Source organism: Thalassophryne amazonica, chromosome 15, assembly GCF_902500255.1.
Source record: "Thalassophryne amazonica chromosome 15, fThaAma1.1, whole genome shotgun sequence".
Classification (NCBI taxonomy): domain Eukaryota; kingdom Metazoa; phylum Chordata; class Actinopteri; order Batrachoidiformes; family Batrachoididae; genus Thalassophryne; species Thalassophryne amazonica.
This window is the reverse complement of record NC_047117.1, coordinates 73,956,961-74,176,473: the sequence shown is the minus strand read 5'-3', so window position 1 is coordinate 74,176,473 and position 219,513 is coordinate 73,956,961. Positions and strand designations below refer to the sequence as shown.

At 40.8% G+C, this 219,513-nt stretch overlaps 7 protein-coding genes across 11 annotated transcripts in view; 3 read left to right on the top strand and 4 right to left on the bottom strand.

Annotated features, from left to right (window-relative positions):
- Positions 1-7,636: 7,636 nt before the first annotated feature.
- On the bottom strand, positions 7,637-70,098 carry si:ch211-89o9.6 (Krueppel-like factor 12). 2 transcript variants are annotated; one of them, XM_034189223.1, is made up of 8 exons: positions 69,633-70,098; positions 55,085-55,188; positions 38,765-38,882; positions 34,599-34,732; positions 23,121-23,220; positions 22,470-22,585; positions 15,140-15,524; positions 7,637-9,955 (listed from the first exon to the last, which is right to left on the bottom strand). In XM_034189223.1, the coding sequence occupies exons 1-8, from the start codon at positions 69,919-69,921 to the stop codon at positions 9,270-9,272; spliced, it is 1,932 nt and encodes a 643-aa protein (XP_034045114.1). In that variant the 5' UTR covers positions 69,922-70,098; the 3' UTR covers positions 7,637-9,269. The 2 variants fall into 2 exon arrangements, with proteins under 2 accessions (XP_034045114.1, XP_034045115.1); XM_034189224.1 differs by having other exon boundaries at positions 7,637-9,952.
- Positions 70,099-75,569: 5,471 nt separating this feature from the next.
- On the top strand, positions 75,570-119,357 carry ccdc135 (coiled-coil domain containing 135). The gene is made up of 18 exons (XM_034189213.1): positions 75,570-75,665; positions 77,478-77,608; positions 77,933-78,101; positions 83,243-83,368; positions 84,512-84,706; positions 88,314-88,472; positions 92,924-93,142; positions 102,302-102,421; positions 107,217-107,286; positions 107,451-107,579; positions 109,552-109,680; positions 110,101-110,324; positions 110,474-110,689; positions 110,802-110,912; positions 112,807-112,917; positions 113,541-113,729; positions 113,984-114,123; positions 119,064-119,357. Exons 2-18 carry the CDS (start codon positions 77,481-77,483, stop codon positions 119,206-119,208), a joined length of 2,580 nt encoding a protein of 859 aa, XP_034045104.1. The 5' UTR covers positions 75,570-75,665; positions 77,478-77,480; the 3' UTR covers positions 119,209-119,357.
- A 565-nt stretch (positions 119,358-119,922) lies between these two features.
- LOC117527067 (zinc finger protein 696-like) lies at positions 119,923-132,573 on the top strand. Its single transcript, XM_034189244.1, has 4 exons — positions 119,923-120,294; positions 129,421-129,497; positions 130,463-130,577; positions 130,871-132,573. The coding sequence occupies exons 1-4, from the start codon at positions 120,018-120,020 to the stop codon at positions 131,899-131,901; spliced, it is 1,500 nt and encodes a 499-aa protein (XP_034045135.1). The 5' UTR covers positions 119,923-120,017; the 3' UTR covers positions 131,902-132,573.
- A 9,907-nt stretch (positions 132,574-142,480) lies between these two features.
- LOC117527062 (zinc finger Y-chromosomal protein 2-like) lies at positions 142,481-151,288 on the bottom strand. Of its 2 annotated transcripts, none has more exons than XM_034189225.1 (4): positions 150,996-151,288; positions 145,760-145,866; positions 145,457-145,592; positions 142,481-144,516 (listed from the first exon to the last, which is right to left on the bottom strand). In XM_034189225.1, the coding sequence occupies exons 1-4, from the start codon at positions 151,210-151,212 to the stop codon at positions 143,123-143,125; spliced, it is 1,854 nt and encodes a 617-aa protein (XP_034045116.1). In that variant the 5' UTR covers positions 151,213-151,288; the 3' UTR covers positions 142,481-143,122. The 2 variants fall into 2 exon arrangements, with proteins under 2 accessions (XP_034045116.1, XP_034045117.1); XM_034189226.1 differs by having other exon boundaries at positions 142,481-144,518; positions 145,456-145,577.
- A 24,803-nt stretch (positions 151,289-176,091) lies between these two features.
- LOC117526630 (serine/threonine-protein kinase Nek2-like) lies at positions 176,092-178,615 on the top strand. Its single transcript, XM_034188683.1, has 6 exons — positions 176,092-176,184; positions 176,952-177,169; positions 177,284-177,521; positions 177,946-178,028; positions 178,114-178,240; positions 178,376-178,615. The coding sequence occupies exons 1-6, from the start codon at positions 176,092-176,094 to the stop codon at positions 178,613-178,615; spliced, it is 999 nt and encodes a 332-aa protein (XP_034044574.1).
- Positions 178,616-181,961: 3,346 nt separating this feature from the next.
- LOC117527065 (zinc finger protein 782-like) lies at positions 181,962-195,202 on the bottom strand. Of its 3 annotated transcripts, XM_034189242.1 has the most exons (5): positions 194,735-195,202; positions 190,717-190,847; positions 190,066-190,260; positions 183,367-183,427; positions 181,962-182,940 (listed from the first exon to the last, which is right to left on the bottom strand). In XM_034189242.1, the coding sequence occupies exons 1-5, from the start codon at positions 195,021-195,023 to the stop codon at positions 181,985-181,987; spliced, it is 1,632 nt and encodes a 543-aa protein (XP_034045133.1). In that variant the 5' UTR covers positions 195,024-195,202; the 3' UTR covers positions 181,962-181,984. The 3 variants fall into 3 exon arrangements, with proteins under 3 accessions (XP_034045133.1, XP_034045134.1, XP_034045132.1); XM_034189243.1 differs by lacking the exon at positions 190,066-190,260; XM_034189241.1 differs by lacking the exons at positions 181,962-182,940; positions 183,367-183,427 and having other exon boundaries at positions 185,096-190,260.
- Positions 195,203-196,503: 1,301 nt separating this feature from the next.
- Positions 196,504-219,513, bottom strand: part of LOC117527053 — a 44,501-nt gene continuing 21,491 nt past the window's right edge. The window contains exons 4-9 of the mRNA XM_034189201.1: positions 214,095-214,458; positions 210,951-211,022; positions 206,775-207,853; positions 204,975-205,804; positions 204,346-204,591; positions 196,504-198,192 (exon numbers count right to left, since the gene is read on the bottom strand). Coding sequence (XP_034045092.1) covers positions 197,939-198,192; positions 204,346-204,591; positions 204,975-205,804; positions 206,775-207,853; positions 210,951-211,022; positions 214,095-214,458 — 2,845 coding nt within the window. The 3' untranslated portion in view covers positions 196,504-197,938. The remainder of the gene's footprint in view (positions 198,193-204,345; positions 204,592-204,974; positions 205,805-206,774; positions 207,854-210,950; positions 211,023-214,094; positions 214,459-219,513) is intronic.

Here is a 219,513-nt window from a genome sequence, read left to right as displayed (position 1 = left end):
TAGCTTTAAAAATCACTGGTGTGTCACATGACAGTGTCTTCACTTTTTGCCATCCCAGAAACCTTAATCTGAGACATGTACTTTGACAGCCTCAGAACTAGAAGAAGCAGGAGTGTTTGGTCTGCGTTCTCCAGCCGTGGGTTTGAGGGAGATGCAGCCTTCCCAAGTCTCAACAGGCCCACATGAACACTACATTTTCCATTTAAAATCTTGTGTTCAGTCTCACTTTCTGACTTATAGAGTCCTTTTTGTGTTGCACCAAGTTTCCGTAAAACCAGAGTTATTGTTTCATCAATGTGGTGCGATGAACCAAGAACCTTTACGTCACTGACAGATGTTTTTTTGTCATTACTCTGTGTGTTTTATTATGACAGGGTGATTAAAAAATAGATCAAGTCCTTAAAAACTCTATCCAAAAACCTGGTCAGTTTGAGAAACAGGCCGTATGTTATATGGCTGGGGGGGCCTGGCTGCCGGTTTGTTTCTGTCTTTTGGTTTTCCTCCCAGGTGGCGTGCGTTTGGGACTGAGTGGCTGTGTTGCTGAGGCTGTCAGGACCTCACCCTGATCACCTGCGACTCGTCAGGACTCACAGCTGTGGTGCATCTGGATGGATTGGAACATGTTGGCATTTAAGACTGGAGTGCACAGTGTGTATTTGCCAGAGACTCGACCTTGTGACCAGACGGGTGAGATCGTCGTCTCGGGAGCCATCTCATCAACAGCGGATGCTGAGAACGTCCAGGTTTGATGCACAGTCTGTGAAAGAGGAGGGGGTGAGGTTTCATGCTCGTCAGCACACTTCCTGAGGTACGTTAGATTTTGTGACTAACATTTATACAGTCAGTAAATGTGGTGTCCCTCACACCTTATTGTATTGAGCTGTTTGTTAGTCATGTATCAGCTTTCACCGCAGTGGAGTTTTGTGAACTGGATGTTCCATGCCTGCAGGTTGGGAAGCTGATCAGTAATCAAGCCAGGAAGTGTTTGCTGTTTGTACACCTTTAAGTGTTCTGTGTGTAGAGTGTGGACTCACATAATGGTTCCTTCTTTCACAGACTCGGTTGTTGCGGCCACCTGGGGGGTGTCGGCGGGGTCCTTGGGTCCGAAACAGCTTCTGGCTCCGGACCGTTAGCGCTGCTGGGAGCGCACCACGCCAGGCCGCACCTTTTTGTTATTATATTATCACTGTTATGTATTAAATTCAGTTAGCCTTTGAACCGTGCTCTGCTTATTTCATACTGGGTCCTTCAAACGCTGGTCGGTTCTCCGAGCTGCGTCCGACACATAACACCGTATCCATAAAGCAACTCAAAGTCCTCTCAAAGAGCTCTGAACTTGGCCTATGTAAATTTTCCTGGCAAGGAATCTGAGCCAGCAGTAGTCTGAGAGCAAGTCTGAGCAAGGAGGGGACAAACTGCTATGTTTGTGAGGAGGCAGGGTTGACCCGGTTGCTAGGTATGACGCAGTCCTCTAAGAACTGTGATTGGTTGTCACAGAAATGGGAGCAGAAATAGAAAACAAATGCGCTCCGCCCTCCTAGTCATGAATGGACAGTGAAATCAACCGATCATATAACCTGAGCTGCGTTAAGATGTGTAATCGTGAGGATAACTTTATTATGATGATCAAACACAGCAAAATTAAATGAACTGTTACACAGCTTGAAAATGTTTGAACATACCTCAGTCACAGGCCAAATATCTATGCTATTAATAGCATGCATGCGTGCATGCATTTAGTATGTTCATTGGGCCTCATGTATCAATGTTGCGCATTTGTGGTGTAAATTTACGGTGTAAACTTGAAATACACCAAAGTCGCCGTGACATGTATCAAGCAGTGCGCACCTGCCCATTTCTGGCATACGCCTGACGTGATCTTGATAAATGCGGCGGGTGGAACGATCGTAATTATAATAAACACGCCCATAAATATTCAGACTCCTCTTCAGACACACCCTCATTTTACGACATGGAAGCCGGGAGACGGCAATGAAAAAGAACTCCACCAATCACGACGCGTGCCAATAGAGCGTCAAAAGCGGCTGTCGTATCAATTGCTTTGTAGTATATAATCAATAAAGTGTTACAGTGGTCCCTCATTAATCGCTGGAGTTACGTTCTAAAAAATAGCCCGTAATACGCAAAACTGCGACGTAGTCAGCGTTATTTTTTACAATTATTATAGACGTTTCAAAGCTGTAAAACCCCTCACTACACAGTTTGTACACTTTCTCAATCAGGCATGAACATTTTCTCACTTTTCTCTCGTGTGTAAACACTCTCAAAGTTCAAACCTTAGTAGGAAAATAATACCAAACTGTTTTCAGGCCCAAACATTTGTTTGAGAAATAAAAATAGAACGTTTTCCTATAAATAATTATGATGGCATTTAGAACTAACAAATTAATTTTAACGATCAACGAACGAGGTCGGACACATAAGAAATTATTTATAGTGACTGACCAGTATTTCACAGATCGCTCCTCTGCGTCCTGACAAACACAGTTATGAGTGGTTGTTGCCGCTCTTTTCTCTTCTGGGCACCAAGATTCTTATAAACAGATACACAGAACACTGTAAAAAAAAAAAAAAGGTATGCAAAATTGGACTAAATACTCCGAGACTCCGAGGCCACGACAGGTGAACGGCGTTATAGCGAGGGACCACTGTATTCTCTTTTCACATGTCAATAATTCTTGATGTGGATATTTGCTCGCTCAGTTAATAAGACACGCCTAATCTGTCAGATGTCTTTATTTTTTAAATGTATTTCTGTATTTATTTTATTGTGACAACCGAATGGAGACGACAAAACCTGGTTGCAGCACGGGCGAATTAAGGGAATGACGAAACTACAGTTATAAATTTCATAGTCTAAAACGATCACACCACATGAAGTTAAGCTCAGCGCTGCTCTGTCTCCAGGTTCGAAGTCTGGAGAAAAAGGCGAGCAGCGCTTTCTTTGCAGTAACGCTGTAGCCACGGATCGTGCTCCATAACAATCCCGCAAAAGCGGGATTTGTATTAATTATTATGTAGTATAATCAGGAAAGTGTTATTTATGTAACATATGCATTGATTTGTATAATGGCACTGTTTATCATGTTGATCATCTTCATTTTTATGTGGATTCTAGTGCTGGTTCATTTTGGTGTATAATTTACGCCACCTCTCGACCTGGTGTATATTTTCAGCGCAGCGTACGCCAATGACGACATTGATAAATGCCAAGTAGCGTAGCCGTTTTGGCGTACACCCCATATACGCTCAAATATCGCCGTACGCAACGTTGATACATGAGACCCATTGTGGCCCATTGTAATATAATTGTAAATATGCATGACAAGAAAGTGAAAACAATTTCCATTGTGGTCCATTTGAAATTAAATAACAAAATAGATGTAATAATAAAAGAACATAACAATATAATAGTATTACCAGTGTGTGTATAACAAGAACCTAAACAATTTATAAATACATTAAGACAGTAAATTAACATAAAATAATTACGTAGATCAAGCAGGTAGCGTGTTACTGACTCACTGTCATCCTGCATATGGAGAACATCTCTCCTTCCTCTGTCTTTTCACCCATCTTCTCTGCTTAAGACACTCTTGGGCTTCTTAAGTCCTCCTCCCTCCTTTTACCAGTTTGGCACCTTAGGAGCTCTCTTAAGGCTGAAGATGCTTTGCAGACAACTTTCATCTTGCGAAGGGAAAAGTGAAATTCTAAGAAATGTCTAAGAATTTGAGTAATTCTAAGATGTTTCTTATAGTAACGTCATTAGGAGCTATTTTTAGTCTCAGGCTGCTTCGTGGATACAGGCCCTGGAGTATAAGAGGTCAACATTTAGAAAGAGTGGAGAATAGTGCCACCTAAAGGAGAGCAGCTTCTGACTGTGTTATTTTGCTGTTATTCTGCCTCTGTTTCCCCAAATTTGTATTTGTGTCTTCAAAAAGGTAACTCATGATTTTTAAACAACTGTAGCAATTGGTTTTATCTGTTGTGCTGTATGTATAAATAACACTCATGTCATAGTAGGGCTCGGCCATATGATTCCACCCAAGTCACAATTATTGCAAAGTAGTGCTACATGTTGTTGTGATTATTCAGAGAAATATTGTGATTCTTGTGTATGATGGCAAGGTGGTAAATTTATGGTTTTTGTAATGCTCTGATCCATAAGCATTTGGTCAGTGACCAACTGTGTAATTTTGTCTCTGTGCAGTGCATCCGGAAAATATTCATGCTTCACTTTTTCCACATTTTATGTTACAGCCTTATTTCAAAATGGAGTAACTTCATTTTTTCCCCTCAAAGTTCTACTCACAACACCGCATAATGACAACATGAAAAGTTTTTTTTTTTCCTTGAAATTTTTTAAAAATAAAAACAATCATGCGTACATAAGTATTCACACCCTTTGCTCAGTACTTTGTTGATGCACCTTTGGCAGCAATTACAACCTCAAGTCTTCTTGAATATGATGCAACAAGCTTGGTGCCCCTACCTCTGGGCAGTTTTGTCCATTCCTCTTTGCAGCACCTTTCAAGCTCCATCAGGTTGGATGGGGAGCGTCGGTGCACAGACATTTTCAGATCTTTCCAGAGGTGTTCAGTCAGATTCAGGTCTGGGCTCTGGCTGGGCCATAGGCGGCAACCGGGCAACCGCCCCCCTCTGGGCTCGATGCAAAATGCTCAAATTTGGGCAGATGGGCTGGGAAATTTGGGCATGGCCCATGTTAAGGAAAATATGTTTGTCTAAAAAAAATTCCAAAGGCCATGAAAAAAAAATTGATGATGAAATTTAACTCGAAAGTGTGATGACCATCATCAGTGTAGGAGAACAGATGCAGAAGAGCACCCCTAGAGTATGATGTTTCCACCCCCATGCTTCACGGTTGGGATGGTTTTCTTGGGGTTATTCTCATCCTCTAAACATGGTAAGTGGAGTTGATTCCAGAAAGCTATATTCTGGTCTCATCTGACCACATGACCTTCTCCCATGCCTCCTCTGGATCATCCAGATGGTCACTGGTGAACTTCAAACAGGCCTGGACATGTGCTGGCTTGAGCAGGGGGGTCTTGCTGCCCTGCAGGATTTTAAACCATGACAGCATCATGTGTTACTAATGTAATCTTTGTGACTGGTCCCAGCTTTCAGGTCATTGACCAGGTCCTCCTGTGTAGTTCTAAGCTTTCTCAGAATCACCCTTACCCCACAAAGTGAGATCTTGCATGGAATCACAGACCGAGGGAGATTGACAGTCATCTTGTGTTTCTTCCACTTTCTAATAAATAATCATAACAGTTGTTGTCTTCTACCAAGATGCTTGTCTGTTGTCCTGTAGCCCATCCCAGCCTTGTGCGGATCTACAGTTTTGTCCCTGGTGTCCTCAGACAGCTCTTTGGTCTTGGCTATGGTGGACAGGTTGGAGTGTGATTGAGTGTGTGAACAGGTGTCTTTTATACTGGTAACAAGTTCAAACGGGTGCAATTAATACAGGTAAAGAGTGCAGAATAAGAGGGCTTCTTAAAGAAAAATTAACAGGTCTGTGTGAGCCAGAATTCTTGCTGGTTGGTAGGTGTTCAAATACTTATTTGCAGCAGTAACATACAAATACATTATTAAAAAATCATACATTGTGATTTCCGGATTTCTTTTTTAGATTATGTCTCTCACAGTGGACATGCACCTAAGATGAAAATTTCAGACGCCTCCATGATTTCTAAGTGGGAGAATTTGCAAAACTGCAGGGTGTTCAAATACTTATTTTCCTCACTGTATATATATATATATATAATGTATTGTAATGGTTTTAGGAGCCGCAAATTTCACAAACCCGCTGGGGGTTTCTGAAATTCAGGCAAATTTGGTGTCACCCCCCCCCCCCCAACTAGACCCCACCTCCTACGCCTATGGACTGGGCCACTCAAGGACATTCACAGAGTTGTCCTGAAGCCACTCCTTTGATATCTTGGTTGTGTGCTAGGGTCATTGTCCTGCTGAAAGATGAACTGTCACCCTAGTCTGAGGTCCAGAGCACTCTGGAGCAGGTTTTCATCCAGGATGTCTCAGAGGATTTCTGCAGAGATGGTTGTCCTTCTGGAAGGTTCTGTCTCCACAGAGGAATGCTGGAACTCTGACAGAGTGACCATCGTGTTCTTGGTCATCTCCGTGACTAAGGTGTTTCTCCAATCTTTCATTATTGACGGCGGCCAGCTCTAAGAAATGTACTGTTGGATCTGATCTTCTTCCATTTATGGATGATGGAGGCCACTGTGCTCACTGGGACCTTCAAAGCAGCAGAAATGTTTCTGTACCCTTCCCCAACTGAATCTACCCCAGGTGGACTCCAGTTAAGCTCTAGAAATATCTGAAGGATGATAGTTCTCAGTTTTGAGCTTCATGTACATGTGATTTCTTTTACTTTTTTACTAAAAAGTTTTATTTTTTTTATTTTTTACAAAAATCTAAAAAAAAAAAAAAAACTTTTTTACATTGTCATTATGGGGTATTTTGTGTAGAATTTTGAGGGGAAAAAAAATGAATTTCATCCATTATGGAATAAGGCTGTAACATAAAATGTGGAAAAAGTAAAGCTCTGTGAATATTTTCCAGATGCACTGTACACAACCAGAATGGAGTTGAAATGGAAAAAAAAACAAAAACAAACTAAGATGTGCTCATCATGTGGACTGTCAGCTTTAATTTAAGGCATTTAACAAAAATAGCAAATTAAGCATTAATCAATTACAGCCACTTTTAATTTATTTGATGTTTATCTAACCAGGTAAAATCAATTTGACAACCAGATCATCACTGAAAATAAGAACTGGTGATGTTTGGTAAATCTAGTAGTAGGCAGCTCTCAGAAACGGACAACAAAACAAAATAAAATGCGATATTGGCCTGAAGGTCTTGTGTCCCCCATTGCAAAAGTGTGTGTAGTCCCTTACCTTTTTGTGAGTGGGCAATATTTTCATGCAGCAATGTCATAATAATGACAATGTCAAAAGGCAACTTCCTTGTAGTAATCACTGTGGAGACGAGTTACCCAGTTTTTGTTGGGAAGACTACATTCAAAGAAAAATGACAACCAGGAAGAATTTGTGCATAAGTCATGATTTTATTGGTTTGTAAAAGTTGTAGGAAAGATGTGAAAATTGGAGTAAAATGGGCATGAATCGTACATTGCTGGAGTAGGAACCTGATCTTCAAGGGATGCATCCTTGGTGTAAATTAAATCCCTGGAAATTTATAGAGAGGTCAGTGTTCATCGTACACGGACATAATTTTCAGCCATATGACTTTCAAAATTAGGTCAAGGTCAATATTCACTTGTTGTTGCAAAATCCCTGCAATGTTTATTTGAAATATTTTTGCTACTCTGTTAATCTATAAGCAATTGGTGGTATTGTCTTATGATGCAGACATTTTCACTTTATCATTTACCAGGTGAGTGATCGACAAAAGTGAGAGGTGGGCATAGACCATTGTCTGCCTGGGTGGTTGCTATTCAGGACCCAGAGCCATCCCATGTTGTCATGGATACACAAACCTCCATTTTTTTGTGAACCAGTGTATTGTGATTGCATTTATTAGTGTTTGTCATAAACCACAACTGGACTGAAAAAAAGGCAAACATGTTTTATTGAATTAAAATTATCTTCTGTTACACAAAACATCTAAAAAGGATTCCAGAGAAATTACATGAGGGTTTGTTGTTACGGATGAATATAGATTTCAGTGCATCTAGATTTAAAAAATCCTGTCTGCAACGTGACAAAAACCTCATGTCAGATGTAATTACACTTGAAAAATTTTGCAGTCCCAAAGATACCTAACGTACTGTACAATAAATACAACACACACAACCTATTCACTCAGTAGTTTGTTTCTAGGTAAACACAAATGAATCATTAACCTCATCATATTATACATCATTTTGTTGCCTTTTTGGAGGCTTAGTGGTATTTTGCTGTTTGAAGGTTTTAATTTGACTGCTGGGATAGGCTCCAGCCCCCGTGAAAAATTTGGGTTAGTGTTGGACTGATCACTTGGACAGCTACATTAGGAGATAATCAATTAAACTGAGATTTGGGTTAATAAGAATATTGGCATCTACTACTATTAGCAAGAGGTTGATTGTCATGTCCCAAGGTTCTTTAAATAGAGCAATATCTCCACGTGGTGGATGTTTACCATTAATGCAGGTACCATGGAATTAATGCAGGTACAGTAGAATTTTGCTTTTAGAGGACGTTGCACCACTAAAGTGCTGACAATTTTAAAAGTGGGTTGTTTGTTATTTTGTTGCTATTTTGAACATATAGATATTTTTACCTCCAAGACAGATTAGACCATTAGACCATTCATTACTTCAAAAACTATTTTTTCCAAAAAGGAATTTCTCACAAATAAAGCAATTCATCAATATTTTTAAAAAAAGATTAGTAAATATCTAGGTAACCTACAAGCTTCCTTAAATAGTAATGCTATGTGTTTGGGTACAAGGAATTCACTAGTAACATAGGTCACCTCCATTTTAACATGTCTTATGATAGCGGTATCTTGACAGTGGACTGATAAAAATCAGTTTTGCTCAAATATGGGGTTGGTTCTTTATTTTCAGTGCAGGAGCCAAAAGGAGCGTGCAGCCTGAAGAAAGAAAAGTATCTTTGCATAAAGAAAATAATCTGATCATTGGAAAGTGTTTTGGCTTCTGTCAGGAGACAAACTGTTTGGAAAATTTCAAAATCCCTGGATGAATCTTTCAAAAAATATCTGATGTGCCAGAAAGTGCACGACTACATGATGGAGCAGCGGAATAGGGTTAGAAATTCTTAAGAATTTACAGTGCAGATGCTTGCTTTGTATTGTCCCAAATCGTATTTTGACAGATTAATTGGATTCTTTGTCTGTGAAAAGCAAACATTTGCATAATTACTCAAGTTTTTATATTAATAAAATCTAGGATAAAGCAAAATGTTTATTTTAAGCACATGAGATGTAGTTTCACAAAGGCAAACATCAATATTTAGATTCGCCTGGCCTAGTTACCAACATTTTATAGGTTTGCTAATTTACCAGGACTTTGAATGAAGTTTAATTTGTTGGCATTGTGAACCTGACTAAATCAGCACAACTGAGTTGATCCTCCAGACATATGAACGCTAACAATGTTTTAACATTACTGAAGTTGTAAAAAAGGTGACCTCATGCTTGAAGTTTCGTCCGGCCCCTACCACCACTGAAGGCGTCGTTCACCGATTAGCCCTGCCCAGCCCTCCTCTGGCTTGTGGCCCGCACACTGTGACAGACTGCTGATGTGTCCTTAGATTGCAGATCCAAGCGAAGCGTTTCCCACATTGTTCGCACTTGTACGGCTTTTCTCCAGTGTGTACCCTTTGGTGTTTTTTTAAGTTTCCGGCCTCCGAGAAGCATTTGCCACAGGTGGAGCAAGTAAAAGGCTTCTCACCTGTGTGGACGCGCTCATGAGCCTCCAGATTGGACAGGCCGGAAAAAGCTTTGCCACAGGTTTGGCACACATAGCTCCTCCTACGGCATTCACCGGGAGCCGTGTTGGCCTTGGATTTTTGAAGGCGAGCCAGAAGGTTTGCCCGTTGCTGTGCAACAATGGCCCCCCCGATGCTGCCCAAACCTCGCACGGGTAAAGCTGACTGGGAAACTGCAGTGGAAGTCATAGTACTACAGGCTGAAGTGTTACTAAAAGTACTTGTTATGTCAGCACTGTTATTATTACTCAGACTAGCTGCAGAAGTGGACAGTGTGGTTCGTGGAGGTTGCTGGGACTTGTGGTTGCCACTCTGATGCTGTTGTTGAAGCACTGATGAAGCTTGCACAGTTCTTCTCGTGGCAGATGTTCTGCTCCATGGAACCTGGGAAAACTGAGCCTGCATCCGCAGTGGGATTGACACAGGTGTGCCTGCTGAGGAAAAATTTGATTATAGCAAAACAGAAATCCAGTCAGACCCAATTTACAGGCCGTGCCTGATCCACCGGTCTTTGTTGCTGAATGTGCTTTTACAGAGAAGACACCCCGTTCTCCCATCAGAGGGCCAAGGGCTCGCCACGTGAAATTCTGCCTGAAGAAGGGTTGGGCCGATGCATGAGAATAGCCAATATCATGTACATCGGAATGCCGATTTCAATAAAATGTTTACTTTGATCACAAATAATAATAATAATAAAAATCATAAGTAACACCTGAATGTGTCCATTTTTGTCCTTTTCTCATTCATTCATTAAATGTATTCCATGCAATTTAATTTAATTTCAGGTGGACATTAAGCCAACTTTCTTCAAAGAATGGGATGGGCTGATGCTTAGCCCTGGGCCTTCTGATGGGCAAACAGGGTATACGAGGTCTATTAGAAAAGAAACCGACCGTTTTATTTTTTTAAAAAACTATATGGGTTTTATTCATATGTTTTTACGTCAGCCAAGCCTGAACCTTCGTGCGCATGCGTGAGTTTTTCCACGCCTGTCGGTGACGTCATTCGCCTGTGAGCACACCTTGTGGGAGGAGTGGTCCAGCCCCCTTGTCGGATTTTCATTGTCTGAGAAGTTGCTGAGAGACTGGCGCTGTGCTTCATCAAAATTTTTTCAGAAACTGTGAGGCACATCCGAGTGGATGAGAAGAGGTCGGCTGCGAGCCAACGCGCCAATCCGTCAGGCACGTCTTTCATTAAAAAAATCTCCTTTAACAGTGGAATGTCCGGATAAACTGCTGATTCCAACCTCTTCTGAAAGTTGTCTGTTCTCTCACGACGTCCTGGGTCAACAGAGGCTTAAATTTGGAGGTTTTCAGCTTGAAACAGGATGACGACATCGCCTCGGAGCGCTGCGCGATGTCCCGCTCTGTAGGAAGTCCTTACAGCGATAGAAACAATCCAAAATCTCTCATCAGCCGTTAAAATTTTCACCGGAAAACCAGCTTAATTTGTTGAATGGTGTCCACTCGGATGTGCCTCACAGTTTTTGAAAAAATTTTGATGAAGCACAGCGCCAGTCTCTCAGCAACTTCTCAGACAAAGGAATTCTGATGAAGGGGCTGGACCACTCCTTCCACAAGGCGTGCTCACAGGCGAATGACGTCACCGACAGGCGTGAAAAAACTCTTGCATGCCCACAAGGGTTCAAGCTTGGCTGATGTAATCACACGTGATTCAAATCCATATCGTTTTTTTTAAAAAATAAGGTTGGATACTTTTCTAATAGACCTCGTATTTCAAGATTCAATGGAAAAATAAACATGTATCCATGACTGCAGTTGGTAGCACATATAAATACTCGACTGTTTTAACACTGATTAAAACCAGTGGTGTGCACAGTTCTGCTAACCAGCTGACAAGTGAAGCTAGCTTTTCTTGAGATTAACTTTTCAGATAACTCTGAAAACCATTAGTGGACCAATTAGCTTTCACTAAATTTAGGCCCCATTAAAAAAACAAAAACAAAAAAAATTTTATCATCCTTCCCCACATGCCAAAATCATCCCGCATCAAATTTACTTATTTTTTGGGCAAATTTCATTAACGGTGGTACAGCTGGTACAAGAACTGGCACGTCCGTTAGGTGGTGGGTATGCTTTGGTTGAAGTTTCAGGTTAGAAGGCTGTGAATCCTTGAGAATGAAATTAACTGAGTGCCATAAACGTTTGTTAATTCAAATTACAAGGGGAAGTTTCATTACCCAACTTCAAAATTTTACTGTATTGTTTGTTCTCTGTTTCTAAGGGAAAAAAAAAAATCACCATCCCTCATCACTTTTTTCTGATGTCAAGGATAATAAAACTGTTTTGTTTTTTTTTGTTTTTTTTTTTATGGGGGCTTAGTTCAAACATTTGTTTTTGAATAAAGTTTAACAGTCAAAAACATTTGTAAACCTTAAAATCATACATGTTCATTTCTGTTGAGCCTTAAACACTAATTGAATATGTGAAATTACAAACCCTGCCAAAAATTATGGAATCACCAGCCTCGGAGGATGTTCATTCAGTTGTTTAATTTTGTAGAAAAAAAGCAGATCACAGACATGACACAAAACTAAAGTCATTTCAAATGGCAACTTTCTGGCTTTAAGAAACACTATAAGAAATCAGGAAAAAAAAATTGTGGCAGTCAGTAACGGTTACTTTTTTAGACCAAGCAGAGGGAAAAAAAAATATGGAATCACTCAATTCTGAGGAATAAATTATGGAATCACCCTGTAAATTTTCATCCCCAAAACTAACACCTGCATCAAATCAGATCTGCTCATTAGCCTTGGAGAGCTGTTACACCAAGTGGACTGACATGAATCATGGCTCCAACACGAAAGATGTCAATTGAAACAACGGAGAGGATTATCAAACTCTTAAAAGAGGGTAAATCATCACACAATGTTGCAAAAGATGGTTGTTCACAGTCAGCTGTGTCTAAACTCTGGATCAAATACAAACAACATGGGAAGATTGTTAAAGGCAAACATACTGGTAGACCAAGGAAGACATCAAAGCGTAAAGACAGAAAACATAAAGCAATATGTCTCAAAAATCGAAAATGCACAACAAAACAAATGAGGAACAAATGGGAGGAAACTGGAGTCAACGTCTGTGACCGAACTGTAAGAAACCACCTAAAGGAAATGGGATTTACATACAGAAAAGCTAAACGAAAGCCATCATTAACACCTAAACAGAAAAAAACAAGGTTACAATGGGCTAAGGAAAAGCAATCGTGGACTGTGGATGACTGGATGAAAGTCATATTCAGTGATGAATCTCGAATCTGCATTGGGCAAGGTGATGATGCTGGAAGTTTTGTTTGGTGCCTTTCCAATGAGATTTATAAAGATGACTGCCTGAAGACAACATGTAAATTTCCACAGTCATTGATGATATGGGGCTGCATGTCAGGTAAAGGCACTGGGGAGATGGCTGTCATTACATCATCAATAAATGCACAAGTTTACGTTGATATTTTGGACACTTTTCTTATCCCATCAATTGAAAGGATGTTTGGGGATGATGAAATCATTTTTCAAGATGATAATGCATCTTGCCACAGAGCAAAAACTGTGAAAACATTCCTTGCAAAAAGACACACAGGGTCAATGTCATGGCCTGCAAATAGTCTGGATCTTAATCCAATTGAAAATCTTTGGTGGAAGTTGAAGAAAATGGTCCATGACAAGGCTCCAACCTGCAAAGCTGATCTGGCAACAGCAATCAGAGAAAGTTCGAGCCAGATTGATGAAGAGTACTGTTTGTCACTCATTAAGTCCATGCCTCAGAGACTGCAAGCTGTTATAAAAGCCAGAGGTGGTGCAACAAAATACTAGTGATGTATTGAAGCGTTCTTTTGTTTTTCATGATTCCATAATTTTTTCCTCAGAATTGAGTGATTCCATATTTTTTCCCTCTGCTTGGTCTAAAAAAGTAACAGTTACTGACTGCCACAATTTTTTTTCCTGATTTCTTATAGTGTTTCTTAAAGCCAGAAAGTTGCCATTTGAAATGACTTTAGTTTTGTGTTATGTCTGTGATCTGCTTTTTTTTTCTACAAAATTAAACAACTGAATGAACATCCTCCGAGGCCGGTGATTCCATAATTTTTGTCAGGGGTTGTATATACATAATAAATTGGTTTGATAAAGGTCCAGGCTGCAGGCTGTAGGTAGCTTCAGCTAAATATTTTAGCGGTTTGTTGCTTTAGCATTGCCACAGGTAACTTTCCAGTTAGTGGATTAGCGGTTATTGGGGCTAACGTTTAGGTTAGCTGTGCCCACCAGTGACTGAAATGAGGTTTCTTTGCTAAGTGAAGGGGACAAAAATACAAAGTTCTGTTCACTTAAATTGAAATGCTTATGCAGAAAAAACAAGTTAACTGGACGTCCTTATTATCACAGCAAATATTAGCCGAGGAAGTTTGCACTTAGCTACTGGTACTTGTGGCAGGAGCGTTCCCAAAGCTTCCAGAGTCTATAATCACCAGTTCACTTTTCTGGTAACACACATTAGTCCTAACCACTGTGAGCTTTAGGGAACTGAGGAACACAGGATCCTGGGATCATAGGACTAGGGTTGCCACCTGTTCCTTAAAACACAGAATTGTCCTTTATTTGACAATTAATTGTTGCATCCTGTATTGTTCCATATTTTCATAAATGTCCCTCACACACTCATCAAAACTGAATAATGAACAAAATAAAAGTAGCGAGGACCTGATGCGAGGTACAGAGAACAGATTTCAGACTTTCACATCTGCAGCTCCGTGTGCCCACCTTTCTGGTCCTGCCACGGATTGCCTGATTGCCTGGCATGTCTACACCCGAAACTTCACCACATCCAAAGAAGCAAAAACATTTGCAAATATACAGATGTGAGTGGGAAGAGTCGAACCTCTGGCTTTACAGCGTTAGTGGCAATGGGTAATCTGCAAAAACTGATATCTAAAAAAGTAAAACAAATAAGAAATCTGTCTAGTTTTAAGGCACATTTTGATTATTCAGTGCCTAGACATTTTGCTAGTTTTGAGAATTCTAACCAAGTAAATATTTCTTACCCCACTAGCAGATTTGTTTTGCTTAATACAAGACAATTTGTGTAGATTTCAGATTGTCTTATTTTGAGAGGGACAGTTTTTTGCAGTGTACAAGGCAAACTGTAGGCAAACAAGAATTTTTATTTGTTATTTCCTCTTACAGTAAAAATGTCCTCAATTTAATGATTAAAATTATTGGTCTGTTTTCCTTAATATTTATGTTTGTTATTGCACACTTCAGTGACTGCACAGTTTATCATTAACAGGTGTGTGTTAATAAAGTACTTAAAGTTTTAAGTATGACTAAATGCTTTTTTCAAAAATAAATATACCACTCGTTGGGTGGTGGTAGTGACCCTGAGGAGCAGTGGCGGGCGTCCTTTATTTTCATTTCTGAAAGGTGACAACCTTACATAGGACCTTTATTATGATACCATTTTGTACCACAGGAACATAGGGCCCTGGAAACATAGGGAAGACCCCACTTGTGACTACAATCCACCCTAAAGTGAGAAGTTAAAAGAATTCTCAACTTTTTAAATCCTGATTTTAAAAATTAGGATGTATAATATGTTCCATTTTGTTACCTTGTGAACCAGCTGGCTGAATGTGAACACTGCCTTGGCCTGGAATGGAGGGGAAACTCTGGCTTCCACCCATCCTTACTCCGGAAGTACTTCCTCCTTCTGAGGGCTGAAGCACAATTTCTGGTTGTAGCTCACTCTCTACGACAATAACATCATCATGTTTGCCACCGTCTGAGTCCGCACAGGGATAAGAATATGAAGGGCCAGCGGAGGGGGATACAGAGTCTCCAGTGGGAGCCCAGCGATTAAAAAATGTCTCCAGTTCAAACAGTGAGCACTCTGAGCTGGATGGGTTGTTGGATCTTTGTAGATGTTGGGTCTTGGTATCTGGCACCCTCAACTGCACTGGGTCAACGCCACTGGACTCTTCTATAACAGGATTTGACTGGAAGAACGGGAAGAAGGAAAACAAACAGAAATAACTATTTTTGAAAGTTCTTTAGACACATAAATGCATCAAAATTGTGAGATTGTTAATAAAGAGTTCAGTCCTGTCATTCCAGATTATAACTACAATTTTATATGTTGGGTGAAGAGGCCAATGTTGGTATTCTAAATCTGACAGAAGAGTATATTATACATGCTTTCCAAACATGTTCTTTTCCTTTTCTCCATTTCATTCTGATTAACCATTAGGAAGAAGAGATAGAAAATCCTACATAGACCCAGAGGTCCAGCGGTACCAGTACTTATCCCTGGATACCATAGCATGAAATGGGTGAGAGTTGTTCACTCCACTAGACAGGATGCAAGTCCTTCACAGGGTACTTCAAATGCCAAGGCCAGTACCCATTTACTGCCGGGTGGACTGGGATAGTGCCAATGAATTGTCTTGTTCAAGGACAAGGACAGGTATTTTTTATTTTTGACCAGGAAATGAACCCATCTCTTAGTATTCAGAATAATAGTAGTGCTATGTGACTAAAAAGATTAATCCAGGTTTTGAGCAAATTTATTATTGTTACATGGGAAACAAGGTACCGGTGGATTCAGTAGATTCTCACAAATCCAACAAGACCAAGCATTCATGATATGCACACTCTTAAGGCTATGAAATTGGGCTATTAGTAAAAAAAAAGTAGAAAAGGGGGTGTTCACAATAATACGTAGTAGCATCTGCTGTTGACGCTACAAACTCAAAACTTTTATGTTCAAACTGCTTTTTTAGCAATCCTGTGAATCACTAAACTAGTATTTAGTTGTATAACCACAGTTTTTCATGATTTCTTCACATCTGCGAGGCATTAATTTTGTTGGTTTGGAACCAAGATTTTGCTCATTTACTAGTGTGCTTGGGGTCATTGTCTTGTTGAAACACCCATTTCAAGGGCATGACCTCTTCAAGTATTTTGACATATCCAAACTGATCCATGATACCTGGTATGCGATATATAGGCCCAACACCATAGTAGGAGAAACATGCCCATATCATGATGCTTGCACCACCATGCTTCACTGTCTTCACTGTGAACTGTGGCTTGAATTCAGAGTTTGGGGGTCGTCTCACAAACTGTCTGCGGCCCTTGGACCCAAAAAGAACAATTTTACTCTCATCAGTCCACAAAATACTCCTCCATTTCTCTTTAGGCCAGTTGACGTGTTCTTTGGCAAATTTTAACCTCTTCTGCACGTCTTTTATTTAACAGAGGGACTTCGCGGGGATTCTTGCAAATAAATTAGCTTCACACAGGTGTCTTCTAACTGTCACAGCACTTACAGGTAACTCCAGACTGTCTTTGACTCTTCCTGGAACTGATCAACGGGTGAGCCTTTGCCATTCTGGTTATTCTTCTATCCATTTTGATGGTTGTTTTTAGTTTTCTTCCACGCATCTCTGTTTTTTTTGTCTATTTTAAAGCATTGGAGATCATTGTAGATGAACAGCCTATAATTTTTTGCACCTGCGTATAAGTTTTCCCCTCTCCAATCAACTTTTTAATCAAACTACACTGTTCTTCTGAACAATGTCTTGAACATCCCATTTTCCTCAGGCTTTCAAAGAGAAAAGCATGTTCAACAGGTGCTGGCTTCATCCTTAAATAGGGGACACCTGATTCACACCTGTTTGTTCCACAAAATTGACGAACTCACTGACTGAATGCCACACTACTATTATTGTGAACACCCCCTTTTCTACTTTTTTTTTTACTAATAGCCCAATTTCATAGCCTTAAGAGTGTGCATATCATGAATGCTTGGTCTTGTTGGATTTGTGAGAATCTACTGAATCTACTGGTACCTTGTTTCTCATGTAACAATACGAAATCTACTCAAAACCTGGATTAATCTTTTTAGTCACATAGCACTACTATTATTCTGAACACTACTGTATGTGGCAGAGCAACTCTTTTATCACTGAGCTACATCAGGAAATAGATGCCAGGTCTTTCCTGGGTCAGGTCCATTAAGGTTTTGAAGCATGCATCACCTCACAGAACTGCTTTGGACCTCTACCGGCAACCACCCTGGCACACTTGCGATCCTGAAAATAGTCATTCATCTGCAACAACCTGGTGTTTAGTAGGAACCTGAGTTGGATCATGCTCAGTAAAACAGAGCACGGGCATAGCATCATGATGCATGTCAGTGACTTCCATCCCCAAATCAAGCTGAAAGATGCATACCTTAGAAAAAAAGGCCTACTATACTTTCTGAATGTTAAGATGTATTGCTTGTGCACACATATTTGTTGGACTATATAAACATATACAGTAGGGTCAGGGTGATGAATCATAATAGTCAGCTACAGCTAGTTTGGTCATTCACACTAGTTGCCAGCTATCAAAGCACAGGGTGCCATTGCAGAAATTTTCAGTGATGATGGCCATCAAGCAGTATCCTCAACAGCACAGCACTCTTAAGAAATATGTTGCATCTACTATAATAAATACTGTTTCCATATATTTCAAGTCAATTTGAAGTTTTTCTGCTTAATTTGACCTTTGACAGCTAATAGTCCCAATTAGTCAACTAGTGATTTTCATCCGTAGCACTAAAATGAATATACAGTAAAGAGAAAAATAGAATCACACAAAAGCCATATTTTATATATATATATATATATATATATATATACACACCACACCCAACTTTATGAAACTCAAGTATAGCAGTTGACTGTGTGACTCAGCTCAACTGTCATTTTTGAACTTTTTTTTGAGAACTTAATCCACCTACACGCAGGCAACAATTTAAAACTGTATGCATTCGTTCAATAGAAACTATTAAATGTAGTTTGTGAAATATTAGAAACTACAGTAAATACTCTATTGTAATATTGTGTCACAATTTTGCAATATCACTGCCCTACAGCAATGAATGAATGGGATGATTTATAATTAAATAAAACACAGTCACAAATTCAGTTTTAAACTTTTTTTTAATTATTCACATTGCAAATATTGAACATTAAGCATGATTATACAAAATTGTGACACAATGGGACAGTTAATTTGATTTTACAAACATTTTATTTCATTACAAAATGCTACAATGGCATATTATTTCACAGAATTATCACATAGCCTTTGCAAACATAAAATCTTCAGAGGGGAGGCGAAAAAACCCCCGAATAAAATAAAGAATATATCAGAGATCTCGCACTGTCAAAAACAATCTCAAAGTATTTTCACTGGAAGAACAGGATGAGTTACATAGCTTTTTATGTATTACTAGTAATTACTGTTAATTAGCTTATACATCAGAAAATGATGAAAGATTATCATCCTAATTTGTCAGTCAGCGTAACGTGCAAATGTATTGTTTTGTCTATATAGCGCAGAAGATAATGTTTACAGATGAATCCTTCAAATGGTGATGCAAGCACTGAATTCAGTACGAATGACATTACTCGTCAACTGAAGAATTACACAGCGGTCAAAATTTTAAAATGCTCCAATCATATTGAAAACTACACCACATTATTTGTCAGTTCATAAATATTCCAAAAAGGTATAGTTTGGACTGTCTGTGACTGAATGTTATGGAGTTATGTGGTTAAAACAACATGAATGGTGACAAAGGTCAGTTTCTGTTTAGGCAAAGGCTATATGCCCAACCATTGGGCAAATAAATATAATGTCCTACCTTATTCACCCAACCATTGGGCAGATAAGTCATACATTGAACGTTACATGCACAACCATTGATAATATAACCGCAGATAAATATAATGTCTTATCTTATTCGCCCAACCGTGATCGTGTATTTGACATGTTTGGTGCATCTAAACTACGTTTTTTACACCACTTTTTAAGGCTCTATTGCGGTGTATGTTTGACACATTTAATGGCGCCGTCTTTAATTACTGCGAAAACGCCGCAATGGATGAAAACAGACAAACTTTATAAACATTTTTAATGGAAGCCTGTTAACAACGACGAAACAGTTTTTGAACAAAATGCTGCTTGTTGGCTGCAAGATGGTGTTAGTTTGACACTGTTCCCTGGGTGTGATGAGCCAAACAGAACCGCTTTAGATCACAGCTCCTCCGCGGGCTGCAAACCCTCCCCTGCAGCTGGTGAGAAAATATCTGCCTTTTTTCCCCTCCCGCGTTGAAACCGGAAGTGAGCTTACAAGTGCGTTCACTGGTCGGTTGTGGTTGGGCGTATATGCTCGCGTATTTACTTTATTGACCCAACGTTGGGTGTATAGTCACTCTCTTCTGTTTATACAGGGGTCAAAAGTTAAAGTTGCTTCAATTTTGGTAAAAAGTGATACAAATCATTAGCTGAACCAATAGGATTAATAAATGGAATCGTTTTGACTGTGTTGGATGCTTGGTTTTCAAAGTACATGTCAAACAATGTCGACAGCCATTGGATTCCATGACATGTGACATATCTTACTCCGTAACGTGATAACTAAGCATGAAAGATGGTGCAATTTATCTATATATTAAAAGCCAAGTGGTCTCTGTGTACGTGCATGTGTGTAACTTCAATCATGGACAAACAGCAGCCAGTCGTTATTTTCTAAAGAGTAATGTCTAAGGAGTATTTGTGCTGAATTTGGTGCTTGCATCACCATTTGAAGGATTGTTGCAGTCACCTGCTGCACTAATAACTCCAAAGCCCAAACATATTGACTTTACAGTAATATAAAAAGAAAGAAAATGGCATAAAAAACTGGAAGTTAAAATGTTTGGCACTTTTGGTTTGATAAATGACAATAACGGTATTATAGTCATCAATTTTCCATGAACTGACAAGTCAATCAAATAAAAGGTTCATCTCTACAAAGATTTACATCACATTTAAACCTCAACATTTCATTACATATCTAACATACACTGTTCTGCTAAACAGTGAAAATACCACACTTTTTAATTGTTTTTGTTTGGGGTACCTCAAATAAAAAAAAACAAACTGTTAGTATATGGACAGTTTTCAATATATTTCAACAAAGCTTGTTAGATATACACCTGGTGTGATTTAGGATTTGACCCACATCTGTCATATCTAAGCATGATGTATGTACATACGGACGTACATTTCACTCAGTAGTTACTGCTGAAGCTTGCCGCCTGTGTTGGTCTTAACCATTAATGGACAAAAGGCCAACTGACAGAATGCATTTTGGTAATTCAATGTTTATAGCAACTTGACTATAATCTGGTTTAATATTAATGTTTGTCTTAATGTTAGGTTATCCCCATCTCCAGTTACCCTGGTAACATTAACCTGAGTACCAGTGCTGCCCTTTCACAATAAATCCCATCACTCTGTTATGAGTGAGGCTGCCACTACTCTGCTATAAAAAAGCGTGTATTGCGAAGTACATTTAAAAGAATCTGAGTTAATGTAAACTGCCAGACATACTGTCTTTATACTCATCAAAGACTAGCACATAATTAAAACAGCTGGCAAAAGTAATTCTGGTGAGTAGTTTATGTTGTAGGTTGTCTTGTACCGTTGGACGCACAGCCAAAGGTAACAAACACATTATATCCATTCCAATATCCTAATTTCCACTCAGTCACTCTGGTTTTTCAGTCATTTTGTTGGGCATTTGCTACTTTCACGATGAACTGTATAATGCTTTCTAGTGTCTCAGTTGACAACTCTCGTCACCCTGCTCCCTGCCACGTGAGCAGGGTATTTGTCGTCATACATGGTAAAAAAAATGGCTGCAGGGATGTTCACCAAAATTAGTGGGAATATTACTGGGTCCAGTATCTCCATTCACATTCAGAACAAATTGGTCAAAGGTCACAGTCAAGAAAAACAGTCCAAAAACACATTGACTATAATATCTCCATTAACACCGTGGCTACAGATTTGATCAAATGATATTATTAAAGTTACAGGATGATGTCCTCTGAACCTCTGTGGACATAAAAGTAATGGTATAAGGATTAGTAAATCATTTAAAGTCCAGTGGCCATTTTGTTTTTTATTTATTTTTTGCCTTTCCATTACTGGTGATGTTACTTTTTTTTTTTTTTACAAATATATGAATAAAAGTGGCCACTAGGACCTTCACATGTGTACTGGCAGCAAGATATGGTTGTCTTTTGATGTTGCCTTTAACATTTTAACAAGAGCTGCAGTTAAATGGCAAAAAATAAAAACAAAAACAAAATACCTCAATAATCAAACTGACTAGTTTATAGTTTTTGAGGTGACACCCCCCCAAAAAAAACAATTATGTGAAGCGCACCATGTTCCACTCGCTAGATTTGTGGGTGGTGTCTCTTTTGGTGTTTTTTAAGATTGCTGGGGTCAGAGAATCTCTCTGGACAAATGGAACACTGGTACGGTCTCTCCCCAGTGTGGATGTTCCGATGGATCTTGAGGTTCCAGAACTGAGAGAATTTTTTCCCACAGACTGTACAGCCATAAGGCCTCTCGCCAGTGTGAGTCCTGAGGTGGGATTCTAAATTTGCCGGTGAACCAAAGCCTTTGCCACAGAACTTACAGATACAACCCTTCTTCCTGGGGATTTTCATCTTTCCGCTGGCACTGGTGCAGCTGCCCTGATCCTGTCCTTCATCCGGAAGCTGTGTGGGTCCCTGCGTAGAACCTTTCACTGCCTGCATTTGACCTGAAAACTCAATGGGTGAGGACTCGTCTGACAGATCAATAACAGGGGGCTGCTGAAGCAATACAGGGGAGGAGACACACAATCCTCCAGAACTTTCAACAGCCAAACGTCGTCCTGCCGAACCCTCAACAGACAAGCCCCTCCTAGATCGGCTCGGCTCTGAGCCAATGATTGAGCCAGGGGGATACGAGAGAGGAGCGCAGTGAGAGGACGGCCCCGGGAGGTTTTCCTGGTGACAAATGTTATCCCCCCCACTAGTCCACAGTGAAGGACGACCATAGCTGACCTCTAAGAAGCCCCGGCTAGACTCCTGCAGGTCACACAGCTGATGGCTGGAATTTTGTGTCGTTTCATCAAAAGCAAGAGGTCCTTTGTAGTCATCGGTGCTCGACTCCACTAACCCTAGACAGAAAGATAAAGATGAAATGAGAGTCATTTTCTTCTTCAGTCTCTTACCCACGATGTATGTCTGGTTCCTCCAGGTCAGGTCTAAATTGTGCCACACATTGCTGTATCCACCGCATCGCAGAACCGCCTTGGGTCATGGATGGCAACCACCAGGCAGACAACAGATCCATCCCCACTTCTCCAAAGTACACATCTATCTGCTGCAGCCAGGTGAAGCGTGGTCATGCCCCTTGGCCTTCTCCACCAACTGTGTGCTGGCTCATGCACACACCCACTAACACACCACTCTTCACTGGATCAATCCAGCAGCGTGCAGGTGACTCAGATCTGAGGATCCCGCCAGCTGGAAAGCCGCGGCATATCGATAGCTACATTCAGGAAGTGGGGATGGTTCAGGTGTCCACATGGATGGTTGCTGATCAGAACACACGACGTGTGGCTCCAGCACATTCTCCCAGACCTGACCTCATTACACCATGAAGACTGATCCTAAGAAATTCCCAAACCTGCGCTCCTGCTCTGTACTTACCTTCCTGTATACTGAGACCTGTCTGACTCTGGGATCTTGGAACAGTCCCTGGTGCTGCCTCTTCCACCTTAACCAGCACCACGTCGGCCTCCTCTTCCTTCTGCAGACAGAGAGAAAACAAAAGGTATTATTGGATCAGAGCAATGTAACACAAAATCTAAACTCTACAATGCTGTTGGTAAAACAGCTCTTTAAAAGAGTCCATTACTGTGAAGAAACAAAAAAGAATTATTTTTGTTACAAAGAAGCCTTTGGATGTAAAATATCAATCTCTGGAGATTTTGGTCAGAAGAACCAGTTCAGCAACTTGCATTTAATAGTTTTAACTCTGCTTCCAGGCTGAATTCTTTGTACATGTGTAACGGTGCTGGTGTTCAGGCTGGTTTTTGTTGTTTGTTTTTTTAAAACAACTGGATGATCATTTTCATTTGAGAATAATGAGAAAAAAACATCAGGTAAATGTAGGTAGCATTTCCATGGATATTTTCTGTGGTAACGTCATTGCATGACCTAAAGTCCACTGAACCAATAACTTAGTTTAAGATGCACAGACAAGTGCACACTTATTTTCTTCACTCAGCTAGATTTTACGCGTCTCTGTGCCAAACGTCTACACTTTGACCTACTGACATTCTAAGAAGATTGCGCAGCAATGGCAGTTGGTTAATAACGCTTTTGTATGCACTTAACTGATTTACTAATAAAATGGACTCTTATTATTACCATCATCTGTGCCAGATCTAAAAAAAAAAAAGATTTAAATGAAACTTGCTGGAAAGGTCAGTCTTCAGTCAAAGAAAAACACACCTTAAACCTTTGGGTGGATGTGGGCACATCCATCCATTTTCTATGCTCAGGTACATCAGTTAGGGGTCACAAGGGGACTGAAGCCTATCCCAGCAGACACAGGGCGCAAGGCGGGGTACACCCTGGACAGAATGCTAGTGTTCAGGGTGCATAGTCCAGGTTTTAATCATTGCACGAAGTTCCCGATTGCTTTGATCCTTGGCCTTTGATCATTGATCCTGATTGATATGGTCCTGCTTACAGGCTAAAAGCAATCAGGATCAGATGATCCAATTACATTGCATCATGACGCAAGTTCAGCCATCAGGATTGAAGGTCAGAGATCAGAAACAAAAGTGAGCCATCACGTCAGAAATCTGATGAACAAGAGTATTTTCCAGACAGGGTGGTCCAAAGAAGTAGAGTAAGAACTGTAATTTGGTACAGTCTTCAATTAACGGGAACTGTGGCATCTTTGACAGAGGTATGTACTTTGTTTTCCCTGGTGCTTGTCATCTGTTGTGGTAGTTTCTCCTCCAATCAGTGTAACTAGGTTTGTACGTCTACACACAACTCAAACACTGACCTGAAAATTTATCATAAAGCCATCACTTTCTTGATACATGTAGACTTTGACTTCAGTCTGCATCCAAATTCTGAAATAAAAAAAAATAAAAAATCCACAACTTCCGACCAACCTGCAACAAATTTTCGAGAACAAATGGATTATCTATTATTCTGTGCTGTAGGACTAAACACAAGCATTTCTCTGAAAAAGAAATACAGTTGTATGCAAAAGTTTGGGAACCCCTGATAATTTTCAGGATTTTTCTTTATAAATCATTGGTTGTCTGTATCAGAAATTTCAGTTAAATATATCAGCAAAATATATATAGCAAATAAACACACTGATATCTGAGAAGAGACGAAGTTTCTAGTATTTACATAAAGTGGGCAATAATTTAAACAAAATTTGGCAGGTGCATAAATTTGGGCACCCTTGTCATTCTGATTTGAATACATTTAGCACTAATTATTGGAACACAAAACTGACAATCATTGACCCTTGACCTCCTTACACAGGTGAATTCAATCATGAGAAAGGGTATTTAAGGTAGCCATTTGCAAATGTTTCCCCTCTTTGCATCTCTTCTAATGAGTGACAACATGGGAGCCTCTAAACAACTCTCAAATGACCTGAAAACAAAGATTGTTCAACATCATGGTTTAGGGGAAGGATACAAAAGCTATCTCAGAGATTTCAGCTGTCAGTTTTCACTGTGAGGAACATAGTGAGGAAATGGAAGACTGCAGGCACAGTACTAGTTAAGGCCCGAAGTAGCAGACCAAGAAAAATCTCATAAGCTGAAGCGAAGAATGGTGAGAACAGTCATAGTCAACCCACAGACCTGCAACATGCTCTTGCAGCAGATAGTGTCTCTGTGCATCGTTCAACTATACAGCACACTTCGCACAAGGAGATGCTGCAATGCAGAGGAAACCTTTTCTGCGTACACGCCACAAACAGAGTTGCTTGAGGTATGCTAAAGCACATTTGAACAAGCCAGATTCATTTTGGAATAAGGTGCTGTGGACTGATGAAAGTAAAATTTAGTTATTTGGACATAAGGGGCGGTATGCATGGCTGAAAAAGAACACAGCATTGCTTGCTACCTACAGTAAAATTTGGAGGTGGTTCCATCATGCTTTGGCTGTGTGGCCAGTGCAGGTACTGGGAATCTTGTTAAAGTCGAGGGTCACATGGATTCCAGTCAATATCAGCACATTCATGAGAACAATATTCACGAATCAGTGACAAAGTTGAAGTTGCGCCGGGGCTGGATCTTTCAACAAGACGACGACCCTAAACACTGCTCAAAATCTACTAAGGCATTCATGCAGAGGAACAAGTACAATGTTCCGGAATGGCTTTCTCAGTGCCCAGACCTGAATATTATTGAAAATCTGTGGTGTGATTTTGAGTGGGCTGCCCGTGCTCGGAAACCAACAAACCTGAGATGTTTAGTAAAGGAGAATGGGCTAAAATACCTTCAACCAGAATCCAGACTCTCATTGGAAGCTATAGGAAGCCTGTAGAGACTGTTATTTCTGCAAAAGGAGGATCTACTAAATATTGATGTATTTTTTTCTGTTGGGGTGCCCAAATTTATGCACCTGCCTAATTTTTTTAAAGAATTATTGCACACTTTCTGTAAATCCTATAAACTTCATTTCACTTCTCAAATATCACTGTTTTTGTCTGCTATATGATGATATATTTAACTGAAATTTCTGATCCAGACAACCAATGATTTATAAAGGAAAAATCATGAAAATGATGTGGGGTGCCCAAGCTTTTGCATACAACTGTATCTTCAGGGAAGAGGGTTTGTATTTGAGAGCTCTTTAGGAGTCTACTGAAATGTCAGGCTACTTGCTGCTGCACAGATTTGTTTGTATCCTTTTGGTTTTTCCTCATTTTTTAAAAACATTTATCTGGTTTAAAATGGGCCTTAAAAACCATTCAAATACGGCTTGATAAGGTAATGTGTATTCATTTCTATCCACAGAAAATAAGATGACCAATTTTTGTTAGGTTGCAAGTGGGATAATCTAAAGATCTACTTTTTCTGTATACAAACACAGAACTCACTTTTCAAATAGTTACATAATACCATTATAGGAAACTGTTCAAAATCATTATTCCTCCCCTCAAGAAGGTGTACTAACAAAAACGGTATTGTTACATTTCTGTATTTATTGGTCTAGGCTCTCAAGTTGGGTTTTAAACTTCCTTGTCAAGACTAGATTTGTGCTCACACTTGAAATAAGTTGACTTTTGATTAACACTTCTCAACTGTACCTCATTGTCCTGTACAATATGTAAAAACAAATGGAAATCTCATACTTAATACTTTTGGAAACATTTCCTTTTGACTAAGTTGTAATATTATTATACATTCTATGAATTAAAAAGGCAGAATATTGATAGCACAAATCACATTAAGGTCATCCAGCAGTCACAGAACTATCCCAGTGGAGAGACACTGGATGTGTAACAATACTTGCTTGACAATATTATGAAGAAAGTCTACTATTCAACATGGCTTCATCATTTTATAAACAACAACAAAAAACAGTTTAATCTCTGTTGTAAACATGTCGCCGTTATGTCCTGCTGCAGTTCTTCATGGGGTCTTAATATTCCATTTCCAATTTGTTCAGTTTAAATAGCTTTAAGTGGGAATTTACATAGCACTGTGAAGAACTACAAGGCGTGAAGCCAATGGAACCAAGGACAGGTACTTCATGGTTCCAGTTACACATTTTAAAAAATGGGTACTCTAGCGTAATATTTATGGCACGGTTAAGTGCACTTGTTTCCAAAGTGGAAGGTTCCCAGCTCAAGGCCATCCCTGCCTGTTCTCCATATAATGTGGAGTTGCGTCAGGAAAGGCATCTGTTGCAAAACTTGTGCTAAATCACAGATCCACCTCGGATCTGGTGTGGCGACCCTGAGCGAAAGAACAAAGGAGAAGCTGAAGGGACTTAATTACATAAATTGGGCTGAAACACTGATGACTGTTACAGATAATCTGGTTGACCACAATGTATGCTGGAACTCTGTGTTCAGTCTGTACCAGCATTAAATAAAACATAAAAAATAAACACAACACTTTGCTTTTGCTCCCATTTTTCATGAGCTGAACTCAAAGATCTAAAACATTTTCTATATACACATAAGACTTATTTCTCTCAAATATTGTTCACAAATCTGTCTAAATCTGTGTTAGTGAGCACTTGTTTGCCGAGATAATCCATCCCACCTCACAGCTTTGGCATATCAAGATGCTGATTAGACAGCATGATTATTGCACAGGTGTGCCTTAGGCTGGCCACAACAAAAGGCCACTCTAAATTGTGCGATTTTGCTTTATTGGGGGGCGGTTAGAAAACCAGTCAACATCTGGTGTGACCACAATTTGCCTCACGCAGTGCAACACATCATCCATACAGAGTTGAACCGCAACCAGAAGTCATCGGATATGAGCATTTGCCCACTCAAGTCTGTTCCGATGACGAACTGCAGTCAGGTCGAGACTCTGATGAGGACAATGAGCATGACGATGAGCTTTCCTGAGACGGTTTCTGACAGGTTGTGCAGAAATTTTTTGTCTGTCCGGGTGGCTGGTCTCAGACAATCTTGGAGGTGAACATACTAGATGTGGAGGTCCTAGGCTGGTGTGGTTACACGTGGTCTGCAGTTGTGAGGCTGGTTGGATGTACTGCCAAATTCTCTGAAATGCCTTTGGAGATATGAACATTCAATTCATGGGCAATAGCTCTGGTGGACATTCCTGCAGTCAGCATGCAACTGCGTGCGTCCTCAAAACTTGTGACATCTGTGGCATTGTGCTGTGTGATAAAACTGTACATTTCAGAGTGGCCTTTTATTGCGGCCAGCCTAAGGCACACCTGTTCAATAATCATGCTGCCTAATCAGCATCTTGATATGCCACACCTGTGAGGTGGGACGGATTATCGTGGCAAAGGAGAAGTGCTCACTAACACAGATTTAGACACATTTGTGAACAATATTTCAGAGAAATAGGTCTTTTGTGTCTACACAATCTTTTAGATTTCAGCTCATGGAAAATGGGGCAAAAACAAAATGTTGCATTTATATTTTTGTTCAGCATGCGCGCACACGCACACACATGCTGACAGAGGTTTATAAGTGCCAGTGTTCTAACTACCAATATGAGAAACATTCACTGCTTAATTTATAAATAATTACATCATTAAAAATATATATGACTTGATAAAGTTGTTTCAGGAGTAGCTGGCTGCTAAATGTAGTTTGTTTCATAGAGCAGAAAGCTTCATACAATTCAGAGACCAAAGTGATTTATTAATCAAAGCAGTCCAAACATTGGGTTGTACTTTTTCAAATTCATTTATTTTCAAGTAATGAAAACATCAGACAAAAGCAAACACGATATGGTAGGATATAAACAAAATATAATTTGCCTTGAAAGCCTCATATTTTCCATTTTACTGAATTTTACTAAGCTTAAAATCAAATCCTTAAAATTACTTTTGTGAAATGTAAATAAATAAAAACACCTATATACAACCTAGGAGGCATTTGTCACTTGATTTTTTTTTTCCCAACAAAACTAGTTGAACTTACTCACTGACAAACAAGTTTAGCTTCGATTTGCTTGAGGCTTATAAAGAGATTTTATTTAACAGCTATGGAACAGTTTGCCCAAATACCAGGATCCAAATTCATCTGGCTTTTGTGAATATTTGACTATGTGTTGCCCTCATGCCAAAATGAAAATAAGCTACTTTTTCTCTGATATTTTAAAGGCCAATAGAAGATACAAATAATAAGCCACACCCCTGAAGTGAACACTGTTGTGATTAGCCTGGTCTCTACGCATCTGTGTTTGTACATATGTTAGCAAGATATCTGAAGTATTTGTGATCAGATGTTGACCCAATTTGACAAATAACGTACATTGAGCACATGAATGGAAAAGTGATCTAATTATGTTTATGGCTCGTCAATGATCGAGATCAGAGATGCTCACATATTTCTCTACATGCCTTTCAGGGGCCTGTACTACGAAGCGGGGTTAACTTACTCAGATGTAACCCAGGGTCAACCTCTTAAACCGGGGTTAACAAAACCTGGTTTTCTCAAGTGGTGTTAATCGGTACTACGACGCTGAATAAGATGTTGATTTGTTGAACCTGTGTTAACCTAAGTGGAGTTTGTGCGCGTTCACATAAAAGGGGCGGGTTGCAGCACACGTCACCATTTTTCAATGATGGCGCAGTCACCTTACTTTACCGAAGAAGAATGCACGATTATTATGCGGAGCTACGAGGAATTTAAATTAATGTTAAGGGGGAAATCGAACACATCGTCTGCCAATAAAGCAAGACAGGCTTGTTGGCAATGTATTGCTGATCGGGTAAATGCGTAAATACAATTCAATTGTTATCCAAATCTGTTACAGATGATTAACCTGTGGAATGTCTAATATGTGTAAAAAAAAAAAAAAAAGACCTTTCATTAATTACGCCCAGATGCAACATGATTCAGAAGTGAGCATAGGCCTACTAATAAATGTTAGGTTAATTTAATGTTTCCTAAATAGGCTACCTTGACTGTATGATTGCTATTCCTAATCCTGTCAATATTTCAGATGCAATAGCAGTGCCAAACGCACCTGGCAGCAGGTGAAGATGAAATATAAAAACATCCTTCAGAACGGTAGGTTTATATTCATAGCTTGATAAGCCCCACTTCGCCTAATTAATGGACATGCATTAGACCTATTTTGATATTAGTAATTACCCGCGATTGCATAAAACCCTTTTTTGATTTGCATTGCGGATAAATGGCCAGGGAAAACGACAAATGCATCCAACAGTTTAGATAGAGCAAGTACTACCTTGCGAATCATACGACATACAGTATTCTTGCTCAGATGTTCAGCATCACCGATGGAATACATAAATTGTCCACTGGCAAAATAGGCACAAGGCACATTAACTGCTCAATCGTAGGGGCATTGTTACACTGTAAAACCAGGGAATTCCTGTAAAACATACAGCAGCACAGTAGATAACATTACAGACATAATATGTATATGGATTTACAGTGAATGAACCACAGCTGACTCACATTAAAGGAACTGTTAAATCTACAAACAAGAGCTCTCTTTTTTTGTCCATTTAACTGCTGTATGTTTTACCGGAATTCCCTGGTAACCACAGCTGCCAGTGTTTTCCTGTGAAAACAACAGCCTTTTTTTTTTTTTTTTTAAACAGTGTACGATGGGTGGTGTTACAGACTTCTGGCCTGATCAGCTGACAAAGATAACGAATTCCCTCGGCTGAGAATCTATATCTTTCATAGAGAATATCGTCCGGATATGTCAGCGGATTCTGGCGGTCTTTAAAAACCCTCGCCCTGCGAAGAGAGCCCCTCACAATTTGTGCCCCAATATCAAACAGATCATCCAGGTGGGCTGGAATTGTCTTCGGAGTGATTGAAGGTGGATGGACGGTACTTATAAAGGGAGTGGTTAAGCAAAAACCTTTAGCTAACCTAGAACATAACCTGCTCGGAGCAGGTTTGGCGCACAGCATAAGTTGCCATGGCAGCGTACCTTGCTCAAAACCTATCCACCTTTCGTAGTACGGGTTAACCGGGAAGTTACTCCACACGTCATCAACTTACTCCCGAAGTTACCCTGATAAGCCAGTAACCCCGCTTCGTAGTACAGGCCCCAGATGTGAGTGTGCATCACTGCATTAACTGAGCATTTGATAATTTATAAGTATTTTTTTGTTTAACATAGTACTACAGATTCTAGTAAGACAAATGTATGATCACATTATGATACAGTCTAAAAAAAAAAAGACAGTGCTTAGGCATTAAATTAAAAAATATTCGTGCTTTTTGATGTAGAACATTTTTTGTTTGAGTTAACATGTTAGTTTAACAGGAAAACTGCACTACCCTAATAAAAAAGTATGGTTTAAACTGTTCCACAGACTGAAAAATTAGTGGTTTTTGTTGCCTGCTCATGTATTTTTATTTAGATTTTTTTTTTGTCATAAATTGTACATCTAAAGGACTTTCTAAAATTAAAGTATAAAATATTAAATTTCAGAGTCATCAGTGACTGAAGTGGAAACAAACGCTAACCTTCAGTGTGCCTCCCTGTCCCACAAACATTTGAAAAGTGAAAGGCTTAAAACTGGTGAAGTTGTAGGGCAAAGGGAGAGAATTGGAATTGTTGTTAAACTGAGGTGGTGTGGGTGAATTTAAGGGTTGGGGGCGGGGTGCTGTCATGCTGTGCTACCCTTGTAAATATATTACCGAGGTGCTTTGCGCACACATTGACCCATATTTCTGAGCTCTGTTTCCATGCACTTAAATCCATGTAACAACTTAAGTCTGAGAATCTCTTTCTCATATCTTCTGACCTGTAGACATAAATATTTGCATGTACATGATGGCTTCGCTGCTGAACAGGATTTCACTGAACATAACTTGCAGGGTATGTTATCAAAGCTCAGAAATATGGGTCTGAGCATACGCACAGCCACTAGGTGGCGCATGCTAATAGGTAGCACAGCTGGACAGAACAGGGTCTTGTGGTGGAGCAGCTCAGCAGGTATCAAAGTCAGTCAGTCCAAACCTTTGGCAGGATATCCTGAATGGGAGTGAGGTCATCTTTGAAGCCACTAATAACTTCCAGACCACAATACAATTTCAAACTTCATTTTCACATTTTAAGTTACTTAAAAACACATTTGAAATTTTAATCTTCATTTCTCACGTTTACTGCTTTCTAAATCTTAATCTTGTATAAAGTGTACATATGAAAGCACTAACAACTAAAAACTCTCAGCTCCCCACTTTGCAACAACAAACTAACCACTGCTGCCACAAACTTCACTCAGTGATCTCATCAGTGACATTACCTGCTGATGTGGTCGGTGGAAAGGGGAGATTTTTTTTTTGTGATTTTTACATCCTTTGTCCTTCACTGAACTGATTTTGGCCTGTTGCTTGGAACAGACTGAAATTCACAAGTTCTCATTCTCGTTCAAAAAGCCACTTCACCTTAGCATCTTGGTGTAGGCATTAGAGGTACAAATACTACATCACAAACCATTTTAAGAAAATTAACAAGAAAAACATTCTTCATCGATAGCCAATTATTACAGGGGGCGGGGGGAGAAGCTGTTCAACTAACTGGGTGATTTGTTTTCAGTGCTGCTGCTTTTTTGACAGAGGTTTGGCCGATTCTGTTTTACTGCTGCAGACAGGAAATGAAACATGTAAAACTGCTGCCAACAGCTCATGAATGTACTTCACAATAAAATATAAATATTAAAGCAGTAGTAACTCTTGACTGTAAAGGGATGAGAAGGCAGAGGTGCCAAGGTAACATTAGGATGATTAGCATCACTAAGGCTTTTAAAAGCAAGCCAAAATACACTGAGGAGTTTCCATTTGCTCTAACTTTCAGCTACCAGTGAAGGCAAATACTACTTTGTCCTTTCTCTAACCTTACCAAAAAACAGTACTGATAAGTATATAAAAAGTAAACTGGAAGTATACTTGAAACATACTTGCATGTACTACTTTTTGGTAAGGGTAACAATTTTGTTTGTCCAGTGCATAGGTACTGTTAGCACAGCTTGTGAACAAACGTATCTTGGGCAATGGCTGAAATACTACTGAATGAATACCTTGCACAAAAAGTAAAAGGTCTTTGATATGGTCAAAGGTCAGAACCCTTTCAATAATATTAGATTCCACTTGTTTATACATAAACTATCACAATTCTAAAGTAATGTGTAATAAATTTAATATATTACAATAACTAATAGAAACACCCAACAACACGTAGCAAATACTACTTGCCACCTCAAATACACAATTTTCTGGTGAAAACACAGACTGTTTGTGTGTTTCTTATACATCAATCCAAAAACTTAAGTCACTGCCTTACAATGAATCCAATATATAACAACTACTTTCACACTTTAGGTAAGTTAAGCAGTTCTACAATGAATATGAATGAAATTTTTGACCGTTGGGGTTTTACATAATTATTGTATGGCCTTGCCTTACAATATAAAGCGCCTTGGGGCAACTGTTTGTTGTGATTTGGCGCTATATAAAAAAAATTGATTGATTGATATAGAGTCAAAATGTCATTACTGTGCCAGCAGCTCCTGGATATTACATCAAAGACCAGGGTCTCCAAATCCTGCTCCTGGAGATCACCTGTCCTGCACACATCTCTCCCTGCTCAGCACAGAGCTAATTATCTGGATCTGGCATGTGCCAGGTCTGGATTGACTAAACACATTTGACTGATTAAAATCAGTTGTGGGAAAGATGGAAAACATGCAGGGCACCGCTCTGGAGGAGCACAGCTGGACAGATGTGACCAAAACTAAGAAGACAGGTCAGTTCCCTGGCCAGTTCTCCACTTGAACAGACATTTCTGGATGATGTTTTTGTTGATGCATCTTGAGATTCCTTAACCAGGCAAATCCCTTTCCACACAACTCACAGCTGTATGGTTTCTCCCTGGTGTGAACTCTCTGGTGCTTTCTCAGGTTGCCGGCCTCTGAGAACATCTTTCCACATGTGGAGCAGCTGAATGGTCTCTCTCCTGTGTGCACGCGTTGGTGGATCTCCACCTTCTTGGGCCGGTTAAAAGCTTTTCCACAGTAGCTGCAAACAAACAATCTTTCCTTGCTGCCAGTTGGGTGGGAAACTTTGCTGATAGTGCCAAAGGGCTGAGACAAGGAGAAGCCAGCGCTATCGCCACTGTAACGTCTCCATCCATTAATACTGGAAGTTGACGGGAAATCAGCTGCTGCCATCGAATACGAACAAGACGGCCTCCTTCCATCTGCTTCAGCTGCCATGGTATTGTCAATAAGTTCCTCCACAGAATTACTGCTTTTATCAGTGTCACAAAACATGGCAAACTGTGAGACATTGCTGTCACCATCAATTTGTTGGTGGCGGTTTATTATTTCGTGATGTTTTACAGGAAAGGAGGTGTGAAGCATCGAGTCTCTGCCCTCATCGCAGGCATTGAACTCAGACTTAAGTTGAGGAGAGGAGTCACTGACCTCCACTCCTCTGTTGCTGCTGGTGTGTCGCCTGGTGCTCGGCGCCTGGGTCTGGTTAGAAGAAGACTGGATATCCTGTTGTTCAAGGCTGGGTCTTTGTGTGCCAACTCCACGAGGTCCACACTCCACCACTCCTTCAATGTGGGGAAGAGAGACAAAAATGCACTACTTAGAATTTTTGGCTTATGGATGACAGCATGGCTGCAAGTAACTGTGTTGACAACAATAATGTGTTTAGGAAGTGAAAAATAAAATAATCCTCAAAATAAAACTGGTTATGTGGCACAAAATGGTCTGGAAAAGGCACAGTGGTTCTCTGCTGGATTACAAAGCCACTTAATGTCAGCTCAACAAAGCCACTTAATGTCAGCTCAACAAAACAGCTGATCGCCTCTCGCAAAGTGCGTGTGGCTTTTCAGTTACATGTCATTAGACAAACTTGTTTGTCAGTTTCTTTTATTTCCAAAGCTTAGGTTTCTTGGCAAACAAGGCCACTGCTGCTCATTATGTCATAGGTATTAAAGGCATTGCGCTGCGGTGGTTTGAATCATATTTGTCTAATAGATTACAGTTTGTTCATGTAAATGGGGAATCTTCTTCACAGACTAAAGTTAATTATGGAGTTCCACAAGGTTCTGTGCTAGGACCAATTTTATTCACTTTATACATGCTTCCCTTGGGCAGTATTATTAGACGGTATTGCTTAAATTTTCATTGTTACGCAGATGATACCCAGCTTTATCTATCCATGAAGCCAGAGGATACGCACCAATTAGCTAAACTGCAGGATTGTCTTACAGACATAAAGACATGGATGACCTCTAATTTCCTGCTTTTAAACTCAGATAAAACTGAAGTTATTGTACTTGGCCCCACAAATCTTAGAAGCATGGTGTCTAACCAGATCGTTACTCTGGATGGCATTTCCCTGATCTCTAGTAATACTGTGAGAAATCTTGGAGTTATTTTTGATCAGGATATGTCATTCAAAGCGCATATTAAACAAATATGTAGGACTGCCTTTTTGCATTTACGCAATATCTCTAAAATCAGAAAGGTCTTGTCTCAGAGTGATGCTGAACAACTAATTCATGCATTTGTTTCCTCTAGGCTGGACTATTGTAATTCATTATTATCAGGTTGTCCTAAAAGTTCCCTAAAAAGCCTTCAGTTGGTTCAGAATGCTGCAGCTAGAGTACTGACGGGGACTAGCAGGAGAGAGCATATCTCACCCGTGTTGGCCTCCCTTCATTGGCTTCCTGTTAATGCTAGAATAGAATTTAAAATTCTTCTTCTTACTTATAAGGTTTTGAATAATCAGGTCCCATCTTATCTTAGGGACCTCATAGTACCATATTACCCCATTAGAGCGCTTCGCTCTCAGACTGCGGGCTTACTTGTAGTTCCTAGGGTTTGTAAGAGTAGAATGGGAGGCAGAGCCTTCAGCTTTCAGGCTCCTCTCCTGTGGAACCAGCTCCCAATTCAGATCAGGGAGACAGATACCCTCTCTACTTTTAAGATTAGGCTTAAAACTTTCCTTTTCGCTAAGGCTTATAGTTAGGGCTGGATCGGGTGACCCTGGACCATCCCTTGGTTATGTTGCTTTAGACGTAGACTGTGTTTCATAATTATTGTATGGCCTTGCCTTGCAATGTGGAGCGCCTTGGGGCAACTGTTTGTTGTGATTTGGCGCTATACAAGAAAAAAGTTGATTGATTGATTATCACACATCACAACATTCTGTAGAATTACAGTGAACTAACAAGAGAGAGAGAGACAGAGAGAAATAATCACACATTTATCCCTACTTTACGTTGCGTTCATTAATACGTTACCTGAGACTTATGTTAATAAGCAATGAAAGTGGTGGTAAAACGTGACAAACATTTTCAGACTCCTGACACAAAACTATGATTTTTTTTTCCCAATGACAGTCGTGAAACCTGGCACAGATGTAGCCACGTGTTCCAATAACAAATTCCAACAGCTACTTCAGAGGTTATTAAAATAAAGTTCATCCAAAATTTTAGGGCACAGCCATTTTTTTGTGACTCAGGTGCTGTTCAACTCACTTTGCTTTTTTTTTGTGCTCGTCTGTGCAGTTGTTTGATGTATCAAGTAGTATAGTTTATACATAAATTGTTTATACATATTGGTTATGCATATCTTGAGATCTGCCAATACTGTCACTGGCCTGCAAAGCGCTTGTTAATCATACTGAAAAGCTAACAACAGGCCTCTGAACTTCATCATGTATGTACTAATTTTGGTAGCTTGCAGAATCAAGTGTAAAGGAAATACAGTTGTATGCAAACATTTGGGCACCTCTTACTTACTTTAACTGAAATTTCAGTTAAATATATCATATAGGAGATGAACACACTGATATTTGAGAAGTGAAATGAAGTTTCTAGTATTTACAGAAAGTGTTCAATATTTATTTAAACAAAAATAGGCAGGTGCATAAATTTGGGCACCCTTGTCATTTTATTGATTTGAATACATTTAGCACTAATTATTGGAACACAAAATTGGTTTGGTAAGCTCATTGACCCTTGACCTCCTTACACAGGTGAATCCAATCATGAGAAAGGGCATTTAAGGTGGCCATTTGCAAATGTTTCTCCTCTTTGCATCTTTTCTAATGAGTGGCAACATGGGAACCTCTAAACAACTATCAAATGACCTGAAAACAAAGACTGTTCAACATCATGGTTTAGGGGAAGGATACAAAAAGCTATCTCAGAGATTTCAGCTGTCAGTTTCCACTGTGAGGAACATAGTGAGGAAATGGAAGACCGCAGGCACAGTACTAGTTAAGGCCCGAAGTGGCAGGCTAAGAAAAATCTCAGATAAGATGAAGTGAAGGATGGTGAGAACAGTCATAGTCAACCCACAGACATGCTCCAAAGACCTACAACATGATCTTGCTGCAGATAGTGTCTCTGTGCACCGTTTAACTACACAGCGCATTTGGCACATGGAGATACTGTATGGAAGAGTAATGCGGAGGAAGCCTTTTCTGCATACACGCCACAAATGGAGTTGCTTGAGGTATGCTAAAGCACATTTGGATAAGCCAGCTTCATTTTGGAATAAGGTGCTATGGACTGATGAAACTAAAATTGAGATATTTGGACATAACAAGGGGTGGTATGCATGGCTGAAAAAACAAAAACAAACACCCCCCAAAAAAAAAAAAAAAAAAAAAAAAAAAAAAAAAAAACACCCACACACACAGCATTCCAAGAAAAATGCTTGCTACCTACAGTAAAATCTGGAGGTGCTTCCATCATGCTGTGGGGCTGTGTGGCCAGTGCAGGTACTGGGAATCTTGTTAAAGTTCAGGGTCACATAGATTCCAGTCAATATTAACAGATTCTCGAGAACAATGTTCATGAATCAGCGACAAAGTTGAAGCTGCGCTGGATCTTTCAACAAGACAACAACCCTAAACACTGCTCAAAATTTACTAAGGCATTCATGCAGAGGAACAAGTACAACGTTCTGGATTGGCCATCTCAGTCCCCAGACCTGTATATTATTGAAAATCTGTGGTGTGACTTTAAGCAGGCTGTTCATGCTCAGAAACCAACCAACATGAGATGTTTTATAAAGAAGAATGATTCAAAATACCTTCAACCAGAATCCAGACTCTCATTGGAAGCGTTTAGAGGCTGTTATTTCTGCAAAAGGAGGATCTACTAAATATTGATGTATTTTTTCTGTTGGGGTGCCCAAATTTATGCACCTGTCTAATTTTGTTTAAAGAATTATTGCACACTTTGTAAATCCTACAAACTTCATTTCACTTCTCAAATATCACTGTTTGTCTGCTATATGATATATTTAACTGAAATTGCTGATCCAAACAACCAATGATTTATAAAGGAAAATCATGGAAATCATCAGGGGTGCCCAGCTTTTACATATAACTGCATTTAAGACACTTTCACTTGAAATACAATGGCTGTTGTCACACTTCATCTACATTCCAGCATCTATGCTACCGTTATGAATCAGTGGAAACTATCAAACCACAAAAGCTCAGCTGCACACCAGCTTCACATTAGTGGAAGGAAGCTCTCAGTCCATCAGAAACAGCTTTAAACAGTTTTGAGAATGCAGACCTCAAAATCAACCGTATTTTATTGATGCAAACTTACCAGCATCTCCAATGACTGACACAGCTTCCTCTATTTGACGATCTTGTAACATGTTTCCCTCCATCTTCTCCTCTTTCACCAGGACTGGCTCAGGCTCCACCAGTTCCACATCTGGTGACTGCAAAAGAACACAGGTTATAATTTCTTATTCGTGCAGCTTCATCAACTGTCTGAGCACATCATCTGTACTAATTATCAGTTTTGAATGGCACGCTGGAACAGCTGAGGGCTTCATCCCAACCACCCGAGGAGGAGACTTATGAATCTGACCTATGACCCAGTAGAGTGTGTGTGTTTTTAAAATCCATTTTTTACTTTAGTTTTTTGAAGTGGCAAAGCTCACAGTATGAAAATACAATTATCTTCTGGTTTAATTTAGTTTGTTTTTGGCTGAGGGTGCTATAAAAGTGGTCAAAGATCAACTATTACTGCCATTTCTGCTACGTTTACATCCACCAAGACATAAAATCATAAGCATTTATTCCTCTGTCTGCTAGGGTTTACAGATCATTTGTACGCACGGACCATTCATAGACAAAAGACTATTCACAGACATACCAAGGACCATTCATAGACATGAAGAATCATTCATTATTTATTAAAACACAGCACTGTCACAGGTGATGATTGTGGACTGGTTTATGGCAGGTTATGCAGGGATATTCCATGGCAGCGCATTTAATCCATCGTAACTCTCTGAATACTAAACTGATTTTCACGTTTTTTCCTGCAAATGTCTTACATGTAGCTATGATACAGGGCAAATAGTTTGTTGTATTTTAATATTCAAACTGGGATTAACAATAATAGAATATTCTGACATAGCCTAGACTGTAGACAGGTATTTTGCAAACACTGTAAACACACACATACATATATATACATACATACACACACGCTAATATATGATAGAGAGGGCAGACAGTGGCAGTAAAGCCAACTATTTTAATAATTTGAAGAGACAATACGTATATGATTAGGCTATAAATAAATATTTATGCATAAACAACATTCTGACTAATGAATACATTATATTTCCATATAAAACATAATAGATATAAGTTATAACACAGGTGTGGTCTCTCAGAAGTATGACTTGACTTTGTTCAGTAAGTCTGTCTATGAATGGTCTCTTTTTTGGTCTATGAATGGTCCATGTCTATGAATCATCCGGTTACTGTTTGTTAGCAGGATTATGTCAAAATTACTGCATGGATTTTGATGAAATTTTCAACACAGACAGACAATAGAATCAGAACTCAAGAAAATTTGGGACATGATCCGGATTCTGGATCAAGATTTCACTTTATATAGGCTTTGAAGGATTACATCAAAGCTACTTCACAGATTCACACCAAATCTGCACTATGGGCAAATTAGGGCATGGAAGACTCCACTGAATGTTGGAGGTGTTTTCCGGATCCAGATTCTGGATCAAGATTTCAATTTGTACTTTTCACTTTGTCGGATTTTGAGGATTAGGTCAAAACTACTTAACAGATTTTCACCAAATGTTCACCACATATTGGTGTTAGGGATGCACTGATCCACATTTTTTTCTGATCCGATCCCGATACCTAAATTTGGATATCTGCCAATACCGATACTATTCCGATACCAGAGCTCTGTTTGCTTTAATATTATTATTATTATCATCATGACTGTTGATTTCATGAGGATATTTTGTATTCCCAGTTATACAGCTTCATGATGAAGTGTTTAGAGTAGTATTTTCTTAAAAAGAAGATCTGAAAGTTCAGTTACAATTTGCCAGAAGGTACATCTAAGATGGAAGCCTACATTTGATGTTTTGGTTAAAGAATCAAGTACTTTAATTTATAGAGTTTTATAAACTTCAAAGAGAAAAGACAGCACTCTCACTGTTTGCTTCTCTTCAATGGAGCGTTATTGACATGGAAAATATATTTTTACACTGTCAAAGCAAGTGTTACTTGCTTTGACAGCAACACTTCTCTCCCTCTGTCTCTCTCTCTCTCTCAATTCAACCAGTCCATGCTCCCCCAACCTCTCCCTCACCGCAGCCATCTCTCCTTCCCTCAGCACATCTCCCCCCAGACCTCATAGCAGCAGCCCCCCCAACCAACACAACCTCTTCCATACATCACTGTGGACCAGGTCAGAGGACAGCTGAGGAAGCTTCATCCAAGGGAAGCTGCAGACCCAGACAATGTGTGTCCCCAACTACTGCGCAACTGAAATGGGAGAACTGCTACAACATATATCTTCAACTTAAAAGACAGGTCTCACGTTTTTTTTTAACGTCCCAGTTAATCAGACAACATAAAAGTGCTCAGGTTTGTAAGTGTCTCCGCACATATGTGCTAATAATTAGTGATCTCTGATGTATTTTATTCCTTTCTCTCTCGGCGTTAGCAGGTGCAGTTCTGGAAAACGCCTCCGCATTTTTCAGTGTGTGACGTCCTAATTAGCGTTGGCATGTGTGCACTGCTGCTGCTCATTGCCCCTGTCAGCTTGCTGCGAAAAGGAATGTCTCCAAGACGGTTTTCCCCCTGGCAAAAGATTTTTTTATATTTTATTGATAACAACATTCATAATTAATCATGCACAAAGCTGAATCTGGAGCAGAGACTGTTATTGACAGGCTGCGCTTATGACTCATGGCCATGCAGGTGCACAGAAACTTTTACAGAGTTGCAGTTTTTACCGTGACTGCATCAAAATGAACAGCTTTCACTTAAAAATGAATCATCATAACACAACATCACACTTATGTAAACTCTGAAATGAATCTGTGCCTCCGTTATCAGCTACATTCCATTGAAGCTTACACTGGGACGCTTAGTTGCAACATCACTTGTCGGAAACAACCAAGTACTCACGAGTACTTTGTTTTTGGACACCTCCGTAGCTGTTTGCTGCGAATGCCATATACGCTGAAACTGATCATGGAAGTGCACAAAGCAATCCTGGTAGATCATTGGATGGTCACTAACAGCCTAAATCTAAATTGTTATGGTGTTGGTGTGACATGTCGCTTAACCTGCTGCTAGGGAGCGTGCCCACCCATTATGCATCATTCCAATTCCTAAGAAGAACCTGCACAGCAAGCTGAATGACTTCCTACCAGTGGCACTCACATTACACCTGATGCCTCAGCCTCCTCAAACCCCAGGTGCAACACGCCCAGGAATATCTGCAATTTGCATATTGGTGGTGTTGCGGAGGATGCCATCCTCTACCTGCTACACTGAGTCCACTTGCAACTGGACAAGAGAAGTGGCACAGTGAGGATTCTCTTCCTGGACTTCTTCAGCTACCGCACAGACAGGCCACAGTATGTCAGGCTGAGAATATCACGTCTGACACTATGTTCAGCAGCACCAGACCCCACCCCAGGGCACAGTGCTGGCCCCTCTTCTCTTCATCCTGTACACCTTGGACTTCTGCTACAACTCTAAGCTGTGTCACATCCAGACGTTCGCAGATGACACAGCCATCATTGGATGCATCAGGGATGACAGAGAGGAGTACAGGAGCTTCATGAGGGACTTTGCTGTCTGGTGCCACACAAACCATCTACAGCTCAACACATCAAAGACAAAGGAGCTGGTCATTGACTTTGGGAAGTCCAGACTAAGACCGTGACCAGTTCTGATCAAGGGAGCTGAGGTGGAGGCTGTGGATTCCTACAAGTACTTCGGGCTGTGGCTGGACAGCAAACTGGATTGGACAACCCACAACAACCACCTGTACAGGAAAGGACAGAGCAGGCTGTACTTCCTGAAGAGGCTGTGGTTGTTCAACATCAGCAGGAAACTCCTGTGGATGTTCTTCAAGTCAGCGTCTTTTACACTGTGCTGTGATTGGGGGAGGGGGGCACATCAAAGAAGGCCACATCCAGGTTGGACAAACTGATCAGGCGGGCTTGCTCCGTAGTTGGCATGAAGCTGGATTCTGGTGACGGTGGAAGAGAACCCTGGACAAACTGCCGGACATTATGGATAATGCCAAACACCCTCTGCACACCGTCATCAGCAACCAGAGGAACCTCTTCAGTCACAGACTACTCCTTCCCAAGTGCAGGACTAACAGACTGAAAAACTCCTTTGACCCTCAGACCAGCAGACTGTAGAACTTCTCACTCAGGGGAGGAGTAACAGGAAGACGGAGGACGGGAAGGAGAGGAACAGTAGTAGACAGTAGCAAGCATTATTTCTGGTATTTCTATTTGTATTTACATTTTGCAAATTGTTTTTACTTTCACTTTTGATACTCTGTGTGCTTCTTTTCCTGTGTGCTGCTAACCAATGATGCTGGAACCTCAATTTCCCTGAGGGAGTCTTCCCAAGGGATTAATACATTTCTGGCTAATCCAACTTTGTCATCATTATCAGATTGCTCATCATAAGAATGTCAACAGCCATGGTGGTGGTTGTTGCTTTCTGTACAAGAATGCACATCAAACCCGATGTCACACACGGACAATTCCTTGGGTCAAGGCAGGTATCAGAGTAATTATCTCCAAGCTCAAGTGAAGTTCCCAATAAATGCAGAGAAGGAAATTTGACACTATTGTAAGAGTTGTGAACATAGATCGCTTCCCTAGCTGATGAACAGCAGATGTGCTGTCCCAGCCAGTGTCCCGTGGAGGTGAGTTCTACCGTGCAACTACCCATGCGCATCTCTCTCTCTCTCTCTCTACCCCATCGAGATGAACTACCCGTGTACAGCACAACTGTGCATCTCTACCCTGGACTTTCACACCTCCGTTTTAATAAAATGCAGTTTTAGAAAGTGTACACTGTAATTTACCAATCTGTATACTCGGCATGGGATGATATTGATTTTTTCCTGTCATGATTATTTTTATTTTGGCCATAGTAACTGCAATTAATGATAATATCACAATAATTAATAAACACTGTGTACAAGTTTAAAAAGGCCTTAAAATGCCGGAATCACAACAGTACATTTTATTGTACGTTAAAATTAATATTTATTGTATAGTTTTTTCTAATGGGCCAATATCAACTGAACTTATACTAAATAGAATAAATTGCCTGTCCAATAAAGTCCAACGGGCATTGAGGTGCAAATAAATGAGGATTACTGTGATAGTGAGTACATTTTACACATTACTAAATTTGGATGAGCAATTTCGACATTTATTTGTCCATCAAAATAAGCTAACTTTGGCAAGATTCATATATTCAGTGAATGAAAGTGAAACAATAGGTAGCTTGTTTCAACGAGGGAGCCCATCTCGACAGAATAGTGGTGAAACTATGAGCTACTGGCAATGCTTCAGAGACATCAGATCAAAGTTTCTCAGCCATCTTGTGTATTGCAGTAAACAGTTCACAATTGGTGTCTGCCATCACTCTGTGGAACATCCAACTAGAGGTCAACCGATATGAATTTTTAAGGGCAGATACCGATTATTGACAAGGTTTGGAGGCTGATACAGATACTTGAGGCAGCTATTAGAACAAAACAGAAAACTTTCTATAAAATGATTTGTGGCATGTGTTTTATTCACAGAACTTTTTAACAGGACCTTCACACAAAAGGTGCAAGGAGCTATAAATAACGTTATGAAGATGAAAAAAATGAATAAATACAGCTGCAAACTGCAAAAAAAAAGTTTTTACATGTACATTCCCTGTATCTAGAAACATGCAAAAAGAACATAAGACGTTTACGCTGATAAACTGAGTGGAACACATTGAAATTTACATCTGTAGGCTGGCTGTTTGTACCATAGATGAAATTTCTAAACAGTCATTTACTATACTATTATCACACTATTTACTTTTGTTGCAGATCAGAACATTCTGAAACTTTGTGTAAGGTCCCCCAAAACATTTCTGTTTTTGTTGTTACTAAACTGCTTCTTTAAAATTATTTGTTGAAGATGTATAAGAATATAGCAGTAATTCTCATGCTTAACTTGAAAACAACAGGTGGATTAACTAGTGGCCGAGGGTTCACAGAGACACAACATCTGTGGTGGGTATTTTGAATGCCAGCATGTGCCAATATAAACAACTCAAAGATGCCACAGCAGCCAGGGTAGCAAGGGATGTGGATGACACCAAAGAAATCCCAAAATACAACTGCACAAAGGAACTCATTCACTGACAAACCATCACTGAGGAATATTGCTACAGGAGTCACTGCTTCAGCATCTGTTGGATGGCCATGATTCAAGAAATGTAGGAAAACACATTCTGACCTCCATGAAGGACAATACAGTGGCAGCATACACATTCAGGAAGAAGGAACAGACTGTAACAAAGGATGCAAAATCAATGTGCAGATTCAAGACGAGGTTGTGCATGTGGATCCTCAGCTTCTCTTTCAAAGGCTGGAAACTGTTAGCACCAGGAAAGATGATGTGACAGATGCAGTTGATTATGAGCTTTGCCAATACCCATCAGCTCTATTTGACTCTGTAAATATCCTGAGACCAGCCAAAAAAAAAATCTACACTTGGACAAACATTGTGGTCTCAAGAGGTTGCTGCTTTGTCTGGGACAACTGAGGCAGTCCAGCATGTTTTGGATGGTGGGACATTATTGCATCAGATCCCTTGGACAATAAGCACAACATGGGAGAAGATCTTTGAAGAATATAAACTCTATGTCCTTGAAAGGTATGTCATGTTTGATGGTTACAGCGATGCCCCAAGCACCAAAGACTGTGCACATCTGAAAAGAATTGATGGTAAAGTTGGAGCAGTAGCCCATTTCATCCCAAGCATGACCCTTCAGAGCAAAAAGGAGGAGTTCCTCTCCAACAAAGAGAACAAGCAGCGGTGTATAGCACTGCTGTCCCAAACCCTGGAACAGACTGGCTGTGAAGTTCACTAGGCAAAAGGAGATGCTGATCTACTGATGGTCCAAATAGCCATAGCATCAGCAACAAGGTAGGAGACATTTCTTGTTGGAGACAATACAGACATTTTGTGCTACTTGTCTATCATGCCAAAAGCACAGACTTCAAGGTCTTCTTCAAGCCAGAGCCAAAGAAACATGCCCAGAAATGTGCCAGATGTTGTAACATTATGTCTCTGCAAGTCTTGCTTGATGATTCCATTGCTGAAAATATTATTTTCCTCCATGCGATTCTTAGCTGTGATACAACATCTTGAGTACTCGGGCTTGGAAAGAAAGTAGCTTTCAAGAAAATGAAAACCAGTAGCCTATTTCAGGAGCAAGCAAGGGTGTTCATGAGAAATGGAGTATCCAAAGATTATATTCCCAAGGCAGGAGAGAAGGCCCTGTTGTGCTTGTACAATGGAAAGCCTGGACAAGGAATCAATGACCTGAGATTTCAATGGTTTTGCACCAAGACGTCATCCAGTACAGTTCCAGTTCAGCCTTGCTCCCTACCATCTACAGCGGCTGCAGCCAAATATCACAGCCTGAGTGTATAACAGAAAGTCCATGAGTGGAAAGGAGATGACTGTCATCTGCAGATTGGAGCTGGAAGATCGTGGAAGGAAAATTTATACCCTCTATGAAAGATCTCCAACCTACTCCTAGTAAACTGTTGGAAATCATTCAATATAACTGCAAATCTGGATGCAATACCATGCGGTGTTCTTGCCACAAGCATGAGATGGTTTGCTCTTTGGCATGTTCTGACTGTAGAGTTATTCGTGCCAACATGGCATATGCACTTGCAAGCCATCTAAAAAGAAGCCTTGAAATGAGAAAACTTTTATTTCTTTATTTCTTGCTTTGTTTTATTTGAGATGGTCATTTTCATTGTACAGTAATGAGTCACTCATGTTTCACAGCATGGTGTTTGTTAAATAGTGAAAATGGATACTTAGGAGATTTTACTGTGTGCTAGACTCTCTTCATATAACGACAGAAATAAAGCTATGATTTATCAGCTTATTCCACTTTTTGTGTTTTTTTTTAACCTAGTTAACAAGGGAGTTACAGAAATAGAAAAGTTATATCATGTTGTATTTGACATTATTATATGGTATGGGATTTTGCCAACTTCTGATTGGCCCATTTGCCACTTTCTGAGCTGTACCACATGCCAAGTTGACCGCTGGTGGAGCTGAGTAGACCGCGCGTACGAAACGAGTACACCTCGTGTGCAGCGTAGCGCTAGCTAATCGAACAATGCCTTCTATCGATAACGACCAATCAGATAATGCGATACAACGGCTACTTTGGTTGTCAGTTTGTTGACAAGATGGCAGAAGACAGGTTTGTGTCTGTTAGCAATGCTGACTTAAAACTACTTTTACATGAAAAAGATGCAAAGAACACCTGCAGAAATACACAGTCAGCAGCCAACCTGTTTCGCAAGTACGTCACTGAAAAGGGACATGCGCCCAACTTTGAAACTTATAACTTATATATGGATGCTCGACGGAGTACTCGGTCGATTTTATGCGGAAGCTAGACAAGCGAATGGCGAACTGTATAAGAAAATAAGCCTGATGACTCTTCGTCACAGCCTTAACAGGCATCTCCAGTCAATCGATGGGATGTCAGTTGGTGCAGTATGACAGCAATAATAAAGAGTTGAAACTTGAGATTGATTTTTCAGTTTTAGTATGTTTGACAAACTCCCAATTTTCTTGTTTACCATATAATAAAGCAGTTAGACTTTTGATTTTGGTGAACCCCATCCTAACCAGGTCCGCATAATCACGGGTACACCTCATCAAAAGTCTGTAATTGTATATTGTACTAGTAAGCAAAACAGGTATTAATGTGTGGGACGCCCATCGGCCCTGTTGTGATGAATAATTGACTAAATTTATTCTAGACCCATATAACATTCAAACAAAACATCATATATGTGCCTGCATATCCTTTTGTATAGATCGGAAATTTTATTATGATTTAGACCACTTAAAAGCAATCTCTTCCAATGCTGCAGCAATGGCAAAAAAAAAATCATCAAATTCTGGTAATCTCATTCATTTGGCAATTTCACCTTGTTCTACTCAATGTATTATGGTAAACTTTTAATATGTTATTCTACATATATTGGCCTGTCAAACCTACTTTATTTCATTTCTGTTCAAATTTGTTTTGGGTATGTTGCATATTTTCCACAGACTGCCTGGACTACAGGGTGGGCCAATAAAATGTTGCCACTTTTTGGATTGTACACAAGTTTTTGAAATGAGAACTTATTTGCCAATTTTATTTACAGACTTGTAACAGAAGTATCAAATTAATATTTGATACCAAAGGTTTCCCACTTTATCTCTTGTTTTCCGCACAGTTCAATAATTGATGACATGTTCAGTCCACACTCTTCTTTGGATTACAGCTGCAACACGCACACTGAAGTTTGTGATGACATTGCCACACATCAAGAGGGATTCTCAGAATTTCCTTTTCATTTTCAGGAATTGATATTCCAGAAAATGAAATCTTTGTTATTTTGGAAATTGTACAAATTAAGAAAGTGGTAACATTTTATTGGTCCACCCTGTTTATGCCAGTCTGTGGGAGAGTAATCTTCAATACCGACAGGTGGAACCTGTGATGTCTAACAAATCAAATATTGCTGTGGGCGGGACTTTGCTACAAACCAGAAAGCAGCGACTCATATTTTAAAAGAGTGGCATGGGCTAATAGCCCTTCACTGCCTGAAGTAAGAGGCCATTTGCTACATGTGATGGGCCCTTGTCACATATCAATGGGCCTATGCAAAGTAGAATAAATTAAAGCAATTCAAGATATGTAATGTTTTGTAATCTATTTTAACAGCCACAACCTGAGGCAATAAAGCCTGGTTCGCACGACAGGATTTTAAAATGATCTTTAGGTTTCCAAACCCACACGTGAAGATAAAAAAAAAAAAAAAAATCAGGGATCTGACAGGTTTGGTCGTACAATGTGTGGTGTTCAGCCACACGGTAAGGACAACACCACCACACACAAACAGATTTCACACACGAACTTTCACAGCTCAGACAGAAAATCTCGCAAAATCTCTCGAGATTAAACGTGACTTCAGAGTAAATAAACGGAGGTACTTTGTGGACTATTTAAAACAGAGGGGAAAAAACAATACAAAAAGAAAAAGAAAAGGTGTTCTTTAAAGGAGTGGAGACAGCGCGACTACCAGACTTTCTGGTAAGTCAGAACAGCTGTTTTGATTTTAGATTTCGTTCCGTGCGTCCGTCACCTCCCTTTCTGATTGACTGCACGTCACATTCAGCAGGCTGTGTGCACGTTTGTGGTCGGAGGACACAACACACGCTGCGATATCGGGCCAAAAAAATCCAACATGTTGAATATCCCCGATTTGCGATCGGAGCGCTCCTGACACCCTTCCGAGCATATTAGAGCGCTCTTAACACACCACACACGGCAGGAATATCTGATAAGAAGATTATCTTTAGCGTCATCACAATTGTCGGGGCATCCTTAAGATTGTCAGAAGGGGAAGATCGGGTCCAATATCGGCCTAATTATCCTGCTGTGTGAACCCGGCCTTAAGTTTCATATTTCTATTATGTTTCATATCATATTATGTTATGTGTAGGCCAAAAAAGATGTTTGAAAGGTTAAAAATACATTAATATTTGTTGCACATAGAATTTGCTCCCTTCTTTAAAACTGACACAGTAGCTTTAATCCAGTGAGGTAGGGAGCTGCCTTAGGCAATTTAACACAGTGACATGGGGGTAATTGTAAATTTACACACAGTAGCTTTAATTCAGTGAGGCAGAGCGTTATGTCAGTTTTTCTGTTATCTTCACAGTATTTTTTTTCTTTCAATATTTTTGAGTAGGATTGCACTACTTTTTTCTTCTTCTTTAAAACAATATAGCCCCTTTAAAATCTGTCTTATTTGAACAAGAGCTGAACCTGAACTGATTGCATTGTCAAACCTGCTCTTTAAATGATAAAACCTGAATGGATAAACTTTCTGAATCACAAGATATTTCATACTTTCCTGCTTTACAAAGTGAGGCTGTGCGGTGAAGGCTGATTATTTATTACTGTTAAGTTGCGCAACTTTTGTTTTCATGTGAAAATGAGTGACGCCCTGTCTCTCACTCTTCCCCTCCCTTCTTGTTTAGCTTCAAAGAAATACCTACTCTGCTGTTTTCCTCGAGGGAATGGAGCTTTTTAAAAACGCAAAGCCTTTAATCTTTGAAATAAATGGTTAATTTCTGAATGTAACAGCAGCTATCGACAAAAGAAGAACTGTGCCTTATTTAAAGTTATAGGGCCTTTCAAATTTCACTTAATCAAAAAAATTTAGTTTCTACCAACACCTAAGCATTATAATGTAGGTTTATTTTGTATCATGCTGCAAAATTACAGCTCTTTTTAATGAAGGGGACATACAATGCATCTAGAAAGTATCCACAGTGCTTCACTTTTTTTCACATTTTTATCTTACTTACTTACTCCAAAATGGATTAAATTATTTTTTTCCCACAAACTTCTACACACAATACCCCACAAGGACAATCTGAAAAGGTTTTTTGCAAATTTATTAAAAATAATAATAATAAAAAAAAAACCTTAAGAAATACCATGTACCTAATGGTGCTTTTACACATAACGACGGCTGTACGATTAAAGAATGTTTTCTTCAAAATTTGTAATATTTTTAGGTATGTACTTTGTTAAAACTAAATCCACTGCCCATTTAATACAATTCTGCTTGTTCTGGCGCCTTTATGATGCATATAGCTTAAAATATATATATATATATATATATATATACATATATATATATATATATATATATATATATATATATATATACATATATATATATATATATATATATATATACATACATACATATATACACACACACACACACACACACACACACACACGAGGTCTATTAGAAAAGTATCTGACCTTATTATTTTTTTCAAAAACCATATGGATTTGAATCACGTGTGATTACATCAGACATGCTTGAACCCTCGTGGGCATGCGAGAGTTTTTTCACGCCTGTCGGTTACGTCATTCGCCTGTGGGCAGTCTGAGTGAGGAGTCGCCCACCCTCTCGTCGTTTTTTTCATTGTTTAGGAATGGCTCAGAGACTGCTGCTTTGTTTGATAAAAATTTTTTCAAAACTGTAAGGCACAACTGAGTGGACACCATTCGATAAATTCAGCTGGTTTTCGGTAAAAATTTTAACGGCTGATGAGAGATTTTGGTCTGGTAGTATCGCTTTAAGGATGGCCCACGGCACCTGATGGCGATCTGCGCTTCGAGGCGGCAGCGTCTCGCCGTTTCAAGTTGAAAACGTCCACATTTCAGGCTCTGTTGACCCAGTAAGTCGTCAGAGAACAGATAACTTTCAGAAGAAGTCGGCATGAGGAGTTTATTCGGACATTCCATTGTTAACGGACATTTTGTAATGAAAGAACGTGCGGGCAGAGTCGCATGTCGGGCCGGATCCAACCGCGGGGGTCACGACAGGAAAAACACCTCCGTGTTGGAAACCTTAACGGGCAAGTTGGAACATGCCCAAGCTGTTAAACAATTTCTCAGTTACTCACTTGTTGAAAGCCATCAAAAGCCGCCTGAATTTTACAAATGGTTTTCAACACGGAGGTGTTTTTCCTGTCGCGGCGCACACAGATTCGCCGAGTCGTCACGGAAACTACTCGGCGAATTTGCGCGCACATCTTTCATTAAAAAATGTCCTTAAACAGTGGAATGTCCCCATAAAGTCCTCATGCCAGCCTCTTCTGAATCTTCTCTGTTCTCTCACAACGTCCTGGGTGAATTAAGCCTTAAATTAGGATGTTTTCAGGTCGAAACAGGCCGACGGCGCCTGGAAGCGCTGCGGGACATCCCGCTCCGTGGGAAGTCCTTACACCGACAGAAACACCCCATAATCTCTCATCAGCCGTTAAACTTTTCACCGAAAACCAGCTTAATTTCTCGAATAGTGTCCACTCGGATATTCCTCACAGGTCCAGAAAAAATTGGTGGGACCACATCTCACTCAAGGCCTGCTCACAGGGAAATGACGTCACCGACACGCGGGAAAAAACTCACGCATGCGCACGAGGGTTCAAGCATGATTGGTGTAATCGCACGTCATTCAAATCCATATAGTTAAAAAAAAAAAAGGGTCGGTTTATTGTCTAATAGACCTCGTGTGTATATATATATATTTCAGTATGTTAATTTGTGCTTTTTCGAGGGTTTTCAAAATACACAACCCACTCCCCGGACAAAAGCATGCCAAAATGTGCTTAAAAACGTTGATTACTCGCCCCGACATAGTGACATTTCATGGTCCACAGACAGCAAGGGTTAAGAAAAGTATGGTTCGGTTTTGTTGGAACTGCGAGGGATTACTCATTTTTAGAGGCCTCTCTCTGAGTTTCTGTGTGAAGATTTAACACCTTGAAATCTTGTGTTCTTGATGAGCCAGTTGAAAATTGAAGACTACTGTAGCAAGAAATGAAGGACTGAGATACAGCTATACTCTGTCTGCAGAGAATTACTAAGGCTAAGATGCAACCTTTTGAGTAGATTACACCACATAAGCATGTACATTGGTGGACTCATAATTGATATTTATGGGTTTAGACATTTTCAAAGTTTTAAAAACTGCTGATTTAAAAAAGTAAAAAGACCAACAGCGTAGCTGGTGTAATAACAGTTGCTGAATGATAATTAGTTGTGACGATACACTCAGCTCATGAGACAATTCACAATATTGGGTTGATGAGAACGAGATCATACAACATTTAACATGACTTTTAAGGCAAACTAAAAAAAAAAATTAAATATGACCGGAAAATAGTCTAATTTGACTGAAAGTCACAGAATTTAAAACAATGTAGGTGTAATAGAAAATTCTAACTAACCATTTTGAATGTCACTTCAGTTCTACTTTGAGTGTGAATTAAAAGAAAAAAATGCAAACACTGCAGGGTTCTCCCCAGATAATGGAATAATGACTGCCCCATTATACTACCATCCAGCGCTGCTATACTGTGGCATCATGTCCCAATGTTTTACCGTGAGACTTGGTGGGAATCTGACTGCGTGCAAACCCATTTTTGCGGGGAAATTTCACATAAACAACTTCAGCTTTTTATTCTGTTTGCATCCAGACAACACAAACCATGACAAAACGCAAACGTTACACGAAGCCCAGTGATCAGAGGATGGTCTCTGCATCTTTTGTTTCGTCTTTGTGGTGACCACAGCCCGTGCGGGGCACAGCAATCGCCGGTCCATCCGGGGAGGGGGCACGCATCACGGAGGCCGAGACCGCTACACAGCTGACTCGACTGAGGCTGTCTGCCATGAGATCAATCAGATCAGAGGCTAATGCCGCGTTCACACCGGACGGCACGCGATGCCACAAATTCCCATCTCTCGCCTGGCGATGGACGCCCCACCATCGCCCGGTATGTCACTCTGCTTTCACTGCAAAAATTTGCCCCAATGCACCATCAAGTAGGAGGAGCTTCCATTCCGCTCGCCGTCAAGTCAACATGGCAGACCTTGATCACATGGAGCAAGTTGCTGTGCTCTATTTGTTGTGGAAAGCTGACAAACATCGCCAGCGGCAAGCGTCCCTGTGTTCACAACATCCTCATGAGACGTACCCAATTTGGGGAGTTTTATTATTTGCTGCAGGAGCTGCATCTGGATGACTGCCGCTTTCAGTGGTACTTCCACCTCTCCAGGACCCAGTTTGAGGATCTCCTGTCCCAATTGCGCGCGCACATGTGAACAATAAAAAACTGGCTGCCACTGCAGTTCCTCGCTCTCCTCTCCAACTCTATCATAACTGTGTTATAAACCAGTCACCATTTGTTATATTATACGTCTGTGTAGTTAATAAAATGATCTTCACGGACAATTCGTTCATGCGCATGTGAAGAAGAAAAAAACAAAACTGGCTGCTGCTGCAGTGCTGCTGCTCGCTCTCCCCTCAAACTCTGTCACAATTGTGAAATAAAGGACAAAAGGGACATAAGTCCACAGGCTGGCTGCCAGAGACAGGACACGTCCACATCAAGTATAAACTCCAGAAATCTTCACCTCACTACATATCCAGTCCCTGATTGGTCATCGCGGCGCGACAAGATGAAAAAGTTCAGATTTTTCAACTTGGGGAAAAGGGCGATGTGAAGCGATATCGCGCCACAAACCCGCAAATCGCTCAAAATCGTTTTATTTGCATCCATCGCATCGCTTTGCGTGGCTTGAACTTTTGTGGCACCACAACGTGTCCTTCCATAGGGATTACATGGCAACGTGTCGCTGCCATCACTCGCGTGGTGTCCGGTGTGAACGCGGCATATCAATAATGTTAAAGCCGTGGTGACAGGGAACAGGGAGGCTTTTATGAAGAAAACGGCACTACAGAAATCAAAATTCTTCAGGTACGAAGACATACTTCCATTCTTTGAGATTTTGGTGCTAGATAGCGACGTGCATTATGTCCATTCTATGTTTTAAAGGACATGCCACACCGATATAACATTTCCGACTGTTCCCGACAGTGTTTGAGTAAAACATCCCAGCGCACGCTTGACTGGAATGTTGCTGCTAACGTTAAGAACAGAGCCGCAAAATAATTGAAAACTTTACGTAAGTGTGATGTCGTGTTAAGACGTCTCAAGTGATAATTGTTCATTTTGATGCAGTCACGGTAAAAACAAGCCGCTCTCCAATGTGAGAAAACAGTGTGCATGCATAGAAATAGTTCGCTCAGCTTTGTGCATGCTTTTAAGTATTGTCATCGATATAACTGAAAAATAAATAAATACATCTGTGTGATCAGACAGATCAGGCTGTCTGACAGACACACACACGTTGCTAGTACAAAATGACCATTTGTGTGGTATAAAAGTTGACAGATTTGCTGTTTTCTGCCTCAGACTAATTGTTGTGCTCTACTTCAGAGCCACAGTGAATGACTGCTTGTCAACTGTTTTGATTTTCAAAATAAAGCTGTGGCCCAGCTCCCCCCCACACCCCAAAAAACACAGGACAGCTTTTAAATTGACGAGAAATATTGTCACATCTCACCACACCCCTAATGACAACATTTAAACAGGAATCCTAAAAACCACTAAGAGGTTAAGATTTGAGTAATAATGATATTTTGGATTTATCGTTCAGAACTTCTGAAATCTAGGAACATACAAGAACTCAGAAGAGCAGAGTACTTCATACTTCCAAATAAGCATGATAAGAAAACTGACTTCCAGTCAGCCAAGAATCTTCCGCAGGCAATAATGTTTAGTTACAGAACAGTAGTCACATCGCACTATTGGTCTAATTTTTCAGTCCATGTTGTTGTATTTGTACAATGTAATCATTGTATGCTTACCTTACTGGTATCTCTGTCTCGGCATGCTGGTTCACTGGTGGTTTCCCCCGCAATAGTTCTACCAGGCCACAAAGACACATCCATCTGGCGCTCAAACACAGCCTCTACACAAAAACGATACAAGACTTTAGAAACACTGACAGTGTATTAGTACCCAGCCAAGCAGTAAGTGTGCTATTCTCCGTGTTATAAAGTTGTGTCAGGAAAAGCATCTGGAGTAAAACCAAAATCAACATTCAGATCTGCTGTGGTGACCCCAAGTTGAAAAGGGAGAAGCCAAAATGCTTTCTAATCTGAAAAATTCAAAATCAGCATTTTTTATTTTTACAATAAACCAAATGAATGCAATGTGTAACTTGCGTGTAATGTCGAAATCTGGTTTTGTAACAAAATCTCTGCAATTAAACTGAGCTCACAAACACACACTTTTAGTGACGGGAATATGGTCATTCTCTCAGAGGAACCCTTGGGTATGGCTGGAATGATGGCTGTGGTTACTTATGGTGACCCAGATGACATCTATCACAGGCATCATAAAGGTACAACACAATGGAGATTTGGGACCTTTTTCTGAGAATGGTCTACCAAGTATTGCTGAGGGAACACTCCCATAACATCTGGCTGCAGCAGACAGGGGTTACTTTGAAGTCATCCAAGTCCATCCAAGACATCCAAGTCATCACTAACAAACTTGCATTATGCCTCCTTCAGTAGTTAGTTTTTTACTTTTGTACTCAAAGTTCAAATGAATTGCTACAAACATATCACAAGGACAACCAATAAGAAAACAGTTGTGATCGTTAGAGATCACCATTACTTTGTTACAATACCACAGAGGTACATGTACTAAATACTAAATACATTTTTTTCTTCCAACTTAAAAAAAAAACAAAAAAAAACATAGCAAATCAAAAATCAAGCATAAATATTTACAATGAACATATGTTTCAACAACGCAGTCAATCCGCATGGTTATGTAAGAGCAAGTTCATCAGGATAAATCCCAACCAACAATTCCAATATGTGTCAAAAAAGCAACAAGCACATTCAGTAAGACAAATGGCCACATTCCCAATGTCCAAGTAGCTTGACTTAAAATAAAACCACTTTTCCTCAGGTTTTGTGGTTCTTATTAAGTTAAGTGTGAAATAACAAGAGCACGTCAGGGCTCTCCCCAGAAATTTAGAGCATGATGGTGCTTGGGTCACCCGCCACCCAGGGAGGACAAGCTCTAGAATTTTGCCTTTTTCCAATACCAAGAGATTCTGCTTAGTTGCCAACAAACTGAAAATATATTTTCGAGGGATGGGGAAATCTATTCTTTGATGCACTGTGAAATAGATGTAAACAATTCTAAATCCACAAATGTCCATCCATCCATCCATTTTCTTCCGCTTTATCTGGAGTCAGGTCGCGGGGGCAGCAGCTCAAGCAAAGCCGCCCAGACCTCCCGATCCACACACACCTCTGCCAGCTCCTCCGGGGGAACCCCAAGGCGTTCCCAAGCCAGCCGAGAGATGTAGTCCCTCCAGCGTGTCCTGGGTCTTCCCTGGGGCCTCCTCCCAATGGGACGTGCCCGGAACACCTCTCCAGCGAGGCATCCAGGGGGCATCCGGAAAAGATGCCCGAGCCACCTCAACTGACTCCTTTCGATGTGGAGGAGCAGCGGCTCGACTCCGAGCTCCTCCCAAGTGACCGAGCTCCTCACCCTATATCTAAGGGAGCGCCCAGCCACCCTGCGGAGGAAACTCATCTCGGCCGAAAAAGTGCTGATGTCAAACTCTTCTGCCATTTCTGTGGTAGTCAGACGACGTCCCGGATCAACAAAGCGTTTACTTTGGAAATGAACGGCACATTCCACTGTTACAGGAGTTTTTTGTCATGAGAAGACGTGCGGAGAAAATCGCGCGTCGGGACGGAGGCGCAGGGCACAGAACAAAAAGCAACGCCGTGATGAAGCCTCACAGGACATGTTGTGGCATGTCCAGCTCGTCCACAATTTCTCGGATAGTCACAAGACTGAAAAGCCACCAAAAGCCGTCTGAATCTTTCGAATGGTGCAAGAGCTGGGCATGTTAGGGCTTGTCCTGTGAGACCAACACGGAGGTGCTTTCGTCCTGCGACATGAGCGGCTCCGTGGCAAATTTCTCTGCTCCTCTTTCCATTTCAAAAACTCCTGTAACAGTGGAATGTGCCGAAAAAGTGCTATGTCCAGCTGTCTTGCCATTTCTCTGGTAGTCAGATGACGTCCCGGATCAACAAAGCGTTCACTTTGGAAATGATCTGGTCGTTTCAGCTTGTCGATCACCGCTCGGTGCGCCATCCGCCGCTGTGAGCCGTCTTTAATCCAGTTGTAATTGTCCTTAATCTGTGTGATCCCCATAAGATCTTCACCGAAAGCCATCTGAATTTTCCAAATGGTTTCCACTTGGCTGTCTCTCACACTTTCTGAAAAAATTTTGATGAGGCAAAGCGGCAGTCGATCAGCCAATTTCCTGACAATGAAAATCCGACGAGGGGGCTGGACCACTCCTCCCACAAGGCGTGCTCACAGGCGATTGACGCAACCGAAAGGCGTGAAAAAACTCACGCTTGCGCATGAAGGTTCAAGCTTGGCTGATGCAATCACATGATTCAAATCCATATAGTTTTTGCAAAAAATAAAAAGGTCTGTTACTTTTCTAACAGACCTCGTAGAGTGCAAATTTGGTTCCATACATTTGGTACCATTGCACTCTCACATGCACGCCTCGTGCACACGCGCACATGTGATCACGCATACTCGTGCACACGCACCTCGCAAAACATGCACGCGCACCCACGCGTGCTCGTGCACCCATGCGTGCTCGTGCACACACACACAAAACCAATCCACTGTGCTGCCTGGAGGTTGTTAGCAGGAAGAGAGAACAAACGCTGGACTCATTTTTGACGTGATTTTTTATTTTTTTATTTTTTTGCTGCACTGAGGACGTATACAGTCTTATGTTTGTTGTTCACGCACGCACAAGCGCCGACCAGGTTGCGTGTTTGTGCGCGCAGGGGACACGACTCTCCTGAGACATAATTTGAGCTAACTGACATTGCTAATTCTTGTAAGACACACACACACACACACACACACACACACACACAAAACAAATCCACTGTGCTGCCTGTTAGCAGGAAGAGAAAGAAAACCTGGACTCATTTCTGACGTGACTTTTTTTTGCTGCACTGAAGAGATACAGCTGGACCGAGCCGGCTGCTTGGGCGCACGCACGGGACAGCAACATGATGTAACTGATGCTGCCACACACACGCACACACACACACACACACACACACACACACACACACACACACACACACACACACACACACACACACACACACACTCCACTCCCCTGTAAGCCATCTGGATGCATGAAGAGCTGCTAATATGAAACGCTGATGTGATTTTTGGCTGAACTGAGGAACTACACAAAGTTTTTTTTTTTTTTTTTTTTAAATGGAAGTCCGAAGTCAGTGCACAGCATCACTGGACTACACGTCACAATGGAACACCAAAATGCAAGTCCCTTTTCTGTTGTTTATAAATTAATAAAATATCAAATAACAATGATCTATTTTAGTCATTATATAAAACAAATAATTAATGTTTTTACATATGTACATACATACTTACATATGCTTCGCCTCGTTGAATGGTATGTTCCAGCTTTTACCTCATGAAATATTCGTACCATTGAACTCATAAACATTCATTTGTATAATATGCACTGGGTAGCCACTGTGGTGGAGCACACATGCACACCTTTCGTCCCACTGGACCAAACATGCAATTACAATGTTTTCTTCAATTTTAAGAATGTCAGAAAATAAGCAGTTTTATCATTACCATTATCACAATGGATGTTCCTGTTTTATTTTTATTTTATTCTGACAAGTGCAAAGTGCAGCACAGCCAGTACACATGCCCAACACTATGAGGTGAACACAAAGCCAGGACGACGCTGCAGATCCGAGTCTGACCTTTTTCACCGGAGTGGCGATAATCCAAACATGGAGTCAGTCTGAAGCCACATTTACACTGGTGGTTTTAGCAGATGGGATGGGGAGTAACAGCCCCCTGGGTTTTACAATTTAAAACTGGAGCACCGCACTCAGAGAGGAAACCTCCATCAACACTAGTTTCCAATTCCACAAATTTTTACCTTGGAAACAATTTTCAAGGTGAAAGTCCTGTTAGAAGTGGATTTTCATAAACTAAAATATAGATCAAAAGGGCTTTTAAACGTTAAAAATCAAATATCCATTAAATCCACAATACGGATCAAACTTAGTCTATTCATTGAGAGTGACAGTTTGTACCTCACTGTCACAAATGAGAGTGATTGAGGCACTTTTGATTGCGATATAATGCAAAATGTACACCAAATGGGACTTTCAAAATTAAATTCAAACATCCACAAAATCCACAATCAGATCCATATCAGACTTTGTCAGAGGACAGTAAGTGCCAGTCTGCACCTCACTTTCAAATACAAGAGTGATTGGGGCATGTTTGAATAAGATATAATGTAAAATATACATTAAATGGGGTTTTCAATGGTCAATTTAAATGGCCACAAAACCTGTAATCCAGATGATCCAGATCAAACTTAGTCTGTTGATAAAGGATGCATAATGCTCTCAAATATGAAAGAAATGGGTCATTCCATGTCAATTCAACGAGGGCCTCAAGCACTTTGTCTCAGATTTTCTTCAAATTTTAATCAAATATTCCCAGACTATTCAGAACAACAAATCTGAAGTTTGAGGCCTGTAGGCCAAGTAGTTTCTGAGATATGGCCAATTTAGTGTGCATGGGGTCTGCCGTTTTTTTAGGCAAAAATTATGGCCATCATTTCTGGAGCCATGTTCAAGGTAGAATATCTCAGCAAATAATGGACTTAGAGGCCTGAAATTTTCTGTGGCAGTTGTCATGGACACCCAGACTTGGAATATAGTCAAACAAGAGACATTGGGCCTCATGTATCAACGTTGCGTACGGCGATATTTGAGCGTATATGGGGTGTACGCCAAAACGGCTGCGCTACTTGGCATTTATCAATGTGGTCGTTGGCGTACGCTGCGCTGAAAATATACACCAGGTCGAGAGGAGGCGTAAATTATACACCAAAATGAACCAGCGCTGGAATCCACATAAAAATGAAGATGATCAACATGATAAACAGTGCCATTATACAAATCAATGCATATGTTACATAAATAACACTTTCATGATTATACTACATAATAATCAATACAAATTCCTGATTATACTACATAATAATCAATACAAATCCCGCCTTTGCGGGAGTGTTATGCAGCAAGATCCATGGTCACAGCGCTGACAGGAAGGAAAGCGCTGCTCGCCTTTTTCTCCAGACTTCGAGCCTGGAGCCAGAGCAGCGCTGAGCTTAACTTCATGTGGTGTGATCGTTTTAGACTATGAAATTGATAATAACTGTAGTTTCGTCATTCCCTTAATTCGCCCGTGCTGCAACCAGGTTTTGTCATCTCCATTCGGTTGTCACAATAAAATAAATACAGAAATACATTTAAAACAAAGAAATCTGACAGATTAGGCATGTCTTAATTGAGCGAGCAAATATCCACATGTCAAGAATTATTGACATGTGAAAAGAGAATACAGTGGTCCCTCGCTATAACGCCGTTCACCTGTCGTGGCCTCGGAGTCTCACGGAGTATTTAGTCCAATTTTGCATGCCTTTTCTTTTTTTTAACAGTGTTCTGTGTATCTGCTTATAAGAATCTTGTTGCCCAGAAGAGAAAAGACTGCCAACAACTACTCATAACTGTGTTTGTCACACGGAAACAAACACCTGCTGCAGCCAGGTGTGAGTGGGAAAACGCGTGGCGTCAGGACGCAGAGGCCCGATCTGTGAAATACTGGTCAGTCACTATTAATAATTTCTTATGTGTCCGACCTCGTTCGTTGATCATTAAAATTAATTCGTTAGTTCTAAATGCCATCATAATTATTTATAGGAAAACGTTCTATTTTTATTTCTCAAACAAATGTTTGGGCCTGAAAACAGTTTGGTCTTATTTTCCTACTAAGGTTTGAACTTTGAGAGTGTTCACACACGAGAGAAAAGTGAGAAAATGTTCATGCCTGATTGAGAAAGTGTATAAACTGTGTAGTGAGGGGTTTTACAGCCTTAAAACGTCTATAATAATTGTAAAAAAATAACGCTGACTACGTCGCGGTTTCGCGTATTTCGGGCTACTTTTTAGAACGTAACTCCAGCGATTAATGAGGGACCACGGTAACACTTTATTGATTATATACTACAAAACAATTGATACGACGGCCGCTTTTAACGCTCTATTGGCACGTGTCGTGATTGGTGGAGTTCTTTTTCATTGCCGTCTTCCCGACTTCCATGTCGTAAAATGAGGGTGTGTCTGAAGTGGAGTCTGAATATTTATGGGCGTGTTTATTATAATTACGATCGTTTCCACCCACCGCATTTATCAAGATCACGTCAGGCGTACGCCAGAAATGGGCAGGTGCGCACTGCTTGATACATTTCACGGTGACTTTGGTGTATTTCAAGTTTACGCCGTAAATTTATGCCACAAGTGCGCAACATTGATACATGAGGCCCATTGACACTAAACTGTGAAGTTTATGTATGCTCAAACTATGGAAAATATTACATTGACCATTACGAGCATCCATGTTTGAGACACTGAAGCATACCATTACACTCAAAGAAGACTTTCCATTTCTTGGCTCCTTAATGCCAGCTATACTGGCTATGAAATGTGTAAATTTGGCATATCTGTGGTCAACAGTTATTGCGGGAGAAACTTCTGAAATCTGAAAAAAGCATTTTGTGGTCGAATTTTATTAGAAGAAAAGCTCATGTGGGCAGTAAATAAAACTCTTCAAACTGATTCCATTTTGAAGGTACTGATATCTACTTTATGTGTTATAAATATGGCTCTTTATGAAACTCCTTCCTGGTTAATTTAAGGCCACCACCGCCAATAGGACCAGAAGGCCCTTCAAATATTTGTTGAATTGACATTGAATGACCCAAATGTGATCTTTTTGACAGGTATGAATTTTTGAAAATTTGTTCAATGTTAAAGGATAGGGATTTTTTTTCCATTTTCCAAGATTTTTCCTGACTTTGACCTCTGACTTATGACCTTGAAAACTGAATCAATTCTTGCCTATCAGAATATGAATCCCCTGTAAACATTCCATGACAATATATATATAAAAATTGTGGGTTATAGGCTGTTCACAAACAGACAAACAAAAATGCTGCCTCGTTTTCACTCAGGGTCACTACAGCAGATCAAGAATGGATTTGCTTGTTGAATTACATAAAGAAACCAGCAGGGGTGGGGTTTGAACTGGAAACCTTCCACACTAACCACTTGGCTACCACTCCTGCATACAAACAGACAGGGGTGAATTTATTGATTACATCTACCCAGCTTCGGTGGCAAAAGTAATAAATAAATGAGAGCTACAAAGGTCCAAATATGATTGAGCTGTTAAAGAATGCAGTGGCCGAAATGTGTTTCCTGAGGAGGGTGGCTGGTGTCTCCCTTAGAGAAAAGGTGAGAAGCTCGCTCATCTGTGAAGAGCGTGGAGTAGCACCTTGAAAGGAGCCAATTGAGGTGGTTCGAGTATCTGGTAAGGATGCCCTCCGGGCGCCTCCCTAGGGAGGTGCTCCAGGCACGTCCATCTGGGAGGAGACACTGGCGAAGACCCAGGACCCATCTAGTCCAGGATTGGGTCGCCCGGGAAAGGGAAGTTTGGGGTCCTCTACTGAAGCTGTTGCCCAGGCAACCCAATCCCGGATAAGCAGTTGAAGATGAGCGAGTGAGTGAGTGTTAGAGAATGCACTGGAGAGAAATTCATTCCAGATACTTTGACTTGAAAAGTACAGTGAGAAAAAAAAAATCCTGGATGAAAAAAAAACAAAACAAAAAAAACCCCTGCGCAGATAATCGCTTTATAATCAAACTGCAGCCACCTGAATCACAATGGAATTGTGAGGTGCCTAAAGATTCCCACCCTTCAATTTTCTTGTCAGTTCTTCCACTTGACAACATGCCAGCAGCTGTGTGGTGAATGCAGATTAATGATCATTGCTACTATTTGTAGGTACGTGATGATGTTTTCCGATAACTGTGATGAATAGGATGTAAATTAATGTGGGGATTTTGTTTGCACTGTCTGACATGTCATAATTAATGAATTGTCATGATGTCAGCAGAAGTCACAGCAACTGTGCCTACGAAACCTGTTCAGAGCGGTTTGGTGCATGTATCCAAATTCAGTTCCTTCACTAACTTTTCAGCAACAATTCAGTTCATTTTTCGGAAAATCCGTGCTGGACGAACAGACAATTTGAACCCAAGAGCGGGTGGAAATTTGCTGCTACCCGCAGCTAGAATGTTGCGGAAGATAGCTCTCTCAAACAGCTCGGCTTCAAAAACCTCCCGCCTCCCCTCAGAAGCAAACAAAGCGGAGAACAAACAGTGGCAGTTAAGAGGATTCACAGTGGCTCCTCACGTTATCGGAAAACATCGCGGGCTGAATCGGTATTTTACGATACTTGAATTACGTCGGTATCGGAAGCCAATCCCGATACTGGATCAGTCGCAACCTTAATTTTAGTGTTGGTCACCTGATGTTTATTTTCTTTTCAAGAGTATCAACATTAGGCAGGTGAATTATGCATGTACTCCTGAGTGGTGCATAGCTCCTTGGTAGCATGTGAGTGTGCTACTTTATATACCACAATAACAATAACGGTTTAGTCTTTGAAAGCGCAGAAAAAAAAGGCAGGTTTATGTCGAAAAGAGAGAAGAAAATAATTGAGAAGGCAACCACTGCAAATATCAGTCTGGCTTGGTATAACTTTGCTCGGAACAAGGATGGCGAGCCCTCTGTAAAACACTTACGGTTTCGTCTAGAGTATAGAAACTGAAAAGAAAAAAAAAAAACTTGAATCGTGAAGTGCATTATGTGGAAAAATGTGAGACAATATGGAAATTGCAAAAGCTGAAGTAATGTGCTCATCGTTAAGGAAATCCTACCATAGTACTGCAAAGCTTGACCATTGGTAAAGAAGAGAGAGAGAGAAAAAAAAACTTCATTGAAAAATACTAGCCTAATTATTTTCCCCCGGTTAGAAGGTATATCATAGAAAAACACGAGCATATTTACAAAAACAAAGTTCAGGATCACTCAGTTTCAGTGCCACTCATTTCCTTGCTGCCAACTACATGATCCAAACAATATATTTGGGTACAAACAAATTTAATGTACACATTTACTATTAAAATTATCACTGGCAGATCTCAAAGTACATGTGCATCGACTGCTTTCTTGCAAGTCTGTAGTGTCCAATTCCTTGGACTGGTGTAGGTCATCCTATTAATGCAGGGTTTGTGCTTATGGCACTATGGGGGAGGGAACCAGTTCGGCACTGGCTCTGCTGTGATTGGCCGTTTCTGGAGAACGAGGTTTGACTGACAGCCGTCCTCTGACAAGGAAGTCAGTTGGAGACGACAGCGTTAAGCGATTATCACCTCGTTTCTGCTTAAAACTTCACTCCAGACATCATCTATTTCAGCGACAGATCTCTGAAGCTTCTGTACAACAATCATTTCCACATAAATTCAGCATTACTTCATAACAAATTACAGAAAGTCCTAAAAATCACCTCCTAACACTCGTCTAACTTTTCTGCATTTTGTTATGTTACAGCCTTATTCAAAAAAATGGAAGAAATCCATTTTTCCCCTAGAGATTATACACATAATGCCCCATAATGACAATGTGAAAAAAGCTTTTTGGGATTTTTCCAAATTTATAAAAAAAAAAAAAAAAAGACCAAAACTTTCAGAAAATCAAAATGGCCACATCTGGGTACTTTCAGTGACTTTTGATATTACAGATATTCTGAATGGCTAAAAGTTTGCTGTTCTAGAAAAAGTAACCAATGACATTGCATGTTTTATCTTGCAGTACAGCAAGCATATACGGAAAGGTTTAACTCACACAGATGGCCCCACTGCATATCGTGACATTGACAAGAACGGGATGGCAACACCCCCCCCCCCCAAATTTTCACCAATCTCAGAAATGGCCCACAAATCCAGAAAAAGTCAGAAGTCTGCGGATCCACAGAAAATTCTCATGTCTGTATCCAAACATTAAAACAGCTTGCTGGACCTGGGAACACTGAAAATCCCAAGTTGGAAACATCTGAAAACTGTTCAAGTCATCAAGTCTGAAAACAATATGGACACATGCAGTAACATATCTGAGCTTTGCTGTCTTTACAAGGAAGACAAAAATATCTTATGAAGCTATTTGGGGGGATTTTGCAATACCTACATCAAATACAGTGCTGTGCAAACGTTTTAGGCATCCCACAGTTATAGTAAAAGTAGCATTTGATGTCAGGATGCACCCAGTGGTGGTCACAGCTAACCAAAAAGTTAGCTTCGATGACAGCTAATCAGCTAACTGAAAAGTTGTCTTTTATAAAGCTAAACCGATAAACCGCCCAAAAATTTATCTGAAACTACAGCTAACCGATAGCTTTCAGTACTGTCTATGTACACTTGGAACTACTAACAAGCTGATTTTGAGTTTTAATACCACGATCGCTTTTTGTAGCGTCAAACGTGACCACAGACCCAAACAATGAGTCATTACTGGAAGTTCCTGTTTACTACATATTTAGCAGCAGTGAAGCAGTTGAGAGGAGCTAAGCTCAACTCTACACACACAAAAAAACACAAGCAATTATTCCTTAACAGAATATAGCAGTGCCACTGTGAGGCAGAGGTCTTGAATAATAAAGCAGTTTTGACTTATGGTTTTGATTTAAAATCAAATTAATCCGGATAGAATCACTTCATTAATGTTAATTCTGTCATTTGTACAAAGTTAAAATACAACACATATCTGTTAATTTTAAATAATGCACTAATTCTGAAGTGTTGTAACAAACACATGCCAAAGGGATTATGGGTAAAATGAGCCTCTGCTAACACTGACTGGTTGACTCATTCATTCTATGTAAAAACCAATACGTTAACGTGATGTGACGTGCATGTTGGTATTTACATATAAATGTGCTTTTGCAACATATGCCATTATATATATATATATATATAAAAAGCCATTTGCAAAAGCCAAAAGTCAAGTTGTGATTAGACAACCGCCTCATATAACCGGGGTCAAAATGCATAAAACACTGCCATCTACTGGTGCCCAGATGCTCAGACCCTTACCCATAATCCTTTGTGCACCAGAGGTTTTTTTTTTTTTGGCTCAGAGAGTTGCTGCAGTTTAAACAGCAAAGAGAAAATCCACGACAACAATTGTAAATGAACATTATACAACCAAAATGTACATTTTTATTTCTTTAGCTGCAGCAAGAGGCTGCGACAACTCTCTGGCGTGCAAAGGATTATGGGATAACTCAATACTTGGAAAATACTGCCATGAACACTACTGGCCAGTAGATGGCAGTAGTGTTTTCACAGTATCATGCAGTTTTCACGGCAGAGACCGTGAAAACTTGCCAAAACAAATATTCCAAATAATCTGTGTCTGCTACGCCTACATTTATTCTGTGTGGAATTTAATGAACACAAACTGAATTTCAGACATCTTATATTACTCTGGAACAAAGATGACAAAGTGTTGTAAAGGACAATAAGCACGACGTTAAGGAGCAAACCGGAACTTGCAACTCACAGCGATTCCAACTGAAAATAATGAAGAAGCAACCTGAGCTGCTTTTGGCATTTTTACATAAAACAAACACAATAACAATGTCTATAAACCCAGAGAATATATTCACTAGCGTCTTAGGCACAAAATACTAAAAGTTTGTTGTCCGTGTGAAGCCTGATCAGAGTGTCTCAAATGCATTTCTCCTGTGGTGAACTTTTACCCATAATGCACTGTGGAGACAGCATGTCCACACTAAAACCTTCAAAAATAGTGCAAACTTTAAAACTAAAACATATAGCTGATATTTTCACTTTATAAAACTTCAGAAGTGACGTTAATTTAAATAACATGTCTGATATTGCCGGTAAGTTAGTATGGTGTCAAGAGCAATTATCTTGTGACCAGTTCTCCTCTGACTGCAGAGGATAGAGCGGTTTCTCCTGAAACCAGCTCTCCTCTGTTTGCACAGAATAGAGCTGTTTATCTGCTACAAAACATTTAACAGATAAGCACTAAATTCTTTGATATCAGACTTAATAAATGTTTTTATCTGTTAAAGCTTTATTCACTACGCCCGCAAAAACATGTTAGTTATCTAAAAATTATCGGACCAAAATTTATTGGAAGATAATTGGTCCGTTGATGGTTTTGAAAGTTATCTGAAAAGCTAATCCAATAATGAAAACATTAGCTTTGATAATTAGCGGAACTGTGCCCAGCACTGGATGCACTGCAACACAATTTTTCACTTCTGAACCGATCCCGATACCTGAATTTGGATATCTGCCGATACGATACTTTTCCAATTCAGTACCAGAGCTCTGCTTGCTTTAATATTATTATTTTCATTATTTTTAATTTAATATGAGGATTTTCTTAAAAAGGAGACCTTAAAGTTCAGCTACAATTTGCCAGAAGGTGTATCTAAGAGGAAATCCTAGATGTTTTTGTTAAAGAATTAAGTACTTTTATTTTCTTTATAGACTTTTATAGCCTTATTTTTATAGATTTCAAGAGAAAAGACAGCACACTCTCACCCGTGTTTCGTTTGTAAGCATTACACAAACCAAAACAAATACACAAAAAATTTAATAAATAAAAAATTGAATCCAAAACACTGTCAACTTTATCAAAAGCAGTAAATCACACTAGTAATAGTCATAGTTTATGTCTGTATTATATTTATAAACTTGAAAACACTTCTGGTTCACAGGTCAATGCATACAAACGAGCTGCCGATGCCATTCACCCTGGTAAGAAGACGCTATTTTTGACGCAACAAACAACAACAACAGCTTTAAGAGCCGAAATAAGTTACACTGTGAACAAAAACAGTATGTTAATTCAAAAGTCAGTATTTTTATATATTTAAATTATATTAATTTATTTTTCATGCATTTGTTTTGTGTTTGTGAACGCAATACAGGTGAGCTGTTATTTACATTAATGGTCTATAAATACAATACAGAGTTTTACTGTTTTTAATGAAGATGATGACCGTGTTTGAGATTTTATTTTTTATGCGTTTCCTTACCACTGTTACTCTGGGGGTTAGTAAGGTTAGACCTTACTTGTGTGAAGCGCTTTGAGGCAACTCTGTTGTGATTTGGCGCTATATAAATGAAATTAATTGAAAAAATGCGTTTGTTTTGGTTTGTGTAATGTTTACGAACGCAACACGAGCGAGCCATTCCTGTAACAATTTATAAATATAATACAGAGAGAAACTGTGGCTATTAATATTGCAATTTACTGCTTTTGATAAAGATGATGACCATGTTTGGGATTTTATTTTGTGTTTATTTTTTGTTTGTTTTGTGCTTGCGAGCGCAATACAAGTGAGCTGTAACTCCATTAACGGTTTGTACAAATAATTAGATATAAACTGTGACTTCTAATACTGTGATTTACTGCTTTGATAAAGATGATGACAGTGCTTGGGGTTTGATTTTTTATTTTTTTTGTTGTTATTTATGTTTCATGGGTTTGCTTTGTTTTTGTGATCCTGGGAATGCGCGGTTTGTATGAATTGACCTTTGAACTTAACCACCATCCTCTGCGGCGCTTAAACTCAAAACTGGCTTATTTGCACAGTACATCATTCTCACACACACAGTATTGAAAAGTGTCACTTTTTTATACTGTCCTGGGATTTTTTTTTTTTTTTTATATCTCCACAGACGCTAGGAAGGCTATGGGTTGCTGCGGAGCCACGTCACTTCCGGCGAAGTGGCCAATCCGAAGGCGACTGGCCGCCCAATGAAAACAAGCTCAGGTTGCATTGATTGTCTGTTAAAATCAGCTGGTTTTGTCTCTAGCTTGTTTCTAAAAGCCAGCTGATGGCTCTCATTGCCCGGACCAATGAGCATTATACACCAAGCTGACCTGACATGAACCACTGGACATTAAATTGACTTTACTGACGAGTCTGACCCCTTTGAAAAGTGACCAAATTACATTTATTCGTATTGAGCTCGGCGATGTTGTCATCGGCCAAAATGGCCACCAGGGGGCGCTCTCGGTGTAAAGTCCTCGGCAACCCATACGGAGTAAAACATGTGCCAAATAAACTTCTAGATCCATACTGGATCTTGTACTTTGACGACCCCGAGCAAAAAGGGACCCCTTTTAAAATCTGAAAAATAAGAACCCCCCCCCCCCCCCCCCGCGCAAAAAAAAGAAAAAAAAACTAATAACAAAAAGCAACTACCCAAAGAGCCCACGCTGTAATGAGTAAGTTGCAGTGAGATCTGCCCCTACGGTCTTTCTTACCGGCGGATGGCGGAGACTCGCGCAGTCGGTCGCTGATCTGCACTCTGGCTCTGCTATTGTTCAGGGCGCTCTCACGGAGCCTCCTCTCGGCGTTTCCACGGGCCATTTTCAGCTCCAGCAGGTGCAGCTTCCTCTTCAAAGCTTTGTTCTCCCTCTGGCACTGAGACATTTGTAAATTGACCACGGCGTAGTCGTCGTCTACCAGTTTACAAATCTCGGCCACCGCCGCGTTGGCCAGAACCTCCATGATGGAGGCCAGCTGGGTCTGAAAGGCCAGACGGCTGGACATGTTTCCCGCTTTACTCACTGACCACAGCTGTAGCTCCCTCGGTTTGATATTTCCGTTTTTATTCGGGAAAATTCGGTATCACTACAAAGATGACCAGTACACTTAGATTAGCTAAAAGAAGCTTCTTCCTTGGCTACATCCGGCAAACAGAGACCCTTCTTCTTCGTCGTCTTCTTCTTCTTCAACGGCAGCGGGCCTCCTTATTATTGCATTGCTGCCACCTTCTGCATTAGTCCGTTATAGCAGTACTAAATCCTCTCGAGTCCAGTGTGTAAATTATCAGTGGGTTTTCTTTTCCTTTAAGTATTTGAATATAACGCAATGCTAAAATAACCCTCAGCTGTATAAGCATAAAAAATAGGAAACAAAATTTGACCTTTTGACGCTTAGAATAGGTCAAAGTTAGCCACCTTTGAACTTGTACAAGGTTTGTGTCCCAAGAATGCTCCCTGTGAATTTGTAAACCCTGGCAGTAAATAAGTCTGGACTTATGCTGAGCACAGACAGACAGACAGATGCAAAGCTTTTGCAATACCCGATGGGCATATTTTGGCCTCGGGTAAAAAGTTAATACTTCTCCTTCCCACTTGACTCTATACTGCCTACAGAAACTTCTTTCAGGCCTATCCATCTAAATTCTGAGAGAAGCTCTTGCCTTTCTCTGGAATATTTATTACAGTGCATGAGAACATGCTGCAGTGTCTCTGGCTGTTGACATTCCAAATATAGTCCATCCGGATACTTCACCAGAAGGAAGAGAGTAGTTTTCAAGAAAGTATGACCAATTCTCAGTCGAGCAAGAATCTCTTCAGAATTTCAAAATTTTTACAATTTTAACACTCCCCCCCTTTCCACCATCTGCAAACAATGACATAAATTTGTCATAATATTAAACAGTAAGAGGACTTATCACACTTCCTTGAGGGGTTCTATTTTCTACCAGACATTTCCTTGATATTTCTGATCTTATCCTAATCTGAATACTTCTCTCCTTCAAGAAGTCCATTACACAATTAAACATATTTCCTCCTATTCCTGTCATATCCATCTTGATTAAAAGGCCTTACACCCAAAGCATGTCATATGCTTTCTCAGCTTCTTCTTCTTTTACTTTTGGTTGCTGTCCTCAGGGGTCACCACAGCAGATCAATCATTTCCATCTCACATTGTCCTCTGTATCATCCTCTGTCACACCTACATGTCCTCCCTCAGCATATCCATAAACCTCCTCTTTGGCCTCCCTCTTCTCCTTCTGCCTGGTGGCTCAATCCTCAGCATCCTTCTCCCTATATACCCTGGGTCCCTCCTCTGCACATGTCCAAACCATCTCAGCTTTGCCTCTCTGACTTTGTCTTCAAACCGTCCCACCTGAGTTGTCCCTCTGAATATGTTCATTCCTAATCCTGTCTATTTTCGTCACTCCCAAAGAGAATCTCAACATCTTCAGCTCTGCCACCTCCAGCTTTGTCTCCTGTCTTTTTGCTAGTGCCACCATCTCTAAGCTGTACAACAGCTGGTCTCACTGTCTTGTAGACTTTCCCCTTCACTCTTGCTGATATTCTTCGGTCAGAAATTACTCCTGCCACATTTCTCCACCCACTCCAACCTGTACTCTCTTCTTCATCTCTCTACCAACTCTCCATTACTTTGGACAGCTGACCCCAAGTATTTAAACTCATCTACTTTCATCACCTCTACTCAATGTAACTGCACTATTCCACTGGGCTCCCTCCCATTCACACACATGAACTCAGTCTTGCTCCTACTGACTTTCATTCCCCTTCTCTCCAGAGCATATCTCCACCTCTCCAGGCTAGACTCAACTACCTCTATACTCTCACTACAGATCACAATGTCATCTGTAAACATTATAGTCCATGGAGACTCCTGTCTGATTTCATCTGTCAACCTGTCCATCATCATTGTGAACACGAAAGGACTCAGAGCTGATCCTTGGTGTAATCCCACCTCCACCTTGAATGAGTCTGTCATTCCTACTGTGCATCTCACCGCTGTCACACTATTCTTGTACATGTCCTGCACAGGGTTGGGTAGGATTACTTTGAAATGTAATCCAAAAGTAATCAGATTACAAGTAATCCAAATGTATGTACCTACATACAATACATGTAATCTACATGTATTCTTTCAAAGTAATCCTACCCAGCCTTGGTCCTGCACTACCTTCATATATTACTCTGCCACTCCAGACTTCCTCATACAATACCACTACTCTTCTCTTGGCACCCTGTCATAAGCCTTTAAGTGCACAAACACACAACGTAACTCCTTCTAGCCTTCTTTCTACTTCTCCAACAGTATTCTCAGAGCAAACATTGCATCTGTAGTGCTCTTTCTTGTCATGAAAGCATATTGCTGCTCACAGATCTTCACCTGTTTTCTAAGCCTAGCTTCTGCTACTCTTTCCCATAACCTCATGCTGTGGCTGATCACCTTTATGCCTCTGTAGTTACTGTAGCTCTGCACATCACCCTTGTTCTTAAAATTAGGAACCAGCACACTTTGTCTCCACTCCTCAGGCATCCTCTCACTTCCCAAGATTTTATTAAACAATCTGGTTAGATTGTTTAATAAAACTCTGAAGAAGCAACTCCATCTCCTGCCACTGCCATCTCTCCTAGACATTTCCATGCCTCCACTGGAATGTCATCTGGACCAACTGCCTTTCCACTCTTCATCCTCTTCACAGCTGCCCTCACTTCTTCCTTACTGATCTCTTGTACATCCTGACTTACTAACACCACATGATCCAATCTTTTCTCTCTCTCATTTTCTTCATTCATCAACTCCTCAAATATTCTCCCCACCTTCTCAACACACACTCCTCGCTTGTCAGCACATTACCACGTGGATCTTTTACCACCCTAACCTGCTGCACATCCTTTCAAGCTCTGTCTTTTTTGTCTGGCCAAGTCCTGGTTGTCTGGTACAAGTCCTTTTCTCCTTCTTTACTATTCAACTTCTTGTACAGCTCGCAATATGCCTTTTCCTTCACTTTTGCCACTTCTCTTTTCACCTTACGCTGTATCTCCTTGTACTGTTGTCTACTTTCTTCATCTCTCCGACTATCCCATAACTTTTTTGCCAACCGCTTTCTCCTTATGCTTTCCTGGATGTCTTTGTTCCACCACTAAATCTCCTTGTCTTCCTTCCACTGATCAGATGTCAGTGTCCTTTGTTGAGCTTTCACTCTCTTCTTTTTCTTTACCTCTAAAGTCATCCTACAAACCAACATCCTATGTTGTCTAACTACACTCTCTCCTGCCACCACCGTACAGTCTCCGATTTTGTTTGGTTTGCATCTCCTATAAAGAATGTAGTCCACCTGTGTGCACCTTCCTCCACTCTTATATGTCACCCTGTGCGCCTACCTTTTCCTAAAGTAGGTTTTTACCACAGCCATTTCCATCCTTTATCCTTTTTGCAAAATCAACTAACCCCTTCCACAGTTCTGTCCTTGATCCCATATCTACCCATTACTTCCATATATCACCTCTGTTCCGTTCACCAACATGCCACTAAAGTCCGCTCCAATCACCACTCTTTCATGTTTCCGCACACTCTCCAGTCTCCACCACTGCGTCTAACTCACTCCAGAAATCTTCTTTCTCCTTCATCTCGCAACCTACCTGTGGGGCATATGCACTGATGATATTCATCATCACCCCATCAATTTCCAACTTCACACTCATCACCCTGTCAGGCACTCGCTTAACCTCCAACACACTCTTAACATCCTCTTCATTTACAATGACCCCAATACTATTTCTCTTCCTATCTTCACCATGATAACAACTTGAAGCCACTGCCTATGCTCCTGTGCTTACTTCCCTTCCACTTGGTCTCTTGCACACACACACACACACACACACACACACACACACACACACACACACACAATATGTCTACCTTTCTCCTCTCCATCATATCAGCTAGCTCTGTCCCTTTGCCCGTTATGCTACCAACATTCAAAGTCCCTACTCTCATTTCCACCCTTCTAGTTTTCCTCTTATCCTGCTGTCTGTGGACACATTCTCCTCCTGTTCTTCTTCTTCGCCCAGCAGTAGCCTAGTTTCTGCGGGCAATAAACACAATAATCAATTCTTAAAAATAAAGGTGGAAAATCATATCTTAAATCAACCTTAATCTGGAATATTACATTCACAAATGCCACTGAAAACCTGACAGTACAAAAAAGTTTATTTTTTATTCAAAAAAAAAAATGGCTTTATGCATTAAGCAAAAAGTAGCCGAGTCACCATCAACCAGTATGAATGCTGGACATCTTGGAGGCTCCAGTTATTCAGCTGAAGGATGCAGAGGTGGGACGAAGTCACCATCAAGTCACTCTCAGGTCATGAATCAGCAATTCCCAAGTCAAGTCTTCTTTATGCATCAGGTGACTCAGCTTTTAAACAAAATTCTATGCATCCAAAAATAGGATCTGCTGTAGATGCAATTACATCTTTTCAAGTTTGTTGAACTAATATGCAAACTGAAAATAGCCCCTTTGTGTTGTCTTCTTTGTACTGACCTTCATAAAGTTAATAAGCTTCAGTTTGCTAAAGAACATGCGACCTAATTTCTTCACACACTCACTGATCACTTTGCCTATGAGCCCAACACTCTGGATCAAACTGAGCTTCATAGTCAGATCCTGGAAAATACACACACACACACACACACACACACACACACACACACACACACACACACACACACACACACACACACACACACACACACACACACACACACACACACACACACACACACACACACACACACACACACACACAATGGTGAGTACTTTTAATGTGTTGCAGGCTTTAAATGCAGGATTGGGTGTATATTAAAAAATTTAATTAAGTTGACCACACAAAATATTAAATTTCGTTCATACTGTCAATGAAATAAGAGTCAAAGTAAACATGAGGATCACAACATTGTTTTATTTTTTATTTTCATTTTCCATAGAATCCCAGCAATTTCTGATTTCGTGTTGTGTTATTGGTTATGGATGTTAAAGTTGTAAAGCACTTCAAAACTAAATCTTTCTTTATAATTGATATAAGAATGTAAAAAGGGTTTTCCTTATATGATTAAATACGTAAGAGAAAGTTGTTTAACTAATTGAAAGAATATCCTTTTGGAGATTTCAGTGTTGTGTTAATAAATTAAGCTACTGTATAAAACGACCGAGCCATTTAACACAGCAATAGATCAGAATTATTTTTCCATCCACAACCTGTAAAAATTAAAATAACAACCCATAAAAATAATAAAACCTTCTGTTCTGTGTTCCATTGTAGTTTGAAAGTCAATGGTCCCTTCTTATTGGAATTATTTATTTCTATGTGTAATGTGGTGGCCTAGCCTCGGTAGTAATTTGACTAAATTAAAATAAAATTTGAAAATGTAAACTGTGGACAGATCAGCATTTGCAATTTCTTTAAAAAAGTCACTGATCGCTTTTCCACCCAGAAAGTGCAATTAATGCCAATTTGTCTTGTTTTGTATTAGCAGAAGTCCAATTTGAAATTAACTGAATTCAAAAGTTTTTGTTTGTTAAAGCAATGTTGAAAATTAATGATCGGAAACGTCTAGAAGAATTTTTTGAAATTTATTCGAGCAACTGGAATCGTTGTCACGTGCTGCTGCTGTTACCATGGAAACAGCGTACCACAATGTTTGGGCGACGAACAAAGTCTGTCCGCCGGTGAGTCGTGAAAAAGAAACTAACTCGCACTGTGTGTACAATATTTAACGGCTCGTCAATTAAATGTAATGTGCTGCTCTTCATTAGTTTCTTACCTGGATCTGCTTTACTTAACCGAACCACTCGTCAACCGTGAGCATTTTTATTATTTCCAATTTTATTTGTGAGAAAGTTTGAAATGACTGCGGCTGTGTGTCTGTTTAGTTGTAAAATTAATGCAAGCCATTATGAATGTGGTAATTTGAACGTTTCACAAATAACATAACGTACGGGACAACAACAACAATAATAATAATAATATTAACCACAGCACCGCGCTTAGAGCGTAAACTTGCGCCAGCATTCCAGTTCCACAAATTTTTACTTTGGAAAAAAAAAATTCAAGGTTTTAAAGTCTTGTTACAAGTGGCTTTTCATAAGCTAAAATAATAATACAAAAATCATGAATGTTTCTGAGTTCAGTTGTGCGAATATTTCATGAGGTGAAAGATATAATAGTAATTATTATAATTATTATTAGTATTATAATTATTTTTTGATACTTTCATTTTTAATTTCAATTGGAATATTATTATTACCAACAACAACACAAAATTAATCAGAATTACCGAGAAATAAAAACTAAAACAAACAAACACTATATATATATATATATATATATATATATATATATATATATATATATATATATAAATTAAAAATAGGAATAATGGAAAGAATGACTTATGTGCTGGGACTGGAAAGTTTTGTATGAAATTGGATGGCAGAAGTGGACTCTTCAAAAAAAAAAAAAAAAATCGACAACTAAAGATTTCTTTTCCTCTAAAGATTTTGTTTTTGTTTTTGTAGTGGAGAGAGGTACTCTGGTTGTGGGATATGAAGGGCTCTGTCCAAATCGGTTTGTTGTTTTGGGTGGGGCACTTCGTCTATGGCCACACGGAGTATTTCCCCCACTGCTTTTAAAACGAGGAGATGTGGGACAGAAACAGAAACCAAACATTCAATGTTGCTATACTTTAAGTTGTTTTTCCACAAGCAACGCAATTATCTGTTATTATTATTATTATGCCTTGAGACAGACTGGCATTCTCTCCATGGTGTACCCTGCCTCACGTCCTATGGCTGTTGTGATGGGCTCCAGAGTAAGTGGTATAGAAAATTGATTATTATTATTTATTGTTTTTGTTGTTGTTATTATTATTAGTGCAGTAGTAATGCTACAAAGAAATAGTGTCCTTTTTTCATTTTCAGAGGTTGTTTATTTGGCACTTCTTGTGGAGAGTCAAGTCCTTTGTTTTGTGCTCATTTCTCTCATGATATCTGGTATCACTGCCTACAATACATGACATTAATGATATCGTCTTAAAATCAGAGAAAGAAAGAAAAAGTACTGCAATAAGTGCTTTCTGGTGATATTTTATTGGAACAGAACATTGATTGTACAGTTTGAACAATGCAACAGCAACAACTGAAATGCAGAGAGACAAAGAAATAAGAAAGACATAAAAATGTACATACATTGACAAATATAAAAATATGCTTGTGTAAAGATGATGAGGAAATCGATATCCAACTGACAGACAATGCTGTGAACTTTTTTTTTTTAATGGACTCACTATGAAGTCATTCATAAAATGAGAAGTATCTGGGACTGTCTTAATACTTATGAAATTTAATCTTAATATCATGAATCTAAAAATTAATACATTTTGAAAAATGTACAGATATTTGTAGTTTGATATTCAAAAACAGATGCATGTGTATGTAAACGTTAATGCACACAAGTATTTTTAGTTTACATTGTTTGTTCCTGTAGTACATGAAGATGGAGACCGTGCTGGACTCAGACAAAAAGGGTGAGGAAAGTCAAGGAGTGGACAAGGAGGATAAACAGTTGGTTGAGACGCTGAATGATCTCCAAGCTCTAGCTGCCGATGCCAAAACAAGGTACACGCAGGACACAGATAGGAGAAAAAACAAAAAGACAGGCAGAGGGGATTATACAAATACAGTCTGATTGAATTTCTTCACCCTGGACTCCTTAATGGAAACACAGCAAACATACATTCATGCAACTTCCTGTGAGGTCACCATGGTAACTGCAGTTTAATGTTTCGCCTTTGATTGTGTGACAGCAGTTGAGCAAATATCCTCAAACTCTTTTAAATGAAGTATTCAGCATTTAAACCAAGGTTGACATAAGTATAGTAAGACAGCACATTTATTTACACGTCTGTTGATCGATCGATTGATTAAAATAATCACTCACAGACGGCAGAGGACAGAGGACCCATCGCAGTGCCCTGACTCCTACAAGCTGAACTCCAGTAGAGAGTCTCAAATGTTGCAAATTGCAAACAACTTCCAGCGTCAGTATCTGCACCTGTATCCTGACCGCAAACCGCTGCTGCTCTGCCCCACCAATGAGTGCGGAGTCCAGGTAAAAAACGGTGGACCAGATCTCTGGTTTTTAATTTCTCCTCAAACACAGTTTTTGTTCATGTTTGCACCCTTTCTCCCACTTTAACAATCAATCACTCACTCACTCTTCTTCATCTGCTTATCTGGGATCGGGTCATGGGAGCAACAGCTCCAGTAGGGGACCTCAAATTTTCCTTTCTCAGGGCACATTAACCACCTCTGTTTGGTGGATCCCAATGCTTTCCCAGGTCAGTGTGGAGATATAATCTGTCCACCTAGATCTGGGTCTTCACCAGGGTCACCTCCCAGCTGGATGTGCCTGGAACATCTCCAAAGGGAGGCGCCCACGAGGCACTTTAACACGAGATTGCACAATTCCAGTTCAGATTTGAGCAGGTAAAGTTGTACCCCTCCTTTCACTAGCTCATTGTTGATGCAAGAATGATTATATGACAACTGATACATTTGAAAGATGAAAGGTATCTAGTATAAACTCATTGAGGGTAATTTTGTCCAAACTCTACCACTGGCCATTCAGATTACAGTGTCTTTATCACTGTCTTAATCACAGTATGGGTATATGAGAACTCAGTGTAGACTGCCAGCTTTTATTTCCTCAGTTACATCTGCATGTGTTAAATAATATAGGAAATAGCATCTTTTATATCAAACTACCCAACTTTGGTGCAAGCAAAAATACTGGACCAGATCATTCTAAATCTTTATGACCCTTTATGACAGACACAAATAGGGATGGAGGCACCTTGTCCGGAACAGGGATACTGGGGCCTCCTCCTGGTGTCAGTCCTGGTGGGGGAGCTCACAGGTGAGTGCCTGGTGGCTGGGTCTACCACTGTGGGACCCAGTCAGGCTCAGCCCTAATAAACAACATGGTCTTTTCTCCATGTGGGCTCACCACCTGCAGGGAGTCTGAACAGTGCACCAGACCCTCAACAGTGTAGAGCACTGTTCTTTTGGCAGTTGGACAGGGGCAAATGTCCACAAAGACTGACACTTGGTTATGGAACCTAACTCTGGGAATGTGGAACATTACCTCTCTGGTGGGGAAGGAGCCTGAGCGGAAGGTCGAGTGACACCAACTAGAAATAGTTGGGCTCACCTCGATGCACAACATGGGCTCTGGAGAGGGGCTGGGCTCTCTTTTTCCTTCATTGTCCAGGGTGAGAGATGCTGGGCGGGTGTGGGGATACTCACAAGTCCCTGGCTGAGTGCCATTATTGTTATTTGAGAGAGAGGGCTGCCTCTATGTGACTTTGTGTTGCAGAGAAGAATCTAACTGTTGCTTGTGCATATGCACCAACAGCAGTTCAGAGTATCCAGCCTTCTTGGAGACTGCCGCCAAGCCGACCTGGAAGACCTAAACGTGTTGTGAGGGTTTTCTGGGAACGTGTGGCGGAAGAGCCTGTCCAGATGGCCTTCAAATTGTACCTCAGAAAAAGCTTCTCCCAAATCCAGAGGGAGGTTGGGGGCATGGAAACAGAGTGGGCTATGTTCAAGGCCTCCATTGCTGAGGCAGATGCTTTGAGCTGTGGCCATAAGGTTGTCAGTGCTTGTCACGGCAGCAACCCAAGAACCCGCTGGTGGACTTGAGCTATAAGGGAAGCCATCAGGCTGAAGAAGGAAGAAAGAGGCCTTTCGTGTTTGGTTGACACAGAGGTCTCTGGAATCAGTGAACAGGTAGCAGCAGGCCATAAAGACTGCAGCCTCAGTGGTTGCTGAGGCAAAAACTCGGGAGAAGTTTGGAGAGGCCATGGAAAATGACGTTCGGACAGCCACAAAGCGATTCTGGCAAACTGTCAGGCGCCTCAGGAGGGAGGCAGTTTTTAGCTCAAGCTGTGTCAAGCAGGAGAGGAGAGCTGCTAAACTGGACTGAGGATATCGCCAGGCATTAGAAAGCACAATTTGAGGATCTCCCTCAACCCTACTGACATGCCATCCATCAAACAGACAGGGATGGAAGATCCGGACAGATGTGGTGCCATAACCCTAGCGCAAGTCACAGAGGTAGTCAAAAACTCCTTGATGGCCATTCTCCAGGAGCGGACGAGATTCGTAAACCGTTGCTGAAGTCTATGGATGTTGTTGGGCTGTCATGGCTGACATGCTTATACAACATTGCATGGAAGTTGGGGACAGTACATCCGGATTGGCAAACTGGCGTGGTGGTTCCTGTCTTTAAAAAAGGGGACCGGAGAGTGTGTTCCAGTTATAGTGGAATCACACTTCTCAGCTTCCCTGGGAAAGTCTATATCAGGGTACTAGAGAGAAGACTAAGGGCCCGGTCACACGCTGAATGAAGGAAAAAAGTCACAAATCTTTGAGAAAAGGTAGATGAATGATCCTACACCTTCTCCATCACTGAAAAACCTACAAATTAAGAGCACAAAAAGGAATGAAACAGAACCAAAACTAATGAAGGAAAAAATGAAGGGGACGTCGACCTTGATGCTTTAAACAAAATCAAAATGAAACGTTCACAATGACGTGACTGACAACGGGTATGAGACCGAGCACAGCCAGCCTTGTCGTCATGTCCGCAGCACTTGCAGGGGTGGGATTTGTTTGTCTTGACAACAGGTGAGAAATGTTGTTTGTCTTAACAACAACAACGTGTGTGCACATTCAGGCCAGCCACAAATGGTTGGAACGTGCGTAGTTAAAGTAGTTGATAAACCATTGTGACCACTTTTGTTTCTGTTTGACAACATTGCTTTTCATCCCACACATGGACGAGTCATCAGCGATACAAGGATGTTGCTTGCAGCTCGTTGGAGGTTTGGTTAATGAGCCGTTCAGGTATCGTCAACGTTTGTGCAAGACGTTAGACTTGGGAGGTTGGATGAAGTTGGACAACAGTCAGATGAAATGCTGACGTTATGGAAACTATGCAAACAATGAGGAACTGTCAAGACAGGAGAACAGAATATGGAAGAATTAAGGTTGTCATTGGGATTTGTTCACATTTTTCAACAGTTTGAAAATTCTGATGAAGCGCCAGCTGCAGGAAAAAAGCTGGACGACAGTTAAACGATGCCTCCGAATGTTAACATAAGTCCAGGTTTCTTGTTTCCTTTGGGCTTCGGTGTCCTTTGTTAGTGCCGTGTGAGCAGGGCTTAAGACCGATAGTCAAGCCTCAGATTCAGGAGGAGCAATGTGGGTTCCATCCGAGTCGTGGAATGTGGATCAGCTCTTTACCTTTGCAAGGATATTGGAGGGGTCTTGGGAGTATGACCAACCAGTCAACATGTGGTTTGTGGACTTGGAAAAGGCGTATGACCAGGTCGCTCAGGATATCCTGTGGGGGGAAAGGGGGGATGGGTGGGGGTATGTGGTACCGGATTCCCTGCAACATGCAATCTGGTGTCTGTATGACCAAAGTAAGAGCTGTGTCCGCATTCTTGGCATTACATCAGACCTGTTTCCAGTGGAAGTTGGACTCCGCCAGGGCTGCCCCTTATCATCAATCCTGTTTGTGATGTTCATGGACAGGATTTCAAGGCACAGTCAGGGACTGGAGGGTGTCCAGTTTGGGTGCCCTCAGAGTTGCATCTCTGCTTTTTGCAGATGATGTGGTCTGTTGGTTTCATCAGGCAGTGACCTCCAATGTGCACTGGGATGAGAATCAGCACTTCCAAATCTGAGACCATGGTCCTCTGTCGGAAAATGGTGGATTGTCTCCTCTGGGTTAGGGGAGAGTTATTGCCACAAGTGGAGAAGTTTAAGCATCTTGGGGTCTTGTTCACTAGTGGGCATTAATTGGAGCGGGAGATTGATAGACCGATTTGGGCAGCATTTGAAATTTTAGGGATGTTGTACCGGACAGTCATCGTGAAGCAGGAGCTGAGCGGCAACATGAAGATCTCAATTTACATGCCGATTTACGATCCTGTCCTCACCTATGGTCATGAGCTTTGGGTATTGACTGAAAGAATAAGATCACGGATACTGCAGAAATGACATTCCTTCATCAGGTATCTGGGCTTACACTCTTGGACAGGGTGAGAAACTTGATTATCCGGGAGTAGAGCCGCTAGTTCTTCGCATCGAAAGGAGCCAGTTGAGTTGGTTCAGGCATCTGGTGAGGATGCTCCCTGGTTGTCTTCCTAAGGAGGTCTTCCAGGCACGTCCAACTGGGAGGAGGCCCTGGTGAAAACCCAGGACATGCAGACAGATTATATTTCCTAGATGGCTTGGGAACACCTTGGGATCCTCCGGGAAGAATTGCAGAACTTGGCTGAGGATAGGGAAGTGTGGGATGAGCTGTTTGCTCTGTTGCCACTATGAACTGGATCCGGATAAGCGGCTGAAAATAAATGAAACTTCATAATGTAAATAACAGTATTGAGTGAAAGATCACATTATGGGAACAACACTATCCAGCCTGCTGCTCACTGACATAATCAAATTAATGTTTTCTTTAGTTCTACAGTCCCAAAGCAGAAAACGTTGGGACAATAATGAAATGCAAATAAATAAAACTACACTTTTTAATTTCTATTTCATTGCAGGCTGTATAAACCCAGGATATTTTATGTTTTGTGTTGATATATATTTTGTGTAAATATACATCCAAGTCCAAGACTTATTCAGCAGCTTGGAAATGTTCATATATCCAGCCCGACTTGTCTCAAGAAAGCTGTCTGTAAAAATGATTTAATCCATCCTTATATTTAGAATAAATAACCTCTGTTCCAACTTTTCTTTTTTGGAATGTGTTGCAGTGAATGTATATTAGTAACAAATGAAATACGCTGACCACACTGTTTGCAGTGAAACAGAATTCAAAGTAAATGAATCACTGTGTTTTTGTTTGTAACTTGCATTTTCCATATTGTTCCAGCTTCTTCTGATTTGGGGTTGTACTCTTCAAGGCTTTTACTGCAGCTTCAGTCACAGTAACAGTATTTTTCTGTGATCTGAGCAACTAGAATTGCAGCTGTCACCTTGCTCGGGGGGGTTGGTGAAGTTGGACTTTACCTGTGTGAAGCACCTTGGGGCAGCTTTGTTGTGATTTGGCACTATATAATTAAGTCATAATTTGTCTTATTTACTCTATGATAACTTGGCAGAAAGTAGACTTATTTTCCAAGGACAAAAGGAATAAAGGACACTCCATGTGTGTAATTTTATATTGAGCAGAAGTTTGTGTCTACGAGCCTGCGGCCCTCAGCGACAGCCCACTCTGATCTCTACACCTGGCAAGGCTGTGCCTCCTTCGTTGCAGACTTCCTGTCTCTGCAGCCTCTGAAACCTCCCTACAACACGGTCAGCACAGACAAAACTACAATGACACTCTGTAGAGCATATACCTCTGCTACTTATGCTGATAACTCATCTCTGATCTCAACTACTTGGGCTAGAGCAGCTTGAGTTACATAGAGTCCCTTAATTGAGAGAGTAGCATCAACTCAGAACATGGCACCATTTTGGAGCCAACTGTGCTAAACTACTGAATGAACCTTTTATGATTTGAACATTTTTTAAAATCAGTTAACCACATACAGCAACACATCCAGGTACAGGTACTATCAAAATAAAAAAAAAAATAGTTAAGCTATCAAATTTACAATTTATGATGATTTATTCAATTAATTTAAAGCCTGATTTATGCTGCAGCTCTGTAACACTGTGTCATGCAATGACGTGTGCGACAGTTTTAAAGTTCTCCTTCGCTGGATTATGCTTTATTATGGATTAATTTGACCTTCATAAAGCTTTTCTTTCTATAATAATCACCTCTAATTTAAAGCTAAGATGTACAATTTCATCTTTTTCTGACTGCGTGTTGTAAGGTTGTGCAGTTTCTGCCAAATGTTTCTGATCCCGAAATGTAATCAGCATGTGCACTGCAAAAACTATTAAAATATGATGGCAGATGAAGGAGCGAAAGCAGGAAAGTGTCAAATCACAGCCTTTCGCTGTGTCTGATTTAAAAGGTGCATGTCGTGCTGCAGGTCTGAGTCTGAACACGGTGTGAAAAACATAAACACGGTCAAGCTTTTAATCACGGAAATGACTGGTCTCACATGCGAGGGGTTTTGTGTCTTGTGTCTATTTGTGCATCCAAACGCACAGCAACCCGGCATTTTCAGCGAATAAATAAATAAAATAGATGGATTTACACGCAGACAGATTAACAATGAATGCTATTGGGCCCCAAGATAGCACAATGAGTCATGTGACCTTTTTTTTTTTTTCAATTCGTCATGTTGCTACTCTCTTAATTAAGGAACTTTTGAGTTACATACCCAACCTCACCTATAGTACCACTGTTCTCACACACACACACACACACACACACACACACACACACACACACACACACACACACACACACACACACACACACACACACACACACACACCTCTATTTGTGGCTGTGATATACTCTAACGTGTTGTTATCCAGCCCAGCTATTTGTCATCTCCCACCTTGGTACTGAAGAACCAGAGAGGAACGTGTTTCGAGTTCTCTACACTGCTGTGCAGCCTGCTGCTCGGTGTTGGCTATGATGCCTACTGCGTCTGTGGCTATGCTGCTAAAGATATGTGTCTGTTGGACCAGAGCATGCAAACCTGCCCCCTGATGGAGACTGAACAAAAGGTAAACAACACCTTTACTGCACTGTACTGCTTAATAATAACAGTACACTATTGTTTAATGCACAATAAGTTCTCCTACAATCCAAGCGAGCATCAGAATTCTACATTTTGTCCTCCTTACATGTCATGACATAGCAAGCCTGCTCTGTGTGTGCCTGATTCTGTCAGGTCTCAGAAGCTAAGCAGAGTAGGTGTTGAGTAGTGCTTGGATAGCAGACCTCTTATCAAGACTTGAGACGTGTGTGTGTTTTCTGGTCAAAACTGGAGTTGTGTCAGAATCCAACATCAAACGCGTGTGAAATCCAGATGCAGGTCTGTGGCGGATTTGCCATGACGACCATGAACAAATGGAGGCAGGTGAAAGATCAACAGCATCATGTTAGTGATGCCATAAAGTAAAGGGCCCTTTTACTACCTGGGCTTTGTTTTTAGAAGTTGTGGGGTTCATCTTTTCACTCTGGACAAAAATGAACTTACTGGGCGTAGTATTGGCCAAGTGGTTAATTCAATTCAATTCAATTTCAATTCAATTTTTTTTTTAATATAGCACCAAATCACAACAAACAGTTGCCCCAAGGCGCTTTATATTGTAAGGCAAGGCCATACAATAATTATGTAAAACCCCAACGGTCAAAACGACCCCCTGTGAGCAAGCACTTGGCTACAGTGGGAAGGAAAAACTCCCTTTTAACAGGAAGAAACCTCCAGCAGAACCAGGCTCAGGGAGGGGCAGTCTTCTGCTGGGACTGGTTGGGGCTGAGGGAGAGAACCAGGAAAAAGACATGCTGTGGAGGGGAGCAGAGATAGATCACTAATGATTAAATGCAGAGTGGTGCATACAGAGCAAAAAGAGAAAGAAACAGTGCATCATGGGAACCCCCAGCAGTCTACGTCTATAGCAGCATAACTAAGGGATGGTTCAGGGTCACCTGATCCAGCCCTAACTATAAGCTTTAGCAAAAAGGAAAGTTTTAAGCCTAATCTTAAAAGTAGAGAGGGTGTCTGTCTCCCTGATCTGAATTGGGAGCTGGTTCCACAGGAGAGGAGCCTGAAAGCTGAAGGCTCTGCCTCCCATTCTACTCTTACAAACCCTAGGAACTACAAGTAAGCCTGCAGTCTGAGAGCGAAGCGCTCTATTGGGGTGATATGGTACTACGAGGTCCCTAAGATAAGATGGGACCTGATTATTCAAAACCTTATAAGTAAGAAGGAGAATTTTAAATTCTATTCTAGAATTAACAGGAAGCCAATGAAGAGAGGCCAATATGGGTGAGATATGCTCTCTCCTTCTAGTCCCCGTTAGTACTCTAGCTGCAGCATTTTGAATTAACTGAAGGCTTTTTAGGGAACTTTTAGGACAACCTGATAATAATGAATTACAATAGTCCAGCCTAGAGGAAATAAATGCATGAATTAGTTTTTCAGCATCACTCTGAGACAAGACCTTTCTAATTTTAGAGATATTGCGTAAATGCAAAAAAGCAGTCCTACATATTTGTTTAATATGCGCTTTGAATGACATATCCTGATCAAAAATGACTCCAAGATTTCTCACAGTATTACTAGAGGTCAGGGTAATGCCATCCAGAGTAAGGATCTGGTTAGACACCATGTTTCTAAGATTTGTGGGACCAAGTACAATAACTTCAGTTTTATCTGAGTTTAAAAGCAGGAAATTAGAGGTCATCCATGTCTTTATGTCTGTAAGACAATCCTGCAGTTTAGCTAATTGGTGTGTGTCCTCTGGCTTCATGGATAGATAAAGCTGGGTATCATCTGCGTAACAATGAAAATTTAAGCAATACCATCTAATAATACTGCCTAAGGGAAGCATGTATAAAGTGAATAAAATTGGTCCTAGCACAGAACCTTGTGGAACTCCATAATTAACTTTAGTCTGTGAAGAAGATTCCCCATTTACATGAACAAATTGTAATCTATTAGACAAATATGATTCAAACCACCGCAGCGCAGTGCCTTTAATACCTATGGCATGCTCTAATCTCTGTAATAAAATTTTATGGTCAACAGTATCAAAAGCAGCACTGAGGTCTAACAGAACAAGCACAGAGATGAGCATCTGTGTGGATGTTAAAATCGGTTAATGCGCTTGGTTTCAGTGCAGAAGGTTCCCGGTTCAAACCCCACCCCTGCCACATTTCTCCATGTAATGTGGAGTTGTGTCAGGAAGGGTATACGGTGTAAAAATTGTGCCAGAATCAACATGCAGGTCCACCTTGGATCTGCTGTGGTGACCTTGAGTGCAAACAAAGGAGCAGCTGAAGGGACTTACTATTGATTCAAAATGCAAACACTGTCACAGGCTATATAATAACATGGAGCAAGCTAAAAACACCCAGTAAAGAGTTTCTTGTCACCACTGTACAGGTGAAAATGCCAGAAGTGTTTGATAGCATTCAGAGAATTTCTGAGGCACATGTTTACCTCATGTAGAGTCTTTTTAAAATGACCAATCATGCAGTTACCTGCTTACCTTAGTGTCACAGCTGTGGGACAGCTCAGCTGTCCAATAAGAGGCAAACAACTTAGATTTAAGTCGTCCAACGGGCAAACGACTTCTTATTATGTAGTTTGCCAATGAAATACTTGTTCTTCATAGTTTATAAGGGAATCGGAACTATTCCTAACTGGTATCTGTACCATATCAGAATTGTGCTATTGTGCAAGACTTCCAGAATTGTGCAAAGCTGTGGTCTGGAAACAGAAGTATTGTTCAAATTTCAAAAGTTGTGTGTTTTACAAAAATTATACCCTAACCTAGACCCTCATTCTAATCCCAACCTATTTAAGATAAAATAATTTGTAAAGTTACTGGCGCATGAGACAGGTTTAGAACCTCATTCTAACACTCAAGGCACTTTTAGAAATGGTGGTCATAATTCCAAAGTAAAAAAAACAACAAAAAACCCCACTTTATCCCAGTTGTGCAACTGCAGAATGGTCACAGATCCACACTTGTTCATGAAATTCTAGATCTACCCCATACAGCTATTTAACTTCCTCAGTATCATCAGAGGGAGTTTTTCGTTACCACTGTCGTCTGTGTCCTTGCTCTGGGAATGGTAAGGTTAGACCTTACTTGTGTGAAGCACCTTGAGGCAGCTTTGTTGTAATTTGGCGCTATATAAACTAAGGTTTTGTCATTGGATGATTAAAATAATGTTTTGTAGTTACTTTAACATGGAGCATTATTGGGAAATGTTGGTATTTCCGCAGTAATGAAGTAAGATGTTTCCATTAGTCATTCATGAATTACACATTTCACCCATGAACGTACGGTAATTTCACACTGTGAATTTTGGTTTTCCATTTCAGGAATACAGCAAATTCAGCTTTACTATCAAAATAGATCTGTTTTGTGCATTATATGTTTTTGCTTTTTAAATCCAAGCTGCAGAATGTCTCAGTATTTTAAAGTGATTGGCTTATTTTCACCTCCCTCAGTATGTTTTTGCTAGAGATCAATGTTGTGATCAGGCTTCACCTCCTGTGTGCTCCTGTTTCCCCACAGTCCAAAGACAAATGTCCAGGTTATCTGGAGTCTGTCTACATGGAATCATGCTTGTGCGTGTGCATTTTATATGCAGGTTGTGATGTCCGAGCAAAACGTTGAGGAATTAAAATACGCTGTGAAGCCTCCCAAAGAACTAAAAAGTCACTTTGAGACACAGCAGGAGAAGAAGGAACAGGAGGCGGCCAAGGCAGCTTTCCTGCACCAACAACAGGAGGCCCAGCGGCTTCAGGAGGTAACGCTGATGTTTGGCTGTAGCCAAGAAACAAAGCCATTCTTCAGGAAATAACAGCATACTGTTATTTGTGGAGGACTTTAGGCACTGTTTGAACACAAAACCCAAACAACTGCTACAGTCTAAATTGAAATCCGACTGTCTCCTACAGTTGGCCAATGCCATGCAGTCTAAATCGAAATCTGACAGCTTCCTACATTTTATAGCTAACCCATACATCTTATTTTAATCTAGAAAGGCACTTAGGCAGCACAGTGTTCTGCTGTTGTAATTTGGCAAATTGTGAAACCAAGATGCTCATACCTTTGCAGCATAAAAGGATTACTGAGGAAGTGTTTTATTACCAGTCACAAAAATGAAATAGATTCAAAATGTGTTTGTTTCAAAAGGTGAAGTTGTGGATCTGCAAGCAACCAAAGAAAAAAATACAAAGAGAAATGCAGGTCATGGGAAGCAGATAAATTAACAAAGAAACGTGGCAAAAAAACAACAGCAACAACAACAACAAAACAGGAAATACTGTGACTTGATGGCAAGCGAGAGAATGACCTGAATGAAGGGCAAGTGTACAACAAATAACCAATACTGTTAGCATGGTCTAAGCAGCGGGTCACCCCTCTGAGTCTGGTCTGCTTGAGGTTTCTTCATCAAAAACTGTGAGAGGGAGTTTTTTCTTTTCACAGTTGCCTACGTGCTTGCTTAGGGGTGTTGGTATGCTTAGACCTTAGCCATGTGAAGCACCCTGGGGTGACTTTGTTGTGATTTGGCGCTGTATAAATAAACTGAACTGAACCAGTCAGGGAATTCTGCGACCCCACCTATGGACACCAGCGGGAGACAGGAAAAAAGAAAGGAAAAAAAAAAAACAAAGTAAAAAAATTAACAAATCACCGAAACACAAGTACAAACAAACAATAAAACAAGCAGCAAACACTTCAAACATTAATCACATGGACTAAAGAAAGACAACAATCTCACAACAGAAGATGAGACCAGTGAACAAAAACCAAAGTAAACACAGTTAAAGTCAGTCACAGTTAAAGTTTTTGTATTGCACACTGTATGTAAAGGATTTTGTATAATGAATTTTTCACTCACATCGGATAAAATGCCCAGTCCTATTGCAATGCATTTCCATTAAAACCTCTCGCATGTGGGACCGGCGACCTTTCCGTGATTAAAAGCCTGACCGTTTATTTTTTGTACACCATGCTCAGAGTCGGACCTGCAGCCTGACATGCACCTGTTAAATCAGACACAGCAAAAGGCTATGATCTGACACTTTTCTGCTTTCACTCCATCTGCCATCATATTTGAATAGTTTTTGCAGCACGCGCACTGATTACAAATGGATCAGAAAAGTTTGCACATTTACAACACGGAGTCTGTAAAATTTGGAACTTGTACAGCTTACCTTTGATTTGGAGGTGATGATTGTAGAAAGAAAAACTTATTGAGGGTCAAATTAATCCATAATAAAGCATAAACCAGTGACAGAGAACTGTAGGGCCCCTCACACATAGTACGAATAAATACAACTCAGGGCATCTCATGGCAGAACAGCTCATATGAGCGAACCAGGCAAACATCAAGCCAATGGGCAGGTGTGCACAATGCTGCTGCGACGGTTCGTGCAAGCAACGGTGTCTTTTGAGCAGGAACACAGTGCGAGCAGCTGCACCACATCACGCCGCTGATGTGGAGAACAATAAAATAAAAAAATAGCTCTATAAATAGCGAATATCACTGGGTTGATATAAATAATACATAAAAGGGGATGCAATACAGAACCCCGCTGTTGTGTGTTGGGGGGTGTGGCTGGACATTTTGGTGTTCTTTTCTTTTCTTTGCCCTCCAGGTGGCATGAAGACTGATTTGTCTGTGGAGATGGTGCTGGCTGAAGAGTCCTTCACCCTCATCAACATCATGTGCAGCACCTGTGAATGGTGCTCACGTGCAGCCTTAAAGACTTTCAGCTGAAGCAGATAATTGGATGGCGTTCTGCATTTAAGTCATGTGTGATTCAAGCAGAATTGCCGGGAACTTGACCTTGTGATGTTCGTTTGTGAGACCGCGCCTGGGTTTGACACATCGTGCCTCTGAAGGAAGAAGGGTGAGGGACACATGCTGTCAGCACACATCAGAGGTGATTAATTGTTTGACTAATTGTTGATAGTAACTTGGTATTTTGTTACGCAGTATATTTGAATTGTGATGAGAATTGTGCAGCTTGCTTCTCACTGCTGTGGCGTGTAGGACAAGTGATCCTCCACCTGTTGTGAGAAGCTGCTCATTTGCATAAAGCTTAAAATACAGACCTGAATGTGTTGCTGATAGTGTGTGTCTTTTGAAGGATATTAGTTGTAACTGCTGACTTACCTCACCTCTTCTATCCTTCGCAGAGAGTCGGTTTGTCGTGTCCACCTGGGGGGTGTTTAGCGGTAATAGTGAGTCCAGAAGTGCCGGGCTTCGATCCTTTTGGGCGCTGGAGAGCGTGCCAGCCTTCACTCCACCAGAAGGATGCTATTTTAGTTTTTACACTTTATTATGCACCAGCGGGTGAAATAAAGAAATTGTTTTTGTTATTGGAACCGCTTTCTGGTTATTTTTAGCGCTGGGTTCCGTCTGACGCAGGTCCGCTCCTCAACCCGCGTCGACACAACACCCGCAGTTAAATAACCCTGATTAAATTTAAAAAAATGTCACTTACAGGATTCGAGCTCATAAGCTCTGATTACCAGACAGAATCTTTACCACTGAGCTACCATTGCTGTCCTGTAAATGGTGTGGGAAAATGCCTGAAATCAAGAAGGACATTGATGTATTTAAAAGAAAACTAAAATCACCATATAAAAACACTGCATTTTATTGAATCCCTCTTATCAAGCAGGCAATACAAGTATGAACCATCTGTTCCTTTGTAGATGACCCATGGTCACAGATGTACAGTCATGAAATGACATGAATGAGAAGCAGGGTGCTCTCATCATGTCCACATGTGCTGAGAGCGTGTCCAGCTGGCCCCGCTCTTTGGTATTTCATTATATTACACTCCTTGTTGGGTCGCCTTCCCAGTGGTTATGTATTTTTGGTTATTTTCTAGTGTCTTTGGTTTCTTTGATATTCTATGTCGAGAGTTTATCAGTTATCACTTTCTGTTTGCATTTTCTACTTAAGGTGTATTTTGGTTATGAGGCATTGTCGTGTGTTGTGTTCAGTCACCTGTGGATGCCTTGGTTTGACGCCCGCTTGTGTTCATGTAGTTCTTCACATGTTCTGGTCTGCCTTGATTATTTGCACCTGTCGTTTACTGGTCTGTGGGTCCATTGGGTCCATTGTGTTGTATGACTGTTTGATGGTTAGAGAATTTGTAATTTCGTTCCTGATCAGGTTTTCTACGTATTGTGGTTAGTTCTTTCCCTCCTTGTAGTATTTATTTATTTATTTTTTTTAGTTTTGTTAGTTTTTGTCCAGATCACCTGTATGGTTTCTATTTTTGTCACCTTGGATTTAATAAATCACCTGAGTTTTTGACACATATCCTTCTGAGTCTGGCTGCCTGAGGTTCTAAATCATCTTCACTCCTGGTCACTAACTATAACAGAAAGCAATGAAAATGTCCCCCCAAAAAATGTCTTGTCTCACAGTGTTAAAAAATGGGGTGGGGTGTCCTGGATCCTTGTTTCAAACGTGCTCCAGAATTAAATGGTTCCTTCTTCCTTGGCACATGCTAAGGATTCTAGGTAATGAGTTGGTGCTGCACATTGTTGTATCCACCACCTTGGCCTTTTCCAGCCTCTGGGGTCCTCAACACTGACTTGTCTCCTAGTGAGGTCAGATGTCCATCAGTCAACTCGGCATGCCTCATACTCAACCTGCCTCTGAACTTGTAAAAACAATTTATCTTGGCAGTGACATTCTTGTCTGTGGGTCCTCAGACTTTGAGATCAAGGGAGGCATGGTAAGAGCTGAACAGCGGTGTTTGGTGATGCTCATACCTTTGCAGAAGAACAAAGATCCAGGTCTTCAGTGTCCTGGTGCTTCCTGTTTTAGAATATGGTTGTGTGAGCTGAAAGTGACTTAAGACAACGGCTAGATGCCTTCGGTTTCTTGGGAGCATCCTTGAGTACTGCTGGAATGAGTTTGGGACTGAGGATTACCCACAACCTTCATTTTACCAAGCTAGCTGCAAACACCTTTGATGATGTCCATCCAGCTTTTTTATTCATACAATGATTTTCTAGTTGTGTTGTCATTGTACTTTTAGAATAATAGCTTTCTTTTAAAATTCAGGGTTAGGTAATTGTATGGATTTGTTCATTACTTATTAACACTTTCTAATATTATAATTTCATTTTTTTTAACCATTTTGTTTTTCCTCTCTGGAACAGTTTTGATTTTCCTAAAAATATTTCAGCTTTAATGTGTAAATCTTTCTACTGATCCTTAAGGAAAGTGCTCGGCCCCCTCCTGACACGCTGCATGGATTGCGGGTGCATTGCTGGGTTTTGGTTCTGTCAGACAGTCAGGACATCTCAACAAACTTCTTTATCGATCCGCTGACTGGGAAGAGCTACACCACTACTGACCACCATTTCCTGGGCGTCGAGAGCATCTGGAACCATCACAACTACTGGGTGAACATGAAGCCCTGCAGCAGTGGCTGTGAGGTGTGTACACCAAATATTGGCACCACACTGTACATTTAAGTCTGTTGGACTCCGCTGTGCCTGTCAGGATTAGCCACCTGTGAAAACATCCCCTCGTTCATTGTGGATTTTCCAGCTTTCAGGTGTAAATGTAGTAGTTTGGAGCAGAGATTGTGTCATTCATTTTGACTGTTTGATATGACTGCTTACATGTAAAGTGCTTGTCAGTTGCCAATATGGCCGACTTCCACATTAGTTAGTAAGTCTCTTCGGCTTTTCCCTTTTTCCAATCAGGCTCACCTCAGCAGATCCTGTATGTTGATTTGGCACACGTTTTGACACATATACTGTAGTGTTCAGAATAATAGTAGTGCCATGTGACTAAAAAGATTAATCCAGGTTTTGAGTATATTTCTTATTGTTACATGGGAAACAAGGTACCAGTAGATTCAGTAGATTCTCACAAATCCAACAAGACAAAGTATTCATGATATGCACACTCTTAAGGCTATGAAATTGAGCTATTAGTAAAAAAAAAAGAAAAGGGGGTGTTCACAATAATAGTAGTGTGGCATTCAGTCAGTGAGTTTGTCAATTTTGTGGAACAAACAGGTGTGAATCAGGTGTCCCCTATTTAAGGATGAAGCCAGCACCTGTTGAACATGCTTTTCTCTTTGAAAGCCTGAGGAAAATGGGATGTTCAAGACATTGTTCAGAAGAACAGCGTAGTTTGATTAAAAAGTTGATTGGAGAGGGGAAAACTTATACGCAGGTGCAAGAAAGTATAGGCTGTTCATCTACAGTAATCTCCAATGCTTTAAAATGGACAAAAAACCAGAGACGTGTGGAAGAAAATGGAAAACAACCATCAAAATGGATAGAAGAATAACCAGAATGGCAAAGGCTCACCCATTGATCAGCTCCAGGATGATCAAAGACAGTCTGGAGTTACCTGTAAGTGCTGTGACAGTTAGAAGACGCCTGTGTGAATGTAATTTATTTGCAAGAATCCCCCGCAAAGTCCCTCTGTTAAATAAAAGACGTGCAGAAGAGGTTACAATTTGCCAAAGAACACATCAACTGGCCTAAAGAGAAATGGAGGAATATTTTGTGGACTGATGAGAGCAAAATTGTTCTTTTTGGGTCCAAGGGCCGCAGACAGTTTGTGAGACGACCACCAAACTCTGAATTCAAGCCACAGTTCACAGTGAAGACAGTGAAGCATGGTGGTGCAAGCATCATGATATGGGCATGTTTCTCCTACTATGGTGTTGGGCCTATATATCGCATACCAGGTATCATGGATCAGGATATTTGGATATGTCAAAATACTTGAAGAGGTCATGTTGCCTTATGCTGAAGAGGACATGCCCTTGAAATGGGTGTTTCAACAAGACAATGACCCCAAGCACACTAGTAAACAAGCAAAATCTTGGTTCCAAACCAACAAAATTAATGCCTCGCAGATGTGAAGAACAGTGTTGTATAGTAACGAAGTAAAAATACTTCACTACTGTACTTAAGTACGTTTTGGGAGACTGTACTTTACTCAAGTTTTTTTTAATTCAGCTTACTTTCACTTTTACTTCACTACATTTCCGACCTTAATTGCATACTTCTACTCCGATACATTTTCTATTTGCCCTGTCATTACTCGTTACAAAAAAACACACACACACACGAAAAAAGTGGTGTTTTCACCCAGAGACACCACTGATTACTAGTGACTGCAATGAAGTCAGGCCCATACATGTCGACCTATACGGATTTTCCGAGTTTCAGAGTCATACGGACGTACAAATAAAGTCTTACGGATATTTAGAGTTTGGTCTGCAGCGGGTCTGTAATCATCTGCAGCTCGACTCCACTTTGATGCGTGAGCCATTGAAGCAATGCTTCGAACCACTGGCTCATGGTTCTTTGATTTGCTGCTCTTCAGAAGCGGTCCGCTTCTTAACCCCTCTCAAAGCCATTAAAATAGTCGCTTTTGTGTGGATTAAAGTCACAAACTGGGACTCTTGTCATGTTGTAGTCAAGAAACGAGAATCGCCTTCTGTTCCGTTGACACAAAATTGCCGCTTTAAATAAAATGACACCTCTTTCCAAACGCTGTAATACAGAAAATAAACTACAATCGACTAAAACGTTTTTTTTTCTTCCCAAAATGAGACGTCCTGTGTTCTTTATGAATTAAACTGATGCTGACATACAGCACAGCCAGCTGTAAGAGCTCAGCTCAGATGTATATAGCGCCAAATCGCAACAAAAGCCTTTTTTTTGCTCTGTATGCACCACTCTGCATTTAATCATTAGTGATCGATCTCTTCTCCCCTCCACAGCATGTCTTTTTCCTGGTTCTCTCCCTCAGCCCCAACCAGTCCCAGCAGAAGACTGCCCCTCCCTGAGCCTGGTTCTGCTGGAGGTTTCTTCCTGTTAAAAGGGAGTTTTTCCTTCCCACTGTAGCCAAGTGCTTGCTCACAGGGGGTCGTTTTGACCGTTGGGGTTTTACATAATTATTGTATGGCCTTGCCTTACAATATAAAGCGCCTTGGGGCAACTGTTTGTTGTGATTTGGCGCTATATAAAAAAATTGATTGATTGATTGATTGATTGATCTCAAGGCACCTCACATAGAACAGTTCAACATAAAAAATTAAAATATGTACATAATTAAAAACAGAAGTAAAAGAATAAAACAGATAAAAAATAAAAACTATTCATAAGAAAGAGAATAGAAATAGGCTTTAAGGCTTGACTTAAAAATGTCCACAGACTCCAACTGCCTCACGGTCGCAGGAAGACCGTTCCACAGAGCGGGTGCACGATAAGAAAAAGCTGTTTGACCCGCTGACATAGAAAACCTGTAAAGCCTACTTTTAGTACACAAAAAATTCACAAGTGGTATCGATGAGGAATCGGCTCGATAAGCGGAATCGATAATGGTATCGATAAAATCTTATCGATACCCATCCCTAATAAACACACTGGGTGAAGTCGAGAATCATTGACATGCCAGTCTGCAACATAGGCATTGGTGAGGCGATTTTTCGATACACTTGATGAAGTTCTGAGGTATGTTTTATTTTGTTCATTATATTCGATTTATTTTTCATGATTTTTCGTATTTCCACTAGTGACACACAGTTCTTGTTTCTGTAAAAAATAACTAAATTTGACACATTCAGTTCTATAAAATTCAGCGTGATGCATGAATACTTGATCTCTATTGTTTGAAATTCAACTGTGGAGGAAATACTAATGATCCTGACTTTAATGTCATTGTGGCAACTCATAAAATGTGGACAAAAACCCAGTTATGTGATACCGCTATGCGGTTGTGTGTACTGTAATAAAACTGATTTTGGTGTGATTTGGAGGTTATAAGGATTTTGTGCTGATTTTATGGATTTTCTCACTTGGTTATACAGGTGGACCCTCAAAGGGGTTGACATGTATGCAGGCCGATTTGTCATGAATCATGTCCGGTAGGCTTTTTTGCAGTTGCGCACTTGGGGGATGTTTGTCAGGAAAATGATCATTTCTCTACATTGATTACAGACCTGCAGCGGGTCTGTAATCAACTTTTCTGCAGCGCTGCTTGGCTTTGAACCTTGAACCAATCGAATCAGTGATTCGCAGGTCGAAGCAGTACTTCGATCTACGATTCGTGGATTGATTGCTTTATTTCGTTTTATCCTAATTTTTCCCCGCTAAAACCCTGAAGAGCATATGTCTGTGAGTAATATTTAATATTTTTATGTTAAACCAACCTGTTATGGTCTTCTGAAACCGTTGATAGATGAATTTATAACTTAAAAACAGGACAGATGCTAACACGTTAGCATGTCTATGGCGTTTTCAATGTTAAAGTTAGCATTAAGCTGTTCGCATCAGCACGTTTGTGTTGTTTTCTGTATAATTAATGGCTGAGCTTTTGTTGTCGTAAAAGAGTCAAATTGTAATTTTTTAAATTTATTTTTATTCATATATTATAGCAACAACAATAATAGTCTACATAATAGACAATAATAGTCAATAATAATAGACTAATAACGTTACAATTTTAGAGAAAGAGACAAAAACAACCTAATGAAACAAAACAACAGAAAAGATAAAACCATGTAACAATGAAAATACAACCCCTGGCAAAAATTATGGAATCACCGGCCTCGGAGGATGTTCATTCAGTTGTTTAATTTTGTAGAAAAAAAGCAGATCACAGACATGACACAAAACTAAAGTCATTTCAAATGGCAACTTTCTGGCTTTAAGAAACACTATAAGAAATCAAGAAAAAAGATTGTGGCAGTCAGTAACTGTTACTTTTTTAGACCAAGCAGAGGGAAAAAATATGGAATCACTCAATTCTGAGGAAAAAATTATGGAATCACCCTGTAAATTTTCATCCCCAAAACTAACACCTGCATCAAATCACATCTGCTCGTTGACATTGACCCTATGTGTCTTTTTGCAAGGAATGTTTTCACAGTTTTTGCTCTATGGCAAGATGCATCATCATCCCCTTTCAGTTGTCCAAAATATCAACGTAAACTTGTGCATTTATTGATGATGTAATGACAGCCATCTCCCCAGTGCCTTTACCTGACATGCAGCCCCATATCATCAATGACTGTGGAAATTTACATGTTCTCTTCAGGCAGTCATCTTTATAAATCCCATTGGAACGGCACCAAACAAAAGTTCCAGCATCATCACCTTGCCCAATGCAGATTCGAGATTCATCACTGAATATGACTTTCATCCAGTCATCCACAGTCCACGATTGCTTTTCCTTAGCCCATTGTAACCTTGTTTTTTTCTGTTTAGGTGTTAATGATGGCTTTCATTTAGCTTTTCTGTATGTAAATCCCATTTCCTTTAGGCAGTTTCTTACAGTTCGGTGACAGACGTTGACTCCAGTTTCCTCCCATTCGTTCCTCATTTGTTTTGTTGTGCATTTTTCGATTTTTGAGACATATTGCTTTAAGTTTTCTGTCTTGACGCTTTGATGTCTTCCTTGGTCTACCAGTATGTTTGGCTTTAACAACCTTCCCATGTTGTTTGTATTTGGTCCAGAGTTTAGACACAGCTGACTGAATAACCAACATCTTTTGCAACATTGCGTGATGATTTACCCTCTTTTAAGAGTTTGATAATCCTCTCCTTTGTTTCAATTGACATCTCTCGTGTTGGAGCCATGATTCATGTCAGTCCACTTGGTGCAACAGCTCTCCAAGGTGTGATCACTCCTTTTTAGATGCAGACTAATGAGCAGATCTGATTTGATGCAGGTGTTAGTTTTGGGGATAAAAATTTACAGGGTGATTCCATAATTTATTCCTCAGAATTGAGTGATTCCATATTTTTTTCCTCTGCTTGGTCTAAAAAAGTAACCGTTACTGACTGCCACAATCTTTTTTTCTTGATTTCTTATAGTGTTTCTTAAAGCCAGGAAGTTGCCATTTGAAATGACTTTAGTTTTGTGTCATGTCTGTGATCTGCTTTTTTTCTACAAAATTAAACAACTGAATGAACATTATCTGAGGCCGGTGATTCCATAATTTTTGCCAGGAGTTGTAAATAAATACATTTAGAAATAAATAACTGTTTCCTGTGAACACCTAGTGAGTAGTCTACTCTTGTTTAGGTTTTGAAACCTTGTTTCTGGTGTTTTTGTGTGATGTGCACAATTTTCAGTATTTTGACTAATACTACCAGTCATTTACAAGCCTAGATAAACTTTTATAAAAAAAAAAAAAATCAGTCCGTTTTTGATTGTACTTTTACTTTCAATACTTGAGTACATTTAGTTGTACATTACTTGTCATACTTAAGTACAATAAATACTAGATACTTTAAGACTTTTACTTGAGTAGCATTTCAATCAGTGACTTGAACTTCTGCCAAAGTCATTTTTTAGTGGGTATCTGTACTTTTACTTAAGTGTGATTTTCCGGTACTTTATATAACACTGGTGAAGAAATCATGAAAAACTGTGGTTATACAACTAAATACTATCAATCAATCAATCAACTTTTTTCTTGTATAGCGCCAAATCACAACAAACAGTTGCCCCAAGGCGCTCCACATTGCAAGGCAAGGCCATACAATAATTATGAAACACAGTCTACGTCTAAAGCAACATAACCAAGGGATGGTCCAGGGTCACCCGATCCAGCCCTAACTATAAGCCTTAGCGAAAAGGAAAGTTTTAAGCCTAATCTTAAAAGTAGAGAGGGTATCTGTCTCCCTGATCTGAATTGGGAGCTGGTTCCACAGGAGAGGAGCCTGAAAGCTGAAGGCTCTGCCTCCCATTCTACTCTTACAAACCCTAGGAACTACAAGTAAGCCCGCAGTCTGAGAGCGAAGCGCTCTAATGGGGTAATATGGTACTATGAGGTCCCTAAGATAAGATGGGACCTGATTATTCAAAACCTTATAAGTAAGAAGAAGAATTTTAAATTCTATTCTAGCATTAACAGGAAGCCAATGAAGGGAGGCCAACACGGGTGAGATATGCTCTCTCCTGCTAGTCCCCGTCAGTACTCTAGCTGCAGCATTCTGAACCAACTGAAGGCTTTTTAGGGAACTTTTAGGACAACCTGATAATAATGAATTACAATAGTCCAGCCTAGAGGAAACAAATGCATGAATTAGTTTTTCAGCATCACTCTGAGACAAGACCTTTCTGATTTTAGAGATATTGCGTAAATGCAAAAAGGCAGTCCTACATAAGTCCTACTAGTTAAGTGATTCACAGGATTGCTAAAAAAGCAGTTTGAACATAATAGTTTTGAGTTTGTAGTGTCAACAGCAGATGCTACTATTATTGTGAACACCCCCTTTTCTACTTTTTTTTTACTAATAGCCCAATTTCATAGCCTTAAGAGTGTGCATATCATGAATGCTTGGTCTTGTTGGATTTGTGAGAATCTACTGAATCTACTGGTACCTTGTTTCCCATGTAACAATAAGAAATATACTCAAAGCCTGGATTAATCTTTTTAGTCACATAGCACTACTATTATTCTGAACACTACTGTACAGCTGACTATTCCATATATACCTGTGGTCACCAGTTCACAAGTTGTATTTTAGCACATGATTTTTACCTCCTCCAAACTTCGTTGGCGGAGGTTATGTTTCCACCCTGTTTGTTTGTCTGTCTGTTTGTGAACAGCCTGGAGCCCACAATTTTTCATATATCATTATGAAATTTTTACAGGGGAGTCATATCCTGATAGGCAAGAATGTATTCAGTTTTCAAGGTCATAGGTCAAAGTCAGGAAAAATCTTGGAAAATTAGAAAATCCCTATCATTAACGTTGAACAAATTTTCAAAAATTCATAACTCTGTCAAACAAAATCTAATTTCTTTCATATTTGAGAGCGTTATGTAGGATGGTATCCTTCATCGGCTGACAGTTTGATCCGGATCTGATCTAGATTACAGATTTTGTGGCCATTCAAATTTAATATTGAAAACCCCATTTAATATGTATTTTACATTATATCTTAATCAAACCTGCCCCAATCACTCTCATATTTGAAAGTGAGGTGCAGACTGGCACTCACTATCACCTGACAAAGATTGATCCGGCTCTGATGCGGATTGTGGATTTTGTGGCTATTTGAATTTAATATTTAAAAGTCCATTTGGTGTACATTTTGCATTATATCTTAATCAAAAAGTGCCTCAATCACTCTCATTTGTGACAATGAGGTGCAAACTGGCACTCTCAATGAACAGACTAAGTTTGAGCCACATCTGATCCGTATTGCGGATTTAGCGGAGATTTGATTTTAACATTGAAAAGCCCCTTTGATCTGTATATTTTTTTAATTATATTTTAGCTTATGAAAAGCCACTTATAGCAGGACTTTGAACTTTAAAAATTTTTTCCAAGGTAAAAATTTGTGTAAATTTCCAAACCTCCACTAGTGTGGTGGAGGTTTGCACTCTATTTTTACGTTGTTTATTTTATCACTTAAATTTTGGATGTTGTTAAATACCCGTGTTTTCAATCCATTTTCAATCCCTTTATTATTGTGTTGATGTTGTAAAGCACTTCGACATGACTGAAAAGTTCCATACAAACAAAAGTTAATATTAAAGCTACAGTGTACAGGATCTAACAGCGCTTCTTAGCAGAAATGGGGAAAATCACGTTCATTAGTGTATAATATGCTGCACCAAGGAATTGATGTGTTTTCATAAGATTAGAATGTTTACATGGAACATGGCAGTGGGACCCCTCATGGTGCCATGTTGCACCACAGCTGGAAGACTGAAAAAAAAAGGAGATGAATCAGTGGGTGCTCCCCTATACAACACCTACTGATACCTAACAAGTCTGAGAATCCTCATTTTTATGAAATGGAGGATCATACATATTGCTTAACACAAGAGAAAGCAAAGAGACATGAATCCCCGTCACCAAAGAAGCTACAACATGATGTAAACAACATTATGACTGGTGACAGCATAATGCAGTCCGCAATGTCACTGCTAAATAATACTGAGGTCTACACTTTAATGTATTCTTATAATGTTGTCGTCAAAAAGATCATTCTTCTCATAAACAATACACAATCAGACAGTAAATATTAATGAAATATACAACCCCAAATCAAAAAAAGTTGGGATGTATAAAAAAATAAATAAAACAAAAAAACCTGCAGTGATTCTTTCATTTACTTTGACTTTGCAGACTATGAACCAAAAATATTTTATTGTTTGTGATGTGAACTTGATTTCAGTTGTTAATATTCATCTATTCCTGCATTTCAAGCCTGCAACATATCAAAAAACTGCCCTGTGACAGACTGGCATCCCCCCCCCCCACCACCACCACACCCTATGACTGCTGGGATAGGTTCCAGCCCCCAGTGACCCTTAATTGGAGTAAGCAGTCAAAGATGAGTGAGTGAATACAAAAAATAAAAAAAAATCTTATTTGACACAAAGCATATAATGCCATAAAAGAGTTCAAGTTGAGCTGTTGGTTGAATAAATGTCAAATTTTGTTTGACAAGTACTTTAAAAAATGAAGGTGTTCAGTTCCAAGCAAAGAATCATAGAAAATCTATGTTACTTATTTGAGAGACTGCAACCAGCTGTGAGAGACGTGGTGCAAACTGAACTGTTTTTTGTGCATTTCCTGTTGTGTGTGTGTGTAGGACATAGTGTTCGATCTCGATGATTTGGACATGTGGGAACCAGTCCTGTGGGGTTCTACCAGTCGGAAGCAGCAAATCCTGAAGAATTCTGAGATCTACAGGATGAGCCACAATGAGGAGGTGTGTTTGTGCTGCACATGGTGTGTGTATGTGTGTGTGAGGACACAGGAAACAAGCTCCTTCGACTGAGTTGGAGTCTGTACTCTCAGACCTCTGCGCTTTCGCACACATCACCGATCTGTTGCACACTTCTATAAGTACATTGTCTGTGCACATTGCACAAAAACAACCCTGCAGACCCCTGGTTTAATGTCCAACACAACTTCAGTTTGCCTCAAAGAGTACAAAGTATCAGGACTCATGGTGGCCTGGAACTGGAAACAGTAGGAGACCAATGCAGACTCACAGGCATGGTTAGTTTAGATGAATAAAAGGATTTATCTTGAAACCAGGCATTGGGTTCGGTACACAGGTAGTCAGACATGGGAGCAGAGGTATCAGACGTGGTCCATAAACCAGGCAGGGTTCGTTTACAGGATGTCAAGGTATAAAGTAGGCAAAACAAAGGCAGAGTCAAAATACAGGCGGAGTTCAGGATATGGCAAGGCGGAGGTCGGAGCACAAACACAAGGTCAAAACACACAAGCGCAAACTGGACAAAAATGAGAGGCGAGAAAGTGAACAAAGTCAACAATTGGGCAGTGAGCTGTGGAACTGTGAGGGTTTTAATGAGGAGCAAACTAATCAGGTTGATGTTAAGCAGGTGTGTGGAAGGTTCTGGAAAGAGGTGTGGTTAAGTGAACAAAGAAGAGAGAAGAAAGACAAGAAAGGGTGGGAGGGCAAAACAAAGCAGCAAGAGAAGTGAGTGACAGAAAAACTAACTGTGAGAAACATGACTTGCTCAAACAGTAAATGTGAGCAAAACAAAAGGGGCAAACCTAAGAGCTAACGTGACAAGTCAAAAAAGGGGGAAACAAGAAAACTAATGACTAAAACTCAAACTTGAATGGAACTGTTATTGACTGTTACAGAACAGTGAATACGAGGTCTGTTAGAAAAGTATCCGACCTTTTTATTTTTTTCAAAAACCTGATGGATTTGAATCACGTGTGCTTGCATGAGCCAACCTTGAACCTTCGTGCGCATGCGTGAGTTTTTTCACGTCTGTCGATTGCGTCATTTGCTTGTAAGCAGCCTTTGTGTAAGGATGGGTGGAGTCTTTCATCGTTTTTTTCTTGGCAAGGAAATGGCGTAACGACTGGAGTAGCGCGACTGCATCAGATTTTGCCAGAAACTGGGCGACAGCCATGTGGAAACCATTCGGATTATTCAGACGGCTTTCGGTGACGATGCTCTGGGAATCACACAGATTAAGGAGCGGTACAACCGGTTTAAAGACATCCGCACAACGGTGGAGAGTGCACCGCGCTCCGGGTGGCCATCAACCTGCTGAAATGACCAGATCATTTCCAAAGTGAACACTGTGGTTATGTGGGACCGTCGTGTGACTATCTGAAAATTGCGGAAGAGGTGGACATCAGCACTTTTTCGGCACATTCCACTGTGACAGAAGATTTGGCCATGAAAAGAGTTGCAGCAAAATTCATCGGCACGAAGCTGATGGCGCAGCAAAAGCGCCACTGTGTTGAAGCCTCACAGGACATGTTGTGACATGTCCAGCTTGTCCACAATTTCTCGGATAGTCACACGACTGAAAAGCCGTCTGAATCTTCCAAATGGTGGACGAGGTGGGCATGTTACAACATGTCCTGTGAGGCTTCAACACGGTTTTGCTGCGCCATCAGCTTCGTGCCGATGAATTTCGCTGCAACTCTTTTCATGGCCAAATCTTCTGTCACAGTGGAATGTGCCGAAAAAGTGCTGATGTCCGCCTCTTCCACAATTTCTCGGCTAGTCACACGACGGTCCCACATCACCACAGCGTTCACTTTGGAAATGATCTGGTCATTTCAGCATGTTGATGGCCGCCCGGAGCGTGGCGCGCTCTCCACCATTGTTCGGACATCTTTAAACCGGTTGTACCGCTCCTTAATCTGTGTGATGCCCAGAGGATCGTCACGAAAGCTGTCTGAATAATCCGAATGGTTTCCACCTGGCTGTCGCCCAGTTTCTGGCAAAATTTGATGCAGTCGCGCTGTTCCAGTCGTTCCGCCATTTCCTTGCAAAGAAAAAACGACGAGAGACTCCACCCGTCCTCACACAAAGGCTGCTTACAAGCAAATGACGCAATTGACAGGAGTGAAAAAACTCACGCATGCGCACGAAGGTTCAAGGTTGGCTCATGCAAGCACACGTGATTCAAATCCATCAGGTTTTTGAAAAAAATAAAAAGGTCGGATACTTTTCTAACAGACCTCGTACAATAAAAATGGCAAAACAAACTATTGATTAAACTACAAATAAACAAAACCAGGTGAATACAGAATAATGCAATTAATAAAACACGATAACTGATAAACAGAAAAAGCTGACTAACAAATGGAACAATCTGATGAGCAACACTGAAGATAAATAATAACAAAAACCTGTGACCAAGCAAATACAATAAATGTGATAAACAGAACTAAACTAAGGCTAAAATAACTTAAAGGACCCAGAGTGAAGGAATACAACAACCAGCTACAATACAGATGATAACCAAAGAATGAACCAGTGACAAAAGTGCAAAACAAAGAAAAGCTATAAACAGAACCAAACTGAGATTTACATGAGAAAATATTAACATATGAAAACTAAAACCAGAAAACACACAGGACATAAAGTCGAAACCCGGACGTAAACCCCGAGCCAGGGTCAAGCATGACACAAAGACACAATAAAATGTGCCTCACCTTTTCAAGGGAAATCACTCAAGACAGAAACCAAATATGTGTAGTGAAAATGTTTAATTTATTTAGTCCAAAATCATGATGAATCTCAGTGCAGCAATCAGCAGTGTGTGCATGTTGTCTTGTTTCTATGCTGATCTGCTCTCCCTTTATATGAAAACTCCAGGAAACAGACTCCATTTTTTGTCAATCATTCTACATCCATGTGTTGTGAAAGTGACGTGACACGGACCCACAACAGGGGGCGGTAATGAACGGACAATGGATAAGCCAAAAGTAACAATTTAATGTTGTGAATCGCACAACGACGTACAGACAATAACAATATGGTGGACTGTCAATCATACACCAGGTGACGTGTGGGCAGGCTCGACGATAGAAGAAGCCTTGCGAGAGAAGAGCTGGATCCCCACACAGCTTCCACCACCAACGGAGCTGAAGAACACCGGAGCTGCCAAGCCCTGCGCCCCAGGTGGCCGCTGTCTTCAGCAGTCAGACCCGGTACTGCTGGCAGAAAACAGAGACAGTCCTGATGAGTGTGAGTTCGCACACTCAGTAATCCCACAGTCAGTGTTCAGTAAAGGAGGGAGAACCTCCACCTCCAATCACACACTCGTGCAGCTCCTGTCCGAAGCCGTCGCTGTCACACCAAACGCCAATCCCACAGATAAGGACAAACACCACAGGATAACGGCTGCAAAAGAAGTTCAGATTATCATTCAACGGTTTGAGTCAGCAGAAAAATTACCTGAATGGTAGCTGATTTCTCGGCGGGGAGGTGGAGTTGCAGTCCGGCCTTTATGGTGGTGGTGATGAGTAGTGGATGAGTGACAGCTGGTACGGATGATGAGTGACAGCTGTCACTCCTGGTTGCTCCGATGCCCTCTGTGCTTGAAGCCCGCACTTCAAGCAGGGCGCCATCTTGTGGTGGTGGGCCAGCAGTACCTCCTCTTCAGCGGCCCACACAACACCATGCGCAAAATGCAATCACCCATCTGACAGCACAAACCGTGTGTGTGTGTGTGTGTGTTGATTTGTCTCTATCTACTATTGTGTGTATCCACAGCTGCTTCAGGAAGTATAATCAACACTGAAAATAACTAGAAGCCCCCTCAGTAAATCACATGACCCCAGGCTCCTTTAATTTAAGCTCCAAACCAAACTGCAATTTTTTTAGTCCACTCTAAAGTGGAATAAAGCCATAACACACTGTGCAACATCTCAGTCAATCAAAAGATCTTGATTACTGATGAATAATCCAGAAATTTAACTTGCAACATTCAGTCTTGCTTACTGAACCTTGATCCTCATGGCTGACTTTTGATTGACAAATTTTGACGGCAATCGCTGATGCTCGAGTCATAATCACTGGGTTTTGATGATGATGAGTGAACTTTGATCCTGACTGCTGTCCTTTGCTCTGCCCATTGAGTCAGATCTGCACCAAAATGGAGTGGGTTTGAGTATTAACATAGCATTGTGATAATGACTACAGAATCAAAGCAATGAATATCAGAAATCAGCAATCAGGACCAAAGGTTAGGATCCACCCCTTCACTGTACAGTGAAGTTATCTTGCAGAAGGAGTGTTATAAACATTGACCACTGCTTTGGCTGCAGTACAGTTATTACTGTAAAATAAAACCATTGTACTACACGAACCAAACTTCATGGCATATATTTGGAAATAATCAAACGCTTTGTTAGCCCAAGTGAACCTCTAAGAATGTGTGCAAGATACTGGCTCTTATCATTACAAAAAGGTCTTCATAGCGTATTTCATGCCATACTTTCACGAGACCACCCACCTGGAAATAGTGTACTCAGTGTTGCATCAAATAATGCTGGAAAGTTGTTGAACACTTGTTTTTTTATTGTGTCATTTAGATGATTTTATTTACTACACCTACATTAAAAAAAAAAACTCAGTTGTAAATCTGATGGCATGAGGTACAAACTAACTGCTGGATCTCATTCTTGCCTGTTGGAATGTATGAGTAAAATAATATGAAGGTCTGCCACCAATGAGTATCAGCTGTTCAACACTATGTTGTTGTGATTTCAAGGGGGAGGAGCGGCCTAAACTGTTTCACATGCCGAGGTCCTGGGTCAGTGATATCACGATCTCAAAGAAAGGTACAGCCACAGACAGAGTCTCCTGTGTCTTGTCTAATTGGAAACACTGTAGTGCAGAGCTTTTCTGTGGCACCTTGCATTAGCTACCCAGTGGCTCTAAAAGGTTTGAAACCCAAAGTGACCTCCTGCTGTTGTAGAAGCCTGATTCTTATGTCCCTGTTTAGATCTCGAGCTCCGCTGGCCAGAAGGACACAAGCTGATCTGCTACAAAAAAGCAGAACTGGAGATGTTTGCTCCATGCGTTATGGCAGGTGGCCTCATCAAAAGACTCTCCACCTACAAACACCTTGACTGTGAGTGCTGGCTTAAAGAAAATTAGTATGAAGCTGTAGTCCCGGGGTTCCTGTACGGCTAAAACAGTTTCCTCAAGTATTTTCAGCAATAAAAAAGTACATCATCTGCCTTGAGGAATCTTTGTGCCAGTGGAACTTTTAGCACACCAGAGTGCACAGAAGATAATCATGAGATGATTTTCCCAAGAGATGTGTTGGCTTTTGACTGAAAATAATGCACACAGCACTGCTCAAACCATGATCATATCAATTAGTAAGTTCCAGAAATCTTACAGTACTTTTTCTGTTATGTCTGGCCATTAATTTGAATTGGATTTGAAAAAAAACAACGAATATGGAAAATCATAATTATATGAATATAATGGCTACTATTCCATTTATTTTTATTTTTGGCATTTTCAAAGGAAGAGAGCACATTACAAACTGAAATTGATAAACTTCATATATTATTCTCCCAGTTTGGATGGAAATATTGTTAAATTAAATAACTGGTACCTGTTAACTATAACAACCTGTCAAATTTTGAATTTTTAACAATTATTTATCCAGGGGACAGCAATATTCTGTTCTTCAGTTATATTATGTACATAAATACATTTTCACACATTTACAACTTGAAGCTATCCAGTACAACTGCAGTATTTTTGTTTTTGTTGTTTTTGGGGGGTTTTTTGCCACAGTGAAGCACCAGTGAGATTTCAGGGCACCTCAGTGACACCATCCTGCTGGTTTGGAAATCCATTCAGAGAGCAGGGCCTGTATTCACAAAGAATATGAGTCCTCTCAGAAAGCTCCCAGCTTAGCCTAAAGATTCCTAGCAAGGAATCTTAGCCTATGAGTGATCCAGGAAGAGTCTGAGAGCAACTCTGAGCAAGGAATGGACAGAAACTTCTATCTTTGTGAGGTGGCGGGGTTTACCCCGTTGCTAGGTATGATGCAGTCTTCTAAGAGTTGTGATTGGTTGTCACACAAATGGAAAGAGAAAAAAATAAATACACTCCACGCTCCTAGTTATGAATGCACAGTAGAATCAACCGATCATATAACCTGAACTATATTAAGAAATGTGTAATCATGAAAATAATTTTATGTCATGATAATGAAACTCAGCAAAATTAAATGAATTGCTACACAGCTTCAAAATGTTTAAACGTACCTCAGTCACATGACAATTATTATATTGATTAGCTTATTATGTTTACTCTCCATGCTGGTAATTGCACACAAGCGATGAGTGTCTGAAGCGCTGGTACGTACTGCAATCCAAAGTGAGAGCGGCGATTGCAGCACACAAGCAAAGTTCTCAAACAGGTGAGTTTAGGCTACGGCTGTTGACATTGCTTACTTTGATATTAAGAATTGTATGAATGTTATAGAATTGACATGTAATTTACATTTTTCCTGTAGCCAGGTATTGCAATGTTGTGATGACCTCCATCTCAGGCGTTATTACGTTACTACGCTGGATGGAAAATCTAAGCTCATTCCTGATGAGGTCAATCACAAACATTATCCCTGCACAATCAAGCCAGTAGCGTGTTACTGAATCACTGTCATTCAACATACGGAGAATGTTTCTCCTTCCTCTCGGTCTTTCTTCTGTCTTGTCTAAGACACTTTTAGGCTTCTTACAAGTCCTCCTCTCTCCTCTTAACTGTTTTTCACCTTGGGAGCTCTTTCAAGGCCCAAGATCCCTTGTGAATAACTTATTTTACCAAGGGAAAATTCTAAAATATGTTAGAATTCAAGGAATTCTAAGATTTTTCTTAAAATTACGTCACTAAGAGCTACTTTTATCCTTAGGATGCTTTGTGAATACAGGCTCAGTTCTCTAATGGTAATATTTCAAGGAAATTCTTTCATTTTGACTGTAATAGGCTATTAATTTATTTAAAAAACTGTTGGGGTCATATTAAAGTGGGTTGTTTAAAGGGTACTGACCAATATGTAAACTTTTACCTGTGTATTCCAGACACTGAGCCGGTTTTGGTGAAGCAGTGGTACGCTAACCGATCTGACTGCCTACAGTATAAAGAGATAGACTTTGCTGACCAGGTCACCACAGAACACTTCAGTCATGGACACATTTTCCACCTGAAAAGTAAATCAACTTTTTACTACCACTCATCACAGCTAATTTGCATAAACTTTAAGGTTGTGGCTTTACTCCATCAGACACACTATCGCATAGCGTGAAAATGCCTCCGCTTTTATACTATTTTAAGCCCACCACATTCAGGCATGGTATGAAACCATCTCACAGTCTCATTACATGAAGAAACTGGTGGAGCAGTTTGGCTTTTCCTCATAGCTGTGATCCATTTTTCATTGTTGCACCCTGGCCCATGTCACCACTCAACCACACCCACCCACCATCACCATTTCTCACATCAAAAGTGGGTATTGAGTTCAGCTCAGTCAGATATACCATCTTTCTGATTGACTATCAGAAAGATGGTATCAGAGAATCAGAAAGATCTGATTGTCTTTGTGTTCACCTGCTTCGTGATGGTTTGCTTAGTCCACAGGTACACAAACTCACAAAGCACAGACAGTGAGCGCACGATGGAGTTCTACAGCCAGTCTCGTATAGATGGCCTCGTCCGCAGGGTGGAGTCACCACTGGAAATGACAGAGACGTTCCAGGACCGTGATGACTTCCTGCGCTATAGACATGTTGTCTTCAGGTGCTGTGTCCAGTTTTTGGAAGACGTCACATACTATGTGGACAACCTGACAATGCAGGTACAAATATGTACATGATTGATATTCATATAGTCATAAATACACATCATACAGAATACACATCACCTCACTGGATTTAGACAAAAACACTGCTGCATGCTGTGGGTTCAGATCATGTCAACTAAACTGTCTACACCATGTGTGCACAGAAAATAGTGGAGCGTTTCCATAGAAATAGAGCCAAGCCAGCCAAAGAAGATGTGGCGGAGCGGGTTTTCCTAGTGGCTGAAGGACAAATTAGTGTGAAATATCACCGGGATGAAAACCAAATTATCCCCATGAGAAGGAAATTCATCAAACCGCAAGAGTCAACAGGAAAGCAGAAGGCCCAGGAGTTCACACCAGAGATGGTGTCGTGTTTCCAGGTGTGCAGAGCGGAAGTACACACAAACACCGCACAGTGATCTTTATAGCTTATAGATCTTCCAAACATGGTTTTTCCCACCATTGTTAACAGTTACATAAATGTGGTTTCAGGTAGATTTGTTTGAAAAGCCAGCTACATTTCGGACTCTCCAGGAGATTTTGATGGGTCTGATGAACAGTGAGAGGCAGGTGGTGCAGCACATCAAAGATTCTAAACAAGAGGTAACCACTTTGCCACATATCCAGAGAAGAATTCAGTGCAAACTTGGCACCACTAAACATGTTGACTAATGTGGCATAAAGGTAAAAGTCAGCCATACAAGGCACACAGATTGCTCAGGTTTGGTGATTTTATTTGCACTAGAAGTTCTTATTGAGTTACAAATAATCCTATTGTTAAAATTTTACTGGCATTTAGATTAGTTTTCATTAAAGAGAAAACCTTGTGATGACACAGACCAGGTACCCCAGTGGATTAGGAGTTCGGGGACAAAATTCGACAAGTCACTTCATTTGGGCTGTGCCAGTCTATCCAGCTGTCAGTGGGTACCAGCCTTGGTGGAGGAAGTAACCTGCAATGGACTGGCACCCTATCCTTGGGAAGTCAGATTCTTATCCGCTTCACGCTTCAGAATCTCTGGATAAACACCAGCACGAGTGGGTCTTAGGGCCTCTACAGGACTTACTTCTTAAAACGATAGCTGTCCTCCTAGCTCTTATGCCATCATTTATCAATGAAAGAAACAGAAAAAGCCACCAGGACATTCATTTCTTACTTGGCATTATCAGGAAAGTTTACTCAGCTATTTTAATTCATGATTGGAAGAGTGAAGTATAATGCAGAAGTTGGGGTTATTTTTTTTAAACATTATTTTTAAAAAACAAACCTTTGTCCGGCAACAGAGCTAACGTGCCGTTTTGCCGTTTTTGTGTTGTTTTTCAGTTCAGTGACCTTCATTTCTGTTGAGTATTTGTTGTTAGAAAAGCAACACAACAAACTTGTAAGCACCCATGTTTTGTTTTGTTTTTTGTACCCCACTTAGTGCATCAAATGTGTGCAGGTAAAACAATAACATAATTTTGAGTTCTGCCATTTCAGTTCCTAGGTACATCAAAATATAGCAGAACACCTCTGACTCATCAAGGCAGAATATGTACAGGTGCACATATATCAAGAGTACAAATGATTAATGAACATCAGTTTCTTTTTCCATTCAAATTTGCTTTGTACAAGTGAATTTAGAAGCTTTTCTTCACAGCACTGATGAGTAACAGTTCTGAAGCTTGAGCCAGTTAATTTTCTAATAATACCCTGCTTAGGTACTTTTGCAGGTATACCAGAAAATTTCCATTTAATGAGAATCAGAATCAAATTTATTGCCAAATAAGTTCTCACATACAAGGAATTTGATCTGGTGTCATTGGTGCATAAACATCAGTAAAAAGAAAAGGAAAAAAATATATATATTTCTGTAAGATGTAAAGGAGTCAAATAGACAAATGGGCTAAACTATGTTTACTGTCAAATAGATATAGTGGAATGAGGCTGTGCAGGCACACAGATGTTAGACCCAGTCATGTTAGACCCAGTCTTCTCACTATGTGGTACTGAATTCTTTAGTCCTCCACCATATTTCACAATGTTGCAAGTTAATTTTTTTCTGTTTTCTGGCTTCACACCATCTGAATCAATCCTTAAATTAATGTCATTTATTTCACGATGTTCTATATCAAATGAGAACTTTGACATTTTCTGGCACTGTCTCTTTTTGTGAGCATGACCTGCCTGAAAATGTACTGCTTTTTCTGCTGGGAAAGGCTTGTCTTTCTCATAGCCTGATGAAAATTTGTTTTTTTAATCATCTTTAAAAAAAAAGAAAAAAGAAAAGAAACAAAGGCAATTGTTAGATGCTGATCTAAATGTAGGCTATATGAGTTGTTATATAGTACGTTGATTTTTTTTTTTTTGGCATGCTGTGGTTATCTTATTAATGATTGAGTGAATGAATTTATAAACAGCCACTTGACAGAAATTAAAAAAATGTGGCTGTCCTCTCTAGGATTTAACATTTCAGGGATTTTAATAAAGAATCTGTCTCCATCTCTGTGTTAACAGGTGAAAGATATTCTTGCCTGGAGAGAGAAAGAGGACAGAAATGTGATGCTTCAGATCTTCCCGTGGAACCTTGCAGGATCTGAGAGAGTTGACCAGTGCAAGGAGGGCATTGTCAGATACACTGGTTTACAGTTGTGGTGGATGTTTGCATACACTCATCGTGGACATGAATCTTATGGCAATTTGGGGCTTTAAGTTATTTATTTAAAAAAGTTCTTTCGCTGGGCCCAATGTTTGTACAAGGTACAATCTTAACAGAAACTTTTCAAATGGCTTTCACAAACGTCCAGACCTTGAAGCTATTGAAAATATCTGGCTGTTTTTCAAAATTGGGTCTGTGCAGGAAACCAGCAAATTAAACTGAAGTCCATTAATTCTGCAGAGTGGTCAGATATACAACAAGAATTCTGTCAGAAGCTTGTTGATGGCAACCACAAGCATCTGGTCAAGGTGAACCTTTCAAAGTGACATTCAACATTCTTCATTCTTGACTTCAGAAAACCCAAACTAAATTATACCTTTTGTACCACATTCTTGTTTTTCCCCTATTAAAGCTATATATTGAACAATCAGCAATAGAAATGACTGAAAGCCAAATATTTCCGTGACATTCATGTCCATGATGAGTGTATGTCAAGTTCTGACCACAAATATACATAGCATATCACTAATGTAGAGATATCAGTACTGCTGTCAAACAGTCACAGCACTCACCAGCCCATCATCCATTTCAGGAGAGTCTAGCTTCAGAGGAACAGCAGCACCCACAGGAGCTAGACGCTCTGGCTCCGTTCATGATCGGACGGAATAGTTCAGCGATGCTGGAAAGAAGCACTGCTCTGGATGTTATAAAACACTGCCTTTCCAGTTTCGAAGATAGAATGGTGAACATGGCCATCATCATCCAGGAACGCTACCAAAAGGTAGTGAGGAGGTTGTTTTTGTTTCAGTTTGTCTCCTGAATTACATGAAAACTAAGATAATCACATTCTGTCATACTTTGTGGCAAAAACTGCCAGTGTATCATTATGAATCTTCACTGCTGAAGTATTAAAGTCAAGACAGATCTTTGGTCAAAGATCTGAAGTGGATCAAAATGCTCCAAAGGCTTTCAGGGATGTACAGGGTGGTAGAGCTGTAGTTTTCACATTAACATTGTTTTGTCACCATCTGTCAGGTGACAAAGGAGCTGCAGGACAAACACCAGTGGTACCAACAGAACCAGATGGACCTGAGTAAAGAACAGGAGGACCAGTACCTGGAGTTCTGCCGCAATAGAAACCTCCAGCTCAGTGTGACTATGAAACGTATTGATGAGTATGCACATGCGCGCGTGCGCACACACACACACACACACACACACATGCGCGCACACACACACAGCTAGATTACAGCAGATATTTAGCAGATTCAAAGTTTGGCATAGGTTGTGTGCACATCGCTCCAATGTTGAGCCCATCTGTGCCACACAGCCAGGTCGCCCGTTATGACAGGGATCCTTGCCGGTTTTTAAATTTGCCACTCACATCCTGTTACAATCATGTTGTGCATGTCTGTGGTTGCTGATGATCAGTGTAAGTTTATGTCCATCACACCTCCATTTATGTGGTAACTGAGACACACAACACAGTTTGAATCACCATATATATAGAAACTAGAAATTTAAAGCTACAGTGTGTCAAATTTAGTGTCATCCAGTGGTGAGATTGCAGATTGCATTAACCACTCATCCATCACAATTTTTTCTTTGGCAACACAGATTCATTGCATTCTCTTTGGATAAGCAGTATGCACAGCAAGCAATATTTCACAAAAATCTGGCTTCCCAAATGTGTAGCAGATGGTGTATATGGAAGCAACTGCTCTTTTCTTTAGTCATCCACTCATGCAGCAAAATGTAAAAGATGGAGTAAATACATGACCTTTGGGCTGCTGTATCAACATGAGGGGATCTGCTTCCACTGTAGATATGAAGGTCTCATTCTGAGCATTTTATATATGTATATATACGAGGTCTGTTAGAAAAGTATCCGACCTTATTATTTTTTTCGAAAACCATATGGATTTCAATCACGTGTGATTGTGTCAGCCAAGCTTGAACCCTCGTGCGCATGCGTGAGTTTTTTCATGCCTGTCGGTTGTGTCATTCGCCTGTGAGCAGGCTTTGAGTGAGGTGTGGTCTACCCCTCTCGTCTATTTTTTATTGCGAATAAATGTCTGAACGATTTGGATCTTTACTGCATCAATTTTTTTCCAGAAACTGTGAGAGACCTCCAGGTGGACACCATTCGAAAAATTAATATGGCTTTCAAGGACGATTTTATGGGGATTAAACAGATTAAGGAGTGTTACTGCCCCTTTAAGGACGGCCCACAACTGCTGAGAGTGCAGCGCGCTCCCAGCACCGATGGACAGGCTGACACCCCGCACAAACAACCAGATCATTTCCAACGTGAAAGCTTTGTTGATCCGGGACCTCGTCTGACTTTCACAAAAAGGCAGAAGATGTGGACATCAGCACTTTTTCTGGCACATTCCAACGTTACAGGACTCGGTGTTGGTCTCACAGGATGGCTTAAAGGTGGATTTCAGACAGATTCCGGTTGCTTTCCAGTCGTGTGAATATCCGATTGCGATTGTGCATGAGCTGGACATGCCAGAACATGTCCTGTGAGGCTTCATTACGGCATTTCTTTTCGCCATGCAGCTCCGCCGCGACGCGCGGAATTCCTCCGCCTTTGTTCCTCTTTCCATGACAAAAACTTCTGTAACAGTGAAATGTGCCGTTCATTTCTAAACTGGACGCTGTCTTGATCCGGTATGTCCTCTGACTAGCACAAGAATTGTGAAAAGACGTGGACATCAGCACTTTTTCTGCACATTAAGACAGACGTGCGGAGGAGTTCGGCGCGTTGTGGTGCAACCGCTTGGCGCAAAGAAACGCCGTGATGAAGCCTCACAGGACATGTTGGGGCTTGTCCAGCTCAAGCTCAATTTCTCAGATATTCACACGACAGAAGAGCAACCGGAATCCGTCTGAAAGCCATCTGAAAGCCGTCCTGAGAGACCAACACCGAGGTGGTTTTGTGCCGCGTCAAGAGCGGCACGGTGGCGCGTCCCTCGGCTTCTTTTCCCATGAAAAAAAAAACTCCTGTAACAGTGGAATGTGCTGGAAAAAGTGCTGATGTCCACATCTTTTCACAATTCCTGTGCTAGTCAGAGGACATACCGGATCAAGACAGCGTCCAGTTTAGAAATGAACGGCACATTTCATAGTTACAGGAGTTTTTGTCATGGAAAGAGGAACAAAGGCGGAGGAATTCCGCGCGTCACGGCGGAGCTGCATGGCGAAAAGAAACGCCGGAGCTGCATGGCGAAAAGAAACGCCGTGATGAAGCCTCACAGGACATGTTCTGGCATGTTCAACTCATGCACAATCACAATCGGATATTCACAAGACTGGAAAGCAACTGGAATCCATCTGAAATCCACCTTTAAGCCGTCCTGTGAGACCAACACCGAGGTGGTTTTGTCCAGCGTAATGAACGGCTCCGTGGCGCGTCCCTCGGCTTCTTTTTCCATGAAAAAAAACTCCTGTAACGGTGGAATGTGCCGGAAAAAGTGCTGATGTCCACATCTTCTGCCTTTTTGTGAAAGTCAGACGAGGTCCCGGATCAACAAAGCTTTCACGTTGGAAATGATCTGGTTGTTTGTGCGGGGTGTCAGCCTGTCCATCGGCGCTGGGTGCGCGCTGCGCTCTCAGCAGTTGTGGGCCGTCCTTAAAGGGGCAGTAACACTCCTTAATCTGTTTAATCCCCATAAAATCGTCCCTGAAAGCCATATTAATTTTTCGAACGGTGTCCACCTGGAGGTCTCTTACAGTTTCTGGAAAAAAACTGATGCAGCAAAGATCCAAATCATTCAGACATTTATTCGCAATAAAAAATAGACGCGAGGGGTGGACCACACCTCACTCAAAGCCTGCTCACAGGCGAATGAAGCAACAGACAGGCATGAAAAAACTCACGCATGCGCACGAGGGTTCGCATGCGTGATTTTGGATGACGCAATCACACGTGATTCAAATCCATATGGTTTTTGGTCTTTATATATGTACGTGTGTGTGTGTGTGTGTGTGTGTGTGTGTGTGTGTGTGTGTGTGTGGAGTGCTGTTTGAAAGTTTATAAACCTGGAGCTTTTACATGTTTGAAATTTTTTAGGACATCAAAAAACTAAACATCAAAAATCTGAGGGGAGGTGATGGTCCAGTGGTTAAGCGTCGGGCTTGAGACCAGAGGATCCTCGGTTCAAATCGCAGCCTGACTGGAAAAAACACTAAGGGCCCTTGGGCAAGGTCCTTAATCCTCTAGTTGCTCCCGGTGCGTAGTAGGCACCTTGCATAGCAGCAGCCTGGCATCAGGGTGAATGTGAGGCATTGATGTGTAAAAGCGCTTTGAGCATCTGATGCAGATGGAAAAGCGTGATATACTAAATGCAGTCCATTTACCATTGAACTATATGTGTGTGTGTGTGTGTATATATATATATATATATATATATATATATATATATATATATATATATATATATATATATAAGTATATATTAAAATTTCTAAAATGATGCACTTTAAACTCTCCGTGAAAAGTAATGTCTACATGAATTAAAAGAAATTAAAAATCTAAATGCCAAAATGATGGCATGAATAAGTAAGTGCACCCTTTAGTAATAACAGATATAAACCACCACTTTTACCTCCAGTGTTCTTCAGACAAATCTGGGAATGCATATACAATGAAGATTTCTAAGACACAGATTATGTAAGTAAGTCCCTTGGGCTGCTCCCTTGTTTGCACTCGGGGTCGCCACAGCAAATCCAAGGTGAATCTACATGTTGAATTGGCACAGGTTTTATGCCGGATGCCCTTCCTGACTCAACTCCACATTACATGGAGAAATATGGCAGGCAGGGGTGAGATTTGAACCTGGAACCTTCTGCACTGTAACCAAGCGCATTAACCACTTGGCCACCACCCCTGCCTAGACACTGATTATGTCTTGGACTTTATTCACACCAGTTATGATGAAATACAAACTGTGTGGTAAATATGTGTGGAGCAGACAGTTCTCAAAAACTAAGGGACTGTGCAAGGAAACTAGTGAGGAAAGCCACCAAGACAAATTACATTTTTGCACTGTCACTGTGGTTTGTTATGTGTATGTATAAAGATGGTATACATCATTACTCTGAAGTTTCCTTTAAATTGTGAAGATAGTATTTAATATTATGCTGAAGTCTCCTTTAAAACCGTAGCTTGACAATTGTTCCTCCCTTGTAAGTTGCTTTGGATCAAAGCATCGGTTAAATGAATGTGAGGTAATAGTCCATTGAGGCCCAAAGTGGGCTGTGAAAGTACTACAGGTGCGCCATGAGATCATTAAAAATGATAAAAAGTCTTTAATTTTCAGTTTGAGAATATAGTCTACAATTCCATAATAATAAAAAAATCCATGGGATTTAAATGATGCGTTATTCTTCATTTATTTGATCCAGTTTACAGTGCATATGGAAATACTTTATATTGGACTTGTGTGTTGGTCAAAATTGTGATTAATATTTTGGTTGAGCGCCAGATGAGTTTAATAATACAAAGTAGGCCCCAGCGTTCTTGAGTTTGGGAAAGACTGCAATATTCCATTGCTGCTAAGAAACAGCATTAAATCCTACACAGTGTAGCTTTAAACTGTTGGGATAAAAATATATGCACTACACATTAAAGATACTTTCTGTATGCGTGATGTGTGAGACAGTCTCTTGCCGTCTCCTCTGTCTTGTTCAGTCCTAAAAGCATCATGGAGATTTGCAGCTCTCTTGGCACAGTCTGTTGACAGTGTGCATTGCTGCTTAATGTCAGCATTCATTCAGAAAAGTTAATAAAATGGGTTTTTGTGCACTGCATGTGTGCTTTAAAGAGTACGTTATGAAATTCATTTTAAAGTGATGAACGTGGAGCAGTAATAACTGTGCTGACTGATACCTGTGTGCTGCATTGGGAGCATTTAATGAGTGAAACTTGAGTTGTGATGTTTTCCCATATTGACACATTGTTGAGCCGTACGTACACTATACACAAAGAATAAGTGACACAGAAAAACAGGTGTGTGTGTGTGTGTGTGTGTAGATGTTTAGAAGTATGAATTAAGAGCTGTGAATAATTGTGTGAACTGCATTGAGCATTTGTGTGTGTGTTTTGCAGACATAAGCACAGGGCACCTCAGAGGTATCAGGCTTTTGTGGAGAAACTGAAACAAGATCATCGACTGGCTTCCCTCCAGGATGAAGACTTCCCGAACGAGATGACAACTTTTTCTGCAGCCTTTAACATTGTGGAAAGTTTATAAGGCACTATGAATAACACATTTCGCTGACTCACTCTTGCAGTTGTGATGTAAGAGTTGCATTTAGCTCCACAACAGCATTAGTTCTATGCAAATGAATTTAACTGCCAGACCTTCGTTCAACTGCAGCATAATGTTGGAATCATCAACACAGACTGTATGTGAGGACAGCAAAGTCTGGAATTGTTTATGAGTGGTTATTTGTTTGTTTTAACTTACTGAATTAGTTGCTGGTAGAATGGGCACTCCTCAGATGATTTACCACTGTTCGAAGTTTTTTCTATTTGGGGGCTATCAGTGTAATTTTCTGGAGCCCCCGGAAGTTGGAAATGGATTTGTAAACCTTTTCTGATTGATACAGCTTTTGTTCTCATCTCTTTGGGACTTTATTTTGAATATTTTCAGCTTTTTCAGGCTATTCCTTATCTTAAGATAAATTTTAAAATAAATCTAGACTTTTTATTTTCAATACTGATTGTTTCAAATTTCCAGATCACTTTCCTTGTGGCCTGTGACAGATATAAAAAATAAATTATATTGTATACAAAAAAATTAAAAATAAACATTTTATTACAAACAAATTACATATGTTGAAAACGTGTTTAAAGAGGAAATGTCTTTTTTTTTTTAAACAAAAATAACAAGAAGAAAGGGTGTACAAATTAAAATTAAGCACCGACGTCATCAGAGGGCGACGGACGTGCTGCATTGAACGACAACATCCCTTCAGTCCTCGCGCGCACGGGGCGCGCGGACTGGTTTCGGTCACTTCGGCAGCAAAAGCAGCGCGTGCGCGGGCAGGAGCGGCGGCGATGATGGCGGACTGTGTCGGCTTCCAGGCGCAGATCGCGTCGGTTATCGAGATTTTGGCCAATTCGGCGGTGGCGGAGATCTGCAAACTGGTGGAGGACGGCTACGCGGCGCTGCGCGCGCAGATGGAGCAGCAGCGAGACAAGAGCGAGAAGGAAAACGACGCCCTGCGGCAGAAAGTGCGAGAAATGGACGCGAAGATGCGCAGCTACGAGCGGAAGATGAGGAGACGGAGCCCGCGGGAGGACGCGCACAGCGGTCAGCTGAGGCCGGCTGAAGGTACAAAAAACACTAAAGAGAAAACAATCTGCTGGTGTTTGGGGGGGGGGCAGCAGCGAGTACATGTGAGGAAGCTGTCAGCAGCTCCAACTTCACTCAGGAACCAAAAACGTCAGCACAGACAGGACACGATGAGGACAGACTTTACTTCTAGTTCGAATTTAACAAAAGGTTTGGTTTTAGGGATTTGTGACAGTGTTGGATTAGCGGCAGGTTCAAGATGGGAAATTTTGGGTTCTGATGGGGTGCAGATGAGGATCAGTGAACCCCCTGTTCTGGGTCATGTTGGTATTAGAGCTGTAACAATTAAACATTAATCACCAACTATTTGGGTCAGTACATCTCAAGTCACCCCCAGGTCACCCTCAGATTCTTCAGGGGGAAAAAAAAAAAAAATCACAGGTGCTCCTGTTCCACAGATATGTAAAAACTCAAAATATTAGGTCTGTACCTCAAATGGTGTTGAATTTGAGTAAATTATTAGAATTTTATCAAATGGGGCTCGTGGTGCACACTCTAGCATGAATATTGATTGATTGACTTTATTTTGTTAAATCAATATAAAACACACAAAGGTAAATATATCAATGATACATGGATGACACAATAAAACATCACTTATTTCCATTATGGACTTTGTAGTGCAGCAGATAACAGTAATATTTATAGAGGAATCATGGAAATGGTGATAGAAGCACCAAATTCAGCACAAATACCCCAAAGATTGTGCTTTTGAAAAAAAAAAAAAAACAATTGGCCATTTGAATTTTCAGTAGGCAGCCAGGTAGGGGTCAATTGAAGCATTACACAGGGGTCAAGATTAAAAAATGCTCCAATCATATTGAAAACTATACAGTATTATTTGTCTGATCACAAAGATTCCAAAAAGGTATAGTTTGGACTATCTGTGACTGAATGTTATGGGGTAAAAACAGCAAGAATGGTGATATAGGTCAATTTCAGTTTGTACAGGGGTCAAAAGTTAAAGTTGCTCTAATTTTGGAAAAAAAGGTTTTAAAAGGAATAGTTTGCACTAGGGCTGAAACAACTAATCAAGTTAATCGATTAAAATCGATTATTAAAATAGTTGTCAACTAATTTAATTCATCGATTAGTTGCTAAATAACTTTGTTTTACCGCAAATGTTTCGTTTCTTCCATATAATCAACCGAGCTTTGCTTTGAATCTTGAACCAATGAAGGAGTGCTTCGAGCTGCTGCTTCATTGGTTTCATTTGTTTTATTTCGCTTTATCTTAATTTTTCTCCACTAAAACCCTAAAGAGCATATGTCTGTGAGGAATATTTACCTTTTTTATGTTAAACTGACCTGTTATGGTCTTCTGAAACAGTTGATAGATGTATTTTATGCTAATGCCGATGCTAACACGTTACCATGTCTATGGCGTTTTCAATATTAAAGTTAGCATTGAGCTGCTGGCATTTCAGCATGTTTGTGCATTTTTCTGTATAATAATTAATGGCTCAACGTTTGTTGTCGTAAAAGAGTCAAATGTATTACAAATTATAATATTTTTTAAATTTATTTTTATTTATATATTAATAATAGCAACAATAATAATAGTAATAATAACTAATAATGTCATTTGAAATAATTATTTTTGTTCTTTATTATAAACTGTTTTATTCTTTATATTTCAACAGCCAAGGGACATTTGACGATTTGTTGATTTTCAAGTATTTTAAGTTTTCAAATAATGTTCTGTTGTTAAAGTGATGGAAGGAGAGAAAAATTGTTTCCCTGGTACATTTAAAAAAAAAAATTCCCCGCTAATCCGATTAATCAATTAATCGTGTCGAAACCCTATCAGATTCATCGATGATCCAAATAATCGTTTGTTGCAGCCCTAGTTTGCACCATCTGTCATGCTTAGTTATCATGTTACAGGTTAAGATATGTCACATGTCATAGAATCCAATGGTCGTTGACATTGTTTGACCTTTACTTTGCAGACCAAACATTCAACACAGACAAAACAATTCCATTTAGAAAAATAATGTGGTGTAGTTTTCAATATGATTGGAGCATCTTTTAATTTTGACCCCTGTGTAGTTCTTCAATTGATCCCTACCTGGCTGTTGATTGAAAATTCAAATTGCCAATCGTTTTTTTAAGAGTAATGTTTGGTGTATTTGTGCTGAATTTGTTGCTTCTATCACCATTTGCAGGAATGTTTCAGTTATCTGCTGCACTATTGTGACTAAAACTTGACAACATTGAGGAGCTTGATTGAACATGTACAGATTGCAAGTCAGACATGAGAATCTCATCAGTTAATCTAAGTTGCAATTGTGTGTGTGTGTGTGTGTGTGTGTGTGTGTGTGTATATATATATATATATATATATATATTTACACTGGAATGCCAATAAAATAACTATAAATTGAACAGAGAACAATAAGATGCATTGAATTTTGAGGGGAAAATATGAATTTACTCCAGTTTGGAATAAGGCTGTAACATAATAAAATGTGGAAAAAGTGAAGCACTGTGAACACTTTCCAGATGCACTGTAATTTTCATAATGTTTCATCAATTTGAGTCCTTTATTAAAGGCCTTTAATGTCTTGTGCACAAGACATTTGGGCTTTGGAAAACACTAATCAACATTTTACACCTTTTTGTGGATCAAATATTTGATTAATCGCCAAAATAATTAGTGAATATAAATATAATGAGTTAGTTGCAGTCCAAGTTGGCATATTTTAACATGGCACTTATACTTGTATTATATATTGATATAAGTAAGGATGTTGGCGCATTGGGACCAGCCTGGGTTTGTTCAGGTGGGCAGATAGAAATTACGCCTTTTGTACACATGTGATTCATGAAGAATTATTGGTAATGCCCAGGTCCTGGTGCAACTAGGGACAATGATGCTCATGTAAATTCCTTGCAAACAAAACGCCTATTTTACATCTGCCAGCTTGAACAAGCCCAGACATGCCCCACTCAGTCAGTAGTCTTATTTAAACAAATAACTGCTAATTATTAGGGCAGGGACAGTACATTTGCTTTCCAGTTTGATACTTTCCCGGGCCAGTATGATTTATATCACTGTAAAATAAATAAATAAATAAAATAAAATCAGCAAAAACATTTTTTTTATTAGAAATCAGTACTTAAAACATCACCAAAATATGGAATCAGTACCATTAATTAATGGTACTTGTACATGTTGTATGTGCACCTTTATGTTTTAACATGTCAATAAAGATTGTATCTAAAGATATTATTTTTATAGTCATTCAGATTGTTCAGTTTAGATGGATAGCCAGCTCTAGGAAGAGTCCTGGTGGATCCGAACATCTTCCGTTTATGGATGATTGAGGCCTCTTTTCTCATTGGGACCTTCAAAGCAACAAAAATGTTTCTGTACCCTTCCCCACATTTGTGCCTTGAGACAATCCTGTCTCAGAGGTCTACAGACGATTGCAGATTTTTATTTATTTAACCAGGTTAGTCCCATTGAGATAGAGATGTCTTTTACAAAGGAGATTGGGACAGTTATAGATTTTCACCTAACTTGCATGTCTTTAGACAATTCCTTTGACATCATATTTTCTCTCTCTCTCTCCCTCCCTCCCTCCCTTTATTGGCATGAATGTATTAAAACAATAGTGCCAACAATAATGCATAGTAAACAAAAATGAAATTTAATATTGTGACTTTATATCAGTGGTCTCCAAACTATTCCAGAAAGGGCAGAGAGGGTGCAGGTTTTCTTTGCAGTCACTGACTCCAGCAGGTGATTTCACTGATGAACTCATCCCACCTGCTCCAAGTGATGTTAATCAGTGAAATCACCTGCTGAAGTCAGTGGCGCAAAGAAAACCTGTACCCTCTTGGCCCTTTCTGGAATAGTTTGGAGACCACTGCTCTGTATAATCCTCCATCACAACAGTGCTTCATTTTACCAGGATTTGGATGAATTACTTCAACAAGCAGACTGTAAAATTACAATATTTCTAGGAGACTGTAACATAAATTGGTTGGACAAAGGCAGCAGACAAAAATTAAAAACAGTCTATTCAAAGCATAATTTCCAACAAATAATCAAAGAACCAACAAGACTTACTCAAGTTAACAAAACTCTCAATGATTTGATCTTTACAAATGGAGTAGAAAGAGTGACAAAAACATCTAATTTAATTATAGGCCATAATGTGTCTGACCATAATGTGGTTTTAATTGTTAGAACATTAACAAACAAACAACAACAAAAAAGTCTACAATCCTGGTGGCAATGACTCTGATAAACCAGAGTTTGCAGGCATCCCCAAGAACAAAATTACACAATTTGAAAATGAACTGGAACAATATTATGCAAATTCATAGTGTAAAAACTTCCTGTGATGTAATGATGAAAACACTTGATTTGATACTGAAATATATTCAGCCTTTGAGACACCTACGACATCGTAGAGCTTTACTATGGCCCAATTAAAATATTTACCAACTAAAGAAGAAAAGAGCTCTTGCAATCAAATACTCTGCCACAAAAACATACACAGACACCCTTATTTTTAAAGGGTTAAGAAATAAGATAACTAAGGAGTTGTATATTGCAGAAACCTTTTACTCTGTGCAATTAATTGCTAATTCTGAAGAGTAAAGCTCAGCGCTCTGGAAACACGGAAACACTTAAATACTTTGACTAATCGAGCTCCTAACTCTATATATATATATATATATATATATATATATATATATATTTTATATATATATATATATATATATATACACACACACACACACAGACACATAGTGGAATTGAATGTAAATAGAAGGGTTAGTAATGATAAATTGGAAATTGCAAATTAATTTAATAGATTTTTCATCAAATCAGTTGAGGAACTGACAGAAAATTTCCCAACCAATTAAGTTAGAACAACTACAGAGAAAGCGCTCATTGTCCTTTCAGTCAATATGAGATCTGTAAAGTTATAATGCAGTCAAGGCATTCCGTGGCCAAGGATCATTTTGGGTTGGATGCCTTATTTATTAAAAAGTACAGTTATCTTCTTCAAGTGCCAGTAACACTTGGTGAATTCATCTATTAGAGCTAATGAATTTCCTAAGCCCTAGAAAAAAAAAAGCAATTATAACTCCCCATTCACAAGTCTGGAGCACTAGACTTGGTCTCTAATTATAGACTCATTTCTATGTTACCCGTGCTCTCAAATGTTCTTGAGAGAACAGATGCTAATCAACTTTTTGATTACCTTGAACGTAATCATCTACTACACCCCAAACAATTAAGGTTCAGACCAGGGTACTCAACAGAGTTGGGAAACTGTTATCTCACAGAAACAATCAAAAACATTTGTTACATGAATGAAATGTAGTGGTGGCAGTATTCTTGGACTTGAAAAAAAGCCTTTGATACCATTAATCATGACATTTGCCTAAATAACTTCAAAGCATATAATTTCTTGGACAAAACAATTGCTTGGTTCTAGGGCTGAAATGATTAGTTGAGTAACTCGAATAATTCAATTACAAAAAATGTTTGATGCAAATTCTGTGCCTCGAAGTTCTGTTTAACTGTAGTACATATACCAGGCCTGTGTGTGGTGCTGTAACATGCCCAGGAAAAAAACAGAAGACGACTAGAGCATGCACATAAGCCGTGTAAGTGCTAATCAATTTAGCACAAAAGCTACAGCTATTGAACGTGACACACAGAGTAAAATAAAGTCTTTTAAGAGAAAGAGGGTCCACACTGATCATCTCAAATAGATTACTGGGCATTTAAAGCAAAGCAGTGTGTTTGTCTGTTTAAAAAAAAAAAACTTTTGTCTGCTGGCTGCTGTCCACTCTACATGGGGAATGGCTGTTCGTGTGGCAGACGGCTGCTGTCTCTCTCTGCCCAGTGTGAGGGGCTCAGCACTCCCCTCACACCGGGTGAGTCACAGCTCCGTTCCCGGCCACACTGACAAACAGTCTCTGGAAGATGTCCACTCTTTCTTACATTTTGCTCAGACTTGCACTGAGTGTTTCGCTTTTTAATTTTCCCTTTTTTTTCGCAACACACAATGCTTCACAAACACGGTAACTTAAATAAAATAATAATTTTTAAAAAGTGACTGCAAGTCTTTCATGTTCAACCTCCAGCTGAAATGCATCTGCTGAATCAGAGAGAAAGGGATTAAAAAAAAAATCCCCCCAGGAACCCAGTACACCAACCTTAAAAAAAACCCTTTGAAATGGTTAAATTTTAAGTTGGGGAAAACAAAAAACAGAAAGCCACATCCCATCACCATTTCAGCAAAATGTCAAGATGTTGGCCCAACTTTGTCAGAGCTCCCGACAGGAAAGATCCAAAACTTGTAAAGATGTGAAAAATAAATAATTACCCAGGAAAACAGAAAGGGATACACTAAATCTGACAATCTGTGTGATGGCGCAGCGACATTGTGCCATTGCTTAGGGAGAGCCCTGGAGTGTTGATGTTGTTTAAAAAACGCAAAAGTACTTTTTATCCGATTAATGGCCAGAATCATCGATAGACTACTCGATTACTAAAATAATCGATAGCTGCAGCTGTAATTGGTTTCGATCTCTTCAGCATAGAGAGCAATGGGTTAGGTCTAACACTACCTTGTCAACTGTCCTGATGGGAATTCCACAAGGTCCAATTTTGAGTGTTATAAAATCTGAATTAACTTATTTAACCTTAAATAAATACAAGAGACTCAGGTAAGGTGTTCCGAGACATCAAATTCTTTTTTGAATTTTGCTAGCAAAAGGAGTTACAATTTGGTACGCAGACCACAAGTAAGTCAAAGTACAGAGTGTCACATATTTATACCCAGTAGGGTGGGCTACACAGTAGGGTGATCACCTTGCGCGCAAAGATAAGTTCTTTGAAATGCAGGCATGTGGATGCAGCTCCAGGCAGTTTCAACCACACCCAAAGGTCAGCAGTTTCATACCTCCTATTTTGCTTAAGCACAGTAGATTTCTGCAGGGAAAGTAAGGAATACAACATTATTAAATGAAATAAAAATTCCAACATTGGGCCCTGTACTTTATAGTTCATATATTAATGATTTACCCACCAGCGGCAAAACAGCCAAATGCCAAATGTATGCAGATGACACAATTATGTATCTGCAAAAAAACTCCTAAGATGGCAGCAAAAATACTATCAAAAGAAATGTGTGATATATCACAATGACTTGTCAATAATAATTTGACTTTGAATTACACGAAGACAGTGTCTGTGCTTTTCGATTAAGAGGAAACCAAATGAAAATTCTGCAGTAAAGATGAATGACATAGAGATGGATTGTGTAGAAGAGTTTACATTTTTAAGTGTTATTTTAGATTCTCACCTGAAGTTTGATGGACATGTGAAGAAGCTGTGCAAAACTGTCAAAACTAATTTAAGATGCAAATACAATACAAACCCCTTAAGGCAGCACAACAGTTCATGCATGCTGTGATATTCTCCCACTTATCGTACTGTATAACCGTTTGGGACCCAACTAACTGCACAATACTTACACACATCGGGTCACTCTATAAACAGGCCCTGAAAGTATTGGATGATAAACCTGTAAGAAGGCCCCACTTCTTAATTATAAAGAAATATAACCTACTGAATTTTGATAGTTATGTGGACTTCTCATTTATAAAACTTATAAGTGTGTGAACAAGCGTTCTCCAGAAATATTGTCAGTTGGTAAACAAACAAACCAGTGAAATAAGAACGAAGGGTGTTGTCCTTCGTTCTCAGTAATAAGTACTAAACTCTAGAATGCATTACCACCTGAAATTTTGGTTTTTAACACACAAGCAAAACAATGACTGAAACTGAAACAAATCTGTGAACATTGACTTCTAAATACTTTACTATTTTAACTTCCTTGTCCGTTTTGTGTTGTAGCTTTGGTCTGTTTTATATTCTTTACTGTTTTTAACTTGGCTCTTAATATTTTTGTTTAAAATAGTAATAGGCTAACCAGGGACAGGGGTTGCAAATTAGCGATGGCTAGAAAATTGCACGCATGACGTCTGTTTTTATATTTCATAAGAAATAATGTTTAATGCATTTGTCCTTGTTAAATAAAAAAAAGAGAGAAAAAGAAGAAATGTTCTGAGAAAAAGATGCAAATTAACTGCCAAATATTTGAGAAGAATCAAACATGAAGCTACCAGGAATCCATTATCCTTCAGTGCTGTCATATTTCAAAACTATAACCTGCCTGGAGTGTCCAGAAGTACAAGGTGCTCAGAGACATGGCCAATGTAAGGACATTTGAAACACAACCACCACTGAACAAGACTCACAAGATGAAACATCAAGACTGGGCCAAGAAATATCTGAAGACAGGTTTTTCAAAGGTCTTATGGACTGATGAGATGAGAGTGACTCTTGACTGAGCAGATGGATGGGCCCGTGGCTCAATAAGTTTAACGGACACAGTGCTCCACTTCAACTCAGACACCAGCAAGGTGGAGGTGGGGCACAGTTATGGGCTTGTATTATGAAAGATGATCTAGTTGGACCTTTTCGGGTTGAAGATGGAGTCAAAATCAACTCCCAAAACTACTGTCGTTTTTTAGAAGATGCTTTCTTCAAGCATTGGTACATGAAAAAGTCTGCATGTTTCAAGAAGACCATGATTTTTATGCAGGACAATGCTCCATTGCATGCATCGAAGTACTCCACTGAGGGGCCAGCCAGTAAAGGCCTTAAAGATGAAAGAATAATGACATGGCCCCCTTCCTCACCTGACCTAAACCCTATTGAGAACATGTGGGCACTTCTTAAACCTGAGATTTATGGCCAATCTGTCCATAATAGAAAGATTCAGAATCTCAAAATTTGATCATTCCTTCATGAATGTGTACCAAAAAAACATCAGACACCTGACTTGGTAAGAATCAGAGCTGTAGTAAAACAGTCTACCAGCAGGGTGTTCTTGGACTACAAGACAACTTTTTTGAAACATTTTGAAAAGTACATTTAAAGCTATTGGAGTTCAGTTTGTGACACAAAAGGCCTGAAATAAAGTCTAGAGTTTAACTGATGAAATAGTAAGTCAAAAACAAAAGTAGTCCTTTGAAAATTTATTTTCAACATTCTCATTTTCAGAACCTGATGACCATCCGTCACTGGGTCCGCCTCTTCCTGTCATCACTGAAGACAAACAGTTTCATCACATTTCAAAGGTAAAGGGTTTTGTGGCAGTATCTTCTATTGGGGCCTTTGTGATGCATTAAGCCATCCTTGTGAGCTCTTTCTGCATTATAGGCAGAAAATAATACTCTGAGTATTCACTGGACTCTCACAAGGTTACGTCCTTTCAGATATTCTGTTTGTGATTGTCATGAACAGAATTTTTAAGTGAGAGGTGAAGATCAAAGAATGAAATGAGAATCAGGACCTCTGGACCTGAAGACATCATTCCCCTTCCCACTGGGGAGCGACGCACTGCCACAAATTAAGTTTTTTTTAAGCCTCACTCACACTAAAGCTGGGCTTACACTGTGTGAGTTTTGGCCCTTTTTGAGCCGATTTTTCACTCGTGCGAGAATTTTTTGGATCGCGCTGAGTTTCAGCTTAATCGTGCGTCCTGCATCGTGTAGTGTACATGGAGTAACGAGCTGCGTTTAACCTCTCATGACCACCTCACGATCAGCAGATCGTATGGTCGGATGAAAATCAAACCTGTTTGATATTCTGGTCGGCCCTCGTGAGAGTATCTCACTGTTGAAGCAGCGTTACAAGGGGCTACGAGCTGATTTACCCCAACCTCTCGCAATGTGCATATGCAAAATTAGTACATAGAGGCCCTGAGGCCCGTTGGGCTGGTCTTTATTTAAGTAAACTGTGACTTGCATCAGATGAGTCTACAACTCCCCCTGGATGGATGCCAGTCCAATGCAGGTTGACATCTAGCCAAGGCTGGTACCCATCGATCAATGCAGATGATGTATTTTGTTCAGTGTTTGCTTTCTAATGACTTTGAACACAGACCTGGAATCGAACCCTGGTCTTTACATTGGTAGTTAAACTTCTTGCCCGCAGATACCTGCTCTGCAAGTAGCCTGAGTCAAACAAACTTCTAATCACACAAAAACCACAATTAAGACATGACAAAAGTGAAATCAAAGTGTTTCTTGTTGCACCACAGCAGGAGGAACCAAAAGCGTTGCCGCTGGTAAAACAGGAGAAAGTCGACAGAGACAACTGCAACCTGGATCTTAAAGTAGAAGTTAACATCCGTGCAGATTGTGGCCTGTCTACAGGTGAGTGTGGCTCTGTATTTGTAAAAAATAAAATAAAATGTTAAAATAAAAGTTGAAACACTGTATTAACTGTGTGTAAGAAAGGACATTTTTTGACATCATTAACTCCAGTAGACATTCAGACTTGTGTTTAGGCTGATGAGTTCGGTCTGTGCATTGTACAGCTGTTGTAACATTTTGAAAACAACCTTCTGAATGTGTGTCTTTACCCAGTACATTGCTTTATCATTACTTGTGTTGGATATTTTGTTGAGGATGCGTTTGACCTTGTTGTGTTCCTGTTCACTTTACAGCTCTGGAGGGCAGCGAGGAAATGACCACCGGTGAGCTTCCTCTTGACAACAGTGCCACCAACACAGCCTCATCCACCACCCAGTCCTCTTCATCTCCCACTGACACGGCAGTGGGCCTGACCTGCAGGCCTCGAGCTAAACGCAAGGCCGCCAAAGTTCTGGCCAGCAGTTTAGCAGCCAGCAGTGGAGGACTCCCTGCAGTAGAGGTGGCACGCAGGGACCTTGTCGGAAGCTTGACAGATGGCGGTCTGAAGCCAGAGATCCAGCCAGATGATACTACTGAGGATGAACATCGTTCTTCACAGCTCTCAGCCCCTGTGGCCTCAGACGAACTTAGCCCTGACCGCCTCAACAGCTTGGGGATCGACCTAGCCTGGATGCAGGAGAGGGTCAGCCATCTTGGTGCAGCATTTGCAGTTGCACAGTTGGGTTTGGGGAACACAGAATCCAACCACCCTTCGGGGTCTTTCCCTACACAAGGGGGAGGCGACAGCCTGGATGGCCCTCCAACTATGCTTTTCCCGGGTGGTGCTCATGAAATGGCTGCTTTTGCAGCTTCTTTTGACATGGCTGCCGCAGCGGCTGCAGCTGCTGCTGTTGTAGCTGCACCGCCCCCTCCACCAACTGCTCCTTCCACCACCACAACCAGCCAACGACGGCCTTACCGGAGTGGCAGTGCTGCTGCCAAAGAGCCTGTGGTATGCACAGTTTGCAGGCGCGTGTTCCCGAATGCAGGCGCTCTAGAGCTGCACCAAAGGGTGCACACAGGGGAGAGACCGTACTCCTGCCCCCACTGCGGAAAGGGCTTTGCACAACCCAATAATCTGCGGGTGCACCTTCTTATCCACACGGGGGAGCGACGCTACCGATGTACACTGTGCGGGAAGAGTTTCATCTCTTCAAGTCACCTGAAGAGGCATCGCACAGTGCACACACAGGAGAAACCCTACAGCTGCTCACGCTGTGGACAGTCCTTTAGCCAAATGTGTAGCGTTCGCAGACACCGGCAGCAGTCGCAGTGTGGCTTATAGACTGACAAACACAGTGGATGGTCTCACCATCTTCAACACGTCCGTGTCAAGTCTGGACCAAATAAACTGATGTATCAAAATCCCTTTCATGCATTTTATGTATGCACGAACACAAGTTTTATCTGAAATGTAAAAATGAGGGAAAAATGGCTGTAGCCTGTGATGTCATGCTGTGTAGAGTTGATATTTGTCCTGCGTTATAACAGACTTGTGTGCATTCTACTTTACGTCCTCCTGACAAACTGAGTGCCTGAGACGGTGTTAGAAATGGTGCATGCTAACACTTATTCCATCCGTTTGTCACAGAAGGCCTTATTTGTGACACTTTAAAAAACATTTCCAAATGTTTGAACAGTAATTATGATGTCGGTCTCCCCCCCCGTTCTAACACTTGCAATGCAAGAAACACAAAACGGACTTGAGCCCTATTTTAAAAAGTCAATGCACGCAAGTCTTCCTGTACTCTTGAATCTGTGTTCTACTGTCAGTCTGCCTTATTGTGCTGCGGTGGCCAATGTCACATTGTCATTTCTGGTTTCTGTCTGTTTTCAAGGACTGCTGCATTATTAGATATATTTTCACACATATTGAAAACACTGCTGTGTTGACAGATAGAGAGACTTCCTGTGGAATATTGGTGAAAACATTTACATATTTTGGATTGAATGCAGGGCAAAGATATTAATGTGTTAGCATAGATACACATACTGAACATGTGAAAAATACTCCATTCAGCAACTTCAGACTTAATGCTTTATGAATTATACATGAAGACGACAAAAATGCAGAATTTGCAGTTTCAGCAGCAGATGCAGCTGAGCCTGTTGCACCTTCAACATCCTGTTGTCATCGTGGTGTTCCCAGATATGAAGTCTTATCTTGATTACACTTTTATGTAACCCATTTTAAAATTGGTATTCTAATCCAATTATTTTTTTGGCGCAAATCTGATTGGGTAATCGTGTGAGATTTCAGACCATATAATATTGGGTGTAAGGTTGCAAAATATTCAACCGTTTAACATTTAATGTATTATTCCGTGCCCTGACTGGCCATGCACGCTGCTACGCAGATGTCAAAAATGGCGCTGTTAGCTGAGAGCAAGAGAAAGTTGCGTACCAACGACAATGCCGAAATGGGTTAATTTAAGATGCCATACCAAAGTATTGATGTGTTAATACAGAACTGCAGTTTCACATTTGAAGGATTTTCACATTTGATGGATTACTCCGCGCACTGACCGCTGTTGGAGTGACGCTCCTTCGGCTCGACAGTAAGCCTTGCCGACCGAATTACATACAGTAAAATAAACCGTGCAAGCGATGGAATTGGATTTGAATGGGAATAACCCCCTTGTGTCTGATTGGTGATAGGTCACAAATATCTATTTTACCGGCTCTGCTAATACGTTGCTGGTAAAGCTCAATTTGCGACCATATAACCAGCATGAATGTCCGCAAATTATCAGACACAACAGGGTTATACCCTAAATATCATAAAGATATACCTTAATACACGCATTATTCAAATGTTAACTTGATTACGCAAAAATACTGAACAGGTATTATTGAAATTTGGAGGAGTGGGACATGGAAGCGCTAATTAAATCAAGATCAAGGGACTGATCAAAGTGTTTTCCAGGATATCAGTTTGCAGGTTCCTTATTATTCCCCATCCCCGGTATGAAACACGGGGGATATAACAATCAGCATGTTTGTCTGTCTGTCCGTTTTTGCTTGTTGGCGCAATATCTCGAGAACCGGTTGAGAAATTTCATTCATATTTAGCATAAGGGTATACTTGGGTGAGCCCCCGACAGTTTGTATTACTGATTTGTGGGGACCATGGAGATGTGTCATCTTCTGATGTGTCTGTCACCTGACTGTGGGTAAGACAACCGTCATACTTATAGGCCTTTACACATTTAAATTTCTTCATGCTATCAAAAAAAAAATCCACAACAAATTCATGCTTATGTCAAAATTTCTAAAATGACTCCTTGAAACTGACACTGAACACACTAATCTCTGCAGCGTTATTTCAATTAACCAATATCGAAGCCTTAATTGGACTAAGCGGTAGAAGATGAATGAATATCGAAGCCGAAAACAATGGGTTACATAAATGACTAAATCATCACTTTCACAGCCAGTTTTCTATAGACATGGGATGGATACATGAATATTTCAAAGTCACTGTGTATTGAACTTAATTTACATCAATCACTAATAAATATGTCTGGAGGAGAGTTCTTAAAAGCTGAGTGAGGGAAGCCACCAAGACACCCATGACAACTCTGAGTTATAGGCTTCTCTGGCTGTGACTGCAGAAACTGCACAAACCTTTGTCCAGTCAAAGCTTCATGGAATGAAACAGAAGGATTTTCATAGAAGAAAACAAATCAAATCTAGATGCAAGTCTCCCATGTGATTTCTGGCAAACTAGCAGAAATTTCACATTCTTTTGAAGAAACTCCTTGTCTGTTCCACTCCAATATGACATAATGGCACGAAGAAATTAAAGTGTCTGAAAAGCCTAAAGGTATGATACTTTTTATATTCACTGTAGTTCTCTGCGTGAGGGTCTCTATAAAAATATTGAATGCCAAAGTTTAATTTTACTGTTTTTAAAATCATTTAATGTTCAAGGTAAGTTAAAACATTTTTTTGAGCAGCATCATGTTCACTTATTCACTGCTTTCGTTTCTGTTAAATGCCTTTTAGCATTTCAGTGGTCACCTACCGTATACAAATATCAGCAATACGTCTGGAGGACATTACATTTTCACAGCTTTTACGTCAGAAACTAAAGTTTTTAACTTAATTGTTTTCACTTTATTCTGTTACTCAGTCCAGCATCGGAAAAAACATGGACTCATTACAGTAGCCTTGTCTTGAAAGTTAAAAACTGGCACGTATCTGTAGTGCAAGCTGCCTCTGAGTTTGTCATGTACATATTTGTCCTTCACACTGATGGCAGTTTAATATTTTCTAGAGACAAAGTCGTTTTAATCTAAAAAACTCATGTTCAGTCTTCAGAATTGTGCAATTACATCACTTTTCTTTACAGAAAACACTCAATTTAAAGTGCAATCTGTTGTGTTTCAAACCACCTTCAGGATGAAGCATTTTTACTTTAACTCACCCCCAATTAAATGTTAAAGAAATATATAGAGAAATGCGTTTGTGCGTGCAAGTGTTTGGATGTATTTGGCACTAAATGTGGGTTGCACAGCTTAAAACAAATATTTTGCCTTTTAATATTCTTTCACAACATGTTGGTGTTTTACATGTGTGGTTATTAAAAATGGAAAACATTTACACTTAACTTGACTCTGTCATGCTTGTGGGGGTAATGCTTTCTTTAAAATGGTGAAAGGAGCCCTAACTGATAATTGTTTTCCTGCCTTTAGATGTCATACGTCCTTCGTATTTCAGGATCAAAACAAACTCTGCGTTCAGCCAAAAACAAAACATTGTTAAAAAAAATTGTGATATCCACTGTTGAGACTGATCACAATCAAACTTTTGCAACATTTTGTTTGGTTGAACGTACTTGCACCGTCCCCTCAGTCACTCCTTTCCAACCCTCCCTCCTCTGCACTGAGCAGAAGGAACAGCAGTTGGAGGGTTTTGTTTTTTTTTAACGTGTAACATATATATGTGTGTGTGTGTTTATTCACACACATGCACTCAAAGTTTACATGGTGTACTTTAAAATGAGAAACATAAGAGGAACAAAATAAAGTATTACATAACATGAACCATATAACAAGTAGAATAAATAGACAGCTAATTTTAAAAAAATAAAACCATTAATTCAGACATATTTGTAACAAAACAAATTAGTGTATCAGGTGTAAAACCCTTAATATTAATATCTGCATATAAAACAGGTGTTCCTCTATCTGGGCAACAACTGGAGTAGTCTGTATATATTTGTTATAAAAACACCTTTTAAAATCAGAGTAATGTAACTTTAGGCAGTCAGCTGATTTTGCTATAACAGACAGACTTGAATTTAATATACTATTTCTGTCTAATAAGGCCTTTTTTTTAAAATGGTCAAGGTGAATGTCAAAATTGGTAATATATCTGTTCAAGAGCATTAAGTCTGTGTACAAGACCTGGTAACAAAACAATGTGTCGTATGTGGAAGATCTAAAATTCTTCTAACATCTATTCCACAATGTTTGGAACTGAAGAATATTCCTGTCACTCAGGTTCCATGCTTGAGCACCATAAAAATAACATTTTGTATTAAGATGTTGACAATTATGTCCTTACTACATTTGCCCAATGTTGCAACTGTATGATCAACTCTGTACATAAGATCGCTCCTTTTCATTCTAATATGTCTTTTCAGACATATCACTATCAAGATAATTACTTACACGCAAAAATGTCATGCTACGTGGCGCGACCTGCTCGTCAAGTAAAGAAGTGAACAGAGCGAGTGGTTGCGTCAGCGGATCGCATCAGTGCAGCTCTTCCGGAGGATTAGAACGAGATGTTAAATCTATCATGAACATACTTTAACAGCTGCAGACAAGAAGGAAACAACACACAACTGTTTTATCAAGCCATGACAATCTAAACATGACAAATAATTACCTTTTTAGACGGCTCCAAATGCTTTCTCCAGCTAATTCAGTGCACGCGCAAACAGTGCTGCTGGAGCGGTCCTCTGTGATTCAGGAAGCAATTAGAGCCGTTTTCAACAGACAACTTGCAGAGAAAATGATTAATCCGCTACAAAATAATTATTTTATATAGCAGCATCCAACATAGCGCATGACAGGTGGTGGAACAAAGCACAGCGTCCGGCTGGGAACATGACGTGCATGCAGCTAGTGTTAGTGCACCTTAACTTGATACTGTGAGTGCTAATAATGTGAGGTCGTCAGCATAACCATTCGCCCCATAAAACTGACAGCCAACCCAACCTTTAACCTGGACAGTAACTCATCAATGTATATACAGAATAACTGCCTTGCCTAATACCACTGATAGTGCCAAAGTTGTCAGATAAATGACCTCTCCAATGCGTACGCAAACTTTGTCTAACATACAAGTCAAGCATGGCTCTTACGATAACTGGAGGCAAGTCTGTCTATCAAAAAGCAGAATAACTTATACTGCACCCTGTCAAATCACTTTGGTTGCATCGACATAGCAAGAAAATACATATGAACTGCTATCTGCATCGTATTGTACAACCTCTTTCAGCATGTATGTACACAAAACTGTACTATGGTTATTCTTAAACGTAAATTGCAAATCACTAGTATGCAATTTATCTTGATAGCTGGACAGTATCGGCTATATTAAAATATGAAATGGCGTGAAATGGAGCCTGATAGTCACGAAATGGGGGGTAAAATGTAACAAAATGGAGCAAACTGACTCCAAATATGATTAAATATAATTCAATTAAGTACGTTTATTTAATTATTTTAAGGTAAATTGGGACTGATAATGAATAGCTCAGCTCCAACTTGGAAACTTCATAGAAGAAAAAAAAAAAAAAAAAAATCTCATATTATTGCTAGCAATAGCTGGTGCCATCTTCTCTTTTCTATTTTCATCTTGCTTTCTCTTATTTCTCCTATTAGCATGCATACAACCCCTGGCAAAAATTATTGAATCACCGGCCTCGGAGGATGTTTATTCAATTGTTTAATTTTGTAGAAAAAAAAAGCAGATCACAGACATGACACAAAACTAAAGTCATTTCAAATGGCAACTTTCTGGCTTTAAGAAACACTATAAGAAATCAAGAAAAAAAATTGTGGCAGTCAGTAACAGTTACTTTTTTAGACCAAGCAGAGGGAAAAAAATATGGACTCACTCAATTCTGAAGAATAAATTATGGAATCACCCTGTAAATTTTCATCCCCAAAACTAACACCTGCATCAAATCAGATCTGCTCATTAGTCTGCATCTAAAAAGGAGTGATCACACCTTGGAGAGCTGTTGCACCAAGTGGACCGACATAAATCATGGCTCCAACACGAGAGATGTCAATTGAAACAAAGGAGCAGATTATCAAACTCTTAAAAGAGGGTAAATCATCACGCAATGTTGCAAAAGATGTTGGTTGTTCACAGTCAGCTGTGTCTAAACTCTGGACCAAATACAAACAACATGGGAAGGTTGTTAAAGGCAAACATACTGGTAGACCAAGGAAGACATCAAAGCGTCAAGACAGAAAACTTAAAGCAATATGTAACAAAAATCGAAAATGTACAACAAAACAAATGAGGAACGAATGGGAGGAAACTGGAGTCAACGTCTGTGACCGAACTGTAAGAAACCACCTAAACAAAATGGGATTTACATACAGAAAAGCTTAACGAAAGCCATCATTAACACCTAAACAGAAAAAAACAAGGTTACAATGGGCTAAGGAAAAGCAATCGTGGACTGTGGATGACTGGATGAAAGTCATATTCAGTGATGAATCTCAAATCTGCATTGGGCAAGGTGATGATGCTGAAACTTTTGTTTGGTGCCGTTCCAATGAGATTTCTAAAGATGACTGCCTGAAGAGAACATGTAAATTTCCACAGTCATTGATGATATGGGGCTGCATGTCAGGTAAAGGCACTGGGGAGATGGCTGTCATTACATCATCAAGAAATGCACACGGTTATGTTGATATTTTGGACACTTTTCTTATCCCATCAATTGAAAGGATGTTTGGGGATGATGAAATCATTTTTCAAGATGATAATGCATCTTGCCATAGAGCGAAAACTGTGAAAACATTCCTTGCAAAAAGACACATAGGGTCAATGTCATGGCCTGTAAATAGCCCGGATCTTAATCCAATTGAAAATCTTTGGTGGAAGTTGAAGAAAATGGTCCATGACAAGGCTCCAACCTGCAAAGCTGATCTGGCAACAGCAATCAGAGAAAGTTGGAGCCAGATTGATGAAGAGTACCGTTTGTCACTCAAGTCCATGCCTCAGAGACTGCAAGCTGTTATAAAAGCCAGAGGTGGTGCAACAAAATAATCAAAAATCGTCCGAGGCCGGTGATTCAATCATTTTTGCCAGGGGTTGTACTACTACTCACCTATTTTGGGCAGTCTCTAATTTGTGCTCCTGTTAAACTGTTTTAACACGACCCTGCAATTAAAGTCTGAATTTACGGCCGCAACTTTTTAATCAATATTTGCTTTTTGTATTAAAATATAGAAAGAGGAGTTCGGAGCCCCCTTACAGGAGCTGTTGCACCCGAGACCTGATCCCAGATCAGCGGTTAAAGATGACTGAGTGAGAGTGACTTGCTTTTTGTAATTGTTGGTTCTTTCTGTATTTACCAAACTTAAATAAAAGCATGATTTCACATCTAGTTTTTATAGTTTCTGTGGGTCACTTTTTAATTATTGTAAATACAGTAGTGTTCAGAATAATACGAGGTCTGTCCAAAAAGTATCGGACCTTTTTATTTTTTGCAAAAACCATATGGATTTGAATCACGTGTGATTGCATCAGCCAAGCTTGAACCTTCGTGCGCATGCGTGAGTTTTTTCACGCCCGTCGGTTGCGTCATTCGCCTGTGAGCAGGCTTTGTGTGAGCAGTGGTCCACCCCTCTCGTCGGATTTTTATTGCGAATAAATGTCTAAACCATTTGGAGCTTTGCTGCATCAAATTTTTCCAGAAACTGTGAGAGACCTCTAGCTAGACACCATTCTGAAAATTTAGATGGCTTTCAGCGACGATTTTATGGGGATTACACAGATTAAAGGAGTGCTCCAGCCGGTTTAAAGACCGCCCACAGCGTCTGAGAGCACGGCGCGCTCCGAGCGCCAATCGACAAGCTCAAACCCCGCTCAAACAACCAGATCATTTCCAACGTGAAGGCTTTGTTGATCCGGGACATCGTCTAACTTTCACAAAAAAGGCAGAAGGCGTGGACATCAGCACTTTTTCGGCACATTCTACTGTTACAGGAGTTTTTTTTCATGGAAAGAGAAGCGGAGGATTGCGCCACCATGCCGCGGGACAAAACCACCTTTGTGTTGGTCTCACAGGACGGCTTTCAGGTGGCTTTCATACAGCTTCCGGTTGCTTTTCAGTCGTGTGAGTATCCGAGAAATTGTGCATGAGCTGGACATGCCCCAACATGTCCTGTGAGGCTTCATCACGGCGGTGCTTTGCGCCATGCGGCTCCGCCGTGACGCGTGCCGAAAATGTGCTGATGTCCACGTCTTCCGCAATTCCTGTGCTAGTCAGATGACATACCAGATCAAGACAGCGTCCAGTTTAGAAATGAACGGCACATTCCACTGTTACAGGAGTTTTTGTCATGGAAAGAGGAGCGGAGGAACTCCGCGCGTCGCGGCGGAGCCGCATGGCGCAAAGCAACGCCGTGATGAAGCCTCACAGGACATATTGGGGCATGTCCAGCTCATGCACAATTTCTCAGATACTCACACGACTGAAAAGCAACCGGAAGCCGTCTGAGCCACCTGAAAGCCGTCCTGTGAGACCAACACGGAGGTGGTTTTGTCCCGCGTCATGAGCGGCATGGTGGCGCAATCCTCCGCTTCTCTTTCCATGAAAAAAACTCCTGTAACAGTAGAATGTGCCGAAAAAGTGCTGATGTCCACGCCTTCTGCCTTTTTTGTGAAAGTCAGACGACGTCTCGGATCAACAAAGCCTTCACATTGGAAATGATCTGGTTGTTTGAGTGGGGTTTCAGCTTGTCGATAGGCGCGCGCCGCGCTCTCAGACGCTGTGGGCGGTCTTTAAACCGGCTGGAGCACTCCTTAATCTGTGTAATCCCCATAAAATCGTCGCTGAAAGCCATCTAAATTTTCCAAATGATGTCCACCTGGAGGTCTCTCACAGTTTCTGGAAAAATTTGATGCAACAAAGCTCCAAATTGTTCAGACATTCATTTGCAATAAAAATCCGACGAGAGGGGTGGACCACTGCTCACACAAAGCCTGCTCACAGGCGAATGACGCAACCGACAGGCGTGACAAAACTCACGCATGCGCACGAAGGTTCAAGCTTGGCTGATGCAATCACACGTGATTCAAATCCATATGGTTTTTGCAAAAAAATAAAAAGGTACGATACTTTTTGGACAGACCTCGTAGTAGTGCCATGTGACTAAAAAGATTAATCCAGGTTTTGAGTATATTTCTTATTGTTACATGGGAAACAAGGTACCAGTAGATTCAGTAGATTCTCACAAATCCAACAAGACCAAGCATTCATGATATGCACACTAAGGCTATGAAATTGGGCTATAAGTAAAAAAAAAAAAAAAAAACAGAAAAGGGGTGTTCACAATAATAGTAGTGTGGCATTCAGTCAGTGAGTTCATCAACTTTATGGAACAAACAGGTGTGAATCAGGTGTCCCCTATTTAAGGATGAAGCCAGCACCTGTTGAACATGCTTTTCTCTTTGAAAGCCTGAGGAAAATGGGATGTTCAAGACATTGTTCAGAAGAACAGTGTAGTTTGATTAAAAAGTTGATTGGAGAGGGGAAAACATACGCAGGTGCAAAACATTAAAGGCTGTTCATCTACAATGATCTCCAATGCTTTAAAATGGACAAAAAACAAACAAAAAAAAAAAAACAGACGCATGTAAGAAAATGGAAAACAACCATCAAAATGGATAGAAGAATAACCAAAATGGCAAAGGCTCACCCACTGATCAGCTCCAGGATGATCAAAGACAGTCTGGAGTTACCTGTAAGTGCTGTGACAGAAGACGCCTGTGTGAAGCTAATTTATTTGCAAGAATCCCCCGCAAAGTCCCCCTGTTAAATAAAAGACGTGCAGAAGAGGTTACAATTTGCCAAAGAACACATCAACTGGCCTAAAGAGAAATGGAGGAATATTTTGTGGACTGATGAGAGTAAAAGTGTTCTTTTTGGGTCCAAGGGCCGCAGACAGTTTGTGAGACGACCCCCAAACTCTGAATTCAAGCCACAGTTCAGTGAAGACAGTGAAGCATGGTGGTGCAAGCATCATGATATGGGCATGTTTCTCCTACTATGGTGTTGGGCCTATATATCACATACCAGGTATCATGGATCAGTTTGGATATGTCAAAATACTTGAATAGTTGCCTGTGGCATGTTGCCTTATGCTGAAGAGGACATGCCCTTGAAATGGGTGTTTCAACAAGACAATGACCCCAACCACACTAGCAAATGAGCAAAATCTTGGTTCCAAACCAACAAAATTAATGCCTCGCAGATGTGAAGAAATCATGAAAAACTGTGGTTATACAACTAAATACTAGTTTAGTGATTCACAGGATTGCTAAAAAAGCAGTTTGAACATAATAGTTCTGAGTTTGTAGCGTCAACAGCAGATGCTACTATTATTGTGAACACCCCCTTTTTTTTGTTTGTTTGTTTTACTAATAGCCCAATTTCATAGCCTTAACAGTGTGCATATCATGAATGCTTGGTCTTATTGGATTTGTGAGAATCTACTGAATCTACTGGTACCTTGTTTCCGATGTAACAATAAGAAATATATTCAAAACCTGGATTAATCTTTTTAGTCACATAGCACTACTATTATTCTGAACACTATATATACCTGATACTTATAGAGACAACCAATACTCAACATTTTCAGAAATTTATTTTAAGGAAAAAAACATGTCCTGGGTCAACGCCTTTATCAGGTTTAGCAAACAAATGAGGAATTAGCCAATCAGAAGTTGACCACGGTACACATACACATATTCATGTATCCAAAAAGCACAGGATCTGTAAAGTCAGTAAAACATCTGAAAAATAGCTGGAGCGGTCATTTTTGATGCCAGTACTTCTATGACTCCATTTATGTCACCTTTCACATCAGCATCAGTGTCTTCTTGGTTAAAGATTTGGCATTTATTTCTTTGGATCACCCACCAAACATTTCACATGTGGACACACAGCGGCAGTCATCAGGTTACCGTCACACTGAAATACTCCTCAGACACTGAGAAAGTGCATTTGTGTTCCTCTGACTCTCTGGACGACCAGCTTCCTGCACATGCTGAAATCTGTCAGAAAAGCACCCTGATCCAGTGTGAATGCACCTGCAGTCTCACTTCTGTAAGTTCCAGGTCTCAGTTAGTCGTGACTGGCAGGACTGAAGCCCTCCGATGACACCTTACAGCTGTTACACGTCAAAAACACCAAATAAGAAAAAGGTAAACCACAGATGAAAGTGTCATTTTGAGCCGCTTCACCTGCCAATGTGAACACTCTGATGGCGGACCAGGTTACCCAGCACGGAGAAACTCTTGCCGCATTTGGTGCAGCTGTAGGGTCTCTCTCCAGTGTGAACTGCCTGGTGCACTTTGAGGCTGCACGCTTGAGAGAAGCGCTTCCCACACAGGCTGCAGCTGTAGCGCTTCTCCCCCGTGTGGACGCTCATGTGTCTTTTTATGTGGCTCGACTGCGAGAAGCGCTTCCCACACTGAGTGCAGCTGAACGGTTTCTCCCCGGTGTGTACCCGCTGGTGGGTTTTCAGCTGGTTCGGGTGGACAAAAGGCTTCTTGCAGACGTGGCAGTGATAGATGGTCTCTCCGGCGTGGGATCGCTGATGCACCGCCAGGTCTCTGGAGCTGGAAAACATTTTGTTGCACTGCTGGCAGCTGAAAACCCGCCCTATGTTGCTTGGAAGAACTTTGCTTCTGGAATCAGATGACGGGTTCCTGAAGGTGACAGACTCTGATGTTGGGGCTGAAAGGTTTCCAAAACTTCTTTTACTGCTTAGGTATGGAAAAGATGCTGCTCTTGATGATGATAAGAGCTGCTCCTTAGCGCCTCCTTCTGTGCAGTCTTTGTGAGGAGCTATTAAGGATCTAGCTACTTCTGGGGAGGAAAACAGATCATCAAAGGAGGAGGAGTCAAAGCCATCGGTGTCCAGCTCAGTGCATTTCTTCCCCGAGTCACTCGCTCTGTGGTAACTCTGTGATAAAAAGCAGTTATTGCTCATTAATCTGTTATTATTCACCTTAACTTCCTCGGTAGCATCTGTGGAGATGTAAACTAAATTATCTGCCCCAAAAGCAGCGTTTTCAGACCAGCAGGGTTGGATCTGATCTTCCACTTTAACGGCTGAGGCTGTTTCTGCAGTTTCTCCCCTCCAGTCCGCTGCCACAGCCTGTGCAGCACCGCGCACACTGTTCACTGCAGTGTGTGTGGACAGCACGTCCAATTCCAGAGTCTTTCCACCGTTCACAGTCTGTGCATCAATCACAGTAGCGCCGCTGCACTGTGGAAGGGGCAGAGAGTCACCGGGATCTACAAGACACACCGTTTCACCGCCTTTGTCACCCACGTCTTTTATTTCTTGGGCCCTGTGTGAGACAGAACTCCTCGTTACCGTCTCGTGTGTTTGTTCTGCTGGAAGACAATACAAACCCAGCCCGCTGTGTGCGTTTTCCGCTTGTGGCGCCGTCAGGTTCGTGACTTCCTCTGTTGCCTTTCTTTGCCGCTGAGTGTCAGGTTTGGGAAAGTGGTCTTTCTCAAACCGATGTGAGACCCTGACTTGTGCTTCGGTGATGCTCACGGATGCTTGAACGTGGAGAGGGCGGTCGTCCTCTGCAGGAAAAGAGCAAGAAGACGATCTGGCTGCAGGACACAGAGACAGAAAGAAAAAGTCCAACAAAAATCTTTTCTTTTCTTTTTTTTTTGTTCTAAGTCATCCAGAAGTTTAATTTAACGCATTTTGTCTTCCAGATATTTTAGCAAGTTCACACACTAGCTACTCCTTCAGTCAGAGGGAACCCAAAAATAACTGAAACTGACCTATAGGGGGAGCTCTACATGTCTTAGTGAGTCACATGATCACATGCTTTTGAATAATGAGCTGAGTTTTGTTCCTTGCTGTCTTTTATTATCCTGCCAGCCGCTGTGTCACTAGACGAATGTCATCAGTCCAGTGTGTGTGTGTGTGTGTGTGTGTGTGTGTGTGTGTGTGTGTGCAAAATAAAATCATGAAATTCATGAAATCCGGTGGAAACATTACTTGTGTAAAGTGTCTGCAGATTATTAATTTTTGGAACAGGTTGGGCAAAGGTGAACGTCAGGCAAAACACAGAACAATAAATAAATAAATCTTGAAAAAAATTTTCCAAGGTAACAATTTGTGGAATTGGAAATTAGTGTTGGCGGAGGTTTGCGCTCTACAAGTGTGGTGCTCTAGTACAGCCTTTTTTTCCCCGAGTAATTACATCTGTCTTCCAGTTGTTCTAAATGAGAACTGCTATCTGTGCAAATAAAGTACACAATAAAAAGTGTTTTCACATTTAAATATCAAAAATATTTTCTCATTTCCACCTGAAGCTAGTTTGGACACATGTGGTGCACACATTAATTTATTTAACACAGTAGAAATAAGGGCAGCTAAATGGATAAGGGGCCGTCTCTAATAAGCCCCGCCCTCCTTAAAAACAGTTTAATGCCTCTGGACACAAATTCACGTACAGATCTAGCTTCATCCACAAAAGCTGAGACTGTTTCCTTGTAATATTTGCTTGTGATTCTTGTTCCGGTGCCTTTTCGTACGTACTGCTGCTGGAGACCACCGGATGGTCCTTGAACACGCTGCAGCCTCTCAGCTCCTCTTCTAGCCTTTCCTTCTTGATGGTGCTGAGATCTGGCTCCACTGGCGGCTCCGTCATCATCGCCGGCTGATGCACAGAAAACGTGAGGTCAGAAAGTCAAAGTTTAACACAGCAGAACTTTGTGCCATGCTGCTCTCATCAAATCTGAGTTAGCACGACTCCCTCAGAGGCCTTTTCTCACTTGAGGTCTCACTAATATTAGAGAAGACAAGGAGGTATGACAAAGAGAAGAAATAGAAGAAGCTGACCATTGGACACATCGCAGTGGTAATCCTCGACAGCTGAGACTCTGAACTCCCCAGGGAGGCGGGCTTGGAGCTCGTGTTTACAGCGGCAGGATGTTCTTCAAAGTGTTCTATTCAAAGAAAAACAGATAAATGTGATGCCTCCGCAACATCACAAGAAGACAACGAGGCAGCTGATGAATTTCCAGATGCAGGAACACAAAGCAGGGAAAACATCAACACAACTCAACTCAACCTTTATTTCTAAAGCACGTTTAAAATGACAGCAATCGACCAAAGTGCTGTACATAATTTAAAAAAAGGGCACCAAGTTACCCCAAATCGTAAATAAATTAATTAAAAATAACAATAAAATTACGATAGGCAATAAACAGATAAAAGACAAAGTAAAATAAAGAGTAAAAAGTAGTAGGAAATAATTTAATTTACTCTCAACAAAAATATAAACGCAACACTTTTGGTTTTGCTCCCATTTTGTATGAGATGAACTCAAAGATCTAAAACTTTTTCCACATACACAATATCACCATTTCCCTCAAATACTGTTCACAAACCAGTCTAAATCTGTGATAGTGAGCACTTCTCCTTTGCTGAGATAATCCATCCCACCTCACAGGTGTGCCATATCAAGATGCTGATTAGACACCATGATTAGTGCACAGGTGTGCCTTAGACTGCCCACAATAAAAGGCCACTCTGAAAGGTGCAGTTTTGTTTTATTGGGGGGGGGGGGATACCAGTCAGTATCTGGTGTGACCACCATTTGCCTCATGCAGTGCAACACATCTCCTTCGCATAGAGTTCATCAGGTTGTCAATTGTGGCCTGTGGAATGTTGGTCCACTCCTCTTCAATGGCTCTGTGAAGTTGCTGGATATTGGCAGGAACTGGTACACGCTGTCGTATACGCCGGTCCAGAGCATCCCAAACATGCTCAATGGGTGACATGTCCGGTGAGTATGCCGGCCATGCAAGAACTGGGACATTTTCAGCTTCCAAGAATTGTGTGCAGATCCTTGCAACATGGGGCCGTGCATTATCCTGCTGCAACATGAGGTGATGTTTTTGGATGTATGGCACAACAATGGGCCTCAGGATCTCGTCACGGTATCTCTGTGCATTTAAAATGCAATCAATAAAATGCACCTGTGTTCTTCGTCCATAACAGACGCCTGCCCATACCATAACCCCACCGCCACCATGGGCCACTCGATCCACAACATTGACATCAGAAAACCGCTCACCCACGCGACGCCACACACGCTGTCTGCCATCTGCCCTGAACAGTGTGAACCGGGATTCACCCGTGAACACCTCTCCAACGTGCCAAACGCCAGCGAATGCGAGCATTTGCCCACTCAAGTCGGTTACGACGACGAACTGGAGTCAGGTCGAGACCCCGATGAGGACGACGAGCATGTAGATGAGCTTCCCTGAGATGGTTTCTGACAGTTTGTGCAGAAATTCTTTGGTTATGCAAACCGATTGTTTCAGCAGCTGTACGAGTGGCTGGTCTCAGACGATCTTCAATCAATCAATCAACTTTTTTCTTGTATAGCGCCAAATCACAACAAACAGTTGCCCCAAGGCGCTCCACATTGCAAGGCAAGGCCATACAATAATTATAATCTTGAAGGTGAACATGCTGGATGTGGAGGTCCTGGGCTGGTGTGATTACACGTGGTCTGCGGTTGTGAGGCTGGTTGGATGTACTGCCAAATTCTCTGAAACGCCTTTGGAGACGGCTTATGGTAGAGAAATGAACATTCAATACACGAGCAACGGCTCTGGTTGACATTCCTGCTGTCAGCATGCCAAGTGCACGCTCCCTCAAATCTTGCGACATCTGTGGCATTGTGCTGTGTGATAAAACTGCACCTTTCAGAGTGGCCTTTTATTGTGGTCAGTCTAAGGCACACCTGTGCACTAATCATGGTGTCTAATCAGCATCTTCATATGGCACACCTGTGAGGTGGGATGGATTATCTCAGAAAAGGAGAAGTGCTCACTATCACAGATTTAGACTGGTTTGTGAACAATATTTGAGGGAAATGGTGATATTGTGTATGTGGAAAAAGTTTTAGATCTTTGAGTTCATCTCATACAAAATGGGAGCAAAACCAAAAGTGTTGCATTTATATTTTTGTTGAGTGTAATTTAAATTGATTTACATAGCGCCAAATCACAACAAAGGTGCAACGCATAAGTAAGGTCTAACCTTACCAATCCCTAGAGCAAGCACACAGGTGACACTGGTCACAAGGAAAAACTCCCTCCAAAGATATTGAGGAAGAAACCTCAAGCAGACCAGACTCAAAGAGGCGACCCGCTGCTTGAGTCATGCTACCGAAAGACTACAAATAAGGTAAACACAAACCCTACATTACACTGACTTGTGCTCTGTCCTTATAACCATCCATTGCTTTTTTATTTTGTATACTGACATGTCGATTTAATTTATGTGAACTATAGCTGTAGCTTCAGTTTATACTGCACTGGTACTCAGACAGCACACACCTCTGCCAAGGTCTAATAGTCCTGTGTTTCTACCTGTTAGCATTTTGTTTTTTCTCTCTTTCTTTTCACTGTGAGAGGGTTACTACGCTTTTAATCAAGGGGAGGGTGATATGACCTCAAAATAATATTTTTCACTTTTTTAACAGCAACATACTTTATTGTATCACAATATTACTGGTTTTGCACTACAGCTGCATCTCAAAAATTTGAATATCATGAAAAAGTTGAATATTTTTGTCAGTAAAGTGAAAATTTTATATAATTCAAGACTAGTTATGTATAATGTAAAATCCTGCGGGTCCTGTCCAAGGTGTACCCGCATCACGCCCTAAGACTGCTGGGATAAGCTCCAGCACCCCTGTGACCCTTGAATGGAGTAAGATGGTATAGAAAATGAATGAGTGAATGAATGTTTCAAGCTTTTTAATTTAATTTTGAGGATTACTGCCTAGAGTTCCAAAAAAATATGGGAGAAAAAAAAGTCTTAAAATACTTGAATATTTCATATGATCAAATCAAAAAAGGATTAATACAGAAATGTTGAACTTCTCAAGAGTATGTTCATTTATACACTCAATACTTGGTCGGGGCTCCTTTTACTCAAATATCTGACCACCATGTCTGGAAAGCCGCTGCGCACTTCCCAGGGTCGAAATGAGGCTCGAGACGTCTCTCGGCTGCCCACCAACCTTGCACATATTTTTATGTTAAGTTGTCAAGGGTTTGGATTAGAATAAGAGTTTTGATTACATTTTTGAAAAATACTTAAATACTTTGGAAATTTTTAACAATACTTCTGCGTCTGGACCTGGCTCTGCACACATCTGGGAATTTGTACGAGTTTGAACAGTAACACCATTACTGGGATCACGATCCAGTTCAGGAATAGTTCAGATTCATAAACTGTTCAGAACATATGCATAATGTTTAGTCCATTGATACTGATACAGTACTGTACACAAAACACAAACAGACACAATTCATGCACAACACAAGCTTTGACCCGACGCTTTGAGCTTGAAATTAATCAGCATCCTTCTGTACAGCTTTCATGCCATGATGTCACCTCTTCATCTCGAGATAATCACAGTGATTTGTTATTGGATGCCGTACAAGGAAAAGGAAAACCAAAGAGCTGAATGTTTGAAGACATCTGTTGCATTAATTTTACTCATCAATTTGGACAAACACTGACCCAAACTCAAACACTTTAGACACAATGGAAGTATAACAAGCATGTTTCGCATTGATTACTGCAACGCCCTCCTCTCTGGACTCCCCAACAAACTCAATAACAGACTGAAACTCATCCACAACTCGGCTGCCCGGATCATCACCCGCGCCAAATCATCTGATCACATCACCCCTGTTCTCATCCAACTTCACTGGCTCCCCGCATCCACTATAAAAAAAAAAAAAATCTTCTCCTCACCTACAAAGCTCTATACAACCCAGCCCCCACTTACCACTTTTGAGTGAAGTCACACCCACACCATGTGAAGTCACCCCACTTTGTTTTGAGTGAAGTCACGCCCACTCCATGTGAAGTCACCCCACTTTGTATTGAGTGAAGTCACCCCAGTCTTGTAACGTAATATTTAAATTTTGATATATTCATGTAATAAATTATTTATACACACCATTATTTATACACTGTTCTTACTCAAGTTTTGTTTGTGAGATGATGTTTTAAGGTCGGGGAATGTAATTGTCAGGTTAAAAGCCCAGAAGAAGCAGGGAGCACTGCCCAGTTCTGCACATCACACTGGCAGATCCCTAACTTTAAACGAGTCATTCTTAAGCATGGATAGCTAGGCCCAAATGGTTATGTGAAACTCTTGGAAGAAGGAACATGATATGATCAAGAGGGTCAGTGTTACCCAAAGTGTGAAGAAAGCTGCTGGTGAAGAATAAACACTCACTGTTGAAACAATACGAGGACCTGTGAAGGACAGCCTGATCATTCCCTCTTTGAAGTACAAAACAATGGTTCAAACACTGTGACAAATGAGTTCTCAAACTAAGCTGACAAATATACAGAACTGGATTAGTGAAAGTAACTCTCGTGCAGAATCTATGTAACACAGTCAAATTTCAGCATGAGGGGTCTATTATCCTGGAAAATGAGGAATTATATAAAAACATATTCTGCAATGTGGTGACTTCACCTGTTCGCAGTCGGGTCACAGTGTATCTTGTAACCATTGTGATAAATACACCAGAAATTTACATCATTTGTATTGTAGGTGTTCAACACAGTGCCACACATACCCAACTGAGAAACCACTTGGTACTTTTAACATGTATGATAGTTAACTATAACAGCTCCGACAATCAGGGAAAAAATTCTAGTCCTGTGACATAAATATAAGAAACACACACTTAAATGACTTTTAAGTGACCTCACCTAAATGAAGTGTGGTGACAGAAATGAGTGAAATATAAGAAACCCACACTTAACTGACTTTACGTGAGCTCATCTAAACAAAGTGGGGTGACTTCACCTGGGGTGACTTCACCTGGGGCGAGGTCACCGCAAGGTTGTTTTTTCTGATGGTTCCTCTGCTCCTTTAAGTTGTGTTTTATTGACCTGATAAGAACACTAAGTGTGCTTTCAAGTTAAACATCCTCAAAGTTACATAACACACGAAACCATGGGCTTTGTTTCTTGTAAATTATAAGTGTGTGTGTGTTGGGGAGGAGAGGGTGTTGCCGGTGCCCACCTGATCCGGAGCAGGTAGCTCCGTCCCTGTGACCCTGGACCTCCATCAGACGCACTTTGCTTTTCAGGGCCACATTCTCCCTCTGAGTCCTGGAGACCTCCGACCTGACGGCGGCCAGAGCGTCGTCCACCAGCCGGCAGATATCCGCCACCGCCGCGTTGGCCAACACCTCCATGATGGACGCCAGCTGAGCGTGTAGACCCACATAAGTCACCATCCTTTCTTATTGTTCTAAATAAATTCAGCATCAGCCGGAAAATGAACGAAGCCCCGATCGACCAAAACGACAGAAATGTTTGTTGTATCTTCTTCTCTTGAGTTTAATGGTAGGTTACAATTCATTTTAATAGAGCGTCTGCCCCCTAGCGGCGCGGAGTGTATAACACATGGTCTGTGTTTTAAAAACAGATCCACGGGCGTAGAGGGTGATTCTTTAACTACGGGCACTATTGGCCTTGTAAATGTAATTTCCACCACACCATTGCCTTACAATATAAAGCGCCTTGGGGCAACTGTTTCTTGTGATTTGGCGCTATATACATGTGCTCTGATGTCACTGTTTATCTCCATAGAAACTACCCAAACAATCTTTCATACAAACTTTTTAAAGGGACATTACAGTGTTGTGGTGGAAATTACGGCAATAGTGTGGGACAACTACATTTTGTTTGAAAAAATCACAACAGTTGTATGACATTGAATACCCCAATTATGTTTTGATTATTTTACTGATATTTTACTCAGAGATATTTTAAAACATTAGAAAAAATGTTTCTTTACCATTCATTTTTATCATTGAAGATCAAAAGTCTGGGTGTGGCGGACACTGAACATCGCATTGTAACGGACACTGAACATCGCATTGTAATGTATGCCGATGACACCCTCTTACTTCTAACAGACCTAAATCAATCAATTCTTAATCTGACTAATTTAATTGACGCATTTGGGAAATTTTCAGGCTTTAAAGTAAATGAAACAAAATCCTCCATCATGTTTTTGAACAAACAGGAGCAGATAAATTCAGTAATAAAACACCCTTTCAATAATGCAATAAATGGATTTAAATATCTGGGTATCACTATCACCCCAACCATTAAAGATTTAGAACCTGTAACTATGATGTAAGCCTGCAGTCTGAGAGCGAAGCGCTCTATTGGGGTGATATGGTACTACGAGGTCCCTAAGATAAGATGGGACCTGATTATTCAAAACCTTATAAGTAAGAAGAAGAATTTTAAATTCTATTCTAGAATTAACAGGAAGCCAATGAAGAGAGGCCAATATGGGTGAGATATGCTCTCTCCTTCTAGTCCCCGTCAGTACTCTAGCTGCAGCATTTTGAATTAACTGAAGGCTTTTTAGGGAACTTTTAGGACAACCTGATAATAATGAATTACAATAGTCCAGCCTAGAGGAAATAAATGCATGAATTAGTTTTTCAGCATCACTCTGAGACAAGACCTTTCTGATTTTAGAGATATTGCGTAAATGCAAAAAAGCAGTCCTACATATTTGTTTAATATGCGCTTTGAATGACATATCCTGATCAAAAATGACTCCAAGATTTCTCACAGTATTACTAGAGGTCAGGGTAATGCCATCCAGAGTAAGGATCTGGTTAGACACCATGTTTCTAAGATTTGTGGGGCCAAGTACAATAACTTCAGTTTTATCTGAGTTTAAAAGCAGGAAATTAGAGGTCATCCATGTCTTTATGTCTGTAAGACAATCCTGCAGTTTAGCTAATTGGTGTGTGTCCTCTGGCTTCATGGATAGATAAAGCTGGGTATCATCTGCGTAACAATGAAAATTTAAGCAATACCGTCTAATAATACTGCCTAAGGGAAGCATATATAAAGTGAATAAAATTGGTCCTAGCACAGAACCTTGTGGAACTCCATAATTAACTTTAGTCTGTGAAGAAGATTCCCCATTTACATGAACAAATTGTAATCTATTAGACAAATATGATTCAAACCACCGCAGCGCAGTGCCTTTAATACCTATGGCATGCTCTAATCTCTGTAATAAAATTTTATGGTCAACAGTATCAAAAGCAGCACTGAGGTCTAACAGAACAAGCACAGAGATGAGTCCACTGTCCGAGGCCATAAGAAGATCATTTGTAACCTTCACTAATGCTGTTTCTGTACTATGATGAATTCTAAAACCTGACTGAAACTCTTCAAATAGACCATTCCTCTGCAGATGATCAGTTAGCTGTTTTACAACTACCCTTTCAAGAATTTTTGAGAGAAAAGGAAGGTTGGAGATTGGCCTATAATTAGCTAAGATAGCTGGGTCAAGTGAAGGCTTTTTAAGTAATGGTTTAATTACTGCCACCTTAAAAGCCTGTGGTACATAGCCAACTAACAAAGATAGATTGATCATATTTAAGATCGAAGCATTAAATAATGGTAGGGCTTCCTTGAGCAGCCTGGTAGGAATGGGGTCTAATAAACATGTTGATGGTTTGGATGAAGTAACTAATGAAAATAACTCAGACAGAACAATCGGAGAGAAAGAGTCTAACCAAATACCGGCATCACTGAAAGCAGCCAAAGATAACGATACGTCTTTGGGATGGTTATGAGTAATTTTTTCTCTAATAGTTAAAATTTTGTTAGCAAAGAAAGTCATGAAGTCATTACTAGTTAAAGTTAATGGAATACTCAGCTCAATAGAGCTCTGACTCTTTGTCAGCCTGGCTACAGTGCTGAAAAGAAACCTGGGGTTGTTCTTATTTTCTTCAATTAGTGATGAGTAGAAAGATGTCCTAGCTTTACGGAGGGCTTTTTTATAGAGCAACAGACTCTTTTTCCAGGCTAAGTGAAGATCTTCTAAATTAGTGAGACGCCATTTCCTCTCCAACTTACGGGTTATCTGCTTTAAGCTACGAGTTTGTGAGTTATACCATGGAGTCAGACACTTCTGATTTAAAGCTCTCTTTTTCAGAGGAGCTACAGCATCCAAAGTTGTCTTCAATGAGGATGTAAAACTATTGACGAGATACTCTATCTCCCTTACAGAGTTTAGGTAGCTACTCTGCACTGTGTTGTTATATGGCATTAGAGAACATAAAGAAGGAATCATATCCTTAAACCTAGTTACAGCGCTTTCTGAAAGACTTCTAGTGTAATGAAACTTATTCCCTACTGCTGGGTAGTCCATCAGAGTAAATGTAAATGTTATTAAGAAATGATCAGACAGAAGGGAGTTTTCAGGGAATACTGTTAAGTCTTCTATTTCCATACCATAAGTCAGAACAAGATCTAAGATATGATTAAAGTGGTGGGTGGACTCATTTACTTTTTGAGCAAAGCCAATAGAGTCTAATAATAGATTAAATGCAGTGTTGAGGCTGTCATTCTCAGCATCTGTGTGGATGTTAAAATCGCCCACTATAATTATCTTATCTGAGCTAAGCACTAAGTCAGACAAAAGGTCTGAAAATTCACAGAGAAACTCACAGTAACGACCAGGTGGATGATAGATAATAACAAATAAAACTGGTTTTTGGGACTTCCAATTTGGATGGACAAGACTAAGAGACAAGCTTTCAAATGAATTAAACCTCTGTCTGGGTTTTTGATTAATTAATAAGCTGGAATGGAAGATTGCTGCTAATCCTCCGCCCCGCCCCGTGCTACGAGCATTCTGACAGTTAGTGTGACTCGGGGGTGTTGACTCATTTAAACTAACATATTCATCCTGCTGTAACCAGGTTTCTGTTAGGCAGAATAAATCAATATGTTGATCAATTATTATATCATTTACCAACAGGGACTTAGAAGAGAGAGACCTAATGTTTAATAGACCACATTTAACTGTTTTAGTCTGTGGTGCAGTTGAAGGTGCTATATTATTTTTTCTTTTTGAATTTTTATGCTTAAATAGATTTTTGCTGGTTATTGGTAGTCTGGGAGCAGGCACCGTCTCTACGGGGATGGGGTAATGAGGGGATGGCAGGGGGAGAGAAGCTGCAGAGAGGTGTGTAAGACTACAACTCTGCTTCCTGGTCCCAACCCTGGATAGTCACGGTTTGGAGGATTTAAGAAAATTGGCCAGATTTCTAGAAATGAGAGCTGCTCCATCCAAAGTGGGATGGATGCCGTCTCTCCTAACAAGACCAGGTTTTCCCCAGAAGCTTTGCCAATTATCTATGAAGCCCACCTCATTTTTTTATGATGATGATGAATGATAACTTCATTCCTGGCAGAAAAGACCAAGGTTTTAAAATGTGGGCAACAAAGGGCATTTGCAAAGTTATGGATCTATACAAAGGTAAATTAGTTTCATTTGAAGAAATCAGAAATGAATATGATATTCCTCAGACACACCTGTTTAAATACCTACAGCTACGAAGTTTTGTTTATGCACGGATGCACTCTTATACACAGCCCCCTTTGTCCCTGCTAGAAAACATAGCAGTGAACAATCGTTCTGGCAAGGGTAAAATATCCTTACTCTATAATATACTGGTGACAAATCATAAAGACTCTGCTGAACACAGGAAAATTCAATGGGCAACTGACTTGAAAATAGACCTCTCAGAGGAGGATTGGAGAGAGGTGTGTTCAAAGGCTCAACTTCTAACACTAAATACCCACCTTAGACTGATTCAATATAATTGGATTATGAGAACTTATATTACTCCAGATAAATTGAATAAGATGAATCCAAATATTCCTGATACCTGTGTTAAATGCAATGTTGAAAAGGGCACTTTACTTCCCTGCTTATGGGACTGTCCTGAGATACGAAATTTCTGGAATGAAGTTCTAAACTGCATTTCTCAGATGACCTGGAATCCAGTACCCGACTGTCCTGCACTCTGTATTCTTAATTTATATCCAAAGGACTGTATGCTAAACAGCAAAGAGAAGAAACTCACGGACTTATGTTTAGCACAGGCTAGACGTTTGATCTCTCTTTGCTGGAAAGACATTAGGAGACCTTCTGTTGGTCGTTGGCTGAAAGAACTATTGTCATGCCTTGTCCTCGAAAAGTTAACATATACGCTAAAAAAGAAATCAGCCAAATTTAAAGAGATCTGGAATCCCTTTCTTGCATTTTTAGAGAACTGTGAAGTTGAAGAAACTCTGGAAACTTAAAGGTGACATGTCCCTAACTGTTGATACCTTAAATGTGACATTAAGCTGTGCATGATGATGTAATGTCGTTATCCACTTATTTATTTATTTTCTCTTTCATTTTATTTATTTATTGATTTTTAAGTTACCTTTGGGGTGGGGGGAGTGGAATATTTTATAGTTTTATAGTTTGGTTGGTATATGCCTTGTTCAGTGTATTAAATACTGTTTTTGTAGTTGTTGTAAGCTGTTAAACTCAATAAACATATGTTTCTAAAAAAAAAAAAAAAGTCTGGGTGTGGGACAAGCACAAAACGGCAATATTTGCATATAATGATGCTGAAAAAAGGTGAAAAAGTCATCATAGACTACTAGAACAAATTTCTTAACACACTTTCATTGTAAAGATAACTATAAAAGTGTGAAATTTCCTCTTTTTTCGGTTTTTCATACAATGTGATCAAAGGACATAATAAGTGCCCGTAGTCTAAGAATCACCCATGAACAGTATGGTTGGGGGGGGGTAGTCAGAGATATGAAGAAAGTAGACATCAGTAAAAGGAGATGTGGCAAAAGTTAAGGAAAAGGCATATAGTGGGCTGTAGAAGAAGTTGAAGGAAGGAGAAAAGGACTTGTACTGATTGGCCAGACAAAGGGACAGAGCTGGAAAGGATGTGCAGCAGGTTAGGATGGTAAAAGATTCAGATAGTAAAGTGCTGATAAGCAAGGAGAGTGTGTTGACAAAGTGGAGAGAATGTTTTGAGGAGCTGACAAATGAAGAAAATGAGAGAGAAAAGGCTGGATGATGTAGAGAGAGTAAATCAGGAAGTGCAAGAGATTAATGAGGATGAAGGGAGGGCAGCTATGAAGAGGATGAAAAACAAAAAACAAATTGGCTAAAATGGCTAAAAAAACTTGCATCTAATTAAACTGTCCTCTACTTAAACAATCAGCCAGCCGGCATTGCTAAGCACATTACTAAGACCTCACAGACAGAGTGCCTGAATGTGCGACCAACTCAAGAGGCCAAAAACACATCTTGGAAGTTGTGCATAACGCCAAAATTGTCCACTTAGTGCACCACTCAGATTGCTGTCCTCTGTTGTCTGCAACAACATCAAAACTGATCAGTGATATCTTTCAGTCTGAGGCATATTTGTGTAAGTGTGAAAATAACACGCAAAATTAACGTTTCCTGCCAATTTATTTTTCTGAATCAAGTTTATTTGACTTTTGTTGCAATGAAGTTGCAGTCGCCAGTGTCCTCGCCCATTTCAATAATTCTTTCATTGAAATTCACATCCTGAGCAGTCTTCAAAATTTACCTACGTCAATGTTCAGTCGAAGGTTTTGCCTTAATTATATTATCACAAACTCTGTACTGTATGACAGTGTACTGCTACCAAATGCTAAATACTACCATCGGAGCAAAGTGAGAAAGAAGCGGGTCGTAACTTTTAACGGACAGAATCACAGAGTGAATTATGTTATTGTGTATTTATTCTTGTTGTGTTGTCTCCCTATGTGGTCATTGAGGAGCTCTACAGATATTTGCCCTGTTGCTGAGAATGGAAGGAGGAAAAATGTGTGTAATTGTGCTTTCTTGTACCTCGTGTTCGGACTGAAACGGGAAAGAAGGCTTTTAGTTTTCTTGCTCCCTCTGCTTGGAATGTCCTCCAAAGTGAACTGCAACTGTCAGGGTTGATTTCTCTGAACATTTTCTGATCTATTTTAAGAAACCGAGAATGGAAATCTTTTGAACAGTGCATGTGTTTTTAAATTTTAAATCATTTTTTTTAACTTATATTTATACTGTGACAGAAATGATTGTGTTTTATTAGTTAATTGCTTGTATTTTATATATTTTAAATCGTTACTGTGATGTTGTTTATTTTGTCTATTATGACGTGTGCTGCTGCCTTTCTTGACCTGGTCGCCCTTGTAAAAGAGTCTCAGTCTGAATGGGGTTTTTATCTGGTTAAATAAATATTTAATAAAATAAATGAGTTTTCCAGACAAACTGTTTACCTTGGAGAGGTCTGTTTAATTAGTATTATTTAATTAATATTATTGTAATTCTTAAATGGTTAGTGTGATATTTTATGAAAAATACTTAAATTAAAGCTTGAACATCTGCACTCGATACACATTTTAATTGTTTCATTTCAAATTCATTCATTAATTAAGAAAAACTGATGTTTTGATTTGATCATTACTGTCCAATTCGAACTTTCAAGTTCACCCATCAGCAAAGGTCATGTGACCCACAGCAAAGGTCATGTGACTAAGATCAAAAGTCATGTGACTAACAGCAAAGGTCACATGACCAGTGGTTGCTCCTTTATGATGCATGAGGCAGTCCTTTGGGACAGTGTATAGAAATGGCTGTAATTCCTAAATGGTTAATATGATATTTTATTATACTGTTCTGTTTGAACTTTCAAGTTCACCAGACAACAGCAAAGCTCATGTGACCAACAGCAAAGGTCATGTGACCAGTGGTTGCTCCTTTATGATGCATGAGGCAGTCCTTTGGGACAGTGTATAGAAATGGCTGTAATTCCTAAATGGTTAATATGATATTTTATTATACTGTTCTGTTTGAACTTTCAAGTTCACCAGACAACAGCAAAGCTCATGTGACCAACAGCAAAGGTCATGTGACCAGTGGTTGCTCCTTTATGATGCGTGAGCCAGTCCTTTGCTTTATTCTTTATGATGCCTTATACTTTGTCCGTGTTTCATACAAAGCCAAAAATATTCAGCCTCTCATTCAGTGGTCATTAAGGTGACAGAAGGAGCAAGTCAACATTTTAAACAGAGCCACAGAATGTCTTATTTTGAGGACTTTTTCTAAGTTCTGATTAAACTAAGTCAAAAGACATGTTCAGGGACTTGAAACTTTCATGTATCCATCCCCTGCCATATTTAAAGGAATCTAACTGTAAAAGTGAAACATTTGTTCAAAAATCATCCTTATACACAGTTTGTCCAATTACGTATGGGCTCTGAAAATGGAGGGACAGTGTATAGAAATGGCTGTAATTCCTAAATGGTTAATATGATATTTTATTATACTACTAACTGGGGTACCCGGCGTTGCCCAGGTTAACCTGTTTTAGACATAGTCCAAATGCCAATCATTTTAATCAAAACAATTGCCCAACATTTGTTTTTGTAATGCTGATGTCTTACAATTGTAATATTTAATGGGCTAAAGTCTGTTGAACAGAACTATAAGAGGTGGACTCCCCAAACTATAATGAGGAAAATAAGTATTTGAACACCCTGCTATTTTGCAAGTTCTCCCACTTAGAAATCATGGAGAGGTCCGAAATTTTCATCTTAGGTGCATGTCCACTGTGAGAGACATAATCTAAAAAAAATATAAATAAAAAAAAAATCCGGAAATCACAATGTATGATTTTTTTAATAATTTATTTGTATGTTACTGCTGCAAATAAGTATTTGACCCCTACCAACCAGCAAGAATTCTGGCTCACACAGACCTGTTAATTTTTCTTTAAGAAGCCCTCTTATTCTGCACTCTTTACCTGTATTAATTGCACCTGTTTGAACTTGTTACCTGTATAAAAGACACCTGTTTGTTGTGTGGGCCGCTGAAGAGGAGGTACTGCTGGCCCACCACCACCAGATGGCGCCCTGCTTGGAGTGCGGGCTTCAAGCACGAGAGGGCGTCGGAGCCACTGGGAGTGACAGCTGTCACTCATCATCAGCACCAGCTGTCACTCATACAACTCATCACCATCACCATAAAGGCCAGACTGCAACTCCACCTCCTCGCCGAGAAATCAGCTACCATAAGAGGTAATTTTCTCTGCAGTAAAAGTATAGTCAGAACTGCTTTGCAGCCGTTTTCCTGTGGTGTTGCCTTATCTGAGGGATTGGCGTTAGGTGTGACCAGCAACGGCTTCGCTTCACACTCCAACCAGGTAAGTGGTTAGACAGGAGCTGCACAAGTGTGTGATTGGAGGTGGAGGTGCTCCCTCCCAAAAGAACACAGACTGTGGGATTACTGAGTGTGCGAACTCACACTCATCAACTCTGTTTCTGTTCTCTGCCAGCAGTACCAGGTCTGACAGCTGGAGACGGTGGCCATCTGGGGATCCAGGACTTGGTGGCTCCGGTGTTCTTCAGATCCGTTGGCGGTGAGGGCCGTGTGGGATCTGGCTCGGTTCTGGACGGACGTCTCCTATCCTCAAGCCTGCCCACACGTCACTCAACATATAATTGTTTGTAGAACCAAGAACTGTATTTGTCTGTATTCCGTTGTGCACTTCATAACATTAAATTGTTACTGTTTGGCTTATCCATTGCCCGTTCATTTAACGCCCCCTGTTGTGGGTCCGTGTTCCTACACTTTCACAACACTGTTCACACACTCAATCAATCACACTCCAGCTTATCCACCATGGCTGAGGCCAAAGAGCTGTCTAAGGACACCAGGGACAAAACTGTAGACCTGCACAAGGCTGGGATGGACTACAGGACAACAGGCAAGCAGCTTGGTAGAAGACAACAACTGTTATGATTATTTATTAGAAAGTGGAAGAAACACAAGATGACTGTCAATCTCCCTCGGTCTGTGATTCCATGCAAGATCTCACTTTGTGGGGTAAGGATGATTCTGAGAAAGCTCAGAACTACACAGGAGGACCTGGTCAATGACCTGAAGAGAGCTGGGACCACAGTCACAAAGATTACATTAGTAACACATGATGCTGTCATGGTTTAAAATCCTGCAGGGCAGCAAGGTCCCCCTGCTCAAGCCAGCTCATGTCCAGGCCCATTTAAAGTTCACCAGTGACCATCTGGATGATCCAGAGGAGGCATGGGAGAAGGTCATGTGGTCAGATGAGACCAAAATAGAGCTTTTTGGAATCAACTCCACTTACCATGTTTAGAGGATGAGAACAACCCCAAGAAAACCATCCCAACCGTGAAGCATGGGGTGGAAACATCATACTCTGGGGGTGCTCTTCTGCAAAGGGGACAAGACGACTGCACCGTATTGAAGGGAGGATGGATGGGGTCATGTATCGTGAGATTTTGGCAAACAGCCTCCTTCCCTCAGTAAGAGTATTGAAGATGGGTCATGGCTGGGTCTTCCAGCATGACAATGACCCCGAACACACAGCCAGGGCAACTAAGGAGGGGCTCCATAAGAAGCATTTCAAGGTCCTGGAGTGGCCTGGCCAGTCTCCAGACCTGAACTCAATAGAAAATCTTTGGAGGGAGCTGAAACTCCAAACCTGAAAGATCTAGAGAAGATCTGTATGGAGGAGTGGACCAAAATCCCTGCTGCAGTGTGTGAAAACTTGGTGAGAAACTATAGGAAACGTTTGACCTCTGTAATTGCAAACAAAGGCTACTGTACCAAATATTAACATTGATTTTCACAGGTGTTCAAATACTTATTTGCAGCAGTAATGTTGTGTGGGCCGCTGAAGAGGAGGTACTGCTGGCCCACCACCACCAGAGGGCGCCCTGCTTGGAGTGCGGGCTCCAAGCACGAGAGGGCACCAGACCCAGAAGAAGTGACAGCTGTCACTCATCCTCTGCACCAGCTGTCACTCCTTCATCATCACCACCACAAAAGCCGGACTGCAACTCCACCTCCCCGCTGAGAAATCGACTACCATTACCAAGGTAATTTCTCTGCTGACTAACACTGTGTGTGTAATAACTTGAACTTCTATTGCAGCCGTTTTCCTGGAGTGTTGCCTTATCTGGAGGATTGGCGTTTGGTGTGACAGCGACAGCTTCGCCTCACACCCCATCTCAGATAAGTGGTTGACCAGGAGCTGCACGAGTGTGTGTGATTTGGAGGTGGAGGTGCTCCCTCCTAACTGTTTTCGGACTGAGAATTACTGAGTGTGCAGACTCACACTCACTCATCATATTTCTGCTTTCTGCCAGCAGTACCAGGGTCGACAGCCAAAGACAGAGGCCACCTGGGGATTCGGGACTTGGCGGCTCCGGTGTTCTTCAGGCCGTTGGTGGTGGAAGCCGTGTGGGACGCGGCTTCTCTCTCGTCGGGGGTCTCCTATCTTCGAGCCTGCCCACACGTCACCTGGAGTTACATTAACTGTGCAAATTACTGTACGTTTCGTTGTGTATTATCACAACATTAAATTGTTACCTTTTTGGCTTATTCATTGTCCGTTCATTTGCGCCCCCTGTTGTGGGTCCGTGCTACGACACCTTCCCAACAGGATTTCTCGGCCATCGTCATGGATCCCGAGGGGCGTCAACCCGAGCTTGAACGGCCAATGGAAGAGCCAGGAGCGCAGGCGTCAGCGGGAGGCGTGTTGAGTGAGCTGCAGCAGATCTTAACCGCCTTCACGGCTCGGTTAGATTTAGTGACTGAGCAGAATGTCCTCCTTAATCGGAGGGTGGAGGCTCTCACCGCCAGGGTGGAAGCGCGCGATCAGGGCGCTGCTGCAGCCACTCCTCTGGCTGGTCCTGGGCCTGTATCAGACATTCCACTGGTCGTTCAACGAACCCCCCCACCGTCCCCTGAAGCATACATAAGCCCTCCGGAACCATACGGGGGCTGTGTCGAGACGTGCACAGACTTCCTCATGCAGTGTTCGCTCGTCTTTTCACAGCGCCCTGTCATGTACGCATCAGACGCTAGCCGGGTGGCTTATGTTATTAATCTGCTTCGAGGAGAGGCACGCGCCTGGGCTACGGCGCTTTGGGAGCAGAATTCACGGCTCCTAACGTCTTATACTGGGTTTGTACGGGAGTTCAAACAAGTGTTTGATCATCCCAACAGAGGCGAGACCGCTTCGAACGTGCTGCTGTCGATGAGACAGGGGCGCCGTAGCGCAGCCGAGTATGCAGTCGACTTCCGCATCGCGGCAGCGAGGTCCGGCTGGAATAACATTGCGCTCCGCGCCGCCTTTGTAAATGGACTGTCCCCGGTCCTTAAGGAGCACCTACTGGCTAAGGAGGAACCGCGGGATTTTGACGGGCTTGTCGATTTAGTTATACGCTTAGACAACCGTTTAAACGAGCATCGTCGGGAGCAGGCCGGGGGGCGTGACCGGGCACGAGCCGTCCCTCCCCCTTCCGGTTCCGACAAGGTGACGTCGTCCCCACGCTTCACTGCCAGAGAGCTCCGTGTGGCTACAGCTCCCCCTGCTGAGGAGGCTATGGACACGAGCAGGGCCAAAGTAAAAATAAATGTCAGACAAAGGAGGCTGGCCCGCGGGGAGTGTTTTGTCTGCGGCTCTTGCGAGCACATGCAGAAGGACTGCCCTAAACGGTCAAACTACAATGCCCGTCCTTAGAAACTGGGCTAAGGGTGGGCCATAACACACACGCGGGAAAACCCCGCAAATCTGCACGAATCCCAGTAACAATCCTTTGTGGGGATTTAACCCTTCATGCCCCAGCACTGGTAGACACGGGGTCTGAAGGGAATCTGCTGGACAGCAGATGGGTAAAGGAAGTAGGGCTCCCTCTGGTGGCTCTGCCGGCACCATTGCAGGTGCGAGCACTAGATGGCACCCTGCTTCCATTAATCACACATCAGACACAACCAGTGATTTTGGTTGTGTCTGGGAATCACAGGGAGGAGATAGTGTTCCATGTAACACCATCTACCTCCCGAGTGATTTTGGGCTTTCCATGGATGGTGAAGCACAATCCCCGGATAGATTGGCCGTCCGGGGTTGTGACGCAGTGGAGCGAAACCTGCCACCGGGAGTGTTTAGGATCCTCGGTTCCTCCCGGCACTATGGCTAATGAGGAGGTCAAAGTTCCCCCCAATCTATCGGCGGTGCCAAAGGAGTACCATGATCTTGCTGACGTTTTCAGCAAAGATCTGGCGCTCACTCTTCCCCCGCACCGACCGTATGATTGTGCCATCGATTTGGTCCCGGGCGCTGAGTACCCGTCCAGTAGGTTGTACAACCTCTCACGTCCGGAACGCGAATCAATGGAGACCTACATCCGGGACTCCTTAGCTGCCGGGCTGATCCGGAACTCCACCTCCCCGATGGGTGCTGGTTTCTTTTTTGTGGGTAAAAAAGACGGCGGACTCCGTCCATGCATTGATTACAGAGGGCTGAACGAGATCACGGTTCGCAACCGATACCCGTTACCTCTGTTGGATTCAGTGTTCACGCCCCTGCATGGAGCCCAAATTTTCACTAAATTGGATCTTAGAAACGCGTACCACCTGGTTCGGATCCGGAAGGGAGACGAATGGAAGACGGCATTCAACACCCCGTTAGGTCATTTTGAGTACCTGGTCATGCCGTTCGGCCTCACTAACGCCCCCGCAACGTTCCAAGCTTTGGTAAATGACGTCTTGCGGGACTTCCTGCATCGGTTCGTCTTCGTATATCTGGACGATATACTCATCTTTTCCCCGGACCCTGAGACCCATGTCCAACATGTACGTCAGGTCCTACAGCGGTTGTTGGAGAACCGGCTGTTTGTGAAGGGCGAGAAGTGCGAGTTCCACCGCACTTCTTTGTCCTTCCTGGGGTTCATCATCTCCTCCAACTCCGTCGCCCCTGATCCGGCTAAGGTTGCGGCGGTGAGAGATTGGCCCCAACCAACAAGCCGCAGGAAACTACAGCAGTTCCTAGGCTTTGCAAATTTCTACAGGAGGTTCATTAAAGGTTACAGTCAGGTAGTTAGCCCCCTGACTGCCCTGACCTCCACCAAGGTCCCCTTCGCCTGGTCGGATCGGTGCGAAGCCGCGTTCCAGGAGTTGAAACGTCGGTTCTCGAGTGCACCAGTTCTGGTGCAGCCTGATCCTGATCGCCAGTACATAGTAGAAGTGGACGCCTCTGACTCAGGGATAGGAGCCGTGCTGTCCCAGAGCGTGGAGGCTGATAAAGTTCTCCATCCTTGTGCCTTTTATTCCCGCAGGTTGACCCCAGCTGAACAGAACTATGACGTCGGCAATCGGGAACTCCTCGCGGTGAAGGAGGCTCTTGAAGAGTGGAGACACCTGCTGGAGGGGGAATCATTGCCCTTCACGGTTTTCACGGACCATCGGAACCTGGAGTACATCCGGACCGCCAAGCGGCTGAACCCCAGGCAAGCCCGCTGGTCTCTGTTCTTTGGACGCTTTGACTTCCAGATCACGTACCGCCCCGGGACTAAGAACCAAAAATCAGATGCATTGTCCCGGGTGCATGAAGAAGAAGCCACGGCGGGGCTGTCGAACCCCACTGAGACCATCATCCCCGAGTCCACTGTCGTGGCCACCCTCACCTGGGACGTGGAGAAGACCGTCCGGGAGGCCCTGACAAGGAGCCCGGACCCGGGGACTGGCCCCAAGAACAGACTGTACGTCCCACCAGAGGCAAGAGCTGCCGTATTGGACTTCTGTCACGGGTCCAAGCTCTCTTGTCATCCTGGAGTGCGTAGGACCGTGGCAGTAGTCCAGCAGCGCTTCTGGTGGGCGTCCCTGGAAACCGACGTCCGGGACTATGTCCAGGCCTGTACCATCTGCGCCAGGGGCAAGGCAGTTCATCAGGGGACAACGGGACTCCTCCAACCCCTGCCAGTGCCTCATCGCCCCTGGTCTCACATCGGCCTGGACTTCATCACGGGCCTCCCGCCGTCCCAGGGCAACACTGTGATTCTCACAATAGTGGACCGGTTCTCCAAGGCGGCCCACTTTGTGGCCCTCCCGAAGCTCCCGACGGCCCAGGAGACGGCAGACCTCCTGGTCCACCACGTCATGCGGCTGCATGGGATACCATCGGACATCGTTTCAGATCGTGGTCCCCAGTTCTCTTCACAGGTGTGGAAGAGTTTCTGCAAGGAGCTGGGGGCCACCGTGAGTCTCTCGTCCGGGTACCACCCCCAGACAAACGGCCAGGCAGAGCGGGCTAACCAGGAGCTGGAGCAGGCCCTTCGATGTGTCACCTCCGCGCATCCGGCGGCCTGGAGTCACCATCTGGCCTGGATCGAGTATGCCCACAACAGCCAAGTTTCGTCTGCTACCGGCCTCTGCCCTTTTGAGGCATGTTTGGGGTACCAGCCCCCATTGTTCCCGCTGGTGGAGGGAGAGGTCGGTGTGCCCTCGGTCCAGGCCCACCTCAGGAGGTGCCGCTGGGTGTGGCGGGCCGCCCGCTCTGCCCTGTTAAAGGCCCGGACGAGGGCCAAGGCCCATGCGGACCGCCGGCGTTCCCCGGCCCCCACATACCAGCCCGGGCAGGAGGTGTGGCTCTCGACCAAGGACATCCCTTTGTGTGTCGATTCCCCAAAGCTGAAAGACAGATTCATTGGACCTTTCAAAATCCTCAAGATCATCAACCCGGCCGCAGTGAAGCTTCAACTCCCGGCTTCACTGCGGATTCACCCTGTCTTTCATGTTTCCCGTCTCAAACCACACCACACCTCGCAACTCTGTACTCCGGGACCTACGCCGCCTCCTGCCCGGCTCATTGACGGGGAGCCTGCCTGGACAGTCCGCAGGCTCCTGGACGTCCGTCGTAAGGGCCGGGGTTTCCAATATCTGGTGGACTGGGAGGGGTATGGACCTGAAGAACGCTCCTGGGTGAAGAGGAGCTTCATCCTGGACCCGGCCCTCCTGGCCGAGTTCTACGCAAGACATCCGGACAAGCCTGGTCGGACGCCAGGAGGCGCCCGTTGAGGGGGGGGTCCTGTTGTGTGGGCCGCTGAAGAGGAGGTACTGCTGGCCCACCACCACCAGAGGGCGCCCTGCTTGGAGTGTGGGCTCCAAGCACGAGAGGGCGCCAGACCCAGAAGAAGTGACAGCTGTCACTCATCCTCTGCACCAGCTGTCACTCGTTCATCATCACCACCATAAAAGCTGGACTGCAACTCCACCTCCCCGCCGAGAAATCGACTACCATTACCAAGGTAATTTCTCTGCTGACTAACACTGTGTGTGTAATAACTTGAACTTCTATTGCAGCCGTTTTCCTGGAGTGTTGCCTTATCTGGAGGATTGGCGTTTGGTGTGACAGCGACGGCTTCGCCTCACACCCCATCTCAGATAAGTGGTTGACCAGGAGCTGCACGAGTGTGTGTGATTTGGAGGTGGAGGTGCTCCCTCCTAACTGTGTTCGGACTGAGAATTACTGAGTGTGCGGACTCACACTCACTCATCATATTTCTGCTTTCTGCCAGCAGTACCAGGGTCGACAGCCGAAGACAGAGGCCACCTGGGGATTCGGGACTTGGCGGCTCCGGTGTTCTTCAGGCCGTTGGTGGTGGAAGCCGTGTGGGACGCGGCTTCTCTCTCGTCGGGGGTCTCCTATCTTCGAGCCTGCCCACACGTCACCTGGAGTTACATTAACTGTGCAAATTACTGTACGTTTCGTTGTGTAGTATCACAACATTAAATTGTTACCTTTTTGGCTTATTCATTGTCCGTTCATTTGCGCCCCCTGTTGTGGGTCCGTGCTACGACACCTTCCCAACATGTAACATACAAATAAATTATTAAAAAATCATACATTGTGATTTCCGTATTTTTTTTTTTTTAAGATTATGTCTCTCACAGTGGACATGCACCTAAGATGAAAATTTCAGACCCCTCCATGATTTCTAAGTGGGAGAACTTGCAAAATCGCAGGGTGTTCAAATACTTATTTTCCTCACTGTATATAGTTTTTAGGGCTACATATTATTTTATTTTTTTATTTTATTTATTATTAATTTTGAGCAGTGTAAACAAAATACATGTACCTAGTACATATTAAACAGTCAGATACATTTCATTTTTGCTCGAAAAGGAGTGGGAAGAAGAAAACTTATTGAATCCCACCCCTGTGTTACAATAATACTTAATTTGTCTTCCAGCTATCTGGAAGAGATTATAGTTTGGGAGTTTATCCCGGACAGACAGACAGATGGACAGACAGACAGAATTAGCCCATTATGTATATAGATATATATATTATTTTATTATACTGTTCAGTTTGAACTTTCAAGTTAACCTGACAACAGCAAAGGTCATGTGACCAACAGCAAAGCATTCTCTTATCATGCACCTATTTCGTGGAATGATCTCCTTATGGAGATAAAATGGTCAGATTCTGTAGAGACTTTCAAGTCCAGACTTGATCAAAGATAAATTGATATAGAGCATAGATAAAAACATTAAATTATTGGTTGCCCAGAACTTTAAAAACTGGTAAAATGGTACCAGTTTGTTCCCCATGTCATGAGGATTCAGAATATATATAGATTTTAGGACTACATATTATAGTTAGGGAGTTTATCCCAGACAGACAGACAGAATTAGCCCTTTATGTATATAGATATATATTATTTTATTATACTGTTCAGTTTGAACTTTCAACTTCACCCAACACCAAAGGTCATGTGACCAGTGGTTGCTCCTTTATGATGCGTGAGCCAGTCCTTTGCTTTACTCTTTATGATGCTTTATACTTTGTCCGTGTTTCACACAAAGCCAAAAATATTCAACCTCTCATTCAGTGGTCGTCAGGTGACAGAAGGAGCAAGTGAACATTTTAAACTGAGCCACAGAATGTCTTATTTTGAGGATTATGAGGTGTTGTGTTCTGTTGGCTCTGGCTCATTTGGAACATGTCAGAAAATTAAGAGAAAGTCTGATGGCAAAGTAAGTAACACTTTAACTGTTTTTGTACAAAAAAGTAACTTAACTTGTGGTAGTAGATGAAGTTATTTACTGTCTCTTAACAGTGTAACATTTTACATTTGTCCATTCAAAGGTTCATTTTTCTGTCTCACATCTGAGGTCAAGTCTCTCAGGCAGCAGATTGACCTTCTGTGATTAAAATGACAAAGTACTTTTTCATGTATCTACTATTATGACCAACAGAATGGTCGAGTCTCATTTTTCTTTAATGGACATTTACCATTAATGTAGGTACACCAGAATTTTCCCAAGAGCTTTTGTTAAAAATACAGATTAAACATTCTCCACAAAAATAGAAGGATTCTTGTGGGGATTTGTTTTTAATTTGAGTTTTAAGTATCATTCAATTCAATTCAATTCAATTCAATTTTTTTTTTTTTTATATAGTGCCAAATCACAACAAACAGTTGCCCCAAGGCGCTTTATATTGTAAGGCAAGGCCATACAATAATTATGTAAAACCCCAACGGTCAAAACGACCCCCTGTGAGCAAGCACTTGGCTACAGTGGGAAGGAAAAACTCCCTTTTAACAGGAAGAAACCTCCAGCAGAACCAGGCTCAGGGAGGGGCAGTCTTCTGCTGGGACTGGTTGGGGCTGAGGGAGAGAACCAGGAAAAAGACATGCTGGAGGGGAGCAGAGATCGATCACTAATGATTAAATGCAGAGTGGTGCATACAGAGCAAAAAGAGAAAGAAACAGTGCATCATGGGAACCCCCCAGCAGTCTACGTCTATAGCAGCATAACTAAGGGATGGTTCAGGGTCACCTGATCCAGCCCTAACTATAAGCTTTAGCAAAAAGGAAAGTTTTAAGCCTAATCTTAAAAGTAGCGAGGGTGTCTGTCTCCCTGATCTGAATTGGGAGCTGGTTCCACAGGAGAGGAGCCTGAAAGCTGAAGGCTCTGCCTCCCATTCTACTCTTACAAACCCTAGGAACTACAAGTAAGCCTGCAGTCTGAGAGCGAAGCGCTCTATTGGGGTGATATGGTACTATGAGGTCCCTAAGATAAGATGGGACCTGATTATTCAAAACCTTATAAGTAAGAAGGAGAATTTTAAATTCTATTCTAGAATTAACAGGAAGCCAATGAAGAGAGGCCAATATGGGTGAGATATGCTCTCTCCTTCTAGTCCCCATTAGTACTCTAGCTGCAGCATTTTGAATTAACTGAAGGCTTTTTAGGGAACTTTTAGGACAACCTGATAATAATGAATTACAGTAGTCCAGCCTAGAGGAAATAAATGCATGAATTAGTTTTTCAGCATCACTCTGAGACAAGACCTTTCTAATTTTAGAGATAAATGCAAAAAAGCAGTCCTACATATTTGTTTAATATGCGCTTTGAATGACATATCCTGATCAAAAATGACTCCAAGATTTCTCACAGTATTACTAGAGGTCAGGGTAATGCCATCCAGAGTAAGGATCTGGTTAGACACCATGTTTCTAAGATTTGTGGGGCCAAGTACAATAACTTCAGTTTTATCTGAGTTTAAAAGCAGGAAATTAGAGGTCATCCATGTCTTTATGTCTGTAAGACAATCCTGCAGTTTAGCTAATTGGTGTGTGTCCTCTGGCTTCATGGATAGATAAAGCTGGGTATCATCTGCGTAACAATGAAAATTTAAGCAATACCGTCTAATAATACTGCCTAAGGGAAGCATGTATAAAGTGAATAAAATTGGTCCTAGCACAGAACCTTGTGGAACTCCATAATTAACTTTAGTCTGTGAAGAAGATTCCCCATTTACATGAACAAATTGTAATCTATTAGACAAATATGATTCAAACCACCGCAGCGCAGTGCCTTTAATACCTATGGCATGCTCTAATCTCTGTAATAACATTTTATGGTCAACAGTATCAAAAGCAGCACTGAGGTCTAACAGAACAAGCACAGAGATGAGTCCACTGTCCGAGGCCATAAGAAGATCATTTGTAACCTTCACTAATGCTGTTTCTGTACTATGATGAATTCTAAAACCTGACTGAAACTCTTCAAATAGACCATTCCTCTGCAGATGATCAGTTAGCTGTTTTACAACTACCCTTTCAAGAATTTTTGAGAGAAAAGGAAGGTTGGAGATTGGCCTATAATTAGCTAAGATAGCTGGGTCAAGTGATGGCTTTTTAAGTAATGGTTTAATTACTGCCACCTTAAAAGCCTGTGGTACATAGCCAACTAACAAAGATAGATTGATCATATTTAAGATCGAAGCATTAAATAATGGTAGGGCTTCCTTGAGCAGCCTGGTAGGAATGGGGTCTAATAGACATGTTGATGGTTTGGATGAAGTAACTAATGAAATAACTCAGACAGAACAATCGGAGAGAAAGAGTCTAACCAAATACCGGCATCACTGAAAGCAGCCAAAGATAACGATACGTCTTTGGGATGGTTATGAGTAATTTTTTCTCTAATAGTTAAAATTTTGTTAGCAAAGAAAGTCATGAAGTCATTACTAGTTAAAGTTAATGGAATACTCAGCTCAATAGAGCTCTGACTCTTTGTCAGCCTGGCTACAGTGCTGAAAAGAAACCTGGGGTTGTTCTTATTTTCTTCAATTAGTGATGAGTAGAAAGATGTCCTAGCTTTACGGAGGGCTTTTTTATAGAGCAACAGACTCTTTTTCCAGGCTAAGTGAAGATCTTCTAAATTAGTGAGACGCCATTTCCTCTCCAACTTACGGGTTATCTGCTTTAAGCTACGAGTTTGTGAGTTATACCACGGAGTCAGGCACTTCTGATTTAAAGCTCTCTTTTTCAGAGGAGCTACAGCATCCAAAGTTGTCTTCAATGAGGATGTAAAACTATTGACGAGATACTCTATCTCACTTACAGAGTTTAGGTAGCTACTCTGCACTGTGTTGGTATATGGCATTAGAGAACATAAAGAAGGAATCATATCCTTAAACCTAGTTACAGCGCTTTCTGAAAGACTTCTAGTGTAATGAAACTTATTCCCCACTGCTGGGTAGTCCATCAGAGTAAATGTAAATGTTATTAAGAAATGATCAGACAGAAGGGAGTTTTCAGGGAATACTGTTAAGTCTTCTATTTCCATACCATAAGTCAGAACAAGATCTAAGATATGATTAAAGTGGTGGGTGGACTCATTTACATTTTGAGCAAAGCCAATAGAGTCTAATAATAGATTAAATGCAGTGTTGAGGCTGTCATTCTCAGCATCTGTGTGGATGTTAAAATCGCCCACTATAATTATCTTATCTGAGCTAAGCACTAAGTCAGACAAAAGGTCTGAAAATTCACAGAGAAACTCACAGTAACGACCAGGTGGACGATAGATAATAACAAATAAAACTGGTTTTTGGGACTTCCAATTTGGATGGACAAGACTAAGAGTCAAGCTTTCAAATGAATTAAAGCTCTGTCTGGGTTTTTGATTAATTAATAAGCTGGAATGGAAGATTGCTGCTAATCCTCCGCCTCGGCCCGTGCTACGAGCATTCTGACAGTTAGTGTGACTCGGGGGTGTTGACTCATTTAAACTAACATATTCATCCTGCTGTAACCAGGTTTCTGTAAGGCAGAATAAATCAATATGTTGATCAATTATTATATCATTTACCAACAGGGACTTAGAAGAGAGAGACCTAATGTTTAATAGAACACATTTAACTGTTTTAGTCTGTGGTGCAGTTGAAGGTGCCATATTATTTTTTCTTTTTGAATTTTTATGCTTAAATAGATTTTTGCTGGTTATTGGTGGTCTGGGAGCAGACACCGTCTCTACGGGGATGGGGTAATGAGGGAATGGCAGGGGGAGAGAAGCTGCAGAGAGGTGTGTAAGACTACAACTCTGCTTCCTGGTCCCAACCCTGGATAGTCACGGTTTGGAGGATTTAAGAAAATTGGCCAGATTTCTAGAAATGAGAGCTGCTCCATCCAAAGTGGGATGGATGCCGTCTCTCCTAACAAGACCAGGTTTTCCCCAGAAGCTTTGCCAATTATCTATGAAGCCCACCTCATTTTTTGGACACCACTCAGACAGCCAGCAATTCAAGGAGAACATGCGGCTAAACATGTCACTCCCGGTCTGATTGGGGAGGGGCCCAGAGAAAACTACAGAGTCCGACATTGTTTTTGCAAAGTTACACACCGATTCAATGTTAATTTTAGTGACCTCCGATTGGCGTAACCGGGTGTCATTACTGCCGACGTGAATTACAATCTTACCAAATTTACGCTTAGCCTTAGCCAGCAGTTTCAAATTTCCTTCAATGTCGCCTGCTCTGGCCCCTGGAAGACAAGTGACTATGGTTGCTGGTGTCGCTAACTTCACGTTTCTCAAAACAGAGTCGCCAATAACCAGAGTTTGATCCTCGGCGGGTGTGTCGTCGAGTGGGGAAAAACGGTTAGAAATGTGAACGGGTTGGCGGTGTACACGGGGCTTCTGTTTAGGGCTACGCTTCCTCCTCACAGTCACCCAGTCGGCCTGCTTTCCCGGCTGCTCGGGATCTGCCAGAGGGAAACTAACGGCGGCTAAGCTACGTTGGTCCGCACCGACTACAGGGGCCTGGCTAGCTGTAGAATTTTCCACGGTGCGGAGCCGAGTCTCCAATTCGCCCAGCCTGGCCTCCAAAGCTATGAATAAGCTACACTTATTACAAGTACCGTTACTGCTAAAGGAGGCCGAGGAATAACTAAACATTTCACACCCAGTGCAGAAAAGTGCGGGAGAGACAGGAGAAGCCGCCATGCTAAATCGGCTAAGAGCTAGTAGCTGCGCTAAGCTAGCGGATCATCTTGACTTTTTCTGATTTCTGTCTGATTAAAGTAAGTCAAAAGACATGTTCAGGGACTAGACAATTTCATGTTTCCATCCCCTGTCATATTTAAAGGAATCGAACTGTAAAAATGAAACATTTGTTAAAAATCATCCTTACAGGTAGCCTGTCCAATTAATTATGGCCTCTGAAAATGGAGGGACAGTGGATAGAAATGCTGTAATTCCTAAATGGTTAATATGATATTTTATTATGCTATATATATTATTTTATTATACTGTTCAATTTCAACTTTCATGTTCACCCAACAGCAAAGGTCATGTGACTGACAGTAAAGGTCATGTGACCAGTGGTTGTTCCTTTGATGCGTGAGCCAGTCCTTTGCTTTATTCTTTATGATGCTTTATACTTTGTCCATGTTTCATACAAAGCCAAAAATATCCAACCTCTCATTCAGTGGTCATTAAGGTGACAGAAGGAGCAAGTGAACATTTTAAACTGAGCCACAGAATGTCTCATTTTGAGGATTATGAGGTGTTGTGTTCTGTTGGTTCTGGCTCATTTGGAACATGTCAGAAAATTAAGACAAAGTCTGATGGCAAAGTAAGTAACACTTTAACTGTTTTTATATGAAAAACTAGAAGCACTCAGAGAGTGCAAACCTCCGCCAAGGCCATGGGGTCACTGACGCCATAACATCTACACGCCGTGGAATCATTGAACTTAAAAAAGTCTAACAATGATGTTTGCTTCAGTAGTAAAAAAAGTTTCATCTGCTGTGACTGGATAGCATGTATCCTTAGCGCTTGGCATCACAGTTTATTGCAACTTGCACCTTTCCCAGAAGCTACTGTCATCTGAGCACTGATATTGATATTGCATGTGCTTATAGACAAAAACAAATAGACAAAATTCAATTTACTATTCAACTAAACTGCAAATATATGAATTTTTTTTTAACATTTATGAAACACTTCTCTAAATAAATAACAGTAAATTCTGAAATAGAACTATTTTTTAAGTGTTGCATGTGCTACACAAGGCCATAGGGTCACTGACCCTAAAGAGATTCCCTCCTTGGCACAGTGATCTATTCAACTATTCAGTGTTACAACCAAAACTATGATACATACACTTTTCTTTCCTTTATATTTGACATCCTTGACCATGAAAACATACCACTAGAACTTGGAATCACTTTTATGTCTTTATTAGTTCAAAAGTTATTGTATAAAAACATTTTTTTGGTAATGGCGCTTTTTTTCTGGATCTAGCTCCATAACATTTGAAGCTACATCAAATCTGATGACACCTTACTGAATCAGTACAGATTCAGCTACAGTTTGGTGTTAGTTGTGCATCTCTAGCTTCATTTGTCACCTCACACTGACACATTTTCTATTTTCCCTATATTTTTGCATATTCTGGATCACTAGATCCAGAATCCAGATCTGATCATCACCAAACTTTGTTGTTTGATAGAACATTTGACTATGTTACACCTTAATTTTTTTAAAGGCTTTCTGCCTTGTTTTTGTGGAATTAGAAACTAGAATGTCAAAATTCCCCCTATCCCGCAATGGTGAAGAATCGTTTAAAAAATTCCTGGATCTGGATCGTGATCCGGATCACCACTAAAATTTAATCACTTGTTCCTCTTGTCATTTCCAACCACTCCACACAATTTCATCAAAATCCGTTCAAAACTTTTTGAGTTATCCTGCTGACAAACAGACAGACAAACAAACAAACTCAACCGAAAACATAACCTCCTTGGCGGAGGTAATTAACTAAACATGTGGTAGTAGATGAAGTTGTTTACTGTTTCTTAACAGTGTAACATTTTACATTTGTTCATCCAAATGTAAATTTTTCTGTCTCACATCTGAGGTCAAGTCTCTCTGACAGCAGATTGACCTTCTGTAAATAAAATGACAAAGTACTTTTTCATGTACGTATCTACAATTATGAGCAACAGACAGAATTTTCGAGTCCCATGTTTCTTGAAATAGAATATCTCCACCTAATGGACATATACCATTAATGCAGTTACACCACAATTCCTCCTGAAAATACAGATAAAATAACAGAAGGATCATTGTGGGGATTTATTTTTAATTTGAGTTTTAAGTGTCATCTTTTTCTGAGTTCTGATTAAACTAAGTCAAAAGACATGTTCAGGGACTTGAAACTTTCATGTATCCATCCCCTGCCATATTTAAAGGAATCTAACTGTAAAAGTGAAGCATTTGTTCAAAAATCATCCTTATACATAGTTTGGCCAAATTATGGGCTCTGAAAATGGAGGGACAGTGGATAGAAATGCTGTAATTCCTAAATGGTTAATATGATAATTTATTAAATTGTATATATTATGTTAGTAAACTGTTCAATTTCAACTTTCAAGTTCACCCAACAGCAAAGGTCATGTGACCAGTGGTTGCTCCTTTATGATGCGTGAGCCAGTCCTTTGCTTTATTCTTTATGATGCTTTATACTTTGTCCATGTTTCATACAAAGCCAGAATTATTCAACCTCTCATTTAGTGGTTGTGAGGTGACAGAAGGAGCAAGTGAACATTTTAAACTGAGCCACAGAATGTCTTATTTTGAGGATTATGAGGTTTTGTGTTCTGTTGGCTCTGGCTCATTTGGAACATGTCAGAAAATTAAGAGAAAGTCTGATGGCAAAGTAAGTAACACTTTAAATGTTTTTGTACAAAAAAATAGCTTAACTTGTGGTAGTAGATGAAGTTGTTTGCTGTCTAACAGTGTAACATTTTACATTTGTCCATCCAAAGCTATATGAAAAAGTAACTAAACTTCTTACGTATTATCTGTTGACTAAAAGAACCTGTGATAACAATAAATAATAAAATATTAAAGGATTATTAACTGAGTGTGAGGTCTGTATGTGTTCAGTGTTTTTCACTCAGACCTCGCTAACACTTGTTACTTACACCTTGGCCTGATATCCCCGTACAGACCGGCAAGCAAGCGTGGTTAATAATTCATTTATTATATGACTATTAAATATATATAAACACACAAACTTACAGTATCACCCGATAATGAAAGCTGCTGACGGCTCGTAGTCAGACCTGTTCACTTCACCTCCATGAAGAACTTGCTAACAGATGGTCGTTAGCTGTTAAGCTTTCAATCTGTGTGTTTTTTCTGATGCTGTTCAAATATTTATGGAGTACATTCATGTCCGACTTGGCTTTTCTAATTGTGTTTTTAGCTTTCAGGTTTTTAACAAATGCAATATGCGTTCCGGACCGATTGTCATGGTAACTGGTCTGATATGAAATATCAGACTGGAAATCAGCCAATTAGAGCACACGTAGCGTCATAGCCATATACCATTGTATTTTATTGTGCAAACTGACACACATGGTTGTGTTGAATTGTGTTAGTTTCAGATGTGTCTTTAATGAAAACCATTCTTATTTGTAGATTCTGGTGTGGAAGGTGGTGAGGTACAGGGAGATGAAGAAGGATCAACTGAAGCGTCTGCTGTCAGAGGTGAAGATCCTGATGGACCTCAGCCACCGAAATATCGTTCAGTACTTCCATCACTTTGTAGACTTGGAGCAGAAAAAGCTCTACATTGTGATGGAGCACTGTGAGGGTGGAGATCTGGACACCCTCATTGAACGCTACCAAATCAGAGGGTAAATCCATCATCCGTCATTTGTCTTAGGATGTTTCAGTCCAGCATCATTTCAGGACGGCTTTACGTCTCTTCTTTTTAGCTCTATTAACTTGCTGTCTGTTCATTCCTGCAGGATGTTTCTGTCCGAGAACTTCATCCTTCGTATTCTACTGCAGTTGGCTTCAGCACTGATGCATTGTCACAGACGGCCGGACAGAACTGTTGTGCTGCACCAGGATTTGAAACCAGCAAATGTTTTCCTGGACAAGAACCTAAACGTGAAGCTGGGTGACTTTGGTCTGGCTGAGGTCCTCCCCAGTAAGGAGCATGTCTGCACGGGTAGAGCAGGGACTCCTCTTTACATGAGTCCGGTGAGTCACTTTTCGTCTCTCTTTCTTTTAAAACAACCTTCTTGTCCTGAGAAATACCAGAGATTTACAAGTACAGGTCAATGTTGAGCACAAAGGGACCTTCCTCAGGAACAGTGGTCATTTCTACACCAGTGGATGATCTACACCTTTAAACATGGTTGTTGGTGGGGAAGTTTAGGTTCATTCAGCAGATCAAAATGTAAACCGAAGAAGGTCCAATTGTGTTCTGCGTGAAATCCGTTACTGGAGTTAGTGAGTCCAGACCAACAGTTCAGACTGACTGCTCCTAAAGTCTGGAATTTCTCTTTAGGAAAAGACAAAGCAAAAAGTCAGAATTGCAACACTAACTTTCATCATAAATGGTGAATTTTCCAGCAGAAACTGTGCAGATTATGCAAACTTTATTGTTTTGTCTGTTTTCCAGGAGAAGATCAATGAGTCACAGTATGATGAGCGATCAGACATCTGGTCTCTGGGGTGTCTGCTGTACAAGCTGTGTGCCTTCGTGTAAGTTCTGCTACTCGGATTTCAGATGATTTTCCTACTTTGTTGACAACACACTGAATAGTTTTTGCTGAATTTTCCTCTTCAGGCCTCCATTTACTGATGGACGAGGGAAAACGCTGGAAGAACGCATCAATCGTGGAACGTTCAGCAGAATCCCTGTCTACTATTCCAACTTCCTGGACTCAATCATTAGGGACATGCTGCAAGTCAATGTGAGATTCATGATATTGAAAATAAATTTGACTTTGGTTTCCATCTGCTCACTCACTTTGGGAATCTCATAAACTGCCCCAAAAAGTTATTTCTGTGCTGCATTAGTGATGGATCTTGATCTTCTGTCTTTCCAGCCCTTCAGGAGGCCGTCGGCAGCAGACATCCTCCACCAGCTGACTGAGAGATTCATCAAGGAAGAGGTGAGATCACCACGTCAGCCTGATCATCGTCTTCCTCAGTCCGTGTCTGTGCAAAACATCAGGCACAGAAAAAAAGAAGCACAGGCACCACAGAAGAAGACGGGCGCAGCCGTGAATGTGAGTGTTATCACCACCAACCAGAGAGGTTCTGTTTACAGACTGTTTGTCTGTTAGAAGGATTTCTCAAAATGTTTTGAGCCAATCTCCACAAAACCTGCTCAAAAGATTTGATCCAGTGGAAGTTCAGTAGCTTTTGAGAAAATGGGTTCCACCATTACACCCTATTTATCAATTTTTAAAAATGAAAATCAGCCTGAAAACACACAATAATTAATTGCACTTTTCTACATCACCTCCAACATTTTATACAGAATGTTTATTCATAAAACATTTTGCAAAGTGAAAATTAATTTTTTTTAAAGTTTCTGCCAGTTTTCTTCATCAACCCCAAAATATAATGTCAGTAACGCCGCCCCCCCCCCCTTTCTTTTTTTTTCAAATCTTTTTATAATTCAGGACAAACAGAAGGAAGCAAAAGCACAAATTCGTGCTCAACACCAACAACGCCCTCCGTGGAGGTGACCTCCATCGAGCCTCGCTGCTCCCCCTTCTTAAAGTGTTCCACTGATACGCCTCAGTCAGCAGAACCAACAGCACCATGAGCCTCTGTGCAGCACCATGAGCCTCTGTGCAGCACAACAACTCAATATTTTGTTGTTTGTACATAAAAATAAGTTTTCTTTTAAAAAAAAAAAAAAGCGAAGTGTGTTTTTTTTGTGTTTTTAAGGGCACCGCAGTGGTTAGCACTGTTTCATCACAGCAAAATGGTTGTGGGTTCGCTTCCCACTTGATCTTTTCTGTGTGGCATGTGCATGTTCTCCGTGTTTGTGTGGGTTCCCTCTGGGTGCTCCGGTTTCCTCCCACTTTCAAAGACATGCAGGTTGGGTGATTTGTTGAATCTTAACTGACTGTGTTTGTCCGTCTATATGTGGCCCTGTGACAGACTGGGGACTTGTCCAGAGTGTTCACCCGCCTTACACAATATGACTGCTAGAATAGGCGCCAGCTGCCCCTTGATCCTTGATTGGAGTAAGCTGGTTTAGAAAATGGATGGATGGAATTTGTTTGAGCTGTTCTTTTCAAATTTGGTGTAATGTCTGACAAACATCTTTTACATAAATACATGAAATTAAAAGATCCGTCCAGAAATGCTGAAGGCTCTGGGTGTGGAGCGACTGTCTTGGATGAGACGTCACTGTGGACTTGGAGAAGGCGTATGATCCGGTAACCCGGGAAATACTGTGGGAGGCGCTGTGGGAGTATAGACTGAGGGGGTCCTTTCTCAGGGCCATCCAATCTCTGTACTCACAAAGTGAGAGCTGTGTTCGAGTTCTCGGCAGTAAGTCGGACTCATTTCCAGTGGTCTCTGACAGAGCTGTGCCTTGTCACCAGTCTTGTTTGTGATATTCATGGACAGGATATCGAGGCGTAGTTGGGGGTGGAAATCTTCAGTTTGGTGGGCTCAGGGTCTCGTCACTGCTTTTTGCAGGTGATGTGGTCCTGCTGGCTTCATCTTGGGGTGATTTTTGATCCCACGCTGGTCTTTGACCTATACATTAGAGATATTATAAGGACTGCTTTCTTCCACTTTCGAAACATAGAAAAATTTTATCTCATGCCGTCCATCATTGATGCAGACTCTGATTCATGCATTTGTCTCTTCTTGAATGGATACTGCAATATTCTATTTTTTGGTTTACTGCAGTCCAGCATTTGGGGTCTCCAGTCGGTCAGATGCTGCTGTCAGAGGTTTTACAAGAAGCATAAAGTTTGAAATTACACAAATTTTGGCATCTCTTCACTGGCTTCCTGTCTCTGTGAGGTTGGATTTTAAGGTTCTGTTACTAACCTATAAAATTATTCATGGACTAGCACCCTACTTTAACCCTACGTACCGCCCCAGGCTCTGCATTCTCAGGGAGCAGGACTACTTTGTATCCCTAAGGTGAATAAAAAGTCTGCAGGCCCCAGAGCATTCTCTTATCATGCACCTATTTGATGATCTCCTTATGGAGATAAAACGGTCAGATTCTGTAGAGACTTTCAAGTCCAGACTTAAGATGCATCTATTGTCCCTCTCATATGGCTCACATACTGGCATAGTATGGAACTATGTTTCCTGTCCTTTTAATTCAGCTTATTAACAATGGAACAGGAGTCAACATCACTTTAATTTCTGGGTCTGTTAGTGAAGCTTGGGCCTAGCTGCCAGCAATTACCTTAGTATATTCTCTCTGCTTCCCTGTCGATTTACTGCTGGTGAACTTATACCTTAGGTATTTGTGGCCGACTGATTCTGCTCTTTTTCTGTCTGTCTGAGGCACTGAAGAGACTGTGTGAGGCTGACAGCTACACAACATAGGGAGCTGGACTGACCACAAGATGTCCTTTCAGAGATGTTTGCTGTGGGGGCTGGACTGGCAGGGGCACAGTATCTGCACACAGATTGTAGTGCTGGGACAGTCTGAGCCAGAAAGTACAGGAGTGAATTTTTGTCCCAGTCCAGCCCTGATTGTCATTATGGTCTATTTCGTGTTGAGGGGGGAGATTTCATCCATTTTGGAATAAGGCTGTAAAATAAAATGTGGAAAAAGTGAAGTGCTGTGAATACTTTCTGGATGCAGTGTGTACAGTTTATTGCTCTGAGCATAGCTGAGACAATTCAGAGAGGACTCTTTTTTATTGGGGGGGAGGGGGGCTTTAGCACTTGGAGAGGTGGATGTATTCATTTTTCCTTTAGACTGTAACAGCTGTGAAATTTTCAGAAATAAATGGTTGATTTTAGTGAACACAACAGCTGCCAGCTGCATCAAGTAGATTCGAGTTAATGTCATAGTGAGAGGCCAACGCTCGCCTCAGTCGCTGTCACGCAAAGCAACTGTGCTCCCCAAGTTTACAAAACTTTATGACTTAAAACATCTTATACTAAAAAGATAGGAAAAAAATTCCCCCCATCATATTCATGGAGTATGAAAGTATCTATAAAGAACAAAACCGTTTGGTGTACCAGGCTGTAAATATGTTTATTTACGCTCTCAAGTTGGACATTTTAAAATGGACTCCTACAGGAATGTGCTGTTTTGGAGCCAGCCTCAAAAGGCCAGCCAAGGAACTGCAACTTTCTGCATTTCTGATCGGGCTTCAACTGATGCCATCAAAGTTTACTGCTTGTAGCTAAAATTTGATACAGAACCTCACAGGAGACTCTGCTCACATGCAGAGTGACACAGTGAGGACAAGTCTGGGCTTTTAGGGAGGAGCGAATGCGTACAGGTGCGCAGAATCGATCACACAGAGCAAAAGTTGAGCTTCTTGCAAACTAAAATGTGGCACCACAAAATAAATGGACTCTAAAATGAAAGATTTTTTTTTGAATCATCATTCAATACATATATCGCACATCAGTCCACTAAAAGGACCCTGCAACAAGTAACAATCTGTGAACCAGAATGGCTTTGGTTTCCCATTGCAGATGCCCCGTCTCTACTTAGCAGAGTGCAGAGCCTGGTGTCTGATGAGGTTGCTGAGGAAAGAGAAATTCTTGCCACATTTGGCGCAATGGAACTTTTTCTCTCCGGTGTGTACGCTCTGGTGGACCTTTAGGTTGGTAGAGGTGGAGAACTGCTTCCCGCAGTGAGGACACGGGAACGGCCTTTCCCCTGTGTGGACCATCTGGTGGCGCTTCAGGCTGCAGAACTGTCCAAAGCTCTTCCCACACTGGGTGCACTGGTACGGTTTCTCCCCGGTGTGAACACGCTCGTGAATGCGTAGCTGACACTGGTGAGCGTAGCGGCGTGAGCAGAAGGTGCAGGCATACGGAAGGCACTCCTGCTGCTGCAACTGAGGCTGGACTGGACCAGACTCCCTGTTCTCACTGGTCGATTGTGGAAAAAGTCGGTTTTGATTGGAGAAGTGAGCATCGCCCTGTGGAACACCAGACCAGGGATGCTGTGTTTGCTGTTGCTGGGATTCCACAGTTCCCAAAGCAACCGCAGGATTATTAAAAGTTGAAAGATGATACCTGTGAGCTCTGTTACCATCAATCATAGTGTCAGTGGGCGGGTCAGGAATGTGAACACTCAGGATGGACTGATAGTCTGATGTGCCACCAACATTCTCCTGATCCGCGAGTCCTCCGCCACCTCCTCGTTTGGACAACAGTGCCACCATGCCGCCTTGCTCCACTTCAGGCGGAAGCGAGTGGCTGATGTTAAATGTTGACATAATGCTTTCCTGGTCTGCATCCTGGTTGGGCTTTTGTGAACCAGACGTCATCCTGCAGGTGTTTGTTCTTGTCTGACTGAAGGATGAGCTTCCTGGATGAGATCCCAGTGAGTATGTGGAACAAGACGACTGCTCCATGACTTCAGTGTGGCTGTTCTCCTGCCAGTCCTGCTGCGTTTGTGAAGAACTGCAGTTTCCTCCTGCTGTTAAGATCGCTTTGGAGCACACAAATACACAAACCCCATCAGAGAAGATTTTTTTAAGTGTCATTTCATAAGGCGGCAGCTAAGTAACTTCATTAATCGATTGTTTGGTCCATAAAAATGTTGATCAGTGTGTCTCAAAGCCCAAGATAACATTCTCAAATGTCTTTTGCCTCCAACCAATATATTCAGTTTACTGTTCAAGAAACCAGGAAATAAGATTGGAAAAAATGATCAAAACAATTGTCAATTAATTTACTAATTGATTAATTATTGCAGCTCCAGCATTAAGTTTAAATATGAATTAGCAACTACACATCAACTATAAACTGCACATGATGAATATTTGCATATTTGGTGTTTTAAGTACTTGTTGGCAATTTTCTTAATGCATTATGACAAAAAAACAATATTTACAGTTGTAAAACACACGCATACCTTCATCCAGATTTTCTTCCTTGTTCTGAGCACAGCTCATGTTTTTTGGACATCCCTGGCCCTGGAAAGAAGAGGAAAATATTCTTCTGAAATAATCCAAGAGCCCCCAAATAGTCAATATTTATTAATCAGTTGCAATGGTCTTCTTATGTTTAATTGTAATCTATAAATAGTAATATATAAAACTCACTCAATATTTAAAAATGGCTTAAAATGTATTAAAGTCTTCCAACAGTGACACTGCTAGAATCAGAAATACATCTTGTTTATTGTCTCACGGTGTGTAAATATTTAACTTGAGTCCAGCCAGAGAAGAACTGGAAATACACACATTAACCGTAAACTTGAAAAATATTTTATTAGCATATTTACAACTACAATGCGTGCACATGTGTAATATCCTTTGTGGGGACATGGCAACAAATAGGCTGTTAAGAAAATTCAACTCAAAATATAAATCACTAAAATATCACAAAAGGATTATTTACAGTGCATCTGGAAAGTATTCAAAGCCTTTCACTTTTTCCTTTCACATTTTGCTATGTTACAGCTTTATTCCAAACTTGATGAAATTCATTTGTTTTCCTCAAAATTATACACACAATACCCCATAATGACAATGTGAAATAAGTTTACTTTTAGATTTCTTGCAAATTTATTAAAAAAACAAAACAAAACACAACAAAAAACTAAGAAATCTAAGAAGAAAACCAAGAAGTATTCACAGACTTTGCCATGAAGCACAAAATTGAGCTCGGGTGCATCCTGTTTACACTAATGGTCCTTGAAATGGTTCTACAGCTTAGCTAGAGTCCACCTGGGGTAAAATCAGTTGCTTGTACATCATTTGGAAAGGCACACATCTGTCTACATATAAGGTCCCACAGTAGACAGTGCATGTCAGAGCACAAACCAGGCATGAAGTCAAAGGAATTGTCTGTAGACCTCTGAGACAGGATTGTCTCGAGGCACAAATCTGGGGAAGGTTACAGAAACATTTCTGCTGCTTTCAAGGTCCCAATGAGCACAGTGGCCTCTATCATCTGTAAATGGAAGACATCTGGATCCACCAGGACTCTTTCTAGAGCTGACCGCCCGTCTAAACTGTGATCGGGGAAAAAGGGCCTTCATCAGGGAGGTGACCAAGAACTCGATGGTCACTCTGTCGGAGTTCCAGCATTCCTCTGTGGACAACCTTCCAGAAGGACAACCATTTCTGCAGCAATCCACCAATCAAGTCTGTGTGGTAGAGTGGCCAGACAGAAGCCACTCCTTAGTAAAAGGAACATGGCAGCCCACCTGGAGTTTGCTAAAAGACACCTGAAGGACTCTCAGACCATGAGAAACAAAATTCTCTGGTCTGATAAGACAAAGATTGAACTCTTTGACTTGAATGCCAGGCGTCACATTTGGCGGAAACACCGCTGGCAGCACACCTACAGTGAAGCATGGTGGTGGCAGCATCATGCTGTGGGGATGTTTTTCAGCAGCAGGAAATGGGGGACTAGTCAGGATTGAGGGAAAGATGAATGCAGCAATGTACAGAGACATCCTGGATGAAAGCCTGCTCCAGAGCTCTCTGAACCTCAGACTGGGGTGACTGTTCATCTTTCAGCAGGACAATGACCCTAAGCACACAGCCAAGATATCAAAGGAGTGGCTTCAGGACAACTCTGTGAATGTCCTTGAGTGTCCCAGCCAGAGCTCAGACCTGAATCTGATTGCACATCTCTGGAGAGATCTGAAAATGGCTGTGCACCAACGCTCAACCTAATGGAGCTTGAGAGGTGCTGCAAAGAGGAATGGGCAATGGCCTCATAAAACAGATGCAACATCAGGAAGATATAACTCTTTGCTGATGCATTTCAGAGTACATTCCATTTGAATTTTTTTTTAAGTCTTGAAATGGGGGAAAAAAAAAAAAATTGAAAGGTGTTTGCAATTAGTATTTGACTGAGTAACAATGTCTGACCTCAGCTGATTGTATTTCTTAGACACTGGGATATAGACCATATAATACAAAAAAACAAGGTCAACTTCCAAAAAAGGATAAATACAGTAGGATCAGACCTAATGAAAAATATAATCAACAGCAACAGTAAACCATAGAAAAGGGAAGTCAACAAGACTAGGGAAAAACTGCAAATAATGGATCAAACAAGCAAAGGAGATATAAAAAGAAAAATAGGTTTACAGCTAATGAAGAATATTAAAGAACAAGGAGAGATCAAATCAAAGGTAAAACACTACATTGAAAACGTAAAAAACGTTGGAAACAGGAAAAAGGAAACCCTACCTGGACAAACAAAACAGGATGGAAGCACACAGCATCATGATGGCAAGAACAAGAATACTGGCAGTAAAATGCAACTATAGGAATAAATATGCCAATGTATCCAGTAGGTTCTGCAATACTGAGGAAGAAACCCAAAAACATATACTAGAAGAATGCCAGCAAATCAATAGGCAAGAGCACCCGAAAGTAACAACTGAGGATATCTTTGAAGAGGATACAATTAAACTAAGAGAAACTGCAAAAGCTCTTACAGAAATACCAATGTGCTGCTCCCCCCTCAAAATGGTAGGGTAACACCCAGCAGACCTGGGAACGCACACGAGACGAGACTCTACAATGGTATCCTAAACACTTCACAAATATGCATTCATCCACACACACACACACACACACACACACACACACACACACACACACACACACACACACACACACACACACGTTTAATGATCACAACTGATCGAACATTCTTTGAGTAACTCATCTATTTGCAAAAATTCTTAAAACTTCCCTCCATATTTCCTGGAAGGTCACAATGCTCACAAATACTTCATCTCACAGGTGCCACAGTCACTAGCCCCCCCTCAAAAGGTTGGGCCCAACAGGAAGCTACAATAAGCCAATTCAGCACCTCAGTCTGTGCGGTGCGTGCTGGGCCGGGTCGAAATTCATAGCTACCCAAAGCACACCATAAGCTCCGACAACAATGTAAATATTGCAGATTTTGAGTGCTGGAAAGTTGACGTTTTGACAGAATTCAGCAGGTGGAAAGCAAAAGAAATAACTTGGCTGACGCACTCACTCTACAAAATGGCAATGTAGTTTTAACTGAAGAAGACAAATGAGAGGCCATTAAAAAAAAAGAACATAAATCTTTACCGACAACTGACGCTGACAATTCCCGATCCGTTACAACTACCAGATGGTTGGGAAAACGAGACATCTGCAGCACGCAAAAGCCCCCTTGTATGTATGTAGATATTAACAGGTATGTCATACAGAAAGACAAGCAAAACTTGCATGGCTACGCAACGCACAGGTTATACAGACTGAGACTTGTCCATTTCTAGGTTTTCATATAGCCTATATTCTGTATGCCGGTAATATACACCATGTAGATATAAATATGATAAGCAGTGCACTGTACTACACATTATGAATCACCAGATCTATGCAGTAGTATACAGTAATAGAGACATTACATTAGCAAATATCTGTTGGATATGTAACAGATAAAAAGTAAAAACAGTAATTATAACTTACTAATTTAGTTCACTCAGCACATTCTTCGGGATCTTGTAATTCCATTGGAAAAGTGTGTAGGATGTACAATGAATCGCAAATGCAATGTGCAGTGGCTTGTTTCCACTCCTGTGCTGAGAAAATTTGCTGTTTCCATTTTTGCATCCCACACGAGTCATCCACGGAACAATGTGGACCTGGCATGCTGCTTTAACACTGCTTAAAACTGCTAATTTAACTTTATGGGCAAATGATAAATACATCTCTCACACACACACTCCGGTAACACAGATTCTATGCTTTGTTTACTGAAGGGGGGTACGCGTAACGTTTGACCGGAAGATCACATCCAGCAGTCACCAACTTTCTTGTATTCCAATTCTTCTCGCAAAAAAAAAAAAAAAAAAAAAAAAGTTAATCTTTTAGACGATAAAAATATCTGATAAGCTTTGCCGTTTCCAGCAGCGGCTACAAGTCGTAAAGGACACTCCCACATCACCTGATAGGTGGTTACTTTCAGGAGGTGGGGACAGACTGGTTGTCTGTCTGGGTAGTTAACATCCAGGTCACACAGTGGTTCTGTTGTGTGGTGGATGTGGTGGTGCTCATAACCTGATCTGAACAATCAGGTTTTAGCTGAGCTAAACTATTTAGTCAGATTATCTCAAAGGAAGCATGACTGCAAAACTGTTGAAGCAACAGAAGATTTTCAGTCTTATGTGACACATCTTTAATTTATTTTGTGCAACAGAGAGCTGACTGTGTGTCTTTGCTGTTTGTGGCTCACAGGAAACAGCATGTGGTTCTAAATTTTACTGTTTCCGTTTTACTTAAGAATGAAACGTAGCGGGGCACGCCCCATGACTGAGGGGTTAAGATGTGTACCACATGTTCCAGAATGTGGTTTGCCTTGTCCCCATGTTTGAATTCCAGCAGGAAAAGTCTTCACTCACCGTCTTCGAGTCCCTGTTTTCAGGTCTCTCTCACAGTCTACAGTATGAAATGCGGAAAATAAAAATGAAATGTGGCACCAGCATCATTTACAACCCATTCAAGTTAAAAAAAAATTTGTTCATTCATTTTCTCAACCCACTTATTCCAGTCATTATTATTTATTTATAGTTATTATTATTAGACTTATTCCAGATCCTAGTGGTCAATGGGAGAGAGGCATGGATCATCCTGTTTGGACAGACCATCAGTCCATCACTGGGCCACATATAGACAAACAAATTGATGCTCTCACCTACAGACAATTTAGAGTCACCAGTTCAGCTAAGCTGCATGTGTTTGGAAATGGAAGGAAACCAGAGCAGCCAGAGGGAACCTACATAAACATACGGACAACATGCAAACTCTACACACCAGGCGGGAAGCAAACATGGGACCTTCTCACTGTGAGGCAACAGTGCTAACCACCTAGCCACCGTGCCGCCCATTTCTTGTTTTACCACGAGTGAATTTGTAAACTGTAATCATGTCATCTCAAATGCATTATTTATAAAGGATATATTTAGGGTAGGATCAGGTGTTTCTGTTGCATTTTCATCTGCAAGAGGTAGAGCAGCACAATAAGAGTAACAAGTCAACTATGGTATAGGAGAGACTCTGTGTTCAGTGAGAAAAAAAACAAAAAACTGTATATACTGGGATCGGGCCAAAATGTGTTTGAACATATCAGCATATCTAGTAATGTGACATTACGCATCTATTTTCCTGTAAATTACATTGGTTTAGCTGAAAAAAAGAAAAACCAGAAAACTTTCATGTTAACACTCCTCATAAGCACAAGACCATCTACAAACAGGAGGAAGTCAGCAGTCTTACACATGTAATTTAGGCAATTATCTGGATTTATGAGTGTTTGATGAATGATGCATGTCACACTCACAAGAAAAAAAAAACAACAAAAAGCAGGTACAGATAATTTACCAAAGTGTTCTTGAAAGAGGCTGAATGACTCTTGCAGCAAGTCTAATTTGCTCCTCAGTAAGACTGGACACAACAGTTTAAGGAAGTAAAAAAAGAAAGGATCAGTCAAGATTTTAAAGTCAATGAATCAATACAGTGCCAAAAAGACTTCTGTAGGCAACACTTTCATTTCATCAATCCTCGGTCGGAGCACTGAACTCTGAGTGTGACAGTTCCACTCTGTGATTTGTATTCTTTTGGTGCCTCTTCAGGTTGCTGGGATGGGAAAAGCGTCGGTTGCACACCAAACATGTGAAGGGCCTTTCGCCTGTATGAACATTTCTGTGGATTTCCAGTTGACTCGGACACACAAAGCTTTTTCCGCACACCTGACAGGTGTAGGGCTTCTGCCTCCTGTGCCTCGCCATGTGTTTCTGAAGTTCAGATTCCAGCGAGAAGCGCTTGGTGCAGCTGGTGCACCTATATGGCCGCTCCATAGTCACGGCACGGAGGAAAGCCGCATGCATACCTTTTGAATTTCCAGGTCTTTGATCAAAATGTGAAAATGGTTTCTGGGAGTTCCGATGAGACTGAGTGAGACGACCAGGCAGTGGAACGTGAGAAGAGCTGGGCTGGTAGAGGGGTTTGTCTTTAGTTTCAGAGTCCTCGTACGCGGTGCTGTAGTTGGGAGTCATCAGGGTAACAGATGTTCCAGGTGTCCCATCCTGGGGGAGAATCACACACTCTGCCTGGGATGTCAAATTGACTTGCACGGAATTCTTCTCTGCTGGTTGAAGCTGAGCAGGCTGAATAATGGAAGGTGTAAAGTTTTCATGTCCATCTCGCCCGCTGCCTGCTTCCTTGTTTGTTTGGTCTAAAACTATTCTGTTTGACCACTGGCACTCCTCGTCTTCCCTCTCTGAACTCAGCCCATCAATTTTGACGGTCACCTCTGACACAGAGAACTGCGTATGGTGGCTGCCGTTAGCATTATAACCGACCTCGCTGTTGGCTACAGGCACTTTATTATCTTCATCTTTCTTATTTTTTGGTACATCATCACAGCAAAGTGATGTGACATCCCAGTGTGGCGCCACGTCTCCACACTGTCTCATGTCAACGCTTACATCCAGTAGCTGATTCTCCCCTGCTCTTATGCCTCCATCTCTTAAATCCAACTTGGAATTGTGGGTATTGCCTGATTCAGGTGAGTTGATGACAACAAGGGTGATGATGTTGGATCCACTGACCTCCGTTTCACTGTGACCTCTGGCCGCTCGGGTGTCGCCAGCGTCCTCTGACCCAGGAGCAAGCGGTACAACAGTCTCCTCGTGTCCTCTGGTGCTAATGCAGCCATCTACTGCTGGCTCATGAATGATGCCGCTGCTTTCTACTGCTCCCTCCACCTTGACAATCAGGAGCTCGTCATCCTCAGGCTCTGCCAACTGATTATTAGGAAGAGATTTCTGGATGAATAATTCATTCAGAAAAATGCCAAATCTTTTTGTTGTAAGAAAATGCGACATTATTGTGCTGCAGATAATTTTGGGCACAGAATAAAACGTTCAATTATATGTAACAGTAATTGCTCATTAAATATCACAGAATAAATTATTCAGATTCTCAAATCCCAAAAAAGAACCACTTCTAATCAATATTCGAGACCAAAATCAACTTGATCTGAAATTAGGAACACCCTTAAATACATACAGAAAAAAAATGATGCCTTGTTAATTTGATGTGACTTGCTGTGCTGTAGTTTATAACTTTGGACTGAAAGTAATTGGGGGGGAGGGGGGGGGTTTACTCAGTTGTGCAAAATAAAAATGTTCTATGTATGAACACTGTAATAAGATTTCATGTTCATACATTCAACTGCAAGTTAATCTTATTTTTTCTACCTCTGTTTTGGTGGTGGTGACAACCTCCTGATCAGGGTCCTGGTCCAGATTAATTGGCTGGGTCTTCTGCAGAGGCCGCTGAGGTTCTGGGCTGCGATTGAGAAACCTGGGTCTGCTCAGTTGATTGGGGCCTGAGGGAAGAGAGTATGAAGGGAATGATGACCCACTCACTTGAATATAACAATGAAATAATTTGCAAATCATCATGTTGCTTTTATGTACATTTTACATGGCAACCCAACTTTTGGAGTTTTTCTTCAGTATTTCTTTCCCAGAAAAACATGTGAACATTTTTAAGTCAAGACTAAATGAAATTTGGCCACACATAACATGAAGTATCTTGGGATTGTGCTGCCTGCAATGAAATCAAAGTAAGAGACTGCGTTTTATTTTATCATTAATTTGCATTTAACCATACCATCCCAACAGTTTCTGATTTGATGTAACAGTCTAGCTGCTGGTTTGAAGTTTTGCTGGTGAAGAATTATGAAGAAGACTTCCTTCATTATTCTATTCCCTTTGTGGCAGCAAAACAGTCCGCGAGCATGATGCTACCAACACGCTTAACAGCTGGAATAATGTTCTTGGGGTTGAATGTCTCACCTTTACGCCTCCAAACATATCTCTGTCATTGTTTTTTTTTTTCTTTGTCCATTCAGCTCAGAATGCACCGGGGCTCCAGAACCATGGACACTGTTAGTAAGCAACACTGAGGCGCTTCAGTCATATACATTTTTTTTAAATCAACCTCCCAGAACACATTTTACATCATTGCTAATAGCAGCAATATGATCTTATCTCAGTGGCTAGCATGCTTTTGCAGGTTTTAGTTGACACAGGTCATGCATATGTGTGTTCTCTGCTCTCCATTATATATATCATTTGCTGTACTGTAGTTTTTGAAGTGTCTTTAATTCAGGACACAGTTCCTCCTTGCCATAAATGCACTGTACAATATTGATTTTATGGCAGGAAAAAAAATAACAGTTCCTGGGGACTGAGCTTTGCACATCACCACAGTGCTTTGCATCACACTGCAACAGAAATCTATATTATTTCAATATCAATACTCAACTAATAATGCCTGATGCCACATTTTCTGTAAGCTGTACAATCAGAGAAGTGTGCGTGTGTGCACAAGTGTAGATGTGAATTATGTGGTTTGCAGAAGTTTGCAGGTTAAGTCACACCCACAGTAACTTTGTACCAGATTATGTATGAACCAAGTACAACGTGCCAGAGTTAAATTATACTTTTTTATAGGAGTTAATTATAGTTTATAAGCAGTGTAACTGGTGTGATTATTGATCAGGGCTAAAATTAGTTTAAGATTATTAGCAGCAGTACAAAGGCCTTTTCTTTTCTGTATTTCTTCTGCTTTTAAAACCACATTCAATATGTTCTAACAGGTGGTTCATCTCTGCTCTTTCCAAAACATGGCTGTTGCGATTATTTTTTTATGCTTGTAGTTGGATTTAGGTTAATGTTCATGTAGTGTTCTCACTGTGAAACAGGGCTGCAAGTTAACTATTATTTTCCACAACCAATTAATCAGCAGATTATTTCCTCAATTGTTAGAGTTCTCATTAGGTCTGTAAAATGTAAAAAAAAAATAAACAGTTGAAATATGTTAATCAATGTTATCCAGAGCCCAAGATGATAATTTCAAATATCTTGTTTTGTCCACAGCCCAAAGATATTCACTTTACTGCCAGACAGGAGTAAAGCAGCAGGTAAAATAAACCAGAAAATATTCAAAATTAAGAAGCGGAATTTAGATTTTTTTTAAACTACTCAAAATCAATTCCCAGTGTAGGAAAATGCATTAAAAAGTCATCTGCATAATGATTTTTACTCTGAAGGTCTGTATTTGACTATCTCAACTGTCATCATCGAGACATTTATGGTTTACTGTAGGCATGAAAAGACTTAAGGTTTAAAATCGTGAGCAAATTTTACTTGTCTACCAGGTAAGACTTGACACGCGGTATGACAGGAGTCTGAAACTGTCACAATGAAATTATTCTGCACATAACACTTCCTGAATGTAGTTACAGTTTAGTGTTAGGGTTAACACGATTAACGTTATCAGTGAAAATCTAGTAGTGTTCGAGGATAATCTCAGCACATAACACCGGGTTAACTCCTGTTGCCGCAGATGTGACTGGACTCGCAACCTTGCAAATCATGCAGGAGTGGTCATAAATCTTCATTACATCCTGCAAGTTTGAGTTTCAAACTTTGGATAACTTGACCTAAGCTCACTTCACTTCCACACATCTCAATTTTGTCAATGAGCAGACCTGTCTACTTTTTATACTCCTTTTGTTGTGGTTTTTCATACAAAATAAAATCTATTTCATATGTGCCACATTTGTAAACAACTTTCTGCCATTTCCTTTTCACCATTTAAAGCACATTCAGAAATGAAAACCAAGTTACTACAACCCCTGGCAAAAATGATGGAATCACCGGCCTCGGAGGATGTTCATTCTGTTGTTTAATTTTGTAGAAAAAAAAGCAGATCACAGACATGACACAAAACTAAAGTCATTTCAAATGGCAACTTTCTGGGTTTAAGAAACACTACAAGAAATCAAGAAAAAAAGATTGTGGCAGTCAGTACGGTTACTTTTTTAGACCAAGCAGAGGAAAAAAATATGGACTCACTCAATTCTGAGGAATACAAGTAAATTATGGAATCACCCTGTAAATTTCCATCCCCAAAACTATCACCTGCATCAAATCACATCTGCTCGTTGACACTGACCCTATGTCATGAAATTGACCCTATGTGTCTTTTTGCAAGGAATGTTTTCAGTTTTTGCTCTATGGCAAGATGCATTATCATCTTGAAAAATGATTTCATCATCCCCAAACATCAGAAAAGTGTCCAAAATATCAATGTAAACTTGTGCATTTATTGATGATGTAATGACAGCCATCTCCCCAGTGCCTTTACCTGACCATTGTTTTTTTCTGTTTAGGTGTTAATGATGGCTTTCGTTTAGCTTTTCTGTATGTAAATCCCATTTCCTTTAGGTGGTTTCTTACAGTTCAGTCACAGACGTTGACTCCAGTTTTCTCCCATTCGTTCCTCATTTGTTCTGTTGTGCACTTTCGATTTTTGAGACATATTGCTTTAAGTTTTCTGTCTTGACGCTTTGATGTCTTCCTTGGTCTACCAGTATGTTTGCCTTTAACAACCTTCCCATGTTGTTTGTATTTGGTCCAGAGTTTAGACACAGCTGACTGTGAACAACCAACATCTTTTGCAACACTGCGTGATGATTTACCCTCTTTTAAGAGTTTGATAATCCTCTCCTTTGTTTCAATTGACATCTCTCGTGTTGGAGCCATGATTCATGTCAGTCCACTTGGTGCAACAGCTCTCCAAGGTGTGATCACTCCTTTTTAGATGCAGACTAATGAGCAGATCTGTTTTGATGCAGGTGTTAGTTTTGGGGATGAAAATTTACAGGGTGATTCCATAATTTATTCCTCAGAATTGAGTGAGTTCATATTTTTTTTCCCTCTGCTTGGTCTAAAAAGGTAACCGTTACTGACTGCCACAATCTTTTTTTTCCTGATTTCTTATAGTGTTTCTTAAAGCCAGACAGTTGCCATTTGAAATGACTTTACTTTTGTGTCATGTCTGTGATCTGCTTTTTTCCTACACAATTAAACAACTGAATGAACATCCTCCGAGGCCGGTGATTCCATAATTATTGCCAGGGGTTGTAGTAGTAGCTTTACACATAGTGATTTGCCTTCTGCAGTACTTAGAAATAAGGACAAGCAAAACTGTCTCCAACAGCAAAGTGCACAGCAGTTGCACCACTGAGAAAAGTTTCACTTTTCAAAAGCACGAAATAAAAATAATTAATTCCCAGGCATTGAAGTTCAGACTTGAGAACACTTCAGGCCCCAAAAACTCAGCATAGTCCCTGACGTTTGTGACACTCCAGCTGTTTTCACACATATTTTAACGTGTTAACTTTGTGCTGCCTTCACGTACCGGTCGGTGGTTCCCTGCTATGCCGATTGAGGAGGCGCACTCCGGGGAAGCGGCTGCCGCCGGAGCCGTCGGATCCCCTGGTTCTCTCAGCTCGGTACCTGGCGACCTGCAAATCTAGCAGTTTGATTTTTCGCCGGAGGAACTCGTTCTCCTTCTGGCTCCGAGACATTTCCAGCTGGACTACGGCGTAGCCGTCATCCACTACTTTGCAAATTTCAGCGACGGCGGCGTTAGCGAGCACCTCCATGATGGAGGCAATCTGAGAATGGAAGTCCACGGCGGACGACATTGTTCGACAACAGAGCTTTGAGCTAAAAACACGGACCGGTCTTTTTTTTTTAAACAAAGTAACAACTATTAAAAAAAACACACACAAACAAACGCGATGCTATCTGAAATACATAACTGTGTCTAAGAACAAGAGGAAGATAACACTAGTCTTTGTCTTTTTTCTTCTTCGTGGTTTACGGCGGATGGAAAACAAAATTACCAGAATTGTGCGCTGCCGCCACCTACAGTTCTCAGACCAGTCCTGCAGACGACGAGGCGCAAACTTGTACCAACAATCATTTAAGTTGCCTGTCATACGTGATAAAGATGCGTTGAAAATGGTGCACTTATGTGCACGTTACATCTGAACAATTTTTGTTTGCATGTAAAAGCTGAGTTAAAAGCCAAACGTTGGCACTGCCGTGACAGTGGTGACGTCTTGTTGCTGTAGCTAGCACTGCCCTCTGGCGGTCATCTATAGAACCGCTGTTACATAGGTAGCTCGTTTTCTGCAACCTGGACGTCGCTTGTACTTTATGACCCGACACCGCCATCTGGTGTCCTTAATGAATAAATGAAAAATGAAAAATCATCTCAAATTAAATAAATAAAAAAAAGCCCACAACTTTGAATTTTATCATGTTTACAAAAAGAAAAAACAAAACAAAACAAAAACAACAACAAAAAGCAATAACCAAAGCATGTTATTCAATGGTTTTTCTTTGAATATTATTTACATGACAGGCTTACGCATGTACACGAGCAAAAACTCACAATGGAAAAAAGCTACATTTAATCTCACACAAACATCCAGTTAGCATAATGATAATGTATTTGTTTTGTACAATGCAACTGGCAAAGGCTAAAGCAAACAAGAATATAAAGACTCTGTAAACAGTTTAAGTAAATTCAAGTATCTGTCTTGAGGTTTTGTGAAGGTTTTAGTCCCACAGACAGAGTTATAGCAACACTGAATGAAACCAAAAGCTGTAAATGATGTAGTGTGGTTAGCAAACAACAGGAGAAGCTCTAGCTGGTAAAATGACAGAAAATGCAATGAATACAATACAAAATCACATCTCTTATAAATGCCCACTTTTTAAGAAACTTCAGCACAATCAATGGAAATCTTTCCATGTATAAAGTGATATCCAGCTTAACAGCCTGAAGCACCTTCTTACTGCTCCCAGGAACAAATGTGCAACAGGCAGAAAAACAAACAAACAACAACAGGAAGGATGTGCACAAAAACAGTTCCTCTGGAAATTACAGCTGATGACATCTTGACCATTTGTAAGGAAAAGTAAAACATGTGAAGCAGTTCTGGATTTTGTGGCTTAACTACAAAAGAGTAATTTCACCATATTTTACCCTCCTCGATATGAAACTCACAACTTCTACGTTACAGTTTGTCAAAATTATCTCCAACTTCCTACAATAAAAAAAAAAAATAAATAAAAATAATGACGTGCGCTTTTGTCACCTCTTGTAGTACCTTATTTACTAAATAAGTCAGGACCGCTTTGTCATGTGTAAGAAAGAAGCAGCAGCTTGTCTGTGGTATGATCTGCAGACTATTCTACATTAGCAGTGGTTAGGCTTACTCTAATCAAAACGGCAGTTAGGAAATGTGTGGCCACAAATGTATAAAACACAGTTGCTTATAACAACACTGTAGGGTTCAACAGTCTCTTTTCTTTACATGTTAAATTAAGGTGGTCAGTTTAAAAAAAATATCTATATACAATACAGGCTGGTCCTGCCCAGGCTCCAGCCCCTCGTGACCCTTAATTGGAGAAAGCGGGTATAGAAACTGAATGAATGAATATAAGTTGTAGCCAGTTGCTGGTCTCAGATGTTCCCAGAACACACCTGAAACAGCCCCCTTAGACAGGAGTAGCACTGTAACCTCCCAATCCAGAGCACCAAAAAGACTAGGATGGAAATTTAAGACCACAAGCCACAGAAAAAAGATAATAGAGTTTTTGTTCCTGAATGGCTTAAAACAAAACAAAAAGCAGTACATGTTCATTTAGAAGAAGCCCCATTAGAATTAGCCACATTTAAAAAATATCCGGAGTGAAATGTAGGACTGTATTCTCAGAACTCTGAATTAGTGCATTTCTTTGGCGAATGGGTTCCGTTTGAGACACAGTTTCATCAACAGACCATAGAGATCGATAGAAGAACGAGAGGACGGACTTCTCGTGTGACCGTGTGCCATCATGGAATGGGGTAACTTACAGCGCGTCAGCACAACTAGAATAGCATTTAGCAATGCTGAAACCAACTCAACTGGTGAGTTTACCTGTTTATCGTTGTCCTACACAGAGCATTTGTTTATTTATCTGGCTCTATAGTGTTTGCGAGCCTCTGTGCTGTCATGGAAATGACGTTTAACTGTGCGTGCTAGTTATTTTAACCAGAGAAAAGCTGGTGGAAAAAACACCCCATCTTTCCTCATTTTAACTTTTTTTTTAAGAATAGAAAGATAAACTGCACCATTAGGACGCGTATGCTGATCAGTACTTGTATCTATTTCTATGCAACAGACTTAATCAGGCTTGATTTATTCTGATGCTTCTTCACTTTATTCCCATGACATTTCGCCACTACCAAAGACTGCCGACAATCGAGATTAGAACATATATTGTTACTATATGCAATGCTACACTTAGCTGTGAATTTGATGTCAATCAAAATAATTGACTCTGATGAATCTAGATACTTTTTTTGAGTGTTTGTAAAGTTTGCTTGGCTCCTCTGTGTATGTAGGGAATAGTGAGCATACGAAATGCTCCGTATTGAGCAGCCTTCTCAAGTAAAAAAAAGCATTATAGGAGAACACACTGGATTTGTCTCCCGTGTTTAATCAACTGCAGACCACCAGACATCCACCAGTCTCTGATCTTTGTCTCCGCCCCGCCGGTCCGCTCAGCAGACAGTGAGGGGCTGAGGCTCACTCTCACGCCGCTGGTTCTTCTTCAGGAGCTGAATACGATTGTGGCAATAAAACTTGATGGCTCGCCAGTCACGGTGGTTGTCGACGAGCAGGGGGCACTGCTGTAGGCAGCGCTCGCAGTCAGCCTTGGCGGGAACACGAAGCTCAGTGATGTTCTGGGTCAGGTGTTCTTCCACCGCTGCACGTTCTGCCTCTGACCAAGGACGCTTCAGGACACCTCGCTTTCCTGTGTGAGAGGGAGCAGAACCCGAGTAAACAGACGATACATTTTACACTGACTAATTTAGAAACACACAACATCCAAAATGTTAGTAAACCAGCCATCCTGATGTTACAGGCAAATTCAACAATCACAACTGCATTTTCACATGAAAAACTAAAATACAGTGCATCCGGAAAGTATTCACAGCGTTTCATTTTTTCTACATATTGTTATGTTACAGCCTTATTCCAAAATGGAGTAAATTAAACGTTTCCCTCAAAATTCTACTCACAACACCCCATAATGACAACATGAAAAAAGTTTTTTATTTGATATATATATATATATATATATATATATATATATATGAACAACCAAGAAATCACATGTACATAAGTATTCATACCCTTTGCTCAATACTTTGTGTATGCACTGTTGGCAGCAATTACAGCCTCAAGTCTTCTAGACTATGATGCCACAAGCTCAGTGGACCTGATTGCTCAGGGGAGTTGGTAAGGTAAGACTTTACTCCTGTGAAGCATCATGAGGCAGCTTTGTTGTGATTTGGTGCTGTATAAATATAATAAATTGAAAGCCGTGCAAGGTTATCCAATTTTGCGAGACTATGACCAAGAAGGCTTGGAGAGGATGCGATGACAGGTTAGTGATTTCAGTGGGAGAGCGGTGCGGTGGACATAGAACTTTGAAACAACACTGCTAGCTGTTAGCGATGTCAAAGGTTACTGACTGACTGTTTTTAGACAAATGAGATAATCGAGAAACACAAATATGATAATGGAAACTGATTGTTTAAGACCATAATGCTGAATTTGTGCAACTTGAAAATATCAAAGCTTACAAAGCTACAGTATGTGAAGCCAGAAGCAGCGTCAGACAGCAACTGTATTGTCTGTGGCTGATGTGGGCCAAATGAGGAAAAGTAAAATCAGCAGGATGCCGCTGTGTTACAAGGTAAGTCGGCTTCTTCCTTGTTTCACTCGAGGTCGCCACAGCAGATCATAGGGGGATCTGCGTAGTTGATTTGGCACAGGTTTTACACTGGATGCCATAACACAACTACACATGACATGACAGTGCACCGCCCCTTTGGCAACTTGGATGTTAGCATTTAAAAGAACATCGTTAAGGGTTTGTGAGTGTTCAGCAAGGAATGTGTGTGTGTGTGTGTGTGTGTGTGTGTGTTGAAGTGGACGGGGGGTTGTCTTGTGAAAATCCATTATATAACAGGCCACTGTGTTAAATGTCCATTTAATGGGTTTGTTTTTCACTGTGTTGACTATATATATATATATATATATATATATATATATATATATATATATATATATATATATATATATATATATATATATATATATATACAGTAATGTTCAGAATAATAGTAGTGCTATGTGACTAAAAAGATTAATCCAGGTTTTGAGTATATTTCTTATTGTTACATGGGAAACACAAATCCAACAAGACCAAGCATTCATGATATGCACACTCTTAAGGCTATGAAATTGGGCTATTAGTAAAAAAAAGTAGAAAAGGGGGTGTTCACAATAATAGTAGCATCTGCTGTTGACGCTACAAACTCAAAACTATTATGTTCAAACTGCTTTTTTAGCAATCCTGTGAATCACTAAACTAGTATTTAGTTGTATAACCAGTTTTTCATGATTTCTTCACATCTGCGAGGCATTAATTTTGTTGGTTTGGAACCAAGATTTTGCTCATTTACTAGTGTGCTTGGGGTCATTGTCTTGTTGAAACACCCATTTCAAGGGCATGCTCTCTTCAGCATAAGGCAGCATGACCTCTTCAAGTATTTTGACATATCCAAACTGATCCATGATACCTGGTATGCGATATATAGGCCCAACACCATAGTAGGAGAAACATGCCCATATCATGATGCTTGCACCACCATGCTTCACTGTCTTCACTGTGAACTGTGGCTTGAATTCAGAGTTTGGGGTCATCTCACAAACTGTCTGTGGCCCTTGGACCCAAAAAGAACAATTTTACTCTCATCAGTCCACAAAATATTCCTCCATTTCTCTTTAGGCCAGTTGATGTGTTCTTTGGCAAATTGTAACCTCTTCTGCACGTCTTTTATTTAACAGAGGGACTTTGCGGGGATTCTTGCAAATAAACTGGCTTCACACAGGTGTCTTCTAAAGGGGCTTTCACAATGGCGTATTCGTAGAGCTGCTCATTGCAGCGTTTTGTTTCATTTAAATATGCCCGAAATACGCGCGTACTCAGCCTATAACAGTGTTCGTTCATACTTGCAGCTGCGTGTGTTCGCTTTTTAATATGTGCACACAGTCGCGTGTGCCATGCCGCACCAGTTTCAGTGCTATTTTCTGCCTCTGTGGAAGTGTGCTCTGTTCTCTACTGCATGGTGTGGTGTGGCTCAAAAACAGAGTCATTTAACATTATTATTATTATTTATTTTTTTATGCAGCGAGTGCACGTTTATTTTAAAGAGTCACAGCACTTTTCAGCTTTGATCAGACTGATCGATCAGGGCGTTTGATGAGCACACCGACATGCAGCGAGTGCGCGTTTATTTTAAAGAGTCACAGCTCTGATTAGACACACAGAGAGAGAGAGTGAGTGAGGGAGAGCACGCGCGTGCGCGAGAGAGCACTTTTATTTTATTTTAGTTTAAGGAGTCTGATAGAGGAGAGAGAGCGGTTTTATTTTAAGGAGACTCAGACTATTCAAAATAAAACCACTCTCTCCTCAATCTCATCTCTCATCAGACGCCTCTCTGTGACAGAGAGAGAGCTTTTATGAAACGATGCGACACAGTGAAACAGTCCTCATATAATGAGTCCTGTATGATAAAGTGAAGCAACGATCTTGCAGTATTTATAGCTCCAGAAGAACAACAGGGAGATGTGAAGTGGCGCACAGTACCGTGTTGCAGCGTGGGCGGGCTCACAATAGCGGACAGTAGCACGGCGCTGCGTGCTCTCGCTTGAAGGCTCCATGCTGTGCTGTACACCGAAGAAAATTAAACAGGTTTAATTTCTTCCATCCTACGCACGTAGCTCTCAACATACTGCTGCGTATTGAGAAAAAACTCCTCATGAAGTGGGCGGAGAGCTGCTCATTACAGCGTAGACGATACGCTGTAATGAGAAGCTCTACCAATACGCCACTGTGAAAGCCCCTTAACTGTCACAGCACCTACAGGTAACTCCAGACTGTCTTTGATCATCCTGGAGCTGATCAATGGGTGAGCCTTTGCCATTCTGTTTATTCTTCTATCCATTTTGATGGTTGTTTTCCATTTTCTTCCACACGTCTCTGGTTTTTTTTTGTCCATTTTAAAGCATTGGAGATCATTGTAGATGAACAGCCTATAATTTTTTGCACCTGCGTATAAGTTTTCCCCTCTCCAATCAACTTTTTAATCAAACTACGCTGTTCTTCTGAACAATGTCTTGAACGTCCCATTTTCCTCAGGCTTTCAAAGAGAAAAGCATGTTCAACAGGTGCTGGCTTCATCCTTAAATAGGGGACACCTGATTCACACCTGTTTGTTCCACAAAACTGACAAACTCACTGACTGAATGCCACACTACTATTGTGAACACCCCCTTTTCTACTTTTTTTTTTACTTATAGCCCAATTTCATAGCCTTAAGAGTGTGCATATCATGAATGCTTGGTCTTGTTGGATTTGTGAGAATCTACTGAATCTACTGGTACCTTGTTTCCCATCTAACAATAAGAAATATACTCAAAACCCAAAATCTTTTGGGCCATGTTTTGTTCTTGTTCCACTAAAAAAAAAATAAAAGATCTGTGCCAAATTTTATTGTAATCGGACATTGTTTAGGGGTCCCCCAAAAAGCAACAATTTTCCCCAAACAAGCAATGTTGGAATTCCAGTAATTCCAGTAATGTTTTCCTCTGGGTGACCAATCAAATACCACTTTTTGCAATTAGAAGCCATCACATGTACCTGTAAAAGAAAAATAATGGCATCAGAGTTTTCTCCTGTTAGGGTGACGTTCCCTTGCCGGCAGAGGGAGAGGAAAATGTGTCACTCTGGGGGACCTCTAAATCTTATCTGATTGATTTCAAATTTGGTCTGCACCTATAAAACCCCAAGTGGAACAAAAACAACATGTAGCCCAAAGTTTCTCACAACTTTTATTTTTGTGATTTTTTTTTTTTTCTGGATGTTTGCATTGTAACTTTTGTGTTGCTATCTTTAGCAATGTTCAACTGAGTGGTGGCAGGATGCTGGGACGACGATGCCCGCTGGAAACTGGAGGCGTGCCGAGTCTGGATCAAAGTGGAGCCTTGATGAGACAAGCAAAGTCTGATGAGATACAGTAGTTCAGATTAGGAGGGACAGCAAATTTACACGTTAATTAGCATTTACCACAGGACTAGACTCAGGGGTCATGAGCACCTAAATTGGAACAATGACGAGCAACCAACTGCCCCCTCCCCCCAAACATGACCACTGCTGCTCCCCCCCACCATGCTATCCCACCTCATGGCCCAGTCACACCACAACTGATCAAGGAAACGTATGAGGAGCTGACACGATCAGTCCTTCCTTGTCAGCTGATGTCTGTCAAGTTAGTCAAAAAGTTAGAATCACTTTGAAGTTTCATTGTGTTAAAGTAACATGTTTTAAAACATGAATACACTGTGTCTCAAGCAATTTACTGAATAAAAATATAAACCAGCCTGTTAGCTTCCTGTAATCAAACTTCTCATTTTTTCCACATTAATAATTACAGCTTTTAATTTTTGTTGATCATTGTTCGTTAAGTTTCATTGTTTTATTTAGATTTTTTAACCTTTGTTCATTGGAGGAGTTTGAAATGTTCTCACTTGCTTTGTATTACATTTTACAAATACTAGTGCAGTGTCGTATGAAGTCTGTATTCCTATAGAAAATTGGGAGCTTAAGTAGATTTTTCATGGATGGTTGTATGAGGCTGTGTTTGAAGGTGGGATGTACAAAGAGATGTACTTACATGCAAATACAGTTATTTTAAGAAAAAGGTTGACATTCATCCAACATGGTCAGACACATAGAGCTATAGGAAGGAATAAACACAGTGTACATGAAGCACAAACATATGGATGTGAATACAGTAGTTATTGACAATGTGAGTCAGGAACATTTAGGTTTGTTGTGAAATGTGTAGATTGATTGATAACTATTGTGTTTTCATATATTTTGGCTTTTAGCAAGGACAGTGTAGGGAGTTGAACCTCTATCCACTACTGGAGCATTTTGCTTTTTTGGCCATTGGGGAAAAGCGAAAACAGTAATGCAATAGCTTGATTTTTGAAAGTGGTTTGAAGGCTCAATCTGGTTAGATTTCTTTTTTGAGGTAAAGTAAAGGGTATGTATGGTGGAATATTGTAAACAGTATGAATTTGTTTAGGTGAGCCGCAGACAGTTCGGCAAAGGCAGTTGTTTAGGCTACATTTTAATGGACTTCTTACCAACATGGATGTGCACGTGTTGGCATGTTGTTGCAAAATTGGTTAACTTTAAGAGTGATGTCACTTGTAATGCCGACTCTCTGTGCTGACTAAAGTTTACTTCTCACATTCATATACAGACGTATTTCTGCAATACTTCACTTCCATTTGGCATGCTTGGCAAGCTGCTTTGCTTTTGTCAAGCTCATCTTTGTCGTTGCTGTTTATGAACCCAAAATGGTGGCAGAAAGTAGCTTTAAGTGTTTCGGGAGTTTTCCTGCTAGTGTCGACATAGAATGCCATTACTATATCAGGTTTGTTGTCCATTCAGTATGTGAGAGGTGAAGTGGCTGCAGAGTGGCAGAAGGCTTCTGGGCTTACGACTGAAAAGTGTTTCTCTGCTGTAGCTTACAGTTGTATAGGTGGCGGAAGTGTAGGACAGAGATCCCATGGAGGGCGTCATCTTGGAAGTACTAATGTTACATTGTTAATCAAAATAAAGGTTTTAAAAATTAATCCCCAAAATTTTCATAATAAAGGATGCACATCATCGTGCCATGCGCAAGCCATATCTGAAAGATGAGGGCGATCTGACAACCAGTCAGGGAAATATGCGAGCCACATACATACACACACATGGATGCATCTTGCTTTATAGATAGATGCTTAACCTGTAAACCTAAACAAATGTAATGGGGCTGACCTGAGCCTCTCCTGTGGTGAGGAGGCGGCAGATGAAGTGGTTGAGAAGGAGGACAAGGATCAGTGGACAGCTGGACATTTCTGAGTTTCTTAGGTCGTCCGACGCGCCCATTGTTCTTGCCTTTGCGGACATACAGCAGGGTAGGAGTAGGGTTTGGAGCAGGGGCAGGTGCTACAGGCTTCTCCTTCACTTGCTCCCCTTCAGACTCTCCCTCTGAATATGAGTCTGCAGAGTTTCCTGACAGAACTGAAAGGACAGAGGGGAAAGAAAAGTTGTGGGAAAAAACAAGAGAGCAGCAATACAGGAGTATACTGTTAATCCTTTTGAAAAAAAAGAAGACAACTGTGTGACTCCATAAAGGGAAACATGATAGAGCTAATCTTGGACAACAGTTGCACTCATTCATTGCTCACTCCATCCATCCATCCATCCATCCATCCATCCATCCAGATAGATAAATAGATAGATACTTTATTGATCCCAGAGGGAAATTCAAGGAATTTCAGGGAAATCCATCCATCCATCCATCCATCCATCCATCCATCCATCCATCCATCCATCCATCCATCCATCCATCCATCCATCCATCCATCCATCCATCCATCCATCCATCCATCCATCCATCTTACCATCCAATTCCAAGCAGATGTGGTTCAGGCTCATTCCTCTGAACAGAACTCCATCTCTTTCTCCACATAGTACCACTCGGCCCACTCTTCCCATCAGACCTGGGTCTTGGCCAATTCCAGTACAGTCCTGCGTCACATGGTACTCCCTCTCCAGGAAGTGTTCCAGCCTCTCCACAGCACTGCTTCCTGGCTGCACAGGCTCCTCTCCTTCTCCCAGAAGGAGTAGCTGAGTGAGAATAGCTACCTGCCGGCGAACCCTGGCCTGGGTCAGGGCACGAGGATTGCGGATACCACTGGAACGGGCAAGACTGCGGAGGAGGTCAGTACCTCGCAGTGGTGTGGCAGGAGAATGGTAGGGCCTGGCAAAGACATAAGGGTTTGCAGGGTCAACACCAACATCATGCCGTGCCTGCAGGAGGAGCTCCAGGCAGGGCTCACAGTGAGGGGGAAGGATGAGGGGCTGGACACGCCCACGTTTACCCTGGACCCCAACTCTAGGGAGGTGGGGAAGCACAAGGCGTTCAAATGGTGACAGAGAGGCCTCCATTGGGGTGAATGTAGGTGGAGCCCCAGGTGAGACTGGAACAGGGAAATGAGGAGCAATACGAGCACGGTATTCAGTAATGGACAGCTTGGAGACCTCGCATTCACGTCGTCGGTTGTATAAGATGAGGAGCGCCAGGCTGGAGTGGCAGAGAAGTCGCCAGGCTTCAGCAGACTGCAACTGCCGCGATAGAGACAAGAAGGCAGAGTGTTGCAGTCGACGAAGGTAAAGCACCAGAGAGGACAAGGATGAGAGAAGGGGCAGCATGTGGTGGCACCCCGAACTACTGAAAAGAGACAAAAAGCAATTACTTTTATTCTTTGTGTTTAATTTACCTTATCAGACTTTAATTTAAAACACACACACGTACGCAATCTGCAACCACAAATGTTTAACAGAGACCATCACTGCATTCCAAAGTACAGCAGATAATACAGTTACTGTAAATTTGGCTTAGTGCTTTCACAATATTAATCATGTTGTCATCTTAAATCAGTAGTTAATGTGCACTGGTTTTCTAACTCAAGAATTAAGAATCTGCAACAGTATGAGGTCACATATTTTCAGAGCTTGTCCTGTCTGTTAAACTGGAAGCCATAATTTTAAGTACAGACAATTTAACTGCTGAATGCCATTTTGTTTTAAAGTTACTGCCTCATTAATATTGTAGGCAGAACAGGCTGAGTATGAGCGACCCTCTCATCCCAATTCCTGACATAGTTCAGGCTTCTGTGGTTTCGGGGCAATTCAACAATACATTATTATACAATACTATTATATTGCAAAATTTAAGGACATTAATCAGTAAAAAGAACAAAGTAAAGGAGCATCAGAATGTTAGCTGCTAAATTTTAGTGGGATGTGTTTTCAAATGACAGTATATATTCTAAATTAACAGCATATTCTATTCATTCCATTTGCTCTCATCCTCTTTGCACATTTTTTTTCCAGATACAGTCTATATATATATATATATATATATATATATATATATATATATATATATATATATATATATATATATATATATATATATAATAGACTTTCCATAAAGACATATTAGAGAATATGAGTTTAATTCTGGTGTGTCACAGCTGTACACAAACAAGATCTTCATTTGAATGAACAAATGAATGAATAAATAAAGAGAATGAGGTACATGTTACTAATCTGTACATTTAGAATATAGATTTGTACTTGATTATCCACTGATTTTCATGTTTTCATCTCACAAATGTGAACAGGTTTAAGTTTACCTCAACAAATCTTTTTCCCTATCTTCTGTCCCACTTTCATCTTCTACCTCCAACAGGCCATCTTCCTCTTCCTCCTCCTCTTTTTCCTTTGGTAGTTCTATATTTTTGGCTAATTGACTGCTGAAGGACTGAGGGTGCACCGCCTCATGAGTCGCTTTGTCTTTTGGTTTCCTTACCTCCGCTACCTCCAAAACTTCATCATTTTCCTCTGGTCTGTCTTTCTTTAGTCTCCTCGCTCCTCCCTTCTTGGATGTAGTCACACCCACAGGAGGTGGGCTTTTCTTTAAGACAGACACTGGCACTGCGTTCTGTCCTCGTGGAGGAGTCAACACAGGTGGTGCAGAGTTCCTTCTAGAGGAGGCAGGGGAATGGTTGGCTTTTGAGAGAGCGGACAGGGACATGGACAGATCCTGGACACCAGTCTGCATCGCTTCCACAATGTGGTTATGTGCTGCTGTAGTGTGTGAGGAATCTGAAAGCTGCTGAGTGGGTACATGTGCTACGGCAGGGTATGTGTTCTGTGCATGCAGCCGAGGCATCTGTGTGTAGTATTCTACGAGAGCCGAACAAACATCAGGTTGGTGAGCGTGGTGTTTGTCTAAGTGGCGGCCCAGGGAACGGAAATGGCGATGACAGCAGTTGCAGGTTTGGCGCATAGAGTCTACGGGCACTCTTCCTCTGGAGCCATTTGTGTCACTGTTGCCTGTGGTGTTGGGGTTGACTGAATCTGGAGTTTTAAACCCAGGCTTAGATAAAAAAGAGGAGCAGAGAGGGGAGGACTGCGATGGAGGGTGGGATGAGTCCAATGGGTGGTTGGGATCAGAAACGCTGGCAGGGGATACTGGCGGTGGTTGAGCTAGTGGTGTTCGTTGGGGGGTCTTCTTCTTTGAAGGACAGTTGTGCCATTTCTTACGCTGGCGTAGTGCACGCCCACGAGGGCTGGAGTTGTCTTCATTTCCAGCATCTGAGTCACTTGCTTCAGAGTGAGAGATGGGTGAAGATGACGGAGAAAGGGACCAAGAGGGTGTGACAATGTCTTGCTGTGGCTGGTGGGCTGTCAGAGAGAGAGGCTCCTCCTCCTGGAAGAGGACAGTGACAAAAAACTCACTAGGGCATCGTGAAAACACACCTTCAGCTTTAGCACAACAGATAAAAAGAATGCAGAGTTTTTTCAGAAATTGGTTCAAACACGAGAGCACACTTACAAAAAGACCAATAATGACCAATTATTGACAGACTGGCCATCAATGCAGTAGTGTAGATCTTTATCATGACTATGCAGTTGCAGGCATATCTGTGCAAACTATACTTGTGTGCTTTCCTTGTGTCTCTCGTGTGACTGCATAAAAATCTACATATTGTACATTTGCTTCTGTGTTGTTTTTATTTATGCATTTCCTTCATAGCCGAAAGATCAGTGGGATATCTAGCTGGGCTTCCAATATCTAGACTTGGGTTCGATTCTCGGTCACTCTACCAGTTTGTGTCCTTTGACAAAACACTTCATCAGCATTGTCCCTCTAAACAGGTGCTGGCCTTGGCTGGGGAAGTAACCTGTGCAGGGTTTGGGTTCCACCCAGAGGGAGTAATACACTGTCATCTGCTTCACTCTACGGAATCAAGAGATAAGCCCAGGCACCACTGGACCTCGGGTCTGTATAGAAATGACTTCATCAATACTCAGTTGGTAATCAGCTCTGTGGTGAACTCAGCAGCAGCACTGGCTGCCTGCTTGTTCCACTGGCACCATGAATATCCTGGGTTTTCGTGTATCCCATAATCCCTTGCGCGCCAGAGAGTCGCTGCAGTCAAAACAACATAGAGAATCCACATGATGACAATTGTAAATGAATATTATACTACAAAAATGTATTTTTTTATGCTTTTCATCACGTTAATAAGAGACTGCATGCATGATACCCTGAAAACTTGCTAAAACAATTATAACTAATAATCCGTGTCTGCTACGTTTAATCTGCATGGAATTTAATAAACGCAAACCGAATTTCAGACATATTATATATATTAGTCTGGAACAAAGAGGACAAACAGTGTTGTAAAAAACAATAATCAAGACGTTAAAGAGCAAAGTTCACTTTCCCCCAGAACGACATGATCAGGAAGCGAGCGTAGCTCACAGCAACTCCCACTGAAAATAACGGAGAGGCAGCCTGTGATTCTCCCATGTTTACATAAAACAAACGCAATAACAATGTCTATAAACCCAGAGAATATATTCATGAGAGTTTTAGGCACAATATAAAAATAGTTTTATGTTGCGATGTTAATGCTAATCTTAAAGTGCAGCGTGATCAGAGCGGCTCAATGCACTTCTCAATGTTACTGAGATCTTGCAGCACGGCGACCTCTCCGAGGTTTTGCGGGATTTGAAAGCTGAAAAGGGCGGATGAAATAAACTGTTTTTGTGACTCAGGTTTAATTTATTCAATACCGATCAATTTTAAAAAATGCTTTGATTGGGCCTGATTCCAATGGTTTCGATTGCCTTCGCACATCCCTAGTCTGTAAGTACCTTCATCAAAATTGAGAATAACTTATAAAAGTATTCAGTTTCGATTTAAAGAAAGTAATATACATATATGAAGGCAAATATGTGTCAAAATGAGAGCACTTGTACACTTGATGAGAGAACGTGTGCAGCAAAAATCTGTACTTCTATGTTAACATTTTCATTTCTATTAAATATTCACACACACGTAAGCATAATTTGAAGTCAGTGGACAAAAAACATAAGAACTTGTAGAAAAAAATCTGAACTTGTACATTGTCATTTTCAGAAAAATATTCACAAACCTGTGAGAAAAAATATTCACAAATATGTACATTATGAAGTACATAAATATAATGACAGGTGCAGAATTAAATTCAAGTTTTACTTGTCAATATATTTTTTTTTTATCTTGAATGCATTTCCCCAGTACAACCACAGGTCAGTGATTACAACCTCTCCAATGACTTCCTGTAAATTCAAATATGTTAGCGCCTTGACTTTTGACACAGATTTGCTGATAAATATGTGTCAAAAAGCGCTGCACTTACAGAATGTGGGGGAAGGGGCCGGGGTGTTGGTAAACTAATCACAAATCAGGAGATGAAGCAGCTCCTTCTATAGCTCTCCTCCTCTGCTCAGTGTTGCCAGATTGTACAGTTTCACATCCAGTTGGGAGGTTTTGAATTTTATTTTGCATATAAAAATAGAATTGGGCAGGTGAGCACAATTTGGGCTGGTTTGGGATCAGTTTTGCTTTTTAAAAAAATACCTTTTGACACAAATATGAAACAAAACTAAAGACTGCTCAGATTCCTTCCAATTAATATACAGAAGAGCATCTTCATATCCTGCTGCAGTTGAGTGAAGCACCCCCCAAGTCCCTCCACCTCACCCAACTCACCCCAGTACCATCACATGGTCTTTTAGCCTGTTCTGTAATGTTAAGATCTCTCACACATGTACTACTATTGGTCTGTAAATTCCAATAATTATGAAGTAGTCATTAGTCATTGTGCATGGAAATAATTATTGAAAATCTTGAGTAATTTAACTTCTATGCATAAAAGTATGCTTTTGTGTTTGTGTGTAAAGTGTGCTCTAACTGTGTTTGTGCAAACAGAAAGAAGTCCTGTTATATTCTAATTAACTAGCTTCACATGACAAGCAGTGTTTGGTAAATTTCTCTGACTGAGCTGCTGGTGCTTCACAGGCTTATCAGTATGCTACATAATGCCAATAAATGGAATTGCTGCAGTAAGATGTCAATAGATGTGGTAATCGGCTGTTGCAGTTTGTTGCTGTAGGATTTTTATGACAGACAAACGGAAGTAACTGTGGCAATTAAAATACTGAACAAAAATATCAATCTAATATTTTGAGTGGTTTGTGTGCAATTTCCTGTTATTTGAACACCTTTTAGGTGACTTAAAATTAAGTTTATATGTGAATATTTTATACAAATGAAAATTTTTGTGACACATAATTACCAGAAATGTATAGTAATCAGTTTGCATAGTCACTTTGCACAACATGGTTTTTAAGAAAAAAAATGTATTTTTTAATGTTTATTTTCTGGGTTTCACCTTGTGAAATTAATTACAACCTTTTGAAGGTTACTTGTACACATTTACAAAACAGATGTGGCCTTTTTTTTAAACCCTTACCTTTTTAATGTTGTTATTCTCAGTATCAGAGTTTGACTCATGTTGCACAGGAGATGCAGGACTCCGGAAACCCTGAGAACGAAATACAACAGCGCCATTAAAACAGCCTCAATTCTGCTCATTAATGTTTGTAATCACAATCATCCTCAGCTGTCATTCAAGAGCAAGAACACGCTCCTTCACAGTCGGTCATGAGCAGTGGTGGGCACAGTTCCGATAATCCGATAACCGATAATTAACGAAGATAATGTTTTCATTATCGGATTATCTTTTCAGATAACTTTGAAAACCATTATCGGACTAATTATCTTCCGATAAATTTTTGTCTGAAAATTTTTAGACCGTTAACGTGGTAAACAAAGCTAAACCGCTACAAACTCTTTGCTTTGTGGCTTCTCTCAGCTGCATTTGTGCTGGAAGCCTTGTAGTAAACTGGAGCTTCCAGCAGGGGGCAGGGCACTCAAAGACAGAAGTGCTGACTCATTGATTGGGTCTGTCATCGCCTTTGATGCTACTCAAAATCAGCTTGTTAGTAGTTGCAATACTGGAATTTATCGGTTATCGGTATCTGTAACTTCTGATAAATTTTTGGGTGGTTTATCGTTTTAACTTTATCAAAGATAACTTTTCAGTTATCTGATTATCTGTTATCGAAGTAAATTTTTTGGTTATCTGTGTCCACCACTGGTAATTAGTACACATTTTGATTCAGACTTGAAAATCTCCCACTAACAATCCAAAGAAACAAAGTACTAAAAGATACACTTTCAAACATGTTATGAAATATGCAGCTGATAATCAAACTACATTGTAAATTCAGTATAAATTAATCTACCAATCAGAGAATGGTTTGAAAGTAAGCTTTTTGTAATCAAAACAAATGACATATGTGTGAATGACATATGTATGGTTGCCAATCATTTTCTAAAAGCTAAACGCTGTTTGTATGTATCTCTATACGTATACACAAACAAATATTCTCACATCCTGACCTTCACAAGTTTAAGGGATTATTTTAAGATTTTTTTTTTTTTAAAGTCAAAGGTGAAAATACAGTTCCTTTAAAGCTTATGTAATTATTGATGTAATGTGTGGGTTTTTCAAAGTTCATATGAAAAGGTGATCATAAATATAGTAATCTAGATTGGACTACTGCAATGCTTTATTTTCTGGTTTATCACAGTCCAGCATTACGGGTCTCCAACTGGTTCAAAATGCTGCTGCCAGACTTTTGACAGGAAGCAGTAAGTTTGACCACATTACACCCATTTTAGCATCTCTTCACTGGGTTCCTGTCTCTGTGAGATCAGATTTTAAGGTTCTGCTACTAACCTCCAAAACTGTTCACGGGCTGGCACCTCCCTACTTAGCTGACCTAATTAAACCCTACGTACCGGCCCAGGCTCTGCGTTCTCAGGGTGCAGGACTACTTTGTGTCTGTAGGATGACTAAAAAGTCTGTGGGTCACAGAGCTTTCTCTTGTCATGCTCCTGTTCTGTGGAACGATCTCCCAACGTCAATAAAACAGTCAAGTTCTATAGAGCCTTTCAAGTCCAGACTTAAGATGCGCTTATTTTCCCTTTCATATGGCTAGTATATTGGCATAGTATGTTACTATGCTTTCTACCCTTTTAAATCCATTTTACTAGTAAACAGAGTGGGCCGTGGCCTCAACTTTATCTAAAGTTTGGGTCTTTTAGTGAAGCTTAGGGCTTGTGGCCGGCGATCACCTTAGTATTTGTTCTGTTTTTCGTGGTGCTTAATGCTGACAAATTATACTGTATTTGTTGTCTTTCTGCCACCTGATTCTGTTATTTTCTCTCTGTTTGAGGTGTGGCTCCATCCAGAAGTGGGAGTCTTCTTCTTCTTCTTCTACAGGCCTCCCATCCTGTGCACCAGCACTGACTCCCAAAATTTCCTGTATATTTGTATTGTCAATTATGTCTGTAGCATGGCCCAAGAGTCTGATCTGCTTGAGGTTACTTCCTCAAATCATCAGAGGGAGTTTTTACTTACCACTGTAGCCTGTGTGTTTGCTCTTGGGGTTGGTAAGGTTAGACCTTACTTGTGTGAAGGGCCTTGAGGCAACTTTGTGATTTGGCGTGATATAAATTAAATAAACTGAAATTGAATAATTTATATAACACCTAAATAGATTCTTGTTATTTGATTGTATGTCATGTGATACTGATTATTTGTCCCATTGTACAGAAAAATGGTCCACTGCATTTAAAATGCATGAAAAATACATCCATACTTTTTAACGAAAACATTAAATGACAATGATCTACTTAAGCCTGGTTCACACGACAGAATTTTAAAATTATCTTTAGGTTTCCAAAACCTGAGAGACCACACACGTAAAGATAAAAAATCATACATCGAACAGTTTTGGTCGTACAGTGTGTAGTGTTCAGCCACATGGTAAGGACAACACCACCACACACGAACAGATTTCACACATGAACATTCCCAGCTCAGACAGGAAATCTCGCAAAATCTCTCGAGATTAAACGTGACTTCAGAGTAAACAAACAGAGATACTTTGTGGACTATTTAAAACAGAGGGGAAAAAACCAATACAAAAACAAAAGGCGTTCTTTAGTGGAGACAGCGCGACCACCAGACTTTCTGGTAAGTCAGAACAGCTGTTTTGATTTTATTTTCTGCTCCGTACGTCCGTCACCTCGCTTTCTGATTGGCTACACGTCACATTCAGCAGGCTGCATGCTCATTTGTGGTTGGAGGACACAACACACACTGTGATATCGGGCCAAAAAAATCCAACATGTTGAATATCCCCGATTTGCGATCGGAGCGCTCCTGATGTCCTTCCGAGCAGATCAGAGCTCTCTTAACACACTACACACGACAGGAATATCTGATCAGATTATCTTTATCGCCATCACGATTGTCGGGGCGTCCTTAAGATTGTCAGAAGGGGAAGATCAGGTCCGATATCGGCCTAATTATCCTGCCTTGTGAACCAGGCATTAGGCATCATATAAAACAAATAATGAATGTATCCATCCAACAAGGCTTCAACCTTGAATGGAACATTCCATTTTGCCACTGCACACTTGAACATTCATAATTAGTATGATGGTGTACACATGTTGTTTGCGTGCTTTATTTGGCACTGACCAGGTTTTCTCCCCACTCTGTCAGGCTGTAGTCCACCGTGATCTCCTCGCCCTTGATGATGTCTCGGATAGCGATGACCACCAGTCGCACTTGAGTTCCACAGTGGACCTCTCGGATGCGACAGTTAGGGGAGGGAGGGACGGAATCGGCTGTTCTGGCCGGAACAGAAGCTATTTGGGCAGATGGAGCTGTACATGCAGTGGACAGGGAAGGAGCCTGAGCTGAAACCGCTGCGGCAGGAGCAGGGGCAGGAATTGGTGTTGGAGTTGGAGCTGTAGATACAGGTGGAGCTGATGCAGAGGCTGTGAGAGAGCTGGTCTGGAATCCAGTAGAAACTTTGCCCTCAGCCTGCTCTGATGGGCCACTGAGAGGGGAAAAGAGTGAGAGAGTGGGGCTAAAACTCACTTTTTTAACAAAACAACATGTGTTACTGATCTGTTCCTCTTCTGTAACCATTGACGTTCCATTTTCTTGCATGCATAGGAAAGATTTACTTGAGTTTGAGAGGATTGATCTATTGAGAGAACAGATCCTATTTATTGTGTTTTTATATCATGGCTGATATCGGTGTTTGAGTGTAAGTACGTATGTGAGACGTATCACTGATCTGCACCAGTTGGAAAAGCTATAGAAATGCAGTTGATTTAACATATCAACAGGATGATGAGCCTTATACAACTGCTCAAAGTACATAACAGGCCCAATTGCACAGTACAGCAGAGGCATCTGTCAGAACTGAGCCATTGCCAGCCATGAGTGCAATCCGATTGTTAAGCTCTGACATAATGCATTGTGATAAATCTATTTCCGGGTCCAAAGACCTGCAAGTTTACAATTAAAGTTACGTCTGTATGATCCTTTTAAGGATCTACAGTTCAAGTTTAGTTTATGTTTACAGTGTGTGCAAACCTCTGTCCTTCCCTTCTCCGCCTCCGTTAACCGCATTTGTCTGTTTCTAAGGTAAGAACACTTAATAAAACTTTTTTCTTTTACTTTATATATTTTATTATGCACAGGTAAAATATACATGTCTGTTTGTTAATAAAAAAATATTTTTCCATAATTTAAAGTGATTTGGGGACATTTTACAAGGCTAGAACGGATTAAAATTATTTTAGTTATTTTCAAAGGGGGAAATTCGTTTGGAATATGAGCAGATTGGCTTACGAGCTTGGTCATGGAACAAATTAAACTTGTAAATCAAGGTTCCACTGTACTACTAAAATGTAATTTTTTATGCTTTTCATCACATTAATAAGAGACTGCATCCATGAGACCCTGAAAACTTGCTGAAACAAATATTACCAATGATCCATGTCTGCTAGGTTTAACCTGCGTGGAATTTAATAAACGCAAACTGAATTTCAGACATCTTATATACATATTACTCTGGAACAAAGAGGACAAACAGTGTTATAAAGGACAATAAACAGGACGTTAAAGTGCAAACTTCACTTTCCCACTGAATGACATGAACAGGAAGCGATCACAGCTCACAGCAACTCCTGTTGAAAATAACGGAGAAATGACCTGAGCTTCTGGCATTTTTACATAAAACAAATACAATAACAATGTCTAAAAACCCAGTTAATATATCCAGGAGAGTTTTAGGCACAATATACAAAGTTTTATGTTGCGATGTTAATGCTGTTGTCCGTGTGCAACGGTTTAAGTGCAGCCTGATCACAGCATATCAGTGCAGTTCTCAATGTTAATGACAGCACACCTTTTCTGTTTGGACCCGGAAGTTGAAAATCACGATGCGTTACATCACACTTAACAACCGGATGAGGTGATGTGTAAGTTTTGAGGAAGGAAGTGTTTTAATTCACCTGATCACAGATTTCTCGAACAAACGCCTCCTTGTCTACCCTCAGGGCTGTCACAGCCCATTTTCTCAATTCCCTACACAGCCTGTAATTTCTAATAAGCCATGCACTAAGACTTCTCTGGGTGGTATTCAGACCATCTTCATCCACCCGGTTGTAAATGGGTACCAGCCTTTGCTAGGAAAGTTGGCTGCACTGGGCCGGCATCCCGTCACTTAGGGAAACTGAATGACACTTGCAATCCTGCCACAGTACCCTGTACCATGTCCTACACAAAAATGTATAATGGTCATCCTAGGGTGACTGCTATAACCAGGTAGGGGTCAGTGAAGGATTACACCTGGGTTAGCATTTAAAAATGCTCCAATCATATTGAAATCTACACCACATTATTTGTCTGGTCATATGGATTACATAAATGTCTAGTTTTTGGACTATTTTTGACCGAATGTTATGGAGTTATCCTATCTAAAATGCGTCCAACGTGTGTGGCTTGTTGACTGTGTGTTTGCAGGGCCAAACCATATATGGGCAAAAGGTGGAGCATGGGTGAGACTGTGTATGACCTGGACAGGAGAAATGATGGCAGAACACAACCCCATCTTAAGAATTACCCACAAGCTTACTGAACAGGCTAACCTTTTTTTGGATGGTTATTAAATCACATTTTGGGGGGCTGACTGGTGGCTCTCGTAATTGTTTTGCTGTGGTGTGGGAATTAAAAATTATGACCCGCTTATTTCCTCAGAAATCATGGATTAACTGGACCTAATGTCATCAAGCTACTAATAACTGCTAAAATGTTAACAATGTTAGCATCCAAAATTACACCACATGACAATTTCACTTGATGCAAATACTGGTGCACACACATCTTAGATGATCCATTACAAGATTTAACCCCACAAAGAGCCATATTATTACAGATATTTGTAATAAAATGCTCAAAAAAGACAGACACAATCCACCACAGCAGCTGCAGCTAGTAGCCTCTGACTGACTGCAGCTATGATATCAGTTCAGCAACAACACAAGTTGTCACTTAAAGAACATGTCATTTAACGCCCCGGTTAGCAACACAACATCAAAGTATTCATGACTGTAAGTCTATCTTTGCACTTGCATTAATAAGTAATGGTCGCTGATGTATTTTTATTGCTAATTAGCCCTATTGCTTGGCGAGTCAGCAGGTGGATTTCCGGAAAATATCTTACTCTGCATTTTTCGCTGTTTCTTGGCGTGTGACGTACATTTTAGCAAATGCAGAAATATCTCGATGGCCGTCAGACAGACTGAAACGAACACTGCTACGTCTGATAACGAAGCTTCTGAGCTTTTATTGGAAAGTGATGGCTGGGAGTTACATAGGATGTACAGAGAGGAGAAGACACACTTCAACCTGAAATTCTTCATTTTTTGAATCTGTCAGATTTTGGATCCTAATGTGTGTTGACTCTGCTGCCTGTGCCACAGGCCGCTATTTTACTTTTGCTGTGAATGCGTATGTGGAACGTCTCCACGATGCTGTTTTTACAGGCTGCCTGAACATGCAGATGTATTTCTTACATTGGAAAAAAGTCTGAATACATTATTTTCAGGAGATAATGGTCTTTCTATTTAACAGTCCAGAATCATGAGAGAACTTTGTGAGGAGCTGACGGCGGAGCTGCTGTGGGACCACGCCAAAATAAGAGAGATGATTGGAGAAAGAGCCGCTTTTGGAAGTGACCAAGAGAGTCCAGCAGGGGTGGCACATGGTCAGAGGGCTGGGCACACCTGTCAGCACCAGCTGGGATTATCCTTTTTCTTCCTCTTTTTCTTCTAAAGCAGGACCATAATGGCAAAAAAGCTCATGTTGGCGGCCGTGGTCAGCCCCCGCGCACAGAGGTGGGCTTAAACACAGCAGAGCTGTGGAGGACATCTGTCCACACGTGGATGGCGTGGACCTGGACATGGTTCTCCAGCTGGCAATCACGCGCCATTAATGTGTGATGGTGCCAGCCAGGACCTCTTTGATGGCATGGACCTGGACATTATTCTTTGGCTGTCGATCGCGCAGCATCTGTGCATGATGGTACCAGTCAGGATCTCTTTGATGGAGTGGACATGGACATTATTCTCCAGTTGGCAATTGTGGATGATCCGTGCGTAATGACTTATTTGATGGTGTAGACTTTATGTATTTAAACTTGGAAATCATTCTACAAGTAGGTCGGTGCCCTGTTCATTTTTTTTTTTCCTTTTGCATTTTGTTCTCCTCAGTGGCGCTGGTAGGCTTTGTTATTTTTATTTTACTTTGAGAGAGCCTGTCGGATTTTGGATCTTGATGTGTAGTGTCTGTAGTGGAGCAAAACGCTGCTTTAACCCCATTATAGCTACCGCCGTGAACATACATGTGGGAACTCTCCAGTGTTTTTCAGGCTGCTTGATCACACCGATGTATTTGTTAGATTTTTCACAGTTACATCAATGACAACACTTATGTGCATGCACAAAGCTGAGTCTCTAGCAGCGACTGCTTTTAAAAGGTTGCATTCATGATTAATGGACATGCACTAAGTCTTCTCACAGTGGAGAGCGGCTGCTGCTTTTACCATGACTGCATCAAAATTAACAGCTATCACTGAAAAACCGAGTCATCATAACATGACATGACACTTATGTAAACTTTGCAATTAATCTGCAGCTCCATTCTATACATTCCATTCAACAGCACACTGGGACGTTTCCTCAAAGCTACCTAAATGCTGTCAGAAACACTCAGAAAAATGACTACTCACAAGCACTCTGGTTATGGCAGTCTCCGTAGCTGTCTGTTGCGAATGCCGTATACTTTGAGACCAGTCATGGAAGTGCACACAGTCCTGGTGTATCATTGGATGGTCACTAACAGCCTAAAACTAAGTTGTTATGATTTCTGTGCGACATGTCCTTTAAATCGGCCACATCACTAATGTGTTAGGATAAAAGTGCTTAGCTGCATAGCGAGCATAATGATAATATCTGAAAAACAATAAACACATGTATATTTAAAGTATACCACTGGCTTTGATGTTAGATGTATTTTGATCTAAGTTGTTTTTATTTCTTCAACTTGCTTTAGCAGAGTATTGTGCAACAGTATTTTCAAAAACAATTAGAGTAACCATTGTTTTCCCACAAAAAAAGACAGCACCCAGTATTTTTTTTTAAACATTTCATTCTCTGAATAATGTAATATGGTCACTACACTTAATTTTTTTAAATATTTTATATTATGCATTTTAGGGCAGCACGGTGGCTTAGTGGTCAGCACTGCTGCCTCACAGCAAGAAGGTTGTGGGTTCAATTCCCGTGGCCTTTCTGTGTGGAGTTTGCATGTTCTCCTGGGTTTCCCCAGGTGCTCCGGTTTCCTCCCACATCCAAAGACATGCGGGTTAGGTGGATTGGAGTCTTTAAAATTGTCCGTAGGTGTGTGTCTGTGTTTGTTTGTCTGTTTGTGGCCCTGCAACAGACTGGCGTCCTGTCCTGGGTGTACCCCACCTCGCTCTCTATGACTGCTGGGATAGGCTCCAGCCCCCCGCGACCCTTAATTGGACTAAGCGGTAGAA

Coding starts and splice junctions, on each gene's coding strand:
- si:ch211-89o9.6 (XM_034189223.1), bottom strand. CDS start 69,921: ATGTCCAGCCGTCTGGCCTTTCAGACCCAGCTGGCCTCCATCATGGAG. Junction 55,189..69,632: donor CGAGTCTCCGCCATCCGCCG/GTAAGAAAGACC, acceptor GTTTTTGTGTAG/AGGCTGTGTTTGAGCGCCAG. Junction 34,733..38,764: donor GTCAGTCATTGGAGATGCTG/GTAAGTTTGCAT, acceptor CCCACATTGAAG/GAGTGGTGGAGTGTGGACCT.
- LOC117527067 (XM_034189244.1), top strand. CDS start 120,018: ATGATGGCGGACTGTGTCGGCTTCCAGGCGCAGATCGCGTCGGTTATC. Junction 129,498..130,462: donor AGTTTCATCACATTTCAAAG/GTAAAGGGTTTT, acceptor GTTGCACCACAG/CAGGAGGAACCAAAAGCGTT. Junction 130,578..130,870: donor AGATTGTGGCCTGTCTACAG/GTGAGTGTGGCT, acceptor TTCACTTTACAG/CTCTGGAGGGCAGCGAGGAA.
- LOC117527065 (XM_034189241.1), bottom strand. CDS start 195,023: ATGTCGTCCGCCGTGGACTTCCATTCTCAGATTGCCTCCATCATGGAG. Junction 190,848..194,734: donor TAGCAGGGAACCACCGACCG/GTACGTGAAGGC, acceptor CTCTTCCCTCAG/GCCCCAATCAACTGAGCAGA. Junction 190,261..190,716: donor TCACCACCACCAAAACAGAG/GTAGAAAAAATA, acceptor CCTAATAATCAG/TTGGCAGAGCCTGAGGATGA.
- LOC117526630 (XM_034188683.1), top strand. CDS start 176,092: ATGTCTTATTTTGAGGATTATGAGGTTTTGTGTTCTGTTGGCTCTGGC. Junction 177,170..177,283: donor GAACGCTACCAAATCAGAGG/GTAAATCCATCA, acceptor TCATTCCTGCAG/GATGTTTCTGTCCGAGAACT. Junction 177,522..177,945: donor CTCCTCTTTACATGAGTCCG/GTGAGTCACTTT, acceptor TCTGTTTTCCAG/GAGAAGATCAATGAGTCACA.
- LOC117527062 (XM_034189225.1), bottom strand. CDS start 151,212: ATGGTGACTTATGTGGGTCTACACGCTCAGCTGGCGTCCATCATGGAG. Junction 145,593..145,759: donor CCACTGCGATGTGTCCAATG/GTCAGCTTCTTC, acceptor TCTGACCTCACG/TTTTCTGTGCATCAGCCGGC. Junction 144,517..145,456: donor TCCGGTGGTCTCCAGCAGCA/GTACGTACGAAA, acceptor TGTGTCCTGCAG/CCAGATCGTCTTCTTGCTCT.
- ccdc135 (XM_034189213.1), top strand. CDS start 77,481: ATGAAGATGGAGACCGTGCTGGACTCAGACAAAAAGGGTGAGGAAAGT. Junction 110,690..110,801: donor AGATGGTGTCGTGTTTCCAG/GTGTGCAGAGCG, acceptor ATGTGGTTTCAG/GTAGATTTGTTTGAAAAGCC. Junction 110,913..112,806: donor TCAAAGATTCTAAACAAGAG/GTAACCACTTTG, acceptor CTGTGTTAACAG/GTGAAAGATATTCTTGCCTG.